At 37.7% G+C, this 288358-nt stretch overlaps 1 long non-coding RNA gene across 1 annotated transcript; it reads right to left on the bottom strand.

The window, feature by feature from the left end:
* Window positions 1-69661: 69661 nt before the first annotated feature.
* On the bottom strand, window positions 69662-263720 carry LOC141278873 (uncharacterized). The gene is made up of 4 exons (XR_012332268.1): window positions 263555-263720; window positions 263321-263458; window positions 262154-262311; window positions 69662-70376 (listed from the first exon to the last, which is right to left on the bottom strand). It is a non-coding gene; the product is annotated as an uncharacterized lncRNA (long non-coding RNA).
* Between the last annotated feature and the right edge of the window lie 24638 nt (window positions 263721-288358).

Below are 288358 nucleotides of genomic sequence, written 5' to 3'. Positions count from 1 at the left end.
AGAAAAGTTAATATCTACTATGTTCGATCTAAATAATATAACCTGTAAATTATATAACATAATTTTCACTGAATACTAAGAAGTCAATAAATGGAGTATTATCAGTTTAACCACAAAAATCCTGAATCTTCCAACCTTACAGCGTCACTCTCACCTTTAAATGGTCAGAACATTATGTTTGCCATGGGGAAGAAGTCTCAGTGCCATACTTTTCTGCCATGACTATAGAGTCAGGGAAGGGCTAATTTATGATCTCCTGAAATTTCTTACTCTGCTCCCCTGAAAGCTAGATTTTAATTATCTTTCATAGCTTTTCTCAATTTCTGAGAATTTTTCTTTCCACCCTATATTATGCCATACTTGAAGGAATCTTTCTCCATGTGTTTTCCCTAAAGGATTATCTACCAACAACACAAGGCTGTTTCTCTGTAGTATCTTCACTGAATATTTGTGGGTAATTAAAAATAATTATAGCATAAAGCAAAATGTGACTTTAAAATGAATGACAGATATAACTGTTGCCAGAAAATTATTACTTAATCATCAAAGTAGGGGATTTCTTATTTGTTTTATGACTTCAATATGAGTTGGTCTGCTGTCATGTCGGTGGGGCTCTCTCTCTTTCTCCGGACACTTCCTTCTTCGTCTCCTTTCCACATCTTCCAAGCCTATTTCTTCTCAATTGCCATAAGACAATCCTCAGATTCCTGACCTCCAGTGCAAAAAAGGCTTTTCTTATGATTCATCCCTATGGACACATCAAATATCTATGTACTCCTCTATATTTTCCAGCCTCTTTTGCAGTTAGATTGAGGCCACGTAACCATTCTGGTCAACTAGTTGTGAGCTGAAATGATGAGTTTCACTTTAGGGCCAAAGGATTTCAGAGCCAGTGTGTTTCCTTTATTTTTATCTTCCCCTACCAAGCTGACCTTGAACACATGTATTCAAGATGTAGACTACAAAATATAAAGGGCAACTAAATATGTATTAGACCTTGTGGAGTAGGAAATAAACACTGTATTAAACTATCGAGATTTGAAGTTTTTAGTTAATTTTTTTCTTACTAACATATCCTCTCTTGAGATTAGCCCTTTGGAAAATACCCCAATATTCATACACAAGAACATCCATGTACTTGATCTCATGGGAAAAAAATTTTTTTTAAATAACTTTATGATCATTAATAAAGGATTTGTTAATAAAGATCATTCTCATCATTTAATTATGTTTCAGAAAGAACTTGCACTGGTTATTAGTAAAATTTATAGTTATTTTCCACCCTTCTGAATATGTTATCTAGACATTCTAATACCAATATCTAAGAATGAGCCACTAATACTTTTGCGATACAGGTAGTGACAAAACTCCAAATTGTGTTTTCAGGAATTTCTATATGTTTGGAATAGTTTAGCAATTTTCCAGAAAGACATCCCAAATGATACTATTTTGTCCTTTGCTATGTTAAACTCTTATCCAAAAAAAGACCCATGAAGACAGACTCAGATAAAGAAAAGATGAATTAAAAAAGACTTTATGAATTTAAGTAGGACTCAAAGAGGAAAACTAATTTTAATCCATAAATGTCCCTAATTATTTCCAGGGACGAAGGCAAAACATTATTTCTTACAAGCAATGATGCAACCATTTGTAATGCGGAAAACTGTAAGTAAGTTTCTCATGAAATTGTCACCTTAGGATAGTAACAAGACATGGAAGATCCCTATGTGTAAGGGTTTACACATAACAGTAAACAAAAATGTTTTTGTGTATAATGCATTTTTTTTATTGGAGTATAACTGCTTTACAATGTTGTGTTAGTTTCTGCTGTACAACAAAGTGAATCAGCTATATGTATACATATATCCCCTCTCTCTTGGACCTCCCTCCCACCTCCCTCCCCATCCCACCCATCTAGGTCACCACAGAGCACCGAGCTGAGCTCCCTGTGCTGTACAGCAGGTTCCCACTAGCTAACTATTTTACACATGGTTGTGTATATATGTCAATCCTAATCTCCCAATTCATCCCACCCCTCCTTCCCCCACTGTGTCCACACAGCCGTTCTCTATATGAGTCTCTATTCCTGCCCTGCAAATATGTTCATCTGTACCATTCTTCTAGATTCCACGTACATGAGTTAATATACAATATTTGTTTTTTTCCTTCTGACTTACTTCACTCTGTATGACAGACTCTAGGTCCATCCACATCTCTACAAATGACCTTGTTAAAAAAAAAAATCTTCTGCCTGCCGATGCAGGGGACACGGGTTCGTGTCCCGGTCCGGGAAGATCCCACATAACGCGGAGCGGCTGGGCCCGTGAGCCATGGCCGCTGAGCCTGCGCGTCCGGAGCCTGTGCTCCACAACAGGAGAGGCCACAACAGTGAGAGGCCCGCGTACCGCAAAAAAAAAAAAAAAAAAAAAATCTGTTTCTCAGACCAGAAGAAAAAATAGGATAGAAATACGAACAGCCCTTTCATAGAAAATTAATTGCACATGGCTTTTAACCATAACAAAGTGCAAATTAAAACTGTACTGAAATGCCATTTCTCTCCTGTTAGAGTGAAAAAATCCAAAACTTGATAACATAATTTTGGATAAAGTTCTTTAAACACAAGAATTCTCATGCCTCACTAGAGATAATAAAAACTGGCATAACATTTATGTAAAGAGATTTGGAAACATCTATAAAAAGTATGTATTTACATTCTGATCTACAAGTACTACTTTTAGAAATCTATCACAGAGACATATTGAAAACAAATATAAAGATGTGTACACAAAGTTCTATGCATAATTATTTGAAATGGCACACAAATTGGAAATAACCCAAATAAAAAGTTCAAAAAATAGAGGACTAACTAAATATAGTATGAGTATACCATAAAATAACATATGGCATGCCCTCCCAATGCAGCAGTACATAGCTTTAAAAAGAAATGAGACTACCTCTATATGCAATTATAGAACAATCAACATAAGTATTAACGAAACAAAGCAAGGTGGAGTGCACTACATATCACAAACTACTGTTTATCTGTGAAGGGAAAAGGCCATATTTATGTACATGTATTTTCTCACGTTAAAAATAATAGAAGATAAGTTTTTAAAAACTGGTGATATGAAACGAGTAAAAGAAGTAGGTAAAGAGTGGGCAAAGAATCTGACTAGACATTTCTATAAAGAAGATATACAAATAGCCAATAAGCACATGAAAACAATGCTCATCATCCTTAGCCATCAAGGAAATGCAAACCAAAACCACAGTAAGATACCGCTTTATAACCTTTAAGTTGGCTATAATCAAAAATACAGAGAGTAAAAAGTGTTTAAAAGAATGGGGAGAAATCCGAACCCTCGTACACTGCTGCAGGGAATGTAAAATGCTGCAGTCATCTTGGAAAAGAGTCTGTTAGGTCCTCAAAAAGTTAAAACTAGAGTTACCACATGACCCAGCAATTCCACTATGGGGTATGTATGTTCAAGAGAAATGAAATCGTATGTCTGTGCAAACATCTTACACACAAATTTCATAGAATTATTCGAAATAATTGTGAAAGAACTGGAAATAACCTAAATGTCCATAAACAGCAAAATGGAAAAATAAAAATGTGTAAAGGAACAAAGTACTAAACTATCCTCTAACATGGATGCACCTTGAAAACATTATGTTAAGAGAAAGAAGCAGACACAAAAGGCCACATATTATATGATTCCATTTACATAAAATGTCCAGAATAAACAAATCTATAAAAACAGAAAGTATACTAGTGGTTAAGTAGATGGAGGGTTGGAGGGAAATGGGGGTGACTGCTAATAGTGGAGATGCAAGGGATAGAATATAGACTAATTCTTTCAATGTATCATGTTTTATAGATTTGACACTGGAGTCATGCAAATTTTATGTATTTATAAAACAAAATAAATATTTTAAAGTATACCGCAAAACTTTACTGAATTCATCTGTTAGCTTTAACATTTTTTGGTGGGGTCTTTGGGGTTCTCCATGTACAGTATCAAGTCATCTGCAAATAGTGACAGTTTTAATTCTTCTTTTCCAATTTGGATTCCTTTTATTTCTTTTTCTTGTCTGAGTGTTGTGGCTAGGACTTCCAATACAATGTTGAGTAAAAGTGGTGAGAGTGGGCAACCTTATCTTATTCCTGATCTTAGAGGAAAAGCTTTCAGCTTTTCACCAAGTATGATGTTAGCTGTGGGTTTGTCATATATGGTCTTTTTATGTTGAGGTATGTTCCCTCTATACCCACTTTGTTGAGAGTTTATGTCATAACTGGATGTTGGATTCTGTCAAATGTTCTTTGTGCATCTACTGAGATGATCTTATGATTTTTCTTCTTTTGTTTTGTTAATGTGATGTACCCCATTGACTGATCTGAGGATACTGAATCATCCTTGCATCCCTGGGACAAATCCCACTTGATCTTGGTGTATGATCCTTTCAGTGTATTGTTGAATTTGGTTTGCTAGTATTTTGCTGAGAAATTTTGCATCTACATTCATCAGGGATATTGGCCTGGAGTTTTCTTTTTTCATAGTATCTTTGTCTGGTTTGGGTATGAGGGTAATAGTGGTTTCATAGAACAAATCTGAAGTGACTCTTCCTCTTCAATTTTTTGGAATAGTATGATAAGGATAGGTATTAACTCTTTAAATACTTGGTAGAATTCACTTGTGAAAGTTCTGGTCCTGGACTTTGTTTGTTGGAATTTTTTTGATTACTGATTCAATGTCATTACTAGTAACTGGTTTGCTCAGATTTTCTATTTCTTCCTGATTCGGTCTTGGAAGATTGTATGTCTCTAAAATTTTATCTATTTGTTTTAGGTTGTCCAATTTGTTAGTATATAATTGTTTGTAGTAGTCTCTTATAATCCTTTGTATTTCTGGGTGTTGGTTCTGACTTCTTTTTAATTTCTGGTTTTATTTGAGCCCTCTCTTTTTTCCTTGATGAATCTGGCCAAAAATGTATCAGTTTTGTTTAATTTTTTCAAAGAATCAGCTCTTACTTTCATTTATTTTTTTAGTCTCTATGTCATTTATTTCCACTCTGATCTTTATCATTTCCTTCCTTCTACTAACTTTGGGCTTTGTTTTTATTTTTCGAGTTCCTTTAGGTATGATGTTAGATTGAGATTTTTCTTGTTTCTTGTGGTAGGCCTGTATTGCTACTGACTAGATACATACAAAAGAAAGAAATTGGACTACTTTCTCATACCATATACAAAAATAAATTCAAAATGAATTAAAGACTTAAGTGTAAGATGTGAAACCATAATACTCCCAGGAAAAAAACATTGACAGTACACACTTGGACATCAGTTTTAGCAATATCTTTTAGGATCAGTCACCTCAATTAAGGGCAACAAAAGCAAAAATAAACAAGTGGGACTCTATCAAACTAAAAAGCTTTCATACAGTGAAAAAAACCACCAATAAAACAGAAAGACAACCTGCTGAATGGGAAAAGATATTTGCAAATGATGCATCTGATAATGGGTTAATATCCAAAACATACAAATAACTCAATATTAAAAAACAAAAAAATAAGCAATCCAATTAAAAAGTGGGCAGAGGGCCTGAATAGAAATTTTTCCAAAGACAGCACACAGATGGCCAAGAGACACATGGAAAGATGCTCAACATCATTAATTAAAAGAAAATGCAAATCAAAACCACAATGAGATATCGTCTCACACCTATCAGAATGGCTATCATCAAAAAGAAAGGGCTTCCCTGGTGGCACAGTGGTTAAGAATCCTCCTGCCAATGCAGGGGACACAGGTTTGAGCCCTGGTCCGGGAAGATCCCACATGCTGTGGAGCAACTAAGCCCGTGCGCCACAACTACTGAGCCTTCACTCTAGAGCCCGTGAGCCATAACTACTGAGCCCATGTGCCACAACTACTGAAGCCCGTGCACCTAGAGCCTGTGTTCCACAAGACAAGCCACTTCAATGAGAAGCCCTCACATGGCAAAGAAGAGTAGCCCTCGCTCACCGCAACTAGAGAAAGCCCGCAAGCAGCAACGAAGACCCAAAGCAGCCAAAAATGGATAAATAAAATAAATAAGTTTATTAAAAAAAAAAGAATAACAAGTGTTGAAGAGGACGGAAATAGAAAGGAACCCTTGTGCACTGTTGGTGGGAATGTAAATTGGTGCAGCCACTATGGGAAACAGTATGGAGGTTCCTTAAAAAATTAAAAATAGAACTATATAATCTAGCAATTCAACTTCTGTGTATTTTTCCAAAGAAAACAAAAACACTAATTATAAAAAATGCATGCACCCCTATGTTCACTGCAGCATTAGTCACAATAGCCAAGATATGGAAGCAACCTAAGTGTTCATCTATATATGAATGGATAAAGAAGATGTGGTATATATACATAATAGAATGTTACTCAGCCATAAAAAAAGAATGAAATCTTGCCCTTTGCGACAATATGAATGGATCTAGAGGGTATTACGCTAAGTGAAGTAAGTTAGACAGAGAAAGACAAATACTGCATATTTTTACATGCATGTGGAATCTAAAAAAAAGAGAGAGAGAGAGAGAGACAGAAGAAGCACACTCATAGACACAAAGAACAAACTGGTAATTGTCAGAGGGGACAGTGGGTTGGGGAATGGATGAAATAGGCAAAGGGGATTAAGAATTACAAAATTCCAGTCATAAAATAAATGAGTCATGGGGAATGTAATGTATAGCATAGACCAACAATATTGCAATAATCTGTATGGTAACAGATAGTTACTTATCTTCATTTCATAATGTACATATAAACATCAAACCACTATGTTGTACTCCCAAACCCAATATAATATTTTATGTCAACTATACCTCAATACAAAATAAAACATAACCAATATCCTAAAAATTAAAGTGAAACAAAAAGGCTTTATTGTATACTTATTTGCAGAAACTACACCAATGTAGTTAAAAGACAATGATTTGTGATTAGAATTAATAACACTGTATTCTATTTTTGAAAGTTGCTAAGGGAAAAGTTCTCATCAGAAGAAAAAAAAGCTTGTAACTGTGTGTGGTGATGGATATTAACTAAACATATTGTGATGATCATTTCACACTACATTCATATATTAAATTGTTACATGGGAAATCTACAACTAACATAATGTTATATGTCAATGACATCTCAATTAAAAAGACAATGTTTTGACAAATACACCTAGTGGCATATTTTAAGAATAAAACAATTCAGGAAAAAAAAATTCTTAAGCTACTTTTGAACATCATATTGATGGTATTGTTATTCTCAGCTTGCTGTACATGGATTTTGATATAAAGACAACTGAAAATTATGTTGCTGAGAACTTGGATTTTGGACATAGGAAAGAGGAGGTACAAATCTAAGATGTATGAATAAAGTAAAACTCTTGTACTCCTGAATCTGAATAAGATAGATCAGTATTAACTTGTGGTCTATCTTATTTTAACAAAAATTCTAGTTCTCAGTATTGGACAGATGCACAATGATTTCTCACTTCTGATGTTTATACCTTTGTGTAATCCTGTCTCCAAGAATGAGTGGGATCTGTGTTGCTTCTCATTAAAAGAATATGGCAAAGGTTATTGGATATACTGCCTTGATTAGAGTATATTATATGGCAAATGTGATAGGGTTACTTCCATGATTATATCAGACTCCATCTTAACAGACTGAGAGATTCTTCTTGCGTGTTTGATGAAATGGGTGGCCATGATGGAGAAGTTCTCATGGCGAGAAACTGTGACACTCTCTAGAACATGAAAGCAGCTTCCAGTAAACAGCCAGCAAAAAGTTGGGCCCTTCAGTCATGCAATTGCAAAAACTGGATTCCAAAACACGAATGTACTCTGGGCTCGGAAGTATATTCTTCTCCACTTGAGCCTCGAGATGACAATACAGGTGGGCTATTACTTTCATTGCAACCTTGTGAGAACACAAGCACCTTGTGAGAACACAAAGTGCCAAGCTAAGCCAGGCTCAGAAATCTGACCTGCAGAAACTATGAAATAAGAAATATATATTGTTTTAAGTTAAGTTTGTGATAATTTATTATCTAGAAATAAAAAACGAATACATCTCACTATTTTTTAAAACTTACAAACAATGCCTAACTCAGGAGTAACAAGCACTCTAACATCTAGTGCAGACTCTTAACTTTTCCCTAAATAAGCTAATGCTTCTTAGAGAAATAACTGATTATACTCAGAATAGGCAATGTATGACTATAGCCTAGCATTCAGTAGAGACCTCAGAAGATTCGCACCTTAGTCTAGGTCTACATAAAAGAAAATGTAGATGTGATGAGGAGAGAAATGGTATCAAAAGAACCAAAAAGAATTAAGAGAGATGAAAAATATTATATCTAAAATGGAAAATTCAATACATGGGCTTAATGGCAGATTAGACATTTCAGGAGAAATGTCTAAGATGAACTTTAAGACATACAGCAGAACCCATCCAAATGAAGCAGAGAGAAATAAGACTGAAAAAAGTGAACAGAGCCTTTTTTACAGGTGAGCTAATGTCAAATGGTCTAATATACATGTAACTGGAATCTCCAAAACAGAGACAGAAACAAGGTTTTGAGAAATAACTGACAAGATTTTTCCACATTTAATGAAAATAATAAACCACAAATGTGAGAAGGCCATCAAACATTAAAAAGGATAAACACAAAGAAAACAACATCAAGACATAGAATACTAACAATCAAATAACTGAAAACCAGTGAAAAAGAGAAGCTCTTAAAAGTAGACAGAGAAATACAGGAAAAAAAAAAAAAAGACTGACAACTGTATCCATACAAAGTAATTAAAGTAATGGAAACTGGATATATAAAATATGTATTGTTTAAATCTGCTAGGATTGTGATAATCATTATGAAAGAATAGAAAACTAAAACATCTCACTATTTGAAAAAAATCTTATAATAACCAACACAGTAGCAATGAGCACCCTAGCACCCAGACTTCAGACTCTTAATTTCTCACTAAAACAAAATAATGTTCCTTAGAAAAGTTACTGATAAAAACTTTGGGACAGGCAAACTTATATATGTATGACTATAATTCTTTTACTTATTCTAAACTTGCTTTAAAGATAATTGACAGTTTAAATGAAAACTATTAGCACTGTATCATTTTGTGGGTTATATGTAGTAGTAAAATGTATAGTGAAAGCACAAAAGGGAAAAATGGAGAAAGTGGAGTGTCTTAAAGGTCTTATATGTCAAGTGGTATACTATTATTTGAAAGTGGACTGCAATATATTAAATCCTAAAGCAGCAGTTGAAAAGAATAAAGGAAATAAGTGGAATTATTTTAAAAATAATGCACAAGGCTAAAAAAGAGAAAACAGACATAAAGAATAGATGGGAAAAATAGAACACACAAAAGAGGGTAATAAATTATAATTCAACCATATCAATAATTACATTAAATGTAAATGTTTTAAACATTTCAATTAAGAAGCAGAAAGTGTCAAACTGAACATAAACAAGACCCAACTGTAAATTCTCTACAAGAAAACCCCTATAATCTGAAGACAGTTTGCTGAAAATTAAAGAATGGGAAAAGACATATCACACAAAAATAAAGGTAAAAAAACTGGAATAGCTATATAAATATGAGGTAAAATGTATATCAGAAAAAGAATAAAAGATAAATGTATAAATTCCTCAAGAGGACTTAGCAATTTAAAATAGATGTACATAGACTAAAAGAGCTTCATAATACCCGAAGCAATGACTGAAAGAAATAGGGACAAATCCACAAACATAATTGGTTATTTTAAATACTTTACTCTCTCATTAACTGATAGAACAAGTAGAAAGAAAGTCTGTAACAAGGTAGAATAACACTGCAGCACACTAAACCCAATTAACATTTACCAGCACACACCACAGCAGAATCAATAACCTTTCTAAGTGCCCATGGAACATTCACCAAGATACACTATAGGCTGCCCAATAAAATGAGTCTTAACTAAGTTAAAATAACTGAAATCACAGAAAGCATATTACCTGTTCAAAATAGAATTAAATTAGAAATGTTATGGAAAAATCTCCAAATGTTTGGAAATTACAAACTTCTAAATAACATACAGGTTAAAGAAAAAATATCAAAGGAAATTAGAAACTATTTTGAACAAAATGAAAATGCAATGTATCACAGTTTATGGGATGCAACAAAAGTTGTGCTTCGAGGGAAATATATAGTTTTAGAAACTTACATTTGGCAAAAAATATTCAAATCAGTTATCAAAGTTTTACCATAGGAAGCTAGAAAGAGAAGAGAAAATTAAGCTAAAATAAATTTTAAAAAGGAAATATTAAAAGGTAAAAAAAGAAATAGGAAACAATAACTTATAATACAGCAAGCAGATTGGTGTTTTCCAGGAACTGGGGTTTAGTGGAGGAGAAATTGAGAAAGAAATTGAGAAAGAGAACTCTGGGGATGAAGAAAATATTCTATATCTTGATTTTGGCTGTGGTTACGTGAGTATACATATTTGTTAAAAATCATTTAACTGTATACATAAAACAGGTTATTTTTATTTTATGTAAGCTATACCTTAACAAAGTTGATTTTTTTTAATTCTTAGATATTTTAGGAAATTGAACAATGACTGAATATTTGAATATTAAGGAGTTCTTATGATTTTATGTAAGATAACACTGTGGTTAATTTTAAAATAAACAGTTCTTATCTATTAGAAACACATATTGATATATTTGTGGATGAAATAATATAGCCTCTAGGATTTGTTTCATATGACTGTTAGTAGTGGGGAAGGATTTGAGGTATAGATGAAATGATCTGCCATGAGTTGATATTGTTTAAGCTAAGTGATGGGTATATAAGGTACCCTAACATTTTTCTCTTTAACTTTGAATATGTCTGAAGTGTTCCACAATAAAATGTTTAAAAATATGTCTCTTTAATGCATGCTCATTCTGGTATATTAAACAAAATGAGGCATTTTAGTAAAATTTATCAAATAATTAATGGTTCTTTTTCACTGTATTTCTCCAACCAGCTTGTTCAACCATCACGTTAACAACTCTCGTGCCTTATCTCTATGTCTATTAATAGTTTATCTGTAGTCTCAATAGTTTTTTTTTTCTTTTTTTCCTTCTGAATAATCTTTCTTAGAGTCAGGGTCTTATAGAAGTGATGGGTCAGTCATACCTTAGACTAAATTCTGGCTCAACAATTGTTTAGCTATACAGACCTTGAGAAAGGCACCTGACTTTTCTGAGTTTGAGATCCCTCATCTTTAAAATGACCAGTACTAAAAAAAAAAAAAAAAAAAAAAAAAAATTGACCAGTACTAGCCCCACCAAGTTTTTATGAGGAATAAATGATTTCCTGGCACTGTATCCAAGAACAAGTAGTAGCTATTGCAAGCCTTTTATGATGGTACCTTACAGCGCTAGTTAAAATCATCTAGATCCATAAAACAAGCAGACTCAGTGTAGCTCTCTCATTTTGCCCCCAAGCCTCTTCTGTCATACCTTAACCTCTTCTTATTAAACTCTGCTTTACCATCAATAATAATTACATGACAAGAATTGTACCCCACTTCCAACCATTTCCAAAGGAATATCAACACTGGCAACAAATCAATTATGGGCTCTGAGGTACACTGAAATTTATTCATATATTTGGAATACCCTGTTCCCCTCCAATCTGTCCTAAAGTAATTGCACTCTTTTCCCAGCTGTTTCAGACCTTTTCTTTTTTTGGCTCCCATACCATTCTTGGGATAGATAAGCGCAAAGTCAGAGCAATGACAATTGGAACTCCATGACTATTCCATTGAAAGTCAATTGAATTTCAATTTCCTTCAATGGAGAAAGCCAGGAGGAACCAATTATTGTTGCTTTAACATTATGCAATTTTACCTCAGGCACCACTTAGGATCCAAATGAAAACATTTCAATTCCTGCTTATTACCTTCTTCCTGATAAAACACTACTTTCCCCTGGCTCCTGAAAATAGTGCTGTATCAAGGGAAACCTCTGTTAAATACCTTTTACCGTCTCGGCCATATTAACAACTATTAACAGAAAAGTGATATACAAGGACAAATATTCCACATATAATGCTGCGTTCTGTTTATTTTGCCGGGCATTTCATGGTGTGTTGCTCTTATTTCCACTGGTGACAACTTATTTGAGGATGAAGCCAGTCCAATTCACTTTCTGTTTGGGACATCAATTCCCAATCTGGAAGAAATCTCATCTCCATGCTGAGTTAGGTTGCATCTGCCACAACCAGAGGATTTCTGGGAGGCTACTGGCACAACTCACACGTTTCCACTGTGAGGCTTGGCTTTGGGAGGGAGTGCAAATGCTGTTCCCCTAGCAGTCATTCAGGGCTACAAACTGTGAAAGCCAGAGCCACCTAACAAGCTGTGAAAATTTCGGCCACCTGAGGAGCTGTGAAAGACAAAGATGGTGCTAGCTGAGGAGATAGGAGCAGGCAGGAGTCTCCAGAGGAGATGCAAATATCCTAGGCCCTTATCTCAGCCAAAAAAAACCCAGGCGTTTTTGAACTGAGTAACAAAGTCAGCAGGGACCAAAACACTTAAGACATGAAAATAAACTCAATCATGTACATAAAATGACTATACAAGTGTAGGATATTCACCATCCTAAGCCATTATGCTATGGGTCTCTTGCATCCCTCAAAAAATTATATAAGGAGAATAAAAAGAAACTTAAGCATCAAACGTATCCAGGGCCTAATAATTGAGTCAGTTTCCAAGCCAGACTCTTGATTCTCCAGCTCAGCATGTGAAAAACCTATTAAAAAAACCCCAAAACTCTGGGGTAGGCCAGACTGCAAGGAAATGTGCTATGTCTTTTTCCCAGTCCCCTCTCGTGTTAGAGTAGCAACCACGAGTTTTTATGGGTCATTACTTCTCCTTATGTTCTGCAAAATAGACTTCATTCTACCCATGACACATCTGGCATGCTGCCTTTCCCTCCTAAGCCCTCTGAATACTATTATTTCTCTTGTCCCAGTTGGACATGAAATTGTCATGCAGATACAACTTCATCACTACATCACTTTTCATGCTAGTGTTATCCTCATCCCAGTTTTTAAGAATTTAAAGGGCAATATCAACTATACTTTCAAAGCCGCTTCACATCACTGGAGAAGCTTTGAAAATTAGATTTAAGTTCCTGTTGTCAACTTATCTTGGGGTTATGTTAGGTCACAGAAGCTGGTTTTCAGTCAAGGTATGCTGAGGAGCAGAATAACTTTGAACTTTGTTCTTTGAATTGGCACTGCTCAAAAGACCAAGGGCAGGGGCTTCCCTGGTGGCGCAGTGGTTGAGAGTCCACCTGCCGATGCATAGGACACGGGTTCGTGCCTCAGTCCGGGAAGATCCCACATGCCGCGGAGCGGCTGGGCCCGTGAGCCATGGCCGCTGAGTCTGTGCGTCCGGAGCCTGTGCTCCGCAACGGGAGAGGCCACAACAGTGAGAGGCCAGCATATTGCAAAAAAGGTCATTGTTTTGACTAACTTTCTGGAAAGGGTCTCTCAATATTTCTTCTATTCTATAAAGTAGATGTGGCACATATATACAATGGAATATTACTCAGCCATAAAAAGAAACGAAATTGAGCTATTTATAATGAGGTGGATAGACCTAGAGTCTGTCATACAGAGTGAAGTAAGTCAGAAAGAGAAAGACAAATACCATATGCTAACACATATATATATATATGGAATTTAAGAAAAAAAAAATGTCATGAAGAACCTAGGGGTAAGATAGGAATAAAGACACAGACCTACTGGAGAACGGACTTGAGGATATGGGGAGGGGGAAGGGTGAGCTGTGACAAAGCGAGAGAGAGGCATGGACATATATACACTACCAAACGTAAAATAGATAGCTAGTGGGGAGCAGCCGCATAGCACAGGGATATCAGCTCAGTGCTTTGTGACCACCTAGAGGGGTGGGATAGGGAGGGTGGGAGGAAGGGAGACGCAAGAGGGAAGAGATATGGGAACATATGTATATGTATAACTGATTCACTTTGTTATAAAGCAGAAACTAACACACCATTGTAAAGCTATTATACCCCAATAAAGATGTTAAAGAAAAAAGATTTCTTCTATTCTTTTTGTCATCTATAATAGATAATAGTTGTTAAAGTACTTAGGAATTTGGAATCTTGTAAAAATGCTTTTGGAAATTCAGAAAGGCTTTCAACATAGGGTAGAAAGAAATGGAAATTTTGTCCTTGTGATTTTTTTCCCCTTAGGTTCTGAAGGAGATTATCAAAATTAAGAATTATATGCTGAATTCAGACTAGATTCTTATTAAAGGATAGACTTTTACAAAGAGTAAAGCCATGACCTTTACGAAAATATAAAATAAGCATATATCAAAGCTTTTATTTAACTCAGTTAATGAGGAATCAGTAAGCTGTTATAACCAGTTCAAAAGAGGATTCAAAGAACCACACCCGTATAGGCAATCAGGAATGCTAAATAAATTTGCAAAGAGATGATGAAAAACTAGAAAACTGCACTTCCCTGAATACAATTCATATGCACTGCTATGGACAAGAATCATCTACATCAGTATTAATTTTCTACAACTTAGAGTTGGAAAATGAAAGGCAAAGATAACTTGGAAAGGTGCCCTAGATAATGTCTAGTTTTCTACTAAAGAGAGTGTCTTTCTGGTCCTGCTATTTTTCATAATTTTTCTTGTCATTCAAAACAAAAATGCTGAAAAGAGGTAAAGAAGACCTGCCCACCTCTTACTTAGAACTGCTGCTTAAGAAAACCCAGAACCTGCCTTGCACACATCTACATTTCGTATTATTCTGTTGTTTACTGTGTACAAATTCCAAATGTCAATCTGTAAGAAAGTTACACACACACTTATAACATGGTAGATTAATTTCCTAGGGTGGCTGCAACAAACTGCCAAAACAACGAAAATTTATTATCTCACAGCTCTGGAGACTAGAAATCTGACATCAAGGTGTCAGCGGGGTTGATTTCTCCTGAGAGCTCTGAAGTTTCTCTCCTAGTTTCTGAGGATTGCCTGTACTCCTTGGCATTCCTTCCTTGTCTCACAGACACATCACTTTGATCTCTACCTGTACAGTCACATGGTGCTTTCCCTGTGTGTCTGTGTCTTTGTGCAAATTTCTCTATTCCTCTAAAGACAGCAGTCATATTGGATTTAGGGCCCGAGCTTATCCTGGATGACTTCATCTTAACTTGTTTACATCTACAAAGACTCTGTTTCCAAGTAAGGTCATATGCATAGGTTCTAAGCAGACGTGAACTTTTGGGGAACACTAAGAGGTATCAAACACAGAGGATGTGAAGAGAACAGTGTTTCTTACCAAGAGATTGCCAAGGAACCCTGACAGGCAGACCGTTTTTAAAGGCAACAGGCTTAAACAAAAACACTCCAATTAAAGAGCAATTCTTGTTTATGAACAGGTCTGGATCATCTCCAATAAGCAAACCAAACAAGTAAGTGTGATACCGGACTTCTGGGCCAATGTTCCAAAAGCAGCCGTCCACTCATTTCTTCAGGATTCAGGAGAACCAGCTTCTAATTCTAGCTTTGCAGCTAATGAGCTGTGTAAACTTGGGCATGTCCTCTGTCTAATTGAGCCTTACTTCCCTCTTTTGTCAAATGAGAGAAATAGACTAGAATATTTTTAAGTCCCCTTCTACCTCTAATGGGCTGTTATTTATGATCTCTATGTTATAAATGCAAAATGTCCAATTTAGTTATTAGGACATAAGCTAGATTGTCTTTTAAAATTGTTCAAACCTATTTATATCTCCCTATGCTCTCTAAAGTTAGAACAGAATCTTTGGGATCTTTTTTTTTCATTGTTTGTGATAGGATACAAATTGGGGTCTCCTGCTATCCCTTTTTTCTATGTCAGAAATGAATCCCCTGTTTCCACATTTCTTCCATGTGACCTTGTGCCCTTGGTCACAGAGGTGAGACTTTCACTTTCCACAACCCAGGAGGCATCACCACTTCAGTCTTCCTTAGCTGTAAGGGCTGCCCTTTACATAGATGACAGTGACAGTTAAAGGCACTCCCCTGGGAACAGTGCTTGATGCAGGAATCCTGCAGAGCTGACTGGATCAGAGTGGACACTGGACCAGGTTGGAACAACCAGCACTCTTTCTTGAAAATTTAGAAGTGAGAATAAGATAAGATCACTGTATGCTCTTCTCAGAAGCTGAGAAATATCAACTGGAAAGCTATTGAGGGTGTACATAAGCTAGTCAAGAGACAGCAAAATGAGAGAGGAGAGTGAAAGGTTTTTGTTTTGTTTTGTTATTTTAAGTGTAGAGAGAGAGTGGAATATACTACCTGACATCCTCATGGCCTTTACTTCTTATGGGACCTAGATGCATCCCTGTATTACTGTCCCAGGACTCTCTTAAGCTGCTTTGAAGTGGTTTCACTACTTGCAATTTAAATAAACTTGGCTAGATACTGTTGATTAATATATTACCAATGAAGACATTTCCTTATTTTGTTAGATTAAATTCATTGTCAGTGTCCTTTCTCAATAGAATCAAATATATATATATATGAATTTAATTATCCACAATAGGTCAATACTGTTTTATCAAAGAGGTTAACAAACGTAATGATCTTTTTAACAATGACCAAAACGATTATACTACAGTAAGCTGTTATATGACAGAAGTTTTTTTTAAATGAATGTGAATATGTTCTAGATAGCTCCCGCTACAGGTAACATCACTTTTTTGAAGGATTATTAACATCTTTTGTTTAAACTTGTGGATGCCTAAGTTGCAATAAGCAGACCACACACACTTTGGAATCTCCTCTGCCCTATATCCCTGAAACAGAAACAGGTAGAGGATTTTGACCTAAGTTCCATGAAAGGATAATTTCCACCTGCCATCCCAAGAGCAATGGCAGGCACAAGGGACATGCAAGTAACGCTGCTTCTCCACAGATCCCCAGAAGTAAACAAAAGGATCCATGCAGATCTCCTCCCATGACAACTTAGAAAAGAATAACTAGAGAGTCCAAAGTATATCGTGTAGTCAAGTGGTGAAGTCAGTCTAAGAACATTTAATTGGTTAGAATTCTGCTCTTGACCATGCATTATGGAAACCATTTCATGTGCAGTATGTTGAGTTACCAGGGGGCTCAGGCCTGTGCCTAATTGTATTCTCCCACAAGATGAACCATGAACAGAACTCAGTGCTCCCACCCATGTTTCCTCCATGGGTAAGACAAAGTCAAGGGGCTGGGGAAGAGCCACACGCCTGTCTCGGTTTCTCAGATAATAACGTTCCAAGGGGTTTCTTGAAGTGATCAATGAGACAAGGTATTAGATAAGCATTTCTGAACCTATGTCTTTGAGCCTGTCCCAAGCTCAAAAAATAGTCCTAGGGTGAAACTTCAGGCACTCTAAACAAAAAGTATTTCTATGGGAAGTGTTCCATAAACTCTAAAATATTAAATACATGTAAACAGTGTTATTATCCTGGGTTGCAAGAATTGAGCATGTAGAGGACAGAAATTCAGAGGACCTTGCATGACCAAGGGGAAATAAACTTAAGTATTAGTTAATATCACAAATAAATATAATTTTGTAAGAGTCTAAGTTTCAATTCCCACAAATACATACTGCATGCCTATTATGCATTCATATAACAATAAACAATAGAAGTTAACATCTATTCAGCACATACTACATGTCAGGTACTCTGTTAGGCACTTTATAGATATTAATTCTTTAAGCATCTCACCAAACCAACTGTTCCCCTCTCAATCATTATAAGCACCAAGATGATATAACCGATCTACCTATAGTTTTTCAAAACCAGACACTGGATTTGGAATACTCCTAAATTATTTTACATCTACATTACCTGTAAATATTGTATTTTGTTTTTCTGCCTATAATGCTTATAAATCTATGACACCACCTAAAAGTCACCCACTACATACTCATTACAAACCCATTCCTGTTTCAGACTACGCCACTTTTAAAGGAATCTGGCCCGAAGAGGATTATATGTTCTTCCTAAAACTTCCTCAAACATTTAAAGTGAAACAAAAACAAAGCTAATACAAAAACGACTCATTTGCTGACCGCCCCCCCCCCCAAAAAAAAAAAAACACCTCCCAAGAGCTTTCCCCTGCTCTGCTCTCTTATCCTCCCCGCCTCAGTCCTGTGGCCTTCTCTCTTTTCTGGGCCAGCTTGTTTAGTGTTTTATAACCTGCTCCCCACATGTCAACTCTCTTTGCCATGAAAACACCCCTGGGCTTGAAGTTCTTTTTCTGCTCTGATTGCTTTCTGGAGAGTATTTGCCTTCATTGCTTTTACGGTTGTCCTTTGTTGGAGAGAAAATAAGGTAAAGAGAACTGGGCAGAGGAAAAGAAGAACACATGACAATAAACCCTATACTATAGTATGTTCAGTAGGAACATTTCTGGCAATGCCCCTATCAAGTGACCTCTCTCTTGAACTGAGCACAATTACAAGTGGAACATTTTTATTATTTTTTTAATAGCTGTCTCAAGAGCACTTTGTCCTTTTTAGAACGCTTACTTTTGGGAGGTAAAAATAAAAGTGCGTGGGTAAGGATGATATTTAACAACACAGATGAACCTGGAAGGTATTATGCTAATTATGAAATGAGTCGGTCACAGAATGACAAATACTGCATGATTCCATTTATATGAGGTATCTAATATAGTCAAACTTACAGAAGCGGAAAATAGAATGGTGGTTCCCAGAGGCCCGGAGACGGGAGTTGTTCAATGGGTATAAAGTTACAGCTATACAAGATGAGTAAGTTCTGCAGATACACTATACCCCATAGTGCTCATAGGTAACGATGCATGGTATGTGCACTTGATAATTTAAGAGGGTAAATCTCATGTTAAGTGACCTTCCACAAAAACAAAACAAAAAACAATGGACATAAGGAAATTTTTGGAGGTGGTGGATATGTTTATTACCTGGATTGCCGTTTTGGTATCATCAGTGTATGCATATGTCAAACTCATCAAATTGTATACATTAAATATGTGCAGTTTGTGCTATATCAATTATGCATCAATAAAATGGAAAAAAACGGACTTAATGATATTCAAAAATAAATAAAGATTATGTAAAAACAAGGACATCAGAAAATTTCACACATGTAATTTTAACCACCACATTTGTGAAAACACAGGCTCTGAGGTCTGAGTGTGCAGGGTTATTTTTAGCTCACCTCACTAATAGGCATTGCTATATCCTCATCTCTAAAATGGTGTAACAATAATAATTCTTATTGCATAGGGATGACGTCAAATGTGGAAACAATACAGTTGACCTTGAACTACACAGGGGTTAGAAGCATCGACCCCTGCTCAGTCAAAAATCTGCATATACTTTTATAGTCAGCCTTCCATATCTGCAGTTCCTCTATGTATCTGTGGTTCCACGTGTATCGATCCAACCAACCACCTATTGTGTAATCTGTATTTATTTTTAAAAATCTACATATAAGTGGATCTGCACAGTTCCAAACTGTCTTGTTCAATGGTCAACTGTATTAATGATTGTAATTAATAACTTCATAATGATGAGTATAATGATAATTTACAAACCAACTTTTGTAGCATTGCTATATGCATAATATAGAGCTAAAGTACTTTATATATGATATTTTATTTTTAATTTGTATAATTACCCTTGAGGTAGGAATAGTACATGTTAACTACTTATCAGAATACCTGACCTATAATGAGGTTTCAGTAAAGAATAACTAAAACAATAATTATTACCTTAAATGTTGTGTTACAGTTAGTCAATGTTATAATAAAGCTTACCTTGTTGGAAGCATTTTTACCACAGGCAGAAATTATAGAGAGTGGATACAGATGTATTTTAGAACTGCAGTTAATATATATTGTTTTTGCTCCGAGGGAAAGCCTAAGCGATAGGATTAAGAAAGAGAGGGGATGGGTAGGGCCTCAGTTTGCTGACAGGAGAAATGAAGAGTCAGGTCTGTAACTGGCACAACTACTGCTTTATAATGACAAATATTTAGAAAAGGACCAGAGATGGAGAATTTCTGGGTGACGTTCTAAGTCAGTTTTTCCACCTGCCCCAGCACGACCATTACCGTTGAGTCGTCACCCCTGTCCCCAAGGAAGATCAGATCAAGAGACCACAGACCAGCTCCTCTAACTCATTCATCACCACCTAAATAATCCTACAAAGACAATATCAGATGTCTCTGCAGAGCCAGCTGTTGAGTGATTTCAAAGACACCTCTGTACTGTCCCTGAGTGAGGAAAGAAAAATCTGTTTGCTGATGCCTGAAATTCCTTTGACAAGGTGAGGATGGGGCAGCCTGTAGTCCAGAATTAGAGAGAAGAGGCTAAAAAAGAAAATGCCTGTGTCTGGGGTGGGTAAACGTTTCAGTGAGAGTAAGTTTCAGATAAAATGTACTCAATCAAGTATAAATGAATGGTATTATTCATTTGCCAGCTTTGAAGGAAGAGTGGGGAGAGAGGAGAGCAGGAAGATCTTAGAGTAGCAGCTGTCCTAGGCCAACAAAAGTGAGGAGAAGCTCTTTAAAGGGAGGACCACGTTCACATGAGCTGGATCTGTGTGGTTCTAACTACGCTAGCACCTGCAGAGGCCATACACTGGGCTATCGTGAACTATGTCTGGAAAAACCAACAGAGCAGCCTTAAGAAAGCTACTTGGTGGTTCTTTCATCATTTTATTTTAAGGTATAATTACCTTCTCCAAAGAAATATTAATTGAATTATAGTTGCAGTTTGAACTTGAACAGGTAAATATCAATTTATTCTTGGACTCAGAGTTGGAGAATAACCAAGAGTTTAATATCAACTATGCTTTAATAATCCAGGAAGTTATAACCTACCAAGAAACAAACTTTTTCCTCCTCACAACAGACATTTAAGGGGGAAAAAAAAAAAAAAGGTCCAGGAGGGGAGATGAGTCAGAGGGGACCATTTGGGACACTTTGACACAACAGATCTTAATTTAGGAAGGGAAGAAAGCTAAGAGTTACTCAAATTTTTTCTCAGTATCAGAAAGGTAAGAACCAGATGTTCCCAGAGAGTTTATCAAATCTCCCTTCAGGTAAAACACATTCCTACTGATACAGGATTTCCAACTAGTCTCTCTAATAGTCATTTCTAAGCTATTTCATATTCATGCGATGTGGGCTGGGATGTTTGCCATAGAACATGCTTCTTTATTATAAGGGGCTTTACTACTCAGAACGTTTGCTAACAGCCTTGACATTTTTATTTGCACCCTGATGACAGGGAAGTATAATAAATTTCCCCCAAAGGTTGGAGAATTGAGAATTAGATGGCAAAGAGAAGAATGAAAAGCAAGACGCATTGCTGATGAGTTGGTGTATCAGGCAAGGAGAAAGTATTTGTAACTGAAAAGGGTAAGGAAGAGGACATAAAGAGAAAGGCATATTGGGAATGGTTGTTGGGCTCTCATAGCAGAGCAAATGGTTTGTGAGGGCAACTGTCACCATTAACACAGCCTGATGGGAGCTAAGAAGGAGAATTTTCCCTCCATCCTCCTTAAAGTCCATCTAAATAGGAGAAGAACTGAAGTGTTATCTATAATTACAGAGTCTGGGTGGAGAATGAGAGAAACGGAAATAGTCCTTTAAGGCATCACAAGATGGCTTGTCTTCTGACTTTTCCCATTTTAGGGCTTTGTAACCACTAGAATGAACACCAGGCAAGATGGTGAAGTGAGAGTAGTTGGTGGTGGGTAAAAGAGCTGGCATTATTGACCATAGGATACACACGAAAATTCACTTTCGTTTATTTTAAAATCTACATCATTATGTAGGACGTGAATTCAAATTCTTACTGTAAGGTAAGTGTAAATGCATTACATGCTGTATTTTCCTTTAATTAGAAGAGCAAACAAACAATAAACATAACACAGAGGCATACTCAAAGGCAATCACTTTTCCCCAGATGAACTGGTTTATCACTTAATTGATATGTTACATTCACTGAGTAACCTCTCTGGATATCACAAGAGTTCAGAATAATATTCACAACGAAAAGGCAGTGTAGAGACTTGGGAAAAGGAGTGGGACATCTCCAGATTATAAGCCTGTGAAGTTTGTTAGCTCTCAGACTTGGGTACCCAAGCCCTCTGCAGTGGATGATGAATAGATCACTGGTGACCTCAGTCTCCTTGCTGGGGATACAATTATGGGAAGAAGCAGAGCAGATGTCTTTTGCATGATGAGTGCACTGAGAAAGGGAAGTACGTAACTGCTGAACTTGCTGCAGAGAGTATATTGTTTGTAAGTCTGAAAACAGAAAGAAAACAAAGTCCGCTGGGGCATGTAATGCTCCTTGGGAAGCAAAGAAGAGACTTGGAACTCAGGAACAATGTAAACAGCTCAGGCGAGGGTGGCGGTTCCAGCATGCAGCTTGTCAAGTTAATGTATGGCTGTGTATAATTGGGTGGTTGCTTTTCCTCCAGAAAGATGAAACAGTCAGGCCAAGAGAGATGGGTATCTCGCTATTTCTAATATAAAGATCTTATTTTTAGTGCGGAGGGAAAAAGAATGTGGGGGTGTTGGGCAGAGATTAGGCTTTTGCAGTGTTGAAAAGTTTCAAAAAAAAAGCAAAAAGAATGGAGAAATGTTTCAGAAAATCAGGAGCCTAATTACTCAAACTTTTAAGGGTTAACTCTTGAATTTCCCTGAAATGGGAGGCATTGTTTCTGTTACATTAAGTTAGGTCGAGAGAGTTCTCACAACTACAAATCAGGAGCTTTTCATTTAAATATCAGATATGTGAAGGCTTTATTTTTATTATCCCTTTTAAAATGTGCCTTATTCCTGCATTATAATAAACAGTCAAAATAATAGCCATGATTAATCAAAGCAGTTGATTATACAATATTAGACTGATTTCAAATTAAGTCTTACCTCAGTGTCCATCAGAGAGGAAATACTTTTGATTAAATAAAAACTGTGTAGGAATGGGAATCTGAGTTGTGATATTGGAAGGATCAGCTGGTTATACCGATCTCCAAGGCCCAGATCTTCTTCAGAAAAAGCTTCTGTTAATATGGCTGTAAAAGGAGCATCAGTGACTAGAGCACTGCTTGGCCTACCATTACATGCGTTGTTTGAGCCACAGCACCTTGGTTTATATAAAACAAAATTAGTTCTCTGCATTGGGAAAGCTGGGACTTTAGTGGCCCCAAAGGTCAGTTGCCTGAGAGAGTTCCTCAAATTAGGTTCTTTATAAATGTGGAAAGCCTTGCTCAAGGACCAAATACAATGCTCTGGGCAATTTAAAGACAATGACTCTGATCCAGTCCCTGGGATTTACTTGGTGCTAGTGGGGAACTCATTCTCCTACAACATGCTGCCTCTCAGGTTTCTCACCAACGATCCAGACTCTATACCCCCAGCAAAATGAACTGTCAGATTAAGCTAGATGTGAGATGGGAGCTTTGTCTCAATACTGGGGATCTCAGTGATTTGGGGAATCCCTTATTTTATGAATGTTTAAACAGAGGCAACAAGAGATCAAATGAATGCCCCAGGCTCATCTGGTCAGTGAAAGGGCATAGCTAAAACTAGAATCTAGGCTAATATTTGACTTTGAAAAGAAGTTTCTTAACAAAATTGTTTAGATGAGCTCACATGAGGCATAGGGAAAGTGAAGATGATGAGAAAGTAAAGAACATTTTATGTTTGGAATGTACTCTTCTGAATAAAAGAGCTACCTAAACTCTCATACTCAATAGGTACTGCTCCATATCTCTTTTTACTTTGCTCATCTTTGATTACCTTAATAGATGAAGCAATTGAACTAATAAAAAAAAGACCCCTACTACTAACAAGTCATTTTTCGGATTGAGTATGTTTAACTCCACTTCTACCCAGAAGAACCAACGTAAACGAAGCAGGCTAAGACTGTTTCTGGACTAGAAGCATTAAAATATTCTTGCTACTCTTCCAGAAGGTAACCTGAGACCTGATAAACCTCACTGGCTTTTTTTTTTTCCTTGAATCGTGACTTGCATAAAGATACTCAACAGAAGAAACACTATGATTCAAGTGATGCTATGGTACAAGGCTTCCCTAGTATATTTCCATCCCTAGCCACATCCATCCTTATGGACAATGCACACCCCACAATTCCATCCTGGCTTCTGATCATGAAGAGTAACTTAAAAGGGATGTAGAACAAGTGCCAGTTCTTCCTCTTTGTCCACAGGCCCTGTGATAATTATTTTAAAAATAGAAGCTGCTTTAAGACCTTTTGTTTAATGAATACTAAATTTAGTTTAGTGGGATAGGAAGAAAGGTAGAATAAGGTCTTCTTAAAGCTAGAGGAACAAATATGAGCTCATCACTTGAGCCATGGGGTGGCATCTTGAAGAGGTCAAGGCACATTGTCTTTAGCTCAACAGAGAGCAGTCAATCACTGTGATTTCCTGTAGCCCCTAGAATGCCAGGATTAGTGTGTAAGACTTAGCTCCCCAACTTGAACTAGATCGTGGCAAAGGCAGCAACCAGACTCTCAAGTTGCTCAAGTGGCTTCTCACAATCTAGGAAAATCTTCCAGACCTTCACTGAATTGTATTTCCTATTACACAGGGATCTCTTATATTATTCCTCTAATCCTTTGGGAGCCATCTAGACAGCAATAAACTCATTACGCAAGGATTACAAAGAATTTTTCTGATCTGGAATACACCAAACACACGCATTTTTCTTTTCTAGTGTTTTCCTATCACATGAGAGGAGAACAACAAATATAACCTTCCCATTAGTGTCACAGTACAAATCTCTAAAACCAGTCTCTGCAATGATTAAATAAAACAAAACTTAGATATATTTTTTTAAGAGAGAAGACATTCCAAATTCCTATGACTTAGATATGTTTTGCAAACCTTGAGTAAATTAATTAAGGGACCAAGGTAATTGTTTTGACTGATTTCCTATAGGTATCTAAGCAGAACATACTATTTTGGACTCACTTTTAGTGAAATCAGTTTTAAGCACTAGCTCTCTGGTATTCATTCATTTATTCATTCTTTCATTCATTAATTTAAAAAATTTATTGAACTTCTATGGCATGCACTGGGCTAGTACTGTAGATATACTTGAATAATCCATAATTCAGTGAGTACAAAATTTGGTTTGCTGGGTTAAAAACTCAAAGAACTCAGAAGACAGGAAAATCAATTATAGAGAACAAACGATGTTAGAGTTGTACAAGGCAAGAGTGAGAGATGTGAGATTCAGGAAAAGACTCCAACTAAATAGAACAAATGGAGTAAAAGCAGAAGGCGTATGTTAGAATATTATGCAAGATGAGGTTAGGAATGGCAGGGGAGGGGCATATCATGCTGCATCTCTGACATGTTAAGGAACCTGGACTTAATCCTATAGATAATGGTGAATGTTTGAGAAGGCGTCTATGAAGGAGAGAATTGTATTTTATAAAACAAGCATTGGGTTTTAGTAATATTGCTGTGGCCTCTGTGCAAAGGATATTTGGAGGTGGGTATGAATGGAAGCTGAAAGTAGATTTAGGAAATGATTGCCATAATCCAGATGAGGAATGATGGAATCTCGAATTAAGGCAGCTCAAGAGCTGTCTGAGAGTTAATTCAGTAAGACAGATCTGGTAGACATTGCTGAGACAGACTGCAGAGCCTGACAATTAATTAAATCCAATGGGAGGAAAATCAGATGACTAACATTTTGATCGTGAGTGACTAGCACAATTATGGTACCATTCACTGAAATACGGCAAGTCCCAAGAAATTTTTAACAGAGAGGAAACAGTGGTGATGATAGGCAGACGGACATACAGGTTGGACAAACTGGTTCAGGTTAGGTAATAGAGAATTTTACATCTTTTCAGGGTGGTTTAAATTTTCATGAAAATATTTCCCTTTTCCCCAGGCAATAATGGTCACATCACTAATCCAGACCAAAAATATGAAAGATGATTTTTTCAATTTCTACTTCCAAATTATTACACATTTTCAAAACTGTTGCTTTACTTTTTTATATGTTTTTATAATACAAACTAAGATTTTTAAAAAACTGAATAGGAGAGAGTTTCAGAGAATATTCCTTAACGGATGGACATGTTATGTCACTACATAGAAAATGCATACATTAAAAAAACTAATACTTTTAGCTCTAATCAGTTTTTATTTCTGTTAACTAGCAATTTTGGTTTAGCCATCCCTGTTGAGAGGCACAGATTCGGAATTGGATGTAAATTATCATGTTAGGCACCAACAATGTGCCAGTATTTTTCACTCCTTCTTCTATTCCTATGTGATTAAAAATAATAATAAGTAACTTCCCCAAAGGTCATGGGTCAGTAAGTAACAGATACAATACACAAACCAAGGCTGGCCTGACTCCAAAGACAAACTTCATAATGCTAGTGAGTTGGGGATGTATTTTTGGTTCCGCTATATGTATCTGTACGTGGGGTAATGCTTTTTTCCTCTCTGAATTCCAGCTCTCATCTGTAAAAGGACAACCAGAGTTCATACCCAACAGATCATTTATAAAGTTAAAATGATAATATCTATGAAAACACTTTATGAAGTGCTATAAAATAGCATCTAATGCAGAAAAAATGTATTATATACAGTAACTAAAAAATAAATAAATAAATAAACTTCATTCCGTCTCTTGGTAGTAATCCATGATATATTATTTTTCAAAAAATGTGTCCAGAAGTAATTCCTTAATCAAAGTGTGCCTTGTTCTGTACCATATGAGATTACAATCTGGTAACTGGTCTAGGATTAAGAAGGAGGACGTCACAATACCACAGAAATGTAATGTAAGTCACACACGCAAGCCATATATGTCATTTTAGAATTTCTAGTAGCTACATTAAAAAAGTAAAAAGAAATAAGTGAAATTAATTTTAATATTATATTTTGTTTCAAAATATTTCAAAATATCATTTTATGTAATCAAATTTATGCATTTATGTATTCAATATAAAATTTTATTAACGAGATATTTACAATATTTTTTTCCATTCTAAGTCTTAAAAATTATATGTATATTTTACATTTCTAGCACATCTCAGCTCACACTAGCCACATTTCAACTGCTCAGTGATCTCATGTGATTAGTAGCTGCCATATTGAACAGTGTAGCTCTACAATATTGACAATGGTCTATGAAGTACTCTATCACAAGAACTACACTCAAAAAGAATGCTCTGCTCTACGTATATACACTACCGAATGTAAAATAGTTGGCTGGTGGGAAGTAGCAGCATAGCACAGGTGCTTTGCGATGACCTAGAGGGGTGGGATAGGGAGGATGGGATGGAGGCTCAAGAGGGAGGGGATGTGGGGATATGTGAATGCATATAGCTGATTTGCTTTGCTGTGCAACAGAAACGAACATGGTATTGTGAAGCAATTATACTCCAATAAAGATCTATTTAAAAAAAGCAAATCAGAGAAGAAAAAGAATGCTCTGTGCTCATAAATAAGGCCATTAAGGTATCTCTTACGGAGTTTGCACAAAAAAAAAAAAGAGTGGGACATAGGCAGAAAGGTTAATAGAAGTTAGGAGACACACAGGAAGAAGGTAGGGAGTCAAAATTACGAATAAGCAGAAGCCATCAAGTAGACGAACAAATAGAGAAGCTGTCAGTGACTAGTAACAACAGTAGCACCAAATCTGAACAAAGAAGTTGAATCATGGTTAACAACAGACTACTCAAAACATCAATTGGCCAGTAAAGATGCAATATGGTCTAAAGTATCAGTTCAGTTATCCATTAGGCCAGGCAATGTAGCTCATGAAAAAGTGTCCTATCTCCCTTCATCACTGTGTTTCCTTTCAATAAACTTCCATCACCTTTTGTGTGCATTATGTCAAATAGAAAGCAACTTTATTTTGCCTTCTACTATGCCTTTGCATTTATCTATAGAATATTCTTTCCCCGGCCCTGAAAAAAAAAAAAAATTCAACCAGCTCCCTGACTTCCTTAGTCATTCTAAGGTCCTTTAGGTTGCAAATTTACCCACACTTCTGCTCTTGAAACACTCAGTCTCAGGTAACGATCAAAACTCCAAAATCTCTTCTTCCTGCTATAAGTAGGAAGCCTGCAGTGAAGAAAACGGGTTTTATTGTCTACCAACCCTAACCATTTCAAACACTTATTCCCCATCTTCCTAACCACAGTTTTGTTTTGCTCTATACCTCCAGGGTAGAAGCAAGGTAGAGAGAGAGATGGGAAGAAGGGCAGGAAATATTTACTAGATGTCTGTAATGATAATTCCCTGGGTGGTCAAGTGGCTAGGACTCTGCACTTCCACTGCAGGGGGCCCAGGTTCCGTCGCTGGTTGGGAACTAAGATCCTTCCCACAGGCCAAGCCACGGAGCAGCCAAAAAAAAAAAAAAAAAAAAAAAACAAGACACCTCTGGGATTCAAGTATTTAAAATTGACTCTTCCTCTCTTATCACCTTTGTGGGTTCTTCAGCACTGTATCTGTCCCCCACCATCCAGAGTCGACGGTCTTCCCTTAGTTGATGGGTTCCTTTGACATGGGTAAATATAGTTGGTTGCATTTAAATCCTTAGCCAGTGCTCTGACATCCTGTTATTTACTTCTAGCTCCTTTCTGCTGAGGTCTGTTTAACACACCGTGATCACTGGTATTAACCTGAGTTAACTAAAGCTATCTGCCCCATATTGTAAATGACTTTACTAATGGAACTAGAATATTGCAAATCTCTTGACTGAAGGTTTAGTGGGCATTACCAAGGTTTGCCTTTACTCCCTTAACTACCTTCTTTTCCCACGTTGACTAACCTCTTCTAACTGACTCTGTAATTATACATATTAATACAGTAAATCTGTGCATTAGTCAGGGTTCTCCAGAGAAAGAGAACCAGCAAAGATACATATATAGAAATTGGTTCACTCCATTATGGAGGCTGAGAAGTCCCATGGTCTGCCATCGGCAAACTGGAGATCAGGAAAGCTGGGGGGTAGGTGTAATTCAGTCCAAGTTCAAAGGTCTGAGAACCAGGGGAGCCAGTGGAGTAATCTGAGTCGAAGTGCCAGAGGAGATGAGATGAGATGGCTCAATTCAAGCAGTGAGGCAGGAAACTAGGGGCAAATTCCTCCTTCCTCAGCCTTTTGTTCTATTCAGGCCCTCAATGTGTTAGATGATGGCCACTTTGAGAAGGGCAATCTACTTTACTGAGTCCAGCAATTCAGATGCTAATCTCTACCAGAAACACCCTCACAGACACACCCACAAGCAATATCTAATCTGGGCACCCCATGGCCAGTCAAGTTGACACACAAAATTTACCACCACAACCTGAGCCCTTTTATCTACTGCTATTGCAAACTGCACGCCATTTCTCTGTCCCATTAGGCGCTGATTTTTAGTCTCGAAAGGTAATTTTTTTTTTAACATCCTAGTTTCTGAAGAAAGCTTTAATGTATCAAAAACATTAACCTTTAAAAGACACTAAGCTTTAGCTCTGAGGTATTTTAAGCGAATTCCATGACAATATGCTTGTTGTTTTTAAACTCCTATTGAGAAGATTTGCTTGGTAAATTCCTTCCTCCTTGAGTCTACCCTAAAATATGCCCGTACTTTCAAGCCCTGGCTCACTGCTCACAAGGGTTTGAATGGCCAATTCAATTTCTACTTGAGGTATCACCCAGAAAACATGTAAATAAATATTGCTGCCTGGGTGTAAAGAAAGGGTTTTTTTAATAAATAGAAGTTCAAACTATGAAAGTTACGAAACAGAGTTTGCAGATTAACTCACAATGTTAGCACTGTGAGTATATATTTCTGTGGCTTAGAGGAAGTTTTTCTAAGTAGGTTTAAATAATTGAGTTCCGTCTCTGCAATCACTAATTGTCACATCTCTGAAAAGGCTAGAACCATTTTAGAAATGCACAGTGGGCTTCAAAGGCATCATCTCTCAACAGGCCTTACGTGCCTGGCGGGACGCTAACTGGGTCACACTTCAAGCTGAAGAAATCCAACTGCACCTTACAGAGGACACAGAGAACGTATGTGCGTGCAGAAATCAAGATAACTGAACTGATAATTCAGATAAAATACATTCCTGTTAGATGAAGCCAGATAATTTAGGCATGAATAACATTTTAGTATTGAATTTTGGGGATAATTGAGTGTCATGAGTTTCCGTTTAAATTTTTCAGAATAGTATTGTAAAAGAACCTTTACTAACATGAATTGACTTACACTCTTTGAATTAAAGCTGCACTGAAGTTTAAAGGCAGTGTTTAGTCTAATAAATGTATTATTATGATAAAATGTCATTCATGATTTAACTTAACACTAAGCGGCAATTAACAAAAAATAATAGCTGCCATTTAGTGAGAAATGACTACTACGTGCCAAGCAGTGTGCTAATAGCTTTATGTGGGTTATTGTGTATGCATAAATCATCACCATAATGGAAATGTTACAGTGAGATCCCTTCATGTCTCAGAAGAGTCTGCATGGAATGCAGCCCTGAGCTTGGTGCTCATCATTCCATGACGGGCCCATAATGGATCCCATGGAAGACTGGTAAAATGGTGCCTTGGAATCATTCTGGAATTAAGCAACGATTATTCTCCTTGGTATATAGATGAAAAAGCCATAATATTATTTGAAAATGCTTTCATTAAAAAGATTAAAAATAGTAGTATTGAGTTTCTCTTATCTGCAGACCAGTAGGCTTTGTTTGCATCTCAGATACATTCACTCTACACGGTCTCTATTCATTACTTTCGCTCTTGTGAGTCTTACAAGCATTTTTAATTGGGGGTTTTAAATCTTTTCCTTGAACCATTGGTGAGGTGTATTTGCTGAACACAGTGAATAAAATAGCACGCAGCTCTCATAGCTTTTGAGGTTATTGTCATTCCCCGCTTCCCATGTATAATAAATAAATTAGAGAGTATTGGAGCCTTTAAATGAACAAAAGGTTAAATAAAATTTTATGATCTCCCTTGCTGATATCCTGCTAGCACCACATTTTGAGTAATACATCATTAGAGAAATCACCCTCTAATGCATGATTGTACTATTATGATGGGAGAGTTATTACTTAGAGGCACCTCCTTAAATATACTGTTGGTCCTGAGAGCCTTAAAAAAAGGTTAAGTGAATTTCTTCTTTCCAGGGTGGATGGAAAAGATCTACGAAAGGCCCCAGGAATTGAGACAAAGTTATTGGCTTTAGGGGACACTTTCCCATTAATTTAGTAAGCCTGAGGGGCATCACAGGGAAGGCCTTGGCTTGTCAAATTATACCATTATTATCTCGCCAAACATTTCAATAAATTTAGTTCAGATTAAAGAGCCAAGAAGTACTTATGAGTAGAAAGAAGAGGTTGGAAGGTTAACTTAATCATACATATATATGTATGTATATATGTATATATATATATATAAACTGAATTTAAATTTGAACACTTCCTCCCCAACTCCTTTTCCACCACCAGTGTAAAGATCTTTACCTTAGACTGTTTAAGTGAAAAGGGTTGTTGCATAATAGATGATAAAGATTTTGAAGTTACTAACTGAACTCAGTGTAAAAGAGTTACCTACCACTCTAACATAGAGAAGCAAACTACCACCTTATTTTTCTTTTCATAAAAACACTATTTGGCAATATAGTCTATGTTTCTATTTGACTCTCCACCCACCCACCCACCCTTTGCTCATATAGACAAAGAAAGGAAGATATTTCCTCCATTTTTTCCCAAGATATTCCTACCTGAACATGGGCACCTCTGCCAGGGAAAGCAGAATTCAGACCTGAGGGCATTTATTCCCATCTAAGCATGTCTCTGCCACAAACAGCAAAGCACGAGGCCTAACTTCATTATCAAATACAAATTTTGCACAGAGAGAAGGTATAACTATTCATCATTTAAAAATGCTCTCACACAAAGAATACATATGGAAAGTAGCTTGTTTTAAAAGAATCAGGTTCCTCAGAAGGAGAATCATTTGAAACATGCATCCTAGTAGCTTAAATGTATCACTGGGAGTAATGAATTTTTATCCCAGAGCAACTGTAAAAGTCAGTGAACTCAATTCTCCTGACTTAAAACACTCATCAAAAATAAGTTGATAACATTCCTTTTAACAACCCTGTGAGCCTTTGTTATTTACTCCCTACTGATGAGGAAAAGTAAAGACAGAACGGTTAAGATGCCTTAGCTAAAGTCAAATGGCAAAACAGGAAAGGGCAGGGCAAACTAAGGATACCGCCAAATCCCTAATTTGTTTTCTGGTCCTCCTTCCAAGAGAGCTCAAAATCCTATTATTCTTTGCCATAAAGATCTGACTAATCTTCAGACTATGCAGTGGTAAGCAAAGATACAAGGTAGGGTCTGAAAGAGACAAAGATAATAGATAATTGTCTGCCTGAAGTGACTTTTATTTGGCTAAAGACTTCAGTGGGACTACAAACCATGCCAAAGACAACTGACAAGCAGCAGGAATGGGAGGCAATTTGATTTCCAGATTAAGATCAGTTAGGGTTGTTCAGCCTTGGCAGACAGAACAGAGATTTTCAATGTAATACATACAAACTACACAACTTTTACTGCTTCCTTTGTTAATATCTTTACTGCCAATAAGACAATGATAAATGACATGCCTTTGAAAGAAATAGTTGGTGCAACTAAGAAAAATGAAAAGGGACAGAGAGAAGAAAAAAGAGGCAGAGTAGGGTAACAGAAGAAAGAACTGAGAACACCTATAGGAGGTTGACTACATGTGCAGGGAGATGAAGAAAGAGGAGTCTCATTCTACATTTTGACATTGTTTTACCAACTTTGACTCTGTAATGTACAAATTTCCCTGTCCTTACATATGCCCTTTCAGCTAAGATTTTGACACTATACATCTGTAACGCCATTAAGAGATGAAAGAGGAAATAAAACTACATTTGCAGTATTTCTTTAAAGGAAGAAGAGTGGAAAAAAAGAAAAAAGGAAAGAAATAGGGGAGAAAGGAAAGGTGGGAGGGAGGGAAGGCAGGGAGGGTTAGAAAGTGTTAGAATAATTGTTACCATTTATTGAGGGTCTACTATTTGCTACATATTCTAATAAACATTTTCTAAATCTTATTTCCAATTTTAAAAAAGCCCCATATTAATTCTCAATAATATCTCATGAGAAAGATATTCTCCCCTTCCCTCCTTCCTTCTTCTCCCTCTTTTCTTTTTTTTAATTGAAATATAGTCAATTTACAATATTATTCAGGTATATAACATAGTGATTCGATATTTTTATAGATTATACTCTATTTAAAGTTATCACAAAATAATGGGTATATTTCCCTGTACTGTACAATATAACCCTGTCACTAATTTCTTTTATACCTAGTAGTTTGTGTCTCTTAATCCCATACCCCTATCTCTCCTTCCCTCTCCCCACTGGGAACCTCTAGTTTGTTCTCTATATCTGTGTCCTTCTTTCTCTTTTCTGTCTTTCTTTTCTCTATTTTTGTTGAGGAACAAAAGACACTTTTAAATATCTAGTATGATCATCACATGAACACTTTACCAAGATCTAATTCAAATGCTGGAATAGCAATGCCAGGATAATATTAGGGGTACCTGGCCCATGAATGCATATTGCAAATAAGAATTGAGATTTCATTCATAACTTAGTAAGACAACTTTGTGGAGATGGTTGAAACTTAGGTCAATAAATAACCCTACTTGTCTGAAGAACAAAGTGTTCATGAGCATCTGTCATTACCCTTGTTAACAAGAGTTACAAGTTACCTAGTTAAAGTAGATGTCTAATACAATGCCTGGCACAGAGTAGTCCCCAACAAAATAGTCACTGAATAAAAGAATTAATAACTATAGTGCAGAAAGACCTACTAAGTGGGACTTTGTGACTTTAGCTGCAACCTGGCCAAACACATGATGTCAAAATGTCCTTCTTAACACTTTTACCAAAATTGTAATGACAAGAGATCCAGAAAAAAACTATGTTAGCAATACTAACTTTTCTGGAAACAGTGAAAAATCAGAAATATTTACCAACTCCCCTATTTTTTATTTCCTGTGATGTGTTTTGGCATATCGAATTACATGCTCACAGGTAGTCTTGTGGAAACACTACCTTTTCTGCTAAACTATCCAATACTTGAAAATATGGAGGCCTGCAGGTAAAGCGAGGAGATTGTTGCACAAAGAATCAGTTGAGATGGCAAACATTCATTGTTATGAATCATCTATGTCCTTAATCAAGTCACTGTACCTACCTGTGGCCTTAGAATCCCCAAGAAAACGAAGGGTTTGGACTAAAAGAATCATAATTTTCCATCAGTTTTCTTCTTTCTTGAAGTATATGGTTGAAAGAGAAACTAATGCTATCCGTGTTTACTTTCTCCTTTATTAACAGATCCCCTAAATTGTGTCAAAGTGAAAATAGTACTATATTCCTTAGCCTCCTTTGAAGATGGGGATGATGAATTAAATCTGAGTAGTTTCAGGGAAGGATTTCCAGAAATATCATTTTGTCCCTCTGCCCTCTCTCTTATTTCTTGCCTGGAAATATGACTGTAATAGTTGGAGCTCCAGAAGCCATATCATGATTTTGAGAATAGGAATCACAAGCTAAGAAATGATTGAAGAACCCTGGATTCTTAATGGCTTCCTGATATTATCATACCTGTGCTGAACTCATGTTGAGTTTTTAATATTCGTGTTTATTAATTTTATCTTGAATGTGAACATGAGATGCTGTGGTTCAGACTGATTCCTTATTAATTACCTTGCAGTAGCTAAGTCTATCACTCTACCTCCTCTTGCCCAGGCCTTAAGCCCTGGAGTGACCAGGTGAAAGTCAGGTCAAATGTCCAATGTTGATAGTTAGATACTCCATAGAGCAGGAACAGATAATAGATTTTCTCCAGTTATATTCAGGAAAGAGACAGCCATTACTGATCCAGAAAGGGGAGGAGAAAAATTTTGCTGATAGGATGATAATCCCTTAGAAATGGGATGGCAAGGGTCCTGAGTTCTTACCGTAACCTTTTTGGAAGGTAAATATATCTTTCCAGGGGCCAGATAAACCACTGGGTATCTTTTGTGACTTTTAAGAGAGAGAGATGTCTCCAAGTTCTGAGCTTCATCTCTTTTTAAAATGGAAATGCCTAAGGAGGTATTGCTCCAGTCTTCCTAACACCTTGGCTCTTAACTTAGGGACGTACTCCAGGCTGGAACCATTTGGTTCTCTCGGATCAGAGCAATTAACTAGATAAATGGCACAAATCTAATTCTTATGGTAAGTAAAGAGTAAGATGTTTCTAAGGAACATGAAAGCAAGCATTTTCTGCCTTCATTTTATACCAATACCTGTGACTAGGGAAGCTAGGGCTTTTTACAAGAGTACTGGAAACTACAGAAAACTTTTATTTCTCCAAGCAATCTACATCTAGACTTCTACAAAAAAGAAAAAAAACCTTTATGTGTTTAAGCCACTGTAATCACATTTTTATTACTAGCATCAAAACCAACTCCTAGCTGATTCAACGGTTGACTCTGAAGTATCAAGAATTTAGATGAAATCCAGCTTTCAGCTCATAGGGCAAGTGACCATCATAGTGCTAGAAACATATCAAGCACTGATTACAGGATTGTTGAATGCATGAAGAGATAAATGAATTAATTAACAACCAGTAGAAGCCACCCAAACTATCTATATTACACAGCAAACAATGGGAAAAGCACAGGACACAATATGACTGACCTGTTTGGATTTTCCTTGCAGTTCTGGTTTTATTTCAACCCTAATCCTACACACATGCATTTTCTTTAGAAACATTCAGTATTACTACCCCAGTATTCACCTGACTGATTCAACGGTCCATTTAAATGTAGCTTCTTCAGGAACAAGTAGCAAAGGTATCTTGACTTAAGTTATTTTACTATTCATTACTTTAACACTCTTCATTTAATTTGTTGCAGAACTTATCACATTAAAACTGCCTATATCACAGCTAGTTTGAAAGCTCAGTGAGAATCAAGGACATGTTCATATTACAAGTGACTAAATTCCCAGAATCTAGCTCAGTGCCTGGCTTCTCTACGTATTTATAAAGAAATGACTTTCTCTCTCCCTCTCTCTCTCTCAACATATTAATCATAATTTTCTAACAATAGTCAGCAAATGGTCGGCCACAACTTTGGAGGCATTTTTCAGAGTGCATTATTTTCTGGCCAGGAATCACTGTCCTATAGCTGTCTACTTTGCAACGTGGCAGTGGACAAAATTACACTCTGCAAAGGAGACAGGAGCAGATGATACAGCCCTAGGCTTGCGAACTGATTTCCTGCTTCAAATATGTTTCCTGATTGAAGATTGCACACCTAGGAGGTCAGATGAGAGAGCTATTTTATAAAAGTGTCCAGCAGATATACTGCAGTAATTCCCACTGTATTCATCATTTACTGAATTGCTCACACACCAGAGGTATAATCCAATGTAAATGATCTCATCACCCATCAGTATGAGGGCTCACAAATCCAACTTGGCCTCAAGCTAAAACTTGACATTTCAAGGTTCTCAAATCCACAGTAAGTAAGCAGTATATTGATGACTTCCAAACGTCTCTTCTGAAACAGCCCCAGCTTTTGAGAAATGCAGGTGTTTGGGATCTAGAAACAGAAGTGGCCAGCTGCCCTTGACGTACTTGGGGCACAGTTCCATATTTCCTACCCCTGATTTGGCCCTCAGAGGAGAACATTTTGTGCAAAAGATAATGGAATTGGCACCATTTGCATTCTGCTCATACACATACTAAAGAATGAAATTTAAAAGGCTCAAAGTATCCCTTCTTGCAGTTTCACTGGCATTGCTGTATGTGGGAAGACATAAGGCATTCTCATGCTTTGAAATCAGAACACCACAAAGATTCACCAGAGATTGTCAGGGACCTTGAGGGTCCATCTACGCATGAACCCACTCCAATAAAGTGTTATTGAACTTGAGGTAAGTCCACTAACCTTTCTCAGTCTGTGTTTCTTGATTACGACAAAAGAGGACCAGGCTAAATTGTTGTAAATCTCCTTGTGTAATCTTCTGATTACACAACTCTGAACAAGATTACATTTAGAGTAATTTCATTTAGGGCTAATATCGATCATCCGCCCCCTCAATTAATTCCCTGTAAATTGTGTGGTGTAATGGACACATTGGGCTTGTCAAATATACCTACAATCTAGTTCTTGCTCTGCCACAATACTTCCTAGCTATGTGATCTTGGACAAAACAGTTATTCTCCTTTTCAGATTTTATTTTATTTTTTTACTGTTGAGTCTGTTACCATAACAGGCAGGGTAAACTGTGCTGTACAAACAAAACTGTCAGGTGTTCTTGTATATGCTAGAAGTGACTAATTGCAATCCTAGCTGTGGACTGAAGGGAAAATAAGCTTAACTTGAATCAAATAACAGATTTACTTATAGGAACCATACTCTGCTATCTCCTTATTATAACTTGGAAAATTATAATTGGGCTGAAGCATGGATATAGAATCTTTGTGTTTGTTACTGAATGCTTTTCTCTCTTTTACATGGTAAATGGGAAAAAAAAGTATAGATGGTTATTTGTAGAAACATACCTAATTTCAAGGGCATAAAGAATTCGATTCTACTTCTCCATGTGTTTTCTTACTAACATCTAAACTCCTTTTAATGGGTACATTCAATAGTCATATACTTTTACAAGAAATAGAGACTATTCTGGAGGAGGCAGCTCACTGAGAAATTCAAATAAAGGTAGAAATGATTGAGTTCAGTTTTCTTACAAAGAATAAGTTTATATAAGAAAAAGAGAAGAGTCTACATAGGTTTCCTGAAAAGGGAGTGATGCAAGTTTACAATTAGAGACATGATTGAAGATTTAAATTGGAATAGAAAAAGACTGTCTTATTAATTGGCTGAAAATAGTTCAGTCCGTTAATAACCAAGGATGCACTGAGGTTTCTAAAACTATTGCTCATTTTCTAATTAAACCTGAAACTATTCTTGTGAAGTGTCCAGGAGCCAGCAGTAATTATCCCCATTTTGTGAATAAAAGAACACAGTGTCTGAGAGGTGAGGCAGTTTAAGTGTATAATCAAATCAGTAACACTTAAAAGAGCAAATGCAGAAGGTGATGAGTAGAGAGTGCCTTCTTCTTTGCATGTAGATAGCAATAAACAGACAAATTGGCTGGAGTATGGTAGATAGAAAGTTGGATTTAAAACTAGAAAACTTAAAGGTAAGTGTTTTCCAACTCATAAAGACCAGATTTGGGGTCGGTTACTTACATTATCTACACTATCTATGAGTTGGAAATAACAGCAATCACTTTCTAGCATTGTGGAAATGAATAAATGGGAATACATATGTTTGACAGGATGGAGTAGTGATAGGGAACTCATGGTTCCCCCTTTTCTTGCCAACTCTTCCTGCAATGAGGAATGCTTGTCTGAAGTGATCAATACCAAGAAGTCAATTCAGGCTCAATCTCAGCAGGTGGCACTTCCCAAGGATTTATAAGATTAATGCCCATAAATTTATAAGATTAATTCAGCTTCTAATCAGGATCTGAGCACTCAAAGTATGGAGTCTCCCTATTAAAATAAGAAGCTGTCTATACCAAGTATCTTTTTCTCACTATATGAGAACTTCTGGGAGAGTTTAAGCCTCCCAGAGTAACTTGAGTAAATTCTAAGTCAACTGTCTTGACTCTTCCATTTTACAGAAAAAGACAATGAGGCCCAGACATACCCAAATTAACAAAAATAAGAAGGCTAAGACTGAATTCTCTATCTCTTTCCTCTAAGATTACAGCCCTATCACATATATACCACTTGACATTTTGAAAGTCAAATACATTCTTCCAAGTACAGAAAAGGAAGATGGACTTGAACCTCCCTCGGCCACCCAAAAAATAAATGTTCAGGATAGGCTGCCTGAGCCAGCAATATTCCTCCTTGGTAAAAGCTAAACTGTCAAGAAGTCTGAAATATAGAATCTACAGCTCCATCCTCTATAGTATAGAAAATATCATGGAATTGTGCCACGATGCCAACAGAAAGTCTCGCATAAATGGCAAATAATGTAAGTCATACACACAGACTTCTACGCATGGTTCAGTCTAGCTCCTTAGAATTCCGCTTGTGGTTTGAGGTCAAAAGCTTTGAGGAATAATATTCATTTGTCTTGATTTCTTTCTTATGTGCATATCTTTCCTTTGGGGCCCATGTAGAAATGGGTCAATATCAAGAATCAGGTAATCCTTGATCCTAGGGTTAATACCAACTTAAAAGTCCTAAACAGAACAAGCATATACAAAATCCCCCTGTGAAATGTAAAGTGCAATCTAAAATTCACTCCTAAACCCACACCTTCCCTTAAGATTTCTCAGTTCTCTTCATAAGGAGGAAAGTGATACATTTTAATTCCCTTTAACATTTTTTACTGAGCCAAGTGCAATTCCACTACTGGCTGGGTGGATATTCTCAGTTATAACAGCACCAAAGATAGAAGGTTGTGAAACCATGTACACTGTTAATAAACAAAATTACCAAATCTAATGATCTAACTCCAAAAGATTTTCCAAATGACGATATAATGTTTCACAAGATTAATCAAGTGATCCTTTTGCTGGCAGTTTCTGTTACTCTTTGTCTTCCTCCATTCAATCCATGCCACTTGGGAGAGGGATGATTAAATAGAAGAGCACAGAATGAAAAGGTAAATTCTCAGCCATTAAGCTTCAAAATATGCTTTTGAAATACATGACAGAGACAAATTTTTTAGGGGAAAAAACTCTTAAGTTGTAAGAAACTTGGCTTTGAATAACAAGACCAGAATCCTGACAGTTCAAGAAATAAACCCTATACAAAACAATAGACACAGAAGAATAAGTGATCAGTTTAATATTTTTTTTTCCAAAAACCCATACTAAATGAAGACCTGAAATTAGAATTGAGATACAGCCAAAGGCAAGAGAATTAGAACTTGGTATATGCCCCAGGAAAGGAACCTATACCACATTCTTCTAATAACTTCTTCCTCAAACTAATTTCCAGGGTCAGGTATATAATGAGATTCTTAAATGAATTTTAGGATGCAAAAATACAAGGAACTTGTATACCTCACCTTGCGCAAATTCCTGGGACTTGTGAAGTAGATAAATATCTTTTGCCAGTATGGCATAAGGACCTATATAAGTTTCCTTAGGGGTGCTATAATACCACCACAAACTTAGTAACCTGAAGTAACAGTAATTTATTACCTCACAGTTTTGGAGGCTAGAAATCCCAAATCAAGGCGTTGGCAGGGCTTTTCTCTCTCTGAGATTCTGAGTAGAATCCTTCACTTCCTCTTTCTAGTGTCTGGTGGTGGCCAGCAATCTTTGATGTGCCCTGACTTTGTAGATACATCATTCCAACATCTGCCTCTGTAGTAATATGGCTGTTGCCTCCCTGTCTGTGTCTTTTTTCACATTGTCTTCTTATAAAGACATCAGTCACATTGGATTAGGGCCCACACTAATGAACTCAACTTAATTAGACCTACAAAGGTCCTATTTCTAAATAAGATCACATTCACAGACAGGAGAGTTTGGAACTTCAACACATCTTTTGTGGGGGGACACAAATCAACCCATAAAGGGCCATAGAATAAAAATTGTTGCCTGATATGTTTAAATGAAAGTTCTTAGACAACTGCAGAGAGCTTTTAGTAGCCCGGAGGGGAACTTGAAACCAACCAATTATTTTCATACCCGCAAACAGTAATATGGAAGTGGTGAGAAAGAGTCTGGAAATATGGAGGATTCATCATCGGGATAACGTACCACATTTTATGCGCCCAGACACCATTTTAGGACATGAATTTCTCAGCAGTTGGAAGGGTATAGATAATGAAGCCCATGAGCAGATGGGGTGACATAAATTTAAGAGGCTATCAAGAGGGATAGATGACTAAGAATTACAATGTCCTGCTCTACTTCCATTGACGCCTTGACGCTACTTGAGACCTTCTGAAAGTAGATCTTTGATGTACCCTGGAGATAAACTGGAAAAACCCTGAATTGACTGAAAACCACTGAATTGAATGAATGAATTTACCTCAGATCGACAACAATTAAATATTTTCACACTAGAAGAAATGAGAGGCTCAAGAAAAAATTATCATGTCTTCAAAGAAAGCACCATTTCATGGCACTCTTCATTTGTGATCTGAGATTTATATGTGTTACCTGTATAATAAAGTGGAAAAACTCTCTGAGATGCACTGGGCAAGAATATAGCAATACAGAAACTGTCTTTCATAGGACATGCTGCCAATGTAAAAATAAAAACCATATTAGAGTGGAACACGGAAACATGGAGAACTGTAATTTTGCAGGAATCCTGTAGACTCTAAAGTATGTAGCATAGAGGTAAGAACTATAATCAAACCTGGTTGCTTTTACTCTTGCAGTATCTATCATTTTTATTTCGGTAAGGAAAGATCATTTGCACTACACTGATCAGGGTATAGTTTCTAAAGGCAGATTCATTGTACACACACAGCTCACACTCCATGATATTGTGAACACTATATAAGTGATTAAAAAAAAAAGGATACCATGTTTGTAAGTGGATTTATTTACCTGAAACATGAAGTAGGTAAAACCACAATAGGTTTGCTGATACGGAGACTAGAAAATAAGAGAAATAGCTTTATATATAATAAATTTATGTGCAAGTCTCAGCTCTTACTAACTGATTGATCTGGGGCAAGTCACTTCATATTCACACACCTTGGTGTCCTGAGGTGCCAAATGGCCATAATAATAGTACTAACCTCACATAGTCAGGAGGTTTAAATGAGATAACACACGTGTAGCACTCATCCCAGTGACAGGCACATAGTAGGCATCTAATAAGTGTCTGTTATTATTTTCATTCATTGTTTTTGCTCATCCAAATTAAGTGTTGTCTTTAAAATGACAACTGAAATAAGAGAGTTGTATTTTTGTCTCAGTTTTAGAATTGTCTAATTATATAATCTTGGATTTCTCAACTGAACTTCCAATCCTGCATACGTAACATGACTAGATTGGCTACCGGATGGCCTATAATGCCATGTCCGAGTCTGAAATTATATTGTTATAGGCATAGATAGTTGATGAGACACAGCTGCCTTAGAACTGTACCGTTTTCTAGCTCTACAAGACTTTAACAATTATCTCATATCCAACCAAACCCAAGAATAGGTAAAGAAATAAGGACCTGACCAGCCAAGTGACTTACAAAGGACTTCCTACTATTCATTCACATTTTCCACAATCCTTCATTCACTGGCCTTGATACCTACTTCTAAACATAGAGTATTATCCTTCTTTGTTATTAAAAGTAAAATTAGAATTTCAAGCTAATCATTTAGTTACCACTTCTAGTTCTGTCAGGATGTCACAGTTTCCCTGTAAGCTCAAATTCAGCAATTAATGAGTGCCACTGTCGTTTCTTCATTTCCTTTTTAGACACACAGAGTGCAAGACTCCCAGTCAACCTGTACTCTGAAGTCATCATTGTCTTCTTATACAAACTTTCTTTTCTGTTCCTACTGAATCAATACGGCCATTATCACACTTCTGTTGTCTGTCCATATCCATCTTTTTCTAAGTTTCAGCAACGTGAAGCCAGGGCCCGTGATTTATTTATGCTTATGCCAGTATTTAGTATAATGTCTAGAGAATAGTTATTAATAACTATTTATAGTATCACTTAATAAATGAATGAGCCAGTGAATTTTATTAGGTTGAATCATATAAAATTGACTTTTTGTAGTTAAAAAATGAACAAAGATAAAAATCTTCAACTTACAGAGCAAATGCCAATTATAGACCTAATTTCTAACTCTTCATTTAACTGGGACAGATTTCAATATTGATGAAATTATGTTATTTAATTCTCAGCTTTCCTTTTTTCTTCCACGTAAGCCCTGATTTCTACTTTAATCCTATTCTAGGACTATGCGTCAATTAAGTTTTGTTCTTTTATTCAGTGAATCAGTCATTTGAAAAATATTTATTGAGCATATTTGAAACAGGGACTGTTCTAGGCTCTAGGGATACAATTTTGAACAAAACCAAACATGGTTCATGTTCTAATGTAGGTTTTAGCCTACTTAGATAGACAGACATTAATAAAATAATCACAATTACATATAGAATTGTACACGAGAAAAAGGAATATTGTGTTAGGAGAATGCATAATAAAAGAATCAATCATACAATTGAGAGGGCCAGTTATGGCTTCCCTGGGAAAGTGACTTAAGTTGAAAATTTAAGGATAAATTGAATGAATCTAGATACTATTTCACTAGATACTACTTCAAGTTTAGCTCCATACAATCTTTTTTTTTTTTCTTTTTTGCGGTACGCGGGCCTCTCACTGTTGTGGCCTCTCCCGTTGCGGAACACAGGCTCTGGACGCGCAGGCCCAGCGGCCATGGCTCACAGGCCCAGCCGCTCCGCGGCATGTGGGATCCTCCCGGACCGGGGCACGAACCCGTGTCCCCTGCATCGGCAGGCGGACTCTCAACTACTGTGCCACCAGGGGAGCCCCATACAATCAATTTTTGACAGTGAACAATGTATACAAAGTAATGGGAAAGAAAATAGTACATGTGAGAAAGTGAGAGAAAGTCAGTAGGACTGAAGGATCTCTGATAAGAAAGGTATGCAGAGACCAGAATATCTGGGGTCTTCTAAGCCATAGTTAATCTTAAGAGTGATGGGAAGGTTTTAAAAGTTTTATAGCAAGTGGATGTCTTAATTATATGTGCATTTTTATTATATCACTCTGTCTGCAGTATATATGATAGTCGAGAGTAAGCAATGTGAAAATCCAGTTAACTGGACTACTGTAATAGTTACTGTGAAAAATGAAGTGGCATTAACTACGATGATAGTAACGGTAGTGATGGAGATTGGTGAATGGCAGTGGTGGTGATAGACTTGAGAAGTATTTAGGTTACACATTTGACAGAAGATAACAATGGATTAACTCTGGACATTAAGGATAAGAAAGAAGTCAGATGTGACTGGAAAATGTTATTTGGAAAATATAAAATCAGTTTTGGACATGAAAAGTTTGAGTTTCATTTCAGACATCTAAATGGAAATGTTGAGTATGCAGTTGGATAACCATATCAGAAAATGAGAGTTAAGGTCTGAGATAGATACAGATATAGATATATAGATGTATGTGGGGCTGGGGGTCATTATGAAGTACATGACAACTGAAGAATATATTGTGCATGAGATGGGCAAAGCACCAGTGAGAACAGGACCTTGAAGAATTCAACATGTGGTGACAGGCAAAAGGAAAGTGAAAAGGAAAGGAAAATAAATGAGAAGCACTCACAGATAAACGTGAAAGAATAGAGGAGTCTGATGCCTTAGAAGCTTAAAGAAAACTAAGTTTTCAGAGGGTAGAGTGGTCATTTATGTCAAATTTTGCAGTGAGATCAAATTAGATGAGGATTATAAAAGTTATTGAGTACGGTTCATTTAGGTCATGTGTCAGCATAGAGAGAGCTATTTTAATTTAGTCAATCTAATAAATTGGGTTATGGATGAAGTAAGTTATGAGAAAATAGAGATTTTACGTATAGATAATTCACTGAGGAAATTTCATGGGGAAACAGGGAAGAGAAAGATGGGTGAAATTTGAAGAAATGTATGGTATGGAGAGAAGAAAGTTTTTTGATAGAATAAACCTTATTTAAAAATAGATAGAGATAGATCAATAGATTGAGCTTCAGTACAGAATTTTATTTAACAATCCAATTGAAAAAGAGAAAGAGGACAGGGGTCAAACAATAACATAAGATTTTTGAGAATTCAGTAAAGACTATGGTGGGAACGACAAGTGAAGTGATTGAGGAAAACTTCTTATATAACAAGATAAAAAACAGTAATATATACATGACAAAATGCTGACTACTGTAATAATAATGATAAGATGATGGTGATGATGATGATGATTGCTATTGTTTAGTGCTTACTATGTGCCAGTCACTATTCCAATCACTTTACACATTAGATGGGGATATAGGTAGCCTGTAGGCTTGATAACAAAAGGTTGAAAGCATTTCCTTCTGATGGCTTTATTATTCCTTATACAGTAAGAAGGGAGGTCATATGCTAATAGTGGTGGGATAGTGGGCTTGACGAGGAGAGGTTGCCAGAAATCTGAGAAGCATGACAAAGTTTAAAACAGTCATAAAAATGAGAACGACTTGAAAACAGAAATATAGTGGAACTGTGAGGCAATGTTTTGGACCTACCTGAAGTTGGTGATCACGAATTTATAGTGATATCAATCTGCTTTGTGGTGTCACTTTCTCTAATATTGCTCAGTAGCTCAGATTTAAAAGAAAAAGGGAACCCTGGTACAGTGTTCATAGAAATGTAAACTGGTGCAGTCACTGTAAAAATAGTATGGAGTTGCCTCAAAAAATTAAAAATAGAACTACCATATGATTCAGCTATTCTACTTCTGGGTATTTGTTTCCAAAGAAAACAAAAACACTAATTTGAAAAGATATATACACGCCTATGTTCACTGCAGCATTATTTACAATAGTCAAGATATCAAAACAACATAAGTGTCCATCAATGGATGAATGCACAAAAAACATGTGATATAGGACTGAGCCAGAGGAGATTAAGATGGCAGAGTAGGAGGACGCAGCCCTACCTCCCACCACTAACATATCAAAAATACAGGGCTTCCCTGGTGGCACAGTGGTTGAGAGTCTGCCTGCCGATGCAGGGGACACGGGTTCGTGCCCTGGTCCGGGAAGATCCCACATGCCGCGGAGCGGCTGGGCCCGTGAGCCATGGCCACTGAGCCTGTGCGTCCGGAGCCTGTGCACCGCAACGGGAGAGGCCACGACAGTGAGAGGTCCGCGTACAGCAAAAAAAAAAAAAAAAAAAAAAAAAAAAAAATACAGCTACATGTGGAGAAATTCTCTCAGAAAACACACTGGACACAGGCTGAAAGTCTCCTATCCAACCAAGACTGTAAGAAAGACCCACAATGAGTTGGATAGGAGGGAAGAGAAGTGACCAGCTCAGACCTGACCCTCAGGGCTTCTGCTCCAGTGACTTGGGACCTGACCCCATCCCAAATAGTGGGGTGTAGGCCACTGAGCAAAGGAGAAGCCCTGGCTCATAGCTGGCTCTGGCTCTACCCAATCTACCTCCAGTCCTACCTAACACCATGGTGATAGGTGCCAGCCCACCCTGGGGGGGACATGACTCAGGATCACTTCAGATCCAGCCTTCCCACCAAAGCCACTGGACACACACAGATTGTATAGGAACACTCCCACACAAGGACACCCCTTCAAGACTGGGATAAGTAACTGTTGGACCTAATTTCATAGAGACAGAGGAAGGTAAACAAAATGAGAAGACAGAGAAATTGGTTTCAAACAAAAGAACAAGAAAAAAACCTTGGGAAAAAAACACTGAAAAATTTATCTGGTAAATTATGTAACTGAAATAAAAAACACATTAGAAGGAATGTACAGCAGACTAGGTGATATAGAAGAATGCATAAATGATCTGAAAGACAGAATAAGAGAAATCACCCAATCAGAAATGCAAAAAGAAAAACAAATTTAAGAAATAAGAACAGTTTAAGGGACCTCTGGGACAACATCAAACATACCGACATTCACATTCAGGAGCCCCAGAAGGAAAAGAGAGAAAAATCTCAAAAATGTATTTGATGAACTTACGTCAGAAAACTTCCCAAAACTGTGGAAGGAAATAGATATCCAAGTACAGGAAGCACAAGGCCCAAACAAAGTCAACCCAAAGAAGCCTACACTAAGATGTATCTTAGTTAAAATGGCGAAAGTTAAAGGTAAAAAAATAATTCTGAAAGCGGCAAGAGAAAAAGCAGTAAAATCTATTTACATCGATGGACAGATCATCCAGACAGAAAATCAATAAGGAAATAGTAGCCATAAATGACACATTAGACCAATTGGACTTAATAGATATCTACAGGATATTCCATCCAAAAACAGCAGAATGCACATTCTTTTCAAGTGCACGTGGAATGATATCCAGGATAGACCACATGCTAGGTCACAAAACAAGTCTCAACAAATTTAAGAGAACAGAAATTTCATCAAGGATTTTTTCCACCCACAATTGTATGAAACTAGAAATCAATTACAGGAAGACAAAGGGAAAAACACAAATACGGAGAGAGTAAACAACATGTTATGAAAAAAACAATGGGTCAATGAAGAAATCAAAGAGGAAATCAGAAAACACCTCAATACAAATGAAAATTAAAACATAACTTTACAAAATCTATGGGACATATCAGAAGGAATTCTAAGAGAGAAGTTTATAGTGAAACAGGCCTACCTCAAGAAACAAGAAAAATCACAAACATAAAAGCTTTTGTACAGCAAAGGAAACCATTAACAAAATGAAAAGGAAACCTACCAAGCAGGAGAAGATATTTACAAATAATATGCCTGATATGGAGTTAATATTCAAAATGTACAAAAAACACATATAACTCAATGTCTTAAAAACAAACAACCAAATTAAAAAATGAGAAGATTGGAATAGACATTTTTTTGCAAAGAAGATATATAGATGTCCAACAGGCACATGAAAAGATTTTCAACATCACTAATCATCAGACAAATGTGAATCAAAACAACAATGAGATATCACCTCATGCCTATCAGAATGGCTATCACCAAAAAATTTACAAATAACAAGTGTTAGTGAGGATGTGGATAAAAGGGAACCCTAGTACACTGTTGGTGGGAATGTAAATTGTGGTAACCACTATGAAAAATATTATGGTTCCTCAAAAAACTAAAACTAGAACTACCATATGATCCAGCAATTCTGCTCCTGGGTATATACATGAATAAAATGAAAGCACAAATTTCAAAAGATATATAAGCACTCTAATGTTCATACCATCATTATTTAAAATAGCTAAAATATGGAAGCAGTCTAAGTGTCCATCAACAGATGATTGAGTAAAGAAGACACACACGGAGTATTACTCAGGCATCAAAAAAATGAAATTCTGTCATTTTCAAAAACATGGATGGACTTATAGGGCATTATGCTTATTGAAATAAGTCAGCCACAGAAAGGCAAATACTCTACATTATCAGTTATATGTGGAATCTTAAAAGTAAAACAAACGAATGAATATAACAAACAGAAATAGACTCACAGATATAGAGAACAAACTAGTGGTTACCAGTGGGGAGAGGGAAGGTGTACGGGCATGAAGGGACTGAGAGGTACAAACTACTATGTATAAAAAAATTAGCTACGAGGATATACTGTACAGCACAGGGAAACAGCCAATATTTTACAATAACTTTAAATGGAGTATAGTCTATAAAAATACTGAACCACTATGTTGTATACCTGAAAACAATATAATATTGTAAATCAACCATACTACAATTAAAAAAATAAATTTTAAAAAAGTAAGCAAATATCTCTCTTCAAAAGTCTGTAACGGAGTATAGTAGGAAATGAGAGTATTTCAGCTTTTCTCCCACAGTTGATGAAACAAGAAAAGAAGAGAAGGTCTTCTACATGTACTTTGCAGGTAGAAGAAACAACTTGGGTTTTACAAAAGCACAAATCAAGAGGTCCAACATTTGGTCTGATTTTATGGACAACAGGAAGCAAATCCTGGAGTGCCTTGATCAATGACTTAAAAGTTTCTTTTTACAAAGGACCAAATTTTTCACTTAGCAGGCATAATGCAGTATTAAAATGCAAATATTCCTCCGAAGATAACTCTAGGACTTAATTGTCTACCAATATTTAATGCATAAATATACATATGCTATTTGGATGGATTCCAACATGACACTTAAATCTTTCTACAATGTACCCAGTATTGTCCTCATACAGACATTGCTTTAAATCATTAGTATCAGATTCATTCTTGAAGCCAGGTTTTAGGGAGGATTTGGGAAAAGGAAAAAACAAAATGACACAAGAAACACGAAAGTATTTACAGAGTGTTTGGATAAGATGAAGAGTAAGAACAGCATACAAAAGGGAAATTAGGAATTTTTTTCTTATTGCCCTCTTTTGCTCTCACTACTGGACCCAATTTAAGGAATTTTATTAGACTATATTTCAGAAGAATGGAGCAATATTAACTCTTTTAATCTGCTTGGGTGTTGTTTAGTAAATTAAGACCAAAATTACCAAATAGGATGCTATCTCATTACCTCACTAAGGCATAGGTGTCTATTAAAATATACGAGTAAAATAGTTAAAATAGTTTGAACACCATAGTTACATGCGAAAAACCTGTGTAGAAAATCCCCCCAACACCAGTATGATTATTATGTAAGATTTTATACACATAGAATCAAACCTGTAATTACTCTGTAACTTCACACCGCCCTCAAACCAGTGCTTTAAATTTTTCTTAATTTCTGAAATACCCATTACCACTTCTAGCCTTCTCACTTACCTTTTCTTTGTGAAGAACATTTACTCTGAGTCTTACCCTCATATATTTCTTGGTGCTTTTGGGGAAATCAATGTTCAGTACCATTTCAATTACTATAGCACAATATTTAAAGAGGATGAAATTATGCATTGCTGTCGTTTCATGAGTCTTACTAGAATGGCTGTAAGTTTGGGGTCTTTCAATAATTCCCATGGTGTTCCATCTATGGGAAGAATGTGATTCAGGTTTAAGACTTGATTATAGCCCCATAAGATAAATTTACTTTACTTTATTGCTCTTCACTGGATGACTGGTAAGCTCAGACATGCCAATTCCCCTTCTTGAATATAAACAATGAATGTGTATGTGTGTTTGACTACTCAGAAAAAAAGATAATAGTTCTCCAAATTGCCTTTAAAGTCCTTGGGGTATTATATTTCTATTTGAGAATACTTGAAAAGATTGGAAATCATCATGTTTGAATAACTGTTTCTTAATTATGTTACCAACTAAAATATTAGCAGACTTTTTTGAGTTAAACTAATATTTTCTCTATTAAATGCACACTAAAAGTATTCTATATTTACTCTGTTGTTATGATAATGCAATCATTGTATTAATTGCATGACAGTCTAGAGGATATGTAGACATGTTTCTGATTAATCGTCAACATTTTCACATTTCTCCCAAAGCATTTTAACATAATATGATTATGACTGTTTTTTGGACCTCATTACGCAGAAAAGTTCCTTCTTCATTTTTTCTTTCCTCAAGTAATGGCTTTCTTTTTTTACAGTGGTTTTAATAATGATCAGTAATTTACTGGACACCAATAACTAGTAACTACACCAAACATATTAGCCCTAATTAGCCCTAAAAACCAGAAATAAGTTGTTTTAGATGATAAAGCCAGCGTTAATATTGATCACCATGCTGATTAGTCCTAGTAGTAAAAGTAGACAATTTGATCAACAGCAATTAGTTTTGGCTTTTTACCCCCTGTCATCACCCAGATTCATTTCAGCATAGTGTTAAAATCAATGTATTTTCTATGCTTTAGATTGTCAATTATTTCTTTCATCACCCAAATGAATCCTGGCCTCTGGCCTATACATTTATAGCAGTCCAAGCACTACTGACTGCATCTTATAATAATCTACTGGTTTGGTTAGTTTAGGAATTAAGCAATGTAAGGGCAAAGGTCTCATAAAAATATCACTGAATTAATTCCAAAGCTTTAGGAGTTCCCCAAGTCTAAGCCCTCTTCAACGAATCAGCTGTCACAATGCATAACAACCATGATCATCAAAATCATAATGTAACTCTGATTCTATTCCAAATAAACTGTAATCAAATATTCTAAATTCAGTATATAGCTGACCATTGAACAACATGAGGTTTGGGGCGCTAACTCTTGAACAGTGGAAAATCCGCCTATTATTTATAGCCAGCCCTCAGTATCTGCGGTTCCACATCCTCAAATTCAACCAACCGCAGACTGTATAGTACCGTAGAATTTACTTTTGAAAAAAAGTAAATATGTAAGTGGACCAGCACTGTTCAAACCCACGTTGTTGAAGGGTCAGTTCATAAACTGAAAGAGGTTAAAACTCTCCTTTTTGTCTTTTCTCAGTAGACAGTGAACACAAATTTATATACAGTTATGATATTACCATTTCATATAAAAACTTTCATACTTAATAGGCATGTATATCTTATGTATTTACATCAGTAAAATAAAACAGTTGTCAGTTTCCTCCTGCTTGGACCCTTTGATTACTTCTGCCTGAAAAGCCTTCACCCATACTGTCAACCTGGAAAATATCTCCTTGTTTGTCAAGAATCAGCTCATCCATCACATTTTCTGGGTCATGATCCTGAAGTAACAAGTTTGGACCAGCAAGTGCTGTAGGTAATATGTACAAGGTATTCAAAGGTTGGTGAAACTCCAGTCTTGCTCCTAAGAAGATCACCTCACACTGCCTGAGTTTGGGTGAGCTTCAGCAAGTTACTTATATTGTCCATACTTCAGTATCCTCAATTTAGAAGGTGAATAAAATACTACCTATTGTAGAGGATTGTTTTCGACACCACTTAAGAATATACGTAAATCGTTTCAAAGAAGGCCTAATACATAATGGGTGTTCAATAAATGTTTGGTATTAATAATATAATCATAAAATCAATGCATAAATATCTTTAAGGGAAAATATTAAATGTACAAAAAGAAAAGTACAAAGGAATTACAATGAGGATTCAAACATGAGAAAAGACTGTACTAATCAGTAATCAGTAAAGGTTCTATCGCTGCATATAATGTGAGCTACCTGTAATTAGCATTAGTTAATATTAAAAGACTCTATTTCCCTCTTGAATACATTTCTCAAAGTATCTTCTTCAGCTCTTTTACTGAAGCATCCTGGGGTAGGCCAAGTCACTGGCCAGCAACATTTGCTATTCTTTGTAAAATAAGTTATCACATTCATCATTGCAATAAAGAACTATGTCTATTCCAGCACCATTATCTTCCCTCAGCAGCTGATTAAAATGTATTCTATTTTGTCATTCATGAATTTTTCTACATATTAGTGGTCAATTGTGGCAAAGACTGTTGCAAGTAACAAATAATTTATTATCAAACTATGTGTATAGATGAAACCAAAGTCAGACATTTTCTTGAAGCTGCTTGGATTGAATGACTCACCAGGGTTCAAAGTTTACACCCATTTATTCTTAAGGGTTACTCTGTGAAGAAAAATCCAGGCAATATTTTGCAAATCTACTCTAAGATATGTTCACTTTTTGAAAGATAAATTATTTCCCCCATATTTTCTATTACTATCCAGATAGCACTTGGGGAGGGAAGCTTTTAAATAATGATAAAACTAACACTTTAGGGCTTCCCTGGTGGCGTAGTGGTTGGGAGTCCGCCTGCCGATGCAGGGGACGCGGGTTCGTGCCCCGGCCCAGGAGGATCCCACATGCCGCGGATCGGCTGGGACCGTGAGCCATGGCCGCTGGGCCTGCGCGTCCGGAGCCTGTGCTCTGCGACGGGAGAGGCCACAGCAGTGAGAGGCCCACCTACCGCAAAAAAAAAAAAAACAAAAAAAAAAACTAACACTTTATGATCTATACTTGTGAATTCTTTACCATAGCCCAGTGCAATGCATGCTTTAGGCCCTGAAAGTTTTCTGTTCTGTCCCTGATTCTGATCTTTGCATCCATTTAAATCTTTTTCCAGACTTCACTGAATTAAGGTATTTAAACAGGACTGATGTTAAGTACTAAATGAGAAAAGTACTATAAAGTTAAGGAGCCCAGTCAAATGAGTTTGAAAAATAAAGATAGATGGCAACTATTAGAGAGTCTTCTGCACTTGAACCACACTGTTCATCCTTATGTTTTGTTTGATAACTGGCTCATTTTCAGACGTACATATGCTTTGGGAGGTAAATATAATATGCTAAACATGCTGTATATACTTGGACTATGGACTTATATTGGTTCTAGGCCTTCTCAGCGAAAAAAGCCAGTGTGTATGCACCCCACCCCCTGCCCACCAACACACAGGTGAGAATAAACTGATACAGACTTGGAACAATACATTATGTTAGATCTTACATACAGTTTTCCATACTGAGAATTCTCTCTTCTAGGTTAAAAAGTACAATATAATTAAATTTTTGTGATTATTCATTTGATGTATCTATCCCCTATTGTGTGTTGAATTTGTCTCCCAAAAGATGTTGAAGTCTTAACTTCCAGTACCTATGAATGTGACTTTATTCTGAAATAAGTCTTTGCAGATGATCAAGTTAAGATGAGATCATCAGGGTGGGCCTAATCCAATATGACTGTGTCCTTAAAAAAAAAACTGAAATTTAGATACAGAGATAGACACACAAAGAAGGAAGATGATGTGAAGCCACAAGGAGAACCCTACCTACAAGTCAATGAATGCCCGAGGCTACCAGAGTCAGAAAACACAGTCTCCTTCACAGCCCTCAGAAGAAACCTACCATGCTGACATCTTGATTTCAGACTTCTAGTCTCCAGAAATGTGAGACAATAAATTTTTGTCATTTAAGACACCCAGTTTGTGGTACTTTGTTATGGCAGCTCTAGAAAACTAATACATCCCACAATACAAAAAACCACAACGGATTTGAAATTTCTATATTAAGATGACTATCACCCTTATGATTCCTGAAATGGTTACAATTTTTGTACACACTATGCCTATTCTACCCCCACTTCATAATGGCTCATGATTTCTACATCATAACAAACACATGACCATACATACTATACTCTCTCCCGATTTTCATTCAGTCTTAGTTTTATAATTATATGTTTGATATTCATGACCTATACTTAAGTATTTGTCTATCATTTTAGTTGTCTGAAGCTTATTATCTAGTAGATTCTTTAGGAAGAGATTATTAGGAAAATATTTCTTAATTCATTTGATTTAGATAATTCTTTGATCCCCTTGCACTTAAAAACAGGTTTTGCTGGATATGAAATCCTTGGCTCAAATTTTCTTTCCTTGAACCTCATTTCTTCTGGCATAAAGTGTTGCTGTCGACAAGCCTGAATGTTATCTAACTTTTTTCCTTCATAAGTTACTTTCTCTTTTTGCCCAGGTGTCCAAAGGATTTTTTTTTCTATGACTTTAAACTCCATTTATTTTACTGGTTATTTACTAGGACATCTCTTGATGTTGATCATTCTGGGTCAATATTCTCAAGTATGTGGCATGCTTTTTTCTAACATGTGTGTGTGTGTATATTTATACATATTTATATGTTTTGGGAAAATATTCATAAAGGAAACTATTTAGTTTTGGTTATAGTTCCTTGCTTTAGAGTTCTTCTAATATTCCTATTATGTTTATGATGGACCTTCTTAAACTATCTTCAATATTTTCCATTTTCTCTAACCTTTGCCTATTTGTCAAAAAATAAATCAATTGACCTTATACGTGTGAGTCTACTTGAAGTCTATCTGCTCTTGTATCCTTGATCCAATACAAACTGTCTTGATTTTTGTATCTTTACAGTAAGCTTTAAAATCAGTTATGGCAAGTTGGCAACTTTGTTCCCCTTTTTCAGAGGTATTTTGGGTGTTTTAGTTATCTTACTTTTCCAACACATTTCCAAATAAGCTCATCTGTATCTATAAAAAAGCCTCCTCGGATATTTATTGCAATTGTGTTGAATTTGAAGAACAATCTGGAGCTGAATGACACTTTTAACAATTTTGACTCATGAATATGATAACTCTTCAGTTATTTAGACATTCTTCGATTTCTCTGAGCAAAATTTTGTAGTTTTCAGGTCTTGTAAATAATTTGCTAAATTTATTCCTAATTACTTTAGTTTTTATTCTACTGGAATTGATCTCTTAAAATTTTAACTCCAACTATTGCTAGCATAAAGAAATCTAACTGAATTTTCTGTATTGACCTGTATCCTGTGATCTTGATAAATTAACTTTTTAATTATTTAATTTCCAACAAAGGAAACCATAAGCAAAACAAAAAAGCAACCTAAGTGTCTATCAATAGATGGATGGATAAAGAAGATGTGGTATATACACACGATGGACTATTACTCAGCCATAAAAAAGAATTATGGATGGACCTAGAGATTATCATACTAAGTGAAGAAAGCCAGACAGAGAAAGACAAATATTATATGATATCACTTATATGTGGAATCTAAAAAAATTAGACAAATGAACTTATTTACAAAACAGAAATATACTCATATACATAGAAAACAAATTTATTGTTACCAAAGGGGGAAGGTGGGGGAGGGATAGATTAGAAGTTTGGGAAAATATACATACTACCATATATAAAATAGATAACCAACAAGGACCTACTGTACAGCATGGGGAAATATACTCAATATCTTGTAATAACCTATAATGGAAGAGAATATAAAAAAGGATATATTTATATATATGTATAACTAACTTTGCTGTATATCTGAAACAACATTGTAAATCAACTATATTTCAATAAAAAATCAAGAAGATTCAGTGTAAATATATACAATGGAATATTACTCAACCATATAAAAGAATGATATCTTGCTACTTGGGACAACATGGATGGACCTACAGCATATTATGCTAAGGGAAATAAGACAGAGAAAGATGAATACTGTGTGATTTCACTTATATGTGCAATCTAGAGAACAAAACAAATGAACAAACATAACAAAACAGAAACAGAATCATAGGTACAGTGAACTAACAGGTGGTTGCCAGTGGGGAGAGGAGGTGGAAGTATGAGTGAAATAGGTCAGGAAAATTAAGAGGTACGAACTTCCAGTTGTAAAATAAGTGAATCACAGAGATGAAAATGTACAGTGTGGGAAATACAGTCATTAATAATGTAATATCTTTGTATGGTGAGAGATGGCAAATTAGACTTATCATGGTGATTATTTTGTAACACAGACATACTGAATCACTATATTGTACATCAGGAACTAACACAGTGTTGTAGGTCAATTATCCTGCAAACAAACAAACAATCAAAGTCACAGAAAGAGAGATCAGATTTGTAGGTACAAGGGGTTGTGGGGAAGGGGGTATTAAATGAAGGTAATTAAAAGGAACGGATTTTCAGTTTAAGATAAGTAAGTACTAGGGATGTAATGTACAACATGATTAATATAACTAACATTGCTGTATGTTAGATATGAAAGCTGTTAAGAGAGTAAATCCTAAAAGTTCTCATCACAAGGAAAAAATACTTTGTTTTTCTTTTATTTTGTATCTGTATGAGATGATGGCACGCGGGCTTCAGTAGTTGTGGCTCGCGGGCTGTAGAGCGCAGGCTCAGTAGTTGTGGCGCACGGGCTTCCGCCGCTCCGCAGCACGTGGGATCTTCCCGGACCAGGGCTCGAACCCATGTCCCCTGCATCGGCAGGCGGATTTCCAAGCACTGTGCCACCAGGGAAGTGACGCACTCCACAATTGATTCCTTTTTCCTTCCTCCAGCCAGTAAGAGGAAGGGATTCTTCTCTGATATTTACTATGGCAATTTGGTCAGGCTCTTAGAGATCAATCTCACAATATTCTGGGGTCCCCAGGACTGGGTTCCCCTGAAGTTTTTCACTCTCAGAGTTGTCCGCACAGAGACTCCAGCAATTCGTCAATTACAGTGCAGGTTTTCCTACCCTAGCACTGGTTCTCTGGGTAGTTAGTGCTCATGTGTCTCTGTCCGGTAAGCCATGGCTACCTGTATTCACCTGTCGGACCCTAATCTTCACGATAGCAACTTGCCCTGTGATCTCTCCTCTCATAGATCCAGGAAGAGTTGATTTTTTCAGTCTGTTCAGCTTTACACTTGTTATTCGGACAGAGTGGCACTTCCAAATTCCATACATGTGGAACTAGAAACTGGAAGTCGGTTTTCAGGAATCAGAGACACCAGGATGCTTCAGCCCCTTTAAATCTCACCAGTGTCCTATGCAATCACTCATTATGGATGAGCAAATCTCATTCTTTTACTTTCGGACCCAAAATTCACCTACTACGATTTCCATTGAATTATCTATTACCTATTTTTCAGATCTCCTGTTCTCAAGTCCTGCACAGATTCTAATATCATCACCTAGGTCACGGAACTATCTTCAGCTGCTTGTAATGTGTAATACGGCGTGGGGATAGCATGTCACATACTTTGGTTGCAATGTTGTCCATGCGTTGTTAGTCTTAATATTTTTACACGGGAATTTGGAGAGATTTAAAATCTGTATTGTTACTGCCACCACATCCCCAGAGTCCTCCAAACAAATACACTTTTGAGAGTGAAAGGTGACGGTATTATAAATTAGTCTGTGCCAAAAGGCAGAAGAGCTGCTCTAGTCAAACTGAAATGTTTGCCCATTCTACCTATAATCTATGGATAAAATAAATAATCCTTAGCTCAGTACACAATGTCGTTAAAGATTTGTACCTACTTCCTTCTTCATTACATTGCCTTCACTCATTCATACACACTCTATTCATTAGAATGACCTACGTGCAGTTTCTCTAATAAGCAGTTTCTTTTCTGAATTGCACCAAATTAATTGAAAGATTAACAGAGATATTTCAGCATGATCCACTATCTCTGAGAGATCCTGTACTAGTCCTAAGATGCTTAGGAAGGCTTTCTGACTGTCACTTTTTCCAAGTTTCAGTGCTAATCATGGAACTGAATCTTAAGTATTGGTGAAGGTGGGAGAAGTGTTACAGCGTGAATTCATTGTCACTTGCTTTTGCTGGGCTTAAGACACCAAACTTCAGCCTCTCCAAATTATGTCATGGCGTGTATCTTCAGACCAAAAGCTGAGCTCATGTGACTTCATGATTTCAGGAGTGGAAATAAACTTGTTTCTGTATCTTTAACCATTTAGTGTGGGTTAGCTAAATTTGTTATTCATCATATTTAGATGTTTAAAAGTAGAGGCTTATTTATTAGGAAATTCAATGGGAAAGTAGAAAGTAATAGCATCCATCACTCATATTATCTAATCCCCTACTTTAGTTCCAAAAGCAAGATACGTTTATACTGTGGGAGACTCCACTGGCAAAGGATATTAGTGACTTCTCTTGGACAATATCTTGCCCAAGAGAACAACAGCTTAGCCTCTCTACCTCTTGTAGCTTGGTGAAGGGGATAAGTCCAAGGAGTTGACCTTCAGGGCATGAATTAAAACATAGGACATACTTCCTTCAAGCCAAGTCTATGATTATTGCTGAGTTGCTTCATACAGCTTTTGCTGTGTTTCTGTCTTCATAAAGAGGCTATTCTTACCATTGATCCTTCTTATCTAAAGATTGTGCATAAGTCATAATTCATTTAAAGTTAGTTTATCCACTCCTAAGACTAGTTTATTATTTAAAAATATCTAAATCTTATTTAGTGAAGTAGAGTTAGTAAGATCTGAAGCAAAATAAGGAAGCATTTACTAAAGAGAATGAGAGTTTACCTGCTTCCTTTATTTAAAGGGAACATTCTAAGTCTCAACATTTTAACATTTTGATGATTATTTTATTTCCCATGGCAAAATAATAAAAATATTATTTACAAAATCCATCTATACTCTCATGTATATACATCAATATTTTCTGTAAATTCCATTCCATTTAAGATCCTTTAACCACTTTCCATCTACTCCTTCAAAATTTTTAATAACAGTTTCTTTCTCATCCACCATGATTCTGCTAATTTTCAGTGTTCTGTTTGTCCTTAGCACTTTGTACATACATCTGTGAACCCTTGTGATAAAGTGGTTCGATCAGATTTTTTCTTGTTCTCCCAACTAGGCTCTCACTTCCTTGTGGACACAGGCTATACCTACTCATCTTTAGATTTTCCAAGTATAGCACAGTTGTCAGACATATAGGCAGAATTCAATACACAAGCACTCATTTTATGAATATTGCTAAATTGTACATATATATACAAATAGTACATTATATCAACCAGGATCTATTCAGGGGAACTGAAGCCTTAGCAGACATTTCAGCAGAAAGAAATTTAATATAGAAATTTGGTCCCATAGGTGCTGAAAAGCTAAAAGAGCATAAAAGAAACACTGAGTAAAACCAAAGATAGTAATTGCAGAAAGTAACTATCATCTACATTGCTTGGGAAACAAAAAGGAAGAGGTGAAATTGCTGACATTTAGAAGCTCAAAGAACAAACTCTAGAGACAACTCCTGCTTAGACCTCTGAGGTGGAGGTACTACCTTTGGGAGGGTATGCTAGGGTTATCTCTCGGAGCCCTGAAAGAGTCTGAAGATAACTACTTCTGCCAAAGCATTGCTGACAATGCTTGAGGAAAAGAACAGGGAGAAGGTCCTTCTGCCCTTCTCCTGCCTTTCAATCTCTATCTGGTGTCTCCTATTGACCAAACCTACCACAAGCCATTTGGCAAGAAGTCTAAGAAATGTAGTTTGTAGGGTCCCAGCATCACAAATCAGGGTCTAGAAATGCAGGTGTGGATTTTAAGACAATAGGAAAGCAATTGGTATACCTGATTTGGTCAGAATTTGAGTTTTTTTGAACACAGTTTAGGTGCAAGGGAAGGAAAAAGAACTCTGATTTTTCAAATATCTACCAAGCACCAGATACCATTTTAAGTTCTAAAATATGAATCATTCAACAAGTAATTATTGGGCACATACTATTTCCAGCCACTGCAAAGACCCTTCAAGTGCAATGGTGAAAAGATAGGCATTATCCATTCTTTCATGGAATTCAAAGACTTGAAAGAAAAATAGGCAAATAACGGTGTGATTATGATAACATGTGCACCTATCTAACTTAAGTCATGTAGCCACCTTGAAAGAGTCAGAAAAGGAAACGAAGGATAAAGAAGTCATTCAATTTTTCCAGGGTCGTAGATACCAAGTGGCACAGACAAGATCTGAATCTAGAGCCGTAGGCCTCTGAGACTCACGTCTTTCCTCAGGACACCGCTCTTCTTGCTAGGTGAGAGAAGTATGGAGTGGCAGCTTATCTGTTGCTACTGCCAAGTTCTGCAAGCTCACATAAGGAAAAACTAAGCAATAAGTTATTTGATTTAACTTTTTTTAGCTTCCTCCAAAATGGAAAATAAATACCTTATGTGGATATCCATGCCAAGGGAAAATTCATTTTCATTAGTCTTATCAAAGTTCTTACATTCTACATCTGTACAGCCACATTAGATTCTGCTTTCTTGCACTTGTGGCTAACTACACAATTATCCTGTTGATCAGTGGTTTAGGAAAAACTTTTTATTTGATCCTTTCATATGATGCCCTGAAAAAACATGGTGCCAGAATTTCAACTTCACCAAGAAGCATTGCTAGGGGCTACGAATATTCTCTTGTGTGCTCTATCCATGAATTTGAGGGTTCTGTTTGCTTTTGTCATTTGAAAACCTCATCTCTTTCTGGCGAATGCCTAGTAGATGTATGAACTAAGTCTCTCGGAAAAGAAAGCAGAGTTCATTAGGGCTGAAAGGAATCTTTAATGATTCAAACCATTTTATTTACTCATAAAGAAACTGTGACACTGGAGAAGCTGGTTTATCTCAGTCTCCTATTATAAGTCTGTTAGGGGAGAAAAATCTATGATGTCTTGGGAGTGTGACTACAGATATAAGCCCTTTCCACAATATCATATAAGTTAAATATATTCAGTTCTTTGCAACAGAAAAACAATTGAATGAGCTAGTGCAAAACATTTAATAATGCTTAGAGACTTCAGTAATGAGATAAAGTTTAGAAATTACTTGGGACCTAGGAAGTAACGGCCAGGGATCTCACTACTTAGAGGGGATGACCTGAACCAGAGAATTTGAGTTGGAAATAGAAAGTCAAGGCTAATCTTTTAAACTGGAGAATTCAACTGGGTTGAGATTACAGGATAACATTTTGGCAGTTTTGGGAAAGCCGTGGAAATGTAAGCAGCCTCTTGACCTTAGAGCCTCGTTATATTTTAACCCCTAACCTTTACACTAAATTCCAAGACCCTTAGGCTTCTGCATATTTTCCAAGATCTTTGCTCAGCCTTGCTTACCACACTGATTCTTTTCTTAGTTTAAGGGAAGGGAAATGGTGAGTATGTGATTAAAGGATAAAGACCTTTTCTCCATCAGTCTTATAACTAGGCCACATGACCAAGATAGCATCAGAAAAGGAAAAGAGTGGAGCCAGCTAGTTTGCACACAGTGGAAAAATGATGAAGACTCTGACCCTTTCCCCAAATGATTAGCTGCTGTTATGTTCCCCCTTTTTTCCTTAAAGACTGTCATGGTGGAGCAGAATCTTTAGAGCTGGTTCTTGGACATGAGTCCACCTTCTCCCCAGGTTGCCAGCCTCCTAAATAAAGCAATCTTCTTTTCCAACCAACATTTGTCTCTTGAGTACTAGCTTTCAAGCCATGAGCAGCCAAACCTGAGTTTGGTAACAGAAGCAAAGGAAATTCACACCAGCATCTTGGTATGGAAGTCTGGTACATGAAAAAGAGGCTGAGAATGTTGTGAAGAGATGGATGTGGTCAGAGTAGAATCTTTTGATGGGTTCTGTATATCTTGATGTGAGATCTTCATGAAAAGAGATAAGATGAAGTTTTGCTCCTAGAAGTTACTTTAACTATTCAGTGCTATATCAACCAGTAGCATGAAGTTGCTTAATATTTCTTCTTTGCATTTCCAAGTCGTGTTTGAGTAGACATGGAATAAAATTCTTCCGTTACAGAGATGATAGTTATCTGGCATAAACAAACATATACTAAGCTTATGTCATAAATAAGTTATAATAGGCTAAAAATGGACCAAAGAAGGAAGCAGAAGCCCACTGCGAGTCCTCTTTCTGAGTAGAGTGATGATCTCTACAAGGGGAGTCCATCTGTTCTACTGATGTTCTGAATTAAGCCATACTTAAAGAGTATCTTTCCTTGCTCTTGTTTTTAATTAGAGAGAGCTAAGTTTCAATCCCAGATCCTACATTAAACTAAGGTGACTTTAAGGAAGTTACCTAATTTCTCTGAGTCTTTCTCTCTTTCTCTTTACAATTGAAATATTTGATTAAGGTTTTCAAAGATTTCCTATGATATTTATTGAGAAATTTGAGATGAAATCCCTAAATCAGTGGCTGGAATAGTATAGAAATTTGACACACCAACACTGCTGAAGAAGTTTGTTTTGGTCTGACTCAAAAGATAAGTATGCAGGTATTTTGCTTTCTAATGTTCAACATAGTTCAATCTTTTAGTATACCATCTATTCTCTTGTTTACACAAAAAATGGGAGAAATCATAAATAGCTCTCATTGTGAAAAGAACAGATGAAAAAGTATTATCAGAAAAGGAAGGAGATAAGATGAAGACTGTAGTGGAGATTCACCATGGTAATACTTTGCACATCAATTAGCTTTGATTTGTTCCTTATTGCTTCCCTAAGGGTATAGTTCTTATCTGATGCATGAAGTCAAACCAAAGAAAGGGCATTTTCTTTTTCTTTCTCTTTTTTTTTTTGGAAACCTTGGGAAGTCATTTTATTGGGGAAAAGCTTAAATTATAGGTGGTGTATTTCCTCTACAATGAAAAGAAAGGGCATTTTCATGACTCACATCATGAGAATTTATAAATGAGAGGGAAAAAAAAAAACCATACAGTTCTCCAGTGATAGATTTACTTTCCTCCCAAGAGAAGAAAATGAATTGAGTTTTATCCATTCATTCTTTTATATAATATTTTGAAGCACTACTATGTATTCTGGAGATCTAACAAAAGCCAAAAATAAAATAGACACATACCTGACTTATGAAGCTTATAGTCTAGTGTAGAGAAATAATCAAATAAAATCACACAAATATATAAACTGTAATGAGTCCTACCAGGAAAAAGTATAGTAAATGTTGACAGAATACATCTGGAGAATCTGAGTAAGTCCAAAGATCAGAATGACTCCCATGAGGAAAAGACAAATTGGCCGACATGTGAGACATGGAGAGGGGTTAACTAGGTCAAAGGGTGGGGAGAGAACTCCTGTATTGGGGGCTTAAGTTAACAGAGAACATGGGACATGTGAGGAATCACATGAGACCACTGAGCTGGAACACAGAAAAAGAAGAGCGCAGAAGCAAAATACAATCCAGGGAATGAAGAAAGAAGCCAGATAATTTAAAGCATGGAGGTCCTGGCAAAGATTTTGTTTCTTACATTAATTCTTGAAGGGCTTTACATAGGAGAGACATTATTGAAATTGCATTTTTAAATGCTAACTCTGACTACTCCTAAACAATTAACTGGAGGGAGAGAGAAGTCGTTGCCCAGAGAAGAATGGTGAGGCTCTTGTAGTTGGCTCAGTAAAGAGATGTGGTAGCTTAAACTAGGCTGATAATGAAAATGGAAAGAAGTAAATGGATTCAAGAGTTATAAAACAGGTTTATTTGCTTAAATTTGTTGGGGAACGAGATGGTGAGGACAGCTAAGCACTGACTCGGGTCAGAAGAAGGAAGAAAGAAAAAGTAACCCTAAGTATGATAGTACCACTGTAAGTTGACATCACACTCTGACTTCCTTCCACATGTCCTGGTTCTTCCAAGAAATCCTTACTGAGAGGGAGTAAAAGAAAGTACACGTAAACAAGCAAGGCACGGCCCTAGTAGACTGCCCTTCAGCGTTTTCTTCCACTAGATGGAAAGGTTATATGTGTGGAAAATTTGATGCTGTGGATAATTTTGTGAGTATGTGGATGCAGTTTATGGTAGCTTGCCTCCACGATTTCCCCCAAAGACCCTCACTCCCTTTTATAACATGGTCATATAGTCCCTCCCACACTCACAGAGGGCTGGCACCCATGTGACCAACAGAATATGGTGGAAGTGATGTGTTTCTTCAACTAATATTTATTGAACATACAGTATGTACCAGGCACTCTTAAAAGCCCTTAGGAATCAATAGTGAAATACTCAGTGAGTCAGTAAGGGTAGAAGAAGAAACAGTAACATTTCATATTTTATTATGTGACAATTATAATGAAGGTATACATTGCTGAGGAAAACTGTAAAATTCTATGTGATCTTTAATACAAATAATATTTGTAGTCCACATCCAGCATAATGCTCTGAACTTAGTAGGTACTGTAAATGTTGTATTGGATTGATTTAACGATAGAGACTTTTCTATATTTATAACTTAATCAAAATAGGATTAAAAACAGGATGATTCTGTTCTACGTTGAATACTTGGCTTTGCATACTGCACTTCATTCACTTATGGCCTATGAAGCCATAACTATTTCACACCTAAATAGAATAAATGCAAGCCAGCCTGTACCTCTTATCTCAGGTTGATGACAGCACATTAGAACAGCAGTTAGTTTGGAACTAGTCAAGTATTTGTTCATATTTGAGCACAGATCACCCCTATCAGGCATTATTATGTTTGTTTTCCAAGGACTATTATTTGTTGACATGAACTTTTCTGAAAAAGGACAAGAATGATGATGGCAATTAGCATCGAGTAGGGGAATCAATAAAGGTATCTCTCTCTCTCTCTCTCTCTTTCACACACACACACACACACACACACACACACACACACACACACACGGCTTTTAAAATCTCACTAAAAGATTGCATTAACAAATAAACCATAAATATTCTACATAGGTAAATCTGACCAAGCTACAAAGCTACAGTAATCAAGACAGTATGGTACTGGCACAAAAACAGAAATATAGATCAATGGAACAGGATAGAAAGCCCAGAGATAAACCCACACACACATGGTCACCTTATCTTTGATAAAAGAGGCAATAATATACAGTGGAGAAAAGACAGCCTCTTCAATAAGTGGTGCTGGGAAAACTGGACAGGTACATGTAAAAGTATAAGATTAGTTCACTCCCTAACACCATACACAAAAATAAGCTCAAAATGGATTAAAGACCTAAATGTAAGGCCAGAAACTATCAAACTCTTAGAGGAAAACATAGGCAGAACGCTCTATGACATAAATCACAGCAAGATCCTTGTTGACCCACCTCCCAGAGAAAGGGAAATAAAACCAAAAATAAACAAATGGGTCCTAATGAAACTTAAAACCTTATGCACAGCAAAGGAAACCATAAACAAGACCAAAAGACAACCCTCAGAATGGGAGAATATATTTGCAAATGAAGCAACTGACAAAGGATTAATCTCCAAAATATACAAGCAGCTCATGCAGCTCAATATCAGAAAAACAAACAACCCAATCCAAAAATGGGCAGAAGACCTAAATAGACATTTCTCCAAAGAAGATATACCGATTGCCAACAAACACATGAAAGAATGCTCAACATCATTAATCATTAGAGAGAAGCAAATCAAAATTACAATGAGATATCATCTCACACCAGTCAAAATGGCCATCATCAAAAAATCTACAAACAATAAATGCTGGAGAGGGTGTGGAGAAAAGGGAACCCTCTTGCACTGTTGGTGGGAATGTAAATTGATACAGCCACTATGGAGAACAGTATGGAGGTTCCTCAAAAAACTACAAATAGAACTACCGTACGACCCAGCAATCCCACTACTGGGCATATACCCTGAGAAAACCATAATTCACAAAGAGTCATGTACCAAAATGTTCATTGCAGCTCTATTTACAGTAGCCAGGACATGGAAGCAACCTAAGTGTCCATAAACAGATGAATGGATAAAGAAGATGTGGCACATATATACAATGGAATATTACTCAGCCATAAAAAGAAACGAAATTGAGTTATTTGTAGTGAGGCGGATGGACCTAGAGTCTGTCATACAGAGTGAAGTAAGTCAGAAAGAGAAAAACAAATACCGTATGCTAACACGTATATATGGAATCTAAGAAAAAAAAAAAAAAGGTCATGAAGTACCTAGGGGTAAGATGGGAATAAAGACACAGACCTACTAGAGCACGGACTTGAGGATATGGGGATGGGGAAGGGTAAGCTGTGACAAAGTCAGAGAGTGGCATGGACATATATACACTACCAAACGTAAAATAGATAGCTAGTGGGAAGCAGCCACATAGCACAGGGAGATCAGCTCGGTGCTTTGTGACCACCTAGAGGGGTGGGAGGGAGGGAGACGCAAGAGGGAAGAGATATGGGAACATATGTATATGTATAACTGATTCACTTTGTTATAAAGCAGAAACTAACACACCATTGGAAAGCAATTATACGCCAATAAAGATGTTAAAAAAAAAAAAAAAAGGAATTCCAGCCATGACAGCAGTAATTTGCTAGCAGTTTAATTTCCACATTACATGTACGTATTTCCATCTATGTATGTATGTATGTATTTAAACTATAGGTTTACCGTTGTTATTAAATAACGTTTGTAACCCTAAAAAAAACAATAATAATCTGAGCAAGCTAAACTGATTTCCTTAAATATATATCAAACTTAAAGGCTGATGGAATATGCTGGACCCAATTTTACCAGTCAGTTCTAGCTTGGGAAATTAAACACATTTTGTACACAAAATACGCTTCATAGGATAAACCATAAGAAGGACAAGAAACCTAGAGTAGCAATGACTTGCAAAATGTTAAGTGGCTGGAAAAATAATGGAAGCAAAATTAATCTGTCCTTATTTTTAAGCAGTTAATAATGATCTGCATGAAGAGGCAGACAGGAATGTTTTAAATTAGGCATCAAATGGACAGTGAATTGAATGAGAATAAGGTGATATTAACAAATAATGGAAAGGTACCACTGGCTAATATATGGAATAACAACTCATCATGGAATCATAGACGTGAACCCTTTGTGTATGTGCAGGTAACCATGCCATACATGCTGCAATCTCTAGAGGGAGTGCGCAGACTGTGAGGAAGAATCCAGCAGAAAAAGTTAGCCAAAACATAATTTTTTAAGGCATTTTAAGTTAGAAAACAGCAGAATCTTGATACTGGTGAGGGTCCTGAGAACATCTCAAACATTCAAAAAGCGCCTAACTTTCTCATAAAATGCAGTAGAACAAGGCTTCTCTGGAGTTCACGAGTAAAGAGCGAATGCCACTCTGAGATGCAAAGAGTAGCCACATTCCCTCCTTCATTCACTAAGGACACACGCTCTAAATCTAGGGCCCATGACTCTAATTAGTGACTCAGTGAAGTGACAAATTATATATAACCATATGTCATGCACCTTTGGGGTCATATACAAATAGTTTTACGAGTGAATCTTCAAAGTCACATTACAATTTTCTGGTGTGCTTATTAAAATGCAAATTTCTAGGTTCAGGGACTCTATATTTTAACAAGCACCCTGTATTATTTGGCTACAAGTATCCTTCAGCCTACACAAGAGGTTAATATTAAGTGTGCCATTATAAGGGGATACACTATATCTTGATCCAAGACAGCAAATAGAAAGATACGGTACCTCCAAGGATAACAGATTAGCAATTAAATTACATGTGAGCCGAAAACAAAAATAACATGTTGTACAATCAAGGCATTCCTGAAGGTTTTGGTGTAAATATAAGACAAGAAAAAGGACAGACCGACGGCCTCTCAAGTTTCTTTCTATGTCAGGATTTTCGTAATGGTAGCGATTATCCTGTAAGACAGTTCAAATTCTGTTGTTTTACCCTTTCAACTGAAAAGCAAAAATGCTTCATAGTGTAATATAAGAAACCATCCTTTTTTAGCTGAAGAACAAGTAATAATTATAGTTCTACAGATTGAGTGGTAGGATTTCATCAATTACAAAAACCAAACAGCCTGACTTGTGATGACAGAGCGCGTAAACAAATCAACATACAGTTTTTGTTGTATGGACTATTCTTTAAAAGATATATCGAGTAGGTACTTAGATAAATGTCTTTTATTTTGTGGCTCCTCCAGTGGAACTGGTTCTGTTGTTAAAGAATATAAGCTTCACCAGCATTGCCTCCTGCATTGCCTACCTTGCTTCTCAATAGCAGAGAGAAATCTGCTGTAACTTTGGGACTCAGTGGAAAATGAAGAAGCATTAACTACACTGGAGTAGATTATAACAATGTATAATCTCAATAGTTCTGCAGTATATGTGATTAAATCACAGTTACAACTGAGCAAAAGAAACCAAAGTAGGAAGAAATAAAATAAGGCCGAAATCTCTTAATATAAGACTGAGAAGACTCGCAGCTCAAAGCATACAATTTAATTGAAGAAAAGCAGTGTATTCTTTTAACACAACCTCACTTTGCTCATACCACTGTTTTAGGGAATGCTTTGATTGCAACACTATGTTAGCTAGGGCTGTTTTATCTTTCACCTTACAGAAATGATCCACCATAGCGATTCCCATTAGGCTGTTTGTCTAAAGATAGTACCAGCTGGAGGTGAAGCATTTCAAACCTGCTACTTCAGCTCATAGTAAGGTTGACCTGTGAGTGAGGTCTTTCTCACTGCTCTTCCCACAGAGCAGGCAGACTGAGTACCAGCCAAACAGCCAGAATCAGAACAGGATCCCAAGGCACTAATGCTAGCCTAAGTTATGCTGCTTATGTACTCCTGGAGTAGCAGGAGATGGAGGGACATGTCCAAGTCATCTAGGGAGAGGTCAAAGTTTAAAACACCAAGTGCCGAGGTCAAAGGCAGAATCTGAAGTGTAAGAAAGTGAAGATATTGGGTACTTTCATTAACAGAGTGACTTTATCATTTCACTCTATCACCCCTTAGGAATTATAGGTATCAGTTAGAGGTCGAAGAACAAACTAAATTTTCTGAGTCCAGTTTAAAGACAACTTGTTAGCTATAGTATTCTCCCAGGGTTGGAAAGAAGCTTGATCATAAGGTCACTCACTAATCAGTCGTCTACACTCTAGAAAGCAGAGTCTTCATTGCTTTCCCAGAGCATCTTTTAGAATTAAAAATGATGTCTGTGGTTAACCTGGCATACCATCTTCAGTGACTCATATATTTTTTTTAAAGTTGAAATACCAGGGTGTTCTAGCTGACTCAACTTAGGATCAAGATATTTAGTGGGAATCGAATGGAAAATCTTCTCTGAGATTCCTTAATGAACTTAATGAAAGGAACATAGATAGTAAAATCAGAATTTAGTCAGTTACTCTTGCTGTGACAAGGCTTACACTTAAAACCACACCATTTTATTCTCCATGCTTTCTGATTCTCATTCAAAAGTATTATGCAAAATAGAAAATAATAAAACAGAACAAGATTAAGATACTAGTCTATGCATGATAAGAGATCAAACTGTAAAAAAAGAGACAGCTATGGTCAAGCACAGAAATTTATCCAAATATCAAATAACATTAAAAAATCAAACAAAGCCTTTCATCTGAATTTTTAGAATTCCTTAAAGCAGTAATTGTCCCGTATCAGAAACCGAGAAGTCTCATAAAGGAGTAATTTTAAGTAGCCAGCATTGCATATAAAGCTCCTGTCAACCTTAAGATTATAGATCAAAAACTAGAGGCAGGGGGAGGTTTTCCAGGTATTTCAGGAGACTATGGAGTTTCATGGAAAAAGCACTGTTCTCTAGAGCTCTGGACTGTTCTTTAGTTGTTTCAGCTCAGGTAAGCTCCCCTGAGCTTCAGGGTTTTTTTCATCCAAAAGGCAGAAATTATAAGAACCACTAACATATTTTTAGACCAATGTCGTGAAGGTGTAAGAGAAAAGTAAGGTATATAAAAGTGCTATAAAACTGAAAAGCACTGCACGAATATAAGCTGTTATTACTTACCTGAGGAGACAGTCATATTTTCTGTGTCCTGCAGAACTCCTGCTGTTATTATCAAACAGTCTGGCTCCGATGACATCTTTGTTCTTCTAGTCATCACCTTCTTATCCTTTGACCACTTTATCCTTAGTCTGTCCACACAAGCAAATGTCATCCTCATTGGCACGCCTTCACAAACTAGTTAGGCTTCACAAGCCAAAATATACCAGTAGGTGATTATATGAGAGGCTTATGTTTCTCTTGGAAAGTGATCTTGTCTCTGGTGGCTTCTGAGATACTGTGTCTTGTTGCTGGCTGGACTCCATGGTACACAGGAAACCTAAAGGTTGAGTTGGATCCTTCTCTGCCCCTCGATCAGTTCCACAGTCACAGACGTCTCTTCTGACCCCCAGCCAGCCATCTCAAAGTGACTGCCCAGAATCAAAAGATATTCCACAGAGAGGCGTTGAAAAATTCAGTTTCTGTGAGGAAAAAACAATATTAGAGAATCAATTTTCTATGTCAATAATAACTCCAACTTCTTGAGCACCTTCGGTGGGCCAGTCACTGTGATATGACACATGAGGCAGGATAATAATTTAAAGTATTAATTTAGGTGTTTCTTTCCCTGCATTTTGCCCCTTTTAATGCTCACTTCTTCCAATCTTCATTCAAGGGATGAGGACAGAATTTTTCTTTGCTTTCTTCAAAAAGTTTAGGGAAGAGTGACTTGTATTCTGAATTTCCTCACCCACTAAACAAATAATGCTGGATGCTCCTGAGAGACACATGGGAAAAGGGTATTTGTACATATAGACCAAACATCTAGGAGAAGCAGGGTACTCTCCATACCTTTGTCAGTAAAACATTTTCTTTGGCTTGAGTAAGAAGCAAAAGAAGAGAGAAAACTCCATGGATCCTGAGAGCAAAGAACACCTATTCCCTGGTTTTCAGCAACAAAAGACACAGGGCTAGAGGAAAGGGCACCTGGGATATGGGCCTCTAGAGAATGTCACCAAACACTCTACACTCAAGCTGGGCAATGAAGAGAGAATTAGAGAGCCCCGGGGTCTGAAAGGGCCACGCACACTGAGGCACTGGACGTCTCCAAGGCCACCTGGGTTAACCTATGACCTCAGACAACAGCTAACTCTCCCACCAAGACCAAACAGCCAAAAATCTTACCACTGTATGATATTCTTAAACAGTGGATATTGCTCCCTAAAGAAAGGGAGAATAAAATTTCAGGTACAAATGGAATTGAGTTATCTTTGTATCTCTACTAGCCCAACAGAAGAAGGGTTCAGAGTCAGAAATTACCAGTTAAAGAAAATGAAGAAAGCTTGTTTTCTTCCACCCCTGGATTTATGGGTCTAGATTAATTCACACTACATATTTAATGCCTCAATGAATCCCTATTACAGCATTATACATTAGGAATTACTCTTTCCCTTGCTATACATGAGAAGACCTAGATAGAGAATTTTAAGTAGCTTCTCAAGATAGCACAGCTGGTTTATGATGGTGCTGGGCTTTAGCCCTAAGGCTTTCTGACTCCAAAGCCATCTCATCTTCTATTCTATAGTACCTGTACCATGAGGTTGGGCAGCCTTGGCAAAATTCAGTTTTGGCCAAGTACACTACTGATTCTTCTTAAAGGAAATATGAACCTGGAATGTACTCTTGCTCCCTCATATTAGTACAAAGTGAAAAGAGATTTTGGGGGTTTTGGTCACAAAAGTAAACCCTACTAATCAATATAGTTCAAAAACATTTGCACTTGCCTTTTATAGCTGCAATTACAATTTTGAAACACTAACTAGATTTTTCATAGGCATTTTACATCCTAATTTCTCCACATGTGTGGGCCTGGGGGTGGTTCAGAAAGGACAAAACTCATGAGGGATAAAGCATCGTCTGCAGTCATCAAGTAATTTTCTGAAGATTAGAGACTTGGCTGGTCTAAAGAAAACTTTGGCAAGACCCAGGAGCAGAGGAGGCAGCTGGGAATAGTTCATGGCTACTCCCAGGAGTTCCACCTGCATCAGAAGGAGGCTGGCACCAATGCTGCTGAAAGAGCTGCCAGTGGAGATTGGCACTTATGTACTGAGACCAAGGGGGAAACAAGTTGCAAGACAGTGTGCCAGCTGGAAAACTAGTGCCCTGCAAAAGGATGGAGATGAGCTCTTATGGAGGGTACTGAATAATAATTTCTAACATGTGCAAGGAAGGTTGTTATGTGGACACGGGGGACTGGAAACAGATGCAGGGCAATAACGCAATCAAGCAAAATGGAAGGCTAGAAGGAATGAAGAGAAACATGTCAGCCTTGATTGATTTAAAAAAACTTAGTCAGTTAGCATGGTCCAGAAAGGGAGCCTGGTTTAGTTCATTTGGTATCAATTATATTAAATCATCGGGTAAGAAAAGGAAAGATGGAGAAATAAGATCATTATGTAAGGAAGGGAAAGACAGTACACAAATACATGTTAACAAGCTGACTGATCTGATTTTAATCCAAGACCTGACACTTTAAAATGTACTCCCCAGCGCTAGCATCACCCCTCAGCTCCACCTCAGATCATCAGGCATTAGATTCTCATAAGGAGCGCGCAACCTAAATCCCTCGCATGTGCAGTTCACGGTAGAGTTCAGGCTCCTATGAGAACCTAATGCCGCCGCTGATCTGACAGGAGGCGGAGCTCAGGCGGTAATGCAAGCAATGGAGAGCAGCTGTAAATACAGATGAAGCTTGGCTTGCCGGCGCTCGTTCACCTCCTACTGTGTGGCCCACTTCCTAACAGGCCACAGATGGCTACCCGTCCATGGCCTGGGGGTTGGGGACCCCTGGTTTAAACATTAGAGTTGCACTGATCAAAAATGAAATACTTGGAGAGAAGTCTGAAAGGTAGAAATTAAGAGTTCAGTTTGAGATGGGTGAAGTTTCAGCTGTAGAAACGTCAAGTAAACAGTTGGCTGTACAATTGTGCAGTTCAGGAAGGAGTTTTGAGACTGGAGATACACATTTGGGAGTTACTGGCATTTGAAATCGTTGGAATAGACGGATTCACTTATGAGGAAAACAAAGTAAAGGTCTGAGAACTTTCAGGGCACTCTAGCATTTAGTACTTGGAAAGATGAAAAGGAAAGAGCAAAGGAGACTGAGAGGGATTCCCTGTGAGGTAGAAGGAAAACCAGGAGAATGTGGCATCCTGGAAACCAAGGGTCTGTTGCTGCTGCTGGGTTAGTAGCATGAGAACTGAGAACGGAGTGCTGGGTTCAGCAATACAGCCAGTGCCGGACAACCTTGACATGAGCAGTCTTGGGGAGTAATGGGGATGAATGCTAAAATGAAGCAGTTTCAAGAAAGCCTGGAAGGAAAGGAAATGGAGTATAGATAACTCTTTCAAGGGATTTTGCCAAAAGAGGGATTAGAGAAATGGGGCTGTCTTTGGAGAGTGATGTGAGTCATGGGGATAGATTTTGTAAGTGGGATCCCACTTTATCAAAAGGGATAAGCTTGCTTACAGAAAGAGAAAGAAAACTGATGGGGGGCAATTGCAAGAGTGAAGTCCTTGAGCAGAAGAGCAACCACGGGACACCTTATCCAACAGAAGGAACAGACCATGGAAAGCAGCTGGGGGTGAGGAGGTTTATTTTCACTGCAACAGGAAAAAAGAGAGTGTTTGGGTGCAGATGCATGAACATTGGTAGATGTGGGTGTGTGAGCATACAGAAAGTTTCCTCCAATTCCTTGACTGAATTCTTAGCATCATTCACAGTGCCTGGCATGTGGTAGGTGTTCAGAAAATTTACTAAATGGATGGATGTACATTATTAAATCTGATTCCAAAGAATTTCCTAAGAGTAATGCTCTGAGCAGGAGCTCGCCTGGCTCTTAGCTTAAACCTGCACTATAAAACAGAAGACAGTGAGAGGAAAAGAGAGAAGCTTTCCAAATAAGCTTTAAAGATTTACTTCATAACCTCCACCCCTCGCCTTTCCTTCTAAAACAAAGATGTGGATAGAAAGGTATGGGATGTGGTACTTTTATTATAGAAGTAATTGGATATCTGTGACTCCTCTTACCCTCTCATAATATCTGCCGGATATAACTCTCGGCTTTCTCATTTTGGCTACATTCCCAGAACTGTATGTAAAGTGTTTTCCTGAAATATTGAAAAGGAGCCTACATTTTAAGTTCATCATCTCTTTGCCTGAAAAGTGGCTTATTCTCTTCCTGGTGAAATTGCATTTTGTGCGGGCTTTTCTCTTCCTTGACTATTAAAGTTAAAACTAGGAAAGAGTAAGTCTCATACAAGCCAAGCATGTTGTGGTGGACAATAAAGAGATAGGAACATCAATAAGGAAAAGAAAATAAAGATGACAGGAATGTGTTTTTAATGTGAATTAATGGGAAGAGAGGATCCAATGTTCAATGAGATTCTACCAGGTGCTATGCTGTCTACATATATTATTTATATTTAGTCATCTCATACACATGCACACACACCTGGAAAGTAGGTATTATTCATGTTACAAAAAATGGAACAGAAGTTGGAGGTTTAAAAAACCAGTATTTCCACTTTTCAGGTAGATTATTATATACCAGATCTATTGCTAAGTACTTCAAATGCATCATCTGCTTCCATTTTTAAATAACCTTGAAAGGCAAATATTTTTACTCCATCTTCGAAGATGAGAAAACTGGAGCATTAAGAGGTTTAATGATAGGCTGAAGTTAACACAACTACAGGGGCTCAATCCTAGTTGTTGGAGACATACTCTTCCTGTCACACTATGTGGTTCCCCAAGGGAAGTTGAGCTGCCAGCGAACTGAACAATACATGAAGAGAAAGCAAAACATAATTGCTGAAAAAATTTTGATAAATAGCATCAATGGCCCAATGGTTTCGCTGATTATACTCACAAACTACGTCACAACTGGTTATATCTAGTTGCATTCCTCCGAAAATGAAGAGGAAGTTTCCTTTTATTTCCAAATCTCTCTCAATGCATTCTGACTTGAACATTAGAAAAAATGTACGAGTCTTAAAACTCAGTGCAAGATGGCAAAGGTCTTGTCTTTTTGATCCTTTAAGAAGTAGCGGGCTTCCCTGGTGGCGCAGTGGTTGGGAGTCCGCCTGCCGATGCAGGGGACACCCCGGTCCAGGAGGATACCACATGCCACGGAGCGGCTGGGCCCGTGAGCCATGGCCGCTGAGCCTGCGCGTCCGGAGCCTGTCTGTGCTCCGCAACAGGAGAGGCCAAAACAGTGAGAGGTCTGCGTACCACTAAAAAAAAAAAAAAAAAAAAAAAAAAAGTAGCTGGCTAGATTACAATGGAATATAAAGAAAGAAAACATTATATACCATGTGGAAATGTACTTATGCATGTACGTGTAACTTTTTAAAGAGTAATTTCTCCTCAGGCAACCTGGGAGACATAGTAATTGAGAACACAGTCTTTAAAATCAGAACTGAGTTTCCAGGCTGCCCTCACCAGTGCCTGGGTATGAGATCTGCCCAAGTTCCTTAGACTAAGCCTCATGGTCTCATCAGTGAGAAAGGGCTGATGCTATTACCCACCTCACAGAATCACTGAGAAGAGCACTGAAATAATCCCGTTAGCACAGTGGCTAACATAGAAAATGTGCTCAATAAATCCTTTCTGTCCCAAATGCCATTTGGAAATACAGAGTAAGGCACTAATGGTCACTTTAGACCCTGTGACAAGCATGGGGATTGACCTCCAACAGAGCGCTGGTTTTTAAAGAGGTTCTAAGGATTAAGTCTGATGCAGATACATCACCACACAGGCTGCATGATTAAACTGCACCTCCGATTTAATTGCATCTCAGGTGCCAGGTGCTTGTTACAATTCCTCTCTCCGCCGCAAGGAAAGGCTTATGTTTTATAAGTACAACAAAGTGGAAAGAAGATGAAGAAGTTTAAATATAGCAAAGACCTTAGTACCTCAGTACATGTGAACAGGGTCCATATACTCTTCCAAGACTATATTATAAAATTATAATGCACCAACAATTTTATAAAATCATTTGACAAGCTAGAGAACTTGAAAGAAAAGAACATTTAAAATTTTAAAACCAGCTTGGTTTTAGTTTTCCTAACAAGTCCAAAAGGAGTCCTAGCCAACTCCCTAGGTCCTATGCAATTACCACAACTATTCATTTAGGAGAGGAATTCATGCCAATTCTTAGAAAGAAATGGTATTTTCTCTTTCCAAATATGATATCATTACTATACACACCTTCTGCTGAGGACAGAATCCTGGGGGAAAATATACCTTTATTCTCTCAGAGCTTTATCTCCAATATCATAGTATCTCCACAAATATAAATGTTCAATTTTTCATGCTTCTATTCAAAGTCACCTCCTCCATAAAATCTTCCCTGATGCCTCATCCATGTGTAAACTGGTTCTGCTTTTCTAAACTCATATATAGTATTTCATTATTTTTGACTGATTCTAATCTTTATCTCTACCTCTACCTCTGTCACTTTTACTACAGAAGATTCTGAAGGGCAAGGGCTATCTTTTTATGCATCTAAATTATACACAGATCTTAACACAGGCTCCTAGACATGCATAAACTCTTCCCCACCTAAGTATTAAGCATTTGATGTGTTCTAGACACTAACATAATAATCAGTTATGTTGTATTGAGTGCTTTCCTTTTGCCACAAATCTCAAGACTCAAATCACAAATCTCTTTATCAAGGTTTTAGGGACATTATCTCCTTCAGTTCTTAAAACTACCCTGAGTGGGTCGCAATATGACACACATTTTATAAGTTAGGAAGCTGAGGCTTAGAGATTGTGAACCATGGACCTGAGATCCTATAATGGTAATGTCTTACTCAGTTCTTCTTACTCCGGAGCTCATGCTGTTGACCACTATATTAACCACCACCACTGCAGGCACTCAGTAAATACCCACTCTATGAATAAACAGATAAAATTCAGGGACTATGTTTTGTTTGCCTGTTCTCCAACTCTAAGATGAGAAATAGGCAAGTGATCATATTTTTTAAAAAGACTAAGAAAGTCCTTACATAAAAAGAGCAAACGATGACCAAAACTTAAATATTTTTTTTATCCTTTGAATAACCCAGTGATGCAAACATCATACATCTTGGGTACTGCTGAGAGCATTCAAGTTTATTCTCAGTGACCTGCAACCCGCCAGTTACTTAGACTTAGTGCGTTATGAAAGCTTTGGCCTTGCATTTATAAAGTGAAGGGAGAATTCTGGCACTTCCTTTGGGTAGTAGGACCAGTTCCTCAAGCAATTAAGCTTTACTTTCAGTTAATAATACTATATTGTGTACTTGAAGTCTGCAGACAGAGTGGATCTTAAAAGTTCTCAACAACACACAAAAGGGGCGGTGACCATGTGGGGCAATGGATGTTAACTAGCTTGATTGTGGCAACCATTTCACAATGTATACATATCAAATCATTGTGTTGTACACCTTAAATATGTAAAATAAAAATAACCTTCACTTTCTGCTCCACTCCAAAAGAGGGGAAAGCAACAGTTTTAAACCTTTCCTAATAATTACAAATTCTTACATTTGATCCATATTATGAACAAGTGACATTTCTTACTAGTAGTGTAGAATAAATATTAGATCCAGCTTGAAAAAAAAAAAGGGGGGGAAAAAGCACGGATAGAGGTAAACCTTGAGGAGAAAGTCAGTTGTGAAGAAGAGGGTATGGTTGCCTGGTAACTATATTCATCCAAGCTTCTCTCCAAGTACAGTATACTCTGAATTATTTTTCCATCCAGGGTGCTACAGTGGGAATTCAATGGGGCAATATGTGGTTCTTGGAAAAATGGATTAAATAGGGAAAACAAACAATATGTTTCTATTAACACTAGCTGAGCTTCTCTTATCTTGAAAATCAGGATTCATATTCTGCAAGCAGTATGTGAAAAGCCTACGCTTTTTGTAGAAAAGAAATGGAAAGCAAGAAGGCTATTCTTGAAAGAATAAAATACACATGTTAACCTCCTAATAATGATACACTAAGGGTTAAAATATGCACACAAAATTTCAAAGTTTGAGTCCTAGCCTTCTCTAATAACCCTTGGAGCCAGACATGATCAAAGACCCTGGTAACCATAGTTGCTTGATGGGTGAAGTGGCTCTGAAATCAGACTGCCTGGCTTCTAATCCAAGCTCCGAATTCACTAGCTGCACATCCTTCATGTGACTTAGCCTCAGTTTCCTGAATTAGAGTTCTGGGAGCACAATATCCGATACAGAGAAAGTACTCCAAATGCTAGCTATTATTAGTGTTTTGCTTATTTTAAGTGATTAAAAGTTTCTAAAACTTTACTAATAAAAATTAAAATTGCATAAAGAAAATGAAGAACTGAAGATATTGCTATTCAGGTCAAGTCAAGCAAAAGCAGTTGTTTATGGTGGGGGAGAAGTGTGTCGAAGTTTTTGATTTTTGTGCTTTAGTATCATTTTCTTTTTAGAGCACTTGAATATATCAAAAGAAGGGGCAGTTTATAACAATTCTCACTGCCTCATGAGTAAAAAAAGGACCACCAAAGGGGCATGCCAGAAGGTGAGAAAACAAAATTCCAGTCCAGAAACAACTGTCTACAAGATATGTTTCCTAAAAAGTTCAGTGCACATCGGTTCTTTTTTAGATGCCCTATGAGAGCTCATTGCTTATAGGTGATTACTCTAATAAGGCTATTTTTGGTCATTGTTTGCAAAAACCACAGTCCTCCTCAAGTTACCAAGGAAAAACAAACTGCTTATGGAAAAATGCTTATTAAAAAAACTAAAGAATCCTAGCTCTAGGAGAATAGGATTTGGGCAGCTCCAGAGACCACAACTCTCCTTCTCTCTGACCATCTTCTTTCTCCTCCCCTGAGCCTCTACCTTCTCCGTTCTTCTGTTCTTGTCCTCCTCTCTCTCTTTCTCCCACTCACTTTTCAATAATCTATGGTCAAGGACATTGGGTTACACAGCCCATTTCCCACTCAACAAAGATGGCTGGCAGGGGACAGCGTCCAAGAAGGACTTCAAATGAGACAGGAATCCTAAAGCATTCCATTCTTTTCCTGGCAAGCACTCTTGTCCCTGTAAATACATCAAAAGTAGCCTCTGTGGGCTTCCCTGGTGGCGCAGTGGTTGAGAGTCCACCTGCCGATGCAGGGGACACGGGTTCGTGCCCTGGTCAGGGAAGATCCCACATGCCACGGAGCGGCTGCGCCCGTGAGCCATGGTCGCTGAGGCTGCGCATCCGGAGCCTTTTGCTCTGCAACGGGAGAGGCCACAACAGTGAGAGGCCCGCGTACCGCAAAAAACAAAAAAACAAAAAAACAAAACAAAACAAAAAAGTAGCCTCTGTGTAGCAGTTACCCATCTATCATATATACAACTACCACCAAGCCCAATTTTTAAAAACATATGTCTTCCAAACAATCTGAGATCTATAGAATTTAATTTTTATTAAATCTTACTTACTCACATTTATAACTTCTAATCAGAGCTTCTGACTAAATAATGAGGTTTGTGAGGTTGTTAATATGACTCAAAGCAAAGGAACTTGGTCCTTTTATTAGCATGTTTAACTTTATCTCAAGTAAATGTGCTCATTTTTTTAAGTTTTTAAATATATTGAAGTGGTTATGTAGTACTAAAATCTACCCCAAATACTGTCTTCAGAGACTGAAGTCTCAAAAATGATAAATCCCCAAGTTCATACAACAATGGGATGCTTTTTTAGGATAAGGACAAGATAACAAATGGTTTTACGCCAAGTGAAAGCATTGATATAGGCTATACTGATCGGTATTTCATCTCAAAATGAAAAGGCGAAAAGAATCACACTAGGAAAAAGCTATGAAGTTTCCTGAGATAGAATGTTGTGAAGGCACTCTATAATTGATGAAAATGTCTCTTGGATGTGACTGTTTATATGTGATTGGTGTACCAAAACTAGACAGGCAGGAAAAATAAGCCCTCATTTCATGAAAGATGGGTGGACACTTTCCAATCATTTTCTGAGGTTAAACTCAGGGTCTATAAAGCATCAGAATCTTCAGTTAATTTCGTTTTTTTCTGAAATATCCCTTGTGGCACTATATGTGGGAATAGCCCACGGCTTTTTTACTCCTGAGATTTCAGTCCAGAAACTGAAGGATTTTCTAAATTTTCCACCTGACCATAGACTCTAAAACTAATTATTGTGAACGCGCAAACAGAACAATACTGCCATTCATCCAACAAACAGTGAATACCCCAAACACTGTGGTGTTTAAATGTGTTCAATCTCTAAGATCTGGGGTTTTGTTTGTTACTACATCATAACCTAAATTATCCAGATTTCTGTGGATGCTATGTGGGGCATACAGAAAGCATGCCTAATCCAAGTGTTGGGGGCAGGAAATGTTTCCTTGTATATTGCATAAGCGTGCACAATTTATTTCCCTGTCACCTGCTCAGCTGTAAACCATGAGAACATAGCACTTTGCACAGTGTATCTGCCCAGTAAATGCTGGTTTAATTTGGATGGGTCAAAAATCAAACTGTTGCTCTAGAAATTCAACTTCAGTGCTCTTCGGCAGTGCCTGTTAACCGGAACTTGGTTCTGGACAAACTCTGGCTCTATTATACCATATAATTGGGGAAATTTACATGTGTTTCTTAATTTCAATGGGCATCAGATCCTTCATCAGCTCAACTGGAATAAGTATATGAAAATATTTATCATAACTTTTGTTCAAAATAGGTAATCAACAAAATGCTATTTTTCTCCCAGAATCACTGTCCTCTGCCTCTTTCACATTGCAGTGTTGATAAACTCTAAATTAGATATGGAACCCAAGATATTAATTTGCTTCTACAATGCTGGAACGCAAGACTGTTTGAAACATTGAAAACCTGATTTTTCATAAAATTAATATACATCAAATGTCTTTCCCCTTTAAATAAAATACCACTGACACATTATTGGTAAAATGAAAATATTTTGTTGCACATTTGACTGCAAAGGTACTTTTAAATTTTCCATTGTGAGATTCACAAGTATGTTTGCCTGGAAATCTCTTGATTTGTTTTTTCTTTTATCAATAGTATCACTTCTGAGTGGTCAAAAATGCCAGCTGCAGACCTAGGTCAAATGTAATTCTATGCACTAATTACATCAGACGGTTTGAAACTAATAGGAATTTTGCATGAGCAATTTTAACAAGAACAGGTACCTAATGATTCAATGGTATATTTATGTTCTTAAGCATCCCATGTGCCTTAGATACTCTTTGCTAAGTGCCGATTCAATTCCACCAGCTCTTAATAAAGCTAAACTCTGCTTGTCTCCCATGAAATGATTTATAAAGAAGTCTTCCATTATCCTTGCTGATAAGAATGCTTCCCATTACACACTGCAGCATCTTCAAATAGGTATGCATCTCAACCAGGAAAAAAAATCTTTTTAATGATCATACTGCCATGATTTACAATTGTTAGCTGAGAGAAGTTTAATCCAGAGAGACTTGATGACGTCTATGCCAAAAAACATGGGTAAGAAGTATTTAACCAAAGCCAAACATTTTGGAGTTGTGCTTCACCTTTGATGAACTCAGGCATACTGCTACAGATAAAACAGACCGAAGAAACAGACTCAATCTTTGTAAATTCTTTACATCAACCTTCCTACTAAGTGATCAAAACCAAAAGACTTAAAAATGACAGATGGATCCCTAAATGTGTGTCTGAGAGGAACTGGGAAGTTCTTGGTAAAATCTGTTCAGTGACTCTAACTGAAGCCCATTTAGAAATGTGCCAATCAGCTTGTGTGTTAAATATCTAAGGAGAGACTGCATTTAGGGTTTTCTCAACCCAAATCTGCAGGCTCAGCCTATCCACATACGATTTGGATGAGCACAAGGTTAGCAGCCATGATGCTCTGATTCGTCTGATTTTAATAGAACCCTCGGGGATTGACTCAATGCAGCTGACTGTTCTCTTGCTATATTAAATTGTCCCTAATCTGACTGGCTACATCATAATACTATAGACTACAGACTATTTGTCACAGCATGATTCTACATTTGGTTCTCTGAGTTCAGGCAAGTTAGCTCTTTTCTTAAAGTTGTGAATTCTAATTTCAAAGTCTGAGGATATGGCCATCACTAGCAAATACCTTTAGGGTGCCAAAGTGGAAATAGAGGCTATCACTAATGACACGTGACTTGGCTATTTAAATAATGGCTATAGGTTGTGAAGTGTTAAAGTTAGTAAGTTTTCTTGGAAGCATATTCCAATTCTGCTTCTGGAGTTGGTGACTGTGTGCATGTGTGTGTGCATAGGTTCAGGCCTTGCTTACATTTAGCACAGAAGCTTCATTTATAGGAGCCTTACCTGGGCATCAGTGTTTTGTTTCATGACTCACCATGTGTCCCAATGCTAAAGATACAGATTACAGTGCAAGAACTGGAGTAATTACAGCCTTCCAAATCCTAGGCTCTCAAACCTCCTCATTTCACAGGGCACCGTTAGTTTACTTTCCCAAAGCTGATTTCAGCACTTTGGCAGATGTTTCATGAATGTTGTAAATGGGTACAAAATGGAGAAATATCCTAATATTGAGAGTGGTAAATATCGTTGTCATGAGCCTAAGGCTTCTCTGTGCACATTAGAAAAAAGTACTCTCCAAAGAGAATGCTTAGGAGTTAAAAAGAGAATAAGTCACAGTTGTAATAATCATAAAAAAAGCAATTGCATACTGGTATTAGATACTCTGGGTAACCAGGTGCTAATAATTTTACTATATTAATGAAGACTTAAAGTCATATTGATCTACTCATTGGAATGGTATTTGCTTCAGCATTAGGAAAGCTTGATGTCTTCCTTTTAAACTCGAGTTATTAACCTGACCTTGTTATTGAGAGAATGCAATGCTTAATTTAAGGGTAATTTACAATGGCATCTATAACATTAGATACAAATGGGACATTAGCTAAGGATGGAGTGGAGGACATTCATGCATTTTTATGTTCTATTATGGTTGACAAAGGATCAGGCCTGGGGCACAGACAGCAGATATTTACATCCTGCCTCTTTTGCTGATACTCCTCACATCACAAGCCCCAGACCATGAAGACCATGAAGAGAAATGCAAATACAGAGATCTGAATTGTTTCACATCAAGTGCAAAGGTCTAAGGCATTATTTTTTTCCTCATTAGAAATCAGTTCCTACAGAAGTCTATATACGCCTAACTTTTCACTAAAAATATACATATATATATATATATCTCTTTTTAAGATTATCTAACTAGAGCTTTTTAGTTCAGTAGTTTATCAGATGCTTAAAACAAGTCTTATTTAAAGATAAGAGTCAATTCTATTTAGATTTTCACAAAAAAGCCCAAATCAATAAACGATTGATAAGGATGGGACCACTGAAGTATATGAGCCCTACGGGGGATTCAATATCTTCAAATCAAAGCAAAGCAGGCACTACTAGTTAGTAGAAATTTCCAAGGAAACTCTAATGGTCTATTTCTCACTAAGGCAGAGAACGAGAAGGTGCTTGCTGTTCTTCCATTTGTCCTGACCCTTTCCTGGGACTAGTCAAAGCAAGAGGAAAACTTGGCTCTATCTACCTTAGTGATTCCCAGCCCTGACTACATACTAGAATCATCTAGGATGCTTTAAACAAACAAACAAACAAACACTGATGTTTACAGCCCGCAGTGGGCCAACCAAATCAAAACTCTGGTGGAACACTGAGCTATTAAGTTTCCTAAGTAATTCTAACGTTCAGCTAAGGTTGAGAACCCTAGCCTACTTATTTGCTGTGGTGTGAGAAGAAAACCACCCCAGACCAAAAACATCCTTTCTACTAACTTGCTGCAGTACATGATAGTTCACTATTAAAACAACTCATTGTGCATCTCCCATGGGCTGCACTGTCCAATAAATACAATAGCCGTCAGCCACATGAGCTACTGAGTGCTTGAAATGCAGGCAGTCCAAATTGAGATGCTAAGGGTAAAATGGACACCAGATTTCAAAGACTTAATAGGAGATAAAGAACGCAAAAAACACGATAAATAATTTTAATGTTGATTACTTATTGAAATGATATTTTGACTATGGATGGAAAAATATATTAATAAAAGTAATTTCACTTGTGTTTACTTTTTATTGTAGTTTACAGAAATTTATATATGTGACTCGCTTAATATTTTTATTAAAAATTGCTATGCTAGGAAAATAATTTTGATGTGCTAAAGACAGTGGGCTGGGAAATTTTACTGATTTGTTTACAGATCAACCTATTTAAAACCGTTAGTTTCATTACAATATTGGTATAACAAGAGGCTTTGAGAATATGGAAAATATGACAGGTGAATGTTGCTTTTGAGAAGATGACTCAAAAAGTCCAGATCAAGGAACATTGCCTTAGTTTGAAAGAGGGCTGCCATGTTGAGCCATAGTAGATAGTGACATGGATTAGATGAACTCTGCTTGCTTCACAGCTGGAGGTTATTCTTGTCCCTATTCCTCCCTCTCTCTTAATGTTAAGCAATTAACATCTTCACTCTTTTGCGATGTCACAGTGGAACTACCATGAGTCTTTTGACTTTGCAGATTTGGGCTTATGCTTCAGCGCTTACAGCACTGCGCATGTAATCTTGAGAGTCACTTCATCTCTCTGATCCTGTGTTTTTTATCTGTAAAATAGAGATAAGACGACCGCTCCCAGGGTTAACTGAATGTTACTTAATATAAAATAAAACCCAATCTGGTGCCTGCTGCATAGCAGAGTTCAATCAATGGCTGTCATTCTTTCTCCTTCTCCACATGAACAACACCTATCTATCCTTTGTAACTCAAGTTAAAAATCACCTTTTTTTATGAAGCCATAGCTATGCACTTCCCCCTCTATTTTCCCATAGAATATCATGCACACTTTAATTACTTGGTAGTGTATCTTCTTGCCCCATGAGACTACCATGAACTTCTTGAGGTCAGAGCTTTTCTAATTCTTTGTAACCCCAACGTCTAGCACAGAATGTAGAACACAGCAGATGCTCAAGATCTGCTGGATGGATGGAAGGAGGGGGGGATGGTATTTATGATTCAGCCCTTGACATCTTTGGAGTTTGACTACAATAGAAAAAAAAAAAAAGTCCATAATTCAATGGATAAAAGTATAACAATAAGGAAAAGAACAGAGAGTATAACATCTGTCTTCATATTCCATTATGGGTGGTTGCTTCTCTGGCTTTGGTCAGCCACCTGGTAAACAGTCCATAACGTGCTGCACTGCTGGAGGAACATACAAGAGCAAATACCCCTAGCGTGGTACGTCTCCATAGCCTCCCATGACAAGTATCATCCGAGGGCTTTCCCTGGTGGCGCAGTGGTTGGGAGTCTCCCTGCCGATGTAGGGGACGCAGGTTCGTGCCCCAGTCCAGGAGGATACCACATGCTGTGGAGCGGCTGGGCCCGTGGGCCATGGCCGCTGAGCCTGCGCGTCCGGAGCCTGTGCTCCGCAATGGTAGAGGCCACAACAGTGAGAGGCCCACGTACCACAAAAAAATATCATCTGAGAAGCCACTACCCCCACTGGTTTTAAGCCTTCCCTCCCTCTACTAAGCACTGGCTCCACCCCCAACTACATCCGTCTACAAGTCTTTTCCTAGCCAACCCTAGGGAAAGCCCTTTCCACTACTCATCCAAAGTGTTTCAACTGAAGTATTCCTTCTCTTTCTCTCCCACTCCTCCACCCCCACCCCAATCTGAGCCTTGGTAAATCCCATGCTCTTTAAAATATCATCTAAAGGCTGCTTCTACTGTCTACCCTAATCAGACTAATGTAAATGATCTCTAGAAGTTCTATCCTCAAACAGCACATCGCTTGTGGTTCCAAATGACAATTAAAAAGCTCTTCCTGGAGGGCTTCCCTGGTGGCGCAGTGGTTGAGAGTCCACCTGCTGATGCAGGGGACACGGGTTCGTGCCCTGGTCCAGGAAGATCCCACATGCCGCGGAGCGGCTGGGCCCGTGAGCCATGGCCGCTGAGCCTGCGCATCCGCAGCCTGTGCTCCGCAACGGGAGAAGCCACAACAGTGAGAGGCCCGCGTACCGCAAAAAAAATAAAATAAAATAAATAATAAATAAAAAGCTCTTCTTGGGGCTTCCCTGGGGGCGCAGTGGTTGAGAGTTCGCCTGCCGATGCAGGAGACACAGGTTCGTGCCCCGGTCCGGGAAGATCCCACATGCCGTGGAGCGGCTGCACCCGTGAGCCATGGCCGCTGAGCCTGCGTGTCTGGAGCCTGTGCTCCACAACGGGAGAGGCCACAACAGTGAGAGGCTCGCATACCGCAAAAAAAAAAAAAAAGAAAAGAAAAAGCTCTTCTTGATCCATGAGTTATTTGTTTCTGTCAAACCCTCTAGAATATAAAATCCCAGAGGCCAGGAACTACATTCTATTACCTCTATCCATTGTGACGCCTGGCTCAGGGACTTGCACTTTAGGCCATTAAGAATTTTGTGGTAGGACTAAAGTGAATCCCCAGGACTAAAATATTTAAGCCAGTGGATAGTATAGCCTTCTGAAGGTTTTTAACTTGTTATATTTACAGAGATCTATTCTGATTCCACTTATAATTTAAATTATGTGAGCCTAATATATCATACCTTCTGAACATTTCCAAACCAAACACAGAAGAATTCTAAGTTCCCTTTGAACAAAGAGAATGTGAACTGGACTCCATGTATCTTGCAGGCAGTAGCCGAAACACTGAACGTGACTAAGGAATTAGAGAGGGTAGAACAAGCCTACTGTTAGCAGGGGCAGGATCTGAAGAAAATATCAAGGCACAGTGGACAAGATGATACTGTAATGTCCTACAAAATAATCGTTTTAAATTATTTATTCAAAATTTACTTGTTGAGGTACAAAGCAATTAACTGTTTCAATAAAAGGTTGAATCTCGTTATGTTTAAAATATGACTGATGCATTATTAACACTCGACATAACATTTTTAATTATTGGAAGTTGTCTTTTATTTCAGTATTTATTAACTCCTAATTATATATCATTAGCCAACTCTCATTCAGGATAAAGTTAACTATAGGAATTAAATTTTAAGATTTCGTTCTAGGTAGATAGCACCATAGCCTGCATTATTCAGTTACAAAATTTGATCTCACACAGTTATCAAGGGACTCTTATGTATCTGCTGTAAGTTTGGTGGTGCAGCTTCTAGCAGCCAAAGGTGGAAACCTGAGTTGATTGGCAATAGTTATTTTTTTGATTTATCTCAGTGATGTTTTATTGTTGCTTGTAGATTTAGGTCTAAGGCTGCTGCCTGGCTGGCCAGGCTCTCCAGTTCAACCCTAGTCAGGAGCCAAAGACATATTCAAGCTTAAAATCCTAAATCTATTGATCTAAAGGGTGATCAACATCATTATTTGATTCTGCAACAGTAGGTTTGAACACCTTTTGAGATAATTTATTCCCAGTACTTCCACCTAATTACTGAGGAACCCTGGCATTTTATTATGCTTCTCTAGAGTTTTAAGTTCCTCAACTACAAAAAAGTAATAACGGTAGTATTTACTTCTTACGGTTGCTGTGAGGATTAAATGAGATAATCGGTTAGGACAAAGACGATAACTGATGCTCAAAAAACATGAGATTATCAACTGTGTCACCAAGAAGAGGGAAAATAAATGAGAAATAGAAAAAAGAGAAGGCCAATTTGTAGAATGTGTCCTTATCTAAGAGAACGTCAAAGTAAACATTGAGCAGCGACACCCAGTGGAAAGAGTTTTCAGAATCAATCAGTTCTGGGTCTGATTCCCAGACTCACAGTTTACAAGCTGTGTGAAATTAAACATACTTATTAATTTCTCTGAGCCTCCATTTCGTTATCTCTAAAACGGAGCTAATAACACATGACCCAGAGGTGGTGAGGATTAAGGGAAATAACGTACGTAAAGCTCTGAAATTTAATACATAGGAGAGGAAAACATGAAAGGGTTAAATTAGTGCAGCATTTGTCTGTAGGCTGGCCTGTGACAGCTGTTGATGGATATGAAAGATGCTCTGTTTACTTGGTGAATTCTTCCTCAAGTACAGATGAAAATAGGAAGCCTTAATAACACCAGACTATTTTAAAATAACCTTCTGGCTAAGCCAGAGCTGTGCTAGCTTGTTATCACACCCAGGATTGTGTTTACCTGTTGAATTTTTTAGACAGGACATCAATAAACAGGCAGACCACTTTGAAAGGCTGACTGTGCCCTGAGCAGTCTGCAGGGAGAAGCAGAGTGTGCTGGTTGGATCACCAGGATGCTGCATAGAGGGCAATGTTGGCTGGAACAAGACTTGAAAGAGATCATGTTTCAGTGCTTCACTGTGATAGAGTTTGTGAAATGTCCTTTCTAAAACACTCACGAACTCCTCCTTCTGCATCCCCTGGGATTCTTTTATGGCACCAAAAGGTTTGTATCTTGTCCCACCCCCTCCAGATAATCCTAAGGATATGATTAGCTTTAAATCTCACTAATTTGTTCACCTCCAAACTTTGGACACACTAAGTATCCAGTAAATGTTTGTTGAATAAAAGAAATAATTTATTTGAAATAAGATAAATATGTAATTATGATGGCACAGGATACTGTTATTGCATCTGTGGAAAACAATGGAGACTATATAACAGGAGATATTAAAATGTTCATACTCTAGGATCCTATAATTTACTCCTAGGAAATAATTCAACAGAAAAATAAAGCTCTATCCATGATGATGTTTTGTGCTGGGCAATATTATTATTTGAAAAGTGTAAATATTTAACAACACAGAATTATTCGAGTAGATTACGGCATCTTATAAAGTGATACTACGTCTACCTTAAAAGAAGTAACTGTAAAGACATTATTGCAAATTTACAAAACATCTGGTAACAGCAGTAGCATACAAACTCCCCAACTATGCTATGTTAATAACTTATAAAATACATATGACCATGTATAGCTACCATAAAAGAATGCATACACACGAAAGGTTGTTGATGTAGAATGGTCAAATTATGGGTATTTTCCTGACAGAAGTCTTCTTTGCTGTTGTTTTATTTTTAACAATTAAAGAGAAGTGAGAGGATAGCCTTGCGACTGCTCTTGTTACACAAAACATTAGTTACCAGAAACAGGTATGTTAAGTACCATTGTGTGTTCATGTATCAGGTCATCATAGAAGTCATAGACTTATCATAGAAGTCATTCATGCTTTGTGATCACGACTTAGTTAACTGCCTCCTTTATTAGAGTACAAGGTTTGTGAGGCTCTTTGGGGGCAAGGAGTAGATATGTCTCATTTAGTGATTATCTCCTGCATTTTCACAATGGTATGCACATTGTAAGTAGTAATATGCAATTTGTTTATTCAATAAAAGGAAAGAAACTATACTGCCCCAAACATGTCATTCCCATCCATTAACTACTATCTGAAAATCTACATCAAATTCATCTTCTTAATTTCCAAAAAGGAATACTTCAAACTCTTGTCAGTCAGGTACAGCTGGTATTTGTCTGAGAGCTGACTTTGATAAGGGAAATTAGAGTCCTTAAGTTGAACGGAAAGTGGGAAAACACTAAAGGTCAGTAGAAGGAATACCAAGGTGATGAAATAAAAATTTGTATTCTAAGCCAAGTCAAGGAAAATTTAAATATAAAAATTTTTCTCTGCCCTTTGGCCTCCTCTCTCCCCTCTACTTTCTTTTTTTTTTTTGCGGTACGCAGGCCTCTCACTGTTGTGGCCTCTCCCGTTGCGGAGCACAGGCTCCAGATGCACAGGCCTCCGCGGCACATGGGATCCTCCCGGACCGGGGCACGAACCCGTTTCCCCTGCATCGGCAGGCGGCCTCTCAACCACTGCGCCACCAGGGAAGCCCTCCCCTCTACTTTCAATGTGTATCCGCATTAGGCATCGATCAGACCTCCCCCATCATCAGAAATACCTGCTCAGCCATAAAGAGCAACATTCTCCTAGCACCACCAAGATAACTCCTTAGGAGGTAAACTTCCTTCTTAATCTTGGAAGGGGTCATGATGACCCATGACTCACTACTCACTTTGTACACGTAGATCTCGATTGTGTAAACTATCTACGTCATTTAATGTACAGCCCTCTGTCCAAAAAGTTATATAACTGTGCTTTGACCTCTAGTGTGTGCAACAGTTCTCAGAGCTTGCTGAGAGACTGTTACCGGGTTATAATCCTCAATTCGGCTGAAAGAAAAATTTCCATTTCTTTCTTAGATTAATTTTTTCGTTGACAAAAGATGCATTTTGCTTATTTTACAACCATGTGTAGGTCTACTCTCTTTTAATTTGAATTTGTACTATTAGGAACTCACTTCTAATATAATGTATAATAAAAAAGCTACAATAAAACCAGCACTTAAAACAACAAATACAGAAGCCTCAATTACTCAGAAATGTGCTATACATTGTGGCATTTTGCTTATAGATCAAAATCAGTTAATACTGAGTATTTATTTAGAAAAGGGTTTTCTATAGGATATCCAAGACTAAATGACCATCTTTCTAATCTTTGGCCAAATTCACAGTATGAAGAGTCATAGTTTTTAGACCTAAAGAAATCTGAGACCTAGAAAGGGCTTCAGAGATGAATAATCTAACTTTACAGATAAACAAGCGGAGGATCAAAGAGATCAAGTGATCTATCCCAAACTCCAATATTAGACTCAACTTCAAGTTAGCAACACTTCTTATACACTATCAATGAATTCCTGAATGATGTCTCTGAAACACTATAAAATTCAATATTATCAAGGAAAAGATTTGACTGTGCTTATAAAATTACATGTACTGAAGCAAGAAAATCTTCTCAGATAAGACACAAAATTTACACATATCTTACTCTGAGCTTGCCAATGGACATTTCTGGAAATAGGAGTTATAACGAAAAAAGTTTTTTAAATGTTTACTTAACCAAAAATATAATGTTTCCTCAAAATTTTAATCTACGACTTTATTAACAAAGCATTTGGGGGGAAATTTCAAGCTTTAGTAAAGTCTGTTCTCAAGTCTGCTACAAGAGTTAAAGAAAATGAAAAGCTGATTTGAAAAACTGAAACAATTTCAATAGCATCATGAGTCTTAAAACCTCTGCATCTGGGAAGATAAAATAAAACTAATTTCTAGGTGAGTTTTCAAGTAGTGAGCTTTGAAAGTCATCCTTCTAATATACAAATTCTTTGATTTCTAATGGTCACTGTTTGAAAATAGTACATATTGTGTAATTTACAAACTAAAGACAGCTAACTCATTTCAAAAGATCACTTTGAAGACGTTCACTTAAAATCATTTCTGATGTTCAAAGAAATAATATCCACATGGAACTTGAGTACATATTTCTCTATCAATAGGATAATTTGCCACAAGCAATTACAGAGCATACATTTAACGGGATACTGCCTTTGGAATTTTCAGACAGTTAAACTAGTTTCCCTTGTCAGTTGCAAAGGTGTGAGGTACAGGGACATTTAAGACCTATCAAACTTAGTGACGCTTCCATCTTGTTAAAGAAAATTAAAGGACAACTTCCTCAATGAGACTTTTACATTTAAAATGATGAAGTACCACTAAAGACAAATGATTTGCACAAAGGATGGTGCATAAAAGTGACAGTCTTTGAATTCGTAGAGCTGTCTCTATAAACACCATTGCAACTATTTTTCAGATAATTTGTATAGGTCATACAAAACTATGTCTGAATATTCCAACTCACTGTAAATAAAAGTGCAGATTTGATATTTTAAAACTTAATTTTGAAATAATTGGAAAATAAATTATTTTTAAGTATTCATTCCAAAATTATTAATTTTTTAAAATAAAATTTAAAACTTGATAAAAAACTAAAGCAGTTATTTTCTGTTTTATAATTCTCTGTACTTTCAACAAAATACTAGATCAATATTATTCATTAAATTAAACCCAAAAACATGGCTACTATCTATGGGTTTTCTTAATTTATTAATTTAATCTTCTGTTCTTTAATTTCTAGTATGGTTGTGCTAGCTCAGGTTTTCTCAAAATGTAAACATGTCCTATTGATAGAAATTTACAAAAAGAAAAATGTGTTTCCTTTAAGTTCAGAGCACTCTGGATTAACATTAATAAGCTTGTTTACTGCAGGACCTTTCTATGACTTTTAACAGGCTGACGTGCATCATGAATCTGCATCCACCAGCACTGCATAAGGCAGGGGTCCCCAACCCCTGGGCTGTGGACCGGTAGTGGTCTGCGGCCTGTTAGGAACCCGGCTAACAGCAGGCGGGCGAGCAAGCGAAGCTTCATCTGCCGCTCCCCATCGCTCACATCATCGCCCGAAACATCCCCAAAACTCCACCCCCCGTGGAAAAACTGTCTCCCATGAAAACAGGTCCCTGGTGCCGAAAAGGTTGGGGACCGCTGGCGTAAAGCATTTCCTAAGAATAGTTAATCATAAGTCACCTGTTTTTATGAAGCATCATTCCAGACTACAATTTACAGGAACATGGGTAAATACTGACTTAATTACACATCACGAAGTAACTTTTTTCAGTGTTTATGTTTCCTGGAAACACCAGGTAAAATGTTAAAGATTACATATATGTGTATGTGTGTGTGTGTGTGTGTGTGTGTGTGTATATATGTACATACATATATACACACCTAAATACATATGCATACCCACATGAGCATTTATGTATCTATGCATGTACGTGTAAAATACACTTCTCCAAGTGTGGCAAAAAGCCATTAGCTGTTTATCTCGATATCCATTCTACACTTCTTCCTTGGTAACGAATTCTAGTTTTTAGCTGGGCAGACTGCAGCCTGGAATAAAGCCTTCATTTACCAGCCCCCCTTGTAGATATCACAGTGTGATATGTAAGCAGAAATATATGATAGCTTTTGGGAAATCTTTAAATGTAGCTGGTATGTGCTCTTTGGCACTTCTGTATTCTTTCTTCCATGCTGCTATCTTAAGCCCAGATGGAATATATATCTGGAGCAGGCTGCTGTGGTGTTTTTTCTCCCCGCTTACCACCCCATCATCTCTAGGATGTGACCCTCATCTTCACAGCTAAAAATCATTCCTTCTCTGAGAATTTCTTTCCCTTCCCAACAGGGTACAGACATTCAGCAGTCACATGTCAATACTGTAATGTACTTGTATGAACTGCACTGGGTTGGTAAGATTCTCTCTCCCTGAATTTGGGGATCTGTTATACAGAAAAAGGAGATTCTTGACAGCTAAGTGTTTGGAATAGAAGTATGCTAGAAAATTGACTAGCATCCCAGAGCTGCCCTGGTTTCCTACTTCTTGAGGCTTGACTATTCAATAAAGTCTTTGGATATCCTTTTCCTGAGCAAGCCAGCCAGAACTGGTTTCTATCACTTACAAACCAAAAGAATCTGATTAGCTTTGATTAAGATACAGTGAGTTGGAAGAAAAGGTACAACATAAAGAAACTGTATCTAGCAAACCACTGATTAAACAAAAATGGAATTCAAGAAATCAGACCAGGAAATGTAGAGTAGGAAGGTATTTGTATTGATGCAGCAATTCAAACTGTTGCAACTCATTCCCAGCTCTTCCAGTGATCCTGACATCCACAAATCCACAACTTACTATTTCAAGCACCTACTTGCAGGTTGTCCTGTCCCCATTCCTCCTCTCTTCCTGAGCATCACTGCAAAGCTTACCTCATCCTAACATTATATTCATCAGTTCAGCTAGAAAACATAAATTTCTTCTTCTTGCCCATCAAATCACTTCCAAAACTCACCTCCCCGCTGGTACTTCCATCACCTATTTCTTTGTAGGGGAGGAATAATAACTTTTCTACCCTTTTGAGTTCATAGCTGAGATCCCTGTAATAAAAGGCAGATTTGCAAGAGAAAAACAAAAGTTTATTAGCATGTATACCTCATGTATACATGAGAGATACCCAGGAAAAATAAGTAACTCCTCAAGGTAGCTTAGAATTCAGGAATAAAAACCATCTCAATAGGAAAAGGGGAGTGGGAAGTAGGCCTCCTAGGAGAGAGTAAATGGTTTTGGGGAAAGATGAATGGGCACTTAGAATAGATGGGAGGTTTGACGGCTTGTGAAAGTTTACCTGTGTGATGTCAACTTCTAATCTCTTCTCCGATAAGGGTCAATCCTCTTTAGTTTAATCTCAAGGAGAGAAGAAAAATAACTGTGGCAATTGCTCTGGACCCCAAACTTCTGAGGCTATTTCAGTGTTAGGATCATGGCCCCCAAAAGTAAAAATCTTTTATACGTTAATTCAGCACAGTAACCTATCAAAATCACCAAGACAGTTTTGCAGGGATTCTACCTCTATCTTAGCAGCTATTTTCAGGTTCCTTTTTCCCATTCACTGTTAACCTTCATGTCAGTTTTAACTTGCTCCTAAAATAATGAAGCAAACCAGGCCTGATTCTCCTAGCCCTGGAAAACGTAGGGCTGGCTTCGGGAGTCCAAAATTTCCTGAATCCCTGACCAAGGACCGTGAAACTCATTATGCCCTTGACTAGTATGCAAATTCATTTCCATCTCCAGCCATTTTTATGCTATTCCCTTCCTAACAAGTGCCTTATTCCACTATCTAGTTCTCACAATCAGACCCCACCTTCAAGTGGCAATTCCCATCACAGCTCTTTGGAATTTCTCCAGCTCATACTAGCTTCTTTCTTTTCTGTTATCCTGTTTCACTTAGAGTAAGAACTTCCCAAAGCAGCTTTAATTATTACCCAGTTTTGTTTTGTCTGTTATTTCAGCTTTCTTTACCAGATTGCAAGCTACGAGTTGAAAAATCTAGAGCTCACTTTCCCAGAGTGCCAGAAGAGCACTACTCAGTCAACATTTCTTGGTTGGACGATGACAAGAAGTTGATTTTGTCATCTTGGCCACTGGTATGGATTCAATGACATGTTATGTCCGCCTTACCACTTCATGGCCAGCACACACACTATCCCGCTATTTGAAATACTCCTCACCCCACATTGTGTGTTTCAAATAGGTTAAGGCTAAACATGCCTTAACCTTTAGGTTTCCTATTAGGTCTTACTTCCTCCAGAAAGTATTCCTTACGCCCCAAACCTGTCTATTACAGCACTTTCCACCACTGTAGCTGAATAACTGGTAATTAGTTACTGCTGCTCAGTGGTTCTCAGCTGTGGGTGATTTTGCTCCCCCAGGGGGCATTTGGTGGTCACAACTAGAGTAGAGGGAGGGTTGCTATTGGCATTTAGTGGAGAGGGGTCAGGGGTGCTGCCAAACGTCCTACAATGCATAGGAAAACCCCTCAGAACAAAAAAATCATCCAGCCCAAAATGTCATCACAGCCAATGTTTAGAAACACTGCCTAGCTCGGTGGCATTAAAGTTACTCTGAATGTGTGCTTTGACGTTCACTCTCAAGCTATTGAAAATATTATAAGACTCAGCTGTTATAGAATTTTGAGATATTGAAGATGTTATCTACCACACTAAGCACTGTTCCCTTTGAGAAAAGGAAAAAAAAATTTTCTCAGGAAAAGTCATACTTTTTTTATTCAATAAATCTTTTAAATTATTGTTTTTCTCTATCTTCTCTGGCTGCTAGAAAGATTAGAGCCAAATTTGCTCCCACCTGTGACAATATATGACTGTATGACATTAATTTCTACTAACTTTACTGCTGGCTTTGTTATTTTCCTATTTTTATTTCCTTTTATCCAAATTTCTTCAATTGTTTCTTTCTTTCCTGCTGTCAGGCATACACAAACCCATTTTTTTAATCGAGAAACATTCTTACATTTAACTCCCTGTCAAGCTCAAAGGAGGATAGTGTATCACTAAACAATATGCTTTGGATCAATATAGCTTTGAGAGGAAGAAGTAAGAATAATTTTATTACTATGTGCAGAGTCACAGAACAATAACAATAGTCTAAATATAAAGTGACCTAGAAAGTGATATAGTCAAGTTTCTCAATGTAGTCTGAAGGGAAAATTGATTCAAAGAGATAAAACCCATTGCTTAAGTTTACGCAGTAGCACCAAAATTGTACTGGAATACCTCGACTTCATTTTTCTGAAAGCTATTTGCATAACTAGACAATAATATAAATTTATGCTCCCATGTTTTTCTGGTACCATAGACTTGTGGGCAGTACAAGAGACTACCATTTAGGAAGTGAACATTTTAAACTTTCAGGTGCCTGTGATTTCTGTAGGAAGAACATCATAGAACATGACACCTACCACTTCAGAGTTCTGTTGTCTTTAACCACCTACTTCCCCAGCAGAAAATGACAAGTTAGAATGCTGCTGATTTTGACAACATTCTTGGAGAAATAATTGCTTTAAATTCATAGATTAGTGTCTGTTTCCAAGAGATAAGCAAATGCAAGTACCTCTTAGGGATCCTGTTTAAGAAATCACTCTTCTTAAAGAAGCTCACATGTTTAAAATGTACCTCTCTTTAAATCTCACAGGGCATGACTTACAATTTTAAGTAAAATGGGATTAACTATTTCACTTTTACAAAGTATCTCAAACAACTCCCTGCTTAGTTCTTTTCGCTAACTTGTAGGACTTCATTTTTTTTGCAGTAAAACACAAGCTTCATTTTTTCCAGTTTTATTCAGCTATAATTGGCATATAACATTGTGTAAGTTTAAGGTGTATAATGTAATGATTTAATATATTGCAAATTGATTACACAGTAAAGTTAACATATCCGTCACCTCACATAGTTACAATTTTGTGTGTGTGTGGTGAGAACTTTTAAGCTCTACTCTCTCAGCAACTTTCAAATATACAATACAGTATTGTTAACTATAGTCACCATGTTATAAATTACATCTCTAGAATTTACCTATTTTATAAATGGGAGTTTGTATCCTATGACCACGTTCACCCATTTTCCCCATTCCACCTTGCCTACCCTCTGCCCATGACCACCATCAATCTCTTCCATTTCTGAGTTTGTTTTTAGGTTCCACACATAAACAAGTCACAATATTTGTCTTTCTCTGACTTATTTCACTTAACAAAATACTCTCAAGATTCATCCATGTTGTTGCAAATGGCAGGATTTCCTTCTTTATTATGACAATAACGTTCCTGTTATTACTATAGGGACGTTATTGCTACACACACACACACACACACACACACACACACACACACACGCACTCACATATATATATATGAGATACATATATATGAGGCTGCAGGCTATGTTTAGTAATTGGGCAGGGCCATAGATAGTTTGGGCTCTGCTGCAGGTTGGGGCTGAAGGCTGGACGCAGCAGCTGGGTGGTATCAGAGGCTAGGCTCCCAGGCTGCCCAATGTCACCATTCAGCCTCCCTGGTTTTGCAGAGTCAGAGGTTATACTTAACAGTTGGCCTAGGCTGCTGGCTTTGCTCGCTTGCCAAGGAAGGCTATAGGATGGGCTGCACAGCTACCCAGGTTTTCTGGCCAGGCTTCCTGGTCAAGCTGGACTGGAGGCCACACTCAATAGTTGGGCAGGGCTGCAAATTTGCTTCCCTGCCCAGGTAGGGGTATAGAATGGGCTCCATGGCCAGCACAGTGCTGTGACCCAAATCAGACAGAACTGCCAACTGAGTTCCCTGGCCAGATGGGGCCACTAGCTCGGCTTTGAAGATGGGCAGAGCTACGGGTTAGGATCTGTGCTCAGTGCCACTACGAGCAGATATTCGGTCTGCTGACATCTGAGTGCTGCTTTCTGTAAGCCCGGCCCCCTTCTCTGTCTCTACGTGATTCCCACTGTTCGAGCCCCACACATTCCCCCAGTGGTCCCTGTTGGGGAGGAACCTAGTGTGCCTCCTGGAAAGTGGCCTACAACACTGATGGAGTTGGAGGTCCACCTTGGGCTCTCTCTTTCCCACTGGAGAAAGTGTAGGTCCAGAAAGGTCCTCTTGGAGAGGACTGTGCCAGCCTGGGGAAGGGGCAATGAGTCAGAGTGCAGCTACTCCTCCTACCCTTCTATGTGGTCCTTCTCAGTCTCTGTGATACAGGGGGTGCTTCCAGCCTCACCCCTGGGTTCTGGGATTTTCACCACGGTATCTTGTCTACAGTTGCTAGCTGGTTTTCTTGTGAGGGAGGCTGAAGTTAGGAATGACCTATGTCACCATCTTGATACCATCACCCCACTCGGATTTTTTTCAATCTCGGATTTCATCACTGAATTATTCCCCTCATTAATTCCTGCTGTAATTTTACATTAGGAAAAAAATGACTTTAATACTTGTCCTGTGGCACTTTTCTAGGCTTTGTTTTCATTCACTAACATATCATGAAGACACAAAGTGGATCAATTTTCTTCTCAATTCTATTGCCAGCACAAGGTCTCTTACTCAGTGAAGAGTTATTGAGTGAAATACTTAAACTATAGACAGAAGTCCCAATATCCTTCATTCAATTATAAATAAACAAGCTTGAATTAGGCTTCTTCTAAAAGTTTGTGCAAAGTTGGAAAAACCACTTATCATATTAATTTTTGCACACAAGCTATGAATTAATTTCTCCCAGAATACAGTGTCAAGAAAAAATTATTTTTTATTAATATGTGTCTTTATAAACCAACAAGATTTCATGTATATGCATACATATTTATATATAGTGGTAATAACTATATATTATTATGTATTATTATGTAATATATTACATGGTAATAGCTCATAATAACTTAATTTCACAGTATTATTTCCATTCAAATAATTTCAGTTTACCTTTTAAGTCTTAATGGAATACAATAATCTTTGAATGTGCTGACCTTATTTCTAGCTGTGCCTTGCTAATTTTCTCAAATGTTTGCCCAGCTATTTTTTGATATTAAAGATGTTTTAAATGGCTATATATTGTTAGCAGTATTAGTCTTATTAAAAAAAAAGGGGGGCTCACTCTTCTTAATTTGTATGTCTAATGTCATCTATAATGTATTTGAAGGATAGAGAATACAAAGGGTTCTCTCTCCATTTCTGACACTGTACATGACACCCCTCAAAAATGCGCCTTAACTCTAAGAGCTTGGGGAACAGGTGCACTTACATTTGTGAGTCATTTAAAATGTTTCTGGTGGGCTTTTGGTGCCTGAATCTCGTCATTCACCATCTCACTGAAAACGTGAGAAGAAAGTGCCTACTCGGAAGTAGCTCATCGATAATATATGTTAAGACATCCCTAACACCAAGCCCCCCACCTTAGCGGACAATACAAATGGCTTAAATAAAAGCTGTACTGGAGAATATGGATTAGGCGCAAGGATCCCTGTGTACTCACCCCAAAAAGAAAAGAAACATTCCCTTATGGGTTTGAACTTGGGTCTGTCATTTAAGACACAGCAATCTCACCCAACATTAAATGGGGCCAATTAATGCCTATCTTCTTACTAATCAGACGGGTCATTTTCCCTCCAGAGCAGAGTCGGAAGGAAGGAGGCCAAGAAGAGGGATAAGCAAACCAGCAATGAAGATCTCATGCCTAAAATAAAACTAAGTAGCTAAAAATAAATGGCACTGTTCTGAAGAAAGTCTATTTTTTATATGAGCAACTCATTACAAATATCTGGCATTCTAGAAAATATACCAACAACAAAAAGAAGCCCTCTATCCCTACTTCAGCTATGTTTCCATGTAAGCTTTTATTGCATAGTTTAAGAGTAGGTTAGCACTTTTGTTATTAACCACATTTTTCAGACCTTAAAACAGTGTTGAAATTTCCTGCCTATCTTTCTTAGGTGATATTACAAGAAAATTCAACTATATGCTTGAACACTTAAGAAGACTACTCACTTTAAGTGTTTTTCTATTTCTCTTTTACCATTTTATATTGAAATCAAGATAAACTTTTCTTCTAACAACACAGGGACTGAAATTTCAAGACTAAACAGAAATAATCAAACTTATTTTATTCTCATTAAATCATCCAACTTTTCTCTATTTCAAAGAAATAATTTAAGCATAAGAAGAGTGAAGAGTAAGCTCAATAATTTCTTTTTAACTTTTACTAAATAAATCATCCTCTCTTTTGTCCTTCTGGTGGAATGACAGGACTGTTGAACCAACTTATTAGTACAAAAGAGAATAACTGTATAATATAAAATAAAAATGATGTAAATAGTTTTTGCAAGATCCCCAAAAGATTCAGAAATATTTACTAATAGCATTTTTGACACTCTGGAGATATGAAATATAATTTATATTGATATATAATGTTACATATTCAGTTTTTATATCTAGAAGAGTTTGTGCCCCAAATATATAAATATCATTTTCTTACAAGTATATTTGATTCCTTTGACTAGGGAATCCTTTATCTCTTCAAAGTGTTATGGTAATATAATTGGCTATTACCAATATGTATACAGAGAATAGAAAATGTCCATGTATCCATTCAGACTGTAATAATAAATTAAAAACAGAAATATATCCTTTTCACATTTGTTTGTGCAATGCCTTTTGCCCCATGCAGTTATCACGGGCAGTGTCAAACATTCATATGGAATGGGAAATGAAGAATAAGGGTTATGATGCTTAAAGATATGCTGGTCTTAGTAATTCTAAACCATGAATAATTTCTGGATCAGTGGTGCAGTGAACAACGTGAATCTTACTAACTACATTAAGTTAAATTTTTGATTAGCAAATGTTTCTTCATTTTTGAGTTATTTTTGAGATTACATACTGGGACTCTGGCTTAAATAAGTATGCTATTATTGTAGTTGGTTTAGTAGTAGTAATTATTATCTTTATTCTTATTATTTGAAGTTTAGATATTAAAACTACAAGTGTTGGGGCTTCCCTGGTGGCGCAGTGGTTGAGAGTCCGCCTGCCGATGCAGGGGACGCGGGTTCGTGCCCCGGTCTGGGAAGATCCCACATGCCGTGGAGTGGCTGGGCCCATGAGCCATGGCTCATGAGCCATGGCTGCTGAGCCTGCGCGTCCGCAGCCTGTGCTCTGCAACGGGAGAGGCCACAGCGGTGAGAGGCCCGCCTACCACAAAAAAAAAAAACGACAAGTGTTTTGCTATGGACCTTAATTATTTCCATATCAAGAGCAGCACTTTGAGTAGACTTCTACCAGCTGCACCTTAATTTATTTTTTTTAATAAGCTTTTTAATTTTTTAAATTTATTTTTGGCTGTGTTGGGTCTTCATTGCTGTGCGTGGGCTTTCTCTAGTAGCGGCAAGCAGGGGCTACTCTTCCTTGCAGTGTGCAGGCTTCTCACTGCAGTGGCTTCTCTTGTTGCAGAGCACAGGCTCTAGGCACACGGGCTTCAGTAGTTGTGGCATACGGGCTCAGTAGTTGTGGATTGCGGGCTCTAGAGCGTAGGCTCAGTAGTTGTGGCACACAGACTTAGTTGCTCCGCAGCCTATGGGATCTTCCCAGACCAGGGCTCAAACCCGTGCCCCCTGCGTTGGCAGGCAGATTCTTAACCACTGCGCCACCAGGGAAGTCCTGCACCTTAATTTCAATAAATTTCTGCTTTCTTCATTCATAATTAGCAAATATCTAAATGAAAGCTTAGGTCAAGCCTAGGTCATTATTATTTTTAGTGCATATTTTTTTTTACTTTTTTGTGGTTGAAAGAAAAGTTTTAAGGTAAAATATGAGTTTTCAAAGCATATTCCACTGAATGTTTTCATTTTTCTACACTGGCTTCAGTTCAGTAGAAAAGATGATATTATCACTTCCCTCTGTGTTACAGGAGTTCCTAGTTGAGCTGAGTGTGCCTGAGAAAACTAAACTTTAGTTTAAAAAAAATTCAACTAAACTCACAGAGCAAAATAATTTGTTTCCAATAGTGAGTAAAAGATATTTCATCTAGGGCAGTGCCACATCAGACTAGAGGAATCAAACTCACCATGATATTAAAAGATCAATTTAAATTATGTTATGAAACAGCAGAATCTCTTTCTGTCATTTAAAACCTAAAAGTGGTAACATCTTTTGTTTCAATTATATGTCTGAGTTGAATTTATACAGTACCAACACACAGCAAGTAATCTCTCCTGAGTGCTTCCTGAAAGCGGACAGAATTATTTCTGGGGTAAACACTATTTTTTTAGAGAAGCCTCATTTAGTAAGTTATATATGCTTGGTAAAGCTGTCCACAGATATTTTAAAATTTGATAAAAATTGGGCAAGTGCAAAGAGCAGCATCATACTCAAGTCAAAATTTATCAGAAGTATTGACTACACTGAAATATTTTATTGAGTCACTTTCAAAGATGAGTTTTCAGTAAAAATCATTAGCTTAATCTTTAATCAATAATAGGATAAAATGGTATAGAGTCTGGAAGGAAAATCTAAGAGTGGTTAGCCATTTCACACATGTATTTTAGATATGGTTAATATATTCAACTCAAGTTTTTGATATCATTATCATATTTAACAACAAAAACCATTTTGGGATAAATATTATAGCAAAACCTAAATTATAGTTATTTCAATATCTTTACCTCAATTTGCTTGACCTCTGTTAATAATTTATATGAAGCTATAAAATCCCATGAGTCTTAACAATAGTCAACTCCCTCCTATAGTCTCTAAAGACTTTCAATTATAGCTCTGTTGATAAATTTAAATTTTGAAGTCTAAATTATATTCAATTCAAACAAGTACAACTGAATTGACCTAAGATGTTTTACCAGTCAGGGGTACAGTTCAGAGAAGACCTGGTTCCTAAAAATGCCTCATTTACGAATCAAGCATTTGCTATGTACTGCATAAAACAAGAGTTATGGAGCTGTAAGTACCCTATGGCTTGTGGCCAATATATAAGCTATACCACATAAAAGATGGCTCTTCAGTCTATTCTTTACTATCCCCTGGAACATAAAATCTGCACCATAATCTTTTCCAGAGTTTGTCAAATATTATTAATACCTTTTTCTTACTCCTCAACTACAGTTCTCATATGGTTTTATTAACTAGAGAACTACATACTCCTGCAAAAACTCAAACAACATAGAAATGAATATGAAAACCTCATACAGTTCCCTTAGTTCTTTACATTTCTTAATACACTTTCAGACCTTTTTTCTTCTTTTTTTTCCCCCACACTTGGACAGACTTTATTCAAATAATCTCAAACAGATTAAAATTAAAGGCCTCCTCAAGAAGAAGCTTCTATGATTTCACTTAAAGATTCCTGTCTATCTAGGAATATTTCCTTTATTACTGACCTAATTTTGCCAAGAAAATTTAAGGAGAGTTGCTCTTTCTCAGTGTTCATTCTTTTTTATTTAATTTTTATTGGCATATAGTTGATTTACAATGTTGTCTTAGTTTCAGGTGTATAGCAAAGCAAATCAGTTATACATATACATATATTCACTCTTTTTTAGATTTTTTTCCCATATAGGTTATAACAGTGTTGAGTAGAGCTCCCTGTGCTATACAGTAGGTCCTTATTAATTACCTATGTGATACAAGGTAGCGTGTATATGTCAATCCCAGTCTCCCAATTTATCCCTACTTCTGCCGTTCCCCCCAGTAACCATAAGTTTGTTTTCTACATTTGTGACTCTACTTCTGTTTTGTAAGTAAATTCATCTGTACCATTTTTTTTTAGATTCCACAGGCAAGTGGTATCATGATATTTGTTTTTCTCTTTCTGACTTAACTTCACTTTGTATGAAAGACTCTAGGTTCATCCACATCACTAAATATGACCCAATTTTGTTCCTTTCTATGGCTGAGTAATATTCCATTGTATATATGTACCACATCTTCTTTATCCATTCATCTGTCGATGGACATTTAGGTTGCTTCCAAGTCCTGGCTATTGTAAACAGTGATGCAATGAACATTGGGGTACATGTATCTTTTAGAATTATGGGTTTCTCAGGGTATATGCCCAGTAGTGGGATTGCTGGTTCATGTGGTAGTTCTATGTTTAGCTTTTTCAGGAACCTCCATACTGTTCTCCACAGTGGCTTTATCAACTTACATTCCCACCAACAGTGCAAGAGGGTTCCATTTTCTCCACACCCTATCCAGCATTTATTGTTTGTAGATGTTTTGATGATGGCCATTCTGACTGGTGTGAGAAGATACCTCACTGTAGTTTTCACTTGCATTTTTCTAATAATTAGTGATGCTGAGCATCCTTTCATGTGCTTTTTGTCCATCAGTATGTCTTCTTTGGAAAAATGTCTATTTAGATCTTCTACCCATTTTTGATTTGGTTGTTCTTTTGATACTGAGCTGCATGAGCTGTTTGTATATTTTGGAGATTAATCCCTTGTTAGTCACTTCATTTGCAAATATATTCTCCCATTGTGTGGGTTGTCTTTTTGTTTTGTTTATGGTTTCCTTTGCTGTGCTAAAGCTTTTAAGTTAGGTCCCACCTGTTTATTTTTGTTTTTGTTTTCATTACTCTAGGAGATGGATCAAAAAGTCTTGCTGCGGGCTTCCCTGGTGGCGCAGTGGTTGAGAGTCCGCCTGCCGATGCAGGGGATGCAGGTTCGTGCCCCGGTCCGGGAGGATCCCACATGCCGCAGAGCGGCTGGGCCCATGAGCCACGGCCGCTAAGCCTGCGTGTCCAGAGCCTGTGCTCCGCAACGGGAGAGGCCACAACAGTGAGAGGCCCACGTATTGCAAAAAAAAAAAAAAAAAAAAAAAAGTATTGCTGCAATATATGTCAGAGAGTGTTCTGTCTGTGTTTTCCTCTAAGAGTTTTATAGTATCTGGTCTTACATTTAGGTTTTTAATCCATTTTGAGTTTTTTTGTGTGTATGTTGTTAGAGAGTGTTCTAATTTCATTCTTTTACATGTAGCTGTCCAGTTTTCCCAGCACCCCTTATTGAAGAGACTGTCTTTCCTCCATTGTATATTCTTGCCTCCTTTATCATAGATTAGGTGACCATAGGTGTGTAGGTTTATCTCTGGACTTTCTATCCTGTTCCATTGATCTATATTTCTGTTTTTGTTCCAGTACCATACTGTCTTGATGACTGTAGCTTTGTAATATAGTTTGAATTCAGGGAGTCTGATTCTTCCAGCTCTATTTTTCTTTCTCAAGATTTCTTTGGCTATTTGGGGTCTTTTATGTTTCCATACAGATTCCATACAGAAACTTTTTTCTTCTAATTCTGTGCAGAATGCCATTAGTAATTTAATAGGGATTGCACTGAATCTGTAGATTGCTTTGGGTAGTAGAGTCATTTTCACAATATTGATTTTTCCAATCCAAGAACATGGTATATCTCTCCATCCGTTTGTGTCATCTTTGATTTCTATCATCAGCACCTTATAGTTTTCTGAGTACAGGTCTTCTGTCTCTTTAGGGAGGTTTATTCCTAGGTATTTTATTCTTTTTGATGCAGTGGTAAATGGGATTGTTTCCTTAATTTCTCTTTCTGATCTTTCATTCTTAGTGTATAGGAATGCAAGAGATTTCTGTGTATTAATTTTGTATCCTGCAACTTTACTAAATTCATTGGTGAGCTCTAGTAGTTTTCTGATAATGTCTTTAGGATTTTCTATGTATAGTATCATGTCATCTGCAAACAGTGACAGTTTTACTTCTTCTTTTCCAATCTGGATTCCTTTTATTTCTTTTTCTTCTCTGATTATCATGGCTAGAACTTCCAAAACTATGTTGAATAAAATTGGTGAGAGTGGACATCCTTGTCTTTTTCCTGATACAAGAGAAAACGCTTTCAGTTTTTCACCATTGAGAATGATGTTAGCCATAGGTTTGTCATATATGGCCTTTATTATGTTGAGGTAGGTTCCCTCTATGCCCACTTTCTGGAGAGTTCTTAATCATAAATGGGTGTTGAATTTTGACAAAAGCTTTCTCTGCATCTATTGGGATGATTATATGGCTTTTATTCTTCAGTTTGTCAATGTGGTATATCACACTGATTGATTTGCATATATTGAAGAATCCTTGCATCCCTGGGATAAATCCCACTTAATCATGGTGTGTGATCCTTTTAATGCGAGGTTGGATTTGGTTTGCAAGTTTTTGTTGAGGACTTTTCGCCTACATTCATCAGTGATATTGGCCTGTACATTTCTTTTTTTGTGGTATCCTTGTCTGGTTTTGGTATCAGGGTGACAGTGGCTTCATAGAATGAGCTTGGGAGTGTTCCCCCCTCTGCAATTTTTTGGAAGAGTTTGAGAAGGATAGCTGTTGGCTCTTCTCTAAATGTTTGATAGAATTCGCCTGTGAAGCCATCTGGTCCTGGACTTTTGTTTGTTGGAAGTTTTTAAATCACTTTTTCAATTTCAGTACTTGTGATTGGTCAGACTATTTCTTTGATCATTGTTTTTAGTTTAGTTCAAATAGCAAACACAACAGAATCCTGATTTAAAAAATCTTTCATCAAGGCAGTATTGTTCAAATTATAGGTCTTAATGTCTAAGAACATTCTTATAAAGCCACTCTTGTTTTTGATTTTGGTACTATAGTTGTCTTTTACTTTTATCAATGGTATTTATTCAGCCAGCATCCTCCTCAGCCATCTGGCCATTTGATAGTGTGTGATCATTTATTCATTCTCAAACTGTCTTCTCAGTGCGTATCTATCACATACTAGTTCACTTACTAATTCTCTGTATCTCTGTTACTTTAATTTCTATATTTGCTTCTACCTCCGTAGTCTAGATTTCTCCAGGGATTCTGTCTCTACTGTTCTCTTTTCTCTCTGTACCTAACATTGTAAGCTTGTCTTGTTTCTTCAAATATCATCTCTATTTACTGGCAACCAATAATGTAACTGTAGTTTTACTCTCCCCTGAAAGAAACAGTCCAGACTTCTTCTCCCACAGCACCACTTAAAAGTAGTCACCAAGTCCTGCCAAACCTATTACATAAAGGCCCCTAGAATCCGTTTCTCTTATATAATATCCTCTCACTATTAATAGCTATTTCGTGCCCTACTCACATCCTTCCTCTCATCATAATCTCCCAATGTGTCTTGCCTGTCTCCTACCCCAGAATGGCAAATTGTTTTTGTCCCCTGTGCCAATTTCAGTCAGTTGGCAATGGAAGCCCAGAGTGCCGCCTTGAGAAAGATTCAAAGAACACATCTGGGCCCAGTAGGAAGTGGTTCTATGTCAAATTCAGGAAGTCGGCCCTATGGCACTGCTCTGATCTATCTTCTCCATCACTGTCACAGTGATTTTTTTTTAAATCAAGGTGCAATGTGAGAGTGATTTTTTTTAAAGTACAACTCAGATCATATCACCTCTCTGCTCTAACGTTTCTGTTCTCAACTGCCTGGCAAATAAAGTCCAAGCTCTTTGAATGTTGCCATTTGAAGCTTCCCAATGACCTGGGGAAGCTCCAAACATTCCTTCCTGCTTCTATTCCACTCCACCCTCTTATGTTTAATTGCACTACTCTTTCTTATACATTGTTGCATTTCCTTTGTTCATACATAGTCATTGGTCTAAATCATACACCTGTATCAAAGTCTAGCTCAAATGCTATTTCCTCTATTTGCCTTTCCTGGTATTTTCAGGCACTACTGACAAGTCTCTCTTCAGCCTTCCCGTGGCCTTTTAAAAATTCTTTCCCCGCACGCAATTCATTCTGCAACGATTATTCAGCACTCTGTGGGACATGTCTTTCTCATCTTCATATCCCCTCAGACTTAGGGTCCCGCAACGTAGTAGGGATTCAGTAAGTATTTGTTTAATAATGGATTCTAATGAAGAATTTATAAAATCATTTTAATCCACATGTATTTATAACTTTAGCAGCATAGAACAATTTCTTTATATTGTCCTTTCTGCCTTTGTATAAATGGCATATTTTGTAACAGCTGAAACAGTTAAGCTTGAGGTATTACACTGAGTAATGCTATGGTCAAAGGAGTACAGAGCAATAGATCAATCTCTGTGTTTTTACTTAGAGTAGGTGTTAGGGTATATGGTTGTTTTGACGCCAAATACCATACTGTGCTGTCCAGATGTTAGAAAGCATTTGAACGGAAAAAAACAAAAGCAAAACAAAATAAAAAATGTGCACATGCACACACACGCATGCATGCACACACACACACACACACACACACACACACACACACTCACACACTCTTAAATTTACTGCCACCACTAAGTCTTACCTGAATTTTAAACCAATTCTTCTTAGCTATCTTAATGCTTGGGCTATAATTTGGCACATGAAAATTCCAATCTAGCTAAAAGGGAAGTATATGTGGAAACCTTGGCACTGTTTCTGATATACTTCCTGGATGAGATGACTGAAAATGTTCTAGAGTCTTGCTAATCAATGTGTGGTTCATGGACCAGCAGCATGCCACAGCCAATGAACTTGTTAGAAATGTAGTATCTCAGTCCCCACCGCAGTCCTACCGAATCAGAATCTGTACTTTAACAAGATCCCCATGTCATTCATATATGGATTAACATTTGAGAAGCACTGCTCTAGAAAACCTTAGGGCAAATAAATAAATAAACAATCTAATTAAAAATGGGCAGAGAACCTGAATAGATATTTTCCCAAAGAAGACATACAGATGGGCAACAGATACATGAAAGATACTGAACACCACTAATCATTTGGGAAATGCAAATCAAAACCACAATGAGATATCGCCTTACATCTGCTGGTATGGTTATTATCAAAAAGAGAAGAAATAACAAGTGTCGGCAAGGATGTGGAGAAGAGGGGACCCTTGTGCACTGTTAGTGGCAATGTAAATTGGTATAGTCACTATGAAAAAGTATGGGGTTCCTTAAAAATTTTTAAATAGAATTACCATATGATCTAGCAATTCCAATTCTGGGTTTTTATTCAAAGAACTAGCTCAAAAAGGTACATGCATCCTCTTGCTCACTGCAGCATTATTTACAGTAGCCAAGATAGGGAAACAACCTAAATGTCCACTGATAGATGAAATGATAAAGAAGATATGGTTTATATATATGCAATGGATTATTTAGCCTTAAAAAGAGTGAAATCTTGCCATGTGCAACAACATGGATGGACTTTTAGGGCATTATGCTAAGTGAAATAAGTCAGACAGAGTAAAACAGATACTATATGAACTCACTCATATGTGGAATTGTAAAACGAAAAACAGAACACAAAACTAAAGCTCATCGATACAAAGAACAGATGGTGGTTGACAGAGGTGGCAGAGTGGAGGTGGGCAAAATGGATGAAGGGAGTGAAAAGGTACACATTTCCAGTTTTAAAATAAGTCATGAAGATGTAATGTACAGCATGGTGACTACAGTTAAAAATACTTTATTGCATATTTGAAAGTTACTAAAAGAGTGAATCTTAAATGTTCTTACCACAAGAAAAAATTCTGTTACTATGTATGGTGATGAATGTTAACTAGATTTATTGTGATGATAATGTCACAATACTGAAACAGTATTTGCACACCTGAAACCAATAACACTGCATGTCAATTATACTTAAATTTATAAAAATGAGAAGAAAAAAGATACTGATACATGGATCACCACCCTCAGAGATTCTGTCTTAACTGGTCTGGGGTGCAGCCTGTGCTTTTGATTTTAAAAAGCTCCCAAAGTGATTTTATTATGTAACCAAAATTAAGTCAACTTTGGTGGGTACTGGAATCACCAAGGAACTTGGTAAAAATGTGAAGGCCAAGGGCCTATGCTACTTTAGGATGCAGGGCTTCTGAGCTCCACAGGTAGTTCTGTGGGTGTTTCTGATAAACACACCAAAACTTGAGAGAAGCTGGTCTAGAGAAATCCTACTTTAGGAGGTCTGGAAGTTTCCATTTTCCAGATAATGAATATAGATGAGATGTGTCTATAGGCCCTGTGGGGAGCAAAATTCCAAAGATACACATCCCTCTCCAAAATTCTCATTGTCTGGTCATTCAATAAAATACATATCTGGGTACTATTACGAAGGGTACTATTATGAAGACAGAATTAAGATTACTAATCTGCTGACCTAAAAACAAGGAAGTTATCCTGGATTACTTACATAAACCCAGTGTAACTGGGCCTTTAAAAGCATAAGACTCAAACAGAGAGGAGGGAGAAGAGGAAAACAGGAGAGCAGTAGCAGAAAGGTCAATCAGAGAGATTCCAAGTGTGAGGACAGTTCAGTGTACATCGTGGGTTCTGAGATACAGGGACGACAGTCACGCACAAGAGAGTGGCCTTTAGAAGCCAAGATGGCCCTAAGTTGACAAACAGCAATGGAATGGGAACCTCAATCCTACAAATGCATAAACAACACCAAGATAACTAAAAGTTAAAAAAGCAAAGTTAGACGAGAGGAACCAAGACGGTGGAGTAGACAGACGTGCTCCCACTTCCTCTTGCGAGAACACCAGAATCACAACTAGCTGCTGGACAATCATCGACAGGAAGACACTGGAACTCACCAAAAAAGATACCCCACATCCAAAGACAAAGGAGAAGCCACAATGAGACGGCAGGAGGGGTGCAATCACAGTAAAATCAAATCCCATAACTGCTGGTTGGCTGACTCACAGACTGGAGAACACTTACACCACAGAAGTGAGCCCACTGGAGTGAAGGTTCTGAGCCCCATGTCAGGCTTCCCAACCTGGGGGTCTGGCAACGGGAGGAGGAATTCCTAGAGAATCAGACTTTGAAGCTGAGTGGGAACTGATTGCATGACTTCGACAGGACTGGGGGAAACAGAGACTCCACTCTTGGAGGGCACACACAAAGTAGTGTGCGCATCAGGACCCAGGGGAATGAGCTGTGACCCCAGGGGAGACTGAAACAGACCTACCTGCTAGTGTCAGAGGGTCTCCTGCAGAGGTGCGGGCGGGGCCTGTGGCTCACCCTGGGGACAAGGACACTGACAGCAGAAGTTCTGAGAAGTACTCCTTGGCGTGAGCCCTCCCAGTCTGTAATTAGCTGCACCAAAGAGCCCAGGTAGGTTCCAGTGTTGGGTTGCCTCAGGCCAAACAATCAACAGGGAGAGAACCCAGCCCCACCCATCAACAGTCAAGTGGATTAAAGTTTTATTGAGCTCTGCCTACCACAGCAACAGTCAGCTCTACCCAGCACTAGTCCCTCCCATCAAGTCTCTTAGATAGCCTCATCCACAGAGGGCAGACAGCAGAAGCAAAAAGGACTACAATTCTGCAGGCTGTGGAACAAAAACCACATTCAAAGAAAGACAGACAAGATGAAAAGGCAGAGGGCTATGTACCAGATGAAGGAACAAGATAAAACTCCAGAAAAACAACTAAATGAAGTGGAGATAGGCAACCTTCCAGAAAAAGAATTCAGAATAATGAGAGTGAAGATGATCCAGGACCCCAGAAAAACAATGGAGGCAAAGATCGAGAAGATGCAAGAAATGTTTAACAAATACCTAGAAGAATTAAAGAACAAACAAACAGAGATGAACAATACAATAACTGAAATGAAAACTACACTAGAAGGAATCGACAGCAGAATAATTGAGGTAGAAGAATGGATAAGTGACCTGGAAGAGAGAATGGTGGAATTCACTGCTGTGGAACAGAATAAAGAAAAAAGAATGACAAGAAATGAAGACAGCCTAAGACACCTCTGGTAGAACATTAAAGCAACAACATTCACATTATAGGGGTCCCAGAAGGAGAAGAGAGAAAGAAAGGACCTGAGAAAATATTTGAAGAGATTATTGTCGAAAACTTGCCTAACATGGGAAAGGAAATAGCCACCCAAGTCCAGGAAGAGCAGCGAGTCACATACAGGATAAACCCAAGGAGAAACACGCCAAGAAACATAGTAACCAAATTGGCAAAAATTAAAGACAAAGAAAAATTATTGAAAGCAGCAAGGGAAAAATGAAAAACAACATACAAGTGAACTCCCATAAGGTTAACAGCTGATTTCTCAGCAGGAACTCTACAAGCCAGAAGGGAGTGGCATAATATACTTAAATGATGAAAGGGAAGAACCTACAACCAAGATTACTCTACCCAGCAGGGATTTCATTCAGATTCGATGGAGAAATCAAAACCTTTACAGACAAGCAAAAGCTAAGAGAATTCAGCACCACCAAACCAGCTCTACAACAAACTAAAGGAACTTCTCTAAGTAGGAAACACAAGAGAAGAAAAGGATCTACAAAAACAAACCCAAAACAATTAAGAAAATAGTCGTAGGAACATACATATCGATAATTACCTTAAACGTGAATGGATTAAATGCTCCAACCAAAAGACACAGGCTTGCTGAATGGATACAAAAAGAAGACCCATCTATATGCTGTCTACAAGAGACCCACTTCAGACCTAGGGACACATACAGACTGAAAGTGAGGGGATGGAAAAAGATATTCCATGCAAATGGAAAGCAAAAGAAAGCTTCAGTAGCTATACTCATATCAGAAAAAATAGACTTTAAATTAAGAATGTTACAAGAGACAAGGAAGGACACTACATAATGATCAAGGGATCAATCCAAGAAGAAGATATAACAATTATAAATATATATGCACCCAACATAGGAGCACCTCAATACATAAGGCAACTGCTAACAGCTATAAAAGAGGAAATCAACAGTAACTCAGTAATAGTGGGGGATTTTAACACCTTACTTACACCAATGGACAGATCATACAAAATGAAAATAAATAAGGAAACAGAAGCTTTAAATGACACAATAGAGCAGACAGATTTAACTGATATTTATAGGACATTCCATCCAAAAACAGCAGATTACACGTCTTCTCAAGTGCGCATGGAACATTCTCCAGGATAGATCACATCTTGGGTCACAAATCAAGCCTCAGTAAATTTAAGAAAATTGAAATCATATCAAGCATATTTTCTGCACACAACGCTATGAGATTAGAAGTGAGTTACAGGGAAAAAAACGTAAAAAACATGAACACATGGAGGCTAAACAATACGTTAATAAATAACCAAGAGATCACTGAAGAACTCAAAGAGGAAATCACAGAATACCTAGAGATAAATGACAACAAAAACATAACGATCCAAAACATATGGGATGCAACCAAAGCAGTTCTAGGAGGGAAGTTTATGGAAATACAATCCTATCTCAAGAAAGCAGAAAAATCTGAAACAAACAATCTAATCTTACACCTAAATGAACTAGAGAAAGAAGAAAAAACAAAACCCAAAGTTAGCAGAAGGAAAGAAATCATAAAGATCAGAGCAGAAATAAATTAAATCGAAACAAAACAATAGCAAAGATCAATAAAAGTAATAGCTGGTTCTTTGAGAAGATAAAATTGATAAACCATTAGCCAGACTCATCAAGAGGGAGAGGAATCAAATCAATAAAATTAGAAATGAAAAAGGAGAAGTTACAACAGATGCCACAGAAATACAAAGCATCCTAAGAGACTACTATAAACAACTGTAGCCAATAAAACGGACAACCTGGAAGAAATGGACAAATTCTTAGAAAGGTATAACCTTCCAAGACTGAACCAGGAAGAAACAGAAAATATGAACAGACCAATCACAAGTAATGAAATTGAAACTGTGATTAAAAATCTTCCAACAAACAAAAGTCCAGGTCCACATGGCTTCACAGGTGAATTCTATCAAACATTTAGAGAAGAGCTAACATCTATCCTTCTCAAACTCTTCCAAAAAATTGCAGAGGAAGGAACACTCTCAAACTCATTCTATGAGGCTACCATCAGCCTGATACCAAAACCAGACAAAGATACTACAAAAAAAGAAAATTATAGACCAATATCACTGATGAATATAGATGCAAAAACCCTCAACAAAATACTAGCAAACAGAATCCAACAACATATTAAAAGGATCATACACCATGATCAAGTGGGATTTATCTCAGGGATGCAAGGATTCTTCAATATACACGAATCAATCAATGTGATGCACCATATTATCAAATTGAAGAATAAAAACTATGTGATCATCTCAATAGGTGCAGAAAAAGCTTCTGACAAATTTCAACACCCATTTATGATAAAAACTCTCCAGAAAGTGGGCATAGAGGGAACCTACTTCAACATAATGAAGGCCATATATGACAAACCCACAGCAAACATCATTCTCAATGGTGAATAACTGAAAGTATTTCCTCTAATATCAGGAACAAGACAAGGATGCCCACTCTTACCACTGTTATTCAACATAGTTTTGGAAGTCCTAGCCATGGCAATCAGAGAAGACAAAGAAATAAAAGTAATCCAAATTGGGAAAGAAGTAAAACTGTCACTGTTTGCAGATGACATGATACTATACATAGAGAATCCTAAAAATGCCACCAGAAAACTACTAGAGCTAATCAATGAATTAGGTAAAGTTGCAAGATACAAAATTAATGCACAGAAATCTCTTGCATTCCTACACACTAATGATGAAAAATCTGAAAGAGAAATTAAAGAAACACTCCCATTTACCATTGCAACAAAAAGAATAAAATACCTAGGAATAAACCTACCTAGGGAGACAAAAGATCTGTATGCAGAGAACTATAAGACACTGATGAAAGAAATTAAAGATGCCACAAACAGATGGAGAGATATACCATGTTCTTGGACTGGAAGAAAGCAATCTACAGATTCAATGCAATCCCTATCAAATTACCAATGGCATTTTTTACACAATTAGAACAAAAAAACTTAAAATTTGTATGGAGACACAAAAGACCCAGAATAGCCAAAGCAGTCTTGAGGGAAAAAAATGGAGCTGGAAAAAGCAGACTCCCTGACTTCAGACTATACTACAAAGCTACAGTAATCAAGACAATATGGTACTGGCACAAAAACAGAAATATAGATCAATGGAACAGGATACAAACCTCAGAGATAAAACCACGCACCAATGGTCAATTAATCTATGACAAAGGAGGCAAAGATATACAATGGAGAAAAGACAGTCTCTTCAATAAGTGGTGCTGGAAAAACTGGACAACTACATGTAAAAGAATGAAATTAGAACACTCCCTAACACCATACAGAAAAATAAACTCAAAATGGATTAGAGACCTAAATGTAAGGCCTGACACTATAAAATCCTTAGAGGAAAACATAGGAAGAACACTCTTTGACATAAATCACAGCAAGATCTTTTTTGATTCACCTCCTAGAGTAATGGAAATAAAAACAAAAATAAACAAATGGGACCTAATGAAACTTCAAAGCTTTTGCAAAGCAAAGGAAACTACAAACAAGACGAAAAGACAACCCTAAGAATGGGAGAAAATATTTGCAAATGAGTCAATAGATAAAGGTTTAGTCTCCAAAATATGGAAACAGCTCATGTAGCTCAATATTAAAAAAACAAACAACCCCATCTAAAAATGGGCAGAAAACCTAAATAGACATTTCTCCAAAGAAGACATACAGATGGCCAAAAAGCACATGAAAAGCTGCTCAACATCACTAATTATTCGAGAAATGCAAATCAAAACTACAATGAGGTATCACCTCATACCAGTTAGAATGGGCATCATCAGACAATCTACAAACAACAAATGCTGGAGAGGGTGTGGAGAAAAGGGAACCCTCTTGCACTGTTGGTGGGAATGTAAATTGATACAGCCACTATGGAAAACGGTATGGAGGTTCCTTAAAAAGCTAAAAATAGAATTACCATATGACCCAGCAATCCCACTACTGGGCATATACCCAGAGAAAACCATAATTCAAAAAGACACATGCACCCCAATGTTCATTGCAGCACTATTTACAATAGCCAGGTCATGGAAACAACCTAAATGCCCATCGACAGACGAATGGATTAAGAACATGTCGTACATATATACATTGGAATATCACTCAGCCATAAAAAGGAATGAAATTGGGTCATTTCTAGAGATGTGGATGGATCTAGAGACTGTCATACATAGTGAAGTAAGTCAGAAAGAGAAAAACAAACCTAGAAAAATGGTACAGATGAACCGGTTTGCAGGGCAGAAATTGAGACACAGACATAGAGAACAAACTTATGGACACCAAGTGGGGGAAGTGGCAGGGGGGTGGTGGTGGTGGTGTGATGAGTTGGGAGATTGGGATTGACATATATACACTAATATTTATAAAATGTGTAACTAATAAGAACATGCTGTATAAAAAAAAAATTCTAAAATTCAAAAAAAAAAAAAACACCAAAAATACCCCACTATCAGTCTTTCAACTGCAGCTCTAGAGGTTAGAAATCAGTGTAGCATGCCACTTAAATTACATGAAAATGACTTTTAAACCAAAATTCTATCCCCAGCCAAAGTAGCAATCATGTAGTAGGGTAAACTTAACATTTAACATCAGAGCACTATCTTAGGAAACTACTGGGTACGTGAATCACCTGATCAAGAGAGCAAACCAAAAAAGAAAAGGTATCAGCCTCAGAAAAAAAGAAGAAGATGGATTAACACAGTAGTGAGAGGTGAAAGGAATTCCCAGGATCAGTAAATGGGTGTTCCTGGAAGACAGCTGGGCAGAGGGCCTAAAAACCAGTAAAACAAGATTGGAGCAAGGGGGCAGAGAACTCCGAGAGAGATGTCTTCAATTTAAAAAAGAACAAAAAGGGCAAAGAGCCACAGTTATCCTATGGATTTGATCAGGTTTCTAATAGTTTTCCTTATCTGCCTTATAGGTCAAAACCCTAGACATGTATTACACTGATAAGTTGAAATAAGTCAGTTCAGTTCAATTTTACTGATAATGTAGCAAACATCTAGTCACCCTTTCCTCAAATGAAAATCCTCTCTTATTGATATATTTTAAAAATGTCTTTAAATCAAGAAATAAATCAGTATAGACTACAATGATAAATACTCATTTACTGATTAGTTTCTCTGCCCCCAAAATTTCCCTCAGCACACACAGATTCACTTTACATTTATTAGTTTTTAACTTTTCCATAGTTATTCCCAAACCATTCACTTAATAAAGAAAATTGAGCATCTATTTTGAAGTGAAATGGAGTTATAAATACATAAAGAAATAAATCAGAATTATGATTAGGAAAGAAAAAGAAACTTTTTCTGCAACAGTTTTCTTTCTGCTCAGGAAATGTAATGTTATTTCACCTTGTATTAATAAATTCAGTAAGCAAATTAGTTACAAAATAATCACTAATAAACTTTTGTTTCTGTCAGTCACACTAATTGAAATGAGTGCACTATTTTGCTCCCCATATATTTATAGATTTCTCTTCACCTGGAAGTCCCTTGAGATGAGAAACACCACCCTGTCAAGTTGGTTTGATAAAGTTACTACTCACCCACCTATACAACCAAACATTAAAGGAGGCTCAGCTCATTTCCTTTAGGGAGTCGTGCTAAATAAAGCAACCTAGAATAATATGTTGTGGAGGACAGAATAAAGAATAATGGCAAAAATCTAACATGTCTAATATTGCATAGTTGCTTAAAGTAAGACTTCTCTCTTGTGGCTTCCGACATACAATCCCTATCATATTTTGTCAAGATAATGCTCCCAAGCTACATTGTAAGACATGGAACAGCCTAAACACTGAAAACATTTTTAGAAAGTGGCACAATGAAGAAATGATACTATTTTTCTATGGGCTCTACCAGAAAATTGTATTAAGACATCTCTAAACAATTTATTTTTAAAAGCACATTCAGTCAGATAACAATGATTTCTGGGGTCATACCATCTATTTTAATTTATGTGAACAATGCACCTTCTTACTCTCTGATCAGATCTACTCCATCGGCCCAAATCACTGAGCTAAAATCAGTGAATAGATTTATTTCTGATACAGACACACATTCAGTTCTTTTTCATAAATGCAGGGAAATTCGCATTGGATGGGATGTTAGAATACTCCCACAATTTCATCTTGTAGATGATAAAACTGAAGTTTAGAGAAGAATGCATAACGTGCATTTTACAGTACATGCCATTCTATTCTTTTTAATCATCTGACTTTGTTTCTTTCTGCTTGACAGTTAGTAATGATAATATTACTAATCACCTGCATGTGTAAAACATGTGCATTATTAATTACCGTAACGGTCCCAGTGTTATTTTTATATACGAAGAGTCTGATTCTCAGAGAGATAAGTAAACTCCCCAAAGCCACATAGCTAATAAATGGCAGGACAAGACTGCCAAAGCCTGTACAGTTGTGCTGTGCTATTCTGAGCCCCACTGAGATTGGCTGTATCATCTGACCCAGACATAATTTAGAAGAGGAAAAAAAACCCTGTACCTGTCAAGTTTTTCATAACATGAACTCAGGTTTAGTCACAGAAGTGAGTGAAATTATCATTTGCTTCAACATACTGCTGTACTGTTTCCATGACTAATATTACTGTTATTTTTAAATGGTGAACCGAATTAATAGGACCCTATTCAAACTAGAAGTTTGTTTTGTTTTGTTTTGAAAACTCCAGGTGTGCTGTAGTTTACAAATGTTTCTCAAAACATTAATAAATTTATTCTCTGATTTCCTAATGTCTTATGGCTGGGGTTTAATTTCATTATAAAGATGTACATTAACACAACTGTAAAAATTCTTCTATCGTAACTTTATACAAAGGGTAGTAAAAAAACAAATTTAAATAACCTGTAATCATATAAAGCAGAGAAGAAAACAGTACATATAACGTCCAACCATAAGTTAACGCAATATTGGAATTAATTTATTACTATAATACAGTAATGGTATTCTCAAGGTAGACATAGAAAGACTATTTTCTTAAGTCTTGAACCATCAATAGAAGGAAAATGGTTTTTAGTCCCACATCTGCTAGACAGTAAATCAGGCCATAGATTTCTGTCTTTTGCTTTTTTTTTTTTTTTTTTTGGTACGCGGGCCTCTCACTGTTGTGGCCTCTCCTGTTGCGGAGCACAGGCTCTGGACGCGCAGGTTCAGCGGCCATGGCTCACGGGCCCAGCCGCTCTGTGGCACGTGGGACCTTCCCGGACCGGGGCACAAACCCGTGTCCCCTGCATCGGCAGGCGGACTCTCAACCACTGCGCCACCAGGGAAGCACTTTGTCTTATTTTTAACTAAAAGTATAGAGGTCAAAAATATAAAAATAAAAAGGCCTTATTCTGCTCTCTTTAGGGATTTAAAGAAAACAGTTTACGAATAGCAGACACGTTTACCTATTAGAAAATGTATCAATTACTATAACTCCATGAACTGTGCACTCTAGAGCCTTTGTTCTTCAAATTTAAGATTATTTTTTGAGATTAATACTTAACTTCCATTGGTGAAACCTGAGTTACCAAATTCTCTTATTGATACAGCCACTATGGAGAACAGTATGAAGGTTCCTTAAAAAACTAAAAATAGAACTACCATACGACCCAGCAATCCCACTACTGGGCATACACCCTGAGAAAACCATAATTCAAAAAGAGTCATGTATCACAATGTTCATTGCAGCTCTATTTACAATAGTCAGGACATAGAAGCAACCTAAGTGTCCATCGACAGATGAATGGATAAAGAAGATGTGGTACATATATACAATGGAATATTACCCAGCCATAGAAAGAAACGAAATGAGGTGGATGGACCTAGAGTCTGTCATACAGAGTGAAGTAAGTCAGAAAGAGAAAAACAAATACTGTATGCTAACACATATATATGGAATCTAAAAAACAAACAAAAAATGTTTCTGAAGAACCTAGGGGCAGGACAGGAATAAAGACACAGATGTAGAAAATGGACTTGAGGACACGGGGAGGGGGAAGGGTAAGCTGGGATGAAGTGAGAGAGTGGCATGGACATACATACACTACCACATATAAAACAGATAGCTAGTGGGAAGCAGCCGCATAGCACAGGGAGATCAGCAAGGGGCTTGTGACCACCTAGAGGGGTGGGATAGGGAGGTTGGGAGGGAGATGCAAGAGGGAGGGGATATAGGGATATATGTATACGTATAGCTGATTCACTCTGTTATAAAGCAGAAACTAACACACCATTGTAAAGCAATTATACTCCAATAAAGATGTTAAAAAATAATTCAAAAAAGTTCTTAATTTTTGAAATATAAACCCCTTCGGGACTCTGATGTAAGCTACAGATCCTTTACCCGCAAAAATGCACTTGAGCTCATACGCACGCTGTGGTCTATCTTTCCAAGGAATTTATAGACACTCTAATTGACAATTTCTGCCTCCTACCGACTGGAAACAGAGAGATTTGGGGGCTGAAATTTCAGCTGCTTGGAGCTATCCTCAAATTTTTCTGAATTTTTAAAATACCATCATATGGGTTAAAGATTACCTCAAGCTACAGAATATCTTTATCAATGTTCCTGAATTTTAACAGCATTTAATAACTGGCATTAATTTATCTTAATTATTTTTCATTTCAGCCTGGATTACTGAGGGGCAGTCAACGTGGATTCCCCTCTTCCTTTGTGTATTTGTTTGTAGCCTAAAAAGACATCTATCTTAGCCTCTACCATAAATTACTGCACTCTTTATTTGCATATATATCTCCACTAATCTATAAGCCTCCTGAAAATAGGGACAACATCTTGGTCATTTTTTTAGTCCACATTGTCTAGTACTTCATATAGAGTAGGCAATTAATAACTATTTACTAAGTAATAAATATGCTAAAAGATAATAGCTTTAATGTACTTATCAACATCCTCCATTTTCACAAGATTCATATTTCAGATCCATTTTCTAGTAAAATTCTTCTGAGAGAATTCTAAGTTTTATATTATAAAAAGTCAGATTATTCAATAATAAGAAATGACTGTTACCTAGCACAAATCTGCAAGTCCTTAACCATTTTTAAACTTGAGAGCACCTACTGTTCCCCTATTCAAGAAGTTAACCACGTGCGTAACACAGTACTGCACACATCAGTGCCAGTGGAATAATTAGTAATTTACAATGCCTTTCAATAATACCACTTCACACTATGGTTTAGAATTGTGTTTTGTGACATAAGTTCCTTGGGGTTAGGCTTTTTATCCTGTATGTTCTTTATAAAGCACTGTTTCTAACACACTCTTTCTAGCTCTAAATTCTCTATAAAAAATAATTTTACACGTTCTGGGCAAAATGTCAGAGGATATTGCTGAAATTTGCACATTTTTTCAGCAAGAAATCACTGAACCAGACTGAAGACTTTCTAACTTGGAAGACAATAGTGCAGAAGTGGTAAAAGAAAAAAACTCTATATAAAGCTTTAAGGAGAGTTTTCTGGGGGAAAAAAAATGAATTATCGATTTGGAGAATGGACCCAAGTGAAACAACATACCTAAATGTGAAGTTTCTTAGAAAAAGAATCAGCTAAAATTCATAAAAAGGATTTATCAGTTTTCTATTTCCTGTTCACGGTTTTAGTGGAGAGAGTGAAGAAGCCTGTTGCTCCCAACACTGCACCCTTGCCTTCAGGGCAGGGGCAATGCTCTTCCTAGAAACAGTCTAATGCAGAGAAAAAGAAGTATCTTGCTTAGAAGAGGGATGGAACAGTATATAAGTCAGCCAGTAAAAAACCTTTAGTAAATAAGCCCATATTCTTTATAATGGGTGTGTCTGAATCCATCTTTCTCTTTCCACCTACTACACAACATTACCTACTCTATGGAGGAAATGAGGAAATGAAGTAAAATAGATTAGCACATTTGTGATAAATATTTTGGTTAAAGTTGATGGTGACAGAGGTAGATTTTAGGGAAGGAGACAAAATCTACTATATTTGTTTCTGATCTTATTTTAGATATTGGAATTCACTTCAGCAGTGGACACATGGCGAGCATGAGGGGGAAACAAGTCGTTTAGGACTGACAGCCAAGGGCGATCTCCACATGAACCTAAAGAGCTGCATGTGAAGTCCAGTGAGCAGGCAGAGATCTCCAGGAGTCAGAGGAAAAAGCAGACAGACTGCTTTGGAAGTCAGAGACGTAAAATTCAGATGTTATGTTTAGTTAAGGTATGTGAGTCAGAAACAACGAATGAGGCATGAATTCCTAATACATTTGATTCTGAGGTATCTGATTTCTGATTTTTCTCCAGACTTAAATTATATCATGCTTTTAGTGGCTGAGAATGACTCGTGCATATGCCTTGGGTCAAAAAAAGCAGTTCTCTGCTTTTCTTCTACAGAAGGAAGAGCTGTCATCTAAAGACCATTATTCTTTGCCCCAATATTTGAATTTTCATCACTTCTTGAATAATGCTTCTTTTTCTTACCTTGTCAAATACAGTTGAGCACATTCACAGTAGTTAATTGCGTAACCAAATGTGACATCGAAATGAGGGAATCTCTGGAGGCCAACTACACACTTATGCTTCCTCTCCCCATTACCCACACCCACTCTAAAGTGTTCCCCCCACCCCATCACCCACTCTTAAGTGACTTTTCCACTCAGCTAATCCCTACTAGAGATTCACAATACACAACTCAATGCCAATGGCAAACCCACCTTCCTTGAGAAGTTCTAGTAACACGTACACTGATACTAATTTAATAAAAATTGAAAGAGAGAGATCAAGTAAATTTACAAATAGTCACCAGTCTTGATGATGAGGTCCTTCAGGTGAAATTGTTTTAATACTCAAAGAGGTGATAGAAAGCCAGATCCATGGGGCTTTGTAAGATCCTGAAATGTACCTTATCTATTGGAGGGCTGAACAACAGAGAGAGATATTACAACTTAAATTTGAACAGAATTACTCTGGTTGCTAGGTTGATACTAAGCAGGGGAAAGTGGCCAAGACCGGATGTAGGGATACCAGCTCATTAATGAGGCTACTGCACTGTTCTAGATAGAGAAGGTGATGGTGACTCAGACAAAGTGTTTAGTGTTTGAAATCTGGAAAGAAAAGAACTTTGTGGCAGAGAATAAGGTAAAGTCACTGTCTGAAGATCTGGAGTGAAAAGCCCAGTGGAAATTGCCAGTGACACTGATCCTCCCTCTGGGGCAACATGACTCCAGATGCAGTGACAGAGGAACAGAGTCAGGCCCATCTGCTGGTAACTAGTGTGGGTACATATAACTCTGCCCGGTGACTACACAGTGACCCTTTAGGCAAACCATTTCAGATCCTCTCTTCTAGAATCCAGTGTCCCTTTGCTTCCATTTCCCCCTTTTGATTCCTCTCATACCTGTGTCCCTCAATATCATCTCCTTAATGAGTCTTCACAAGTACAACAGCAAGATTTGCTCTCTCATTCCTCTGAACCACCTTGGTACTTTTTAAGAATCATGTTTTCCTTTGATTTATAATTGTCCATATTATCTTCCTTATGACATGATTTACCTAACACAGAATGAACATGCATTCTGTGCTAGGCTTCATATTAGATGATAAACTATTTGAAAGCACTTCATTATGTGCCTTGAACATGGCAAGCCCTGGAATAAATGAAAGAATGAATAGAGTTTGGCTGAAGATGGGAGCAGAAGTCAGGCTGGCTAACTTCTAGGCAAATGCTCCCCCCTCTACCCAATACCTCAATAAACTCCAATGTCCTTTCCTCTACAGAGATAGCAAATTAGCCTCTAAAAAGTAGGCCATAAAATAGTAAGTGTACATCGCTCTGGATAATTGGACCTAGTTCACGTATCAATTTTTACAGAGTAAGACAATTCACACCGACTGAACGCCTTTTAAACCACTTCGTTTATAGAACAATGAATTATGACTACATTAACTCAGTTTTCTTTATCTGTAGCGTGTGAAAAAAAAAAACAAGTGTAATTCAAATACTGATAATACAATAGAAATGATTCCCATATTACCTTACACAAGCCCCATCTGTCATCCCTATTTCTGAGAATCATTCTATCTTTATTCTTATTCTTAATAACCCATAAGAAAATCCTTTAAAGAAACAGCATTATTAGTTATTAAGCATTCACCAGGTTCTAACACTTTATATGTATTATTTTTCCCCTTAAATTATCCTTTGAGATAGCCAATATATTTCATATTTTACTATTTGAAGAAACTAGAGAGCTTAAGTAATTTTCCTAAGATCATATACCTAGTAACTGAACTTGACACTTGAAACAGTTTCCTATGTATGATCTTTCTTTGTTGTAAACAGGAAATTCCAAAGGTCTACTTTTCTACTCCTTAGGAAATAAACCCTCCTGGAGGTAACAGCAAATTCTAGTTCAAAACTTAGCTAGTTCCTTTCCTTTTTATTCTAGCCCTAATAACTAGTATCACTTGGAAGACGTTACTTTTGTATTAGTATTTTAGGCCTTAAATTGAAAAAAATAAATCAAAAAGAACCTTATTTTATGCAAAACACTTAAGGTGCATTAAGTTATTAAAAGCCAACATGTCAGATGAGGCTCATTTCCATGTAAAATAAAAAGGAAAATAAGACCACGTTTCTAAAAATAATGCATTGCAACTAAAAGGAATATCATCAAGACTCAAAAAAGGGGGGTACATATTTCCTTGCAATTTTAAGGGGAAAGGTGTACATAATTCATTCATTTTAACTAATTACCTAAAAGCAATTTAACGATAATTCCCAAATTTGATAACCATTACCAAAAAAGATATTTTAAAAGCATTTTGTGTTTTAAAAGCATTTAAAAGAAAATTTGAGAACTTACTTCAATGAAATACGAATGATGGCAAATAAACAGTGATGAATGGTGAATGAAGTTATAGGAAACTCAAACAGTAAATGCTAAGTATAGGCGTTAGAGTAAGACGCGGAGATCACCTTTCTCCCCACAGATACATCAGAAATACATCTACACGTGGAACAACTCCTACAGAACACCTACTGAACGCTGGCAGAAGACCTCAGACCTCCCAAAAGGCAAGAAAGTCCCCACGTACCTGGGCAGGGCAAAAGAAAAAAGAAAAAACAGACACAAAGGAATAGGGACGGGACCTGCACCAGTGGGAGGGAGCTGTGAAGGAGGAAAGGTTTCCACACACTAGGAAGCCCCTTCGCGGGCGGAGACTGCGGGTGGCGGAGGGAGGGAGCTTCGGAGTCGCGGAGGAGAGCACAGCAACAGAGGTGCGGAGGGCAAAGCGGGAAGATTCCCGCACAGAGGATCGGTGCCGACCGGCACTCACCAGCCCGAGAGGCTTGTCTGCTCACCCGCCGGGGTGGGCAGGGCTGGGAGCTGGGGCTTGGGCTTCAGAGCTTAGATCCCAGGGAGAGGACTGGGGTTGGCGGCATGAACACAGCCTGAAGGGGTTAGTGCACCACGGCTAGCCGGGAGGGAGTCCGGAAAAAGTCTGAAGCTGCAGAAGAGGCAAGAGACTTTTTCTTCCCTCTTTGTTTCCTGGTGCACGAGGAGAGGGGATTAAGAACGCTGCTTAAAGGAGCTCCAGAGATGGGCGAGAGCCGCAGCTAAAAGCGCGGACCCGAGAGACGGGCAGGAGACGCTAAGGCTGCTGCTGCCGCCACCAAGAAGCCTGTGTGCGAGCACACGTCACTATCCACACCCCCTATCCGGGGAGCCTGTGCCGCCCACCACTGCCAGGGTCCCGGCATCCAGGGACAACTTCCCTGGGAGAACGCATGGCACGTCTCAGGCTGGTGCAATGTCACGCCGGCCTCTGCCGCCACAGGCTCTCCCCGTGCCCCTCCCTCCCCCCCCCCCCCCCCCGGCCTGAGTGAGCCAGAGCCTCCGAATCAGCGGCTCCTTTAACCCCGTCCTGTCTGGGTGAAGAACAGACGCCCTCCGGCGACCTACACGCAGAGGCGGGGCCAAATCCAAAGCTGAGCCCCTGGGAGCTGTGAGAACAAAGAAGAGAAAGGGAAATCTCTCCCAGCAGCCTCAGAAGCAGTGGATTAAAGCTCCACGATCAACTTGATGTACCCTGCATCTGTGGAATACCTGAATAGACAACGAATCATCCCAAATTGAAGAGGTCGACTTTGAGAGCAAGATATATTATTTTTACCCCTTTTCCTCTTTTTGTGAGTGTGTATGTGTATGCTTCTGTGTGAGATTTTGCCTGTATAGGTCTGCTTTCACCATTTGTCCTAGGGTTTGGTCCGTCCGTTTTTTTTTTTTAATTTAAAAAAATTTTTTTTCTTAATTTTTTTAATAACTATTTTATTTTACCTTACTTTATTTTATTTTATCTTCTTTCTTTCTTTCTACTTTTTCTCCCTTTTACTCTGAGCCATGTGGATGAAAGGCTCTTGGTGCTGCAGCCAGGAGTCAGTGCTGTGCCTCTGAGGTGGGAGAGCCAACTTCAGGACACTGGTCCACAAGAGACCTCCCAGCTCCACGTAGTATCAAACGGCGAAAATGTCCCAGAGAACTTCATCTCAACACCAAGACCCAGCTTCACTCAACGACCAGCAAGCTACAGTGCTGGACATGCTATGCCAAACAACTAGCAAGACAGGAACACAACACCACCCATTAGTAGAGAGGCTGCCTAAAATCATAATAAGGCCACAGACACCCCAAAACACACCAGATGTGGACCTGCCCACCAGATGTGGACCTGCCCACCAGAAAGACAAGATCCAGCCTTATCCACCAGAACACAGGCACCATTCCCCTCCACCAGGAAGCCTACACAACCCACTGAACCAACTTTAGCCACTGGGGACAGACACCAAAAACAACGGAAACTACTAACCTGCAGCTTGCAAAAAGGAGACCCCAAACACAGTATGATAAGAAAAATGAGAAGACAGAAAAACACACAGGAGATGAAGGAACAAGGTAAAAACCCACCAGACCTAACAAATGAAGAGGAAATCGGCAGTCTACCTGAAAAAGAATTCAGAATAATCATAGTAAAGATGATCCAAAATCTTGGAAATAGAATAGAGAAAATGCAATAAACATTTAACAAGGACCTAGAAGAACTAAAGAGGAAACAAGCAATGATGAACAACACAATAAATGAAATTAAAAATACTCTAGAAGGGATCAACAGCAGAATAACTGAGGCAGAAGAACGGATAAGTGACCTGGAAGATAAAATAGTGGAAATAACTACTGCAGAGCAGAATAAAGAAAAAAGAATGAAAAGAACTGAGGACAGTCTCAGAGACCTCTGGGACAACATTAAACGCACCAACATTCGACTTATAGGGGTGCCAGAAGAAGAAGAGAAAAAGAAAGGGACTGAGAAAATATTTGAAGAGATTATAGTTGAAAACTTCCCTAATATGGGAAAGGAAATAGTTAATCAAGTCCAAGAAGCACAGAGAGTCCCATACAGGATAAATCCAAGAAGATATATGCCAAGACACATATTAATCAAACTATCACAAATTAAATACAAAGAAAACATATTAAAAGCAGCAAGGGAAAAACAACAAATAACACACAAAGGAATCCCCATAAAGTTAACAGCTGATCTTTCAGCAGAAACTCTGCAAGCCAGAAGGGACTGGCAGGACATATTTAAAGTGATGAAGGAGAAAACCCTACAACCAAGATTACTCTACCAAGCAAGGATCTCATTCAGATTTGATGGAGAAATTAAAACTTTTACAGACAAGCAAAAGCTGAGAGAGTTCAGCACCACCAAACCAGCTTTACAACATGTGAAAGGAACTTCTCTAGGCAAGAAACACAACAAGGAAAAGACCTACAATAACAAACCCAAAACAATTAAGAAAATGGTAACAGGAACATACATATCAATAATTACCTTAAATATAAATGGATTAAATGCTCCCAACAAAAGACACAGACTGGTTGAATGGATACAAAAACAAGACCCATATATATGCTGTCTACAAAAGACCCACTTCAGACCTAGAGACACATACAGACTGAAAGTGAGGGGATGGAAAAAGATATCCCATGCAAATGGAAATCAAAAGAAAGCTGGAGTAGCAATTCTCATATCAGACAAAATAGACTTTAAAATAAAGACTATTACAAGAGACAAAGAAGGACACTACATAATGATCAAGGGATCGATCCAAGAAGATATAACAATTGTAAATATTTATGCACCCAACACAGGAGCACCTCAATATATAAGGGAAATGCTAACAGCCATTAATGGGGAAATCGATAGTAACATATTCACAGTAGGGGACTTTAACACCCCACTTTCACCAATGGACAGATCATCCAAAATGAAAATAAATAAGGAAACACAAGCTTTAAATGATACATTAAACAAGATGGACTTAATTGATATTTATAGGACATTCCATCAAAAACAACAGAATACACATTTTTCTCAAGTGCTCATGGAACATTCTCCAGGATAGATCATATCCTGGGTCACAAATCAAGCCTTGGTAAATTTAAGAAAATTGAAATTGTATCAAGTATCTTTTCTGACCACAACGCTATGAGACTAGATATCAATTACAGGAAAAGATCTGTAAAAAATACAAACACATGGAGGCTAAACAATACACTACTTAATACTGAAGTGATCACTGAAGAAATTAAAGAGGAAATCAAAAAATACCTAGAAACAAATGCCAATGGGGACACGATGACCCAAAACCTATGGGATGCAGAAAAGCAGTTCAAAGAGGGAAGTTTATAGCAATACAATCCTACCTTAAGAAACAGGAAACATTGCAAATAAACAACCTAACCTTGCACCTAAAGCAATTAGACAAAGAGGAACAAAAATCCCCCAAAGTTAGCAGAAGGAAAGAAATCATAAAGATCAGATCAGAAATAAATGAAAAAGAAATAAAGGAAATGATAGCAAAGATCAATAAAACTAAAAGCTGTTTCATTGAGAAGATAAACAAAATTGGTAAACCATTGGCCAGACTCATCAAGAAAAAAAGGGAGAAGACTCAAACCAACAGAATTAGAAATGAAAAGGAGAAGTAACAACTGACACTGCAGAAATACAAAAGATCATGAGAGATTACTACAAGCAACTCTATGGCAATGAAATGGACAACCTGGAAGAAATGGACAAATTCTTAGACAAGCACAACCTTCCGAGACTGAACCAGGAAGAAATTGAAAATATGAACAGACCAATCACAAGAACTGAAATTGAAACTGTGCAAACAAAAACAAACAAAAGCCCAGGACCGGAAGGCTTCACAGGCAAATTCTATCAAACATTTCGAGAAGAGATAACACCTATCCTTCTCAAACTCTTCCAAAATATAGCAGAGGGAGGAACACTCCCAAACTCATTCTATGAGGCCACCATCACCCTGATACCAAAACAGACAAAGATGTCACAAAGAAAGAAAACCACAGGCCAATATCACTGATGAACACAGATGCAAAAATCCTCAACAAAATACTAGCAAACATAATCCAACAGCACATTAAAAGGATCATACACCATGATCAAGTGGGGTTTATTCCAGGAATACAAGGATTCTTCAAAATACGCAAATCAGTCAACATGATACACCATATTAACAAACTGAAGGAGAAAAACCATATGATCATCTCAATAGATGCAGAGAAAGCTTTCGACAAAATTCAACACCCATTTATGATAAAAACCCTGCAGAAAGTAGGCATAGAGGGAACTTTCCTCAACATAATAAAGGCCATATATGACAAACCCACAGCCAACATTGTCCTCAATGGTGAAGAACTGAAACCATTTCCACTAAGATCAGGAACAAGACAAGGTTGCCCACTCTCACTACTCTTATTCAACATAGTTTTGGAATTTTTAGCCACTGCAATCCAAGAAGAATAAGAAATAAAAGGAATCCAAATCGGAAAAGAAGAAGCTGTCACTGTTTGCAGATGACATGATACTATACATAGAGAATCCTAAATATGCTACCAGAAAAGTGCTAGAGCTAATCAATGAATTTGGTAAAGTAGCAGGATACAAAATTAATGCACAGAAATCTCTGGCATTCCTATACACTAGTGATGAAAAATCTGAAAGTGAAAGTAAGAAAACACTCCCATTAACCACTGCAATAAAAAGAATAAAATATCTAGGACTAAATCTACCTAAGGAGACAAAAGACCTGTATGCAGAAAATTATAAGACACTGATGAAAGAAATTAAAGATGATGCAAATAGCTGGAGAGATATACCATGTTCTTGAATTGGAGAAACAACATTGTGAAAATAACTCTACTACCGAAAGCAATCTACAGATTCAATGCAATCCCTATCAAACTACTACTGGCATTTTTCACAGAACTAGAACAAAAAGTTTCACAGTTTGTATGGAAACATAAAAGACCCCGAAGAGCCAAAGCAATATTGAGAATGAAAAATGGAGCTGGAGGAATCAGGCTCTCTGACTTCAGACTATACTACAAAGCTACAGTAATCAACACAGTATGGTACTGGCACAAAAACAGAAATATAGATCCATGGAACAGGATAGAAAGCCTAGAGATAAACACACGCACATATGGTCACCTTATCTTTGATAAAGGAGGCAATAATATACAATGGAGAAAACACAGCCTCTTCAATAAGTGGTGCAGGGAAAACTGAACAGGTACATTTACAAGTATGAAATTAGAACACTCCCTAACACCATACACAAAAATAAGTTCAAAATGGATTAAAGACCTAAATGTAAGGCCAGAAACTATCAAACTCTTAGAGGAAAACGTAGGCAGAACGTTCTATGACATAAATCACAGCAAGATCCTTTTTGACCCACCTCCTAGAGAAATGGAAATAAAAACAAAAATAAACAAATGGGACCTAATGAAACTTCAAAGCTTTTGCACAGCAAAGGAAACCATAAACCAGACCAAAAGACAACCCTCAGAATGGGAGAAAATATTTGCAAATGAAGCAACTGACAAAGGATTAATCTCCAAAATTTACAAGCACCTCATGCAGCTCAGTAACATAAAAACAAACAACCCAATCCAAAAATGGGCAGAAGACCTAAATAGTCATTTTTCCAAAGAAGATATACAGATTGCCAACAAACACATGAAAGAATGCTCAACATCATTAATCATTAGAGAAATGCAAATCAAAACTACAATGAGATATCATCTCACACTGGTCAGAATGGCCATCATCAAAAAATCTAGAAACAACAAATGCTGGAGAAGGTATGGAGGAAAGGGAACACTCTTGCACTGCTGGTGGGAATGTGAATTGGTACAGCCACTATGGAGAACAGTATGGAGGTTTCTTTAAAAACTACAAGTATAACTACCATATAACTCAGCAATCCCACTACTGGGCATATATCCTGAGAAAACCATAATTCAAAGAGTCATGTACCAAAATGTTCACTGCAGCTCTATTTACAATAGCCCGGAGATGGAAACAACCTAAGTGTCCATCATCAGGTGAATGGATAGAGAAGATGTGGCACGTATATACAATGGAATATTACTCAGCCATAAAAAGAAACGAAATTGAGTTATTTGTAGTGAGGTGGATGGACCTAGAGTCTTTCATACAGAGTGAAGTAAGTCAGAAAGAGAAAAACGAATACCGTATGCTAACACATATATATGGAATCTAAGGGAAAAAAAAAAAACGGTCATGAAGAACCTAGGGGTAAGACGGGAATAAAGGCACAGACCTACTAGAGCATGGACTTGAGGACATGGGAGAGGGAAAGGTAAGCTGTGACAAAGTGAGAGAGTGGCATGGACATATATACACTACCAAATGTAAAAGAGAGAGCTAGTGGGAAGCAGCCGCATAGCATAGGGAGATCAGCTCGGGGCTTTGTGACCACCTGGGGTGGGACAGGGAGGGTGGGAGGGAGGGAGACCAAAGAGGGAAGAGATATGGGAACATATGTATATGTATACCTGATTCACTTTGTTATAAAGCAGAAACTAACACACCATTGTAAAGCAATTATACTCCAATAAAGATGTTAAAACAAACAAACAAATGGATCTTGAGCCCAACAGCCTTTGAAACCAAACAATCCTAGGAGTTCAGTAAGGAAATGTCAACACTGTGGAGAACTTTTGGATTCAGAAAATTCAGTAATCCTATTTGATGTATGTTAACCGTATCAATATTAACAACCTTCTGCTTGATTTCAGCACTGATTTGAGAGGTGAGTTACTACTGGTCTTGTATTTTAACTAGTTGTGAAAGCACTGAGAGAGCTGTTCTTGGGTTGAACTTGACCTGCCTCTGCGAATGCTCTCTGTTCTATCCATCTTGAAAAGCTTTATTCAAGTGCATTTCTCTGCCTTCCTTCTTCTCATCTGCACCCCTTGGGAAAACGAAAGATGCTCAAATATAGATGTTAACACTGCAGATGCTCTGTTTGGCAATGGTGTCTTTCAGCTTCCCAATAAAAAATTATATTGCTGACCACCAAAAAAAAAAACAAAAAAAAAACCAAAAAAAAAACAAACAGCAGCTATCTTAGGAATTTATCCCATCCCCGGTTATTTTTCATACATTTTTATACCTCATAGGAAATTCAGAAATTAACGTAGTAGGCTAATTCCCTACATTTACTTATGATAAAAATGCGGACCAGAGTTTAAGTAACTTGCTGGAGGCCATGGATTTACTTAGTTTAGCAAGAATTAAGTCTAGAACATTCTTAGAACAGAATCACCCAGTGATGGTATCTGCTAGTTTTGATGAGTTAAAGCAGGACTTATGGAATTATTCCTTGATATTTCAAATTTAAACTTACATATAATTTTCCATTCTGTGTCCACCCACTCAATTTCAAATTTAGAACTTTTCTCACAGTCCTTGACTTTCATTTTGTTATTAATAAAGTGGAGAATGTTAATTATCTGGAAGTACTTTCCAAACATTTTGTGAGAAAAAGAGTCAGATTGAAAATAACTGTACCTAAGAGTTTTGCGTACCATGGTTAGGGGAACAAATGAATTTCCTGTGTCCTTTTGTCATTCTAGAGCCATTCAATATTGCCCGTAGTTACTTATTATGAAATCCTGGCAGCCTCTCCCAGGTGAGAAGCCAGGGCTTTGGTGTAGTGTGGAGAAAGGATAAGTGAGCTGGAGAGAAGTTTCTACAGTGTCGAGAGTGAGATATCCAGTATTCAGAGGATGAGCACCTCTGGGGAGGCTTTAGAGTATAACAGAATGGGGAAGGAGAAACCATAGACTTTAAGAATTGGTGCTATGGGTTATAACTCAGATCTTTTCTATGCTTTAAGAGATACAATTAAAGTTTGGAAACACTTTGCTATTAGTTATTGGACTGCACTTTGAATGTGACAATACAAGAAATTAGATCTGCCCGGGGCCCTAGCTAATATTCAGTCCTTGTGATTACCCAGAATAGAGAAGTCACCATTGCGATAATCATGTGATATTAGAGATTTGTTCAGTTCTTCTGGTCTAACGAATCAGTCCACACTGTGAGTTATCTCAGTGGATCGTACTATAACCAAGGTGATGTTATTCCAGAGGAACGGCCCTTGAGGTATTAATGGGATTAGTGGAACAAGGGCTAAGTAGAAGCATAGGGGGTTGAGGTGGGGTATAGGCAGGGAAAGAACAGCCAGAGCCTTCTTCATTCTTTGCCAACCAGCTACACTCAGAAGCCCCCTCCTTAGAAACTGACCCCCAGGCTTCAAATCTTCCCTTCAGAAGACTAAAGTTCCAGTGTACGGTCAGAATCTGGGAGCATCTCTTCACGAGAAAGGAGAAGGAAAAGGAACTATCAGTCGATCACATTCTAACTCACCTGAGGCCAATCTTACTGTGAGTTCTTTGAGATTAAATACCTAATCCCAGCACTTGTATTCTAGCCTGGTTAGATGAGGCTCACATCTTGCTTTAAAACCTACCTCCAGTTCCTAGGTTATAGTTTAGGCCAGTTGAGTCCAAGCTTAATCATTCTTACCCCGTATGACATTGTCTCTGAATCTTAGGCCCCTCCCAACCTAACCCCTAAATTCTTCTGGGGTCCAAAAGTCAAGCCACTGACCTCTGAGGCCCTACTTCCAGATGAATACCCTTTTCTCATGTCTACAGTCTGAGATTGAAGTGATTCCTAAAGCCCTTGCAAATCCCAAAGCCTATTACTTTGCCAGATACCAATGCCTTATCCAGACAACCACTGACTTTTCTTGCAAATTTGGGTCTATGGAACATCTGTTTCATTATTACAGTCTCAGATCTAGACCCCACTTCGGCTGACTCAGACCAGACGATAACAGGGACAGAGATATGTGTCTGAATTACAATGCAGGACTTGTGACAACCAATGGATTAACTTAAGATTTGTGAATTTCTTTGAGCCATGTGAAAAAAGAATTATTGTTTCATTATTGTTATGGAATTATAATTTCTTACATTTTGACATCTGAATTAGAAGTACCTGAGCCCTAAGGGGTGAAATCTCATTAATATTTATGTTATCAATAATAGAAATCGGTTTAAAAAATAATAACCTTGCTAATTTCTGCATAAATATCATGTACTTTCCAGTTTCCCCTGCTATAAGCTTTTATCAAGTACCAAGGGCATGCTTTTGCAGTTAGTATAGTGCAAGGAGTGAGGAATATTAGAAAGCATTAGGATCATTTTCTATATCTTGCAGACCTCTTTAGGAGATCTCTCTCTCTCTCTCTCTCTCTCTCTCTCTCGCCTCCCCCCCCCCCCCCCATAAATTCAGAACAAGAAGAACGTGACTTATTTTGCAAGAAAAAGAGATGGAGTGACTACAAATTGTCCTTGCTGGTGGAGGCTAGGGAAAGTCTAAAAAATTAAAATCTACCAACAAATTAACAAATAATAAATGTTATTTCCCTATTTCCTTTTATAGCTCCTCCACAAGGGGTTCAAGGAAGTGGCCCCATTATCTGATTGACCTTCATATTCAGAAACTGTCCATCTGACTATGATGAAAGAGCTCATAAGAAGTCAGATAACTCAAAAGGAGACACTGAACAAGGAAGGAATTTTAAATATCTAAACTGCTTTCTAGTCTCTAAAGAATGGAACTACTTTGAGGTAATATACAGTAGGTAAATCCTATTCTAGGGCTTTCAGGGTACTGGTTAGAGAAAGTTTAAGAATTTTAATTCTCTAGGTTCATAATCATTATCACCAACAAATCAAGTTTATTTAGCACTTTATAACATTTAAAGCAATTCCAAATACTTAAATATTGGAGCCTCCCAAAAACTGTTTGAAGTATTTTTAGTGTCCCCATTTTATATATGAACTAAAGGGTTTCCAGAGGTTTGACGAGTGACTGATAAAAGTGTCACACTAGTGAGTAGCAGACTTAGAAACAGCATTCGGATCTTCTGGCTCTTTGCAGTGATGGTAGTGTTAAATTTAAGAGTACATATAATGCAACTTGTGGATTTTTGAAATACCCTTTATCAGGTTAAGGAATTTCCCCCCTTTATTTCTAGATTTTGATAGGTCTTATTTATGAATGGGTGTTGAATTTTGTCTAATGCTTCTGAATTAAGATAATCATGACTTTTTCTCCCTTACCTTGTATGATTTATTAGATTGTGTTTAAAATATTAAAACAACCTTGCATTCCTGGGATAATCCTTACTTGGCATGATGCACTACTCTTTTTATATATGCCTTTATTTTACTTGCTTACTTTTTGTTAAAGAATTTTATATCTATATTTTTGAGAGATACTGGTCTGTAGTTTTCTTGTAATGAACGTATTGATACAGAAATTATGCCGGCTTCAAAAAACAAAGTGTAAAACGTTTCCTCTTCCTCTTTTGTCTGAAACCATTTGTCAAAGAGTGGTAATTTTTCTTTGTTTAAAATTTTTTTTAACATCTTTATTGGAGTATAATTGCTTTACAATGGTCTGTTAGTTTCTGCTTTATAACGAAGTGAATCAGCTATACATATACATATATCCCCATATCTCTTCCCTCTTACATCTCCCTCCCTCCCACCCTCCCTATCCCACCCCTCTAGGTGGTCACAAGGCACTGAGTTGATCTCCCTGTGCTATGCTTGTGCTATGGTAGTGTATATTATGTCCATGCCACTCTCTCACTTAGTCCCAGCTTCCCCTTCCCCCTCCCCATGTCCTTAAGTCCATTCTCTACGTCTGCATCTCTATTCTTGTCCTGCCCCTAGGTTCTTCATAAGCATTTTTTTTTTTTTTTAGATTCCATATATATGTGTTAGCATACGGTATTTGTTTTTCTCTTTCTGACTTACTTCACTCTGTATGAAAGACTCTAGGTCCATCCACCTCAATACAAGTTTAAATTTTGATAGAATTTACCAATAAGACCATCTGGGCCTGGAGTTTTCTTAAGGGGAGGGTTTAAATTACTTACTAAATTTCTTTAAGAGATATAAGGGCTATTCTGATTTATTATTGCTATATGCAGTAGGGTTAGTTTGGTATAAGCACTCTGCTTTACTAGAACTAGACATCTTTTGAAGAACACATACTTGATCAATTTATGCCTCAGATTTGACTCATTCAGTAGTTTTCTATTGTTCTTAGGCCAAAATCCAAATGATACAGTATGATCAACAACATCCTCTGTGTCTCCTGCTCTCTCTTCCTCAGCAAATAATGACCTGTTTCCTGATCTCTACATTCCATGCAGTAACTTTCTTTCAATTCTTTAAAGCAGCATGCCACTAAGTCTGGACATTTTGTATGCATATCCCTCTGCCAGTAACACATGAATGTCTCCTAAATCCCCTCAGCTTACAACTTCCAATTTCTATTTTACATGTCATATTCAATCCCACTTCCTCTGGGAAGACTACCTTGAGAGCTCTGACCAAATCAGGTGCCTCTGCTCTTCACTTTCATAGCTCCCCACTGATTTCCTTCCTTTGCTTTTGTGATAGTTAGTAACCATGTACTCATGTAATTAATGTCTATCTCTCCCAGACTAAATACTGAATGAGAGCTAGGATCATGTCTAATTTGTTTATCATGATATCTTGGGACCTAGCATAACAACAACTGGCAAATACAACTTGTGTACTTGTTGAATGGTTGGATGAATGAATGAATGAATGTAATATAACTGTTGGATATTGTTATCTGTTTTCATACCTCCCCCATGTTCTGTTGGCTACTGTCACAGGCTAATTCATGTTGACATTTCAGTAAAATGACTCTATGCTTTTCTCACTTTAGCTTATATTTTTGTGTTCTTACACTAATATAAAGGAGTGCAGTATAATGAAAATATTATGAGCCAAATGAGAAGACTTCTGGGGCCTTTTTTTCCCTGTGTTATTCTATATAACCAAAGACTACAGTGACTACTAGTATTCACAAGATATGTGATTTTGGTCTTGGCCATTAGACACTTAATCAGTCTTAGTTTCCTCATTTGAACCTAGAAAGAAAAATGTTACCTTTCCCTGCTATTAATATGTGAAAATGTTTGATAAACCGTAAAATGGTACAAAAAGCCAGGGGGTTTTGTCAACAGTAATCTTGAAATTGGGAATGTTTACCTTGGAAGTATGCATTTATGTTTCCTTTAAGGACTAATTCAAAATATATACTATGAACTCTGTGAGAAAACTATTGTTATGTCTAGAAAAAAATACTGGACAAAAATATTTTCAAATTTTCTCTAGGGTGTATGGGTTTGCATTTATAGTGAGGGCAAAAAAACACTGATTTAAAATGAAAAGAAAAGAGCATGCTATTTAGATTACTGTGACCATGCCATTAGTGTCTACTATATTCTATTGTCTCTATGAATTAACCCACCTTCCTATATTTTTTTCATAAAACTGATCAGTGCCCTGAGAAATGTCTCCAAGGTACCACAACGAAAGCTCCTTTTTAATATGGAAATCAAGCCACCTCTAGCTTGAAATTTGACAGAGGACCTAGTCTAAAGACATGAGAAGGACAAGACACACTGTTTCCCAGTCAGTCCTTCCAAGTCCTGGAATCCTTTGAGACACCAGGAAATGAAGTAACTCAAAGCATGGAATCCCAAATAAGCGATTCAGAAATCAAGTGGCTGCTTTGACACAGTTCAAGTACAATAACAAAACCATTCAACAATTTTACCAGCCAACAGGCAGTATTGACCTTGGAGAAAAGCCGTAATGACGGCCAGAAATCATTTCAGCCGCCATCAGCAACATTACATATTCATGAAATTATGCTTTTTTGTCCTTTGCATCAAACATACTTACACATTAACAAAGTATTTAAGTTGTCTTTGCCCTCTTTGACATCAGCATGAACAGCTACAATACACATTACACATCTTTCAACTACACAGAAAAGAGTTATTTCATAAGATATGAAAATATGATGCTGCGACTTCTTTCTCCTCCTACTCTTCCCACCATCAACTGAGCCCTGCAGATTCTTCTTAGGGTTTTCAAGGTATTGGTATACACATTTCTTAACCTCGGTTAATTCTACAGGCAAGATCCACCTAAAATTTAGAACAATGACAGGAGGAGAAAGGAAGGAAAAAACCTGTCTCTACAGACTTAGCTGGAACGAGACAAATGCCCTGCAACAAAACACATTGTATGTCTTAAGCTCCCTCTTCTAATTATAAAAGTAGAATTTCAAAATAAAGGAACACAGTAAAGTGACAATGTCTCCAGAGAAGTAAGCAGGCTGACTTCCAAGATGCTGTAAGAGGACATTTCTTTTACTGAATTCACCCTAGTCCAAGGCCTGCCCTTCAGTTTATATAGGCTCAGAAACCGAATTTATCAGATCTGGAGAGATGATTTCCACATTAAGCAAACTTACAAGAGAATGTCATGTAAAACAAACTATCACTTCATTAATCAAAAAGAAAAGTGTAACAATCAGGCAGAATGTACGACCAGAATATTCTGTATCTCTTGAACAGATGTTCATTGGATGCTAAACCGTAACCATTTAGTTGTCTTGGAGAATAGGGAGTCAAAGACAAGAGAGTTGCTTGGATGATTTACATACGTAATGCCTTCAGGATAAGATAACTAACCTCATGTGTACCTACTTGCAACAAAAAAAATCTGTTTGTGAACCTATTCAAACCACTATTTGATCAACACTTTTCTCCTAGTTCTTTGAAAATCTGTCTCACTACTGGGAATTACACCATAAAACTTGAAGGGTAGTTTTAGTTTACTCTGTTTAGTCATAGCAGATTTTTGTGAAGCTCTCAGGGACTGATCAAATTGTTAAAGACTAACTTAAAAAGCACTGATGCCTTGATTATAGAATATATTTTATATATTGCTGGGAAGCAGAAGATTTTTATATATAACGTATATTGCAGAAATGTAGAAATGTTTACTTCTGGCTTGAGCATACCACACACAGGTAAAGTAGCAGACTGATCTGTCTCTCCCACTCAACTGTCTTGTTAATATCCTGAACTCTGGGACTACACTTTATCCGTAGTCTATTCCATAATTCACATCCCAATACCTGGATCCAGAACCTGTTTATTCACTAGTTGTTTAAAAGAATAAATATATGGAGTGGTACCATTTCCTAAAAGTGAGTTCCCTATTAAGCATGAAAAAGACTTTGGGTGGATTCTGAGAACCTGTCAGGGTATGTGGCAGGTGACGGACTGAAAAAGGATGGGAAATAGAAGCGGGTAAAGCACAGACAGAAAAGTCTGGGAATCCCAAAGACAATGTTTTCATTACTTTTAGATTTTTCTCAGGATAGGTCTTAATCATAAACAGAGTACTTCAAAATAAGACAGACTTTACATTTTAGTGCTCTCCTTTCTAGCTGTGTTCAGGGAATGTTCCTAAATTCGATTTTAGGAAAATCCTGAGGAGCAACCCCTTCCCACGTTTTATAAACAAATCTTCTCTTATGAAAATTCCAGGAACATGCTGATTCCAGGAATGACCTGATGAAAAGGAAATAGTAAAACTGAGTAAGAGTTAAAAGGAATGGAGCATGGCAGAAAGAAAGTTCTCCAAGTTTACAAAATTGAATTGCTACTTTGGTAAATGCTCCTTTTTTTCATAGGAATGGAAGTAAGTCAGAATTTACTAAGATTAAACAGAAATTTCCCCACTTTTGAAGGATAAAACCATATCTCAAAGAACTTTGTTAAATTAAATAACAGAAGCCAAAAGAAAACATTTTATATTCATTATACAAAGAAACAAATTCTGACATCATAAGAAAAAATCCAGGAACTCAGCTATAAATTCAATAACAGATAGACATACAGATTACGGAATTTAACCTGCTGAACTACTGTGGAGTAAACAGATTTCATTTTGCTCCATGAGATTTTTAGCACAATTGTTGGTTTGTTTCTTATTTAACTTTTTTTTTTTTTAAGAATTGTGTAACTAATTCTTTCTTGATGCAATTTAAGATAGTAGATAAGGGCTTCCCTGGTGGTGCAGTGGTTAAGAATCTGCCTGCCAATGCAGGGGACATGGGTTCGATCCCTGGTCTGGGAAGATCCCACATGCTGCGGAGCAACTAAGCCCATGCACCACAACTACTGAACCTGAGCGCTAGAGCCCACATGCCACAACTACTGAGCCCATGAGCCACAACTACTGAAGCCCGCACACCTAGAGACCATGCTCCGCAACAAGAGAAGTCACTGCAATGAGAAGCCCGCGCACCGCAACGAAGACCCAATGCAGCCAGCAATATATAAATAAATAAATTTATTTTTTAAAAAACGTAGGTAAGAGCAATGTACACACAAATAGAACTTCTGACATCTAAGTTGAGCTGTGCCAGGATTATAGCCTGTTCTAGCTCCTTGCCAGCCTATAAACACGTGACTCATCTTTTGTTAGTCTAACGGGCACAGACTACCTGTTCTAACTGCAGAATTGTTGTAACATAACAATGAAAGATCACAGCTTGATTTTCAGGCCCAAAATAATAGTGCCACCAATGCAGTTAACTAGAATACGTTTCCTCCTACAGTAAAAAAGAGTTCATAGAAGTCAAAGAGATCCTACAGGAAATAATACAAACATTTTCATGAATCCATTTATAACAAGAAGATATGGACTTACAATTGTCAATTCCTCAGGTAATTTTCTGTAAGTTGCTCAGATTTGAACTCTGAAAAAATATTTTACTTTTTGAATACCAAATATCTCCTCAGCAAGACTTTTAAAAATTTAGGATAGAAGAATTTGGGTGTTGGTTGAATCTGATTTCTTTCTGCCCAGTAGAGTGATATAATGGTTAAGGGCACAGACACTATAGTTATGAGGCCGGGGTTTGAGTCCTGGAAGTACCATCTCTTAGCTGTGGATCACTCAGAAAGTTAACTCTCTAAGCCTCGGTCTTCTCATGTGTAAAATGGTGACAGTAACAGCACTTAACCCAGAGAGTTATGTTGATTAAACAACATAATACATGAGAAAGTGACACACAGTAAGAAGTCTATAAAGGTAGAAGTAGAAAATCTTAGAATATATTTTCAATGGTCCAGAGAACTTTAGAGATTTTTAATATCAAATAACTAACAGAAATAAAATACTATTTATGTTTTTTCCCCCAAGAAGAAGTTGATAGTGGTAGAGACAGTTAATATTATCTGAAAAGAATAAATATGCATTCTCTTATTTTGGGCCATCTTCCTGAATGGGAATCAAAGGTCTTGGCACTTGAAGCCCACAGTGATGTCATCTTGAGACCACAGTCTTATCTTTCATAAAAAATTCTCAAAAAATGCTTCTCTTCTTCCATGTTGAGGAATAGGATTCCCAAAGACATGAGCTACATGACTGGTAAATAGCTAGTGTTTCATTAACTTTCTGTCCTGCCACAATCTTCAAGCTAGTCTATGGTCTCTCCTTCAATGCCACTTAGCTGGCCTGAGAGAAAGGGCAATTACGACTGCAAAGTTAGCAATGAGAATATAGAGATAAATGTGAGAAGACACATGGAAAGAGCAATTAACATCCCCAGAGAAGCAAAAGTAAACCCCATATTCTGAAAAGAGAAATGTGTCCTCACTTTCTAAGAAGCCCATATTGTTATCACTTGCTGTGAAAGGAATCAAGTAGTGGCATTTAGCTATAAGGCATGGTGGTTAAGACGTGCATTGACAGCCTTGGTTAGACTCACACATGCTACGTGGCTTTGAACATTCATTAAGTCTCCCTTTACACACATGGAAAAACAGCTAGTAATGTCTCCATCTCAGGGTTGTTGTTACAATTAACTGAGATAATGTATGTAAAATACAGCATAGAGCACAGCACATAGCACTGTACCGGAATGAGATAGCTATCATTACTATTATTATTTACTATTAAAGTATCTAGGAGGACATTTTACCATGCTTTCTTATTCAATGCTAGATGTTAGCCTCCTGCTAGATTTTTATATTAAAAAAAAATAAAAAAATAAAAACAAAACCCAGCCACAGCCTAAAAGCAAAACAGTAGTCAAATGTAGAAGAAAACAGTGAATCAGCAATGATTTTAAGACACTTTATTCAGGTTTCTTCCCATTTAAATGACACTCAAAACAAGGGTAGTGCTTCCATGGACCTGAGAGTTTATGTATATAAAATGGGCATGTGGAGACACAAATTTATATAATTTATAAGCTGGAGAGGAATGCAGAGATCTAACTGTATACCCATCTTAAAGGTGAATAAATTCATGCCTAGAAAATGTGTCTCCCAAGGTTACCAACACTAGTCACTAACACTAGAAGCCAAGTATCTGCCAGTCTTTCCACCGAGACCAACAGTTTTCCATGCAAGTCATTCCTGGCCTTAATATTATCAGCAAAGTTTCTTGTTAAGAAGAGTGGATTCCCAAAGCAATTCTGGATTGCCCTTTAACACTGACAAAAGAGGACAGTTTATATTAGATTTTGGGGACGCCTTAGATGATGTCATTTCCCAATTTCATTGCAGATGAAAATATTCTTTCCCATGACTCAAAGCAAGGAAAGAAAATCAAGCATAGAGGGTAGTGTTCACCTGAATAATTGGAACAGCTTCTTATGAGCTGTTTTATTTACTTTTGGGGTAAATATATTTATCATTCAGGCAGTTTACTTTCATGCGTTACATATTTATATAACATTTTAAATGCATATAGTTTTATAAAACCTGTGTAATGTACATTGTATGCTGACAATAATTATCAGAAATTGAAGCATATCATCAAAAACTGTAAGAAACTTCAGAGAATTTCTAGCCTCTTCCATTTTTACTACTGATATAACCACTGTGGGATTTATAGAATGTCATTGCCAAACCACCTGAAAGAACGATGATTTTTCTCCAGCTATATATTTACAGTTGAACATAGATCTTTATAGTTAACTTGCAAAATTAGGATTGATTTATAACAAATCATTGCAAGTATTCCCAGGTTATTATTTAAGCCCACTTAATAATATCTTACATAACAAACATTCATTTTTTTTCTCACCGTGTGCCAAGAATTGTGTTAATAAATTTAGCTCAGGGTTTCTCACAATTGCAGCGCTCTTGACGTTGGGGGGTGGAAAATTATTTGTCATAGGGAGCAGTCCTGTGCATTATAGGATGTTTTGCACCATCCCTAGCCTTGACCTTCTAGATGCCAGTAGCTACAAACAGAAATGCCTCCAGACATTGCCACATGTCTCCTGGGTGGCAAAATTACCCCCGTTGAGAACCACTACTTTAGTTAATTTAATTCCCTCAATAATCCCATGAGGTATGTATTATTATCTCCATTTTCTAGATGAGATGACAGAAGCTTAAGGAGTTTAGCAATTTGCCCAAGGTCACACAGACAGAAAGTGGAAATCCAATCAACGGCAGAGCCCCATAATTTAATCATTAGATGATACCACCTCACTCAAGGACCCAGATGAACATAAAATCAAGTTCTGTGTATCCACAGACTTCTTCCCAGCCATACTGAAATGGAGAGACTCCTTCGGGAAGGGCAACGTACCAGTTCCCTGCAAAATTTTTATTCTCATATATAACGTATGAGTCATTTTGAGTTATGCTGCAGCCACAAGGAATATGAAAATTTTAGTGGCTTAGAACACCAGAAGTTTGTTTCTGGCTCCTGTTATACTACCATTGTCATGTGGCATGGACAATGACTTTGTCCAATGACTTTGCTCCATCACCCCAGGATGCAGGTCAGGGATGAGGACCTGTGGAGGACAGGCCAGTCTCTGGCAAGGTGATAACAGAAACACCTGGAGGCACTTAATGTTTCTGCTCAGAAATGACACAGATCACTTCCATACAGTTTCTATGGTTAAAGCAAGGCAGGTGGCCAAGTATAAAGTCAGTGGGCAGGAAAGTATATCTCTCCCTCGAGGGAGGGGGAAGAGCATTAGGGAGAGGCCAGGTGAGCAGCATCTTAGTAATAAAGACAATAAACAGTTTTGAAAAATAATACAAACTTCATACAACTACATTGAAAGGTGAAAAGACACAGTGTCGTCTAGAAAAACAACTTGCTTTGTATTCAAAATGCCCATATCTGTATGTTTCCTGGAGGCTTCTGCTGGAGAAAGTAATCCTGATGTGGCAGCCAAATGCCAGATATGGAACTGTGTCACAATCCACATTTTAGAACCTCAAAACAGTAAGATACCAGAGATATCATAAGACAAATGCCATCTTTTGATCCTTTTTTGACGCCTTTCTTTGAGAGACTCAACAAATTTCTTTCCTTTTCTCTGAATCTGTTCCATCGTCTCTTAAATCATCTCTAAAAGCTATTCAACTTCTACCTGATTTCTAGGCTATTCTGAGCAAGGAGCAGATAAACTTCTGAGAACAGTTAAGAAGGCTTGTGTTTGGTATTTGGTGAGAAAACATTGCATCAGTCATGGATGTCTCTGAGAGGATACGTCACAAGCTATTCGTCGTAATGCTTTCAGCACACAAACCTCCTCTCCCCTTTCCCCTCTGCCACCCCTGCCTCTTACCTCCAACTCTCACTCTCATCCCCCTTCTCTCTCACCCTCCCCCTCTTTTTGTCATCTCTCTCTCTCACTCACACACACTAATATACCCCACATCCTCTAAGGAAAACTTAAGATTATAAAAATCACAAAAGTCATTATAAAACAAAATGTTCTTTTTTTCAAACGTTTTAAAGATCATTTAGTGGAGCTACATAATACATACATTCAACTTCAAGTATCTTTGGGAGGAAAAGAGAGGGACAGAGAAATGGAAGGAAGGAGGGTAGGAAAAAGAGTAAAGGGGAGCATGATAGACTAAAGATAGTGGCAAATCCTTGACTCTCCTCCCACTGAGACATGAAGTCTAATTTTCCTACCCTTGACTTTTAACTGGCACCAGTGACTTGCTTGATCAAAAGAATGCAGGAGCAGTGACACTCTAGGACTTCTGAGGGTTGACTGACTATATTTTTAAGCCTTGCAGCTTCAGCCCAGGCTGTTTGCAACATTCAGTATTGTGGATTGAATTGGGTTTCCCACCAAATTTGTTAAAGTCTTAACCCCCAGTGACTGTGAAAGTGACCTTATTTGGAAATAGGGTTTTTGTGGTTGTAATCAAGCGGAGATTACACCAGTAGTGTGGACCCTAAATGAAATGACTGATACCCTTAAATGGAGAGAGATATTAGGAGACACAGAGACACAGAGGGAAGATAGCCATGTGAAGACAAAGGCTACTGATGGAGCTACAAGCCAAGGAATACCAAGCATTCCCAGCAACCACCAGAAGTTAGGAAGAGGCAAGAAAGGATTCTTCCCTAGAAGCTTCAGAGGAGCATGGCCCCCTGCTCCCCACAGCCGTCTGATTTTGGACTTCTAGCCTCCAAAGCTGTGAGAGAAGAAATTTCGATCGTTTTAAGCCACTCTGTTGGTGGAAATTTGTTATGTCACCCCCAGGAAACAAATAACATTTGGTCTTGGGATGCTCCGAGAACCCACACTCCTTGCACACTCTGAGAATCACAGGCCACGTGGAGGGACTACATGTGGACATCCATCCGCAGCTCTGGCTGAGCTTCCAGTCAATAGGCAGAATCAACTGCCGGATGTCCCAGCTGAAGCAACAGGTTGCAGGTGAAGAAGTCATCTTGGAAGCTGACACCCTGTGGATTTGAGATAATCTGCCTAAGCAACCCTTTCTAGAATTCCTGATCCACAAAATTGTGAGCAAAATTAAATTTCTGTTTCAAGCTACTAAGTTTCACGGTAAACGGTGACATGGTCATAAATAAATGGAACCAAATTCAGTACCTGAAAGTTGGTTACATTAAAAAACAAAAACAAACAAACAAACAAAAAACATATAGCCTTGGCTCTGGGCCAGGCAGCAGGCAGAAACTGGAAGGGCTTTGAGGAGCCTGCTGGTGAAGGCTTGAAGGACAATCAGGAAAAAAATCATCAGATTCCAAAGAAGAGGAAGTCATTGTTAAATACTGGCCAAAAAGTTGGCAACCCGGTTGCCTGCCATAGCACGGTAAATGAAGTTTGCCTCATGAACCCTTGGATTTGCCTAAAGAGATTTCTAGACATAATCTGTAAATTACCAAAACCAGCCCAGCAAAATCTTTCTTGAATTTCTGACTAATGCAAAAATCAGCAAAACAAATGATATTTCAAGCCACTAAGTTTAGGGATAGAGAAGGGAAGAAAGGAGGTAGGAGAATAGGAAAGGGAAGTGTGATAGATGAAGGATGACGACAAATCCTTGACTCTCTTCCAACAGAGAGCTGAAATTGAATTTCCCTACACTTGAATCTGGACTAGCGTTCCACAGCATTTATTACACAGCAGTGAATAACTGGAACAGGGAAAAAGGTAGTAAGGGAACGAGGGAAGAAAAACATTTGAAACCGTGAACATTCTGGAATGAGAATAAAATGCGTGATGTAAGTCTGCCTTTTAATGCTTGAGCACTTCACCTGCTCACTGTTATTCAAGTGTTTAAAGGTTGTATGTACGGTAACATCATGGTCGCTAACACAAACCAACGACTTTATGTGATGTTTGAGCAAAGAAGAAGCTGTTTAATTCTCAGAGAAAATCTCATTGTGTTGTAATCATTGAGAACCGGAATTTTTGTTTTTAATGTGGTATCTCCCTAAGGGATTTTCAAGGATAACCTTCTTATCTTAGGCATGGACTTCAGAACCTTAATTTGACCTAAGACATGACTTCATTATATCCTTTCAAATAGAAAGCATTCACGCAAGGAACACTCCTGACGCAAAGTTTTGAGTAAATGTTAAATGTTGAAGACACAATCCAACACTATGCATTTCTTTATAGATAAACTTCCTCATTCCATGAAGTATTTAAAGTGGTTCACAAGCAAGGTAGTTAACACTCTATAAAAAATTAAAACATATACATAAAAGTCCAGCAGAGGAAATCTAAGTAGAATAAAAGAAACAAATTATGAAGAGTCAAATTAATGGTAAATAGTTAAAAAGCTGAATTTGATTCTGAGCTTCCAGACAACTAAACAGCAAAAGGAAATATCTGTTGCATGCTTCTCAGAGAAAGTGAGAATATTTTCATTGCAAAGGAGAAACAAAGTTATTCATGTCATAGAATTCTGAAAAGACTCCTCAGAGAACTGACACTAAGGGCACCATGATTTCAACAATATCTCTACAGTTAGCCTCACACAAAACCACATTTCTATTAATATGTTTCTTCAACGTTTTCTCAATGAATCAGAACATAATTCCAAAACTCGTCTCAGTCAGACACATATAAGGCCAAAATAACCTGTCCAAAGACCCACCTCTATTTTTTTCCCCTCCTCTACTAGAGTATGACCTCTTGAAGGTTAAAAAATAAACAGCTTATTTTTCTTCTCAATATCTAGTACCGCACACATGTGGCACAAGGTATCACACAGATATGCCATACTTCTGTTTTCTGAGAGCATGGTCCGTATTATATACAGAAACAAAAGTCTTTTCCTCTCACAGTTCACACTCAGAAGAATGACGATGTGATTTGTTTATGCTGTTAGAATGCATAATAATACATAAAAACATGTGCTCCTATATGGAATTCTGGCAAACAAAAAGCTAACAGTACTATGGGAGTTATATGGACGCACTTTTCTTTCCTTTTCACAATGTACTGCAGTGTGAAATGTTTATAGCCTGTAGCTCATACAGAACTAAATCAGAGCCTCGCTTACTAGAATACTGAAGGAGAACAAGTGGTTGATGCTGATTAAATATTAAACTATCCCAAAAGGTCTGGAAAAACTCAAGACACCAGCACCATTAAAAATAGGCATCATTAGTAGCACAACGGCAGTACTGAATCCGAGTTCTGAGATGGGAGAAAGAAATCACTGCACGAATCTGGTGGAGGTTTGCAGACAGTTTCACAAGGCCGTTTAATGTTTAGGCAGCTGACTTTTATTGCTATCTCAAGGGCCAGATCTGACTAAAACTCTCCCTAGTCTTCACTCCGCATTGTGCTAAAATGGAATGGAGCATCTAGGCCAGGAGATTTAATGTCTTTACCATTTGGAGGGGAAAAAAAAAATCACCTCTGTAAGAGCAAACTGGTAAGTAGCATTTACCTCCGCAGCAAGGAGCAATGTCTGTCTTTGGGGGATGGGGGTACAATTCCGCCTATCTTACAGCTTTATAAGCACTCTGGGTACTGAAGGACAAAAACCGGCAGAGTAGACTGGGGAAAGTATTTAGAGGCTTAGATAGTGGAAGAACGGGTATATCCCCATCAAAACAGCTTATACTTTTATGAATACATACTCAGACCAGAGGACAAGAGCAAATGAGAGCTCAAGGGCAAAGGGCTTGTGACTGAGTCAAGAAGAGATGTAATAACAGAATATGCTACTTCAAAGTCTCCTAAGAGATCATCTGGTCTGGTGGCCTTCAAATTCTCCTCCTTTAAGTCCTACCACAGGAGAGGAAGAAGACTAGTTCAGCAGAAAAGTTTCCAGCACCCTCTCCAGCTTTAAATGGAGCAGCTCTACTTTATCTCATATATTGTATTTTTTTTAATCTCACCTTATGTTAAGTCCACCAATAGTAAAACATGAAGGCCTTTTAAGAAAATGATTAGTCATTTAAGACGGAAATCTGTTGGCTTGCTTTTCCAGGATTTATTTTCGCCTCTTTGGGTCCCTGAGCTGCCTGAAGGCACCACAATTCCCCCACTGTCTGTGATTCAGGAAGAACTGACCTTATCCCTGGCTACAGTAGCAAAGCTATCTGGCTAGTTTATTTTATTCAATCCATCTGGCCACGGTAACTGGTTAGAAAAAGAGTGTATGACTCAAAGCAGATCAGAGTCCAAAAGACCCAGCTCAGGGCTTTTATGAGAGCTGGCAGGTTAGAGGTAGCTTCATCCATTAGGATTGCTGAGAGGATGGAATTGAGCCTGGAACTGCTGGAAAACACCTTCCGGAGAAGCATGTCCAACCCAGGAGAAAGAGGTCCTGTGTTCTGCCATGTGTAAGCCATCACCGCCCCTGGAGATTTAGGTATATGACAAATAAACAAATACCCGTTTTTGTTTTCTGTTGTTTTGTTCTCTTAACAAACTAAGAATCATGCCTCATACCCCATGTCAATTTTAAAGACAGAGAGAGCAGAGGTCCTCATGAAGTAAAGAGATTGCCCCAGGGTAGTAAGTGGATACACCTAACTATTGGAACCCAGGGATTCTGACTCTCAGCCTTGTGCTCCTTCCACTACAATCATCCCTATGTTCCAGGCAGTATATACTCATGGAATGAGTGACACAGTGCTATTTCTAAAAACTGAGGGAAATAGCTAAAAAAAAAAAATCACATTAAAAAAAATTCTTATTGGAGTATAGTTGATTTACAATGTTGTCTTAGTTTCCAGTGTACAGCAAAGTGAATCAGTTATACACATACATACATTCACTCTTTTTTAGATTCTTTTCCCACATAGGTCATTACAGAGTATTACGAGTAGAGTTCCCTGTGCTATACAATAGATTCTTATTAGTTACCAATCTTATGTACAGTAGTGTGTATATGTCAATCCTAATCTCCCAATTTATCCCTCCCCACCCCTTCCCCACTTGGTAACCATAAGTTTTTTTTTCCACATCTGTGACTCTATTTCTGTTTTGTAAATAGGTTCATTTGTACCATTTTGTACTTACTAGAGACAAACATAATCTAAAGGAAAATACATAGTGGATCCCTTCATTTTGTTTGTGAATTCAGATTTTTGCATGTCTTGACCTGAATATTTGGTTTCACTCTCGTGGACTCTTGTCATCACAAGCCTGTGATTCAGAGACCCCCAGAAGAAGGCCTTCCTGAGTCATGCACCTTGTGAACACATGGTGGCATTTTGAAAGCATGCCTTTGCTCACCATGAGTCACTGAATCCTTAGCCCCCTCCCTCAAAATGGAAACAGAGTAGCAGTAATTGACCATACCAGAGTTAAAGAGTTAAATTACTTCAAGAGAATTGTAGTTCAGAACATCTCTCCCCCTCTCTCTTTGTATTTTCACTTTTTCTTTTGAGGGAAAGGAAATTCTACAAACGTATACAGTAATACAATATAGTTCATTTTGTTCTATGATTAACTGGCTGCCTAGCCTTGGGCAAGAACGTTCATCTCTGACTCTACTTTCCCTGTGTTTAGATGAGAATAACTCCTCTCAAGTCCCTTTAAGATCTAGCTATCTCTGAGATTATGGAGTGAAATCACATCACAAACTGCACAGATCTAAAATGTGGTGAAGCCAGGCCTTCAACACTTTGGTGGCAATGGAGAAGGAGCTGGATTCAGGCTGCTGAAACAGGGTATCTCAGTGTAGATTTCCCTTGTAGAAGTCTGATTTATAAATGTTTTTGTCTATGTTTTTCTAAAACCTGTGTGGAAATGTTCAAAGTAGACAGCTTCTAATCAAAAAGCAATTCTTACAAATGTTAGATCAGAAGCAAAATCTGATAGTTAGAAAGAAAAAAAACTATCTCCATAAAAAACATATTGATCTGAAAGAAGTAGGTTTATGCAAGCCCAGGGGCCATTCCCATTCTACACTTGATACAAATTTTCCAAAAGTTCTATAGAGCTTATAAAAGTATTTCAGGATACAAACTTCGGGATGAAAATATAATTCCTTACCAGTGACTTAGTAAATACATGGAACAAAATACTGCTTCTTTTGATAATTCTGTCACTGTTACCATAATTTCACATAAAATGGAAGAATAGTGTGATAAAAAGTGGTTGGAACTTCAGACACAGACCTGGCTTTAAATCAGGTCCATCTGGAAATTTATTGGAAGAGATCTTGGGGAAGTTACCTAAACTCTCTGAAGCCTAGTGTATATTTCTATATATACAGTACATTTACATATATACTATGCAATAGGGATAGTATCTAACTGGTGGAAATGTTTGAGGATTGAAATGCCAAGTAGCATTGGTAGACATCACTAAATGTAAGTTTCCCTTTGCTGTACAATAATGCAGCTCTTCCCTCAAATGTTTCAGATGCAGGAACTGCTTACAGACTTGATTAGCTTGTTAAGTGACCAAGCCTGATGAAGTTTCTGTTTGTCCCTGCACCGTTCTTCTGGCTTAACATGATGACTGGCCTCTTTGGGAAAAGATACTGAGCTCTTTCTACACAACAGGCCCTGTGCATTCACAGTTGTGATTCTGCTTCATCCTCCCAACATCCTTGGAGTCATGGACACCGCAGTGCTAGCATGGTGCCAAAGTACCTGCTGTGACCACTCGCTACCCTGTGGGTGTCTCCTCTAGTCATGCTTCCTATTATTTCATCAAAATCTCTTATTTGACACTTTGTTCCTTTTTGTATTTTTCTCCAAGTGACTGAGGGTACCAAAAATATCAACACACCTAAGAAGTGAAGGAATCACCGTGTTATAAAAATATTTCAAGTGTTTAAACTCTCAACCACTCTTCTTAGCAGACAGAACTACAAAGCACACAAAATTAGTTTCTGGTATCATTTATGTCCTTTTCAGAGAACCCTTTATCCCTTACCCAAAGTTTCAAATATCTGGTTAGACAGAGGTTGCTTTCTTGGCTTTCTTCTACATCTTTCCTGTTTTCCCTACACTCAGTTGAAACATCGGTCCTTTCATTTTCCTTGTCTGCGTGGTCTCCCGTCACTCCCTCCTCCTCCCGCTCTACCTCTCTCATCTCTATTTTTCTTTGAGTCTGCTTCATTCTCTTCTTTCTATACTGGCTTACATAGAATTCCTTCTCTATCCAAAACTCTTGCTAGCTTTTTTTAGCCCAACATGTTTTTTCATATTAAGCTCTGCGTTTCAATTTCAGGTGTTTCTATGTTTCAATTTCAGAATCGGAATTTATCTTACAATGAAATGACCCCACAAGCGGAGACAGAGTACTGAGTATCTTCTGGGGCTCTGCGGGAGGACGTGTCACTTTCAGTCAAGGTTTGGTTGGGGGAGGCGGGGCAGAAATCACTGTATTAAGGCTTTATCTAGTTGAATGTACAGATGTCAGAAATCTTTGGTACAAACAAATGGGAACATCAAAACGGTATTAGATAATGAAGGAAAAAAACCCAGAAATGTTTGGAAGAACATAACTGAGACAATGGTAAAGAGACAGCACTTTAGGAACTGAAAGCAAGGATTATCATATCCTAGTTCTTACCCATTTTCTCTGAAGGACCCATAAACCCCCAAGTGTAACTGGCCTGAGGCTTGCAGGAGGAGACAACTGGGAACCCTCAGCTGAAATGAGCAGAGCTCGCAGAGAGAAACTTCTTGGTAAGAGCTACCTTGAATATCCTCTTCAACAGTCTCAATTTAGTCATAGCAAAAGCTTTTATAAAATTCTCAAATTGCAATAGAAATATAGAAATACTTGTCTCTTATTAAGGACAGTTAGTAGCCTATTTCTTTAAAATTTGAGAGTTGAAAGAGATAAACCCAAAAGCCAAGAAAATTATCATTCTTCGTACAAATTTTGATATAATCCATTCAGAGAAAAGAATATTTAATTTGTCCATTATTTATTATTAATCAGAGATCACATTAAAATTGTAGAAGCCAGTATATTGTATTTACAGTTGATGGAATAAGGAGGGTCTTACCTATCTTTCCTTTCTGCTCATTGGAAAGCTTTACTGAAATAAATTCACTGAAATTTTAAAAAAAGTTGTATAACTGGTGATGATTTTAATTTTTGGTAACTTCCTTCATGGGTAGGGTGATTTTAGAGACACAGTACAGTCAAGATATACTAGATTATGCTATAATAATAATCCCCAAATCTCAGTAACTTCTAAAACAATGATTTATCATTCATTCATTCTACATGTCCATCCTGGATCAGCTGGGGGCTCTGCTCTAAGGATGATTAAACAATCATTATTTTGAACATCTCACCATTTCATGTTTCTGTGCAATGGGCTGATTAGAGAGCTGTTGTTGAGATCATGGTGTCCTCAGTGACAATTCACTGAAGAATGCTATTTTCACAATTCCATGACAAAACAATGTGTATAGTGATTATATGAAAATAAGAAAATGTATATATGTTTGCTAAGGCACAGAACACCTATGTAAGTATACAGCTGACTCTTGGACAATGGGTTTGAATTGATGGCTCCATTTATGTGCAGTTTTGTTTTGTTTTTTCATAGTAACTACTACAGTACTACATGATCCATGGTTGATTGAATCCACAGATGCAGAAGCACAGATACGGAGGGACTGACTGACCACGCAGGGTATGTAGGGCTGACTATGAGTTATAGGGGGATTTCCAACTGTGTGAAGGGTCAGTGCCCCTGACCTCCCTCATTGTTCAAGGGTCAACAGTATGTATAAGAAACTGGTAGGAGTGGTTGACTATGGGGGAGAACTAGACAGCTCACAATGGGGTTGGATACAGAATTAACTTTTAGTTTATTTACATCTGTATGTGGTGACTGTTGTACTATGTAGATGAATTTTCTACTAAAGGTAGATAGTCACTAAAATATTTTTCTTTAAATGCCTCTTATCACGGCTAGGGTACAAGAATACTGAACACGGAATATGGTAAAGTTGGTTAGTTCATGCAGGAATAAAGCTCACGCCATTGTTCTTATTGTCGTTTTGAGTCAACCCCTGAAACCACAAATCCCAGATAATACAGATTATGATTTCCAAAATATGATGAGGTTTTCACCACAAAGATCCCTCACTCCACTCCAAAGAGTGCACACACACACACACACACCAGAGAAAGAGACAAATAGAACTTCACAGCATCTCAGCTATGGAGAAACTCTGGAGGTCACCTGGTTTAATTCTCTCTCCAAGTAACTTACATAATAGTGTACATCAACTATATTTCAATTAAAAAAAACTGTGTTCTATGTTGCCTTAGCATCCAGCTGGGGTATATAAGAAGGCAGCCATATGGATAAAATTAGCTCATGCTTCAGCGAGAGCAGCTCTTTTTTATATAGTTTTCCCCATAAGTTTTTCTCTGAAGAAATGATTCTAAAAAATGTTCGAAGGCCTCTGATGTGAGAGTCTCCTCTATGACATGCTGATAAGAAACAATCCAACTTCTGCAGGAGGACCTTAAACACTAAGAATTCACCACCTCATTACCTGCTTGTAAAGCTTCAACTTCTGGAATGTTTGTCTTACACTAAGCCAAAATCTGCCTTCCTATAACTTTGATCAACCGGTTCACATTCTTGCTTTGGGCTATTTAATTGCTGGTAGAGATTTTAGTTGCTTCCCTGAAGGCAGACGACTTAATGTTTTGTAACTACTATTGATCTTTGGCCAGCTTTGGCCTGTAGCTGGGCAGTGAGATAGTTTATTTCTCTTTGAGGTTCTCTGATACTATTTTTGAGCTCCGTTTTCTGTTTTAGGTCTTGAAGCTCTCATTTCTTTATGTGAAGAAGTTTGAACACATGATCTTTTTTTTTTTTTTTTTGACTCTGAGCTACACATTTTTACATAGATACCAATTAGCTGTTAATTATTAAACGTGTGGGTGAGAGAGGGCACAGATACACATGTAGAGCTCAAATGAAAGCTTGGGGTAATTTAGATTGAATATTATGAAAATCTTTATAACAGTAATATTAGAAAATTAAGTAATGGAACAAGCCGCCAAGAAAGGTTGCATAATGACTGTCACTAGAGGTATTCAAGGCAGAAACAGCCACCTGCTGGCAAATAATGGTTTAGAGCTAATTACATCTTCTGGTTATCATCTGTGGCTATTTATCCAGACGACCCTCTTCAGGTTAGCTGAAATTTCAGTGATTTTAAAAGGTGCAGTTTAAGCACATTTATATAAACACATGCCTGAACCGCCCCATCAATACTACTTTTTAAAAATTGCTATAAAATATTTAGAAGTTTTAGTTCTCTAAGAAATCCTCAGGAAATAATCTGGAAAAAAAAATGGGAGCACAAAAATGTTCACTGTAGATTTATTTATGGGAGTACATAACTTATAAACAATCTGAATGTCAAAACATACTAAAATGGTTAATAACTTATAGTACATGCATGCAAGGAAATACCGGGTAACCAATTAAGCTGTATTCATAGTTTGTAATAACATACAAAATCTTACTCTTACAATATTAAGTGGAAAACCAAGGCCTGAGTTGCATACAAAATATGATTTCAACTATGGGGAAAACTGAATAGAAAAAAATGGTATAGCATTGGCAACAAAGTGGGGGAATATTTTAATATAGACCACCTCGTCTGCTACACTTAGGAAGGAGGGATAAAAATGTATGCCAAAGCTAGGTAATTTAATCAAGGTTAAAATTTAATGAAAAATAAAAAAAGGAAAATTCCCAGGTGCTAAAATAAAGAGGGAACTCAAAGCCAGTGTAATCAACTCTAGTTGATGCTAATAAACCCAGAAGAGTACCCCTGTGTAGCTCCTGCAATAGGGAGCTAAGGCTTTAATGCTCGTGAAAGTATGGTAGGCACATGTACACAGCTGCAGGTCTATTCAGACCATGGAGATGAAACTTGGATGCTTCATAAAGCTAGGACTCTAAAAATCCCCAATATGACGAGGATTAAAGAGCTGTACACAGTCCCATAGAAACAGGAAAGAAACTTGGTGACTGCTCTGGGCTCTGGGTGGGTAGAGGAAGGTGAAGGGTATTTTCCTCAAACCTTTGTCATGCTCATATATGGAATACAAATGTATATAACCTTGAAAGTGTGGTCTATAACCAAAGATACACTTTGGTTTATCTTTTGTCCCCAGCAGAAGGGAACAACACAAAGCCATGTAGGTAGTCACCTACTGCTTATGGTACACAGGACTTGTAGAGAGAAGATAACCCCAGCTGAAGCTGAGTCTACCATAAAAAGTTACAAACAAAACACAAAACAAACAAACTCTCCATAAAGGAGAGTCCTCAAATACAAGAAACTGAAGTAACACTCAAAGTACAAGAAATAACAAGACAGTAAAAGTAGTATATTTAAAGTTACTAAAAGGATTAAAAGAAATCTAAAAGCCATAATGAAACAAAACAATACTCTTAAAAAAATAATGAGATTTGGAAAGGTACAAATAGAAATTTTAGAAGATTTATAAAAGGGTTAAACAAGGGATATAATTAGTGGGCTTTGGGGCAGATTTAAGGAAATCACCTAGAATACTGCCTAGAAAGACAAGATGGAAAATATATACTGAAGTTGTTAACAGGTATGGAGTATTAAAGTAGAAGGTTCAAAATAATCTAAATGGTATCTCCAAAAAGAGAAAACAGGAAAATATGGATGAGAAAATATGTCAATACACTTAATATATTAAGAAATAATGAAATTAACAAAAATATAAACTTTGAATTGAATTCCCAAGAATAACTGATAGAAAAAAATCATTCTGGGTCATATATGTCATATTTTGCATTCAGAATATCACAGAAGACAAACATCTCAATACTGTCAATGAGAAAAGACAAATTACCTACAATTGAAGGACAACTGGAGACAAAAGATATCTCAAATCAAACTCAGAAGCCATGAGGCAGGAAGTTCATATTTTCAAAGAACTAAGAGGAAAGAAACACAAACCTAAAAGCCTATGACTAGATAAACTATCATTCAAGAGTAAGAGCAAAATAAAACCATTTTCAGGAAAAAAATGACTGAAAAAACCCATTAATCACTGATAATCACTATAACATATACAATAGAAAGAGGAAATTAAACCTTTAAGAAAGATGTGGGATGAAAGAAGTAATAGGTACACAGAACCTGATAAATCTGTGGATAAATCTATACTTGCCTTGAATATAAATATCAAGATACCCACCTTAGGCATAATAACAAAGATAGAAAATAATGGATGGAAAATGAACAAGAATTTAAGGCAAAAGTCATATTAGGGGAAAAATAAAATGTTTCATAATCATTAAAGGAACAATTCACCATGAAGATATCATAATCCTAAACTAAGAGGGACACAAAAAACATACCATGAAAAATCAACAAAACAGCTGCTTCCTTTTCCCTAAGTGACTGCCTTTTGGACTCTGTACCTTCCAAATGTTGAGTGAATTTTAAATGTCTTTTAATGTTCAGGGGTTGTTTTTCCCACCCCAGCAATGAACATTAAGATTACACCGCACATGCTCTCCCCTGTTTTAAGTTTCATTTTTCCTGACCTTAGCACTAGACTCCAAGAACTGAATTTAGCTTTCTGATTCATGTCTAAAAAAATGAGCCAAAAGAATTTTTACTAAAATTCTGTGTAAAAATTTAGTAGATTTTAGTAAATTTAGTAAATTTTAGAATTTACTAAAATTTTAGAATTTAAATTTTAAAATTTACTAAATTTTAGAATTTACTAAAATAGAATTACTAAAATTCTGTGGCCATCAGTCATTTAACTGTGCCTCTCTAGTATTCAGAGAGGTCTTGTTCCATGATAGAAGGGCAGTTTGAGTTTTAAAAAAATAGCTGAGTTTCATATGCAAAATAATATTATAATACTATTTTCAAAGAAAGGTTCTGTGTAGATAAGTTTGTATATATTTCATTATAGCCTTAAGAATATTATACTAGAATGAAGAGAAAATATAATTTTTAATGCTGTTAATGTTTCAATCATTTTGACCAAAAATATTTGAAAACAAGACAAATGCATGCATACACAAAGTAGGTCGATCAAACACTGTCATCTTATTTTTATATTGTGAAGAATAAATATTTGGTACTTCCATTTAACATTTCTATCAGTTGCAGCTATCAGCCCAAAGAGGTATTAAATGAATCTCAGTCCCCACCAGGAATGATATTGCATGATTAAACTTGGAGATTCCCTCACTTCCCTTCTACCATCTAGTCAACACTGAATCTCTGAATTTGAGCTATACTCAGCATCATCATTTAATGTTTATTTATGTTACCATCATTTAATTTTTTTAAGTTATGCTTTTTTAATTGTTGGTTTTATTATTTTACAAAGTAAAATTTCATAACTATTTTGTAAAGTCCTTGAACATAAGTACAACTCTTCTCAATTATTTATTGTTGGATGACAGTTATTACTCAATAAATACTTTTGATCGAAAAAAATCAACAATGGCAATCAATATAACATCATTATAATATCATAACTAGTAATATTACAGGAAATCCCTTTTGAGAGGCTCAGCCTCTCCTACTTGGTTCTCAGTTTCATATATAAAACTATAGATATTAAGAAATGTGTTATGTATTAAGTAGGAAGATGTAATTGTAAAATGAGCATTGTTATAGGTAAAGGTGAAAACTATTTTCTTTGGCATGCTTTATTAAGTACAGAAAGAATGGAGTTAATGTATGATTCACAAACGAGGTTCCAGGAGGAACCAATGATAATGGCAACTTAACTATGAATCAAACTAAGGGCAACACAAGATATAGTTCTAATTTTGCAATATCTGTACCCTCTCAGCCATAGATTAGTGAATAGCTGTCCCTGCACAGGAGATGTGCCTACCTAAGTCTCCTTTTTGCTGATCTTCCCTGCCTCTGCTCTGTGGACTTCTCTCTCCTCTCTACTGGTTTGAGAATATCCACAGAGCAACATGGCTACTGAAATCTTCCGCCTTCCCTTTCCAGTTCCATAGCCTGCTCTATCCCCAACCCAGGTGTTATTTGGTGAGATTTAATTTTGTGAGCAATGCTAACTGCTTATCTCCTCCCAATCTCCCACTTGATTAGACCAAGCCTTATGGGACGAAGCAACAGCCTTCCCTTCTCATTGCAAAGGCACAATATTTATTCCATGTTATTCTCCTCCCTTCTGTAACTACTGAACTTCTGCATCACGTCTAAAATTGTATGAAATCTGCTACTCAGAATACACAATATCTTTGTTTTGGCCTTGTATATGGACCCATTTTGTGAATGTCACTTATGTCTTGATGAGAATGAATCTAAAGGTCAATTAGAGGATTTTAGATACATCCATAGGATCAGGTCTGTTATACTGACACTCAAAAAATCTATACTATTACTAATTCTGTTATCTGCTACTTCTATTAGTTTCTAGGAGATAGCTGTTCTCAGTAAGAGTATGATTTAGTTGATAGGATCAAATTTTTATAAAATGTTAAGCTTGATTTAATATGTATGTACAGAAACTTACACATCATTGAAAGCAGTTTCATTCTTCTTAAGCATACAAAAATCATTCCTAAAAAAATTGAGTATGAACTATGCAACAAAGGGAGTCTTAACAATACTAAAAAACTGTCTTATAGGTTATTTGATGATCATGTTATAAATTAGAAATTAACAAAAAGAATTGGAGGGTTAACAAAAAACTTAGAAATTAAAGAATACTTTCAAGGAGTTAATGTGTTACAGAATTCACAATTGAAATCATGACCTATTTAAAATAACGAAAACTCCATGTATCTGGTAATTAAGTATGTACTTATAGCAAAAGTTGCTGGCTTAAAAACATACATACAGTAATAGTCTAATCACCAAGTGGTTTTAGGCTAATGTCCATATATATATATATATATATATATATAAAAATATATAATATATATGGTAAAACATAAGTCTACCTCACAACAAATAAAGGAATAAGTTCAAAATATATTAATCAGTGTGTAAAGAAAAAGTACAACTTTTAAATTCTTGGAAGAAAATATTGGAGAAAATCTTTATAACAATGGGACAGAGCTAGATTTCTTTAAGACATAAAAAGTGCAAATCATAAATTAAAAGATTTATAAATTTGATTATATTATTTTTAATGTACGAAAAAGACACTATATGTCAAGCTTAAAAAATCAATAGAAGACTGGGAGATATTTTCAAGGCATAAAATTGTCAAAATTAATTGATTTATATGTACATTGAAATCAATATAGAAATCAAAGACTACTGTAGAAGAAAACTGCAAGAATATGGACAGACAGGCAATAAAAGAGGAAATAAAAATGGTCATTATATTTATGAAGAGACACTTGACCTCACTAGTAGTCTGAGATACAAAAATTACAATAACAATAAGGTAACATATCACTGCAGATAGCCATAAGGAAATAAATAAAATCTGAATATACCACCTTCTGACAAGGATGTAGAGAATGAACCACAGCTTCCACAGCCAGAAGAATTATGTATTTTTATAACCACTATTGAGAACAATTTGGTATTATTAAATTTAGGCAGTGTGTGCATGTTTGCACAACAATGTGCATTAAAACATTCTTTATAATATATTAAAAAAGTAAAAGAAATAACCTAAGTACTCATTAGTAGGGGAATGGCTAAGTGAGTAGTATTTAAACAGCGTAATAGTTTAAAACAGTTCAAATGAATAAACTGTATTACCTGATTGAACAGATGAATATGGGAAACAATGCTGAGTGAAACAAAGATGCAGAAACATGTGCAATATATTTATGTAAAATGTAAATACATGCAGATCAGAACTCTATATCATTTGGTCATAGATACATGTGTCTGTGGTAAAATTATACACACAAACCTCAAGGCAGTGGCTACAACTCCGAGGAGAGTTATGGCAATAAGAGGGGTGTAGTTTGTTTCAATAAAAGAGCTGAAATTTTGAAATTAAAAATACCTGAAACAGTTATGGCAAACTGTCCATGTTTCGTAAATCTGAGTTGTGAATACATAGTGTTTTTGGTGTTATTATGTATAGTGTTTTGCAAGTTAGAAATAATCCACAATTTTAAGAAAGATGCCCTTGGGTAAAAGGATGTACACCAAAATGTTATTAGTGGTTGTTTCCAGGTGAAGGAATTGCAGACTTTTGTTGTATACTTCTTTCTACATCTAACTTTTTCTAATTTTTCTTCAATAAGAATATTTCACTTTTATTATCCGAATAAAATTCATCTTTTTTTAAAAAAAAAGCATATCTAGGGCTCTCCTCCGAAGATTTCTTCTGAAACTAAGCTGCTGTCACACTGAAGGTGATATGGCTAGAGAAGGTATCATCTCTTTGAAGAGTTAACAGAAGTTTATTTTGGATTCCTTTCAATCCCATTTAAAAAGCTGCCTTTGTTAACTGAGGACATGGATGCTAAGATTTATTATCACCAGAATCAGTGAGGCAGAGTGACTTATTCTTGGCACTGAAATTTAGGTTCCTGAGGAGGAAAACTTCATCCCAAAATGCAAATGATAAAACTGAGTGCACTATTCTCTCTATATTTCTAAGGATTACTTGGACTATATAGTTGAGGCAGTTTGCTTTGCTAAAGTAAGATCAATGTCTCCTGCCTGGTTTTGACTGATACTTGTTTGCCTGGATTTACAGGGAGTACTTTCATAACTGTTCCTGATGATACGAGGCTCTTAAATTGACATATTCTGATTTTTTTTTAAAAGGTAAGATTTTCATACTGAGTACAACACCAAACTTAACAGGTCGAAGGAGAAAATGGATTTCTGATCAGGAGAAAGCATAGCTGTGCACCCATATCTTCTCTAGCACCCAGTCATGCTTATTTGACACAATTTACACCTAAATTAGTTATATTTTAAGACTTTTTGGCAATAGTTATATCCAAAAATTACATTTGCTGCACAGGCATTCAATATACCACTGGATGATTATTGATTTTTTTCAAGGTCTTTCAAAACCTTGATGTTTCTAAGAGGAACTGTCACACTCAGCATCTCTTTCCCTAGACTGAGAATATATGATTTTATCATGTGCAGTGGGCTTAGGCAGCAAGAAAACCCTTTAGGCTGATGGCATATTCTCAAGATTCCTTGAGGTTAATTAAAAATGGACACTGTAACATTATGCAAAGAAGTCTAAGCTTCCCTTCCTGGAATGGAGAAATAAACAACAAATTTTCCCAGCTTTGTCAAGTGCTTTACAGAAATCATAAAAGGATATGGTGAGACCAATTGTTTCTAAAGAAAATAAATAATGATATGAAACTTTTGCTTTTCTAAAAATCCTGTTTTGATCTTTCAAGGTATCACTTCATTTATAACATACACACACACAGCCTGAATTAGATATTCTACTGACATGTTTTGGAAGGAGGGAAGATTAAGCTAGGTGTTTTGATATTCAAACCGACTGTTCCATGGTTTCTAATCATTGCAAACCTGATGTTTTAAATCATTAAGCCATTCCCTCTAGCTTACCATGGGAATATATTTCCATATAGTTTGCTGTGATATATTGAGAGAGATAAGAATTAGAATTCATTTGCCATTTAATTTTTCTCCCAAAGTGACTTAAAAAGGTCATCTAATGCCCACAATTCTTCTATTTCCAGAATATTTTTATTTCATCTATCAGGAACACTTGTGTCAAGGTAATTTATTTGACTAGACTTTTAGGATTTCAGCATCATGGTTATATTTATTTGAATTAATCCAGAGTTCCACCTGATTCTAACCAGCAAAGTATGAGAAAACAGAAAATGGTAATATGTAACAACTCTAATTTATCATGAAGTAAGTTCCTGCATTTTTCCTTACACTGAAGAGAGCTCAAAATATCACAGGTGTCCATTTTTAATTTTAGTACTCACTTGCTCTTAAAACTTATCCCAAGTTATTGAGGCGTCTCTGACCTAAAACAAATTTTCTTACATGAACGTTTGGTTTGGTTTCATTTATTGAGTTTTCTGATAATATTATATAATTTCTTCTCCTCCCTGCTGTCAATTCCCAACTCCCCACCCTCTGAGATTCTGGAGCAATCAAAATGAAAAAAAGAAGTAAAAACCTACAGGAGAGCTGAGGATCAGGAGCTTCAGAAGATCAATGTGGAGAAGTTTCTAAAACAAGTAGGACAGGAAGCAGGAGTCCTGAGACAGGAACCCCATCAGATTTGAGATCCAAGTGTGCTTTCTGAGGCTAGAGAACTTGTAACTGGATGGATTCCAGAGCAAAGGGTGAAAGGAACATCATGCTATATTTCCTTCATGTCCCCAGAATTTACCAATTATCTGATACAGAACAGGTTCTCAATAAATATTTGTTGAAACAGGAAAAAATAAGTAAATGAGTAAATAAATAAAAATTAAAGTAGCAAACTATGCATAACTGAAACGTCTCTCTAAATCCTAAAACCGTCTCAATCCCTCTCCTTTCCTTTTCTCAGAGATCTCCTGGTTCAAGTTCTAAGCAGTGGCTCAGTAATGGCTGACAGAATAAAACATTCCACCCAGCATCCAACCAAAGATTCTAAGCTCTTAGTATATAAAAGTACTCCCAGACAAACCTGGTAAATGCTGATTCTCAGGCCACCCAAAGACTCTGATTTAGTTGTTTAGGATAGGAAATTAAAATCTACATTTTTAAATATCTCAAAGTGATCTGGAGATTCAGACAGACTTGGAATTTCATTGTGAAAAACAATAAAATGGACCTTTGATAAATGTTGATGGAATGAATAAAACTTGATGAAGGCTGGCCCTGTCGAGGTTCCACTGCTTTGGTTTATGGGGATAGGCGAATGTTATCTACTGGAAGATAAAATAACAGCAGCTATTTATTAAGTGCTTACTAGTACCTTTCACAGTTGCTTGCCCTGGCAAATAATCTGTACAAGCCACTAATGACCAACCATTTTTAAAACCCCCTCCCCTTGAGGCCAGAAGTAGCTTTGACCTTAGCTCTGCTAAGTACCTGCTCAGGAAGGACTAAAGAGTATGTGAGAGCATGGCATTGGGTCCCTGGAGAGTTGCTGAGTCTTGTTTCCATCTCATCTCTACATTTAGTAAAATAGAAAAATGAAACCAAAAGAATTTTTAAAATCATCCATTTTCCTTAAAACACAGCATAAGTTTTTACCATAAAAGAAAACTTGGAAAATGAAACAATTTCATTTACTCTTAGTTTAACTGTCCTGGGCACCCAAAATAATGGAGGGCATTGCCCGGGTCTCACTGTGCTCTTCCTCCGCTCGTTAAGGCCCTTAATCCTCATCCTTAGGAAGAATTTTCAGATGGAAAACACTGATAGGTAATTCCATCACATCAACTGTAGTCTAAAAAGAAACAGTATCTGGATTCTCATCCTACTGTTTTAAGCCAGCCAATTTATATGAGTCCCCCAGGTACGTATTACACGGATATTTCCACAGGTAAAGAAGGCATGTATCACCTCTCAATGTGCAGGCAATTGCACATGAAATACCTCTGTGGCTTGTTGCTGAAAAGTCACACCTCTGATCCACAAATCGTCTCAATTTAACCATTTTTCAACATGTTAATACATTTCCCTATTTTAAATTCCTGCTTAGTGGAAAGTTTTCCCATTGAGCATCTGATTTAATTTTGTCTGCTTGGATGCCCTTTAGGTAAAGGACACCATTCAATATCGGAATTAGAAGCATTCTATTCATTTCTCCCCCTGCAGCCAGGGAAAGAGAAAGAAGAGCGCAAAGAGGCAGAGACTCAAACAACTCTCGATGCAGCAATTCTCCAGCCGCTGAGCAATGAGGTTTCATACGCTGCTGGAGGACCCATTCATCTTAATCCATCTGGAAAGAGGGCTACGCACAATATTTCACAATCTAAGTACTTTCTGACAAATCTATTAATTATGCACTCAAACAAATTATTTGCTGCCTGTGGAGAATTGCTACTGGATTTTCTCTTGTGCCAGAATCCATGTTCTCTTTTCTGCTTTTAACTCATTGCTGTCATTGACACAGTCATATGAGTCCCCTATTTTTAATCATCCATCATTTTAAATTTAGATATGGTCACTAGGAGAGAAGCTGAACTAGAGAAGGCTGAGGTAACATGGCACCTAATAGCCGAGAGACGTTTTCTGCCTACTTCCTTACACCTTTTGTCTTCAAGCATTCTCCTTTGCCAGGGTGTATGGAAGATGTCTCTTTTACATGCTAAACCAACAGATGAGACCATTTGTCTATGGCTTACTGACGCTTCCCACTGACAACTTCTTTTCCTCAGTTCTGAAGACAAGTCCTCCTCCACAACACATGAATAACAACTTTCTGAAACATGCCCAATGTTTAGAAGAAAGAATAGAGTTGCAATTTATTCTCAATAATTTGGTGATTACCCTCAAGTTCTAGTATATCATTTAAACAGCTCAAATCTTTAAAAAATAATAATAATTTACTTCCTAGCCTTAGAGGTACTACATGCAATTACAGAAAAATATTGAAAACAATTACAAAGAGATAAAAATAAAAAGCACCCATGATACCATCTTTTTAAAAATGTGTGTACACCTTTCTAGTCATTTTATATATATTGAAAATGTGTGTGCTATATATTGAAATATACATGTATATGTAGTTTTGTATGGATTTTTACTTACCATTTCATACATATTTTCTACATTACTGAGGCCTTGACATTTGTTGGTGAAATACAATTAAGAACGAAATCTTCTCCCAACCCAAAAATCCTCTCCAGAAAGACAGAAGAGAAAGAAGACACTTTTTTTTTTTAATTGAATAAGCATTACACCAAAATGTAATCTTCATTATAAGCAATCTGCCAAGGGATTGCAAAGACAGAAAGACATCTCACCCTTTTATACAGCCAAGCAGATACAACCCATCACATACATGTTTTCAAAATAAATAATAACTAGTCCTCAAATAAGACTACTCGACAGCACCATTTGTCACAAACAGTTCCTCCCAACTTTACCTGGCAATTGAGGTGACCATCTGTTAGCTAATGAGCTTTATCCGAAGGAGAAACGAACTTCTCCTATCTTTATGACAGGAGGCACTTCTGCAACATGGAGCAAGGTACAAACATTTTAATTTGTATTTGCTCTTACAACATACACAAAATTTTAGACATATTTTCATTTCCTGTCATAAAGGTAGAGAGTAATTTAGCTAAGTATCCTTCACTAATTAATTTTTAAATACTCCTATTTTAAATAGTTTTGCAATGTACATTCTTATGAATAAAGTTTTCAAGCACTTTTATTTACTTTCAAACACCACATGAAATATGACAGTGTTCTCTTTGGGACAAAGAGAAAAAACAGTAAATATTGCATTCAAAAACAAACACATGCATGCCTTGGAGACACACACACATACAGTTAGTGCACTTCTGATAATTTAAAACGCATACGGCAAGTATATCCAGTAACCAGCTGCATAAACTCATCAAACGCATCAAATGCTTAGAAAAGGTAATGTTCAGATCCTAACCATCAAAATCCCAAGTTCAGGATGAGCTCCTTAAGAACATCCATAAACCGGCCAACTGTTCAATCCATGCAAATATGGAGCATTTACACCCCATCTCCTGACTCTTAGAGCTGCTGCTTCTGTAATAAGCCCAAGAGCCTCAAATTTTAATGGTCAATAGCTCTTCTGATAATGGGAATAAATCATTTTCCCAATGGCAGTTGGGTGGCTTGGAAAAGTGAGTGGGTCTTCAAGAAGAAAACAGAGTAAAATATTTTATTTTTCTACTTTAGAGGTGATGCTGAGTCTAGACTTGTTTTTAGTTTTTCCAAAATAATTTTTTCTTCCTTTTGAAGTAGGTAGACTGCCATTTTATGCCTAAAGAAAATGAGGTGCTGGGGGGGGGGGGGTGGTCACACAGCAAACAAGTGGCAAATCCAAAATTCAAACTCATCACTGTCAGATTTCAAAATTCCTGTTCTCCGCATGATAGGAGGATGCAGTAACCATAGGCTAATTTCTGCTCCTTGTCTTGAAAAGTATCTGTACGCAAATTAGTTGTAACTTCATAATCACTAGAAGAAAAGGCTGCTGTATAAAACTCAAGAACTTGTAACTGAACTAGTAGATGGCAACAGATTTGAAAAAGAATTTGTACAGAATTTCAGAATCTAGACTCAATAAACAGAGAAAGGAAACAAGGTAAATTCCTACTGATGTGCAAAATAGCCAGTTTTATTTGCCATAATTTAATCTCAGAGAAAAAAATCCTCCCAGCCAGCTTAAATTTTAATGAATTGATGATAATTTCATAAATTGCACTTCCCTAAACTCAATTTGTCTTCCTGAGATTTAGCAATGATCATCAGATGTTCGCTGTATATTAGCAAAAGAAAAGGTGAAATGCTAAAATTTATAATGAATGATTCATCTCAATATAGCAGCGAAACTTGGTTTTTAATTTTTTAAAGAAAAACTTTTATGGAAATATCAAATTACATAATTTATGTTGGAGAGAAGTTAATCATAGCAACTAGGGCTTCATTACCTTTCTCTAAAGAATGCCACTTCTTTTGCTAATATACTGTTCTCTTTTCAGTACCTGAAGATTGTGAGTTTGTTGATCACTAACATAACCCCTTTGCAAAAGATGGGAAAATGCACCATCAATACTTATTTTACTCTTTAAAAGATTATATTCAATAGTTAAAATAGTCCTCTTTTTTCATAGTATAGAATTTCAATCAAATCATGGTTGAGCACAAAAACAGTTTAGTCACTGAAACAGTATCCCCTGATTTAGCTTTTCCTAAGAGATGTAGCATGGTATCCTCACCAGTCCAGGTTTGAAACTGGATAATAGGTCTAGAATGTATAGTGTGGAGTTAGATGACACCATCCTCTTACGTATCGGCTTGCTCAATTTTCCATATATATATATATATATATATATACACACACACACAAAGAATGAAAGAATTAAGCAAAGGACTCACGGATATGAGAATATGGTAATACTGCCATCGGTTGCCATCATGACGTAGCCTCTCTGTCCATCCATACTCCCATCCTCAGTTTGGCCTAATGGACTAGTTTTGAGCCTCAAAGAGGAGGAAGACCATCCAAAAATGAAGAGGCTGACTCATGACAATCAGGACTGCCTTGGAGCACAAGGACAAAGTAAAACATGAGTTCAGGATAGGATGGGTGTTGGGCAGCGGGAAGAGGCAGACAGCCTCCTCATGTCAGGACCAAAGAGAGCAGCAGAATCGAATCATGACTGCAAAGTAGGAATACAACAGCAGCGGTGCTCACTTAATGTAACCGAGTGGCAGACCCAAGGCAGATCTCTCACTGGGCCCTGGAGAAGACATGAGTGGGGGATTACTTGTTCATTAGCAAATGGATTTTAGCAGTAATGAATTGAAGATAATCATGTTAATGAGATATAATTCATACCTACTATCCAGTCAGGCCTTGGCCATGGAATTTATATATTGTGTTGTACTTACATCATCTTTAAACCATCTAGTTTCTTAAGACTTTTCTTGTGACTCTTGCCAATAAAATATTTCATACTAATGAAAATTTTCTGAAAGAAGACACACATACTGTACCTGGACACTCCCCATCATTGTCCACTATGGAAAGCAACTCTAGTGAAGAAGCTTGAAACAAAACATACCTGATTTCAACGCATTGTTTAATATGCCAGCCTCAGTAGAATCTTCCAAGGGAGATTGGGAGACTAAGGATTAAACATTAATTAAGCACCTTCAACGTACCAAGACCTGTGCCAGGCATTCAGCAATATCATGTAACTCTCACTTCAGCTAGAAGGAGGATTAATGATCACTGTGTCAGACAAAATCAGAAGAAGTAGAATTCAGTTTATAAACTTGTCCCATAACTAGCCTTTGAAAGACTCCTGTGACATTTTCCACTGGAGGCTACGTTTTCTCCCTTTTATTTCCGGAAATCAATAAAACAATACCCTAAGTCTAACCATAACCCTAACTCTTATCTTCCCATATCTCTTTTCCAGCCTAACTACAAGAGACGCATGCAGATAGCCTTTCAGCAAACAGCCTACATGCTGGCAAGACACACCACTAAGAGATTCAAGACCCTAATATTCTGAAAATTTCAACAACTGGGAGAGTTCACTGCAAACAAAAGAAACGGACCCTGGCTGACTTGAGCACAAAACAAAATTTCTTCTAGGCATACATGTGAGTTTATATAATCAAAAGGACCTGGAACAGCCCCGGCTAAGGAAAGAGAGCAACCAGGTTAACTCTGGGGAGCAGAAGCACATGGGCCACGTCGTCAAGGCTCTACTGTCAGGATGAATCAGCCGCGGACTACTTCCATCAGGAGATAACTCTGCTCAAGATGCAGGTTCGGCAAGAGAGGGAGACCGCGGGCCCACCCGGGTCACGTGCCCACCCAGGTCACGTGCCCACCCGGGCCTCGGCAGGGGTGAGGAAGGCTCAACGATAGAGCCCAAGCGAGGCTGCGTGCGGCCGGGGAGGAGACGTCCCCCACAGGAGAATCAGAGCGCTGGGCTGGAGAAATAACAGATACCCGGTACAGGAACGAGAGGCCTCCTGTGCCCTCACGAATGCCCTGCCTCGTCACATTACGGGGCGAGCGCTTTCCGCTTGCTCACAGGCTCCTCACACACAGCCCTCTGGAGCTGAGGCTGGGCCACCGAGAGCTCGGGCTCCCTATCACCACGCACCACAACCCCTTCCGGCTTTGATTCATTACACACGTCGCTTCTATCTTAGCCACCGGAACATGATATATATGGTAATTTATTTCACTGCTTTGTACTTGCTGCCGCCCCTCACGTCGCGTATCATTTATTTAGGCTGAGTTCTGCATCGGCAGCAGTGAACACGAAGACCCACCCCTCAGTCGGAGAGAAAAGAACTCTCCCCCGGCCCTCCTTACACAGGGAGTCAGCCCAACCACAGTCCAGACAGGACCGACTAGCCTCAAGCCCTCTGCCAACATCTGTCTTCCTGAGAATGCTGAGTTCTACAAATCAGAGATGGAGAAAATGCGCAAGCTGTGAAACTGAAATCAAACAGCCGCAGGAATTGCTCTGGAAGCACACAAAAGCTCTTCCACAAAGATACTCGGTTACTGAAATTAAGCACTGTAGAGTGCCCAGAGATAAGTTTAGAAATTTCCTGAACCATGAGGCAGAATTTGTGATTCTGAAATAATTTGTTTGAATCATCCACTTCATTAAAGGGTTTTCAATTTATTACTGTGACATGCAAAAATAAAAACATGGGCAAATGCTACCCTGAAAGATGAACGGAAGTCTGTGTAAGGGGAAAGAGATGAAGAGATGACTTTGCCAACAAAAGGGATGAAATACAGAATCTGCTTTTACCTGGTGGCCTCCAGAGCTGAATGTACGACAGGCTCTTTATTCCTGCAAATCTGACTTCAGACAGAGCTTCCCAGGGAGTAATTTGTGGGACAGACATGCCTCCACTTATCGTATTTACTAGATACAGCAATTTGGTAGGAAAACCTGGAAAGCTGCAGGGTCAGGGAGATAGCAATGCACAGACCTCACAATCTTCTTCCCATGTCTCCCGGCAAAGTGGTCCCCCCACTGCAGGGGGACCCACAGTTCTCAATGGGGCGAGAAGACAGGCTAGGAGACGCTGAGTATCTCTGTTCATAAGGTGGAAGCGTTCTGACAGTTTTGTGCAGATGTTTTACTTCTAGACAATTTTTGTTTCCAAGGAGAGAGCAAAAGAAGGGTAGCAGGAAGAGAGGGAATAAAAGAGGATCACTAAACAAGAATTTTTAAGCAAGATATTAACATTCAGTGTTGTTGTTCATATGTCTACGAACTAAGGCTCTCTATCTCCTCAAATTTGAAAGAGATCTCCTTCACGTAAAGAAGAAACAAGTGTGTGTGTGGGTGTGTGTATCCACACACACACACGGGGGTGGGAGGTATTAAACGGACTTATTCCAGATGTGGACTAGGTGCCTGAGCCATCCTTACTAGGGATTAAGTTGCAGGTTGGTCACAGTTAGTTTTTTAGTTATATATGCTAAAGAGTTTATTACTATTATTTTGGAACAGCATATAAATGACCACCCAGTCGTAAATGCTTTCTAAGATGTTTTTATGTTCTCATTTACCTAAATGAGTCTCCAGTTTGCAAACGGACAGCAGCTCCTGTTACCTGTTAGCATAAAACTATATCCTTCTTTTTGGCTTCCACGCCCTCTAGTAACAAATCCCAATTAGCCTATCTGACCTTGTCTCTCCTCACTCCTACAACTGTGACTTAGCCAGGCCGACGCACATTCTATGTTCCACATATGTTTAACTCTTTCCAGAAGTTATGCCTTTGTGTATGACATTCCACACATTGGGAACAGCCTCCTCAATTACAGTTCTTTGTTTCATTATCATAGCTCATGATTCACAAATTAACTTTGGCCTAATTTCCCTGAGCCTAAGCTCACACTGACCTTTTCAGTTTTCAGCACAATTATCTTCCTGTCCATATGCTGCCTTTAGATACCTTATAGCTAGCTATCCATGCGCTTATTGCTTTTATGCTCACCAATAGTTTATGAGCATTTCAAAGGCAACAATCAATTTGTCCACATCTTTGTGACTCTAAAGCCACTGAACTATGGGGGGTATTTCAGACATACTCAGAAAGCTTTGTTGAATAATTAAGTGGACCTCTTTGTGGCAACAGGCTGCACTCAAAGCACAAGATAGGGAGAAAAGGGAATGGAGTTAATAAAAAGTAAGCAAAAAACATTGTCCCACTCCCCGAGGGACTCGCTCTTACCTCTGGAGACACTAAACCCACATGAAAAATAACAAGGGTACATATCTGACACAAATTCACATTTTTACCTCAGGGAAATATAAGCTACCTCTGTGCAGTCCTTTGACCCAGTGTATACAGGCACTCTGCATCTATGGGGGGAACGTGAAGATCCAGGAACTGATGGAATCAGAGCCAGGGACTTAGTCCCAGCAGGCTTTACTGGGGTGAATCAGGGTCCCCTGCTTTAGGAGAAGCCCCTACGCCAGACACGGCAGAAGACAACTGAGGGGGCAACCAGAAGTGTGATACTGTTGACTATTACCCAGCAGTTCTGTCACTCCAGCTCAAGAAGATTCCTTTTTTAAATTTTCCAGCTGCACTGAAGTATAATCACTATGCCCCCAAAATGCATATAATTAATGTATATAATTTGGTGCGTCTGGACATATGTGTACACTCAAGTTACCATCACCACAATCAAGGTAATAAATACATCACCTCCAAAAGCTTCCTTGTGCCCCTCTGTTGGTTTTTTGTTTTCTATGTGTGTGTGTGTAGAGCGCTTAACCTGAGATTTACCTTCTGAATAACTTTTTAAGGGCACAACACCTTACTGTTAGCTATAGGCACTATGATGTGCAGCACATCTCTGGAATGACTCATCACGTGTAACCATAAGTTTATTCCAAGAAGACTCATTTTCAGAGAAGCATCTACCACACTGCCTGAATTGCCCTCTAGAGGCAGGTGGCGAGTGATGCTGTGCTGTCCCGCAGCACAGGGATGTTGCAGGAAAGCCAGTAACCCTTTCCTCTGGATGCTCTTTCCTTCTAGATACTCTCATCAGCTTGAAAATGCAGAAAAAAGAGGGTGGAGGTTCACTCTGCATTTTTTTTTTCTAACTCGCTTAGAAAGTGCCCAGGCCTGCTTTATTTTTCACCACCATACTTATCGCCACCTGCCACGGTATCCGTTTATTTTATTTCTCCCATGAGAATACCTATTCAGTCTGGGGTTTTTTTGTAGCTTCTAGAATGGAGCTGGACACTTGGCAAAAGAGCATGAATAACTGTTGAATACATGTAGTATTTCTAGATAAATGAATTAAATAATTTACTAGTTGTTCAAGATGTATTTCAAATACCTTTACATTTCACTTTGCAGAATATGGTGCCCGCTAAATGGATGAAACCTCAACTTCATCTGATGCCCAAAGGAAAAACCACAGCTCCTTCTCAAGGTAGTTTGGATGATTAAATAACATAGCATATAGTGTTTGCAACTGAAAAGTTGTTTAGTAAATTTTGTTTATCTTTACCAGGAGTAGTTGAATTCTCCCCTATCACACACACACACACTTTAATGGTAAAATACCTCCTTATTTATCTGCAGTGATGAACAAATACCTTGTCTTAGGCACATGTGTCTTTAAAGTATAGAAACATAACTCTTGATACGTACTGAAAGCGTGCTTCATAAATTAATGAATCCTGCAACAGACATTCTCTAATAGGACTAGTGACACCTTTTATAGTTAATACAATGCCTATATCCTGAAATGTGCTAACATGAATTGCAAATGTGCTAAATTTATTAATATCATAAATAAGCAGTCTTAAAATTAAACTCCTGTTATCAATAACATTTCTGTTACATTACAAATAAGATCGTGACTCAAAAAAGAAAAGAAAGAAGATTGTGAATGCCTTTCTGCTTTCATTTTTTTAACTTGCTCTTATTCATAACAGTCACAAATAATAAATGACACCTACCTATGATAAGCAAGACTTCAGAAAGACCCCAATTTTTGTTTGTTCTATTTCTGAAACTTGTTCCTGACTCATGTGTCTCATCTTTTCATCCCTTCCCTCCCTTAAAGTTAATTATTTGAATTCCATCCGACAACTGCCCTTCCGGACCCATGTTCTTTTTTTGCGGATCACTGGCCAGAAAACAGCGTCTCGACAAAACACACATGAGATTTTATAGATGGTTTTGAATGTAATGAGAGCGAGCAACATTTTCTTGCTTTTTGTCTGTATTTTAGAACTATTTTCTATCATGCAGGTGTGCAGCTTATACTTTAATGGAATTCTAAACATATAATGGACAGAACCAGAGGGAATATGATTCTATGAAGAGTAACTAAACCAAAGACATTTTATTCTACCTTTTCAACATTGATCACACTAGCCACATTCTCTTGTGGTCTTTATACTCTTACCCAACGTTCATCTGACAATATTTCATTTCTGTATCCACTGAACCAACAACTGAGAGATTCTTTTTTTAACATTATGTCCTCTTGTCTTCTCAGATTTCCTAGGCCTGCATCTCTCCCTGGAGCACTCACTTCTGCTTTCACGGCCTCTTCAAACTCTCAAGTCACAGGAAAGGGCACAGATAGGACCAAAGCCTGATAGCACGTAAGACCTGCCTGGTCTCAAACTCAGGACATTCTCTACCCCATTTCCCATTTGTCAAAACATGACTCAGGTGAAATGGCTCCTCCTTAGCTTCCTGAGCCAAAGGTCCTAACACCCTCTTCAGTATTCCTCCATCACTTTGTTAATGCTGACATCATATTCATCAAATATTTAGACATTTTTAATTTTATCGCATTTAAACAGCTACACGTGTCCAGTGGTTACTGTAGAGTGAGGCCACACTGCAGAGATTTCGAATAACTCTCCTGGCTGCTTCCAGCACCACCTGAGAAAACCTGAACTTTTATTTTTCCGATGGCTTCAGTATCTTCTCTTCTAATCTCAGCTTTGTTAAAGAATAGCTTTAGTTTTAGTATTCTTTTTCTCCCATACAGACTCTATTTTCTCCAAGATGCTTTTTCTATTTTTTTGTTTGTTTATTTTGGTCTTTTTTGTATTAGAGATTTCCATCTAATCTGATCTTTAGCTCCCCCCTCAACATATAAAAGTGTGGAAATTAAAACTCAATGGAAGTATGTGCTTGTGGATAGGGCTTGTGGATGGTGGTCTTTATTGCACATGGAATTGACTGAAATAGTGTTGGCTTGTTTATTTTTAAAGTTAGCAAACCCCGCATGTCAACTCATTCAGGTTGTTAGATGCAATAGAAAACATTTCCTAAGATCTGGCTGGACTGTGTATACCCAGCTATAGGTGTCCGAAGAGCTGACAGAGAAAAACAGTAGGAGAGGGGAGGTCTCAACCTTCAGCATATCATTTAGTGCCAACTGGGCCTGTTTTCAGTAGGGAACCCTGCTCTTCACTGCTGCTTGTGTTTTACGGTACAGAGATCTTCTGGTATCCCTTGCCAGAGAATAAACCCCCTATATATTCTAGGCAGAAGTAGAAAGGCCATTCCCTGTCTGCAGCCTGTGATGGAGGAACTTTTGGTATTCTACATGATTCTTAAACTTTCAACCACTTCCTTTTTTTCCTTTTTTCCTTCCTTTTTTTTTTGGCTGCACCATGTGGCACATGGGATCTTAGTTCCCTAACCAGGGATCAAACCCACGCCCCCTGCATTGGAAGTGTGGAGTCATAACCACTGAACCACCAGGGAAGTCCCTTTCAACCATTTCTTATGATTGAAGCCTTGCCTGAGCCCCTCAAGGGTCCCTTCATACAAACTGGGTAGGTTCTCAGACCTCCCTACTGTCGACGTATTAGTCTGCTCTCTGGGGACTTCTAAATTAGTTACCACTCATCCTCCCCGATTCTGTTCATCTTCTTCTGAGGTCGAGCTGAGGTAACAATGTGTTCAATCTATTATTTTTAACCAGAAATATGTCAATGTCTTTCTACTTAAATGTGAGGGGTTTTAGTGATGTGGACAAAGAACAAAGAACACTGCCTGCCATCGAGCGGTCAGTCACAGCAGCCCACATGGGCAGTTCACCTTGAAGGGATGGAGGAAAACAGGAGTCTAGCCCTACATCACTGAGATGCCTATCAAAGGAATAACTTCAATGAGCCCAGACTCTTGCATCTTCTCATACACAGGAAAACACTAAAATCATTTACTTGAGATGTCTGTGTTTTGTGATTAGCAGTTATCTTTTAATGTTCTATTACGTGAGTTCTTTTCCCAGCAAAAATTCCTATATGTCCTAGCTCTTCCCTTACCTCTTTGGAACAGTGTCGCAGAGTGGAGAGGTTGTCTCCCAGGCTACAGTCCTCAGTAAGGTCCCGAGAAAAACATAACTCACAACTTTTAGGTTGCGTGGTTTTTTAAATCAACAGTGGGATGCAGGAATCTTATCCATCCTTGTATTTCTAGTGTATGGTGCACAGAATGTGGCAGCCACTTTAAAATATTCACAAGATGAACAGATAGATCAAGCATAGATGGATGGATGGGTAAGTGGATAGACACATGAAAGAGGACAATCTCTTTGCGGCTAAAAGAGATTGTGTGATCTCTATCACCGATGGAGGGGTGAGCTGTCTTTTGAAGGAGCCTCTCTTTGGAGTTGTCTTTCTAACTCACGAAGAGGCATATCTGCTTTCCAGTTCATCAGGTGTTTCCCTGGATTGACTTACAGGGCCCTGATAGTGACTAGGCCCTGTGTGAGATCATTTGCCCCTTTTCTATGTTTTCTATCCCCATCAGGGCTACAGAGCAGCCCTTACAGCAGCCAGCTATCTCTCCTCCAGGCATCTTGTTAGGAATGGCATTACAGAAAGTGAAGATCACTGCTCATTCTCCTGGAAACTTGTGAAGCAATGTTGCTGCAGTAAGAGACAGGGCCTTGCAATGCAGATTTTATGGATTTTCCGTGAAGCATGTAAGGTAACAGTACACTTTTCAATGATTTCTGCTCTGCGTAAGAGTCTGTGATTGCATCTAGCATACAATACCATAGCAGTGGAATTCATGAATATTTTACTTACACAGGGAAGAGGAGCCTGCCTAAATAGCTTTTTAGCTTTTATTTTGTAAGGTTTCAGATTTAGGGTTTTTTTGTTTTTTTTCCCTCACCTCCCAGATTCTGGTGTTTTTTCCTAAACCCTACATTAAACAGCTGCTTTGAAAGTTTCTCTTTCCCTTTAAGTGTTTTCACATTTACAGACTGTGCTCCTTATGATCTAATAAAATTAAGCTATCAGGAGGAAATCATCATATCAGAAAGGGCTGGGGAAGCATTGTAAAGCACCAGACATCTCACAAGAGGAGCATCTCTCGGGAGTTTGCGCTGGGAAAGAAGCAGTGGGTGGAATTGCTGAGCTCCTTGGTCTGACAAGCTGATGCCTGCCTTCCTACACTTGTCTTTTTTACATAAGCATTTTCCTTTTAAGGCAGCCCACGGCAGCACTGGGATAGAAGCCGGCAGGCACAATGGTCAGATCTAAGTATTCCAGGGAGGAGATAAAAATAGAATGTTGTACCTGAGTGAATGAACTTCTCACATTTAAAATCTAGAGCTGCTTTACGAAAGTGCTTTCGTTTCCCATGTTACTCCCCATCCCCATTTTCTGGTCTACTTGTAAATGTTAACTTCCAAGGGATAGAATATGCTTCGGATTCTAACAGCTAGAACAGCAGAAGGACCGGGGCATTTCTTTTTTTTGCATGAAGTGTCTCAGCCTAACTAAAAACATGAAGGAGGTCAACTCTCAAGTGCAACTCACTGGGAATTTACACCCCCAATGACTACTCATCTTGCCAAGTATACTTTCTTCTACTTAAATCCCTTGTATGTTTGAGGCTCGGCTGACTGTTGTTCGTAAAGGAAAATGCATAGCAGACAAAAGTGACTTCTGTTGACAACTGATTCTCAGACTTTAGTATGTATGTGAATTACTTGGGAGGTTTTGTTTAAAACGCAGATCCGTGGGCCGTGGGCCCTGTTCCATATTTCTCAAATCGGAATGTTCGCAGTATTGCAAGAAATACGTGAAATCTAATCTCCAAAACGCAACAAGGGGTGATATAAATATAAAATAAAATATTTTAGTTTGCTGAGTCAAAACATCACAGACTGGCAAAGTTAGACAAATCTAAGCCATGGGTAAAAGTCTTCCCTACCCCCCCACTACCCTATCCCTGCCCCTTTCTACCTAGTGTTTCTTTTGCTCCTTGTCTGCTTCCACAAGGTTTACATTTAATTTTAGCTTGAATATGCCTTTCATCTGGTATCCCTCATACGCAGCACAGGATTGAGAATGAAGTAGGCAGCCCACCAGTGTTAGCTAAGTATCTGAATGGTTAACAGGCCAGAGGAGTGGCACTTTGAAAGGAGACTGAGATACTAGTAAAAGGACCTACTGTATAGTACAGGGAACACTACTCAATACTCTGAAATGGCCTATATGGGAAAAGAATCTAAATAAAAAAGAGTGGATATATGTATTAATATATGTATAACTGATTCACTCTGCTGTACACCTGAAACTAACACAACACTGTAAATCAACTATACTCCAATTAAAAAAAAAAATGTTCTCATGACTTTGGGGAGAACTCTAGTATTCAGGTGATACTTCAACCATACTTTTGTGTCCCCAGAAGAATGACTTATTTCTATGATTGTATGGGATAGAGTTTCTTAGTTAAGTGGGTTCCTCTGCAGATTCATTTGACTGGATCACCTTTAACAGACAGATTCCTGGGTTCTCTGTTCTCTGGCTTTCTCGGGTCACTCATGGAGTACGTTATTCTAATAGCCACAGAACAGCAGAATGAACATCTTAAATAGCTGTCATGAAACATAACCAAATATATAAAGAGCTATGATTCTTGGCAGGTGTTTATAAGAGCAAGTACCTCCATATTCTGAAATAATTGAGGAAACTCCCTCCTTTTCCCCTTTTCTCTCTTTCCTCCATCTCTTTTACTTTTCTCACTTACACAGACGCTTTGGCTGTAACACGGTACAAAAATAGAGATCCAGAGTTATCATTTTTGTTTCTTGCGTCAAATGGCTAGAAAAATATTACCTGCCTCAGAGCATTCACGTAGGAACTAAAAAGGATAAACGCTTGAAAGGCGCATAGCATAAGATCTGATACGTAACAGAACTCAGAAAATATTCGCTGTGCTAATAATGCACTTAGAACGTGTAAAATGAGTTTGGACGTGTTTCCAATAGGAGCTTCCAAAAGTTTAGGTCAATTCCTTGGAGTTCCAATTTCAAAAGGAAATTGCTGAGAGACAATGCAGGACCATGCCAGCATTAAAGGAATACCCTCTAAGGCCCACTGCAAAAAATGTGAGATGAGCATTCCATTCAAAAGACATCATTGGTTAAGCAATATAGACATGCTGAAGAGGACACATCTTCTTGGCCATTTAGAAGCTAAAGAGTCAATAACCCTGAATACATTTAAGCCCCCAAATACCTAACTACTTTGATCAAAAAACCTAGTTGATAATCATGTATGTTTAATGTTTCTCATCAAGCCAAAGGCACCTGTATCTCTCTCAGTCCTCAGAAAACGCCAGCTGTTAGTTATCCACAATAAATGGGATTTCACATTTTGTGACAAGCTTATTAAGGGGAAAGTACACATGCTGGTCTGAAACAGAGAATAATAAGTTATCAAGACTTTTTCTCTCAAACATACATCATTATGTTTATTATACTCATTCTTTTTGAGAATTCTGTGTTCTAAGGAGGAGAGTGGCATTAACAAGAGGATATATCAGAAAGCATTCTTTAGAAGAAACTTCAGCTGCAAAGCACCACACTCTGTAATATATTTATTGGCATATCCCCTTCCCACTACTATCAACCTCCCAACCTGGTGCATTTCCAAAACTACCACCCAGTTGCTTGTGAGAAAAACGTAGGAGTTACTCCTCACATCTTTCTTGCCTCACCATCAATATTCAAGTTCTGTCAGTTTCATCTCCGATACATCTGTCAAGTCAATCCATCTCACTCTATCTCCATACCTACAACCTGAACGTCTGTCACCTTTTCTCTTCTCTGGTTTATAGCAATACCATCATAACTAGTTCATCTGCCCCTCTCTAGAGAGTCTGTAATAATCCATTTTTCTTGGTGCAGCTCAGATTATCTTTTTGGATTTCAATCTGGATCATGTGACCTTTAAGCATGTCCTACTTCCCTGAGGGAAAAGCAAACATCCTCAGCCTGGCCAACAGGCCCTGCAAGGTCCTCTCCCTGCCTATCTCCCTACCTCTCCAAACACCACTGGACTTTATTCTCCTCCTACCTTTCTGTACTGATGTCAACGAGAACGGATGCTTAAACTGTACTGTACAATAGGTTCTCTCCTCTATATGACTTTGCAAAGAGCTAATTAAGGTACATATTTTAAAGAAATATTCAAAAGAATAAATATAGTTCACCAGATTAAGAACTAAGACTTGGGCACTCATCAACATTGGAAAACATGCTAGATCAAAACTTCTTTCTCTCATTGCATGAGTATACCATGAACATGCTCTATTCATGTGGAAACTATAAAGAGGTGCTATGTGTGTTAGAGCCCATATTTACTTAACTTTATATGATCATATGAGTCTAGTTCAAGTAAATAAGACTTTCAAAGCACTTTGTTTTACAGAATGATAATAGTGGTTTTTTTCCTCCAGCTAAACTTTTCAAACACTCCTTCAATATTGTATCTTGCTAGTGAACCTGGGTGAACTGCTTCACTTCTGAGTCTTTTCCCTTCAGTTAAAAGGGGGTTAATAGGGCTTCCCTGGTGGCGCAGCGGTTGAGAGTCCACTTGCCGATGCAGGGGACATGGGTCCGAGCCCCAGTTCGGGAAGATCCCACACGCCGCGGAGCAGCTGGGCCCGTGAGCCATGGCCGCTGAGCCTGCGCGTCTGGAGCCTGTGCTCCGCAATGGGAGAGGCCACAACAGTGAGAGGCCCGCGTACCGCAAAAAACAAAACAAAACAAAACAAAACAAAAAAAAACGGGGGGGGGGGGGGGGTAATAACACCTGACACACAGGTTGGTGGTGGGAATTTAATGAGATTATGGCATGGCATAGAAGTATAGCAGGTGGTTTTGTTCCCCTTTTCATTTGTTTCCCTTCAGCTGTTTTACTAATATGAGTCTGAAAAGAGGAAAATGCACTTCAACTAGCTCCCACTCAGAAACACAGAATATTTTTATGCTGGAAAGGATGTAAAGATCATTGAGTTCAACACCCTCATTTTACAGATGAGAAATCTAAGGTCCCAAGTGGTGCCCCAGGTCACAAAGCTAGTTAGTGTGACAGCTGAGACCAAAAAGAATGTCTTGTGATTCCCACATTAAGCCATTTTGTATTAAATCACACTAATTTGCGTAGATTTCTATTTTTCTGTTTGCAAATGACTGTAAATGTATATCTAAATTTGGGCTAAATTCACTTAATAATTTTCAGAAAGTAATCCTAACTACAAATAGATTACGCCAAAGAGTTCAGACTTTGAAAGAAAAAGATCTGAGCTTGATTCTTGAATCTGTTATTTATTAGCTGAATAACCTTGGGCAAGTCATTCAATTTCTCGGAGGCTTTGTAACCTCATTTGTTAAACGGGAAATGTAACACCTATCTCAAATAATTACCATGATGATTATATATGAGATAAACTCTGAATGCAAAGAGCCAGATTAGAAGAGTGGTCAGAACCTACTAAGTCCATAAAAAGGTTAACTTCCTTTCTCTCTCCCAGAGTCTGCAGACTCAAACCCCAAAGTAAGTATAGCATCCTACTTTGAAGGCTTCCTGTTAGAATACCTAAGTCAAGGTGTAAGGAATAATAATGGGGACTTGTGTGGTCATGACTGCTAATAGAATTCATAATATCAGTTTAAGTTTGTTTTCAAAGTTAAACAGAAATTCAGGGGGCTTTAAAGTGTCTTTGAAACGAACTGACTTTCTTCTATTTCCGTTGAAAAATCGCATATAAATTCCTTTTTTTGATAAGGAGAGAAAAAAGAACTATCAGCAGGAAAATGTTACCTATGATTGATGCTTCCAGTCAGCTTAAAAGAGCAAGTATTTCAGATGTAAAAATTCTGACGCATCATTTTCTGACAAAACTACATTAAACAGCCACAAGTTCAATCCATTAACTCAACTCTGTAAAATGACAAAATTAAGTCTTTGATATTAATAATCTTCAAATAGTTCTCTGCCTCCCCCAATTCTCCAACCCAAGTCTTTTTTTTTTTGGTCTCATTTACTGGGTAGGATTGCATATTACTCTGCTTTTGATTGGCAGGATGAATAGATACTGTACTAGTTTACTTCCTGGGCATCAGATCGTGGTGTTAAATTGTGCAATCACAGGGAAGCAGAGCTGGGGTAAAAGAGGTGAGAAATGGAATTGCATTCCTTTAAGATCCCCAGCGGTTGTATAATATTTTATACTGTATCTTGATTTTCTTTTTCTTTTAGTTTCTCAAAATATTTTCCTCTTGTTATTACAAGGAGCCAAAATTTTTTAAAGGCAAAAGATGAATGTATTTCAGGCCCCACTTTGTGGCTGAGGAAACTGAAGCAAAGGAGTAAAGCAAATGTATCTGTATTACACAACTTCTGAATAGCACTGCTTCAGATAATTATTCTGATTCCCAGTCTGGGAAGTCTTCTATTTTTGACCTAATAGTGCAATGTGTAAGCCCAAGGGGGAAAAAGTACCTATTCTTTAAGTATGAATAATGGGCAATCTATGATTATTAACTTATACTGTATAGATTCTAACCACCCAATAAATTATTTTCTTAAAATTAGCTGTATATTTTGAAGCCACTGAAAATGTGTGTAAGTTCAAGTTGTGTACATAGAGAGATAGATAGAGAATATGTGTGTGAGTATATCTGTGTTTATTAGGAATTTGTCTTAGGGTAATATTAATAAAGGTAATGCAAGAAGCCAGGTTTCAGATTTATTTCAAATCTAGAGCCAATAGCATTTGCTACTTGGTTGAGCATCAGATGTAGGGAATGAGAGAGAAGATGACTCATTTTTTTTGTCCTAAGAAACCAAGAGATTTGAGTTCCTACTTGCAGAGATAAATAGATTATAGAAGGAACAGGTATTATGGGAAATGGATGAGAATCAAGAGTCCATTTCCAGATGTTTTAAGTCTGTCCATTAGATAGCCACGTGGGGATATAAATAGACAATTGTATATATGAGTCTAGAATTCAGAGGAAAGGTTGAGTCAGAAGATATAATGGTAAAGTACTTAAAGTATTTATAGCCATGATATTGGATGTGAGCAACCACAGAGTGAGTGAAAATTGAGAAGAAGAAAGTTGGAGCCTGGAGCATTCCCATGCTCAGAAGTCCCAAAGACGAAGAATCAGAAAATGAAACTTTAAAGATCAGTGAACTTAGAGAAGTATTTCAAGAAAAACTGTCCTCAGCTCTGCTCATTGCTGCTCACAGGAAGAGTAAGACGAAGACTGAGACTTGATGAAATTTGGCAAAGGTAATGCCATTACTGCCTTATTAAGATCATGTGCCAGAGAACTATCAAAGCAAATGCCTTTTTGAGTGATGTGAAGTGAAGAAAGGATGTTCTGCTAAACAAGAGACCTGAGAAAGGGGGAGGGCATGCAGATATAAGGCCAAGAAAATATTTTAATGAGATATTATTGCACATGGATATTAAAGGAAATGGTCCAGGAAAAAGAAAATTTGATAACATGGGAAAGAGGGAAAAAGCAGTTGTCATAACTTTAGAAGACAGGATGGATCCCAGTGCAAAGAGAAGCATCGGCCATGAAAAAGAATACAAACAATGTTACAGAAAGAAAGGCAAAACACAGATTCAAATTCAGATAAATTGGTATATTGGTTGTAGAAATATATAAGTTTTCTTGGATATGTCTCTATATTCTTAGTCAAACATTAAATAATCAAGAAAAAGAATGAGAGGGGAGAAGGAGGTATTGGTGATTTGAAGACATAGAAGAAGTTTCAAAATATTTGCCTAAGAGAGGATGAAGCTAGGGAAATGTAATTGGATAACTGGACAACATACATCTGCCATGAATTTAAAGTGAGACCAGACAGCGTGGTTGTGTGATTTATTTTTTCATATTATCTGTGTCAGTACAGCCGAAAAAAGACTGGAATTTAAATATAGCCAGGTGAGGATAACAGAGGGAGAGAGTGAGGGACTGAGGAACTGAGAGTGTATGCAAGAAAGTGATCGTAATGATGGGCCTAGCCAGGCTAGGAGGGAAGTGAGGCTATCGAGTGGTCAAGAGAGTAAAAGATGAAAATAGTCAAATGGGTTGGAAAAAGCAGAGGGGTTGAAGAATTGTTGACTATGAGGACATTAGAGGAAGTAAGATGGAAAGCTGGGGGTTGTAGCTGGAAAGTGTGTTTGAAATAGGGGTTATGGAAGAGGTGGAGTTGGGTAGCTAGGGTGGAGTGCAAGAGAAAACCCTAGGAAATGCGCTGCTCCAAAAGCTCAGAGAATAGCTTATTGGAAGCATCTTTTCGGTGAATACTGAAATGTTCAAGATTTATGACAGGAGAAATGTTGGTGAGAGACAGCGAGCCAGTTGTTAAAATTCTCAAGGAATGAGTGGCAATGGCCAAAAGATCTACAGATGGTTGCAATGGTCAAATGGCATATTCCTCAAAGATGTAGGAAAAAATTAATGAATATTTATTCTGATGGGCACGAAACATTTAAAAATTAGCCCAATATGTGTTTTTTTCCTCAAATAGTGTTCAGACTATTTACAGTTTGAACATGACGTCTGTAGCTAAGACTAACACAAAAAGCTACTTCACTGTGGGCCCCTTTCTACTAATGTGATCAGAACAAGAGTCCATTTCATTGTTATACAACCTGGTTCTTTGGACCTTGGGTGCTTTTCTTTGAAGATGGCTTATCTTTGTCTGGGTACATTTGAATTTTTACCTTTAACATACCCGAAGGACTTATTTATACCTTCACACCCAACTTTTAAAAATTTAAGCTGAAAGAAAAGTAGTTAATATCCAAGACAAATTAAGGAGGAATGAAACAGACAGAAATACTAATATGTATGGAGATAAGCAAACAAGTTAAACTTCGAAGAAAAGTATTTCTTCAGTCACAAAATGTCACGTGCCTGGGGTGAATCCTAGGTGTGTATGTCAAGGTCTCTGGGCCTTAGCCTCGCCCTTACACCTCATGGGGTAAACTAGGTGCTCACAGGAGGCACCCAGATCTCAACCTCAGTTTTTGATTTGTGCCCTGGCTAAACGGAGCTTAGACCTCTCAACAGGAATTCTGACAACCCTCTTAACCTGTCTCAGCCTGGAATCCTTAGAAACTAGATCTTGATCCCATATTCCCCTTTACTAGCCAGCAAGTAGTCTCAATCCTGGTAGACCATAAAGACCCTTATCACCTTCTGGCTTCAGTTATCACCATCTGGAGACTCCTAACTATGACTCTTCCTATTGGACACCTCTGGATAAGAGACAGATCTAGTCAATTTTGAGCTCCCCACTTTCTTCCTACAGTGTAGTCTGAACTGCTGACTATCCTTCCTGTGGCCAGCTCTATAATCCAATGAGTTCTCTGGCCTTGGTCTTGTACAGACCTGGCTTTGCAGGTACTCTTGCCTGCCACTCCCATTGCTTATTCCTTGCTGAGCTCCCCAGTGTGCCTGTGGGCAAAGCTTGTCTGGGTCATGATACACTAGATTATTTGATACCCTATCTCTTGGTTTTGCTTGGTTCCAGATCCTTGGTATGTCAATCATTTCAAGGTTGGATACTTTTCCCCAATCCAAGGCAAACACCTGTCTATCTTTGTGCATTCTTTGTCTGACTTCACAGAAACATCACATTAGAGGAAGAAGGCAAAAATAAGAGAAATAAGATTAGAAATGGTAGACATTTAAAAAGATATCAATAGGTATATAGTAAATATATTTATTTCCTTTTCAAAGAAGGAAATGAGTGTGTATCAATTTATACATATGATTCTGTCATCAACATAGAATAGGAAAGAAAACTTGCTAAATCCTATAGAGAAGCTAACAGAACATTTAGCAGGTACAGTGATGTTTGATGTACTATTGGTTCCTCACAATTCATGCTTTGTTGCTTTTAAAAAGCTCAACGTTTAAAGGAACTATTTTTAAAATGTCCTCCATCCAATGTTAAGTGGCAAAAGTAGGATATTAAGCAGTGTGAGATATACTCATAATTATGTTTAAACATGTGCTCTCTGGCAGACAGGTCTAAGACATTCCGAAGAAATAAACTGAGCCAATCACATTCAGTTTATTTTTCACACAGATATTTTATCAATCAGGTAAGTCACTCCTTTTCAAAGAGGTAAAATGAATAGGGGTGACACAGAGGCTGGAGCTGCTACTCCAGAAAAGTTCTTTCATAAACAAACATGACAAGGGGAAAAGTCTAAGACTTGAGGTGGAAGATAGATGTAGTACCTCCACACCTCAACTTTCTCAGTCCTTTCTACACCCCCAGGATTGGGACTGTAGTCTACTCAAGATGTCAACTGAAAGAAAAGTTCTGCTTTGCATGAGACAAGAAGAGCATTGATATTTTTGACTCTAGAAACAAAGTAGAGAGAGGACAGAAAAGCCAGAAGTGACAGGTAAGCTCACCAAGATGAACAGCGGCTAAACAGATTGGGAAGGAGGGCCAGTGAAATTCCATGGTATAGGCTGAATAAAAGATTTTTAAGAATGATGAGGCCAAAATTTTTCAAGTTCTTTGCATTACTGAGATATTTCTTTCTTTCCAAATTTTAAATAAGGCTATTTCACGTATACATGTATACTTCATGTATAATTTTTTATGATTAAGGTTTGTATGTTTGTGTATAAATCAAAGCAAACTTGAAATTTTCCATCAGGATCGGTAGAATGAAGAGTAAAGTTTGCATGAATAGAAACAGGAGCCAAGAGACCAAGGTAGCCATGAAAATGTCCCCTTGAATTTGCAGAAATATTTTACAGGGCTTTGTACCTTTCTAAACCATGGAATTGATGCGAGGTATGTAACCTAATTTGATCTAGATCTTCAGAGAAAGTGAAAACCCAGATCATTTATGGGAGTAAGAGTCAGAGATGAGATTGACCATAGGGATGGAACTGGAGATATTATCTACTGGAATCTATATTCATATCTTATCCAGCATAATAAACATGACTTGTAATATTCTATCCAGTCAAGGTATATAACTTTATACCATTAAATGTTTCACTTATTCTAAATTCATTTAATGTCTACAGAGTGTCACTCACCATATTAGGCACTGGAAGTACAACAAGGATCCACACTCTCATGGAGAAGCATCAAAAGGATTTGATGCTCAAGGTTCTATTTCGAGCAGGTGGTATGATGTGATGGAAAGCCAGCGTAACTGAATTCAGAACTGAGTTCATACCTCAACTCTTTCCTAACTAGCTGTGTCACCGTAAGTGTGAATTATAAGTTTTAGGACTCAACTTTTTCAATTTCAAGATGAGATGGTTGAATGGATGATGTCTAATATTTCTTATTACTGGGGGCTTTGTAAATCAGAAATCCATGTAAAATTCTTATTGCTTACTACAATAAGTGGTCAAATGAATAAGTACCAAAACCATTATTGGTCCTATGAAAAAAATGCGACAGAAGACAATACAACACACAGTCTAAAAATGAGTTTCTAAAATATGAATTTTTTTGTAAACCTCCATTGACAATAACAATACCTGGGCTAAATTGAGAATTTTGAGAAGGAAAAGGAGGAAAAAACACCAGCATAGTTTAACCACTACAATGAACCAATACCTATGATACGTGCTTTATATATCTTCTTATTTAATTTTCACTGCAATGCAAGAGATGGGGATTATTAACTACCTCTACATAAGGATATAAAGAAAATAAGGTAAGGAACAATAAGCAACTTGTACAATCTCAAATGGCTGGAGAAGAGGTTTGAATCCAAGTTTTCTGACTAGTCACCACGCTTCTCTCACTATATCAAATAGCTTTCTAGGTGGAAAGATCATCTTACATTTCCTTTTCTGCACATCTCTTTTCCTTCTATTTCCTACCTCTTGCCAAGATGAGAAAAGGCCAAAATTGCAAAAGATATACTATTAAGCAAGTGAATACATATACCTGAATTTAAAATGTGACACACCCATGTATCCACAACCATATTTAGAAGGGAAACATTGTTCACCTCCTTGTGTGAGGAGCCATTATTCTAACTCCGGTCACCATGTATTAACTTGGCCAGTTTTTAAAATGTATGAATGGAATTATAGAGTGTATATTGTTTTTGTTTGGGCTTCTTTCACTCAAGTTATGTTTATGAGATGTACCCACGGTGTTAATTGTAGTGGTAAATTTTCATTGCTGTTTTACATTAAGTTATATGGATACACTTCAATTTATTTGTTTGTTCTACTACTGTTGGATATTTAGGTTATTTCTAGGTTTGGGCTATAATGAAAAGTCATGCCAAGAACAAACTTGTACATGCCTTCTAGTAACACAGACTTTTTATCTGGTCTACACTAGCAGTGGAATTGCTTGGTCACAGCTTACTGTTGTAGATTGAATTTTCAGCCAAAGCTCTTTATCCCTTTCTGTCTCCTCTGCCTGAGACTTTGTAGTCACTCACATTAAAGGCAGAATGTAATTCCCCACACTTAAGCTTTGAGTTTGGCATTGGAATTTATGTTTGTGAATGAAATGTGGGCAGAAGTGATAGTTTGCCAGTTTCGAGCCCTGGCCACAGAAGCATTGCAGATTTTCTGCTATCACTGTGAAATGAGCTCTCCCTAAGTAGCTAACATCCTTTTAAACTTGGGCTCTAGAATGAAAATAGCTAGTACAGACCTGATCCCAACCTACTCAAAGGCGCCGAACCCAAGAGACATGTTGCTTAAAGCAGAGTCATGCTGAACTCAGCTTAGACCAGCCAACTCTAAGGCAAACAGGTGACACATAGCAAGAAATATTTTTTATTGTGGTAAAATACACATAACATAAAATTTACCATCTTCATCATTTTAAGTGTACAGTTCAGTAGTGTTAAGTATATTTACATTATTGTGAAACAGGTCTCCAGAATTTTTTCATCTTGCAAATCTCAAACTCTATAACCATTAGACAACAACTCCCCTTTTCTTAAGTGAAATGAGTCAGTCACAAAAAGACAAGAATCTCACCTCACTATGCTTTGTGGTGGTTTGTTACACAGCAAATACTAGATGGGAGAATACATATGTTCCATGGTGCTAGACCCTGACAAATAGTTTTTCAGAGTGGCTGTACCAATTGATACTCCTGCCAGTACTGTATGGGCTCTCTAGTTGCTCCACATTTGCAGCAGTGGGGGAGAGTCAAATATGCTCTCCTTTCCTCAGTTGTTCTCCTTCTACACCTGCTAGCTTCTTCCTCCTGTGCAATAAGGAGGATCAACCTCAGCCTGAAATAATGTTCTAAGTCATTTTCACTTAAGACACTCTAGTGTGTGTTGAACTGTACTGGAGTTTTCATAATATTAATGAGATTGAGCATCTTTGCATAAGCTAATCAGCCAACTGAACTTCCTCTTTTCTGAAAGTCTTGTTCAATATTTTGCCCACTAAAAAAGGGGGTATCATTTTTTCTTACTGATTCACAGAAACTGTAAACATTCTGAATATCAGTATTTTATTGGTTATGTGCACCTCAAACATTGTATCTGACTCTAAAAGTACATTTTTACTCAAGTGTCTGATGAAAAGTTCTTAATTTTAATAAAGTATAGTATAAAAATCCATTTACAGCCAGCCCTCTGTATCCACAGTTTCCATATCCAAGGATTCAAGCAACCTTTGATCACATGCTATGTTTATGATCGGGGTTGGCTGAATCCAAGAACGTGGAACCCATGGGTACAGAGGACCAACTGTGGGACGTGAACATTCATGGACTGTGGTATTGGTGGCAGGTCCTGGAATCAATACCCCCTTAGATACTGAGGGACTGTACTTGACTGTGGAGTGGGGGGGAAGGGGGAAGTTTGAAATTCTAAAGAAAGAATTTACATTGTTTCTTTAGAAGGTCACAATGGACATAATCTTTAAATCTTCCAAAAAAAATCATTACAGAACTAAACCAGTTTTCACATACTGCACTGTGGTGCATTTATGACACAGCTGCCTTAAGAAACTCTTTTCCTACCTGGAGTTTTAATAGGGCTTAGCACTGAATACAGCCGACATGGAAAGTTATTTAGATAACATTTCTTTGACACCCACACTTCATTCTCCTAGGATGGCTTAATGTGGGGAAGAGAAATAACAGTTTCTCTCTGATTTGAAATTTAAGAAAAATGAAAAGTGTCTGAATGTTTCACGGGTAAAAGCTGTATCATGATTTTTTTCTTTCTCAGTGAAAATACTGACTTCTGTTCTCGTAGCACAGTCTACAGTACAGGCATACCTCGGAGATATTGCAGGTTTGGTTTCAGCTCACAGCAATAAAGTGAATATTGCAGTAAAGTGAGCCACAAAAATTTTTTGGTTTTCCAATGCGTATAAGAGTTACACTTACACTATACTGTAGTCTATTAAGGGTGCAGTTGTGTTATGTCTAAAGAAAATGTACATACCTTAATTTATAAATACTTTACTGCTAAACAAAAAATGCTAACCATCACCTGAGTCTTCAGAGTCATAATTTTTTTGCAACAGTAACATCAAATTTCATTGACAACAGATCAATATAATAATGAAAATGTTTGAAATATTGCAAGAATTACCGAAGTGTGACACACAGACATAAAGTGAGCAAATGCTATTGGAAAAATGGTGCCAACAGACTTGCTTGACACAGGGTTGCCACGAACCATCAATTTCTTAAAAAAAAAAACAAACTGCAAAGTGCAATAAAACAATGTATGCCTATATTTTGTAGCTGCCATAGAATATAGGTAAAAACTAAAGTCCAGTATTAAAAGTAGAGTCAATATAGGTTTCAGGACCTTGGAGAGTGAAGATGAGGGCAAGAACAGTTATAGAAAGCGAGAAAAGGGTAAGGCAAAAGAGGAGAGGGTGTATGGTGTTAGGGAGTGTTCTCATCTCATACTTTTACAGGTACCTGTCCAGTTTTCCCAGCACCACTTATTAAAGAGGTTGTCCTTTCTCCACTGTACATTCCTGCCACCTTTATCAAAGATAAGGTGACCGTATGTGCATGGGTTTATCTCTGGGCTTTCTATCCTGTTCCATTGATCTATATTTCTGTTTTTGTGCCAGTACCATACTGTCTTGATTACTGTAGCTTTGTAGTATAGTTCGAAGTCAGGGAGTCTGATTCCTTCAGCTCCGTTTTTTGTTCTCAAGATTGCTTTGGCTATTCGGGGTCTTTTGTGTTTCCATACAAATTGTGAGATTAGAACACTCCCTAACACCATACATAAAAATAAGCTCAAACTGGATTAAAGACCTAAATGTAAGGCCAGAAACTATCAAACTCTTAGAGGAAAACATAGGCAGAACACTCTATGACATAAATCACAGCAAGATCCTTTTTGACCCACCTCCTAGAGAAATGGAAATAAAACCAGAAATAAACAAATGGGACCTAATGAAACTTCAAAGCTTTTGCACAGCAAAGGAAACCATAAACAAGACCAAAAGACAACCCTCAGAATGGGAGAAAATATTTGCAAATGAAGCAACTGACAAAGGATTAATCTCCAAAATTTACAAGCAGCTCACGCAGCTCAATAACAAAAAACCAAACAACCCAATCCAAAAATAGGCAGAAGACCTAAATAGACATTTCTCCAAAGAAGATATACAGATTGCCAACAAACACATGAAAGAATGCTCAACATCATTAATCATTAGAGAAATTCAAATTAAAACTACAATGACACCGGTCAGAATGGCCATCATCAAAAAATCTAGAAACAATAAATGCTGGAGAGGGTGTGGAGAAAAGGGAACCCTCTTGCACTGCTGGTGGGAATGTGAATTGGTACAGCCACTATGGAGAACAGTATGGAGGTTCCTTAAAAAACTAAAAATAGAACTACCATATAACTCAGCAATCCCACTACTGTGCATACACCCTGAGAAAACCGTAATTCAAAAAGAGTCATGTACCAAAATGTTCATTGCAGCTCTATTTACAATAGCCAGGACATGGAAGCAACCTAAGTGTCCATCATCGGATGAACGGATAAAGAAGATGTGACACATATATATAATGGAATATTACTCAGCCATAAAATGAAATGAAATTGAGTTATTTGTAGTGAGGTGGATGGACCTAGAGTCTGTCATACAGAGTGAAGTAGGTCAGAAAGAGAAGGACAAATACCATATGCTAACACATATATATGGAATCTAAGGGGAAAAAAAATGTCATGAAGAACCTAGGGGTAAGACGGGAATAAAGACACAGACCTACTAGAGAATGGACTTGAGGATATGAGGAGGGGGAAGGGTAAGCTGTGACAAAGTGAGAGAGTGGCATGGACATATATACACCACCAAACGTAAAATAGATAGCTAGTGGGAAGCAGCCACATAGCTCAGGGAGATCAGCTCGGTGGTTTGTGACCACCTAGAGGGGTGGGACAGGGAGGGTGGGAGGGAGGGAGACGCAAGAGGGAAGAGATATGGGAACATATGTGTATGTATAACTGATTCACTTTGTTATAAAGCAGAAACTAACACACCATTCTAAAGCAATTATACTCCAATAAAGATGTTCAAAAACAAAAAAAGAAAGGACAGGGTGCACGAGGAAGAAAACAAATATGGGATAGAAAGAGAAACAGGTTGGAAGAAGAAAGAGAGGTAAAGAAAGCACAAGACAAAGGAAAACAACACTAGATTTTAACAAAATATACTTGGCATCTTTGAATAATCTAATACTATGAGTTTTCATTAAATGTCAATCCTTATATGTTATTTCAAAATACAGTTGACCCTTGAACAATGCGGGTGTCAGTGCCCCTAACCCATGCATACTGGAAATTAACTGTACAGTCAGCCCTCTAATTAGTCTCGCATGCACAGATTCAACCAACCGCAGATCCTACAGTACTGTTACATATTTATCGAAAAAAATCCACATAGAAGTGACCCCACACAGTTTAAACCTGTGTTGTTCAAGGGTCAACTGTACACCACTTATTCTGCACACTGTTCATGTTATGCCCTTGTTTTATGCCCTAAAATAAGTTTTAGGCTGGCTAAATGCAAAGACATGCTTTTGACCCATCATGAAATCTAACACAGATAGTAAAAAGAGTTAATAATTTAGTCCCTTTTATGATGAAACTTTACTAAAGACTTTTTCTAATTTAAGAAAAATTTCAGATGTTCACAGAAGTTCCAAAAAAACAATAAACCACATATGTCCTCTCCGCTGATATTGAACAGATGATAAAAATTTGCTGTCTTTCACTGAGGTATCCTTTTTCAATAAAAGATACAGCTGAAGTTCAACTCATTATCCCTTTAAACCAGCCTAAATTAGCAGGAGACACTCTTCAGAAGTTGGTGTGTATCATTCTCATGCACCTCCACTGCCCCTTTAGGCCTTCCCATACAACTTTGGACAGTCCAAATACATCTAGACATCAACAGAGGTGGTACAGGTGATCTGCCCATGCTGCCCCCACCTTCTAATTCTCTCCATCTTCAGGATATGTTTTTATAGCCTTGGGCTTTAGTATAACTGCTTATTATGTCCCTGTAAGTCTTCCATTATCATTTAAGTAAGAATAAATATATAAAATCTTGTATTACAGCCTTTTATTATTTATATCCTTTATTCTTACTATTAGTCGATATACTTGAGGACTCATCTGTCTCTACAAGGTAACTGTATGTAGCTCTACTCTGATCCTTCATGTATTTGTATTTAAGGTATTTACTGTAACAGAATACTCTTTTCCCTTTGTTTCTACGTTCTTTGTATACTGGCAGCACATCACAGCTCCTGATACATGTAGGCATGTGCTGAATGAATTAATGCATGAAACACATTGCATGAATGAATGAATCAATCCATCAAAATGTATAGCTAATGCTTATAAAGCCAGAACCTAAACTCATGACTTCTCAAACCAACTGCACAATGCTTTCCATTTATCCAAATTAAATATCAAAACAGATGTAAATGTCTGAATATACTGTTCATATTGCTAGGATGTCAAGGGAAAAAATGGTATTCCAGATTAAGATGACAGATTTATTCTTAGTATTGATATGTCCTCATCCTATATTTTATACAATCTTAGGGCACAGAAAAATGCATAGCTGAAATCCTACAACAGCTAGTGTCAAATGATTCCTGTATTTTTTTTTGAAGATTTTTAGTTTTAGAAGTGAAACAAATGGATTATGGAGAATGAATGCAGTAGATCATTACACAAGCGATCAGTCAGCATCTTTGCCTATGCATTAAGGTTACTGAGTGAATAGCTCAGATTTATAATAGCTGAATTTCATACCAGCGTAAAAACCACAACCTAGCCTGAGTTATCACGAGACATTAGGAAGAAAGTATGGTGATAATATATCCATCCAATTGCTAAAAAAATGGAAACACTGTAAGAAAGTTGGCTGAACACCTTGATAACCTAATTCATAATGTCTCTAAAAAGCCACACAATGATTTAGGGAAGTAATGAGTGCCAGATAAAGATATATATAACTTAAGATATATATGTATCATACATATTTCAGTCTTTAAACTCAAGCACTAAATTAGAATTGTCTACTAAAAGCTAAAATGTCTGATTTTTTTCTGCTGTCAAGACATCCTGACAGTTTTATTAAAGTTACTAAGTTTGAAAATTTACCTTCCTCAAATTTTTCTGAAGAGAATTTCAGATGTAATGATACTATGCTAGCTTTCAAGACAAGACAAACCAGTCTTACCACATGTTACCTTGGGTAAATTAATTTCTCCAAGGTTCAGTTTTCTCAGTACATAATATTGCCTTAATTACACTGCAGCAAAAAACAAGGCAACGTGTTCACCAAAACCAGAGTCATTTTTATCTTGGGAAGACTGGCTGACTACATTTCCCAGCCTCCTTTATAGTAAGTTTGGGGTATGTGGCTCAACTGGTCAATGAAGTGTTGGTGGGAGGTAAATAAGCCATTTACCAGCCTGCTCCTATTCCTTAAAAGCTCCTATATAATCTTTCATTCTTTCTCATCCTTCTTTCACCTGCGAATCAGGCTCCCAACGTATGACTTCAAGGTCACAGAGGGTGGCAGAGCCCTAAGGTGGAGGAATCCTGGATTCTGAGTAATTCTAATGAACAGAACTTGGTTGTTCAGGCCTCCACATTCCAACCATCACTGACCCATACTGGACTGTGATATGAGAATATATTTTACTGTGTTGGGCCACTAATATGTTGTGAGCATTTATACAGCAGTAAGCCTACCCTAACTAATACAAAAACCTACTTTAAAGAGCTATTGAGGGGTAAAATAAATTCATGACTGGAAAAATCTTATTGCAGTTTAATATAGTGGCTGGCACTTAGCATCAGGTGAGTTCCCCTTCCTCTCTCCTCAGCAAGGTGATCCAAACATGCCCAGTCTCTACATTTCAGTTTTTACATTCTTCAGCCTATAGATTCTTGACCCTTTTGCAATTATGTGTAAAAGAGTAAATACCTTCTCGGGATAGTAACTAACTTCACAATGATAGTATGCAGTTGTTTCTTAAAGGCTATTTTTTTAATTAAAATCACCATTTCTTTTTACCTTTTCATCCAACTCTTTTTGACACATACAGATAATTTGAAATATGGTTTGGGGAACTAACGTGATTCATAATGTCTTCTGAACGTATGCCATAAAATTTAAACCCTAACTTGGAATCTTTCTGGGTACATTAGAACAAATCTATGACTCACACCAATTTTGTGTAACTGTGACAGCCAAGTAGACATTGCCCTCCCGTACCTACAGAAAATGAGTGTGACACCAAAATGCCTGTTGATAATTTAATTATTATTAAAATATGTGTGAAGTTGATTCCAAAATAAGTCAGGATGCTCTGTTCTATTTTTTAAGAACTCCTCTTTAGCAAAATCCAGTTTAAAGTGAAAAAAAGCAGCAGTGGAGTGGAGTCATTAATCTAGGCTAAGGGAATTTATAGGCTGAAACACCCTAAAATGTTTTGAATTACCCTGTGCACATTTCACATGTTGGAATGAGCATCTGAGGAGTTTTATATATACAGATATATTTGTTGGCTTCTTGACATTAATTCGAGTCTTTTTAGAGGGTTATTTGCAAAAGCTTTATGGTTGTGACCTCTACATTCAGAATAGAAATGTTCCTGAAAATCTGGATGCAACTTAAAATCCAAGAATCAGTGTCACTTTGCCATTGGGTCTCATTGTCTAAGTCTCCCCTTTACTGAATGCCTGCTGTGAACCAATCTTGTAGAGAACCCTACATGTGCTGTTTTATTCACTCCTCAGGACAACCCTATGAGGTTGACAGCAGCATCAATCACTGTGCTGCACAGGAGAAAACTAAGACATAAAGAGGTGCAGTCATTGCTCTTGCCTCTAAAGCCCATGATCCTTCTGGTCTAAGTGGGACTTGTCAATAATGAGCACATATACAACAGATTTGCTCTGGTACACTCCTACTGTAAATGCAAAACTTCCTTTCTTTCTACTCTGTCATCAATAGTGTGTGTGGGTATGTGTTTGTGTTCCTATCTATAGATCTCTCTTCCTGCCACTCACATCCTCCAGGCTTGACAGTGGATAGTAGGTCCACTTACTATGTGTATGTGGTAAGAAAACATTTTCCTTAGCTTCATGGAACACTGGTTATTAAATCATTACCAATTCCAACACTGCCCACAGCCTTGGAGACTGTGTTCTAGCCCTTTGCTCATTACCACTCTGCAGCTTATTTTCACCAAGCCACTTCAGGCTTTCTGTTCCTGTTGAAGAGAGGTTCTGATCCCCACATGTGATTCTTGTTAAGCTCCTTATCTCATCCTCCAGAGGCAATGCCTGAGGCAATGATATGAACTCTACAACTCCAAATGTACACAACTGGTTAGAAGTTAAAAATTCTCTCACTGCCAACTTAACACTGCACCTTGAATTGGTCATAATTAAAGTGAGTGGTTTTATTTTAAGACTGAAAATTTTAAGTGCTGCCTTGACATCTTTGAGCCTCTCCAGGTGGCTTGGGCTTTTCACAGCCTGGTACCTGAGTCCTGAGAGAGAGTGTCCCAAGAGCAAGCATTCTAAAAGTACAAGGAGAAACCTGTATGGTTTCTCCTCACCATGCTCCAAAAGTCACCCAGTATCCCATCACCATATCTTAATCACAACAAGTGAGTCACAAAGACCAACCTAAATTCAAAGGAAAGAGAATTAGACTCCACTTCTTGGTGGAGATCACATTGCACAGGAGCATGGGAGGTGGGAGGTACTGTGGTGTCCATCTTTGGAAATACAATCCGCCACGACCCTCCCATGATTTACGAAGTGTATATGCATATAAAGACATACACGTATCAGTACTTGAACACAAGGCTACGGTAACATCTTACAATCAGGTCCCTTATGTATTTCTATATCTCACTGCCTAGATTCTCCCTTATGAATTCTGTTGCACAATGAACCAAATCGTTGTATGGCTGCAATATCCCCTTCCTGTAAATGGAAACTACAACCTATACTCTAGAAGTGAACATACAGCATTAGCATCTAAAATCTTCAAGGCTCACGTAAGTATTTTCTACATATTCCCACTCTGAGGATCCAAATTACAACTGCCATGCAGACTAAGGGAAAATGCAAATAAACAGGTAACTGAAAATGAAAAGACAAGTTTTAAAATGCAAGCAAGTTCATTGTTTTGAGAAGATGTATAATCATTATCATTTCCCTGTATCTAAATTTTCTAAACTATTTTCAGGACAGCATCTGTGTTAAGTAGTAATCAGAAGCACCTGACAAGAGGAAAAATTTTAAAGCAAGATTAGTCTGGAGAAGCCATGACTTGTAGCTCAAAACATCACCCGATTGTATTTGGTCTTTACCAGCTCTTCTTTTCCACATACCTTAGAAATGGTTAATGTCCTCAAGTCAGACAAAACCGCCTTTCAAGTAGAGTAGTTTATATCATGTGCAGCAATATGCAAGCCTCATTTTTTTATAGTGAGCAGGTACTGAGCAGCCACTCAGTTTTTATGAGACTTTTTAAAATTTGGAACATAAATTAAATATTTATGCCAGAGCTGCCAAAACGAAGACAAATAGCTCTAGCAAACAATTCCCTTAATAAAATTCAATCACTATTATGCAAACTGTTGTCAAAAGGGTAAATGCAAGTTAACTTTTTTTTAAAAGTTTTGCTTCATGATCCATGGAATTAATAACTAATGTCATGAACACTGAAAATTGAGTGCATCTTTATATTCTTTGTACTCCTTTGTGTTCTGGCAAATTTTTTTTTTTATTATTTAATGTCCATCTTTCTTGCAAGGGGTCCTTTAGGAGTTAAAAATATAATTATATTTTCTCATCTAATTAAAATGTCACTCATTTATTTTGGCATATTAAGTATAATGGCTGTTACCCAAGGTTTCTTTTCATTTAGATTCTGATTATTTTGTCATGTCACTCAAAAATCTATGCTTTGCAACTTGTCCAAGATTTTTTCCCCTCATTAGCGTAAAGCATCTTAGAGTCCTGCTGGTAGTGCTTTATCTAGTGCAGGAAATGATTTGGATAATAAACAGCTGGAAACCAAAATGTTATGTACTGGCAGAGAAAAAAATGAATATAAACTTCCTTCTCTTCCACCCCTTGTAATTTTATATATTGAGTTTTAGAATTAAAAAATAAGAAGTTCCAGGGCTTCCCTGGTGGCACAGTGGTTGGGGGTCCGCCTGCCGATGCAGGGGACACGGGTTCGTGCCCCGGTCTGGGAGGGTCCCACATGCTGCGGAGTGGCTGGGCCCGTGGGCCATGGCCGCTGGGCCTGCGTGTCCGGAGCCTGTGCTCTGCAGCGGGAGGGGCCGCAGCGGTGAGAGGCCCGCGTATAGCCAAAAAAAAAAAATAAGAAGAAGAAGAAGTTCCAGAAAAGCATACTGGAAGATTGTCTATCAGACTCTTTCTGTTTTTCTTCCTTTCTTATTATTATTTTTTTTTTAACCACTTCTCATTTTCAACTTTTTTTTACTCTGTCCTCATTGTCCACTTTCTCTGTAAGATGAGGTGGTTGGACTAAATGGTATCTAAAATCATGGCCAGCTTTAGTTCTTGACTTGCAAAAACTTCTTATATATTCTAGAGGCTTCAGGATAGCAAATATGTTAGAGGAACAGGTGTGGGGTGCATATTTTCATTCTCCTTTTCTCCCATTCTCTTATTTCTGTGTCCTTTCTTTTGTCTTCTCCATTTCCTGCCAAGCTACAAACATGGTTTTTCTTTTACATAGCTCATTTTGATTTCAAAGCAACTGAAATGTTATGAATGTCATATATATATGTTTTCAGTTTTTTTAGTTTTTGTGTTTTTCCTGAATCATCTGTCTCAGCATTTCTCTTCAGGCCATTTTCATTCAGGGGAAGGGGTAAAAGTACGCATGAAGAAAATATTTGTATATTTAAGGTCTTTCATCCTGAAGCTCGTGTGTTTAGCTCTTCTGAAAATGACACCTTTCCTTTGGAGGAGACTACCATCTGAAAGAAAAATACCAGCATACCTGCTGTGTAATTGCTGAGCTATTACTGGGATTGAAAATGAGCAGGAAAGTTGACAAGTCTTCAACTGCTAGCCACTGCTAGAATTCTGACATTGAGATGAAAAAACACAAAGCCATTACTGATCTGTGAGGAAATCAGGTGGTCTCTGATACACAAGATGCTCCTACCTGCTCATGAGCAATTGAATCTCAAGAGTTATCACCCGTAATTTATGAAAAATATAACTGAATCCAGTTTAGGCAAAAAAATAAAGCACTAGCGCCATGAATAATATATTAATACTGGAAAATTACTCTTTACGAGATCAATATAAAATAGCTAACTCATTTAAATTACTTATTTACGATACTGATGATGTGGTCTAAAAAAATAAGATACAGTTATATGGCAGGAAACAAAAAAAGGTACTGCTTCTCCTCTAAAGTCTGTGATTTGGAACAGCGCCTGTTTTGGAGAACAGTTGTTACCTGAGATGAATGCCAAAGTACCAGTACTTTTTTTCTCAAAATATTTCAAGAGTTGCTGTCCCTCTCTTTTGAATTCAATTCTGCCTTGGCATACACGCTTAGAGGTGAAACACTGAGCAGATGTCTTGGCATGCTGTACTCTGGTTTATGGACATCTTGTATAAGCCAACTGACCTCAGGAATGGTCTCCTTGCATCCCTACAGAAATATGCAAGAATTAGGGCATTCAGAGTTTAGAGTAATTTGGCCAGGAGACTTGGTCACACTCAGTCACAAGAAACCATTCAGGATTAAAGAAGTCAGATACACTTTGTTCAGAATAGCCTTGGGACTCAGGGTCAATTCTGAGAGAATCTAACAGGAACTCTTGTCTGAAGAGTTTCCAAGTCAAATTCTACAGCCACAGTGTGCATGCTACAAATGTCTATCTTAACAGGAAATCAGTACCATCCTATGATATGGATTCAGTAGCTGACAGTAATTAATTACACCATTGAATTGTCATTTATTTAGAAAATTGAGTGTTTCTTGGTTTCCCACCTCTAAAGCCTCTGTTTATAAAATCACTTCCTAAAAACATTCAATAAGTCTCACTGGCTGTATCTTCTTATTCAAAAAATAAGCTAAATGAACTAAATATTTATTACAGTACTTTTCAAAGACAAAAGGACCAGTAAATATGAGTATGGTCAAAGATTTTAACTCAAATAAGAATTTTATATTATTGCTTACTCGAATTTCACACAAACCTTTAAGATCTTCACTACTTTGTTGGGTACATAAATGGATTAATATAAGACTATCACATACTAGGTGCTCAAACAATATGCACTGAATTTTTTAGTTCAAGAATTACAGGGGAGGAAATCAAAATGGCAGAGTAAGAGGACGCAGAGCTCACTTCCCCACACCCCCCATATGAACACATCAAAAATACATCTACATGTGGAGCAATTCTCACTGAAAACAAACTGGAGACTAGCAGAAAAACTCCCATACAACCAAGGCTGTAAGAAATACCCACCCAGAATTTAGTAGGAGTGGAAGAGAAGAGATCAGTTCAGAACCTGCACAGTTAGGAGGGGACACAAAAGAGGAGGGGGATTACAACCTGCTCAGAGATGCTCCCTGGGGAGTGAGCAGTTTGAACCACATATTGAATGCCCAAACTGTGGAGTCCCACACCGGGAGGATGAGTGCCCTTAACTGGTTGGAAAACCAGTGGGCATGACAGCAGGGGTGTAAGAAGCTTAGACTCCACCCATGATGAGCATGCACATGCTTGCTTACTACCGAAACAATGCAAAGGAAGCAGACCGAGACTGCTGCGAACTCTGAACCAGCTACCATGAACACCCCAGTGAGCCCCTCAGGCTGGGCCGAATTCTTGCTCTGGCCCCTCTTGCTCCATGGTGCATATCCAAAATAGGGCAAAGGCTTTGCTGGCCAAATAAAGTGTGCAATAATAGGGGCTGGAGCCAGCTCAGACATGACACAGCGTCCAAACAGGGCAAGGGCAGCCATTGAATCAATATTGAATCAATCAATATTAAACCAACCCTAAAAGAAATGTTAAAGTGTCTTCTCTAAGTAGAAAAGAATATAACAATAGCTATAGGAAAGAAAAAATCCCACTATTATAGACAAAAATATAGAAAAGACTATGGATCAACCACTTATATAAGCTGGTATGATGATAAAACACAAAAAATTGTCAAGTCAATTAGAACTACAACAAACAGTTAAGGGATAAACATGAAGATGTAAAGTATGAAATCAAAAACACAAAACATGGGGGAGGGGAATAAAAAATGTAGATTTTTTAGAATGTGTTTGAACTTAAATCTACCAGTTTAAAACAAGTAGATATAATTATAGGGCAAAATATATGAACCCCATGGTAACCACAAATCAAAAACCTACAGTAGACACACAAAAACTAGAGAGAGAGCAACACAAGCATACCTCTAAAGAAAATCATCAAACTACAAGAGAAGACACTAATAGAAGAACAGAGAAGAACTACAAAAACAACCAGAAAAGAAGTACTGGGTTGGCCAAAAAGTTCATTTGGGTTTTTCCATAAAATCTTACAGAAAAACCCAAATGAACTTTTTGGCCAACCCAGTAAGACAATGGCAATACTTTCATATATAATATAGTAACTTTTAACATCAATGGACTAAATGCTCCAGTCAAAAGACATGGGGTGGCCGATTGGATTAAATAAAGAGCCATTTATAAGCTGCTTAAAAGAAACTCATTTCAGAGCTCAAGGCACACACAAACTGAGCATGAGGGGTTGAAAATGATATTCCATGCAAAAGGAAACAATAAGAAATCTAAGGGAGCAATACTCAAATCAGACAAAGTATAACAGACTATAAAACAAAGTCTATAACAAAAGACCAAGAAGGACATTACATAATGATAAAGAGATCAATACAAGAAGGGGATATGACATTCATTAACATATATGCCCCCAATATAGGAGCACTTAAATATAAAAAGCAACTTAACAAAAAGGGAGAAATCGACAATAAGACAATAATAGTAGGGGAGTTTAACACCCCACTGTCAATGGACAGATCATCTGGACAGAAAACCACTAAGGAAACAATGATCTTATATGACACATTAGACAAGCTGGCTTAATGGCTATCTACAGAACATTTTATTCAAAAACAGAACACACATTCTTTTCAAGTGCACACAGAACGTTCTCTGGGATAGATCACATGCTAGGCCACAAAATAAGTCTCAACATATTTAAGAGGGTATAAATTATTTCAGGCATCTTTTCCAACCACAATGATATGAAAATAAAAATTAATTACAGGAAGAAAATGGGAAAACCACAGACAGTCAGGGAATTAACAACATTCCACTAAAAAACCACTGAGTCAATGAAGAAATCAAAGAGAAAATCAGAAAATACCTTGAGATAAATGAAAATAAAAATACAACTTTCCAACATCTATAGGACACAGCAAACACAGGTCCAAGAGGGAAGTATATGCAAAACAGGCCTGCTTCAATTAAAAAAAAAAAAAAAAAAGAACTCAAACAACCAACCTAACCTACCATCTAAAGGAATTACAAAAGGAAGACCAAACAAAGGCCAAAATCAGCAGAAGGAAGGAAATAATAAAGATCAGAAAGGAAATAGAGACCAAAAAAAGAAACCATAGACAGGATCAATGAAGCCAAGAGCTAGGAAAGTTTGGCTGAACTAATACCTATCCTCTCAAACTATGCCAAAAAATTGAAGAGTAGGGAATACTCCAGAATTCATTCTATTACGCCAAAATTATACCAATACCAAAACCATACAAAGACACTACAAAAAAAAAAAGGAAAAAAGAAAATTGCAGGCCAATATCTCTGTTGAACACAGATGCAAATTTCCTCAACAAAATATTAGCAAACTGAATCCAACAATTTATAAGAGGAATCATACACCATGACATGTTTTTTCTCGAATTAGTGTTTTCGTTTTCTTCAGATACATACCCAGGAGTGGAAATGCTGGATTATATGGTAGCTCTATTTTCAGTTTTATGAGGTACCTCTGTACTGTTTTCCATAGTGGCTGCACCAGTTTACATTCCCACCCAAAATGTACAAGGGTTCCCTTTTCTCCACATCTCTCCAACATTTGTTATTTGTGGTCTTCTTGATGATAGCCATTCTGATTGCTGTGAGGTAGTATCTCATTGTGCTTTTGATTTGCATTTCTCTGATTAGCAATGTTGAGCATCTTTTTATGTGCCTGTTGGCTATGCTCTCATGTAAAGGGATTTCAAAACTCAGTTTCAAGCTCACTAGTGCTCAATGTATTTTCCTACTGGTTCCCTCCCCATCAACTAATTTTCCAAGTCATCTTGATCAAGGTCATGCCCAAGCTAAAGTACCAGATAAAGAGTCCAGAATATGAATAGCCCTTCTAGTTCTCTGTTTACTCCTGTGTCCACCTTCTCAACTTATGTTGCAATGTCTTTATTCACTTACTTTGATTTTTTAATACTACTTAACAGAATCTTTTTCTGTCCATTTTTCCTCCTTCCTAGGAAATTTCCTTTTGCTTATTGTTTTTGTTTACTTTTATTTTTTTCTTTCTCAAAGGTCAGTTATACCCACATTCAAAGCACCTATCTTTTGTAGAGATTCTCTGGTCTAAACAATATAATCATCATAATAATATAATCACTAAAGGACCACGTAATCCTGAGCAAAGAGAATTATGGCTGTTCAGGAGAGAAGCTGGGGCAAGAGTGAGGAGTCTGGAAACCTGAAGAGTCAGGGAATCCACAAGAGTAAGTATCTGTGGGACAGTTAACATTTCTCTCTCCAACTAAGCATCTATCATGTACATGCTATTCAGAACACTGAAAAGACGGCTTTGGTGAGCTATTTCAGACCTTCTACCACTTTAAGCTCATTTGAGCTATTTGTGAATAGTTAACACTGTGAGATTTAAAGCAGGTCTGTGCATACGAGATGCTCATTTGTCTTTTGACTACCACAGCCGTATCTCCTAAGGGCACTCACTATGGTGGCAATGGCTTTGCCCACATAATGCCATAACAACTATCTTTTCAAATCAGGCAAACTACAAATCAATCCTAATGTGGGGAGGAGGGATCAGTTCAATGATTTATTGGACTGAATTGAATACTTTAGTAACAAGAGTTCTATCCATGGCCCTTAGCAGACATGGGTTGTTTGTTTTTTTGTTTTTTTTTTTTTTTTTTTTTACTAAAGAACACCCTCAATTCCAGGGGAAACACAAAGCTTTTTGAACAAAAGAACATTACAAAGAGGCTGCTTCGAAGAATAAGATCTCAATGATGTGGTATATTAGAGACATTATTGTAACTTGGTGGTTTTTCATCTAAAACAGAGGAAAGAAAGATTTGTCCTAAATCTTTCTGGCTGGGAAGACTTTCATATGAGTCAGTCAACTCCAGGTGCATCTCATTTGCTCCCAGGGGTCAATAACTCAACTATGTTGTCAAATGGCTCCCTTCTAGTGACCACAAGGCAGGAAGAAGAAGAGAAAAATCATTCCAGAATTGAGTATAAAAATAAAGTATGTATTTTTCTAAAATATTGATTTCTTTATTGAATAATATTAAATAAGATTTCTCACTTGAGCAATAGGAATGACCATCAGTGAATGCTGTGATCATTTTTGAACTTAATTTTTCTTTTAATAGAATTTATGTAACAATCCTCACATTTTTACTTAGTAAAGATCTATAGATTCAAATTAATTGTGCTGCACTAAATCTGAGAATTGAGTTTAATAATGGTCAAAATTTTGATGCTCTAATAAGATTGTAATATTTTTAAATAAACTGCTCCAGATAAATAAAAACCTTCCAAAGCTAAGAGAAAAATATTACTTAGCCTGTCTCCTCTAAAAATTAAAGTACCAGTTAAATTAGTTCATATAAAGACTTAGTGAAAATCTTTGTAAGGAAATTCTTACCTTTTGTCTATGATTTCACACTTTACTTAGGGAGTTAAAAAACATTTGCTATTGCTTCATCTTTCTATTAGAGATCATCATCAGGAACAAACTTCACCTTGCAAGGTTCAAAGAGTTTAAAGATTAATTGTTGAGGAACATCAACATGAAAAATATCCATTTTTCTGCATTAGCATCTGATTTAATGAGCATAGATAGAAATAAACAGTCGAGAGTAGTCAGGTGACGGATTTAGAGTCCAAAGCCTAAGGATGCATAAATGGGGTAAAACAGTTCTTCCTGTCTCTGTATATTAAACTAGAAGGTAACAAGACGTAAGTGAAAAATCACTAGGTGCAACCCAAAGAGTAGGGAAAAAGTGCTGACAGACTGAAAATGGCAAGAAAATATGGATGGGGCACCGTGACAAGATGAGCTTGCGTGGTGGGCTTTTTTCAGTGTACAACTTATTTTACGGCCTTGTTAGTAATACAGTTGAAGTGCTATGATCTGATTATATCCTTGAGTATTCAGATTACATTTATTTTATTAGGGGCAATAAACCAAGCCTGTTTTTTTAAATCCTTTTTTTTTTTTTAATTCAATAAAGAGTAGAGTTAAATGCACGTGGGGAGAAAATAAGAGCATATCACTCCGGGGAACTCAGGGTTGCTATTTGGAGGATATCCAGAAGATTAAGTTAAAGCATTGGTAATTTATGGCTTCCAGAACTTGAGAAGCCTATTTCATGGCTGCATTTCATCCTTGGGGTTGGTGTGCACTTTAAAAAAATATTCTGCTAATTACATTCACTCTCTGTGTAACGAAGAATCCATGCATAGAAGCCCGTAACGACTACCTGAAAGTTCCCTTTGCAATTCACTGAGTTTATAAATAAATTTATTCCTTTTCTGTCTGGTTATGGAACCAATATCCCCCAATTTTTTCAATACCCAACATATTAACTCCATGGTTCAATAACTATGAATTTAGTTTCCACTTTTAAACTTCTGCTGTATTATGTTTATAATATAGATAAATATTAAAGGTATTAAAATAGGAATAAATTAGAGCCAGGAAGTCATTTACTGCAATGATATTTCTAAAGCACCAGAGTCAAGAAATGAGAGATTATAGCACTAGCATTGCAAAATATAAATACCACATAAACAGCAATCTATTTATAGCTGTTTTACTGCTGTTACTCCTGTAAGGTAAGCTACTATTAGAGTCAGCCTTTCTAGTCTTCTGAATACATGGAGGGAAGTGGAGAAAATAACCATCTTATTAAAACATGACATCTAAATGCCTTATTTTTCAAGTTGCAGAAATGTAAGTAGCAGTAGTGTCCTGGGAGCATAGAAGCCACAGGATAATTTTAGCACTACATGGAACAATGCAATTCAATAGTATGACACTTAAAGCTTCTCTTTTATATTGAAACAGACATGGCTATATTCTGCAGAAAAATGCAAAATGTATATGAATCTTAAAGATAAAATATGACTTCAAAAAATATTGAAAATGGATAACAAACAAGGACCTACTATATAGCACAGGGAACTCTGCTCAATATTCTGTAACAACCTAAATGGGAAAAGAATCTGAAAAAGAAGAGATACACGTATACCTATCACCAAATCACTTTGCTGTGCACCTGAAACTAACATTAACACTGTTAGTCAACTATACTCCAATATAAAATAAAATTTTTTTTTTAAAAGGGGTTGGGATATTTCTTCTGCCAGGCCCCTAAGGATGATTTCTCTCTCATCACCTTCAGAAGTGTCCCAGGGCAAACGATGGGGAAGCACTGGCCTAAAGGGTTCTTGAGAAACCCCAGAAGACAGGCAGTTTTTATCTTGGCACTCTCTGTTCCCCAGGTACACCAACAGGAAAGTATTACTTATAAGACACCTTGCACTAGTAGCTGTTAGGCCAGCTTTTCACCCTGACACTCATATTCCTCAACAGAGAAACAGGGTGATCAGGCTAGACTTCTAAGGTTCAACTCCAATCTATGTTCTGTATGGGCAGCAGTAGGGAATGCAGAGCTTCTGGAAGAGGTACCTCTTTTATCCTGCTTGAGGCAAAAATGAAGACCTTTGGTCTCAAACTGGAAGTGGAAGGTGAATGGAGAGGCACTGTGAGCAAGTAATACCAGGATGAAGGAATGCTGGATGAAGCAATGCTGTTCATGAGAGCAATTATTTCCCGTGTTACATGCTTTATCACATTTATTTTCACAGTAGTCCTAAATATAGGTAAAATTGTGTGTTTTGCTGAGGAAGATTCTGAGAATCAGAAATGTAACTTGCAAAATGTCATACGATGGATCACTGGCTTGACCCCTGAGTTTCTGTCTTAACCACTATACCACGCTGCAGCCTAACAACTCACAGATGTGGAGAAACAGAGATTGAAGCTGCTTTGCCAGTTAGGGACTCAGAATTCACAAGTGTGTTCTACTCTCAGACAAGATAGAAAGTTACATATTGCCATGAGTTCACAGGTCCAATATTCTCTCTCCACCAATTCTTTCAACGAAAAAAGGAGGAAGGTTAGAAGAGAGGGAAGAAGGGAGGAAAGGAACAACACATGATTCCTAAATTTTCTCACCAAGTGCCATTTCTTTAGATCAAATTTTGAATTCCTTAAAAATTTTAAATGTTCAGTTGGGGCAGATTGGGTTCGACAATACTATCAGTCATGCTCACTTATAGTGAATTAATTTGCAACTCTTTCCTAAGAGCAAATTTTGAAAAGGATGACACATTATCCACAGTGCCCTGATTGTAGGGCTCAAGTCTCAACATTCATTACCACTCTGGACTGTGTCTACAGCAGTGACAGGAAGCAGAGTTTTGTGTCTCTGTGATCAGTGAGTCAAGAATGGTCTGAGAATTAGATTATTTAGGCTGCAAGTAACAGAAATGTCCTTGAGCTGGAACTCAAAATCGGGGTTTAATTATTATAGGAATACAGAATGTCTGGGGAAAGCCTCAGGAAAAAAGGAACCAACACCTTATGGCTATAGATAACCCAGGAAGTCCTCTGTATGCCTCTTTGCTATGTTCATTCATTTCTGTTTCATTCTTCTCCCTCAGGTAAGACTGTATGCTATTGTTTTCTGGTTTATATAGGGAAAACCACTACTGTCAACAGTACTTTAGTGTACATACAACTCCTCCATACCAAAGTCACTAGAATGTATTTAGACAACAGAATCTCTTAGACTCAATTCCATATCATTAGCCCCTTTTGGGTCAAGATCATACTGAGGAGGCAAAATGCTATTCTTATAATCAAGTGAATGACAGACAAGAGGAGCCCTGGAGAAGAGGAAGACACTGACAGCTGGAGACACAACTCAACTAGGGCTCACTCTAGATGGGTCAATATTCACCAGTGAAACCTGGATAATGCATGCATCTATCAGGTTTTTTTTTTTTCCCTTCAGAAGGCTCCAAAGGCAGGATTTTATTCCTCAGATGGTTAGACTGAAACACAATTCCCCCAAACTATCCCTAGAGAATAACGTTCATGTTGTAGTTGTACGGAATTTATTTATATCCTTCTTTCTAAAAAGACTGAGGCAGCATACAAAAAAAGAAATATGATTATCTTAATGTGGGCATGGCTATAGAACACTAAAATAATGTGTCTAAATTCACTCTCAGTTTATTAAAACCCACAAATCCTTAGACTCTAATTAGGTTAGAGACTTAAAGTTGTTTAACTTGGGAGAAAAGCAAAGCAAATGCAGCAATTTGGGACATCTGATACACTGATTCATCTGTCAGATAACCAGTTCTATCTCCGTGTAATTTGCATGAAGTCAGGAGGAGCCTTTCCCATGCTCAGTCAGAATAAAAGCCCTTGCAAAATGGAATTCAGAAAAAATTCTATCTGCGATAATTTTAGTTTCATGGTTCAAAGGCTATGGAATTCTATTATGAGTACATATAGTGCCAGAAAGTACTTGGTTTTGGTTATTTTCATTCATTCATTCACTCATTCATTTACTTAACAAATATTTACTGAGAACACCTACTCAGGACCAAGCAACATAATGTGAATAACAGAACTGAAACAGCCTCTGATCTGAAAGCACTCACAGTTCATTAAAACAAGACAATGTGTTCAGTGTTATGATGAATGGAAGCGCAGAGAATCAAGAGAGTATGAAGAAGGGGCTTGGCCAGGATGATTCAAGGAAGGTCTGCATCAGAGGAGTCTTCGTCGTGATCTAAGAGAAAGAAGCAAAGAAGAGAAGGAAAGAGTTTTTGGCAAGAGGTACGGCAATTTCACATTACCAAGTGTGGTGAGAGAACAAGGCAAGTTAAATAGATTAACATGGCCAGAATATAGGGTGTGAGAGAAGACAGTGAACAATTGTGAGAAATGAGGCTGTCCTGCCAATCCTGTTTCTTAAAAGAAAATATTCATTCCTATTACCAAATATAAAATACCCACTATCTGTTATCAATATGTGTATTTACTGAGAGACCCCACTGGGGTCTCTCAGTAAATACAAAAACTTGTACACTCTACTTTCCCACCCTCACCAATGCTTCCATAAAACTCCAAGTCCTTACTTGCAACTAGGGTCCCTGATCTGACTCTCCTAGACTCCATGTAAGTCCTTAACCACTAGTGCCAATTGTGTTCTTACTGACTTGATCACAGAGACTGATTTCTCTTAATGGCAACTCTTCTTGGCGTCGATTCTCCCTAGGCTCCCAAAGCACCTAATGGTTTTGCCACCTTCAGATACAATATGAATAAATGATGAGCAATGTTATGATGCAGGAGGACTTCCTGAATTTCTCCTGTTCATTCCTCCAGTGTGTATCATAATAGACCTCACACCCTACCGCTACTCCCTCCCCATCAAATGCTCCATCTTCCCATAGCTCCTTCTAGACTCCATCTCTTCTTTAAAATCTTCCTCAATTGAGTTTTGAATCCACACATCACTGGGGGTTTCACTTTCATGAAGCTGAAGACTAACTCATAAAATACTTCACTTCCTCCAAAAAATTCCATGACTCCAGGATCTTCTCTACGTCAGTAGCCCAGATTATTCCCCACAAAATTCTTTTAAGACCCACCTTCATCAGGTCCCAGGTACAGGTCCATCCCGCATGAATTTCATTCAGTAATTTTATGTATTAAATAAATTCACTTTCACATTTTATTTATTAAAGATAGTCCATCTCTTTTTTAATAGGGTTCTGCCAATTGGGCCCTCTAATCGTTAGATTAATAATAAGCACCATTTCAACACTGAGTTCATATCCTTCTAGCTAAAAGGAAAGTAACTTGACATTTTCTTTAGCCAGGGCTAACTCATCATAAGGAACAGTAAAATTTCTATCAGAACTTTTTAAATGCAGAGTATGATTCAAGCTCCTCTCACTTTGCTAATATGGGGACTTCAGCTAAGTAAAAGATACCTTTGACATCTACTGTATGGATGCGCAGGAATTCCATGGGCCTCGTAACTGAAGCATATGAGATTTTACAAAGAGAGCTAAGCCATCTCTTTCCATTTCTGGAGAAAACATATGGAGTAATATTAAATCCAGAAAGATTTAAGATAAACCATTTTTATATTAAATGTTAAGTCCTCTTTTTTCTGTCCTTGAGTAAAAGATATAAAGTCTCTCCATCCCTAGAGTTCTTTTGAACCAAAAATAGTGTACATATACTTACATATATATATCTGACACTGTTTATCCAGATTAAAATCTACCTTCACTTTGGAGACATATTGTTCAGTTAAATTATATTAGAACTACAGCTCTGTCTTCCTTTTGTTGGGCTTTGGGGTATTCATTAGACCTGGTAGCCATCATACTTCCATTTCCCTCTCTCACTTTCAGTTTCTTCATCATCTACCATGTAAAAAGCCCAGCAGAGGAATGATAGAAAATTCTAGAAGTGTCTTGCTCCTAAAATTTAAGATACCAACTTCATCAAAAAGCATTTATCCAATGTCAGTATGCCTTGGAGATAAGAACTCTCACCAATTTGATGATTGAGGTAGATTGTCTCAAAGATTTTCAAGCTTCTGTTACATAAAGGAAAAAAAATACCAGTGGGGGGGAAAATCCTTAAAATATACTTTGAGCAAGTTGATTCCTTTAAAAATTTTTCTTAAATTCTAGTTAATTATTGAGGGAGATGCTGTACTTTGAACTCTGAAAGTTCAAAACTACCACCTTTTTTTTTTTTCATCAGAAGTCAACTCATTTTAGTACAATCTGTAGACGTACTGCTCATTTTCCTTTTCAAGGCAAAACTTTCAAATATATCCTTAAGAACAATCAGTAAGTTTAAAAAATCATCTGATTCAGATATAATGAGCTAACACTAGCTTCACTTAGTTAAATAAAAACTTACCAAAAAGAAAATGTAAACTAGACTTTTGCCAGATAAGAACTAAATCACAATAAAAGGAAATAAAAAATAGAAATGAAATACCTGTGAGATATATCTAAGGGCAAAAAATGTAGAAGTTTTGAAAGCAACAAAGAGCGCTTTCTTTGAACATATTTATGAACAAGTTGTAGCCCTCTGGCGTTTTCCAAAAGGACAACGAAGAAAATTTATCTGACAGAGGCTTGGGAGATGATTTGCAAAAATCTGGTGCTTATCCTATGCGCTAGAAAGCCCATTTTGAGAAAAGGCATTTGCTGTTACTAATACCAAGATTCCTCAACTTCTTAGAGTAAAAATGCTTCCATTTAAAATATATATTAAGATGTGTATGGTTTCTGGTTTTTCCTTAGCTCTGCATGCACATGTTCATTATATGCTAGTATCACAAATAGTCCACATTGATTTTAACGACTTTACAGGATTGCGGGAGCAAGGAGGACAACTAACATTTATATATTGCCAAGTGTTTGGTAAGTGTTTCACCTACAAGATTTCATTTGATCCTCCAACTCAACAAGGTAGAATTTACAATTCCCATTTTACAATTGGAAATCTGATATTCAGAAGTTAAGTGTAGCCAGAAAACCCTCAGCTACTGAGTAGTATAGTCCAAGTTAAACTCTAAAGTTAAATCCGTGTAACACTAAAGTTAATTCCACTGTATCACACCAACTTCCAAACTAAAGTTTCCCGGGATTTTGCTAAGGTAATTACAGAAATGTGCAAAAAAGTAACAATAACCACAGAGTCTATAAATCAGAACAAAAATTCCTAATGTTTGAGTTCTAGTATGAATAAACTGTATACTTGCTTCATATATTCCATTCCAAATTTAAAAGAAGAAATCTTGAGCTCCTATTGCAAATTTATAATGTTTTTCATGGTTTTCTGGATTCTTGCCATCTAGTTTAGTTTAAGGGAGGATACACACATATATATATCTTTCTTTTGTAGAATAAAATATATGTTAAGGACATATAGATTGTACTTCAATACAGAAAACACCTAGGGAATAACTGAAGTATTTTTTGGAGCTACTGTTTGGTTCATATTGTTTTAGAAAGTCACCAAAATCTAGGAAGTAAGCCTTTTGCATGTTACAGAGATTTCCTTGTATTGTAATAATCATTGGGAGCATGTGTGCCTAGTGAGAGATGCCCTTACTTGCAATTCTACTGGAATGAACAGGAATACTTTTATCAGAAATAATTCCTAGGACTTCTGTAAACTTCTTGCTCAGATTTTTGATCATCAGGTCCAAAAAAGAAAGATCATTTTGGTCTCAAGTTTCTCCTGGCTAATCATAGTCTCTACACTTCATTATTGAAATAAATTCAAGTTACACTAAAACATCGTAAGTCCTAAATCACAAGAAATCATCTCAAAATGCTATCATTTTTTTCCTCTACAGAGAATATATCAGTGACATCTAAATGACGCAAAAAGCACAAAAGATGCATAGGTAATCTGCCCAGAGTTCAGTTAATCCATATCTGACTATGGACACTCATCACAAAAAGCAGTTATTCAGACTAAGTAGAATTAAATATATAAATTATCCTGAGCCAACAATTATGAGTCATCTATTAGACAACCAGATGTATTCGATATTGGCTATAGAGTCCAAAATTGATGATAAACTTTCAATGAAATGTCATGCTCGAAGGGGGAAAAATACACCTTCTACTTAATGTTATCTAGAAAAGAAAGTCAAGTTTACCTCAGTGTTAACTGGGTGTAGTAATCATATGCTCTGGTGAGAAACACTAATTAATTCCTAGGTTCTTTGCCCTCCTTCTACAGGATAAATTACAAAACAACCAATGACACTGACCCTTAAATAATATGCTATTTTAGTTATTTTGTTCACAATGTATGACTATATATATATTTAAAGTCCTCATTTGTGAAAAACCTTTCAAAGATCATTCGTCTCTATGTGATATAACTAGGTTATGAAATAATGCATAATCAAAGCCATCCTGTATTTAGGACAAAAAGCTCACCACGGGGCCGGGCCTGAAGCACAGGTGCTGTCGTGTGCGGACCGGACCTCAGCGAGACCAAGGCCGCCAGGCAGAGGCCCTGGCTGCTCCAGGAGCCGCATGGGCTGCACGGGACCCACAGGCTGCGCAAACAGCATGTGGGGACTTCATGTGGGTGCCGCAGGAGACCAGGCCCAGAGACCCAGCAGGGAGGCCTAGGGAGCTGGTCCAGGCCCACACGGCGGAGCGCAGGCGACGGGGTGACCTGCGCAGCAGCGGCACCGATGGCCACTTCCGGGAGCATGATTCCAGCTGCAGCGCCGCGGCCTGGCCACTGAGTGCACCGGTGGCGGAGCCCGGCTCGGAGCACCGCCTCGGCTGCCACCAACACGCAGGTCGTCCACGGCTTCCTTGCTGTGAAGGACACAGGATATTAAGGAGTCGGCTGCCCACCTGGCCCTCTTGATGCGAGGCCTGCAGGGACTCTACCAGGGCCACGCCCTACGCAGTCGCCCCCGAAGAATCCCAGGGGACCCTGAAACAGGGACCACCGGGCCCTCTCTGCTCACTCTTCACCCTCAGTGCGGGAGCTATATCAAAAACAAGGCCCAGGGCTTCCCCTGGTGGCGCAGTGGTTGAGAGTCCGCCTGCCGATGCAGAGGACAAGGGTTCGTGCCCCGGTCCGAGAGGATCCCACATGCCGCGGAGCGGCTAGGCTCGTGAGCCATGGCCGCTGAGCCTGCGCATCCGGAGCCTGTGCTCCGCAACGGGAGAGGCCACAACAGTGAGAGGCCCGCGTACTGCAAAAAATAAAAAAACTAAAAAAATAAGGCCCTGTCTGTGCAGGAGGTGTTGCCCAGAAGCTAAAGTGCCAAGAGGGGGTGGGGAAAAGGCAGCAGCCCAGGCAGATGGGTCCGGCACGCCCTCCAGCCTCCTGGCCGCCTATGACATCTGTGCCACCCCCAAGGAATAGGAGGCGCCGAGAAGCACCATCACGTGAGGGCGCCTGCAGAGGAATCGGGGCCAGCTCTGAGCAGGACCTCATCCCAGCTCTGCTGCAGCTTGGACACTGACCTGAGCTGTGCCACAAGGAAGCCCATCCTCAGCCTCCCACCTAGGCTAGCCAGCTCTTTAACCAGAATCTCCGGGCCTATAGTAATAAATATCTGTTTGTAAAAAGGGGTAAAAAAAAAATGAGGAATAAATAAAAATAAAGGGGAAAATAGCAGAACAAAGACATCTGAATTCCAACCCAGTAACAATGTGAAGAACCAAATAACTGCTTCTCCTCCTCTGCAGCCAGCCATACAGGTTCAAAGGCATTTCTAATACAAGACTTCATTGCACTGGTTAAAGAAATTTATCTGATGTACAGAAATAAGAGGAAGCAGACATGTTTTTATTGACCAGCTGCTTTGGTGCATACAGCCCACGCTCAGCAGGTCCGCCAGATGCAGGTAATCACCTATAACATGTCTTCTTTTGTAGTATTCGAACTCTAGAATCAAGTTTAATGCTTTTTTAAAAATGTTCGAAACTATTAAAAATTTTACTGCTTTTTCAAAAGTATAAGAAGTCAGTCTGAAAAGACTACATACTATATGATGCCACCTAAATGACATTCTGGCGAAGGCTAAACTGTGAGGACAGCAAAAAGGTCAGTGGTTGCCAGAGGTTAAGGGTGGGGGGAGGGATGAATAGGAGGAGCACAGAGGCTTTTCAATGCAGTGAAAATCCTGTGTATGATACTATAATGATGGACACATCACCATTATACATTTGTCCAAATCCACAGAATATACAACACCAAGAGTGAACTAATAATATAACCTCTGGACTTCGGGTGATTATGGTGTGTCAAAGTAGGTTTATCAGTTGTAGCAAGTGTTCAACTCTGGCGGGGGATGTTCGTAACAGGGGAAGCTATGCATAGGTAAGGACAGGAAGTATAAAAGAAATCTCTGGGGCTTCCCTGGTGGCGCAGTGGTTGCGAGTCCACCTGCCGATGCAGGGGACATGGGTTCGTGCCCCAGTCCGGGAAGATCCCACATGCCGCGGACCGGCTGGGCCCGTGAGCCATGGCCACTGAGCCTGCGCGCCCGGAGCCTGTGCTCCGCAACTGGAGAGGCCACGACAGTGAGAGGCCCGCTTACAGAAGAAAAAAGAAATCTCTGTACCTTCCCTTCAATTTTGCTGTAACCCTAAAACTGCTCTTAAAAAATAAAGTCTTAATTTAAAAGAATTTAAAAATATTCAACCCAAATGCAATGGATACAGGGTCAGAGGAAACAGCTCTGGCACTAAAACCTCATTAAGCTTGAGTCCAGACCTCAGATCCAACAATTACTAGCTTTCAACCTTATACCAATTTACTACCCTCTCTAAACATGAGTTTGCTATTTAGGAAAGTGGTGTCAAAACAGGATGCATTTCAATGATACATTCCTATGTAGATAAGAATGTAATACTATAATGCATATAATATCGCTTACTCCAGTGTCTAGCGAAGAGTATGTGCCCAGTAAGTAATAGCTGTTCAATTTAAATTTAGTGCTTTCTTTCCAATACTATTTATGTGTATGGGGAGGGGCACAAAATATAAATCCCAATATGTATGTTCAAAAATAAGGCAAGTAGTTTTTGAATTTTGATTCTTCCCCTCTTTAAGTAGAGTATTTCCATTCATACGTAGAGCTATATTTTCAATTCTTTTGTACTTGCTCTTCAATATTCTGGATATTTTGATTAATTTTTACTTTTCTAAATTAGTTTCAATTTTTCTCCTCCTCTATGGTTGAGAAGAGTTTAATCTTTCATCTAGTCCATTTAACTATATTGTGTGGAGGGAAGAGGATTAATCCACTTTTTTTGTACACATGACCTTTGCCATTGACCGTTTTATTCTCTCTACACAGATCAAGGGTGAAGTGGGTAAAAGGTAAGTTTATGCAGAATATTTAGCTAAGAACAATACTAATTAAAATTATTTTCTCTTTACTTGATTCAATGAATATTATCAATATATCAATAAAACTATATGTTGCCTCCATAGGCATGGACTTACAGACAAGAAAAAATTTTAATTAAAGTACTTACAGTAAACCAGAAATCTTGAAATCTATGTTTATTGGTTGGAGATATCCAGGATTTAGGGGTATTTAAGTATAGAAAACTAACTATAAATAGGTAAAATCAAAACATACATACACACATACAAAAATATATAAATTTATCATATTTGATATTCCTGGTACTATGTACAGGTATCAGATGTCTCTTAAAACATTCAGGCAGAACTTTAGACACTATAGTTTTGTAAGGGAAATGTAGCAATAATAGTAGTTAAAATACTACTTCCTTAGTAACATAAACAGCCTTCTGTTAGATCTGAACATGAAGAGTAGCCCACATTAGGAACAAATCAGTCATTCATGTAACAAAATTCATCATCCAGGTCCTCTTCTCAAAATCATATGGCATTGGTCAAATAACAACCAAAAATGGATTCCATTTATTTCATCAAGATATTAACTTATTTATTCTCTAGCATTATTCATTAATCTGAACAGGACAGAATTTGACATCTAACATTACTGAGTATGATATTATGCACTGTTCATTAGAAAGTAAAAATCATTTAATATTTCAGCTCTGAGATGTGATAGAGTCATTTTATTTTTTTCGCATAGTGTCAAACTGCTTGCTTTCATTATTGAACGTGAAGGAGCCAGTGGAAAAGAAGAAAAATATAATCCCTACAAGTCATGAGAAATCATGGATAAAGTTACTGTGAAAGAGAGAAAAAAATGATTTCTTGACATTGTATGTCAAAGAAACCATGAGAAGTGCTTACAGTTATTTTTCTTTGCTAATAGATAGATATAGCGTTTGGGCAATAAGTATTAGCTAGAGGTTCTAGATCCTTATTAGTATGAGTAAAGTTGTATGGTCAATGCAGATATTAAGATTGTTTTAAAGGTTAGTATTTAACCACCACAGAAATATTATCAATAAGCATGATGTTCTATAGCCAAATTTATCTCAAGCCAATTTGCATTTTAGGCTCAGATTTTGACAGTACACCAAGAGAATGTAAAATCCTATAGACTTATGTTAACTAGTTTAGTTCATAAATCTGACCTGTAAACCAGAATTCCAGTTTGCTAAGGTATGATGAAAAATATAAAGGTAATACAGACTAGTAAATTCTTAACCTCTATTCTCAGAGCCAAGTAATCATCTGATAGGTGTTTGGTAAGCATGGACTCAGAACAGGATTTAAATTAATTGAATTTTATTGTCCTCAGGCTATTCCCTCATAGAAGAAGTCTCTCCCATTGGAATATTAAAAACCTTTTGGATAGGGCTTTCTATGTCTATCTCCCCAGTAGGGATGGTATTGCTAATTTAGTCTTGATAATAGATTAATTGCCATTGGCTAGATCTCTTAACTTACATGCTCATGCCTAGCCTCAGTATATCTCCTATCTTATTTTCTTTTTTAGTGTTCTATTTCTTTTATTCAATCTATTCTCACCAGCCCAGAATCTGATCTTTTTATAACATTAGACAGAGATTTTTAATTTTCTGCTCAATTAGCATCTGTTCAATTCTTTCCCCCCCAGTAGAGCAGCCATGTAGTTTGGGTAGGAATATGGCAGGGGGAGACAGAGATTACCCCACTCCAGTTCTGGGTTGGATCCCAGTATGTCTAAAACAATCAGGATACTCTCATCTCCTCTGCCATATTGATTGGTGTGGATAACCCATCCCAAAGGCAGTGATCAAAATGCCTCATTCTCAACATAGGCAGAAAACTCCATGACATAAATCACAGCAAAATCCTTTTGACCCACCTCCTGGAGAAATGGAAATAAAAACAAAAATAAACAAGTGGCACCTAATGAAACTTCAAAGCTTTTGCACAGCAAAGGAAACCATAAACAAGACCAAAAGACAACCCTCAGAATGGGAGAAAATATTTGCAAATGAAGCAACTGACAAAGGATTAATCTCCAAACTATACAAGCAGCTCATGCAGCTCGATATCAAAAAAACAAACAACCCAATCCAAAAATAGGCAGAAGATCTAAACAGATATTTCTCTAAAGAAGATATACAGACTGCCAACAAACACATGAAAGGATGCTCAACATCACTAATCATTAGAGAAATGCAAATCAAAACTACAATGAGGTATCACCTCACACCGGTCAGAATGGCCATCATCAAAAAATCTACAAACAATAAATGCTGGAGAGGGTGTGGAGAAAAAGGAACCCTCTTTCACTGCTGGTGGGAATGTAAATTGATACAGCCACTATGGAGAACAGCATGGAGGTTCCTCAAAAAACTAAAAATAGAACTACTGTACGACCCAGCAATCCCACTACTGGGCATATACCCTGAGAAAACCATAATTCAAAAAGAGTCATGTATCACAATGTTCATTGCAGCTCTATTTACAATAGTCAGGACATGGAAGCAACCTAAGTGTCCATCGACAGATGAATGGATAAAGAAGATGTGGTACATATATACAATGGAATATTACTCAGCCATAGAAAGAAACGAAATGAGGTGGATGGACCTAGAGTCTGTCATACAGAGTGAAGTAAGTCAGAAAGAGAAAAACAAAAACTGTATGCTAACACATATATATGGAATCTAAAAAAAAAAAAAAGGTTCTGAAGAACCTAGGGGCAGGACAGGAACAAAGACGCAGGCATAGAGAATGGACTTGAGGACATGGGGAGGGGGAAGGGTAAACTGGGACAAATGGGACAAAGTGAGAGAGTGGCCTGGACATAAACACACTACCAAATGTAAAACAGATAGCTAGTGGGAAGCAGCCGCATAGCACAGGGAGATCAACTCAGTGCTTTGTGTCCTCCTAGAGGGCTGGGATAGGGAGGGAGGGAGGGAGATGCAAGATGGAAGAGATATGGGCATATAGGTATATGTATAGCTGACTCACTTTGTTATACAGCAGAAACTAACACAACATTGTAAAGCAATTATACTCCAATAAAGATGTTTAAAAAAACTGCCTCATTCCCATAGAGCTGATTTATAAAAGAGCATATGAACAAGTTTAAGCAAATGAAAAGTGAAGTGTGGTGTGCTGGTATCCTTTGCAAAAGATGGTGCCTTGTTCCTTTCAGAAAACTACGAGAACATTCTCTTTCTGGAAAGTGTAATGTGCAAATACTAAGACTAGGGTCATTTTAATACCACATAGGGAACCATCCATGGATGATACTTATCCTGCAAAAGGCAGAACCTAAAGGTAGAAATTGGTCTAAGGTAACATCACTGTCTTCAGGGTTGATTTGATTAAGCATATCAAACTGTGGAAGATTTAAAATATGTCCATTAAAATATCTGACACATCTTCCTTTAATAGCTAGAGTTAACTCCTTTCACCTTGACTGAACTTAGTGACTCACCTCTAACCATCAGTGTGGCAAAAGTAACAGTGACTTTCAAGACTAGGCCATAGACAGCACGGCAGCATCTTCCTTGTTCTCTCTCTCATTCCTTCTCTCCCTCCCTCCCTCTCTCTCCTGGTTCTTGGGGAAGGCAGCTGCCATGCCTACTGGACACTCAAAGTTGCCTATAGAACGGCCCACATGGCATGGAACTGAGGCCTCCTGCTAAGAATGAGGAAGGAGCTGATGCCTTCTACCAACCATGACGTGAGTGAGCTACCTTAGAAGGAGAATTTCCAAGCCCAGGCAGGCACTGAGATAACAGCATCCTTAGCCAACGTCTTGACTGGCACCACATGAGAAACTGATCTAGAACCACCCAGCAAAATCATTCCCTAATCCCTGACCCACAGAAACTGTGGAAAAAAATGTTTGTTTTAATCTGCTAAATTTTGGCCTAATTTGTTAAACACCATTAGAAGTAGAATATACAATCCAACCCCTGGAATGCCTAAAGAGTGAATAATTCCTCTTTATGTTATTACTTAGAATTGGGGCTTACATTTTTTTCATTATTAAATAATGAGTCCTGAACGCTACAAGGTAATATTATATATTTCTACTGTGACCCATGACATATTACTATATTAATATTTCAGTTTAATTCTAAAAGAAAATTATTCTTTATTTCCAAATTCTTGGGTTAAAGGAGGGTGGAAAGGAAGCAATTTCTTGGTAGTAAACAAAGTACTGGAAGGAATAGGAAGGAAGTATCATTTCCTATAATAATATGGGGAAGTCACCAGAGAAAATCCTATCTCAGGCAAAGGAGCCAAAGAAGGTAAAGATGCCCACCACCTAAAACTGACTACAGATCTCTCTCTACAAATCTGGTGTACTGACTTCCTGCCACATTCAGGCTATTGGTTGTAAATCTGAGGCCTTAGTTGTCTCAGCTTCCTGTCATAATTGGATTCAGGCAACAATGTTAATTCCAGATTACAACACATGAGATGTCAAGTCCATGCAAACTCAAATCATGCCAAGAATGTTTGGCAAAGGGCTCAAGGCACCATTATTCTGGGGACAAGAGTAAAGAAAGCCGATCTGCAATGAGGAAATCAAGTTAGTTGGACAAATACCAGAAATGTATGTCGGGTGAGGAAAAGAAACATGACTCTCTCAACATCTAAAAATGGGTAGAGACCAAGTGAACTAATGTTCAGTAACTTGAAGACTTAAAATAGATTATGGAAAACGCAGTTACCAGGATTCATAAAAGTCAAAGTAGAAGCCACTGGAGAAAAAAACATAAAACTGCAATGCAACAAAGGAGTCCAATGATTCAGACACACAGAGATAGAACTGGCTCTAAGCTAAACCAACAGGTGTGCACTGACTGGGTCCATCTGTCAAGATAAGAGAGAGTAAAGATGAAGAACAAAAGAATCAATTATTTTAGTGACACTTGCCATGAAATTATTCTGACATTTGCATATTTTTATTGACTCTCCTAAAATCTATGGTACATGTATAAATATATCCATAACAGAATCTCAAATGATACTGTCACGTTTTCACTTTTCCTAAGGTTTCTGTTATTCATGGCACACACTGGTTTTCTTTTTCTGATTTAGGAAGAAAAACAGTTGACATTTACTTTAATTTTATATGTCATGTTATGAGCTGGCTGGAAGAAACACTGTTGTTTAATTGACATAAAATTCATCTAGATTGTACACCACTATGGTTCCTTTTAAAGATGGGGGATCTAGGATTAGAATTCACAGTGGTAATAATGGAATCAGGATTCAAATACAGTCCATGTGCCTTCTAAGATGTCATTGCTTTCTTTACTAACTAAGAGATAAAACTGTTCCGGAGACAAGTCATAACTTTACCCAATGCATTGATTTTAGAAAAATAAAGTTCTAGCAATTATTTGGAAAGTTGAAATTAAGCATCATTATACTGTTTGCCTTTGTGTTATTTTTATCGTAATAGTGAAGCAGAATCCACAGGTTCCTTATAACCTGGGCAACTACTTCTTTTTTCTTACCCATGATAGTGCCTTTACATATAGCACCTTATCAACACATATGCTGAGCACTGCCATGCCTCTTCAGTTTTCTAATCCTTCCCTTCATGCATGCATGCATTCAAGGAGTAATTATTGAGTATTTGTTATAACAAAGTACATTTCTGTCTCCACCTATCATAAGACATTTGATTATGTCACCTTTGTTTAAATAGAAATATACCAACTTCCCATATTTTAATAGTCAGCATTTATATATACATACACATATGCATATACACACACACTCTTCTAAACTAGAAGAGTTCTTTCAATAAGCCCCTATTAAAATTAAAGCTTTATAAATTAGAGTTTTACTTCTAGATTACTAAAATGAACTTGCATGAGATTAGGACAACAATGCAATAAAAATTCAAGTTTTAAGTAATACCTCTTTTTTGTAACTTCTTATCAATATACTGGAATCAATTTGAATGTAATTTCTAGCAATAAATTTGTTCAAGCCCTACATATGACTATGTTAACCCAAAGCAAAATAATAACAATATTTTCTGTTCTTTGATGCAGATACAAAATTTATCAGTGCTAAAGGACAAATATATTTGAATAAATATATTCATTTTCAGCATCTAACAATTTTCCATTTCCCCTACTGTTAGATTTTTAATTTGTATTTTTATGTCCATCATATAAAAGATGGGTTTTCTGTTGCTCTTTTTTTATTAAGGGTCTGTAGTGGTGGAGCACACATTTCACATTCAGTGCAATGCATTCAGAAAGAGAATTTACATATTTAAAATTAACATAAATTTTGCTGCTATTTATGCATCCTATCTGGTCATACTCAAGGCAGGTAATGGGCTGTTTGACTGTGTTGCAAACGAATAACTCAAGTTGTTTATACATCTCAATGGCAAATCTAGCACTTTGATATTTTTACACTTTTCTCTTTATGTATTTTTTTCTCTTAGCAGTGTATTTCAACTAGGCACATTGAGACAGAAGGTTAAATGTTTGGTTTAATGACTTTAAACTATAGGGAAAGGGTCTTCAATAATTTTCGGTAAGGGATGCAGTATTTACTGCTACATTCTGTAGAACCCTCTCTGTTTTCTTCATCCAGAGTAGAACTAACCATCTTCGTTTCTACAGCAATTGTTAATGAGCCTTTATGGTTACCCCACAATTTCTCTGGTTTCTTTCTCCTTCTTCTCCTGTTAAGTACAATCCCATTTGGATCTCTTGGCTAAGCAATCCCAAGGGTCAGGAGAAGCCTGGCCCATATCCACTTTCAGAGGCCCCGTTTATATTAAAGAAAAAAACAAAAAATGAAACAATAAAGCAGAGTCACAAAAATGGCAGCATATCTAAAATGCTTATATTTTAACAATTAATGATTTGTCTCGGGCACACACACAGAGATACAATAAAACTCAATTATGCTATTCCAAGATAATTGCAGGATTTATAAAATTTAATTAATTAATTAGTACATTTAAGGCGGTGGGTTCAGCAAAATGACACAGAACTAAAGTTCTGTAATGGAGACGGTGCTTTATACGTACCCTGTTAGTAGATAATGTTACAAGTCTAAACTTGAGGCCTTTCGTGGATATGAGGCCTGAACTAAATGGCCCTTTTGTCCTAGCTGCATCAGGTTCCAAAACCAATCTGAAGTTCACCAGAGCAACAGCAAAGTACCCTGTGCTGGGTATATCGTATTTTTCTATTTCTTAGTCCTGATTTCCTACTGTATACAAGATATCTTGTTTTCATTATAATCCTCCTTAAATTCTTTGTCAAGAGAGCATGATTTTATCACATAAGTTTGAAATCGCATTTAAAATGATAAAGAATAAAATAGCTTAGCAGTATTAAAAATACTCTACAGGGCTTCCCTGGTGGCGCAGTGGTTGAGAGTCCGCCTGCCGATGCAGGGGACACGGGTTCGTGTCCCGGTCCGGAAGATCCCACATGCCGCGGAGCGGCTGGGCCCGTGAGCCATGGCCGCTGAGCCTGTGCGTCCGGAGCCTGTGCTCCGCCAAGGGGAGAGGCCACAGCAGTGAGAGGCCTGCATACCGCAAAAAAAAAAAAAAAAAAAAATACTCTACAGACTGAATTTTACCTCCTAGTTACACACAGATTTGCTTAGTGATAAGATTACCTCAATCCTCTTCTAACTGCAAAAGACATTGCCATTATTATTACTACTATTAATACTATCACAGTTAAATTCATTGAATGCTTACTATGTGCCAGGCACTGCAATAAGGCTTTGATGTGCAGCATCTCACTTGATTTTTACATCATTTGTGTAAATAGGTAATATTATTTACCTCATTTTATAGACATAATATCAGTTACATACTTAGCGAGTCTGAAACCTAAAAAACGTTAATAATTGTAGTCACAGTCTTATGGAGAATAAGAATTGCATGCCCTGGACTGAATCACTACTGCTATCTAAGGCAGACTTGGCCCCCTCAATCTCAATTAAAATATAGACAATAAACTATTTGACTATTAAAAACGTAAGTGTTGAATCTAAAAATCTATGCATATAGCTAGTGGGAACCTGCGGTATAGCGCAGGGAGCTCAGCTCAGTGCTCTGTGGTGATCTAGATGGGTGGGATGTCGTGGCGGTGGGTGGGGGGGGGGTGAGTGGGAGGGAGGTCCAAGAGGGAGAGGATATATGTATACCCATAGCCGAATCACTTTGTTGTGCAGCAGAAATCAACACAACATTGTAAAGCAACTATACCCCAGTAAAAAAAAAAAAAAATCTATGCATAAAAAGCAAATATGATAAATGAAAAGAAAATGAAAATTTGGCATAAACATTAAGAACATTACTTGAGAAATAGTTTGGTTTTGACTATTACAGCCCACTCTTCAACCCAACCTTTTTCATGTGTTGCCTCTTCAGTATGGACATATCATCCTAGGTTAGACAGCAAGGGAAACAAAATTGTGGCCATCCTTCGGGCTGTTTCATTGTTTTCTGCAGTGTTGAGGGAGGAGATCACAGGTGGCTGAGTAGGTGGACAAACCTTACATCTGTCATGTCATGAAGTCTATAAAGTATGTGATGGACCAAGTACTATGGAGTAGTAGGCTTCCTTTTTAAAACTGTTCTTTTGTGTTGACTCCCCAAAAGCCATATGGGCTGGCAGGATCATAGATGGAAGGGACTTATGTTACCTTTCCAAACAGGCAAAATATCTACAAAAGAAGGAGCTCTGGGTCAACTGGTGGACTTTAGGATTACCAAAAAAAACCCAAAGCTGATTGTGATATACCACTGAGAGAACTCAAGAAAAGACTTCAACTCTCCCGTCACAGCATTAGAGCATAGCCATGCCAGTGCCCATTAGATGTAAGAATCTTGATATGTAAATCTGGACTTGGATTAATCAAAATCACCACAGTCGTTGAGAAGTAATATTTCGCCTAAGTATCCATTTTCAACACATGGATACTTTCAAGAACTGCTGCTTTTGTAAATACACTGTAGTGGTATAAATACCCTTAATTGGAAATACTAGTTTATCTATTCCAAGAGCTTACCTATCTCAAGATTGGGCTCCTCAACACCATTATGTTATTTACCTTAGTTCATATTACTAGTAAGCATTCTTTTTTAAATTTTACATCAAGTGTATTAAATATTGTTTAATCTACCCTGGGGCTATATTAAAGCAGTTATTTCGGAATTCTTGATGAAATGGCCCTCAACTGGGAGCCAGAAAATCTGGTCCTAGGCCTGGCTCTGACACGACGTGGTCATGTGATCCTGGGCAAGTCTCCGAGCCTTGTTTATCCCTTTGTAAATGAGAGGATAGGAGTAGGTGAAAACTAAAGAAGAGGAGAGAACACATCTTTGTTTCAGCTCTAACTGTACACAATGTAAGAAAGTACCACTCTCTCCTAGACACGTATCTCAAAAAAACCTGATGCCCATTTCATTAACATTACTAACCAGCATATCTCTGAAGTGGTAAGGCTGTCTAGTAAAGTAGGGACCTCTGGCCCAATCCATTTGGGAGACACATTGAGGAAACTGTGAAAAAGATGCCATCCATCACAGCCCAGTTTTAATGTGAAATTTCAGTGCTTAAAATACAAAGCAAGCTCTCTGTTCTTTATGGGTTCATAATCATCTCAATGATTTCTGAGTAAACTTCAAATTGATCATCTACCTTACAAGAATTGAAGCACTGAACATAAAATCTACTCAACAATGATGTGGCATTGTGTAAAACTAAAAATATGTGTTTTTCCTCTCAGTAAAGAGTCCATTTGTTTTTCCATGTGTAAGAATGGAATACTGCAGTGTCTCAAACTGATGAATTTGAAGTAAATACAAAGGCCTACTTAGCAGGCGTGCATCCACAAGATAAGGAATGAATGATTCTATAAAAATGGCATTGCTCCCATTAATATCTGGAGACATGTTCACTGCTCTGCATGCCACAGATGTTTAATGTCTTCCTTTCTCACTGAAGGGAAAACTGAATTGCATTTATTAATGAAGTGGCCAGCAGCAAACCAGAGCTTTCCAAAACACAATGCAGAAATTGCTGTTTGAAGGTAAGCAATTTGTAATTCAAACTTAACCTCACAGCTAAACATTTGGCTTATTATATGTTAAGAACTTTTATAAACATGCCGTTATTCCATTTTGTTTTTAATTTGTAGATTTAATTTACTTTCTGCATCTTCAGAAAGATCCTCCTCTTTCTCACTCAGGTTCCATTAAATATTACTTGGGATATATGTCTCAAAGTTGAAAATATTTGTTAAAACAAAGAATAATTTTTTTTAGTAAAGGGATTTCTCAAACCTTTATTTGATATAAAATTATTGTTAGTGTATGGCATTTGGCAAAGACATATTTTAACTCAAAACTGTTAAAACATCACCAAACGGAAATGGCCCAATATGTGATCATCTTAGAATTTAAATGTATAGGTCCATCAGCTTTTCTGGAGGAGAAACCTTCAACAAGGATTTTTGTTTGTTTGTTTGTGTTTTTTCCAAGAGAGAGCAAAATGTTCCCTGCAAGGGAAATCACCTTAGAAGACTGAGAGGGAGAAGACCAAACCTGGTCAGGGAATAAGTCCACAAAAAAGAGGAGAAGTGATCTGGGTGATAGCATTGTGTTTCACCTGTTCTCTGGCCTGAACTTTTCTGCTGGAAACTTTTGTCAAAAGCCAGGCAAAGAAAACAAGAAAAAAAAAAAAAAAAAGAGGTGAGTCTAAAGATATTAAAAGTCCAAGAAAGCCTGGCTTTGTGGTCTCTAGAGCAGAAAGGGACACAAATGGAGAAAGGATAAGATTCTCATTTAAGAGAGTCAAATCTCACAACACCAAAACGTGGGCAAGAGCATCAATCTTAGAAACCCACAGGAGAATGAAAGGATGACTTGACAGGGAGCCATGCTAGTCTGCATCCAGAGGGAAGCTGCAGGAACATTCCTGAACACGCTGGACTCATGAAGGTTGCTTTCCTGAGCATATGTATGGTTAGTAAGGCCTAGGAAAGAAGTATATAGATATTTTTAACATCTACTTGAAAATCAGTTTATACTCCCTATGATGTATGACCCTAAATTCTCCAACGGTCATTTTCCTGAACACTCTCCTAATTCTTGGAAACTCTGTGACCCAACTAAATCCTTTTCTACAGTATTTAAATGCCATGTTATAACCTAAGTGCAACTACCCAATTCATCCATGATATAGGTCTTTCTTCCGACGTGAAAAATTTCACCAAGACACCAGTTTTAGCCCAGTACTATTGCTTAATTAAAGGCCACACTAAGATCTCGTGGGATAGCAGATAGCTAGTGGTATGCCATTGCTCAAATTTATTCCTGGACAATTGAGTATGGCTAAATGAGTCCCATGAAGTGAATGACCCCAAGGTTCTCTCATGCTTCAAAGTAATTATAGTAATATAATCAACATATACTTTCAAAGTGGATGAAAACATGTAACAATTAAGATGGTTCATTTTATCAACTTCTAATTACCTGGTATATTCACTCTTACCAGACATTATTTTTACTCATTATTATGAATGCATTCTCAATTGCACCTATAACACATAACCACCCAAGACTATGCTTGCTCTTACCTAGTAATTAAACATCTCTTTATCTTCTAATTCCATCTTTATCCAATCTTTGGTACAAAATAATACCTTACATTTATGGAGCACCAACCTTGGATCCAGAACAATGCCAGTGCATTGTTCTTCCTCACAGAAATCTAGCAAGATCTGTTTATATGTTTATATAAGTTTAAATATGAGGAAACTGAGCACAGAGGGTCAAATAACCTATCCAAGTTCATGTAGCTATTAAGGCACTGAACCTGTATTCAAACTGATGTCTGGCTCAAAAACCTGTATTCTTCTTGCATTATCACACTGCTTCTTAGTTTAAGTTGTCCTTCCACAAAGAGAAAGTGTAATATAGATCTCTAAAAGAGATTTAGTCCAGGTCTGGGTGGGCTACTTCCCTCCTGTTTTCTGAAAACATTTATTCATACCTTACCACTGCCACATCATGTTTCGTTTCCTCTCTGTCTTGTGTCCTGCTTCCTCATCCTATGTCCTTCCTCTGCTGTCTCCTTGAAACATTATCACAGACACTTAAATACTTGCTGGCCAGCTGGTTGTAGGAATGTTTCCAAACCATGCAAATTAGTTCTATCAACTCGTTTCCTCTTTATCTTGCTTCTTAAAATTGAGAACTTTGGTTAGAAGAATCCAGAGGCAAACAGATGCCAGAGATCTCACAATTTTTTTTTAACAACTTGTGTAGCCAAGGACAGATATGATTCTTTCAGGCTTAAAGCAAAGAAAGCCTTCAGTACATCTTTCACACTTTATAGGAAACCTAATTAAGCAGGAAAAGGTTGAGCTGCCTCACGTGTACATAATGTATCATTTTCAAAATTCCTTCAGAAAATCATTTCATGTGATCATAACAATGATTATGGAGATAGGCAAAAACAGGTTCAACTGAGGTTAAGAGGTTTTCTCAAGGTCACACAGCAAGTAATTATTATGCAATTAATTAATATTAAAATCATTTTATCCCATCCCAGTTGAGTAAATATTTACCTGCAAACATTCAGATATCTACACTGAAAATAATTTTTAAAAGTACTTCAGTAGTTACTGAGCATTTAAAATGGATAATGCCAGAACTTTAAAGGGACAGAAAGCAGCATACATTATGAACTTTGCCATTAAAACAGGTTTTCTTAAGCCCTGGGGGGGCCATTGATGGACCTTTAGAACTCCATGAAGTTCAGGAAATTATATACAAAGTTTTGTAAATTTTACATTTTGCTAAGGAATAGTTTGATAGTTCTCACCTATTTTCAAAGTTGTCTATGACCAAGAGAATTTTAAGAACCACAGATTTAGAGCTAAAAATGTAGTTAAAACACAGAATAATTGAAACTCTAAGGTGAGTGGATTGTCATATAACTTGAATTATTCACTTAGAGATGGACAATATAATGGCAAAATTAATTTTTTTCTAAAGATCTCATATATTTTCAAAATCACATAATCTCAAAATAGCATACTGAACTTTTTTTGGAATAAATGCTCCTCAGACTGTTTCAAGCCTTTCATTAATTTTCAGAGCTCTGAACCAGTTGACTTTTTGACAATTTTTTTGGTGTTCTTGCTGCTTTTATGAAGGAGGAGATTTTTTCAGAAGTCCTTACTTGAGTATTCCAGAAGTGCGCCCCCACCTGTGTATTGGTGTGATCTGATTTGGAGATCTACACAGAAGCCCTATGCTTGGGTGATTTGTTGAAAATGATAGTGATCTCAATCTCAGTGGTAAACAATCAAGGAGGGCCAACATTACCACTGCCTGAGACTTTAATGCTGGCTGGGGAAAGTAACAAACCAGCCAAAAAAATTAACAGGGCTATCTAGGGGAATGAGATAGCCATAGCAGGCTTTGATACGCTCCCAAAGAAGCTTTGATAAGCTTCCCAGGGGAAGAGGTTGGAAAAGTTGCATGAAAGTTCAAGAGAGACTGGAAAAGGTCCCAGTTACATATTCATCCCTAGTTGAATCTGAGACCTACATCAGCAAAAAGTGAAAGCTGAGTAAGACTTGTAAACTGTCTGAACTTTGAATGCATTCCCCACCCCAAACATAGAACCCCTCAGCAACAGCTGGAAAGCCCCTGGCTCAAAAGGTCTAAGTACAACCTCTCATCAACCACTGGCTGACCTTTAAGCTGTTCTAGGAAGGAAGAAACAGCTAAGAAGCCGCCAGTCAAGAATAAAAAGAACTAGCAGAGACATCAGGGGCCACAGAATCCATGGGAGACCTCTTCTACAGAATTTGTCCAATGAAGTCATTAAGTAATCCAACAAAAAGCAGCAGCAGCAGTAGCAGCAACTACCGTCCCTGAGTAAGAGATCAGAATCCACAGTTGCTACAATAGATCATCCAAAATATCCACTTTTCAAACAAAAATTACAACATGCAAATCAACAAGGAGGTGTCATCTATACATGAGAAATAAAGCAGTCTACAGAAACGGATTCATTGCAAAGGAATAGAATTCCTGTAAAAGCATTATCGTGAGTTAGCCAGGACTGAACATGCTGCAACAGAGTCTTAGTTGTTCCTACAATAAGGAAAATGTCAGTCTCAGAGTGACTTGGGTGCCCTATTTTCTAAAGTAGTCTAACTCTTCCATTTGGGCACTGGTTCGAGTAGTTTAAATACCAGAAACACCCATTCTTCTGTATTTAACCCACTGGCTATCATTTCAGTCACCCAGTCATAGCAGCTGTCTGTACCACTTGCAACTCTTGCTGTGATCATCTCCACAGAGGATGGACATAAAAATGAGATATGGAGGGACACCACTGTGAATGGGCACTAGAGTTTTGCCCTTCCCAGTGCTTCACGTCGTCACTGATTAGGTGGAAAGGCACAGAAGAGTACTTGGGCAGGAAGGGGAATGCCTCGTTACCTCAAGGAGTCCATACTTCGGTGGGTCTGGCAGATATCTCCTGGTCCTAGCGCCTGAATTTCCTTTCCCCCTACAGTTGGCAATGGAAAAAGTGATGGCCCCATGTAGTGTCTTTTTAAAATAAAGTTAAGGAAGCAAGAAAATAGCTTCTGAAGAAAAGGGCAGTAAATAAGGGGGATAAAACTTCAGTCATTTTAGTACGTTCCCATTACTCCTGCTATAAATTTTAGCACTGAGACTGTGTGGTTTTAAAGAGATCCCACCAGCCGTTTATTATTTTGCTTTTGCATTTCCAGTTTATAAAGTCAAGTTGAGCGTCTTGAGATTTGAATTCTATATGGTTGTGATTGTTTTAAGCAACTTTACTATGAAGGCAAAACACAGGAACAGCATGGCTATATCCACCCACATAGATGCCTAGAGTGAGCACACTTTTCCCTAGACTTCTATGAGACGTGGAAGCACAGTCCTTCCATAACAGCATCTTAGGCTGTTAAAACCCACAGGAAAACTGCTCTCTGGAGATACAAGGACTGTGAAAAACAAGGGAGTAAAGGCAGGAGAAGATGACTGCATAGCAACAGGACCTGAAAAGAGGTGAGAAGGGAATTTCTATCTCTCAGGAGGAGCCACAGTGCAAAGATGGGAGAAAAACTTCAATAAGGAGAGCATTGGGAAATGTCTAAGCTGAATCTGCTCATATGGGAAACTGGTTAGGGTCAAGCTTCTCCCACTACTGTTTAGGAAGCAGAACTGTGTCTTATTGCCAATCTATTAGACAATCTAATGAACACAGCTTTCTGCTCTGCATCATAAAGAAGCCAGATCAAATGCCACCCTCCAAGTTAGACCAAATCCAGCTTAGTCTGAAGCCTACCTGTTCCCCAGGTAGGTTTTTTGACTTGTACTGGAAATACAATCTTTCATTCACAGTTCTAATCCTGGAGAGCATCTGGACATTGTTTGTTTGCTCTTAAAGAACATTTTTCAGAAGGACATAGTGGATCTAGTGCTGTATTTTGAATTTAAAAATTTTAGAAGTTGCAAATCAAATAAGGAAAGAGAAATCAAAATATCAATAGGTTTTTACATTTTCTATTAACTGTAAAATCCAACTAATCGAAATAACACACTCCCAGCCCGGAATGCACTTCACATAATTGGCTCCTTCTCATCCTTTAGGACTCAAATATTAAGGCCACCAATTTAGAGCATCTGGCTTGGGCTATACTCTCTAAAACCTCTTTATTTTCTTTGTTGTTTATCTGCCCCATTTAAATGGAAACTCAATGAGAACAAGCGCCATGTTTATCACAGACCCTAATACGTAGATGACGTGTCATAAATATTTGAATGAATATTTCTAGATCAGAAAATGGATTATGCAACTCTTCTACATGGGTCATATTTCTTGTAGTAACTCTGAGTTTCAACAAACGATATTAAAAAATTTGCATTTTTATTATCTTTTAATAAGTAAAACACATTAATTCCTGTTTCATAAATTGAACTGATTTTTTAAGCACCTATAATTTAACAGTTGTTTTAAGATCTTAGAACACCAAAGGTGAATATCACGGCCCCTGTCTGGAAGGATCCCCAGTAATGAACATTCTGCCTGTTATATAGAATTGCACGCAACATCACTGGCCCTTTTATTACTCTGCACCATTGTACACGCTGATCCCATTTTCTGGAAAGCCATGGTAGCTTTAATAGCTTGAAATACCTTCCTCATTCTCCAAAACACACTGAAGGGTGACGATACACGCTACATTTCAAATACACACACGGGAAACAGCAGATGCTTTTACAATGGTCATCTAGAACCACAGTCTGTTACAGTAAAGGAAAAATAGACTGAAAATATTGACAAGCTTTCTGAAGTAGCATATCTTTGAATTGTTGATGCAAGCAAAAACACAGGAAGCCTTGAAGATGTTAGGCAAACCGATGTTTAGATTACCAAGCTTAGAAATTAGAAGACGGTTGGGGGTTGAGGGTTAGAAATGGTTAGAAATTTCTCTTATCCTGTGGGCTTAACTGAAAGCAACTTATCATTTCAGAAGCACAGAATATCAGACAAGAGTTTCTGCCTTAAAAAGTACATAAAGGTTTAGATCCGAAACTCCTTCTATTTTCTTAGTGAGAACAGAGATGAGGATAATGTTACCCCATGCTTTAACACTTAAAACAGTCCTGTGTGGGCTCTCTCCATAGAGCTTAATTCCATCCTTCTTTATATAAAAAGAGATAAAAGAAAAATAACAGAACTGATTTTAGTTATAAAGGCAAAAGTCACTGACAGAGGCAAAAATTTATGGGTTACACTTTAGTAGAAAATAGCAAGGACAGAAATTTTTTTTTTTATCAAATAGCCTTAAAAGCTTTGTATATTACCAAAATGGCATATAACAGGGAAAATCATAAACATAATCCACCACATTTCAGGGAACCATGTGATATACTGTCCACAATTTAACTGCATTTGTAATGAACTGTAATTCATTTTGGAAATAGAGCAAGAGTCCGAACTCTATTCTTCTGTCAACCACTAATTCGTTGGCAGAAAAACTTTCTACAGCTCACTTATCAGCTCTAGAATGGGGATGATTTTCTACCTTCTTCATGGCCTATTTGGAGGATTACAGTTACCTATGAGCGCTTTGAAAATGTGTAAAAGGATTATGCGTGCGTTTCTAACCAGCCTAAACAGTCACCTTCAAATACCTAAGAATTATTACTGTTTCATCCATTTTTTCTCTAAAAAGTAAATACAGATACCATTGCCGAAGATATTTTAAAAAATAAACGTTAATAACATTTTCAAGAACGGGGAAACATGACATTAGCACATAAACCATTGGTTACTGGTAGTGAAGTGGACTGAATGATTTGGGTAAACTTCCCCTCGATAGATCCTCATCACAGGTAAGCCCTCCTCTATTCAGCCCGTGGGTCAGAATGCATCCTCTAAAATGGCAATTACGGATCCTGTTGCTCCTGTGCTAACCTATCAAGTCAGATTCCGATCTCCATGTCAAAGTCCCTCATCAGGAGGTCAGGACTCCTGCCTCCCTCCCCCATTTCCTTCAGCTGCTAGATGTTCAGTCATCAAGGCCCTCTAAGGATCTAAACTCCACTCTGAGGGCAGGTACTGTCTCATTCCTCTCTCGCCTACATCCTCTTTCTTCCATCATTTAAGTAGCAGCAAAGCCATTCGCTCGGTTGCCCGTCTTAGGGGAAATTCTTTTCCACTTCCTATTTCTCTCTCTGTAATAGAATGACTTGTTCAAATGATATTTGTCTCCTGCTGTCCTGTAAATTCCTTGAGGGCAAATGCATGTCACTTTCCTTTTTCATGTTTCTATAATACGTTGCCCAGTATTGTCAATATAGCAGTGGTGCATGAAACTTCATTAACAAATAAACATCAGAATTTCTCTCTCTTCTGCTGAGCCCTCCCTGACTGCTTAGAATGAAAACAGTGAAGTCTGAGTCTATCCTGTTTAGACACGGCATTTTTATTGCTCCCCAACTTAATGCCCCTAATAATTGCTTCCACTCTGCACCACCCACCTCAAATCCACCCTCCATACAACAGCCAGACTGATCTTCTTAGAGCATAAATTAGAACACGGCCTTTCCCAGATTCAATTACTCCAATGGTCTTGCACCAGCACTTAGAATTAAATTCAACTTCCTTTCCTGGCCTTGGTGATATAATTTCTAACAAGAAGAATGTTCCTGCACATGTCTCCAACCTCACCTGCTCCCTATTCCCTTTTACTCACAGCACCTCAGCCACAGTGATCCTGGGACATGCAGCTAATTGTCAGATTAGGCCTTTTAACTGACCATCGTCTCAGCATGAAACGCTCTGCTTCCGAATCTTCACGTGGCTAGTGTTAGCTCCACGGACACTGCCTCTGAAAGCCTCCTATCCGCCTGAAAGCCAGAGGAGCCGCCGAAGATACTCTCTATCACGTCTCCTATTTTATGTTCTCAACAGGTCTTAAAATTATCTGATACATTCTGAGTTATGTGTTTATTGTCTGTTTTCTCGCAGTATGTAAATCCTGTGAGATAAGAGACCTCATCTCTTTCATGTCCCGCAATAACCCTAATTCCTAAAACACCGCCTGGCGCATAGTAGGCACTCAGTACATGATCATTGTGTAAGTAATTGAATGACGCTGGGTTTTGCCTCCACACTCCAATTACTTTTTAAAAATGTATTTTAGTTTTATTCTGAAACATCTCTATTTTTATATTCTAAGGGCAATTTCAAAGCAACACACAGAGAAATCATGGCTTAATCATCTTTAAATCCATCAGTCTAGCATGTGTCAGACAGATGGGTTGTGCTCAGTATTTATGGAATTCTACATAAATGAAATACACGTAATCATTTTTCTTTTTTTTTTCTTTTTTTTCCGGTACGCAGGCCTCTCACTGTTGTGGCCTTTCCCGTTGCGGAGCACAGGCTCCGGACGCGCAGGCTCAGCGGCCATGGCTCACGGGCCTAGCCGCTCCGCGGCATGTGGGATCTTCCCGGACTGGGCCACGAACCCGTGTCCCCTGCATCGGCAGGCGGACTCTCAACCACTGCGCCACCAGGGAAGCCCCACGTAATCATTTTTCTTATATGGCTCGGAGTTATATGTTTATACTTACTCAAATGCAAATTCCAGCTTAAAGAGTATGTTTTACTACTAAAGTTCATTTTTCAACGTGTTCTTTTTGGTTAAAAAGAGATGCAACCTCAGTTTAATTTTATAAAGGGGAAGTTGGATTCCCAGGTTAACTGATAAGAATCTATTTAGCCTATTAGCTTCTGAACTGTGAAAGAACCTTTTGACATTCTTATCAACTGTGACCTCAGCACTGATTTACAAAGAAAATATAGGTGCTGATTGATTTGGGTGATCTATTCTTCCCTTCCTCTTTGGGCTTATTTTTGAGTATGATCAAAAAAATTTTTTTAATAGCTACCTATTCTTTTTGAAAGAAACCAAAGTTGGGGATTACTGCATAGGCATGCACACACACATTTTCTCCATTTTTCTTGCTTTGTTTTGATTGTGATTTTGCAATCCTGTTTACTATTGATATGAATAAATCTTGTAACTTATCTATTTTTCCTTAACCATGACAAAACAGATGACTTGGTCACCTTGTCCCAGAGTCTTATCACTTTCACATTACTAATTAGTTCTCTCTCATGGTCAAAATGAATTCCAGACTCTCCATTCCTGAAATCGTTTCCTCTATTTTCTGAATGATAAGATTGTCAAGGAGGTAAATTATTTTTTTATTTACATTTAGAAATTTGAGACTTCTAGCAGTGTCCAAATAGGTGAGCATCTCTATTCAAAAACCTTCCTTTGCCTCTCTCTCTTCTGGAATCTGATTTACGAAAGCCTCAAACTTACCCCAGCCTGCCTAGGCCAGTTAAGGCAGCATGTCAGCTCTAGAAAGTTTCACTTGGTTCTTGACCAAATGAGGCCAAGTAAGGCAACATTGAAAGGATGCAGTGCATTATCAGAGAGCATCAGGACAGGTAGCAAGATGATTAAAGGGAAAAGCTTAGAAGCCAAGCAACTTGTTTCAAATTCTAACCCCACCACGTATAAAATGATTACATCTAAGCAGCCAATCTTCTTAACAGAATAGAATCTCCAGCAATCTATAAAAACATACTTGTTTTATTTCACAAATACCAACTATAACAACTTTGTACATTATAATCCTTAGCAGTCCACAAAAATTATGTCTGTGAAGTATCACTATTTTGAAGTGATTGAAGAATAAGTTCTTCTTATTGTTATTCAATAACTTCAATAAGTTATTCTTATTGAAGAATAAGTCAGAGAAGATTTTTATCTTTTGCATAATCCACCAAATTTTTTTTGCCTCTTTTTTAAATTGAAGTATAATTGATTTACAATATTGCATTAGTTTTGGGTGTACAACAAAGTACTTCAGTTATACATACATAAATATCTATTTTATTCAGATTCTTTTCCCTTATAGGTTATTCTAAAATATTGAGAATAGTTCCCTGTGCTATACAGTAGGTCCTTGTTGGTATTCTATTTTATATATAGTCGTGGGTATATGTTAATCCCAAGCTCTTAAGTTATCCATTCCCCCACCCTTTGGTAACCTTAAGTTTGTTTTCTATGTCTGTGGGTCTATTTCTGTTTTGTATATAAGTTCATTTCTATCTTTTTTTTAAGATTCCATATATAAGCAATATCACATGATAGCTGTCTTTGTCTGGCTTACTTCACTTAGTATGATAATCTCTAGGTCCATCCATGTTGCTGCAAATGGCATTATTTCATTCTTTTATATGGCTGAGTAATATTCCATTGTATATATGTACCACAACTTCTTTATCCATTCCTCTGTTGATGGACATTTAGGTTGCTTCCATGTCTTGACTGTTGTAAATAGTGCTGCTGTGAACACTGGGGTAGGTGTATCTTTCTGAATTACGGACAGAAGATGTAAATAGACATTTCTCCAAAGGAGACACACAGATGGCCAAAAGGCACCTGAAAAGCTGCTCAACATCACTAATTAGGAGAGTGCTTGCTTTTTAGAATTCTATTATAGACTATTAGAGAATCCTGGCAGGCCCCCCAGAGAACCCTGGACCCTACTTCGAGACATACTTTCCTTTAAAGAGTAATAAAGAAGACTGGCTAATAGCATTGGCTCTGGAGACAGATAAACTTCTATTTAAATCCATGCTCTAGAAAAATAGTCTGCATGCATTTAGGCAAGGTATTTGAACTCTCCAAACCTATTTATTTACTCATAAAGTAGGGAAAATAGAACCTACTTCCTAGATTTATTGTGAGAAATAAATAAGATGACACCTGTGTTTAGCACATGACTATTCTTAAATATTAGTTACTAATTCCAATTTACACACAGACACACACACACAGTTCGACAGCAATTCCTACCTCTTAAAAAGGTCTGTAATCCACCCAATGACCACCTTTCTGCCTCTCTACCTGGATCTCCTTTCCTCATTCTGCATCAGCATTACCTCTCTCACACTGTAGAGTATCCAAGAACAGAGACTGCATCTGGAAAGTTGTCTTATACAACATCTAAAACAACTTGACGCAAACTTTTGGATGGTGTTATTGCAGTGGAAGATAGCTGTAAAAATACCTCATATAATCTAAATCCTATGTTTCTTGTGGATCCAACATCTTTTGAAGTTGATAAAATCCAATGAGTTCACATCACAAAGTTATTAAGCAGAATACGTTTCACAATCATTATTTCCTGGGATTGGAAAACACATAGAAAACTGACAACTTGTTCAATAATACAGTTATTTTCTCTAAAAGCAAATTCATCTTTCTCCAGTCTGCTTGATGCTTTGTTATCAAGCCCAGATATGTTGTCTGTTAAAAAGCTCTATTCAATCTTTCGTATTCACATTCTATTTTTTCTAGACTTCACATTCAAGATAGATGTTCAAAAAAGCACACCTATAGCTAACACTCTCTGCTTAATATTCCTAAGACCCGATCACTTCATGCTAAGCCTGACTATACAAGTGGGAAGGATATTGCTAAAGCTGCAAAAGAACATGAACAGATGTCCTCAAAGGACAGGAGGTTTTAAGACTATGAATTATGAAGAAGATTAGCCTTGAGTCAACATTCCTGTCTTAGAAATGATGAGATTAATAAGCAAGATCACACTGATTCAATGATGGGCATTTTCAAATCTTTTAAAGCAGAGAACAGATTGAGTCCAATGAGTTTGTTGAGCTACTATAGAGAGAAAATTAATTCAAAAGTCAATGACTAATGTTGACAAGGGACCAGAACCTGGGCAATCAAAACAATTTTTTCTACAGGAAAGATTGCTAGATTCTGACACCAAAGTCACAAAAAGATTTTCCTGAAGTAGTTTAGGGGTAAAAGATGATATGTAAGGATGTCAGAATTTTAGAAGACAAATTTGAAGTGGACTGATATGAAACTAATAATTCACATGTGTAGATCCAGGCACCAAGTACATCTGTATTCATTATTGCTTCATGAGCACCAAGCACTGTTCTCAGCCTCTGAGAGCTGAAATAGTGAACAAGACAGACATTCTCACAAAATGACCAGGAAACAAGAATCATGAGTCCATCATGATAAGCGAAGACACTGAATTTCAGAGATTAAAAGTGTCCACAATCACACAGTAAGTGAAAAAACGGACTTCTAACTCTAAATTGAGATATCTTTCCTTTGCATAACACTTGTCCAAATAACAAGTTGCCCTGAAATATGAAGCAACAGCTTCTATCCCCATTTTCCTCACTGGTTAAGGGTACAGATTCTTAAGTCAGATGACCTGTGTTCAAATCCTACTACCACCTGGTAACCTTAAAGGATCTACATAAGCTCTAAGTATCTCACTTGCTTCATCTGTAAGATGGGTGTCCGACAGTATGAACTTCATAAAGATACTGTGAGGATTAAATGTGATAATACTCATTAAGTATCCAAAACAGTACCTGGCATGCCACACACATTTGAAAAACATCAATTATTATTGTTGTTGTTGTTGTTGTTATGTGTACACTTAAATTTATTTTGTGAACTGAAAGCTGTTTTGCAAGTAAACAGCTCATAAGTGTCAGTGGTCTAAAAAATATAAACACAAGTATAATAAAATACGACTAGTTTGGATTGAGAATAATGATCATTTCTAGGTAAAAGGTTTGAATTCATAACCATTTGAGTTTTTTCAGCATTAAGGACCACAGACCCAGATTTTTAAAACAAGATATGGACATTTACTGTAGTCTGTACATGGGAAGAAGAAACGGGGGAAGTACACACAGGGCATCCGCGCTGCACCTCTGGGGGTTCCACTTGTGCTGTAGTCTACAGGAACTGTCCTCTAAGGAGGCGTGCAGCCAACAGGCTGGCAAAGCCATACCTAAGGACTCCCAGAGCACAGCGGAGTAACTCAACTCCCAGGTGTTTTGGTAACTGTCATAAAGGGTCTGACTCCACTTTTCATGTTTGGCTGTTGACAGCTTTCAAGCCCCACTCCTTCCTTTGCCTTCCTGGCACCATCAGGACGTTCAAGTAACACGCACCAATCCCCACTGCCCAACCCCCAAAAAACCCCTGGCTAGTCTCCATTTCTTGCTCTCTCAAGCCATTTTTGGGCTTATTTGGGAAACTTGCTCTGCCCTCCTCAGAAAGCTTCAGTATGTGAGTAATAAATCTTTTGTATCTTCTTGTTATATGTATAGTGTCATCAGTTTTGCCATTGGGACCCAATTTTGGAGTGGGGAGGAAGGCTCATCCAACTTCAGAATGGTGCCACGACAGTAACTTCAGGTCATAACTATCCTTTTGTTTATCCTTTGCAAAACTAGCTCAGTGGCTCAAGTCTTCCACATCCACAGATTCTCCATCTGTGGATTCAACCAACCAGGTACAGAAAATATTGGGAGGATAAGAATTCCAAAAAGTTCCAAAAATTGAAACTTGAATTTGCTGCATGCCAGCAACTATTTACAAATAGCATTTACATTGTATTTATAACTATGTATATAGAATTTACATTGTATTAGGTATTATACTTAATCTAGAGATGATTTAAAGTGCATGGGAGAGCGTGCATAGGTTAGACACAAATACTACGCCACTCTATACAGTGGACTTGAGCATCCACAGATTTTGGTATCTGCACGGGAATGCTGGAACCAAGCCCCTGTGGGTACTGAGAGATGACTGTAATTTAGGGAAATCCTTAAAAAGAACTATCTTTTAGAGGTAACAGTCTCTTTATCCAAGAGCTTTTTTTTTAAGTTTTCCAAGAACTGCTTTTTATTTTTCTGTGGTCATTTGTTCTTATGGACATAAGACATTTTATCCTTGGGTTGGGGACTTTGGAGAGAGATGTCTTTGGGCACAGTAAGAGCTGAAGACAAACAGGTTTTTGGGGATACAGAGGAATATTGGACAGGGAAATTTTGAGAGAGGTAAACATATGTTCAAATTTGCCCAGGACAAACCCAGGTTATGTTTGTTTGCACAGCATTATTATGAACAGGATCCCCTTTTCATTCTCAAAAGTGCTGTGACTGGATAATAGATATGTAATCCTACCTTCGATCAAAGGTATTCTGAGACACAGGGTAGAACCATGGGTCCATCTACAGAGGAGGAGTGAGTGAGGTCCTCATCAGGGACACCATGATGAGAACTCTGAGGAGAAAAGACTGTTGATAAAAACATCTGTTCCCTGCTCTCAAGGAACTTAGAATACAGGAAGTGTGACTATTGTACATGGTATCTGACAACTGCTGTTATCGACAGTAATACAGCAGTGAACAAAATCCACATGAGCTCAAGTCCTGTATTTTTTTGATAGGTTATGTTTATAGGTGGGTGATCTGGAGTTGACCAACATTCCAATTTCTACTCCTTTGCTTTCTAACTATATGGCCTAAAAATTTAATAACTTCCATAAATTTTAGCTATGAAACAAAGATACCAATTCCTGCCTTCCAGAACTGTTGTAAGGATTGAGTAAGCTAATGTAGGTAAAGGTCAATATATAACACCTTGCACAAAAAGGCTATATGTAAACAATAGCTGCTGCATACTACTCTAATGACATTATTATTAGCAACATTATCCAGGTTACCAAGTTCTTTCAACTATTTTATGCCTACTTTAATAACGAGAGTAAGAACAATTTCAACAAAAACAACTTGGGCTTCCCTGGTGGTGCAGTGGTTGAGAGTCCGCCTGCCGATGTAGGGGACACGGGTTCGTGCCCCAGTCCGGGAGGATCCCACTTGCCGCGGAGCGGCTGGGCTCGTGAGCTATGGCCGCTGAGCCTGCGCGTCCGGAGCCTGTGCTCCGCAACGGGAGAGGCCACAACAGTGAGAGGCCCGCGTACAGAAAAACAAAAAAACAAACAAAAAAAACAAGCTACATTAAAAATATTTTTTAAGACTGCTTGTTGGGACTACAAATTGATACTGTCCTTCTGAAAGGTAATTTGTCAAACCATAAAAATTTTTCTGCCTATTTTTTGAATCAGCATTTGCACTTATAGAAATTTATTCTTTAGGGAAAATCATTCCTGCACGTGGTCAATAGGGTACAGTAACTGAAACACGGACTTCAGAGTCTGGAGCACAAGGGTTAAATCCGCACTTACTAGCTGTGCTACCCTGGTCAAATGACAGAAAATCTCTAAGCCTCAGTCATTTCCTTTTTAAAATGAGGACAAATATATTATCTACTTCATGGAATTATTGGGAGGATAAAATTATTGGAATAAAGGATAGTGTATGGACTTTAATAAGTGCTCAGCATTATTTTTATTACATATAATCATTCATCTAAAATTATTACATTGTAAATCAACTATAGTTCATTTAAAAAAAAGAATGTATATATGTGTATAACTGAGTCACTTTGCTGTACAGCAGAGATGGGCACAACATTGTCAATCAACCATACTTCAGTAAAAAAATTTTTAAAGAATTATAACAATTAGAAACCAGTTCACATATCTTATAATAAACTGTTTCAATAAATTTTATACAATTATGTAGATTTTTAAAATGTATAAAATATTTTATGTAATAATATAGCATTTCAAAATAATATGAAGTATATCATTTTCCTTATTTTTAAATAGAAGGACTTGAGTTTAAACATTTAAGAGTGGCTTTTCCTCTTTGATAGGATTATACATGATTATTTATTCTTGCTTTCTCTATATTTAAAAATTTGTAAGTTATATGATTTATTTTATAGTCAGAAAAAGTTTAAAGTTATAAATGAAGGAAACCAAAAAAAAAGAAGTATTTGCTTGCCTACAATCTTTTGATTTTTTAAAATTGCTTCATAGAGCATTTTAGTGTGGATAGTGCAAAAGTTACCTTAATTCCAAGTCAAATCTTTAAAATAATTCATAATTTCTCAATTAGTTCAAAGCAAATTCATTATACTTATGAAGACTCTCTCTGAATTCTACTTAGCAGCCTATCAGTTATTCCACAGTGAAGAAACAGGTGCAATATTAATGACACCAAGGTCGAAAACCTCCCATGCAGAAATAAAAGTGTTTCGACATCATGAAGTGGATTGGCTGTGTAAAATTACACAGCCATGTGGATTTCAATTCTATTTAAGACATAGGAACACTGTCTTGTCTACTAAGTGCAACAATATGATAGAATTGGAGAGAATAAAGCAGTACACTTTTGTTATTTCTGAGATAGAGAAGAGCAAAAAATAAAGAGGAGAACTCATTCCCAAATCTTAGCCAGACTTACTACATATAACAGCTTATTTTTTACCCCTGGAAATGAACACCAGATTTATAAGGGCAGTTTAAACACAAATACAGGACTCTACAAACCAAGAAAATATGCACTTAATGGAAATAAAGCATATTCTATTCAGAACAGGTCCTTATAATCTGCTGTAAAGAGTCACACATTAAGAATTTGCATTCACTCTCACCCACTGTCATAATAAGGCAGAGAAGAAAACACTAGCTAAAAGCATCCTCCAGAGAAATGGGTCATAGATAAGTAAGTAACTCAACTAATTTGGGACAAGCTTTTACACAGATCCAAGTACTAGACCATGAGTTTGTTGCTATTTATTATACAATCCTTCTAAGGAAACCATTTAAATATTTAGAAAATAATAATTATGAAAGAAAACCAAACCCAGCTGATAAACATCATCGTGCCCAAGCAGCAAAAATTTTGATAAATTCGTATTCATTCATTCATCCTTATTGTCGTTTTCCCCATTATTTAATCTCTTTTCACTGTTTATCAGCAGTTGATGATATAACAGAATTTGCATGAAATTCCAGTTCTGTCCTCTAAATAAAGGGAAAAAATTCCACTCCTCTCTCTCTTCCAAAACTTCTACAACTTCTTACAATGTGGCCCAGACACTTCCCCTCCCCATGACAAAGTAAGCTGGGTAAGGGTCACATCAGAGGTGAGACTGCCCTGAAGCATACTCAGTCTAAAAGAGCACGACATCAAATAGGTACTGCACTCATGAGTTCCATGTGAGAGTAATAGAGTAGGGAAGGAACTCAAAGGCCTGAACTCAGAAGCCATCCTCTGGTACAGAATTCTATCAACTCATATGGTTTCTTCCTTTAGTAAGAACACCAAATCTGATCAATGATTTTGTAAGTCCAACCATAGTGTTCTCAGTTTCTAAAATCACACTTGTCTCTTTTATTCACTTCACAATCAATAAGGTCAAGGAATTGTGGTTATTAAGATGGGGGAAATCTTTTAGATCACGTAGTCCAAAATTACATAGCCCAACAGCTTCATTTTGAAGATGATAAAACTTAGAGGATAAAAAAAACAAAAAGCACTTGTCCACATCTACAGAGTAAGTTGAAGGAGACCAAATAAAAGATTTCTTATAGTGTTTTAACATGCAACACTGTCTCTTGTATCAACAATTGTATCCAAAGTTCTTTGAGTTCAGGCTAGTAAAAAAAAATAAAAAGCTTATTCAGACCACCTAGGCAAGTAGGAGAGTATTATTCAAAAAGCAGGTACTCAGTAATTCTCTTCAAGTTTGAGCAAGAGAACTAATGGCTTTCTCCAATAGTTAAATAGTGCCTTGTCTACGTATTGTATAATATATCCCAAATAAACATAATTAATACAAATAAGTAAAGCAAGCAATTCTAACACAAGTCTTCACAGAAGCAAAGGATTACTAAAACTATCAAATGTCATTTTTATCCTCAAGTCAGGAAGATAGTGGAAATGTTTTCTACAGAGTAGGAATTTTCACGGACCCTTCCTCTCCATAAACACATAGACGAAGTTCTCTAAATATATAAAATTCCACCTTGGGTGTGCTCATGCACACGTGCGCACACATGCACACACACACACACACACACACACACACAGTTTTACCATCATAAGAGATAAAAAGATTCAGATTCAGTTTGAGGAAACCAAGTAGTTCTTGACTAAAAAGAAAATTACCTAGTATTACTACCACATGACTCAAACAGAAACTGTGTTCTGGCCAAGGTCCCCTCTACACACACAGGATATTCCATATAACAGAGCTTTCTAGGAGCTACCTGGAGCATCCACTGTGGTCAGAACATAATAAATCAGGATCACCAATTTCATAATATTTTCGCTTTTGATTAGAGTTTGTTGATTTCTATTTGAGTGTTCAATGTTTTTCAAATAAAAGCAAAGAATAAAAGATGTCTGTAAACTCTGCTTGGTGGATCTGGAATGGATGGATGCTCCCCAGTAAGAAAAATTTATTGGAGTTGTCTAGTTGGAATCATGATCACCGGAAAGCTAAAAGAGATCTAAACCAGAATGGAAATGGAAAAAAAATCATCACTGACATTCACGTGCAGGAATACAGTTGACTCTGTAATAATCATTGCCTCTGAGGGGCTCCATACTCAGGATTGAATCAATAAACTTCAAGTCCCTGTTGATTCTAACTTTTGCCAATAAGTAAAGCATATAAAAAGTAAAGATGAATGGCATACAAAATTTACTTATGATTACCATCAAAACTAAATTCCTAGTATCTCAATGAGAATATTCTAAAGTTTGGTTTAGAAACAATTACTTGTCCTCAAAACAAACAAAGAAAAAATCAAAATATTCCTGTATAACATGAATTAATGTTTCTGTAGTTTGTCCTCATTGAAATCACTAACTCTCTCTCCTAAAACTCACTCTTCTTCCAATCAACTCATTAACCCAAACCAGAAATCAGAAAGTTATCCTAGGTATTAATTTCTCATTCACACCATCCTTCACTATGCCTGATCACTAATGTTCACCAGATCTATGCATATACAAACTCTATAGACTGCTTTCCAGTCATGCCTCCAGTCTATATTACTGACTTTATTGTTCTAATCCAGGTCCTCAATTTCTCTTTCCAAGATGGATTGCAGTATTTCAAGTGTCATCACTCAGCCACTTTCCCATGAAGTCTTGCCCTCTCCTACAAGGCTTTCCTGATTGATTTACTCCTTTTGTAAAATCTAGCATCTTACAATCCTTTGCCTACAGGATAGATTCAAAACTCCTTAGAGTAATCTATAAATTCCTCCATTCTTTGGCCCCTGCCTAAATCACTAGTCTCATCCCTTGTCATACGCTGACCTATCCTTTAAGATTGAGGATCTGTGTGAAGCTTTCTCTTTCCCATCCTCCAGAATTAGAGATGATCGTCCTGTCCTTTAGGAATCCATAGTCATCCGTAGTTCTAGAGAGACACCTATTTACAAGTCTTCTTCAAGCCTGTCACGGTACATTGCAAATGACTGATTATATGTAGTCTCTAAAACATGAGTGACAGACAAGCTTTATTTCTGTCGTATGCTAATTTTAATCAATGGTTAGAGATTGCCTGCAATCGCTGTTGAGAAAGAATTTTTGAGGAGCTGACTTGACCTCCTTTCAAGCTCTATCTACTATTGGAACAAGCAGGGAGAAGAATGGTATTTGGACCAGCTACTTGTCATCCTTGCCCTAGGCTGCGAGTCCTGGAAGGTAATGAAATGTGATTTTTTCATTCTCAGTCTCTGGCGCAGTGGCTGACTCAAAATTCATTGAAAACACAAACCTCAAGAACCACTCATCCTAATCTGTAACTCCACACACAGGAATCCATACTCATTCTTTTCTGGTCCTTTATAGAAAAATACATAAGTACTTGAGTATAATTTGTGTGACTTGACTAATAAGGGGAGATATTCATGTGTCGTTATGGACAGAATGACAAGGGACCTAGTAAGAGTGACATCAGAGGCACCCCAAACACAACTTTTCCTAGTAGCTTTGTAAAATTTTTTTGACAATTATTTGACCCTTCCCAAGCTCAATTTCCTCATCAGGAACATAGGGATAATGAAATCTGCTTTGCAAGGTTGCCATAGGGATTAGAAATAAAAAGCATCATTACATAGTGGGCCCTCCGTAAATGATAACTATTAGTATGAGCTATTTTGGTTCACAGCAAATTTCCATGGGAAGAAATACATTTTTTCAAACCCAAAGGAGATAATTTTAGTCCCTTTTAAGAGGCATTTTCCTGCTCAGTTATGTAGGTTGTTTTGTTAGTAACATACAATCAGTGAGTATCAACTCCATTTCTTACATCTTTATGTTGCCCCTGCACTAGCCCTGAGTTCATGTTGCACAGAAGCCTCAAGGATGTATATTATGATTACTTTTAAGAATCAATGAATAATTGATAACCATTAAACACTTTGCCTTTGTGTAATATATTTCATCTATGGATTTTGAAGGGTTAAGGTTTTTAGCTCTTCTCTTCTGTATTTCGAACTCTAGCTTATATTTACCAAACTCTAGCTTATATTTACCAAGTCCTAGCTTACATTTATAACTCCAAATTATAAAAAAAAAAGAATAAGACTTTTCCGGAATCAAAGGATTCTTTGAATCTTCTTTGAATTCTTATGTCAGGAAGAATGACCTTTTCACAGTGTTTCCATAGGTTGTAGCTGAACAACATATGGCTATATATGTATATACATCAAGGAGTTTAGGGGATAAAATGCTCACAAGTACAGGCTGGAGTCAAGAACTGACAATGCGCAGAAGCACACAGTTGAATCTAGGCGATGCTGTCCAGTCAGTGACTTACTTACTAGGCTCCAAATTACAGTTCTCATTTAATTTGACCCTATTGGGTGAGTGTTACTGTCCTTCAATAAGAAAGTAAAAGGTTTAAAAGATTAAGTCACAAGGAATACAGCATATTATGGAAGAAAATATGGTTCCAGGATTTAAATGCTAGTATTGTAATTAACAATAAAAACCACCGCCACTACCAACTGCTTTCTTACACATGCTGTATACTAATCCACAGCCTCTTGAATGGCAGAGCTGAGACTGAAACCTAGATTACTCTGGTTTCAAAGCTGATGTTCTCCGTAACACTTAATTTCCTCTGAAAGTAGATGAGTTTTAACATCTCAAGTCCCTCATTGTTCGGAGCCTACCCTTCTTATCCAAAGATCTCCCGTCTTCCCCAGACGGTGCCTTAGCCATTCTAGGGTTTTCTGCCACTGCAGTGCCACTTGCATTCATCCTTTCCTTAGGGATAGGGAATGACCCACATGCCACGTTAGAGAAAATGCAAGCAAACCTTTTGAGGGTGTTCTGCAGTCTATGCAAATTAGTACAATGATGCCAGACAATCTAACATAGACAGACGCTTACAATTAATGAAGCCATAGATCCAAAATTTGTATCATAATGGACAATTAACTCAAAATCATTGTCATCGTGAATCACTTCAGAACAGGGAGATGAATCATAGCTTTACAAAAGCGTTGCCCTGTCTAGTTAATGAGTGTCTGCGATATTGTTAAAATTTTCATTAGGGTTATCATTAAGCACTTACAAAGCAATTTGTTAGTAGTTTCCTAACCCATCCCCACTTCACCATCAAAACAAATTCTATGGCAGTTCTGATTCTGTTGTTCCCCGTTCTAAATATTAAGAGAATGTTGGCCCAGAGATGATTTGAACTAGCACACCAAATATCTCTTCCCTCTTCAAAAACCAGTCTCCTAATAGAGATGATAAACAGGGACAAGTGACATCAAAATATTGTCACATGGATGGGCAAGTTATGGGAAGAGCTTTTCTGCCCTGTTAAAGATGACCTCAAGAGCAAGAACGAAATGCCAGAGACTGAGAAATTAGGTACTTATGAGGCAATCAGTAGTAAGTTAAGTAGTAAGTTAAGTAACTGCTTCTAAGAGAAGCAGCCCCTTTGCGATTCAGCAGTCTGAGAATCAGTGAGCCTTGTGTGGAAATGTTCCGTAAACAAGACCACTTATCTGAGCAGTAAATGTAAAAACTATAATGCAATTTCCCTAAAATAGTGACCACTTTTGCCAGCTTCCAGTTCTTTCCATGGTTCTACTGAAAGAGCTGGACCTCTTTTTACCAAAAATTGGGAGAGTTTTCATTCTTCTCTTTCACTTTGGAAGAAAACCAATTTTAAAAGTATACTTGCAGAGGAATATTTAAAAATCTACAGAAGAATCACAGACTACAGGTTTCCTTAGATACATGGAGGGTGTTTAGGGCTCTAACAATAACAACAGCAACAACAGAAGTTTTCCTGTTTTATAGGTCCTCACGGTCTCAGTGGGAGGGAAAAAGTTTCGTTACTTGATGTAAAGATTTCATACCTGTTGGTATTAATACTTCCCCTAAACCAACCCCTCCATAAATTTCACATGCAGAGATGTTCTCTTAGGGTAAAAATCATATAGCATCATTTAAAGCAAGCAAAGATTATGTGCCAGACACACAGAAGTGAGCATGACATTGTCAGTCAGCCGTTCCTAAAGCCAAGTATCTTTTCTTCCGTTACAGAAAAAGGTGTAATTCAGTGTGTGTTTGGTGTTGGAGAGGAAGTGAGAGAACTAAATCATGAAATGAAACGGAATCCACTTCTAAGTTCATGGAATACTCACTGCCCCTAAAATCAAAGTCAAGCAGAGATTGTGTTTTGCTGTCTCCGATGGCCATAGTATGGAATGTGACTAGCACACCCAAAAGGCGCTACCATAGCACCTACCTTACTAAGCCATGCCAGAATGTCTTTGCATGCCGATTACTAAGATACATTTCATGAAAGTTTATCTGTATCATTAAAAGTATATATTAGGTGAACTGTACTACAAAATTACAGTTTCTCAAGTGGTTATGAAATGCTTCCACACATCATCATCATGGATCTGGTTCACATATAGCCAAGGATTTCAGAATAGCGCAATTAGGGCAAGACCCACAAAAATCAGTATTCCTAATACACCAGTCACCTTAAGAAAGGACAAGGGCCTCATAAACCTCAGCTTCTATTGTGGGGCTCAGGGAAAAAGCACAAACGGAGACCAATATTAACACATGTCTAAATATTTAAAACGTAAGTTAAAATTAAATATTTATTATAACTATTCATTATTCTAGTAGTCAGTATACAGCACTGATAAAGAATGGAAATATCACGTTACATCTAGACAAGTGTGGTCCAATAGAACTTACTGCCATGATGGAAACGCTCCCTATCTGTGTCATCCAGTACACTAGCCTCTAGCCAAGTGTGGTGAATGAGCACTTGAATGTGGCTAGTACAACTGAGGAACTAAATTTTAATGTTATTTAATTTTAATAGCCACCTGTGGCCATTGGCTACCACATCAGACAGCGAGATCTAGACTTACAAAAATGTTCTTCAGCCACCATATGCAGTGGTTGCCAATACTGTGCTAATTCATGAGAAACATGCACTGGAGTAAGAAACAAGAATATGGACATTTATATGGGAAAGTTACTTCATTATGCAAGATCTTTCATGTTCATGCTAACAGAGGAAAAGCTGACACTTATACTGATTCGTCTTTTATCTATTAAAGTGCTTCCATTGCTTCAATCTTTACAGCAAGTTCTATCTGCACCATCAGCAGCACACCAACCCACGTTCACTGTATTTACTCAGTTACCTTTTATGTCAAAGACATAGGACAAAAGATGGGGAGAAGATTTACCCTGGCTGGCCAGTGCTAAACATGAGATCAAATGCTTGGCACTGTAGGCTTCTCTATGCCAACTGACCGAGTTACTTGTGTATCCCTCAATAAATGTGTGTGTGTGTGTGTGTGTGTGTGTGAGAGAGAGAGAGAGAGACAGAGAGAGAGAGAGACAGAGGGAGACAGAGAGAGAGACAGACAGAGAGACAGACAGAGAGACAGACAGAGAGACAGACAGAGAGACAGACAGAGAGACAGACAGAGAGACAGACAGAGAGAGACAGAGACAAACATAAAGGACCCTTCTAAAGTGTGGAGCCTTGGGTGAGAACACTTTTGCCTAAGAAGTATTGCAGTGGCCTCACATAAAAAGCAATTAGTGTAAAGCAATCATACTCCAATAAAGATGTTAAAAAAAAAAAGCAATTAGAAATTTTAGTTTAACGGTTATATGTTGTATAAAGTTAGCTTAAGATGACATTTTTACTTAGCACCAAATGGAAGAATGTATCTTACAGACAAGTGGCAATATTACCTAAGTAAAAATCAGCAAAAGCAGCAGGAAATTATTTCCACTTCCCTTTACTGCACAAATAATGGCATATCCATTATTATGGCTGGTGTTCTCATTATAAATCATTTCCTGTATGTGTCTGTGTGTGAGCAAAACTTTAAAAGCAAATAGCAAAGTATAAAGAGATGACCAGTAAAAGGAGAAGCATATGGAAAGAAAATGGAATAAACCATCAGTCAAAAAATTTAGGAGGCCAAGAAAACACAGAATCAAAACATCCCCCTAAATCATGGTTATAACCTTTCACTAGACTCCAGTCTAAGGCTGGACTGTGCTGCAGTTAGGTGTGCACTGACGTAAGTATTAGTGTTTAGAGGTGGTTTCCTTTGCTACTTTTGCTAGATGTGACTAAAATCAAATGTCCCCATTCTGTCCTTTTATAATTCTCACGTCCAGAACTCTCATAGGGTAAGGCAGATTAAAACAGATCTGATCTATTGTTGGCAGGCCCTAAAACTGTCTCAACCCAGCCCAGAATGTTCCTGATCTCTATCCAGAGAGGAAGTGCCAAGGGAGAGGAGTCATCACTGTCTTTTGATGAGGGAAGCTGCCAATGCAATCTTCAGTAAGGGAGTCACGTATATAGAAGAAATTTCCAGCAAGATCATGCTGACTTGTGTTTCCAAAGGGTGCTGTCCCCAAGTTCAGTTCCCCCCAGGACTCCTCGTTGGTCACAGGCCAAGTAAAAATTCCCTCAAGCAAGTAAAAATTCCCTAATGGGACTTGCAAGGCTCTTCATTATATGGTCCCTGCTTATCTCTACAAGTTCATCTCTCTTCCAGACATACCATTTATTCCTTAATTTATTCAGATACACAATCCTCCCTCTCCTCGTTCCACTCTCATTTCAATGCCTTTTGCCTGTGATGTTCCTTTGGCCTGGTATCATCTCCCTCCACTTCCAACATCTGTCTCCCTTCTCGCAGATCTCCACTTATCTTCCTCCAGACTGTATACAGTTTCTCCCGTGTGCTCTCATAGCATCTAAAATTTTACCCACTGAAGCAGCTATCACTCTGTAAGGTAATTTCATGCTTGTTTGCCTGTATCATCCATGTTCTATTATAGCAGCTACCACGTACCAGACAGCCTATTAACTTATCTTCCCTAATCTTACAAGGCAGGCACCCATTATACAGATAAGAAAACCTGACCACAGAAAAGTTAAGAACCTTGCCTAAGGTCATGTAACTCTTGAATGACAGAACTAGAATTTAAACCCAGTAATTTGGATTCAGAGCCTATGGCCCTCATCACTATGCTCTGCCATTTCCTAACACAGTAAGTACTCAGTAAACACTTCAAGAGTAAATACATAAAGGAAGGGAAAAAATCCCTAAATGAATGCTGTTTTGGCATATTTCTGACATACATCATGTCCCTTTCAGTACTCCAAGGCATAAGCCTTACTCCTTTTCTGATTAAATTTCAAGAATTACAAATGACATAATAGTTTAACTGGGGGTCATTCAATGAGATTATTTGAATCCTGTGTAAATAAGAGTTAACATAGTAACCCTGAGATTGCTGTCCTTAGAATGGCCTGCTTATAAACTTGGCCCTTAACCCGCATTGGGAACTTGATTGGCAAACAGTTCCCTACTCGGATATAAAACTTTCTTTAAACACTAAGAGCAGCTCACTGTGCCTAAGTTGTGCAAACAATGTGGTTTATGCTGAACACTCACTCTCCTTCTGGAATTTTGATACATGTCAGAGCACCTTTGTAACTAGTCCCCAAAAAACACTGGGTGCTGAGTCTTTAATGAGCTTTCCTGGTGGACAACACTTCACACACTGTCACAACTCATTGCTGGAGGAATTGAATGCATCCCAGTGCCTCCACTGGGAGAGGACTCTTGGAAGCTTGTGTCGGGTTTTCTCCAGACTCTGCCCATGCGCCATTATCCTTCAATCCTTCGCTTATCTTGCTTTGTATCCTTGCATCGTGATAAATCTTAGCCATGTGTGCAACTACATGCTGAGTCCTATGTGTCTTTCTAGCAAATCACCCAACACAGAAGTGGTCTTGGGGATCCCCAACACAAATCCCTTTGTGAGGGGGCCATGAAGCAGGAGAAAAAAACAATAACAAAGCAAAGTATATTTGCTGCAAAAGCATAACAATTTCACTGGGTTTAATCAAAACAACTCTCCCACTGGAATAAACAGAAGTACTGATTTTAGACATAAATATCTCTGTATTTCAATCTCCTCTTTGTCAGTATTAGGTATGTGACCTTGTGCAAACAACTAAACATCTCAGAGCTTTGTTTCCTTACCTGTAATATGGGAAGAACAATGCTTATTTCTCAGATTTCTTGGAAGTTTAGTTGGAACAACATAAGTAAATGAGTCTAGGTCTGCACCTAGCATGAATAATCACCCAATAAACATGCAGTGATCGATTCCAGGACCCCGAAATATTTCTCTTCAACAAAGTATACCTGCTAAAGGGCACAGTAATTCATTTCATCTGTTAAGGTAAGATATACTCCTAAGCTTAACCAACCACACGAAGCCCCTGACACACACACAATGACTTGCTTTAAAAATATATAAAAAGAATAAATGCAGCATTTTTCCTGCCAGTCCATATAATTATATAAGGCAAATATCAATCAACAAACCTGGCAGCTTTTGTTCAGGTGCCAGCTACTTGGCTCTCACAAAATGAGACTTTAGCGTTTTATTAATCATAAGACAGCACTAAATTTACTTCCCACCTGACAGTTTTAAACATGCAGTCAAATGGTGAGTTAATTAAGTGACAGTGTCCACGTTACTCAGGAAGATGAAATAATAAATGGCTTCTGTAGCAGATTAAATGCCAGAATAAAATTGAGGTGGTTTGATAAACCACTGGTGAGGTCACTGGCTCCTCTCTGCTGCCCTAGAATCTGGACTGCAGTCCCAGAGATTGCGAACACCTGCAGATCCAGCCATTATTGAGGAGGTTTTTCAAGGTGTGGTATGTTCAGGTTGAAAGGTCAAAGTTGACAATTTCCAATCAGGCTGGACGCCCTAAATTTTGAGGATTGGAAGTCATCGAAATTGGAAACGAAAAATCTACAATACGTGCCTCATCTGAAAAATCAGAGTTTGGATGAGATGGGTCATTTTTCAGATTAATCTAAGGTTTGGGGGGTGGGGTTACCTTAGATCCTTCAGCAAATAAAGTGGAAGCTGAGCAGTGAGACTCTACTCTGTCCGCACCCCACACATCCCACCAGTTGCTCCAGTCAGATCTCATTTAAACAACTCACTGCTCAGAAGAGGAAGGAGAAAGAGAGAGAGAGAGAGAGAGAGATTGGATGAGATGATCTTCTATTCGCATCTGTCCAATTTTAAATTTCGATGAGTTAAAAGACTGGAGCCTCCCCTTTCCACTTTGCCCTGAGAATTTTTAGTACTTATAGACCCAAAGGCTTTCTCAAGGAGAAAGTGATCCATTCTTAATATAACAGTAATAAGCAGAGGAAAAAAAGGAAACTGATTAAGACAAAAAGGAGATATGGGAACATATGGCTTCTGCCATTATTCTAGTAGTTATGGTATATAATATTTCATTTGATTTATTCTTTTCAACAACCCACAACTCCTCCCTAATTTACTCTTTACAAAAACTTTGCACAGTGTTTTTACTTTGATGCCACAAGTGAGTAAACTGTGAGATGAGAAAACTGAAGAAATATGCCAAAGGTCACATAGCAAATAAGTTGTAGAACAGAAATTTGAATTTTAGGATGCTCTGACTTGACAACCTGATTTCCTTCAAGCAGAGAGGAGGGAAGAGGAGGAGAATGGGGAGAAACCTTCGAGCAGCCTTCCTTTACCTGGAAGTGCCCATGTCTACAAAGGATATGACGTTATGTGTGCACATGAATGCATAGATAAAAACACCACCATGGGCCTAAAATGGAGTTGCTTATGCTAAGCCCCACATAGCCAAATTGAGATTTATTTAGTTTTGGGGCCCCCAGAAATGGAATCTTAAACCAGTCAGTTAGGAATCGCCTGGCCAGCATTAGTTAGGTAATCTGCCAGAGGGACCCCTGCTACCCCCTAAAGCAATCTTGTAATAACCAACCTGACTTTCCTAGTGTAACTCCCTTGTTCTCGCTCCTTTCTGCCTATAAAGGCCTTTCATTTTGTACAGCTCCATGGTACTCCTTTCTATCTGCTAGATTGGATGCTGCCCAATTTGAACCAATGTTTGCTCAAATTAACTCTTAAATTTACTTTTACATACTTTCTGAATTAAAAAATACGAGTCATCAGGACCTCCCTGGTGGTGCAGGGGTTAAGAATCTGCCTGCCAATGCAGGGGACATGGGTTCAAGCCCTGGTCCAGGAAGATCCCACATGCCACGGAGCAACTAAGCCCGTGCACCTCAGCTAGTGAGCCGGTGCTCTAGAGCCCATGAGCCACAGCTACTGAGCCCACGTGCCACAACTACTGAAGCCCACTCACCTAGAACCTGTGCTCCGCAACAAAAGAAGTCACTGCAATAAGAAGCCCGAGCACCGCAACGAAGAGTAGCCCCCGCTCGGCACAACTAGAGAAAGCCCGCATAAATCAAAGACCCAACGCAGCCAAAAATAAATCAATAAATAAATTTATAAAAATACTGAGTTGTCAAGTGTCATATATTGATGATTTATAAACTTCTATCCTTGTCCTCTCACCCACTTCTTTTCTAGGATGTGCACACTTCCTGTAATACCATGTGTTAAAAGATAAACTGAAGCATATTAAAAATTTTAAGTGGATATTCCTGACTTTAAAAAAATCTCAACATTTCTCCATTAAAATGCAAAGCAAGGGCTAAATGTCTGCCTGAAAATTAAATGATAATCAAACTAAAAATCACCTTAAGTTTAAGCTCCAACTTAATTTAGATCAACATTCAGCAGAGCAGATATGGAGCTGATAAACAACTACATGTCAAGCTAAAAAAAAAAAAAAAATGTCATCACACAAAACTCAATTGAATTCAACATAAAAGGGCAAACGAATATAATTAGATATCCACAGCCCTCAGAGGTCCTTTTTATCCTTAATAACTAAACAAAATGAATTGGTCTCCCCATTCCAGGTACTATGGTATGGTCTATACTCTCTTGGAGTATCTGTGGATTTGGGGTGAGAGTGGGGTTCTTTGTTCTCATCACATCTCTTTATGAATTTCTGCACTCAATGATTTCTCAGCACTTTCCCATTGTCCCTGCTCCTGTGCCTGTTTTCCTCTTTCTGACCCATGGTAACTTACGCTTGTCTATTGTCCCTCTTTGCATCCATCAAAGCATCACCCCTCTAAGGCAGATGTACACAGTGAACTTGTATTGAAGGTTTCAAAGACATCATAGGGTGACTGGTCCAGAGCACAGAATAGTAACCAACTTGAAAGTCAACATCAGATAACACTCTCCGAATATTCCTTGGCCGGAGTCAACACAGGATTATGGCTTAAGAGACATACTTTTTACTAAGTCCCAGTCTCTTACCATATTGTAGACCCAATCTTTAAAGACACAGCTCCTTCTCCTTTACATTTCTGTTTGTTTGTTTGTTTTTATTTATTCTTTGGCTACACTGGGTCTTTGTTGCTGCGCACAGGCTTTCTCTAGTTGCGGCAAGCAGGGTCTACTCTGTTGCGGTGCGCAGGCTTCTCATTGCGGTGGCTTCTCTTATTGTGGAGCACAGGCTCTAGGTGTGTGTGCTTCAGTAGTTGTGGCACGCAGGCTCAGTAGCTGTGGCTCGCGGGCTCTAGAGTGCAGGCTCAGTAGTTGTGGCACATGGGCTTAGTTGCTCCGTGGCATGTGGGATCTTCCCGGACCAGGATCCGAATCCATGTCCCCTGAATTGGCAGGCGGATTCTTAACCACTGCGCCACCAGGGAAGTCCCTCCTCTACATTTCAAGGCCTCACAAGCCTCTGTCTCCTCTTCACAGGAATGGATTCAAAATGATGCTACTTTACTACACATGACAATCTAGCTTTCAAACTTTTTCCTACATCAGCTCCCAGATGTACCTTTACGTACACCTCACACACACACCCAGAAAATAAACTTTATGGTGTTTTAATAAAATGCTTGCCTAGGACACACGTCTACTCTTACTACAACTAAGATCAAAAAAGAGCCTTGAAATTCATTGTTCTTTACCTTGGGCCAAACAACATTCTCATTCAGAGTTCCCTCTATTACCAACCAGGACTCCTATTTTAAAAAATGGTCAATTTCTATTTTCTGGGAAGAGCTGCTCACAAGGTTAGTCTAGAAAGCCTTCCAGAGCCTGAGAAATTTTTTTCTGACAGCAGACTACGTAAGAGTGAGGACAAGGGTCGTTAAGTCCTTCTTACTTATCATATTGTGAGGGAGTAAAAGGGGTGAAGAGATGGAAATACAGAAAATTGGGTAAGGGAAAAACCATAAAAACAAACAAACAAACAAAAAAACCATATGTAAAAGCCCAACATTTGGAGAAGTTTAGTGATATGAGATCCAATTATTGCAAGATTCCGAATAAATACGCAGAATCATGATGGAAGAGACTGCATTCAGATGCTGCGCCAGTAAAAGGCCATTTGGGCGGTTGATTTCTGGAGAGGTAAAGGGGAGCAAGCAGGGGTCATTTGCAAGGACTTTTGCCTCACTGACTTTTGCTTCCTCCAGGGTCCTTTTTGGCTAATCTGTCATCTGTGGTTCAGTAGAAGAGGAGTTATTTTCACTTTCTCCCTTTTGCCTCGTGGCTCTTGGCTCTGTAGGATGGTGTTTAGCTCAGACAACAGCTGGCTACTGTCAGTTTTGTGTAGGGTTATGAAAAGCAGCACTTCAGTGTTTATTCCAGAGGCTTTCTGAAAACACTTGTGTTTGGCTTCCACCTCTGACTGCCTGGACCTCTGTGTTTACTCATTATGAAAGGAAAATGGAAAGGAAAAGGCAAGAGGCTCTCTATGCCAACAGGAATACCCTTCAAGAGGCAGACTGCTGTGCTTAGGGGAAAGAAATTCAAATCATGGAGAGGCTAATGCAATCTGCACCCACTCTGTCTGATGGGCTGGCGTCTGATGAGGAGGTCTGAGGTCCTACTGATTTCTTTCTGAAGCTTGAGTCCTCCTGGTCTGTGCTCACTTGCTCACCAGCTTCCTGCTCAAGAATTATCAGTGGTTCTGCCACTGGCCTCCTCTTTCGCTGCTTCTTTCTGCCAAGTGGTCGAGATACTATTCCTTTAGAAGCAGTCCTTCAGGACATATCTTCCCTTTCCTCTAGTATACCATTGCTTCTCTAACCACACAGGAACCATAAAGGATAGAAAAAGCTTAAGATTTTTCCCAGGCTAGGGACTATGCCGTGGTCCTCTCTTGTGATGCTGGTCAGTGGCAGCCGCAGCTCCCAGCCAGCCACACGATCATGAGGGTAACAACCGATACCTTTACAAACATTCTGTACCCAGATGACCATTCTGTTTTTCATTTGCAATACAGTACTCAGTCAACTACATGAGATATTCAACACTTCATTACAAACTAGGCTTTGTGCGAGATGATTTTGCCCAACTGTAGGCTAACGTAAGTGCTCTCATGAGCACATTTAAGGTGGGCTAGGCTAAGCTCTGATATTCAACAGGTTAGGTGTATGAAATGTACTTTCCATTTCGGATATTGTCAGCTTACAAAACTCGAGGAAGACCTGTATATGAACAGAGCACCTCTCGGTCCATGTGCTGAACATCAATTTCCTCATATTAAATTTTTCTTTTGCCTATATGGCCTTTTCATCCAGGCATACCAGAAGAGGCCATGAAAAAAACATATTTCTTAAGGGCAAACTAAAAAAATACACTGAGAAGAGAATGATTGACTACCCTACATGTGTATGGTAGGTTTAACATGTTGAGTCAAGGTTTTCTATGATTCCAAATTGCGATAGCACAAGTACTCAAGAATTCCCAGAACCAGCCCTTTAGCAGAGGGTTAATAAAGACGAGAAACTGGGGAATTCAGAATGAACCCAGCCTTTGACATCAAAGAGCCCCAAGTTAAATTCCTAGCTCTGCCATTTGCTGGCCAAGTGGTTTAAGGAGGTCACCTGACCTCTCTCTTTCCCAATAATATTCATAATGTCCACTTCTTAAAGATGTCATGAAAATCAAATACCATATGCTAACACATATATATGGAATTTAAGAGAAAAAAATGTCATGAAGAACCTAGGGGTAAGACAGGAATAGACACAGACCTACTAGAGAATGGACTTGAGGATATGGGGAGGGGGAAGGGTAAGCTGTGACAAAGCGAGAGAGAGGCATGGACATATATACACTAGCAAACGTAAGGTAGATAGCTAGTGGGAAGCAGCCGCATAGCACAGGGAGATCAGCTTGGTGCTTTGTGATTGCCTGGAGGGGTGGGATAGGGAGGGTGGGAGGGAGGGAGACGCAAGAGGGAAGAGATATGGGAACATATGTATATATATAACTGATTCATTTTGTTGTAAAGCAGAAACTAACACACCATTGTAAAGCAATTATACTCCAATAAAGATGTTTAAAAAATAAAATAAAATAAAAAATAAATGGGATAAATTGTACAAGGTTTGTAATTCCGGCCACAAAACATTCAATAAATATCCATTTCCTTACATTCATCAACTGCAATTTCATGAGGATTCCCGGCCAAGAAGGTAGTTTCACAACTCATCTTATGTGGACAAACTGAGCATCTTTTAAGTGACTAACACTTAAGCTTACATACAAATTTTATTTCACAAGTTATTCCAAAGCTGCTTTTCTGTCAAGGAAATATTCAAAATGCACAGAAATGTACAAAAGGAATCCCAGCATTGATAGAGCCTGTCATGGACTCTTTTCTTATCTGAAGGCTGGAAGTTCAGGTAAAGGAATCAAGAGGGGCTGGTACAGCAATGGGCAAATATGTGTTATATGTTGGGCATGGTACCGAGGACTATGCATTTTGCCTTTCTTTTCTCCGTTTCCTCCTTGGGTGTCAGAACACGTGAGAGGAAAAAGGTTTGTTTTTTTGTTGTTTTTTTTTTAAACAATTTTCACCAAAAAAAAAAAAAAAAAGGCATCTGCAGTCAAAACTACAGAAGAAGCAGAATTGAAAGAAATAAATTGTTTCCTGGTGTCCTTTCTGTTCTTTGCAGAGGACAGTTTTCCACACCTTGGGACTCAAGGAAAGCTCTGTTGTTTAGCAAATACACACTGCCCTCTGTTGGAAAAGTGGTGCACTTCTGCTCTGCTAACAAGAACGACCTAAGGATTAACTGCCGTGCAAATGTAGGTTTCCTGTCTAAAATTTACAGGGACCCATCCCTCCTCATCAGAACCAAAGAAAAGAAATAAATAACAAGAGTCTTACACAAAGTCTATCCCACATGCAATCCTTTGGGGAGAACTTTTTTTTTTTTAAGGGAACAAAAACAAGTAGTACATTTTGTTAAAACCAAAAAAGCTTTCGTTTAAAACGTTTTCGTTTGTAGTTTTAACGCTTACTGTCATTGCCAAAAGTAGCTGAAGCAGCTCACGGACTTCACTGCCTGTAAGACTGAAAAGCGTCACTTCCTTCTTGCAAAGGCGCTGAAAATATCCTGCTCAGCTGTTGGCTTTTAAAGACTAAAATACCTCTGATTAAAGAGAAGAAGCAAAGAACAGTATATTTGCCACCATGTTGTCTAGTTCTGCCACTCTAGTGCCTTAAATATTACAATTTTAAAATCACAGTAAGCACTTAATTCCTATTACTACTTTCAAGCAAGACTACATAGACCCAGAAAGTTTTAGTTTCAGCCCCAGCCTGTTATGGACGCCAGGGGCAAGTGGAAACACATGTTTTCAAATACACAGAAACAAATGGAAAAACATTTAACCAACTAGTAAAGAGACAATATTAATGCACAGGTTAATGAGTGAAGGCATCTGGTACACAACGCAAGACATAAACAAAATAGAATACACACAGATATTATTCCAATACTCAAAGAAGCGGTTGTAGAATCTTCAAGGGAAACACAAAAGAATATCCCTAGAGAATGGATTTCAGCTGTGTTAAAATCCTCAGCGAGCAATCTGACTGCAGTCATAGACTCAATTTTAAAATAAACTCACAGCATGCTTTTTATTATATTGTATCTGTAACGGTAATGTGGATGTCTTCTCAGTTTGTTCAACTGCTTTGACTTCAAGAAGAGCAAGCCAGACTTCCAAATTAGAGAACAGCCTTTGACGACGTGATGCATTCCTAGCCACTGACTTATAGTACCTTTCAGTCATTCCAAACGAAATAAGGCCACACACAAGTCTTAGTTAACAACCAGAATTTAGAATTTACATTAAACATTATATAATCTGATAATTCATCTTATGACCGAATCCAAACAACTTCAAAATTTTTCAGTACTATTTTCAAAGACCACAGTAGAAACTCAAGGAATCATTTCAAAATTATGTTCCCAGAATTCAATACTATTTGCAAAGACCACAGCAGAGACTCAATGGTATCTAGAGGGAAGAGGATAAATGGAGAACATTCTGGCTTCAGCTTCATCTGGTTGTCAGTCAGCCAATGTCAATTTTTTCAGAATTCTTAGCCTGTGAACTTAACTCCAGAAATCTCTCCTTTAGAGATTCATTTTGGCACTATTCCACTTATAATATTGAGGAAGGGGGTCTATATGTATGCATCCTATCACTTCTCAAAGAGAGACGCTTTAGCTAGAAAAATGGAAAAACCTACAATTGTAGCAGTCTTACTCACCAGGTCTTGTCTTGTTTTCCTCTCCCATGGAGTTTAGTAAAACCTCTCAGTTTCCGTCCTCCACAGTTTCAAGTTGAACGTAGGTTCTTCCTCATGATACAGCACCCTCGCTCCCGTGTGAGGGGGCATTTGCAGCGCCTCTTCCGCAGTGGCTCTCTCTGCCTCAGAAATAGGCCATGTGAGGAAGAGTCCTCGCGTTCTAAATAAAAGCCAACCCAGAGCGAACTTGATACCACGTAGGGGCGGGGCCTCTTGCCAGGTGAAACCACTTCAATCTAACTGCAGTCCCTCCGTTTTTACCTTTGGCCCCAAATACAGAATGGAATTTGGGGCAGCCCATCAAGGCCCTGCCTCCCTAGGCCCTTCCACTGACTACTGAAATCCAAAAACACCTTAGTGTTCAGAGGTCCCTCCAGAAGCCAGGTGCCTTATGGTCTCAAAGCAGCAAATATTGTTCTGTTCACTCATGGCTAGAAGGCTGGGAGGCTCTCTTCTCCTCTAATAACATTTTGCCTCAGCCCCAGCTGTAGCTCCAGCCTGAAATCCTTTCTTACTGAGGCTCAGAGGCCCATGCCTCTGCTTGTTTGCCTGCACGTGGTGATCAGAAATGCAAATTAAAAAAAAAAAAAGAAAAAGACATACATACTTTGACTGGATCCTTGCCTTCACTGTGTGTATTCACTAAGACCTCCATGGCCCACCATCCCCCAATGGGGCTGTCTGGCTCGGCCCAGTCTGTTCTCACAGCACTCATGTGGGCCCCTATACACTTTTACCACCGCCAAATACTTGACTGGTTTAAAGCCTCTTGCCCAGGCCACAGCAGTTAAAAGCAAACAGCACAACTATAAAACTCCCCCTAGCCAAATATAAGCCTCCGCAAACTGCCAAGGTCACAACAGCCTGCCTCACCAAAAGCCTTTCCAGAGTGTGTTTTGCTTCCCCTAATTTCAAGTCTTTTATTTTTAGTTTTTACTATTCTAGTCCATGCACCAAATGCTGGTGTCTCCAAGGGGTCTCCGATAAATAGCACACGCCTTCCTTGCTCAGATTCTGAACAAATTGGGAAATAAAACCGAGGAATGATGAAAGGGGGGGGGAGCAAAATAGCTATGACCTTTATTATTGATAAAGGCCAAGATGGAAAATATAGCTTAGCATGAGTACCTGATGGTTTTCCTACTGTTGAATCCCAGTTTAGAGAGGTTTATCCATCTGGGTACAGAAGTGCTGGTTTCCCCTGCCTCCAAGCATAATCAATGTTTTCTTCCCACATTTATGAATCATATAAGTTGAATCATCTCTCTAGAGGCAAAGTGAGTAAAGGGGAAGAGAAAGTTTAGAACCTGTTTAGAGAAAATCCATTCTCATGAAAATTACAGAAGTGGGAGAAGGAAGTACCTTGTAATGCCTACGACAATGTGGTAAAACTGTCGGGACTGGTATGCGGGACTGGTATGACTCTCCCTCCTGATGATGAAGTGTCTCAGGGCAGGGTCCCTGTCTTATTGATTCTTGGATCTTCAGTGTTCAGCACCATGTCTGGCATTCAAATGTTTATTTATGCCTCATCTTTAAAAAGATTTAAGGAAAATTTAAGTTTTGAAAAGCAAGTCATAAAGACAGTTGAAATTAACGGAAAATGGGAATAAGAAAATTAGACCTACAGCAAATATAGTGTATAAAAAAATGGAAGACCTCCAAAATGTAATTATTCTGAGCTTCTGACACCTGACTCAAAAAGAAAACACCTGCCCTCTTGCTACGCTGTGTGATCAACTGGTATCACCTGGAAGCCTGCCGGTCCAACTTTATCAGATATCTATAAAAAGAGCATAGCTGAAAATATAGAGAAAACAGCACTACCTCGGTGTGTATGTGCAGATATATGACATAAAATAAGAATGACAGGTGGACGAGAGCAAAAGTGAGAGAGGAATACGGGGAAGACGGAGAGAGATGGAAAGAGAGGAAGAGAGGTAAACAGGGCTCAAATCATGCAGGCTTCTGTATCATGCTAAGGAGTTTGGGCTCCATCCAGAGGACAATAGAGAGCCATTAAAAGTTTTGTTTGTGGTTGCTGCAGCTGATTTTAAGCAAGAAATAGTACAGTCAACCGCTTCAGAAATTCCTCTCCTATAAATTAATGGAATTGGATTTGGCGTTCTCTGTGTAGAACCATGTATTTTATTTCTAAATCAGGATGCTTTTTTTAAAAATTGGAGTATAATTGCTTTACAATGTTGTATTCGTTTCTGGGGTACAACAAAGTGAATCAGCTACATGGATACATATATCTCCATATCCCCCACTCTTGGACCTCCCTCCCACCCATGCCCCCCACCACACCCATCTAGGTCATCACAGAGCACTGAGCTGAGCTCCCTGTGCTATACAGCAGGTTCCCACTAGCTATCTATTTTACACGTGGTAGTGTATATATGTCAGTGCTACTCTCTCAGTTCATCCCACCCTCCCCTTCCCCCGCTGTGTCTACATGTCCATTCTTTACGTCTACATCTCTTTTCCTGCCCGGCAGATAGGTTCATCAGTACCATTTTTCTAGATTCTATATATATGTGTTAATATATGTAAATCAGGACATTTTTAAAGGTGAAAGAGAGCACTGTTAAGATTATTCCATGACAACAAGCAACAGCCTGGACTGTCCTTAGGAAACCAGGATTTAGCGGTCCTTACAAATCCCCCAGTCCTACCATGGTCTGACCCCTTTTCTGTTAATCAGCACTAACACTATATCACACTGCCCAGGGGTCCACATTCTACTTAGCACAGCGAAGCAGTGAGAGTTAGTCTAAAGTGTTATTCAAACAATTTTCTTTCATTTCATAATTCGCTGGATGCATATTATAAGCCCATAAAATTCAACAGCCCATAAAAATAGCTTCGTTTTATAAAACTCTCTTTTTACCACAACCGTTCAATATTAACCCCCCTTCACTTTCATTCCATACAAGTGTAAGAGTGATTTTTAAAGCAAATTTAATGCATGGATTTGTTTTAAGAATTTTTGGAAACATGAAGATACCTGGGAATAACAAAATATAAGAAAGGGAAATTATTTCTCCATGACTGTTACTTGTAGGTTGAGGTTACTTTGTCTTGATTCATCATAAAAGATTTTTCCTCACTTTTTGTCCACTTAGGCAAGAGGTTTAGACCAGTAGTATGAACCCCTACGATCAGACATGAGGGGGACTTTTTTTAATTAATATTGGTGATTTCAAAAGTGAATTTCAAGTCCTGATTGAATTTTATTACGTGTAAATAATAAACACGTTATAGGACTTTCTACAAATAGTTTTTCAATTTGTTGTGGAAAAATTCTCCCAAAGTAATGTTCCATATGGAGCAACAGCTAAAATGTAAGATATGAACTGTATAAAGTGTATGAATAATGCATATAAAATACAAAGTATGAAAGTATAATATAAATGGTATATTTAGAGAGAGATGTAAAAAATAACAATGGTGAGATTCCAGATAATTTTGATTTTCCACTCTTAATTTCAGTTTATTAAACAATTATCTGTATCAGTAGAGAGTTCATTTTCTTTGGAGAAGATGGTACTTCTCAAAGTTTAATGTGCTTATCAATCAACTTGTGATCCTGTTAAAAGGCAGAATCTGATTTACTAGTCTGGAGTGGGACCTGAGACTCTGAATTTCTAAAAAAAAAACCCAGGTTTTTGGCGATGTTGCCAAACTGGCAATGTTACCAATATTGCCAATTCAAGGACCCCACTTTAGGGTCTCAAGGGCATAGGACTCTTGCTCTCCAACGTGGCTGCACCTTAAAATCATTTGGAGAGTTTTTAAAAACACACATGCATGAGTCCCACTGCTAGAGGTTCCAATTTAATTAGCCTGGGCTGGGTCTCAGGATTTTTAAAACTCCTCAGGTGATACTAATGTGCCTCCAATGTTGAGAAGCACTGCTGCAGGTCTGCGTTCCAGAAGGTCTAATCCTATTTTTATATATGTAGCATCCGTTTTGTAGGTGGTACTCACATAATTTTGATGTTCTTTGTGATGGTGAGACATCAGCCTTTGTAGTACGGACCTAAAGATGTGTATGTTTCTCCCACAGTGATCGCTTTTGAGTTCTCTAGAAATAGGAAAGCATCATCATCACTCACAGCTGCAGGTTGAAAATGGCTCCTTTGGAGTAAAATCTCAGTGAGTCACTGGATGTTGATTGGAAGCTGAACCCACACTACGTGAAAGGACCGAGTTGTCAAAGAAGACATGTGCATCACAGATAGGAAAAGTCCTTTCTGTATTTCTTATTTAATATTCAACTTTTACTCATCTTGGAGTCAGGAGTCAGCAAATGTTATTTCTTTTTCTTGCTGTGCTTCTGACCTTGGGCAAGCCACTTAATCTCTTCATGGATCACAAAGGAAATAAAAGGTTGCCGTCAGATGCTCCTCACATCTCTTTTAATTTTCAAGATTTAAATTTCTCTCCTTCTTTTCTTCCTCCCCTTCTCCTAATTCTCATTATCCTTATCCATTTCCTCAACATTGTCATCCTCTCAAAATCCCTCCTGTAGAACAATGGTTCTCGAACTTCAGTATGTATCAAAACAATCAGCAGGGCTTACTGAATCCCAGATTCTGAGCCCCATCCCCTGCGTGTCTGGTACAGTAGGTGTGGTGTCAGGCCTGAGAATTTACATTTCTAACAAATTCCCAGGTGGTGATGATGATGATGGTGATCTAGCCCACACTTGGCAAACTACTGCTCAGAGGATTCACAGAAGCAAAATCAGAATACTATACTAGCATGGCGTGCAAAAAAAAATGGGCACTTAACTCCCAAAGTACATTGCCTAAGGGTTATTAAGGAGTTTTTACATGTGCCTTTTTAGAAAACTCTGCCTGACCTACCTTGTAGATCAAGGCACCTGGAGGAAAGGATCGTTGCTTGCCATTCCTGGCATGCAATTTGGTACCAACTCTAAGAAGAGATTATAGGATTGCTCCCTTACTCCAAATAAAAGCAGGCTGAAAAGAAGCACCATTTCCCTCAATTTGATGAACTCACTGCAGAACAGGCTTGAGCTGAGGAAACCATAAGCAATCAGACTAACATATAAACAAAATCAATCCAACAGCACTACAGATTAACTTTAAAAACACTTCTCACACTATTTAGTCATAAATACTTCCAGGAAATGAGAAATGATATCTAAGTTCTGACACATTTCTCCTTGATGTGTATCATTCAGACCACCTAGACACCAGTTACCTGACTCTAAAGCTTTCCTGGTGAGAACATTAAGATGAAATTTTTTCTCTCTACATTTTACCTTTTCTCATGTAGAGGAAAAAATGGGGGAAACTATATATTATTAGATATTGGCAAATGCATTACCTTAATTTCCTTCACAGCACCCGTCATTGAGAGGAAATTTGAAGTACCAATAAGTCCACCATTCCTGTGTACAACCATTCCTTTGTGTTGACCTGCGGAATAGAATATAGTCACAAAGAATGCACACAGATGCATACATGAAATTTATACAGACAAGTAGGTTAAGTACATGAGATGAAAATGCACACATACATGCCTGCATGTTTGCATACATACTGTCCTTGTAAGAAACTCTTTGAGGGTTGAAAATAAGATAACCAAGTGTCTTGCTTCTATTGCCTCTAGCAGAGTGTGTCTTTTGCATATCTGAAGGCTTCCCCGGGAACATGCAGGACATAGAAGGTTACGTTGGCTGTGCTGAGTCAGCATCAATCTGCCAATTGCTGCTTGGTTTGTGCAGAAACTCCTTCTATGCCATGCTTGGTATTCTCCAAACCTACTTAAGATCAATGCTATTAATATTCCTCATTAGGCCACTGTAATCGACACTGTTTTCTTTCACAGAAAATGATTTTAAAAGAGCATGAAATCCTCAAAATGGTTCAGATGAAAGAAAAATGAGGTAGTGTGGAAATGGCTTGGGTCTTTTGAATATTTTTTTTTAAGGAGGATATTAAAATGTTCACCCTGAAGCTTTATCAAATGTTTTGGAGATCCTTTGTACCTCCGTTCAGTAGTTATAAATTCGAGGACTCCATGCTGCTTCCACCATGGGCATTTTGTCAGCAACTTTATATGAAGAAGAGGGATTTTTGAGTTTCGTTGTCATGGTAACCCTATATTCAGGTTGAAAAGCTTTATTGAATGTTTTGGGTATGTCTCCATTGCAGCCTTCATTTAATAGATTTTGATGTTCAAATGTTTAAATATACTACTTCATCTCTGCTAGTGCTGTTTGGCTATATATATATATATATATATATGTGTGTGTGTGTGTGTGTGTGTGTATATATATATATATATATGCATGTATATTGTTGAAATGCTTAGGTACCATAGGAAAGAAAATATGCTAAATCTGATTTTTCTTTCTTTTCCTCTATCCTTGTTGGTACCTAAGATTTTTCACTTGTGAAAAGCAAAGGAAGATGTACAGATAGGGTCTCAGATATAGGAAACATAGATGTCCTCTTATTTGGATCTCAAAACAGGATCACAGTGTATTTCTGAAAAGGCCATAATTTTTCCTACATTATTTCTTTATTCAAAAGGATGGAGCTGCTACAAGGGCAAGGGGCAATAGGGATCAGAGGGGATAGACAAGTGATTTGGAGAAAATCACAGGGTATCCAAAAGGTGATCCTACCTGTTTGTCCTTTTGACAAAGACTCTTTGCTGTTGCTCCCCATTTCCCCATTTCTGAAAACATTTTTCTAGGAAATTCATGTGTCCTATCAAGGGTGAATGAGAGTCTCAAGGTAAAAAGGACTTTGTTGTTAAATATATTAGGATGACACTAGATTAGATAAAGGATTCAACATGCTTCTGTGCATTGTGATGTCTTTAAAAGATCAAATAGTGCTACTCAAATATTTTGACCAGGGAGCTTGGGGGGTGGGTCACCTACAGAACACACTCTAGGGAATGCCGCTTTCTAACATATTTCTAACCGGTTTCTTCTGTTCCATATGTGAACAGAATAGAAAAGATTCCTGAGACAGTCAGCAAAGTGATGCTTAACTCACATTTTGCTCTGCTGCATGACTGCAGAACACACTTGAAGAGCTAGGTCTCTCAAAACAAGCTCAGAGCTCATGTGAGGAAAAGTACAGACCCCTTGACAACAGGCTCTCCATCTACTAGCTAATCACCTCTACACAGGTACCTTCAAGAAACTGAGAGCAGCAAGTCCACAAGGGGAACTCTGGGAAGGACAGGAGATTTGGGGAGGATCGTACCCTGAAATTCTTTCCTGAGGTTTATTCTTTGGAAACAAACTCATTAACTAGAGGGCAGGACATCCCTGTGACTGAACTTTGAAGGCATCCCTCCTATGAATGATGCTGTTTTCCCCACTCATGTATTTTAATCTGTGATTTAAACCTTTTATTATCCAGTACAGTAACTATAGTAGCCTAGAGAATAATTTTCAATCAAATATCATTTTCTTTGAGATTTTTGGAGAAAAAAAATCACTTAGTTGCTCAGGCAGATGCTTACACATTTTGGATTATGATTCATGGAGACAATAGTTTTGTTCCAGTGCAAAACAATTAGAAATCATTGCCTGCATCATTTCAACATACAGTGCTTTGGCCTTCTCATCTTGTATTAAAAGACCCTAATAACAAGTTTATTATGAAGATAATGAGTATTATTTAATATGTATCACATCCAACCCTACATTAGATTCTCTCTGCCCAGCAAGGTTATTTTGTAAATCCAATCCCAAATAAAAACCGTAAACAGGGATGTTGATGATTCATATCAGAGAAAACAACTGATTTCATTTACATCATCATCTGTTGGCCATCGGGACTTACTATTTCTGATTTCACCTTCCAGCTCCCAACTACCTTCCTCACTGTTGCGTGACATACCTCAAGGAATGAGTGGGAGAGTTGCTGAAGGAAGAAGCAGAAAGGATGCTGTCAGTCTGACCGGGTCTATTTCATCCTACAACACCATGGTTTTGTTGAGGGAAAAGGGTTCTTTTCATTACAGAACCCATTCCATAGCTGAATGGTTCGTTGCTGGGTGCTTCAGTGTCTGAAATCTGTCTGAATAAATTCTTAGACTCTTAAAGGGCAGTTATTCCAAAGCTCATTAGTCCACTCTGAAGAGTACATGCACTCATGCCATACTGCTTTCTTCAGTCTCTTTGCTCCACTGACTTATCACAGCGAGTTAAGCAAGGCAACTGTAGGGGTTGTTGATCCTGCCCAAGCCAGATCCCTTTTCTCAGGCTGCAAACTCATCCCCCAACTGCTGTGAGTGTTGGCTGCTAACGGCTCACAGCTTGCCCTTTCTCTGGAGAACTTCTCTTAGCCTTACTTGGGCCACCACATGCAAGGGATAACCATCCTGGTTTTCTGGGACTGTCCCAGTTGTACCACTGAAAGCTCTGCCTCCCAGAAAATCTCTCAGCCCCCAGCATACTGGAATCGTTGGTCTTTCCCAGTTCCACATCCCCTTGTGACTAACTCATACAGGGAGTCCCCGTAAGGGTGACTTTGAGGCACAGTCAACACTGTGGTGCAATTCCTGCTACTGAGCTCCAGGTGGAAGCAAGCTGAAGCTAGACTCCAGCTTAGATGGCCTCATTCCTTAGCTCCCTCCCCTTTCCTCCCCTGCATCCCTCATTCTCTTTTTCCTTAGAGCACGCCTTCCATAAATCATGGGCACCCAAACCCTTGTCTCAGGCTCACGAACCCTACCCGCCAAAGACAGAAAGTCTTTCAGTACTAGGAAATGAGCTCTAGGAGGTCAGCAAAATATAGTGGGAAGTGTGTGGGTTTTGTGGTAAAACTCACCCAAGTTAACATTCTACCTTTTTTGTTCGCAAGATATGTGACCTTAGGCAAGTTACTAAAACTCTTCTTTGGTTTCTCAACTGTTAAATGGTGATAATTAAATCCTTCTTGCAAGATTTTGTGATTATTTAAAAATGGGTAAGTTTGGGGCATAGAGTGAGTACGAAGTAAATAGTACCTTTTGTGAAAATCTTCAGCAGTTATCTAAAGTGAGTGCTTAGTTGAGTGAGCACTTCATAAATATTACTTGCATTAACTTACCCATCCTCGATAGACATTCTATTGTGATGATCAATCTGAAAAGCACTTACTGAAAAAAATCCAAGTCTTAATTTCAGATACGGATGTGAATAAAAAACTTCACCAAACTACAGAACAATTCTGATCTAATCAAGACTCTCTTAACTCTGAAATTTGCTTTTAGGAGTTACTCTTAGATTTTTAATATACATGATGTATATATCTTGAATATAATCATTTTTATTTTAGAGTTATCATATACTTGGGGGCTACTGGGAAGGTCAATTTTGAAGATATATATTAAAATAATTATTACTATGTTACTATAATAGTTTGTGTGTGTGTGTGTGTGTGTGGTAAGAATACAACATGAGATCTACCCTCAACAAATTTCTAAGTGCTCAATACAATATTGTTAACTATGACACCACAAAGTTGTCCAGCAGATCTCTAGAACTTATTCATCGATATAACCAGAAATTTACACGAGTTGAACAACAATCACCCAGTTCCCATTCCCCCTGGCAACTGCCATTCTACTCTCTGTTTCTATGAGTTTAGCTATTTTAGATCCTTCATATAAATGGAATCATGCTGTATTTGTCCTTCTGTGACTGACTTATTTCACTTAGCATAAGGTCCTCCAGGTTCATCCAGGTTGTCACATATGGTAAGATCTCCTTTTCTTTTTCTAAGACTAAGTAATATTCCATTGTGTGTATATACCACATTTTCTTTATCCATTAATCTGTGGATGGACATTTAGGTTGCTTTCACATCTTGGCTCTTATGAATAATGCTGCAACAAACATGGTAGTCTTAACATCTCTTCAAAATCCTGATTTCAGTTCTTTTGGATAAATACCCAGACATGAGATTGTTGGATCGTACGGTAGTTACATTTTTAATTTTTTTGTTTAAAACCGCATTTTTTTTGTACTTTAATTTCAGAACAAAATAAACAAAAATACACCACAGTACACAATACCTAAACCCTATATCAAATGTGGGAAGGAATAGGACTTGAGGCCCTTGTATCCTGCCTTAGACAGAAGGATGGAGAAATAAAGCCACTAGACATCAGCAGAGGGAACCAGGTGGGCCAGGACCACACAGGAGTGCTGCTGGGGGAGACATGAGGACACTATATAGAGGAAACAAAGTGTGCAAGTAGAAACTCCTAATCTACTTCTTCCATGTGAGAGGCACCCTCATCATCCTCAAGGGAGGGGCAGGCAGGGATCTCATCTGAACAGCAGCACATGAATTCTACCACAGTTTTTTACCGACGTATGTCAAGAACCATAGCTAGAATAGAGGTTCTGAAAAAGGACTGGTGTTTGTAACTCTCACTTATTAAGCTCTTTCTGTGGTTCTGTGGCAGGTGTATTACTCATGTAACTCTTTTAATTATCATAACCTTAAAGTAGTGAGACTACCAATGTCACAAAAAAAGGAAATTGAGACTCGTTAGTTAATGCTAGACCATAAAGCAAAGGGAGAAAGACTGTAAGAAGTAACAGGGAGGAGGAAAATAAAATTGTAACGAGACTTTCTAGAAATTTCTCTTTGAGTAAGGATCCTGAAAATTAAGTCATCTAAAAATTAATTTAACTTGTGTATGACTGCTTTGTATTTAGAAATATGCTCTTTTGGGGCTTCCCTGGTGGCGCAGTGGTTGAGAGTCCGCCTGCCGATGCAGGGGATGCGGGTTCGTGCCCTGGTCCGGGAGGATCCCACGTGCCACGGAGCGGCTGGGCCCCTGAGCCGTGGCTGCTGAGCCTGCGTGTCCGGAGCCTGTGCTCCGCAAGGGGAGAGGCCACAACAGTGAGAGGCCCGTGTACCGCAAAAAAAAAAAAAAATTCTCTTTCCTTTTACCACTGACTTCCTGGAATCTAATAATCATGATTAATGCTGAGAATCATTTCAGGATTGTTCACACATTTATCTGTCACGCCTGATCCTTGCTCCTCCCCCATACCCAGGAAAACTCTCTTCTAAGCCACATAAGCTTCCTCCTCTTTATATAAAACACCTGTCCATCCATCAACAATCTTTACTGGGGACAGAGCAGAGTACTTGACACTCTAGCAGATTTTACAGCTACTCAAATATGATGAATTCAAATAACAATTTTACCCAGAAACCATGGACTCGAATACCAAGTCTATTCAAAAGTAGAGGAAGAAGTAAAGAGTGTTCAACTCTTCTCTGTAGAGTTTCTTCATAGAGCCTAATTTATGAACTTATAATTGACTAGTGGGCATCATGCTTTAATTATGATTTTGAAAAGACCTTAGCAGTAGACCAGCTCTGACAGCCTGTGACTTGGTGTGGGCTTAAGAGAATAGGTATTTATACAGGCTGTGTCAATCACCCAGTGCATGCCATTTCAACTGCCTGTCCCAATCAGGGCCAGCATCCAAAAGTATAGCAATTAGAATGAAGAGATAAAAAGCACTGGGGATGTTATGATGGAAGTCAATGGCTGAGGAACCCACGGAGGCAGCACAAAGTATCACCTTCATGCAGACACTATTTTAATATTGATAAGGCAAACTACAGTCCTTTAAATGGGGCCACATAACTTGTTGAAATGGAGAAGAAAATACTAATTTAACAAAATCAAGGGGCTCACATATTTCCCAAGGAACTTAGGGATTCTACTCTATATTTCACTATCATGCATGACAGTAACCCCTAAACCCAGAATTTAACTGCTTAGTATGATATATGTGCCACTATTTGATCTTATAACATAATAACCACTGGACGCTGAGGATAGAAAATCACAACCCATTAGTATATTCAGGAAAGTCATCAATTAGATTCAGGGCTGTCCTTTTTTGGTCAGAATTTAGTGAAGAGAGGAGTGAAGAACCGGGTCATAGATGAAAAAAAGCATTATATCTAGTCAGAAGGTATAAATTCACATACTGATTCAATTTATTTTAGCTATAAAATCTTAAACAAGATTCCAAACCTCAGTTCTTTAATCATAAAGTGTGACAATAACACAGAGCCATTGTGCAAATTACTTGATGCCAGCAAGGGTAAACTATAAAAAGACAAGTAATACAGAGAAATATTAAGAACTATTCACTATCTATTGCTATGTAACAAATTATTCTAAAATCTAGCAGCTGGAAACAACAAACATGTGTTATCTCACACTTTCTAGGGATCAGGAATCTGGGAGTGGCCTAATTGGATGGCTCTGGCTCTGGGACCCTCAAGGAGACTGCAGTCAAGGTATTAACGGGGGTCATCTCAAGGCTCAACTAGGGCAGGGTCTATTTCCAAGCTCACTCGCGTGGAAGTTGGCAGAAGATCCACTTCCACCCTCACTCATGTGGCTATCTGCAGGCCTCAGAAGACTTGTTTCCACGTTCATTTGCATGGGCCTCCCTACAGGGCTGCGTCACTACATGGCAATTAGCTTCTCCCAGATTGAGGTACCCAAGAGAAAGCAAGAAAGAATACCCAAGGGAAAACCACAACCTTTCTTATAATCTAACTTCAGAAGGGACATCCCTTCTGAATGCACTTTGGCTGCATTCCTTTGTTAGAAGCAAGTCATTCAGTCTAGCCCACACTCAAGACAGGTTACACAAAAGTATGAATGCCAGGAAGTGGACCACTGGGGCCATCTTAGAGGCTGTTTACCATAAAAACTATTCAGCAACTATAGAGATTCGGCCGTGCCTACCAGTCAATTCAGCCAAGGAGTAGATGAAAGCAAAACAACTATAGCTTTTTAGGTTCTTTCCATGATTTTTACTCTATTTCGGATGCACAATTCATTCGTGGTTTTGTCTATATGTACTCACTCTGTTAAGCAACAAGAGTTTTTAAAGCTCACATATGGTTTTCTCTCTCCAGTCTTTGGAATGTAGGCAGCTGCCCATTTATAAACTGCTTCCCAAAGTCTAAGGGTTAATTATCCATTTCACAGAGTATCCATGAGTAAGTTTGTCAATCTGCTCCTGTGCTTTAAACTATTCTTCACTTCCTCCTTCCCTAGGCTAACTAATTTTACCTAATATTTGCATTCAAAAGGTAAATGGCGGGCTTCCCTGGTGGCGCAGCGGTTGAGAGTCCGCCTGCCGATGCAGGGGACACGAGTTCGTGCCCCAGTCCGGGAAGATCCCACATGCTGTGTAGCGGCTGGGCCCGTGAGCCATGGCCGCTGAGCCTGCGCATCCGGAGCCTGTGCTCCGCAACGGGAGAGGCCACAACAGTGAGAGGCCCGCGTACAGCAAAAAAAAAAAAAAAAAGTAAATGGCAAAGTAAGTAGTTTAAATTCTGAGGCTGTCCCTCCATCAGTTTATCCAAAGAAGCTCTCTTCACTATCCAATCTTTGATTGGCAACCAGGAAAAATGTACACTCACCTTTTCAGGGAAGGGGCTAATTACTTAGGCCTGTGCCCACTGTGTCTCCTCCCAAAATGCCTGGATGAAAAGTTGAGTTTAAATCATAGTGTACTATGAGTTGAGAAAGTTAAAAATAATCATCTAATTCAACCTAATTTTACAAAGGAGGAAAACTGAGGCACCAAGAATAAAACCATGTGGAAATGTTAGAAATGAAAAATATGACACGAATGAAAAAAATGCACTCAATAGACTTCAGAGAAGACTAGGAAGGGTCAGTAAACACTAATTCATTAATTCATTTCAACAAAAATTATACAAACTAAAAAACAAAGTGACAGAGTGGGAAAATAAACACCACATCTGAGAGCAGGAAGACAATACCTAATGGTCTAAACATAGGTCTAGTTATTATAGTCCCCAAAGAAGAAGAGAAAGAGAATAAAGCAGAAGAAATATTTGAAGAGATAATGGCTAAGTTCCAAAATTACCAAAAAAAAAAACTCAAAACCACAGACCGAAAATGTCATGAACCCCAAGGAAGATAAAGAGGCTAAAACTAAAATCACACATAGTCACATCATAGCCAAAATGCTAAAATCAAAATAAGGAGGAAAACTTAAAGCTAAAATGGAAATAAGACATACTATGTAGAATGGCAACAATAAGACTGATAGTTGGCTGACTTCTCATCACAACAATTGAAGCCAAAAGACAATGAAAGAACAAACTTATAGCGCAGAAAGAAAAAAACTGACCAAATGTTTTTTGGCAAAAATATCTTTCAAAGTGAAGGCAAAAAATAAAGAATATTTTTTCAGAGAGATAAAAATGGAGATAATACATCTCTAGCAGACCTACAGGACAAAAAGCGATAAGAGAATTTATTCAGGATGTGGGGAAAAGATACCCGATGAAAGCCCAAATCTGCAGGAAAAACAGTCACCTCATACATGTATGCTTTGATTGGCTTACATTCTTAAACATATATTTTTGATGTAACATTTTTCAAATGCAACCCAGATGGAAGATGTATAAACAGCTTTTTGGGCAAATATGCACTATTTGTCTTCACACTTTACAACCAATATATAATTTGTGAATCTCAGCACTTTATGTTCTCCATCACAGCGTATTTCACACATCAACTGGATTCTCTATAAAGCTGGTAATCCCCCATGTGCTTCCTCTGCTCCTTCCACCAATGCCGGTCAGCTCCATGAACACTGCTCCAGCATTCTTGCACGGTACCGTGAAAGCATCAGGAAGGGTCAGAGAGTGCAAAGGAGATTCATACCACCCAGCCATCAAAGGACTGATATCTCCACCAAAGGGCACACGCCTGACCTGGGAAAATAGAAATTTCATAGGAATACAATTGTCCTTCTCAGTACAGAAATCCTTAAAGAGATTGCCCTTGGAGTTGCTGGTTGGTGGTTTCAACAATAGGGTAAAAAAATTGAACTCATGTTTTACTATTTGTTTTTTTCCTTTTCAGTATATATCTATTGCCTTAATAATGTCTTTGACATCCAAATTTTCCAGTGGGCTTTCACATTCTGCTTATTCTCTAGGTTAAAAAGGTTAGTAAAATATTATCAGGCCTATGGAAATTTATTTGTGGAAAATGCCTAGAATTTAGATGGATGAATTCTATAATATGTTGTTTATATTAAAACAAATTTTCAGCAGGATTCTGAAATTTCAACTTGGTATCATAGTTCAGTAAACACATTTTTACTTCCCCTTTAAAAAAAAATCTCTGAGTGGTCTGTCATACCCAGAATTTCTTAAGGCAATTTTCTCAGAGGGGTCCAACCTACCCAGTCTGAGCAAAAAAATTTATTGTATTCACCAAAGTCCTAGAGCAGATAGCTAAATATATGACAGGTTTTTTAATTGAGGAATTATACAAAAAAAATTTATTTTGAATAACTAAAATCATATGTTGTAATGGGAAGTATATACTCTACTGGAGAGTTAACGTACATATAACATATGTATCTATGGTAGATTGTGTTAAAATTCTCCAACTCTCTGATTAATCCTTAAGGATGAGATATGCATGTTGTTTGCCACGTGTTGCTATGTTCCAAAGTAGGTGGAGGATACTTTTCTACCTCATTTTTTTTTTTAATCATTGTAAATTTTAAAGTTTTTATTTATTTATTTATTTTGGCTGCATTGGGTCCTCGTGGCTATGCGCGGGCTTTCTCTAGTTGCGGCAAGCGGGGGCTGCTCTTCGTTGCAGTGAGCGGCCTTCTCATTACGGTGGCTTCTCTTGTTGCAGAACATGGGCTCTAGACATGCGGGCTTCAGTAGTTGTGGCATGCGGGCTCAGTAGTTGTGGCTCGCGGGCTCTAGAGAGCAGGCTCAGTAGTTGTGGTGCACAGGCTTAGTTCCTCCACGGCATGTGGGATCTTCCCGGACCAGGGATCGAACCCGTGTCCCTTGCATTGGCAGGTGGATTATTAACCACTGCACCACCAGGGAAGCCCTCTACCTCATTTTTTAGGCCTGGTCCTTCCTGCAACTTTCTTTGGGTTGGAAAATGGACAGACGTTATGCATGTCATATCCAATCAGAAACTTCATATGAGCTTGTTTTTTTTTTTTTGCGTGTCTGTGTGTGGTCTCTTGCATTCCTGCCCTAGGCTGTGAGAACAATAGCAATACAGTCCAGACAGAAACTACTCTGTCACCCTAGGTTCAAGAATGAGAAGACATATAGAATAGAGATGATCATGACCAAACAGGATTGCAGCCAATCTGCAGACTTGTCAACAAAAAAATATTTACTGTTTTAAGCTACCAAAATTTAGAGGCTATGTGTTACCACAACAAAGTTAGTTAATATTGCGTGTGTGTGTGTGTGTGTGTGTGTGTACATGCATACTTTCTCAGGTAAATTCCATGAACACTGAGAGAATGCTCATTCTCTCCATATGAAACTAATTCACATTTAAATACCAGGAAGCAAATCCTCGATAGCACTTTCTGTAACTGAAACTATTCTTAATTGTAAATAATTTAGGAAGTCCCCTATGCTTCTAATCAACTTTGTAAAATTCCAGACTTTATTGCTCAGGGTATCTCTCTACCTGTGTGTTTCTCTAACTTTCCATTCTTCTTCTGTTCTGAATGTTCTATGAAGTATTTCACTCTTATGAGACAGATTTTATACCACCCTGGATTTTGTTAGGAGAAATCACTTTCTTGGTTAAGTCTGATATAAAAAGTACCCCTCTCCCAACCTTTATGCAAGTCATTTCAGTCAAATATATTTTCTGTTTAATACTATTAAATAATGCCCCCTAGATAGAGGAAACCAGGAATGTATTGGTTAATTATTTCACTCACTAAATTGTGCAGTCATGGATACAGTTCTGGTTGATAAATTCTTAGAATTCTATTAGTGTTCTTGGTGTTCGGGCTACCATTTGTCCATTACATTGAACACCCAAAGGTCCAAATGAGTTCAAAAATTTCTAAAAAAAGTTTTTATGAGCACTGTAGCCTTATACTTGTGTTCCAAATTAAACATCTCCAAGTTTAATTATCATCAGATTTAAATGAAATGATTCTTTAAAGCATGCAGTTGGCTCAAAAATCACTTCTTTCAGTTACAGCCTGTCTTAATGAAAGAGTGTAGACCAAGTTTATACCCTAAATGCAACTATCATTAAATATCTATACATTGTTTTTTGAGTCTGTTAAATGAGACCAACTACGTAACATACCCAGACCAATAATTTTACATACTCAGTTCCTAACAACATTTCCTTTCACCCACACAATTTCTTAAAAATTCAGCATATTACCTTAACGTTCAAATATATCACTAAAGAGATGCCCTCTGGGGCTTCCCTGGTGGCGCAGTGGTTGGGAGTCCGCCTGCCAATGCAGGGGACGCGGGTTTGTGCCCCGGTCCGGGAGGATTCCACATGCCGCGGAGCAGCTGGGCCCGTGAGCCATGGCTGCTGAGCCTGTGCGTCTGGAGCCTGTGCTCCGCAACGGGAGAGGCCACAGCAGTGAGAGGCCCGCGTACCAACAAAAAAAAAAAAAAAAAGGGAGATGCCCTCTGTTACCCCTACTGTATATTAATTAACTTCAAAACAAGTCAATACACACCATCTATAAGCACAGTAATATTTAGGCAGGCTGTACAGCCACGCAAACCTCCCTTTAGGCTGGAAGCTCTGTTGGTTGGTTGCTTTACAATTTTTCCATGAAATATGTTTTGAGAACCATCTACAACAGCAATATGTATTTCTCACTTCAGTGCATTCTAGTATGGAAAATCTTACATTTCTGAGTATTCGTAAATAAACGTAGGTTCTGCTTTTGTCTTGTCACATGAAAGCTTCTTGAAAACATAGCTCACAAACTTCTTATTAGAACCGTTCATTCTTGTTTTAGAAATAAATTATTTGACTTCTTTGTGTTTAATATCACGAGTTATGTAGCAGAATTTTCACCCAGGTACTGTGTCACTTAGTATCCCCAGACATCAAATTTTGAGCCAGATAGTTTCATATTTCAACTTCTATGTGGAAAAATATTCAACATATCAAGTGGGAATATCATTGTCTTCATTTTTTAATTAATTTCTATCCCTCTGATTTAGACGCAGAGATACTTGCTCCATTTCACCCAGTGACATGTGACGCCCTGTTGCTTCATGGTTCTCTATATAGAGGCTTCTACACCACAGAGCCATACTCAGACCAATAATCAGTTTGCCTGAATTGATGGGAACTATACACAACCAAATATCAGATCCATGTTAGTGCAAGTGTTTGTAAGTATATGAATCAGGTGAGTCTTCTGTATTTTCTAGCTTTTATTTTGTCTTATATTTCTCTTCACTCCTTCGAGGCAAAGAATATTTAGAAGCCTTTCAAAAAGGCTGGATGTATTAAAGAATGAGAATTTCCTGCAATGTTGTCGTAAACATTTTTTTAAGAAAAGAAAAACAATAAGGTTTCAGCGTTGGAAGATGTTTACCTAGCAGAAAGACTATTTGACAAATCATGTAGTCAATCAGCCTAATTGTGAATCACTGAGTGTGTGCACTGGCAACTCAAGTATCTGGCAGGGTGGTTTCCTTTTTAAAATTCATGACATCATACTCTGGTGCTTTGAGTTTGGCTCAACATGAGAAATCTCCTTCTTTGGATGAATTAATTGGAATATTGGCTCTATGGGAAAAATAATCCCTCCAAATGTCTTTATGAGGAAATTAGTATCTTGGATATAATTTTCAATTCCCTAAAGGAAACAGCATCTCTTGATAAAGGAACTAAAATGCTTCCCCAAATTTGTTAAAACTACTTCAATATTCTGCTTTGCTATGTCAACTGCAACTGTGAAAAGCATTTTCATTGTCATAGATAATCTATGAACCAATGCACACAAGAGAATGAGTGTTGAGATAGTAAATAAGGAAGTTCATACTTTTAAAATATATATTTCATTCATTTGGAAAAAAGCTTTATTTTTGAAAAATAGAAAAAATAATAAAAGAACCTTTCGGTCTTATTAATATGTGAAGGTACTGTAGAATATTATAATGTTGGGAAATTTCCCACATCATATATATTGTTCATTATCAGCAATTATAATATTATATCACATATCATAAAGCTCCTTCTTTGTTCTGTCCATTTGATCTACATATACCTCTATTCACAAGGTGCAGGTTAACAATGTCACTTCCATAAGTAGAGCAACTCAACTTATATTCTCTACCTTTTCACCATCTTTGCCTCAAATTTGTCCCAAGGTTGGGGGTACAGGGGAGGAAACGCTTACAATCTGTGCTCACTCTATACTAAACCTATAAACTATCCCATTCTTTATTACAAAGAAACAAGTACTTTCTTCTTTCAGAGGAATTATAGTTTCTTCAAATGAAAAGTAAACACTTCAAAATGTTGAATAAAAAATGTCCTTCAAGAATTCTAGCTGGTTAAATTTAGACTGCTAAACAAAGTCCAATCTAAGAATATTCTTTGGCTCTATGCCCACAGCATTTTTATTTGATTGTAAATTGGACGTATTTTCATTCACTTTCGAATTTTGCTACTCAGTGTTTTTTTCCCCCCTTAAGAGGTTCAACAGGCTCTGATTAGCATACAAGCATCAGCGTTAACTCCCCACCTTTTGAGGACAGTGGTATCATTTCTAGTCAATGATGCAGCACCGTCCCTGCCCTTTCTACCTAGAACATTTTCTAAGAATAACTGTGACTAGAAAGGTTAACATTTCTTTTTTTAATAAATCAATCTTATTGACGTTATGGTTTGCACACAGAAAAAATGTGTCCAAAATCAACTCTTGAGTGAATTTTGACAAAATATAACCACAGTCAAAATATAGAGCATTTCTAGCGCCGCCCCCCCAAAGTTTTCTTATACCACTTTATAGTCAGTACTCTTCATACCCCTCATCTAAAACAAATGAACTTGGTTACAAAACAGAAATAGAGTCACAGATGTAGAAAACAAACTTATGGTTACCAAGGGGGAAAGGGAGGTGGGGGGAGGGATACATTTGGGGAATTGGGATTGACATAGTCACACTACTATATATAAAATAGATAACTAATAAGAACCCACTGTATAGCACAGGAAACTCTACTCAATACTCTGTAACGATCTATATGGGAAAAGAATCTTAAAAAGAGTGGATATATGTATATGTATAACTGATTCACTTTGCTGTATACCTGAAACTAACACAACATTGTAGATCAACTATACTCTAATAAATGTTAATTTTAAAATTAAAAAATAAAGAACAGTTACTGGTCTGCCTTGTGTAAACAAGGATCCATTCAATATGTGCTCTGTTGTATATGACTTCTTTCACTTAGCATAATGCCTGTGAAATTTATCATGATGTTAAGTATATCAGTAGTCCATTTTTTTTAATTGCCAAGTAGCATTACATCATTTGGATATATCACAATTTGTTTACCTATTCATCTGTGGATGAACATTTGGGGTGTCTCTAGTTTGGGACTATTATGAATATGCTAGCCTTTGTGTGGATATATATTTTCATTTCATATGTTTTGTTAAATTTATCTCTGAGTATTTTATGTTTTGATGCTATTGTAGATGGTGCTGTTTTTCTAACTGTTCATCACCAGTATACAGAAATCCAACTAATTGTTTTATATGACTGTATCTTGTGATTTTTGTAAATTCACTTATTCTAGCAGCTTTTTGGTTAATTTCTTAGGACTATCTACATAAAGAATTATATCATCTGTGAAGAGGGACAGTTTATTTCTTCTTTCCAATCATTATGCTTTTTTATTTTTCTTCCATCATTCCACTGGCTAAGACTTCCATTACAACATATAATGAACTGTAAGAATCAACATCCTTGCCTTATTCTCAGTATTAGAGAATACTATTAGAGAATGGTACCATTAGACTACCATTAGAGAATGGTACCATTAGAATACCATTAGAGAATGGTAAAACTAAATGTTTTACCATTAAGTCTGATACCAGTTGTAGATTTCCATGAATGTCATTTATTTGGTTAAGGAAGTTCCCTTTTATTTCCTGGGTGGTGAATGTTTAATTTTATCAAATGCTTTTCCTACACCTATTATGATGATCCCATAGTTTTTCACTGTTTTAAAAAACATTTAATAAGGTTACTTGCATTGATTATTATTATACATCATATCAAAGTCTTGCTGGGAAAAATATCACTTACTCATGATGTTCTCTCCTTCTTATATATTACATGATTCATCCTAGTAATATTCTGCTAAGGATTTTTGCACCTATGTCATAGCTGGGGCTACAGCAACATTCTTGCAATTATGAAGTAAAGTACAAGAGGTTTTCAGAGATACTCATTCTGACATCATTAAGCTTTGAAACCAAGGCCAACAACTGTCTATCTCTGGACTGTTTTGTGAAATAAATAAATAAATAAACCCCTGTTTGTATAAGCCAGAACAGTTGGGATTCCTTTCACCTGGAGTTAAAAGCATCCCTAACTGATTCAAATGTCATGTGGGGAATGGTGTATTTTAGTACTCAAGAACGTAGGGGCATTTCACGTCAACATTTTTCTTTTGTATTATTTATTTATTGTTTGTTTTTTAAATTATATTGGCTTCAGGTATATAACATGGTGATTTGATATTTGTATATGTTATGAACAATTATTATAGTAATAGTGCTACATTGTCTTATTTAATTTCAGAATAAATTTACCTCATAAAATGGGCACTACTATTCTTATTTTACAGAAAGTGAAACTGAAACTCAGAGAAGTTAAGCAATTTGTACAAGGTCACCCAGATTTTAAAACCTAACACTAGATTTTGAACCTAGCTTTTTTTAATTGAAGTATAGTTGATTTACAGTGTTGTGTAAATTTCTGCTGTGCAGCAAAGTGATTCAGCTATACATATACATTCTTTTTTTAATATTCTTTTCCATTATGGTTTATCATAGGATACTGGATATAGTTTTCTGTGCTATACAATAGGGCCTTATTATTTGTCCATTCTATATATAATAGCTTACATCTGCTAACTTCAACCTCCCCGCCTTCCCTCCCCAAAACCTCTCCCCCTTGGCAACCACAAGTCTGTTCTCTATGTCCATGAGTCTGTTTCTGTTTCATAGATAGGTTCATCTAAGTCATATTTTAGATTCCACATATAAGTGATATCATATGGTATTTGTCTTTCTGACTTACTCACTTAGTATGATAATCTCTAGGTCCATCCATGTTGCTGCAAATGGCATTATTTTTTTCTTTTTTTATGGCTGAGTAGTATTCATTGAACCTACTTTTATCTAACTAGAAAGTCCATGCTCTTAACCATGGCCTCCCTAAAATTAAAATATATTTCTTGAACTTTCTGCTGAACAGCTTGGAATTCACACTTGGTAGTCTCCACGGTCCACGTATTTGGACTTAGTACTCCGGGAAGGTGTGAAATTTTGACCAATGGAAGACCTGGTATTGAACAGTGAGGGCATAAGAACACAGCCTGGTAATTCTAAAGAGGAGTATTCAATAATAGTCAAGGAAGTAAAGTCAAGATCTTGTTGATTTTATGCCTCATTTATAAACATATGGCAAAGGGAAGCATATGAAAACTGGAAAATAAAAACTATGCTGCTGTATCTTAAGCCTTCTGGAAGGGCATTTCTAACAAATAATAATTGTAAAGCTTCTATCAAGTTTCCGATAATATTCTTGCTCAGAAGCAAGTATAACAACTATTGGCTTTTTGCTATACAATGTTTTCAAAACTTTAAAGTTTTGAACTGTGCTATTGAATTCCAAGAGGAAAATAAAACAACAAAAAAACAGCTCTCAAAAATAACTAGCGCTGTAGGTTTTCAGGGCAGAATTTTGTCAAGTTGAAATGCCCAGACTTGGTGTCATTACATAAATACCAATACTAGAAATAAGAATAAAGTTGAAAAAGGTTTAAAGGACCAAACCAAGTTTGACTGAAACATTAGAAATATGACAAAAAAAGTAATACATGCAGTCTTGGCAAAAATGTTTAACAGGAAGAAATAAACTTTCACTTGGACCTCCCTTTTTTCCAAAATCTAAATGTACTTATTGACATTTTTGAAGATGCAGTCATGTAGCAAACCTGTTTAAACTGATAAAACAGAGCCTAGGGGTTTGTACACAGTCAGAAAGAGAGACAAGTGCTTCCTCCAGTTAATTGGTGGAGCCTGCTTCAGTACTGATTAGGTCTCCCATACAGTGAGAAGTGAAGGAAACCTGGTGACCAAATACTAGAAAATGAAAATGAAGCGAAGCAGGAAATTTAGAGAGATTGTTTTGTAACTTATAGAACTACTGTTCAGTAACATTTTAAAAGAGTATGTTGTCTCTAGCCAGTATTCCACCCTTTAAAATAAAAACCAAAGAGTTTTAACTGTTACTTTATTTTGTGTAACAACACTTTACATTTTAGAAAGTACCATCAGAGACATTATCCCATTTGACCTTCGCAACCATCAATGAGGTAAAGAGTATGATTACCACTGGGCAGATGAGAAAACGAAAGTCGGGGAAGAAAATAAAGGTATAAAATTACTTGTTCTTATGTGAGACAATAACCACAAAAACAAGTCTACCATTTATTGACTATCTGCTAGATGGCAAGAATTATAGTAACCACTTTAAATAATACCTCATTTAATCCTAATCCGAACTCTGCGAGATACATATTATTGGTCCCACATTACGTGTGAGGAATATTGAGAATGAAACAGCTTAAATAACTTGTCCAAAATCACAGAATTCATAAGTTACAGGCTCAGAATTCAAATACATGTCTGTCTAAATGTAAATCCTGTGCATTAAAAAAGAAAAAAAAAATGGGTCTATCATATTACTCTTGGCTAAATTAATGACTTCCTTACCTCACTATGTTAAAATTATGTATCTATACATTTTACAAATACTTATTTACATATATTACACACATAGACTCATATAATACACGTACGATGATACTTGTATACATCTTTATTTTTAAACTCTTTTGTTTAATGCCTAGATGGGGTTAAAAATAAATAGATGAAGTGAGTCCCTTTTATCATCCAAGGCCATTTGTCATTTGTTTTACAAACTTATGCAAATAAGCTTGTATTTGCAAAGATATGCTTAAATTGTACAAGCTCTGAACTTCACACTAGGGAACTGGGCTAAACATGTTCAATTATGTTCTAAAAAGTTTGATTGATAATAATTATTTGTTGAAGAAAAAGAAGTCTAAAAAGAAGTAGTAGAACTTGCTTTTGACCATTGCTGCATCGCTAATAATGTCAATGTAGCTTTTCAACTTGTTTCAACACTTATGGAATGTCTATGTCATACTAAACATTGTGCTACAAAGATTAATAAGACATAACCTTTGTCCTTGAAGAGTGAGGGTCAAGTATAACCAATATGCATAAATGGACAATTCCAAGTCAATGAGATAAATACAAAGATAGAGATGTCAAGGTGCTTCGTAGCTTGGAGGAAAGTGACAAAACAGGTAATAGAATCTAGAATGCCTTGCTGGAGATGATGCTTGAAGCAAACATTTAAAGGACAAGTAGAAATGAGCCAGCAAAGTAGGAAGACCAAAGCATTGTAAAAAGGGCACAACCTGGAAAGCTTTCACATCCTTCATTCCATAACGCTAAGCCTGTACACGCATTGAAGAGAGGAAACAAACCAACATCCCTTAGAAAGTCAATTTAGTTTGGAAAACAAGTTTGACTTCTAATGGGCTTATTCTTTCACTTATATTCACCTTACACTGAGCCTACTCTCTTTCTATGCTATTTACTCTGTCTTGAATGCTCATGCCCTCAATACACTCTTACTAGGTTATCACTCAATTTTTTTTCATGAATTGTATTGAGGAAAGAAAGTTATTTGCTGGTAAAAGGAAAAAAATACGGCATAGGTTTACTAGAAAATGTAAACATTAGACATTCTTTTCAATTCTCTGAGGCTTTCTGCTGGCATTTTGATAATAAAAACCTAGCTCCAGGGTGTCATCATGGATGAACCAAATTTTAATACTTCATTTTGTTGACATTTTAACTCCTCCAAATCATATGTAAATGAAGATTTGCTCATCTCTGCTTAGCAAATTGGCATAAACATGTATTAAACACCAGAGAGGGAAGTTCTTTGAATTACTTAGTCTCCAACTGAGAGTACCTCACACCTAAAATCCATCATTCTCATATAGCAACAGTACCTGTGCTCTTGGCTGTCTTTCAAAAATCTCTCGATAATCTATTTTATTTGAAATAAATGTTCTATCTTTCAAAATCTCTGTGTACCAAATATGGTCAGAAAGTTGAAGCAATTTTTGCTAAATCTAAGCAATGACTCTCTTCATCTATCTTTTACCATTTCTCTCTGCCGAATTAGGAAACCCATAACTTGGCCAGCCTTGGCTTTGAGGAAGAAGAGACTTCCTACTTAGAGTGACCCTGTATTTCTAATTTGGCAGGACAGTCCTGACTGCATATATACTACCCAACTGCACCTGTAAGTAAATTAATACATGATGATTCATCCTTCTTGATTTGGGATTCTGAAACTTCAGATTCCCATAATGAGGAAGAACACAGATTCTAGAGCAGGGCTACCTGGGTTCTGAGCTGAGCTCCACCAATTACTATGTGATCTTAGGCAAATTATCCTCCCTTAGCTGAAAAATGGGGATAGTAAGAGTATCTTTATGATAAGGTTGTTATGAAGTGTAAATGAGTAAATGTAGGTGCTTAGAACTGTGGCAGACACATAGTAAGCACAATGTGAACATTTTATAGTATTATTGTTATACATGGAAAATAAAAGCCAAGTAAAAACAACACAACAATAGCAGTAACAACGCCAACAACAGCCTTCTGCAGCTTTGACTAGAGTAAACTAATGAGATTTGTCTTCAAGATGGGATGTGAGGTGAGGGTGCTACAAATAATCCCGTTATCCAAGAGGACAGAGAGTTAATCACAAGCCAAAAACAAAAATCTAGTAAAGAAAAGAATTCCAGACCCACAATGACTCCCTGTATCTTGCCAAATGCATCAAGTGTCATCTACTGGGCAATTCAGACACTTCCTAAGCAAGAAAAGTAACTTTAGTAAATATGTCCTTATCAATCAATCAGTCTTCCTCTTTATTTCTTACCTTTA

The sequence above is a fragment of the Tursiops truncatus genome, chromosome 6, assembly GCF_011762595.2.
Source record: "Tursiops truncatus isolate mTurTru1 chromosome 6, mTurTru1.mat.Y, whole genome shotgun sequence".
NCBI classification, from domain to species: domain Eukaryota; kingdom Metazoa; phylum Chordata; class Mammalia; order Artiodactyla; family Delphinidae; genus Tursiops; species Tursiops truncatus.
Note: the sequence above shows the minus strand (reverse complement) of the source record. Positions and strands in the feature narration are given on the sequence as shown.